The sequence below is a fragment of the Ursus americanus genome, unplaced genomic scaffold (genome assembly GCF_024610735.1).
Source record: "Ursus americanus isolate L20-20 unplaced genomic scaffold, mUrsAme1.1.p SCAF_96, whole genome shotgun sequence".
Classification (NCBI taxonomy): Eukaryota; Metazoa; Chordata; class Mammalia; order Carnivora; family Ursidae; genus Ursus; species Ursus americanus.
This window is the reverse complement of record NW_028273678.1, coordinates 219,744-508,101: the sequence shown is the minus strand read 5'-3', so window position 1 is coordinate 508,101 and position 288,358 is coordinate 219,744. Positions and strand designations below refer to the sequence as shown.

The 288,358-nt window shown below is 44.0% G+C and overlaps 4 protein-coding genes, 2 long non-coding RNA genes, 1 other non-coding gene and 1 pseudogene across 10 annotated transcripts; 4 read left to right on the top strand and 4 right to left on the bottom strand.

Annotated features, from left to right (window-relative positions):
* Positions 1 to 73,375: 73,375 nt before the first annotated feature.
* LOC123803633 (uncharacterized) lies at positions 73,376 to 105,217 on the top strand. Its single transcript, XR_006782928.2, has 9 exons — positions 73,376 to 73,689; positions 85,788 to 85,987; positions 89,181 to 89,293; positions 94,689 to 94,782; positions 96,794 to 96,910; positions 97,691 to 99,025; positions 101,755 to 101,965; positions 104,755 to 104,839; positions 105,094 to 105,217. It is a non-coding gene; the product is annotated as an uncharacterized LOC123803633 (long non-coding RNA).
* A 3,688-nt stretch (positions 105,218 to 108,905) lies between these two features.
* On the bottom strand, positions 108,906 to 130,169 carry LOC148106714 (NBPF family member NBPF12-like). Its single transcript, XM_087860563.1, has 13 exons — positions 130,114 to 130,169; positions 129,654 to 129,833; positions 127,558 to 127,737; positions 125,462 to 125,641; positions 123,349 to 123,544; positions 121,272 to 121,527; positions 120,189 to 120,240; positions 119,238 to 119,410; positions 118,134 to 118,185; positions 117,169 to 117,359; positions 114,645 to 114,884; positions 112,210 to 112,424; positions 108,906 to 110,117 (listed from the first exon to the last, which is right to left on the bottom strand). Exons 1-12 carry the CDS (start codon positions 130,167 to 130,169, stop codon positions 112,219 to 112,221), a joined length of 1,962 nt encoding a protein of 653 aa, XP_087716689.1. The 3' UTR covers positions 108,906 to 110,117; positions 112,210 to 112,218.
* A 1,804-nt stretch (positions 130,170 to 131,973) lies between these two features.
* Positions 131,974 to 165,481, bottom strand: LOC148106712 (putative NBPF family member NBPF5). 4 transcript variants are annotated; one of them, XM_087860564.1, is made up of 12 exons: positions 163,408 to 165,481; positions 160,965 to 162,246; positions 159,050 to 160,158; positions 150,184 to 150,309; positions 149,460 to 149,563; positions 148,516 to 148,920; positions 146,450 to 146,526; positions 137,526 to 137,729; positions 135,511 to 135,607; positions 134,530 to 134,744; positions 133,448 to 133,499; positions 131,974 to 132,632 (listed from the first exon to the last, which is right to left on the bottom strand). In XM_087860564.1, exons 8-12 carry the CDS (start codon positions 137,701 to 137,703, stop codon positions 132,380 to 132,382), a joined length of 795 nt encoding a protein of 264 aa, XP_087716690.1. In that variant the 5' UTR covers positions 137,704 to 137,729; positions 146,450 to 146,526; positions 148,516 to 148,920; positions 149,460 to 149,563; positions 150,184 to 150,309; positions 159,050 to 160,158; positions 160,965 to 162,246; positions 163,408 to 165,481; the 3' UTR covers positions 131,974 to 132,379. The 4 variants fall into 4 exon arrangements, with proteins under 4 accessions (XP_087716690.1, XP_087716691.1, XP_087716693.1 ...); XM_087860565.1 differs by having other exon boundaries at positions 160,965 to 162,223; XM_087860567.1 differs by lacking the exons at positions 160,965 to 162,246; positions 163,408 to 165,481 and adding an exon at positions 160,555 to 160,958.
* LOC148106713 (uncharacterized) lies at positions 135,601 to 144,620 on the top strand. Its single transcript, XR_015723602.1, has 3 exons — positions 135,601 to 135,839; positions 138,438 to 138,481; positions 139,995 to 144,620. It is a non-coding gene; the product is annotated as an uncharacterized LOC148106713 (long non-coding RNA).
* Positions 145,701 to 151,248, top strand: LOC123803642 (ATP synthase peripheral stalk subunit F6, mitochondrial pseudogene; annotated as a pseudogene).
* Positions 161,078 to 161,239, bottom strand: LOC123780210 (U1 spliceosomal RNA). The gene has a single exon (XR_006776361.1). It is a non-coding gene; the product is annotated as a U1 spliceosomal RNA (small nuclear RNA).
* A 1,996-nt stretch (positions 165,482 to 167,477) lies between the features above and the next one.
* LOC123803656 (myomegalin-like) lies at positions 167,478 to 273,261 on the bottom strand. Its single transcript, XM_087860570.1, is given in 45 exon segments — positions 167,478 to 168,178; positions 168,918 to 168,944; positions 169,202 to 169,248; positions 169,545 to 169,683; positions 170,736 to 170,879; positions 172,031 to 172,257; positions 172,830 to 172,925; positions 175,354 to 175,578; positions 178,576 to 178,700; positions 180,193 to 180,382; positions 182,006 to 182,125; positions 182,821 to 182,952; positions 183,922 to 184,173; positions 187,425 to 187,610; positions 189,549 to 189,707; positions 190,359 to 190,582; positions 191,625 to 191,676; positions 192,703 to 192,938; positions 194,580 to 195,078; positions 195,690 to 195,752; positions 195,755 to 195,805; positions 196,689 to 196,881; positions 197,727 to 198,162; positions 201,558 to 201,790; positions 207,222 to 207,310; positions 217,868 to 217,995; positions 219,169 to 219,281; positions 220,100 to 220,237; positions 220,608 to 220,724; positions 224,116 to 224,207; positions 227,518 to 227,557; positions 227,559 to 227,639; positions 230,313 to 230,507; positions 232,373 to 232,552; positions 233,250 to 233,387; positions 233,572 to 233,685; positions 234,598 to 234,756; positions 235,613 to 235,825; positions 235,965 to 236,057; positions 241,357 to 241,530; positions 258,997 to 259,144; positions 262,658 to 262,751; positions 268,313 to 268,459; positions 271,979 to 272,072; positions 272,235 to 273,261. Coding segments are annotated over 40 exon segments (6,141 nt in total). The 5' UTR covers positions 241,399 to 241,530; positions 258,997 to 259,144; positions 262,658 to 262,751; positions 268,313 to 268,459; positions 271,979 to 272,072; positions 272,235 to 273,261; the 3' UTR covers positions 167,478 to 168,025.
* On the top strand, positions 250,033 to 280,052 carry LOC123803487 (NBPF family member NBPF6-like). The gene is made up of 10 exons (XM_087860562.1): positions 250,033 to 250,535; positions 252,440 to 252,536; positions 253,303 to 253,517; positions 254,548 to 254,599; positions 255,415 to 255,664; positions 267,428 to 267,706; positions 271,445 to 271,799; positions 274,078 to 274,317; positions 276,530 to 276,744; positions 278,842 to 280,052. The coding sequence occupies exons 1-9, from the start codon at positions 250,358 to 250,360 to the stop codon at positions 276,733 to 276,735; spliced, it is 1,872 nt and encodes a 623-aa protein (XP_087716688.1). The 5' UTR covers positions 250,033 to 250,357; the 3' UTR covers positions 276,736 to 276,744; positions 278,842 to 280,052.
* Positions 280,053 to 288,358: the final 8,306 nt, after the last annotated feature.

The window sequence follows — 288,358 nt, the reverse complement described above, 5'->3', positions numbered from 1 at the left end:
ACCATGATACAAATGAATTACTTAAGCCTTCAAGTGAGGTTTCAGAACAGGCCACTTTAATAACTAATCAGAAACATCAACGATATTCATTGAACAAACTGTAATTGAGAGCCTAGTATATGCCTGGCACAATATTAGGATCCAGAGGAAAAGGAGAAATGGAATACATAAGAAATCAATACAGCATAACCTCTAGCCTTAAGGGATTCACACAAAGATGGGGGAGTAGACCATGAATACAGATTGTAGGGGGGGGAGGGTGAAAGTAAAGAAAATAAAAAGCTAATTTTATATATGCAGATAGAACAACAATTCTCAAATTCTGAAACTCCAGTCCTTTTACAAGGCAGTGAAAAGGCACCTCACACCATAATCCCTTCCAAAAACAGACTACTCAGAGATAAACAGCAATAGTAGAAATTTTCATGGATTTCAGCCACAAGAGGAGAAAGACTCCTAAAGTCTACCACTCACTTGCTGGATAACTTGATTATTTAGCTTTTAGAATTAGAATTTTCATTACCAAAATCCTTACCAAGAATCCTTACAACAACTGGAAAGGCAAGCCAGAAAGAAACCTAGTCAAACAACAAAAGCTAAAAATGAAGTTAATGAACTTTTTCTATAAGATTATTAAGATGTCCATCTGCTAGGACGGTTCATATACAAATACCTGAAAGCAAAATTGAGAAGTCTCCACCTGTGACTTTTCTCTAGCCATACCATTCTATGAATAAACTGCTCAATATCACAGGCTCTAGGCCTGACATTCTAGGGCATCAAAATCAGCTGCTTCACAGGGGAGCCCAGGCTAAGCTGGACGCTAGAACAATTCCTCCATTAACAATTACTGCATAAGATGGGCACCTGGGTGGCTCAGTTGGTTAAGCATCTGTCTTCGGCTCAGGTCATGATCCCAGAGTCCTGGGATCGAGTCCCGCATCGGGCTCCCTGCTCAGTGGAAAGCCTGCTTCTCCCTCTCCTACTGCTTGTGTCTCTCTCTGTTGTGTGTGTGTGTGTGTGTGTGTGTGTGTGTGTGTGTGTGTGTGCGCGTGCGCATGCTCTCTCTCTCAAATAAAAATCTTAAAAAAAAAAATGAAGTGCTTTCCTTAAAAAAAAAAAGTACTGCATAAGAACCCGCTATTTGCCCAGTACCCATTACCAAGCAATGGAATCATTTGAGAACATGTTTACAGAAATCTCATCTCTTAAAATAGTATTTTTAAAATAGTAATAACCACTGCAGCTAACACATTGCGCTTACTAAATCCCAGATACTATTTTACGCATTTTACACAGACTAACTAATACAATGTTCCCTACAATGCTGTGAAGCAGTTAATTTCATTATCTGTGTTCCACAAAAAAGGCTAAGTGACCTGCTACTACCACACCAGTGGGTTAAAGAGCCAGAATTTGAACCTTAGGGAGTCTGGAACCTGCAAGAGAGTCTGTGCTCCTAACTACAGTGATACACTGTTTCCCACTATCTGACATTTTTCTTCTCAGATGGGCAGGATAGGCATTGTTATACCCATTTACTAGAAAGTGCAGGCCAAGGAGGTTAGGTGACCTCCTCATGGAACATCACACCACTAGCTGTGGCAGTGTTAGGCCTGAGACCCAGGTCTCTTGCTGAGTCCAGTGCCATCTCTGACAGCTGCTGGGATCACACAGTCACTAAGCTGCAGCCCGAACAGGCAGATTCAGGAAGAGGATCATCTTGTTGTCCATATCCCACTTCCCTGTAGGGCTCAAATGCTCCCTCTTCCCACACCTTATGATAAGGCCAATGCAACAACTATAATTAAAACAGTTAATGTCAGATTATTTCCTCCATACCAAAGTTCTCAAACTGCTTTTTTCATTCTCTTTAGATACTTTTATTAGTTTCAATGAGAACTTCCTGACTTTTTTCTATTTGCTTTCTTTTCCTTTAAAAAAGAAAACCTGTCAGTAGGAAAGGAATGTCCTGCAAGCACAGAGCAAGTTAAGCTGCAGCTCTGTCCTCCCCCTGCAGGAATCCTGGCTCAGTGGAGTCCAGAAACCTGAAATCTTACCTCTACCACTAACTAGCTGTACTACTGTAAGTAAAGCACAACCTCATGGGGGCTCAATTTCCCTACCAGTAAACTAAACTGGGGAGAACTAAATGTTCTTGAAGGTCTCCTATGATCCAACAGTGACACCTCCCTCATTAAAAGCATGTGAAAGGCATGCCTGGTACCTGGAGAAATCTACGCAGAAAGACATGAAGAGCCTAGCACCCATGACTCAGAAAGCCATGGGTGCAAAAAAATTACAGTCTGTTCCTATTAAGTGTCCTGGCAAATCATTACAGTGACAGGTTCAGAGAAATACAAACAACCCAAAGTCAGTATGTGGCAACCCATCAAGCAAATAACTTTACAGCCTAGCCTCAGTGAACCAATCAAATTCAGTGACCAAAAAGGAGGTGGGCTTACAGAGCTAATAATTAATGCCATTTGGCTAATCTGTAGGATCATGCTACCTTGACCCTTTAACATTTACTAAGCCATGGTGCTCAAAGTGTGCATCAGAATCAACTGGAGGGCTTCCCAGACACCACCGCCAGAGTTTCTGATTGAGGAGGTCTAGAGGGGGCCTGGGCACTTGCATTCCTAACATGTTCCCAGGTGATGCTGATGCTACAAGTCTGAGGAACCATACTTTGAGAACAACTAAAGCATGAGTGCCCATGTTAAGGAATCCCCTAGGACTACAGAATCCGCTAGAGGTCTTGTGTAATCTAGACAGCAATATACTGCCTGAATAGACAAAAGAAAAATAAAGTAAAATTTGAGACTTGTGACTTTGCTCAGGGGTATTTCTAAAGGAATACTGTAATTCTTTGCCATTCAAAGAGAAATTAAAACTTTGATAACTCAAAAAATTACAGTGAAACCAGAAAAGATCTCATTTTAAAATTCAATGTGCTCTTTTTCCAATGTAAAACATTTAAATTTAACAGTGAAATTGAAAGCACCTTTCTATTTGTAGAGTAAAAAACGAAATGCTCAATCATATCCCATTTAGAGAACAGATGCTTAACTGATGTTTTAGTAGACTCAGAGAAATGAGTCACTCACAAAAGGAGTTTTCATCTTAAGCCACAGTGATCACTCAATAAACACTGTTGACTGGAATCAATCTCATATACTGTGTGTGTGTGTGTGTCTCCGTGTGCATGCCTCCCTCCCCCCAAAAAAGGGCAAAAGTCAAGAGAAGCAGGAGATTCCAGTTTCATCACTCCATCAACTTGGCAATGTGACACAAAATTTAGAGACCAATTTTAATTTTCACACATTTTCTGTGCAACATTTTAGGGAATGGGCTTCTAATATTCAGAACATACAGAAGGGGGAATGAAGCATGAGAGACTATGGACTCTGAGAAACAAACTGAGGGCTTCAGAGGGGAGGGGGGTGGGGGAATGGGATAGGCTGGTGATGGGTAGTAAGGAGGGCACGTATTGCATGGTGCACTGGGTGTTATACGCAACTAATGAATCACTGAACCTTACATCAAAAACCAGGGATGTACTGTATGGTGACTAACATATAATTAAAAAAAAATGAACATATTTACAAAGCATCTACTCCATGAGGTGCAGACCCTAATGTCAGGGATTCCATACTTAACAGAATAAAGTTCCTGTCCCCATGAACCTTTTATTAGGGAAAGATAGATAATACATGAATAAATAAATAATGTCATTTTAGACAGTGCTAAGTGATAGATTCTGTTGGAAACCGAACCCAGATATGGGAGACAGAGTAATCACAACGGCCGGACATATAGAGACCTCCTTTAGATAGGATGAGTAGGAAAGGCCTCTCTCAGAAGGTACCTTTGAGCTAAGATTTAAATGAAGAAGAATCATGAAGATGCGGGAAAGAGCAATCCCAAACTGAAGAAAGAGCAAGTGCAGAGGCCTTAAGATGGGAATGAGACTGGTATTCCAAGTTCACGTGCTTGGAGACTATTAAGCAAGGAGGGAAAGTAATAGGAGGAAGGCAGGGGTTGGACCCCGGCTTCTGGTCTAAGTGCAAGGGTAAGTACTGCTCAGCTTTAAGCAAGGAAAATGACACAATCAGATTTGTGTTTGAAAACAGTCACAACTGTAGGGGCGCCTGGGTGGTGCAGTCAGTTCAGCGTCTGACTCTTGGTTTCAGCTCAGGTCTGATCTCAGGGTCTTGGGATCAAGCCCCACATCAGCCTCCAAACTCAGCATGCAGTCGGCTTGAGATTCTCTCTCCCTCTACCATTGCTCCTCCCCACTGTGCTCGCTCTCTCTCTCACTGAAATAAATGAATCTTTGGGAAAGAAAGAAAGAAAGAAAGAAGAAAAGAAAAGAAAAGAAAAGAAAAGAAAAGAAAAGAGAAGAAAAGAAAAGAAAAAGAAAAAGAAAAGAAAGAAGAAGGAAGGAAGGAAAGAAGGAAGGAAGGAAGGAAAATGGTCACATTCGTAAAATGTTTCAGTGAGTAAAGGGGCTTTTTTTCTTTTTTATATAAGCTTATTCAAGTCAGCCCTTTTTAAACTAAGTTGAAGACATCTATTTTCTCAGCTCCCCCAAAGTGGTAAGGATTTTATTCTAATCTCATCCAACCTCCCAGAAGCCCCACTTGCAAAGTGTTGGTACAGCACTCTCTAATCTGCATTGGCTTTCAGTTCTTAATTCTCAGAACTTACTCTCAGTTCAGCTTCAGAAGAACCAGCTGAGAGGTCTATACAGTACCTTCACATAATGGCACAGACGGCACTTTTTCCAGGGACAAGCCATTTCTTTTTCCAGTCTAAACCCTCAGGCTCACCTTCAAGATTACAGCCCACCTTACACTCCCGGGATCCTCCCACCATAATAAAATGCAGTCTCTTGCTGGCATGGATCACCACTGCACTTAGCTCCATGTCTACCCACATCTCAGCTTCCTTGGCTGCCACTTTCCCTCCACTATGGACACTCTATTCATTCGACTGAGGCCCAGCCCACCTCCCTCCTCACCCTCAGAGCCCCTGACTCTTAAGACATTCATAACTCACTCACAGTTTAGCACTTAATTCTATGCTGTCTTCTCTATTTTTCCATGTTTAAGTTCCTAGAGGATAGAAAACATTTCTTCTTTTCTGTATATTTGAGGCAATATAATTTCATGCACAGATGCTAAAATCAGGATCTGAGTTTGGATTCTAGCTCCTCCATTTACTATCTATATCTGTATCTCTTTCTCTTTTAGTTTCTTCACCTGTAAAATCATCTCTCAGAGCCCTGTAAGAACTAACTGAATTAATACACTTAAACAACCTCGAATGCCTGATACACAGTAAGAGCTCAAAAAAGCCTAGCTCACATAGTAGGTACTTAAATTCTTGGTAAGTTGAATGAATGCATGATAAATGCTATCATGATAAACTTGTTAAATGAATGCATGATAAACTTGTTAAATCAATCACACCCCAGTTTAAACAAACTGAGAAATCTGGAAAAATAGAAGAGCCCTGGGGATTTAAGATGTAATATCAATAAGTGGAATAAATTCTTCCCAGCTGCCATCACTAACAGTCTAATGAAAGAAATACTGAACTACTACTACAACTACAAAAAAAAAAAAAAAAAAAAAATCAGAGGTCACCGCTTTTTAAAAAAAAGGTGTAGCACTGTAGGAATAAGAAGTGACACAGTAAAGGTAAAATAAACACTATATATGAGCAAAAATGCCTTTCAATTTTAATACAGTTCTATATTTGTTGAAGAACTTATTGTGAGCATGGCCCTCTACTAGGCATAGAATGGAAATCAAACAGAAGTAAAACAATTCCTATCCTTACAGTCCATACAGCATAATGGAGGGAAGTTAGGGACAGGGGCAAAGAGAATATGATTTACCCAAATGACTCTAAGATAAATATAAACAAAATAAAAATTGCTTTTATTAAATAACTTTAGCAGACCCTCTAAATGTCAATTTCAGGACCACCCCAGAAAGAACCTCTAAGAAAGACAACCCAGGGGCGCCTGGGTGACTCAATCGTTAAGCGTCTGACTTCGGTTCAGGGCGTGATCCCAAGGTCCTGGGATCGAGCCCCGCATCGGGCTCCTCTGCTGGGAGCCTGCTTTTTCCTCTCCCAAGCCCCCTGCTTGTGTTCCCTCTCGCGCTGTCTCTCTGTCAAATAAATAAATAAAATCTGTAAAAAAAAAGAAAAAGGAAAAATGAAATACAACCCAAACCCTTGTGCTTAGCACTGTGTAACTCAGTACAGACAAGGTCCTAGTATTTACTCAAGTTTATTGGCCTCATTTGTCTATAAATACTGCAAACAACAGAATAAACTGTCATTGATTTTAACCAGTTCTAGCACCTCAGGAATAAGCCCATTTAGGGACTGGCCCAAAGTATCCTGATAGATTGGAATCATCCTTAAAATTTCGTCCAGGCATTTGCCTAGGTTTTCTAGGGCTTTTCAGTATCATGACAGTTATATATCACTGGTTTAAAAGCCTGCCTTTGTTTTAGGAATCTCTAACACGAGTAATTAAGTCTGCACCCCAGCCGGCTGTAATCTGAGCAGCCTTCAATGTGTTTCACTTGTTACATTAACACGTAATCGGTGTAAATTGGCATTACTTGTTGCTTTGAAGCCTCTTCAAATAAGCCTCTGTCTGTTGTCTATCTCACATGATTTTTTTTTCCATATCCTGCTCTGTCAGTCTGCAGTGTGATATCTGTGTTCATATCCACCGCTCACTCAAAAGACGTTTTAATATCTTAAATGGGTGGGGTTCCTAAAATATGTGAAGAGACAGCATACAGGGCCCTTTTAATTTTCTCTTCAACGTTTATGCAAATCTCAAGTAGCAGCATTTGAGAGAGAAGAAGTCTGAGTTTATGCCCTAGGAACTTGGCTACAGCTGGCTGCTGTTGCTTCAGGCACATGGTGTTTGGAAGGGGCTCAGTAAAAACAACAAAGCAAGGTTTTCTAAAATGACTGCTTGCATTATTACCAAAAGTAAGAGAGTTGAGGGCAGGCAGAGAGACATCAGGGATTTGCAATAATTCTCATAGCACCCTGTGATTTCAAACAACAAACTTCCACTAATTTTTTTACTCCATTTTTGGGGATCAAGCCATGAAAACAAACAAACAAACAGAAGTGCAGAAGCTTCAAATCCCAAGTGGTATATTTAAATAAAAACAAAGTAGAGAAACATCTGTCTTCCTCCTTGAAATTCCTCTTGATTAAAAGGCAAATGAATGCAACAAGGGAGATACCAATTTTATTTTCCTGACAGTGTTACAAGGATTTCTCTGTCCTTTACAGATATCATCTAATAGAAAATGTGTTTCCCACTTAAGAGATGCTGATATCAGACCCATAGAGATTAAGGCATAGGCTACAGAGTTCATAGCAAAATATTACTACTTTTCAACAACAGGTATATCTTGACTAAAGAAAATATAACCAACAAAAACTGAAGTTATAAATAACATAAGGGTGTTTTCGACATTATTAGAATTTTTGTTTTATAAAGATATTTGTCCTACTGAGTTGATGAGTCTAGAATAAGCTTTGATTTAAAAAGTTACGATTTTGTCCTATTTTATACTACTGGATTTATTTATTGCAAAGAGCAAAATTCATCAATATTTGCTGTGCTCTACTGACATATACTATACACTGTGTTATTTCCTTCATTTTTCTGTCTTCTTAAAGAATGCAGAAAATTTTTAATTTGAGTTAAATAAAATGGAAAAATATAAAAACATATTTATAAATCAGATGTGGTAAATTTGTTAATAATCACCTCTACACATACATACATTCTTTCATTTGGAAAATACTTCCCCTCCCTTTCTTATCCATCTCGCTTACTCCCACCTACATTGCAAATCATAGAAAAAAACATTACCTTCCTTAAGAAGCCCTCAGACACCCTCCAATCTGATTTAGATGTTCCTCCTCTGTACTCCCATTACTTCCTAGGCAGATTTAATAAAGTGCTGGCTCACCTGTCTCTCTCCCCTACCTCTGTGTAAATTCTCTAAAGACCGTGATCATAATTGGCTCATCTTTGTATACCCAGGACCTAGCACAGTGCCTGGACCATAGCAGGTATAGTCAATACTCATAAGATATTCACTGAACTATCTTTAACACAAAACCTTTTGACAAAGTCAACAACCACTTTATGTGTTCAGAATTTTCTAAGGCTTCAATTTTAATAAGCATAGTGATACCCAAATGTGACTGTGTCTAATAATTCTGATTTCATTTTGTATAAGCAGTAGAAAAGTAAAATAAGAAGGAAAAAATGGTGCAAATTTCCTGGCCTTTAACAAGGATGAGAAGTTGAGAAAGTGGAACTATACTTTTCTAATCTTCATAAAACTGAAACATATTTGGAAATTCCTGCCTTAAAATTTGCATAAAGATAATACATACTCCCCTACTCTTCCCCATGAATCTTAAGCCATGTCTATTGTGGTTAAGAATTGATTTAAATGGGATGAACAGAAACCAAAATAATTTACATCTAAACGGCAAATGCAGAAAACACAGTAAGAAAAATTTCAAGTGAATGGTAAGCTAAAATCATGTTTTCATTATATAGTACCATTTTCCCCATGAGTAGATGCACTGATACACATCCATAGAAAGCTAAGCGCCGATCTGATCCAAAGTAGCCCCGATGTATTTCTTTTCTATTAAGTATCTAACACTTTGTAAAATGACACTGGCCAAAACAATTACAGGATTTTTATATCCAAAAGGTTCAAGATCTCGGTGTAATAAAACCCAAGACGGAAGAAGCTATATTGGATTTAGAAGTTAAATTATCCTCTATGAAAAGGGAAGAAGCTATACCGAATCTAGAAGTTAAATTATTCTCTATGAAGAAGTTCATTTCTCTATATATAGTGGTCAAAAAAGGCCAATCTGAGGTGATATCCTATTGTCCTCTACCTTCTATCATCTCCTCTATGATCTATCTGTTCTGTTATCAGAAACAAATTCAGCCTGTCCCCAATTTCCTGTGCTTTTAGTAAACGCTCCCTTTTTAAAGCTTTTTAAAGACAATTTTGTTAAGTACAGCTTCATTTTTTTAAAAGCTCTTAATTTTAAATACATGCTTTTAAGTACCCTTGCTGGAAAAGAATTTTATAAATATATATAATCTTCTTGCTACCCACCCAAAATAAACAAAGTGTTCTTTTAGCTTAAATTGTTCAGGAAACTTTTAAAATGGAGTAGACATTTAAAATGGAGTAGACAATTTCTATTATTATTATTTTGGAGGTAGACTCCAAAAAGAAAGAATAAGGGACAAAATTATGTTAAAAATAAAAATGGCAAAACCTAAGATTGTTACATTATATAAAATCAAGGAATTAAGGAGGGCACATAATGTAATGAGCCCCTGGGTGTTATGCGCAACTGATGAATCACTGAACTCCACCTCTGAAATTAACAATACACTCTATGTTAATTACTTGAATTTAAATAAAATCAAATTTTTAAAAAATCATAAATAAAAAAATAAAATCAAGGAGACTTCCCAAAACCAAATGGGGAAAAATCCAGAGAACAGCCCCAGATTTCCTCATGAGTATCCTTCCCCACGGCCTTTTTTAAAAACTTTCATTGTAGCAATTAAGGCTAATCCCAAGAATGAGGTCACCAGAAAACCATAAAGTGTCATTGTATGACAAAAAATCTGAGTCCAGCATAAAGCACCATTCCATTCTAGCTAACTGTTCTGAAGCCAGGGCTTGCAAAAACTAAGGTCCTAACACTTGGGTTATTTCTATATTATGTGGGTGACAGAGGTTCTACACCTTCAGCCAAAACCAAACCCTATTCACCTGTGGGCAATATTCAATACAAAACTCACATCACTGAGAACTGTTTGGCTTTTTTTAATTAATTTATTTAGTTTTTACTGTGTTCCACTGACAATTGTTTCAACTCAAGCGCTCAAAAGGCCCTAAACCCTGGGCTCGTACCCAGAATATTCCAGATAAGCACAGAAACAAGTATTGTGAGTAAAATGTCTCAATCTGGAGATGGTAAATGCATATTGTTTCCATTTCCAGAGAACATGTCTGGGACAACAACCCTGGAATAGAAGAAGGTAAACACTAGGAAAATATCAAAATTTTATTAACTACTGAGGGAAGAAAACACGTACTATAGCTCCAAACTTTAATTTTTATTTAGTTTTGTTTTCAATTGCTCCCTTCTTCTCAATTATCTCTTCAAACACACATCAATGCCAATTCACACCAACAGAACTTGGGTCCCAGGGTCAACAGAAAAAGGTAGTAATAACATACACTTAAAGATATTTGATGAAGAGCTGATAATTTCAATGTTTAATCAAGCCTCTTTAAAATTCCTCTCCTGACTCACAAACCTTTCGACTACTCATATTCTTTCTTTACTGTGAATGTAGGTAAGAATTTATCTCTAAGCCTACCTAGATTTCTATGGAATTGTAACAGTCATTTTAACAAAAACAGCCCCACACACTGACAGCCACAACCTGATTTGCAAATGGGCACAGCCTTTCTTGCTCATCCAGTTCTTGCTGGATGAGCAAAGAAAAGCAGCAAAGACAGAAAATTTTGCTTCCTTTAATACAGGACCACATCAGAACTTGAGCATTCCATGTTCGTGTTTTTTAAAACAGAAAGGAAATCTACGTTTCTCCATTTGCAGCAGCACCTGATTTGGCAAACCCAAGATTTATGTTGCCTTCAACGAAAGTTTTCTTCATTCTAGAGAGGCCAAGAGACTTCTCTTGTTTCAGCTTCAGTCCAGAGTTCTCAGAAAGAGCTACAAAAATAATCTAAACCTCAATATATTAAAATAAAATGGGGGGGGTAAATCCTATAAGGGGTATTGGCTTTCTGGAGCCTGGTCTTCCCCAACTACCATAAAGGAGTCATAAATTCCTAGAGGAATTAAAAAAAAAGAAAGAAAAAAAGCAGATGCCCTAACCTACCACCCATTTCATCTCCCTTGCTGCCACTCCTCCTGCCTGGCAGCCCAAGGGGGTCCAGCAAAAGACAGATTTTGGACTCAGCAATACCTACAACCACGTCTGTCCTACCTAGGTTCAACCCAGCTATGTAATGCTAGGCATATGGTAAATGTTTGGAAAATGTTTTTAAAGCCAAACTGTTGAAAGATCTGGCCAGTTTTCTATCTCTCTAAACAAGTCCCTAATTTCCCACAAAAGAAGACAAAAATAAAATCTGCAAAATGATAGTTTACTCTAGCTTTCTAAGGTCACAAAGACCTGGCAGAGGAGATATTTTCATCTCTTTTGTTTATCACTCTTAAAATACTCTCCTCAGTAAAACTTCATTCCACTTTAGGGACATGGGAGTGATATTCATATAGAACAAGAGGGATTTAGAAAGGGAGTTTTGCCAGTTACACCACTCCAAGCCCAGTGCGAATGTCCTTCCCACCCTCACCTCTTCACATTAACAGGATTAAGTCCTTTGGAAAACCAGTATTAAAGCAAGTAACCCTGAGTTCAAGTAAAGGGACAAAGGATTTAGCTAATGTGGTTATTAGCGTAGTGCTGGTGATTAAATAACATTTCTCCTCCTCCCCACCAAAGCACACATTACCTCATCGAAAATACGAAAACCAAGGCATTGTAATCACTTTGGCTATAAGCCTAAATAGAAGTTACCATGGAAAGTCTCAAATACTTTAAGTTTTATATTAAAAATGTCAAGTGAATCAAGTATCCTCCTCCTCATGTGATCTGGATTTTTGAGTTAAATAGAACAAGTTTATAAATTTGCACACAGTGGGCTTCTGTATGTGCTCTTCCAACTCCACTGAAAATACCCCCAAATCAGCAACCTTCCTACAATACAATATCTTAACCTTAAGGAGTAATTCTAATGATGTGGATTCAGAAAGTAGCCGGTCACATCCGAGGTTAGTTGGCTGGTCGGTGTCCTTCCAGTAAAATGAGAGTAACAAACACCTGCTGTACCTAAAGATGGAGGCAACACATGCTTAGGATTAACATCTCAGCTTCTAGTGGGCAGGGATTTCTAGCTGATTTCCAGCTATGTTCCCCCACCCAAACCTACAAGTATTCTAAGACCAATGTGAACACTGGCCAAACAAATCAGAACCTTAGCTCCCAAAACTCTTGCTTTCTCACCCCTGAGAAGTCTGACCAAAGGCAATGCTACAATAAAAATACCCTCATAGTTTACAAAACATTTTCATACAAATGATTTCATTTGATCCCCACAACAACCCTTTAAGGCATGCAAATTGGTATTAGCACCATTTACAGAAGAGGAAACTGCAACTCAAAGAAATAAGGAACTTGCCCAAAGTCATTCAAGATGGCCAAACCTGTACCAGAACACAAGCCTTTTATCTACCAGTCCAGCATCCTTCCACTCACTACATCTGTTGAAATGCAGTCAAAAAACCTGATGTCCACCCAAACCTGCGAACCTCATTAACAGAATATTCTCATGCAGATAAGCACCCACATACCAGCTATGTACATAAAACACATTTATGCCAAAGACCAGCTAATGGCCACATGCTTGTCAAAAACCAAAACAAGACAGAGTTCCAAGGATAAGAGGGGCCACCAACGCTGTATTTCAGAACCACTCTTCATGCACATGCCCTAACAAGGACATTCATTAGTATCACTCCTACCTCCACAACAAAAGAACCCCACTTTTGAAAACTTGCCAACTCTAGGATTCAATATACTGCTATGTATTATTTCTCAGGAAAAACACAAAAACAAACTACCCTATGAGGTAAAAGAATGGGTGGAATTGTACAGAGTTCTTCCTTTGCAAAATTATAATTAGATACCATTTCTTCTCAATTCAGTGTAGCATCAAGAAGCAAAAGGAAATTCCGAACCAGATCATAAGAATGATCACATCTTATGTTGACAAGATTTTACTCTTAAGAACAGTGACCCTATTAAAAGTCAGTAACCCATCATAATTTGATCAACCTACCCATCATTCAACTGATCGGAAATAAATTCCTCCAAAGAACACATCTGCAGTTAACTTAGTGAAAACTGAACTTCTAAACAGAAAAAGTGTGGCCTGCTAGTCAGAGAAGGCATGTAATAACTAATGTGGTAAACCAAGAATGCCATAAGACACAGAATATTTTCTTCATCTGGTCTGCTTCTCTCCTAATTAAAGGAAATCAACTGAGACGGAAAAAAAGACAAAAACTCACCTTCCCAAACCAAGGAATACAGTATCCAGACACATACCCTTAATCATTTTGGATCCCGTTTAAGGAAACCTCAAACATCTCACAGCACTATTTTTCCACAAGTCTCAGAACACCACACTCTTGTCTTCCAAAGTCAAAAGGATAAATTTCATCATTACAGTTTGGTATAATGTTCCAGAAAATACCACCCTATTTCACGTCCATACCACTAAAAAACTTGGGAAAATAATGACATGTTAAAATAGATTACTTTTCTGTATCTCTCACAACATTTTTTTAAAGGACATCTGACACCATATACGAACCCTGGTCTATGAATGGTAGATGAATTTGAAATAAAACTTTAAAATACAATTGGTCTATAATAAATAATATACTTTCCACAAATAAATATTCCATCAAAATTCAGAAAATCAAATGATATAAATCTAAGGAGAAAATGGAGTTTTGAAAAGTGTCGGGCAAAAAGAAAACCAGCTATAATTGAGAAAGAAAGGAAATGGGCAACTTCTTTTTTTGCACGTAAGCCCCATTTATGAAACAAGAGCTGTCTTTGCTCAGCTGGAGGAAAACCACAGGACTTGGAATAACTCACTTAATGTACTGTCCCTCCTTATGTTAAAATGACACTGTTGACTCACCCTCAGTAGGACATGTGCTTGGTTTAACTCGTTTTTCCAGTAACAGTAACTAAGCAAGCTGCTCTAATATTCTAATGATTTGCATCCTCACAACTGAAAAAATATTTGGAAATATCTATATATATAGAATACATGTCCCTGAGTTTGTCTGGCTCTGCTGTGTAGCCAAAATGAGTTTTATTCCTCTCTAATTTGCTCTGCACTCTCTCCACAAATGATGACCAGTGTTATTCCTTTTTACTTCGTTACGAAAATGAAATTTCTTCTAATTACCAAAATAATCTTTCACTGCATTTACTCAGTATATCTTTGTCTTAACTAATCCCCACAGTCCTGGGCTTCCAAAGTCAGAAATGAAATGAACGAATTTATTTTCTTTACTTCTGATTACAAGTCCTGCTCAACTTTGGGTGATACTGTAGAAGGCCTACAACAATTCAACAACCATTGCGTGTTACCAATACATTTACCAGCAGCTCCACAGCAAAGTGTGGTATACTGTCCATTGTACCGCTGTCATTTCTAGTTTGCTCTCCAGTTAAGACTGAAGGAATTTTTTTAAAAATCAGCAAACATTTACCAAGCCCTAATACAGAGTATGAGGTTAATCAGTATAATGGTGGGAGGGAAGTCTTAATGACATCAAACAAGGGTTTTGTACCAACACAGACCAAGAAAGGGAAAGTTGTAGGGTACCTAGCTGGATCCATCCATGGAATATGAGATTCTTCATCTCCAAGTCGTGAGTTCAAGGCCCACGCTGGGAATAAGAGTTTACTTTAAAAAACAAAAGCAAAAAAATTTTAACTGGAAGAAAAGGGGGGTTGTTCATTTTCCTTAGATCAAAACCAGCATTCTTTCTCAAGGATTCAACTTAATTCATGTACATCCTCCATTCTCACATAATCCACCCTGGAAAGAAAGCCTTTTTTTTTTTTTTAATTCAATTAGCCAACTTATAATACATCATTAGTTTCAGATGCAGTGTTCAATAATTTATCAGTTGCATAGAACACCCAGTGCTCATCATGTCACATGCCCTCCTTAATGTCCATCACCCAAAGATAGCATTTTAATTCAAAACTTACATTCAAAAACTATTTTCTAGAGGGACATTAGAAATATTGAGAGTAAAAAATCTATTTAATGAAAGAACCAATAGCTTTGACATTAAACTCTTCAATTTTCATTCTGTACCAGTGGTCTGCAAAATGAGATGTGTATATCCCATAAGTAGAGGGGTGCACGACGATCCCATGGGGCACAAGAAGCACTTTAAGACTGTCTAAATATTTACAGTCTAAAAAACACATAACTAAGCTTTACTAAGAGTTAACATACGCATGTATGGTTTAATAGTTGTACATGTATATAATTCGAAAATATTTATTTACCTAGTTGGAGGAGGGGGTCCATGCTCAAAAAAACTCTTTCTCTTGGGGCATACATTTTATTAAAAGTTTGGAGGTTTTTGCTTTACCCCTGCATTTCATGAAATAGGACACACATAGCCCTGCGGGTACGCAGCATTTGAGGGAAAAAGCAAACAAACTGGAGAAAATGCAAAGATAAACCTGGTACATGTTCCTGGTGCCTCTATTTCATTCCCTGTAGGGTAAATGACAGTCACTCCTTCCTGTGACCAGGTGCTTTGGAAGACAACATTGGTGAACATGTCTTAGAATGAAAGGGGCCACCGAATGATAACCTAGGCACCCTGCCCACTCCCTATCATCTAGCCATCTGACTGAAGGCCAAGCACCTCACTCCTCCAGGCCTTTTAGGCTCCTTCTCTCTTGAATTTTATGATACACAGTTAAGATTTTCATCTCATCCCTACCTACTTCTACCTGTCATTTTTTTTAAGAAGAATGTATTAGCCTCTCCTTCCCACCAATCTCCATCCCTGCCGCCCTCCTGATGAGGCCTTGACTTTGCACATCCTCAGCTTCCATGGACCATTGCTAAGATACACAAAGGGCACTTGCTGAAAGGGTCTGTAAGCATTCTCAAGTTATTTCCAAGTGTCTCCCATTACTCTTGGACAGACCGTTAAGCCCCTTGATATAAAGTGTTGGGGCAGCATTCTCTAGAACGACCGACATATATCACCACCTGATCATGCTGACAATCCACAGCCCTGCCCCTGATGCAAACCAGCAATGCACTGATTAAAGGGTTAAAGTATTAGGTACCTAAATTGCCACATAATGAAGGTATATATTCTAGAAAAAAAAAGAAAGAAAAGAAGAGAAAAGAAAAGAAAAGAAGAAAAGAAAAGAAAAGAAAAGAAAAGAAAAGAAAAGAAAAGAAAAGAAAAGAAAAGAAAAGCAAAGCTGAAACCATGCCTAGGTAAGCCAGGCTATGAGAAAAATAGCCCTGAATTCGACAAGAACAAAATGAGGAACTGGGGACAGCATAGAGAAGTGTTAACTCATGCTGGTAGGACGCCCCCTCTCACTCCAAACCGCCGAATTCATGTCCCAGCCACGGCCATGCCAAAATTATTAGTAATTACATGAGTTAACATATGAAACACGCTTAGAGCCTGGTACTGTTAGTTAATATCATCATCCTCATTCTACCAAGTATACAACTAACAGGAGAAATGTTACATCTTCATCTGCACGCTTTGGGGGTTTCATGGCAGAATTTTCACCTATTCAGAACAGATGGACATTCAACTTCCCTTTTCAAGTTTTGTCAGCATCTCTAAAGGTTCCGTGGCATATTTCCATCACGTGAAAAGATAACACTCAATTCCCAGGCAATATAGTGCCCTTTTAAGGAAGTGGCATCATGTGAGAAAGGAAGCAGTGAACCAGGGGCTAAAACTCAAGTATCTTGTCTTGGTACTGCCACTGACTACTCTGTGCCCTTGAAAAATTACTTATTTTTCTAAGGCTTAAATTTTCTAATCTTTTTTTTTAAATGATGACCTATGGTCCCACAGCAGTAGTTTGCAAACATTTTTTACTGTGATCTACAGTAAGAAATAAAGTATTTTAAGTCAGAACTCAATATTCACACATATACATACTCAGAAAAAATTTCAAAAAGCAATGCTTATCCTATGTGATATTTTCTATTCAGTTCCAACCCCCACCCCCGCCCCGGTGCTGCCTGAGACCTACACCAAATCGGTTTCATGACCCACTAGCGGTCACAATCTGCAGTTTAAAAACCCTGGACTACAGCATGGTAGTAAAGAGTATGGCCTTGCAATCAGACAGACCTAGCTCCACCTATAACTACACTGTTTCTAACACAGAACAAGCACTCAATAAAAAGTGGTGGTGATGATTAGTAATATCAATGTCATTATTACTAAATTCAAAGATTCCAAAAGAAAGTAAAATAAGTAGAAGGGAGCTAAGAAAAAGAACAGGCTCACCTGCAAGCATCAATGAGCAGCAGGACTGATATCAAGTTAATTCCAACCTATGCTCATGGAAGTTCCACAAACAAAGGGATTTTTGTGTGCTTTCTTCACAGTATCCCCCAACAACTATAACAGTGGCTGACACATGGCGGACACTCACGTACTTGTTGGATGAATTAATTAATACATCTGGAAGCTCACCTCTGTGCACTGGAAGAGCTGTGAAAAGATCCCAGCCAAGCTTGCATAGCTCTCTTTGCCCCAAAACTCAAACACCTGATGTTGCTCTAAGCCAATGGTTCTCAAAGTATAATTTCCAAAACAGCAGCAGCAGCATCTGGGAACTTGTCAGAAATGCAAATTATCAGGTCCCACTGAAGGCCTACAGAATCAGAAACTCGAGGGGTGGGCCCTGGGCCCAGGAATCTGTGTTCTCATAAACCTTCCAAATGCCCACTCAAGTTTGAAAACCATTACTCCAAACTGTGATGACTTGGAACCTTATAGCAATCCCAGAGAGCTACATGTGCAACCAAAAGGACTCCTGCAAAGTTCATTAGTCATAGGAACCAGTTACTCATCTAGTTCAACCAGGACTCCTTAGAGCCAGCTACAATCTCCAAGGAAATCCCCTAGAATGGCTTCTTCTCTTTTGCTTCTCCTCAGCTCACCACTAGGAGCCTAAACTAGACAACCAAAACAAAACAAAACGAAAACCTCTGAAACGATTACTTTAACATTCAGCACAAGGCCTAACTCTTAGAAGGAATATAAAACCTACTCCCTAAATGTTCTCTTACCTAAGTACATTCCCTGGGCTTACTGTGCCCCATTCCGAGACTTCTGGACCACAGGCTTGGGGTGATTTCTGAAAAATCTACATTCGTTCTCAAAAGGTAAAACTAGGTCTCACAGCCAGTCTGCACACAGCAACTCTGGCACTGAAGTTGTACGATACTGTTGTACCAATACTCATCTTGCATTTGGCCAATTGCCGAAATCAATGAGCACTAGTTAAGCATCCATTTTGTGTACAAACACATGCTTCAGAAAGAAGTTAATCAAATACTAGAACCCCAAAATTAAAGTTTATAATGTGTTAAGAAATCAAAGAACACATTTGTATCACTAGATTGAGTCTGTTCCTTCAGAAAGACATGGAAAAGCTCACTAATTTCTATAAAACCTTAATTTTCCAAAAGGTAACTTAGAAGCCATGCAGTGCCATCAGACTCTAGTTAGAAATAATAAGATCTGGAGATAACACAATGATATTTGTGGCTGGAGAATATAACTATCTTCTTTCCACTCTGGAAAGGGCTGCTAACATACTTTCCAAAAGGCAAGCAAATACCTTTTAAAAACTGAAAGATTCCATATTTCTGCCAATAAAATAATGATCCAGTTATACGCCAAGGAAGAGAATAAAGACCTGGCTTTGATTCTCCAGCCAGTCCTGGGACTTGACAGCGTGACTTTTGAATAGGTCTCAGAGGGTCTCTCTTGCAGTCTCCAGAAATGAACACATAGTCTTATAAAAGATACAGTGCACTTGAAAGTGCTTTGAAAACTATTACATATTATCTTCTCAACATGCAAATTTATTCCTGTGAACCGATTCCTCCCCTCCCACTCACAGTGACCAAAATGACTTATATTAGAAAGAGCTCAGAAGTGGTTTGACAGCAGTTGTAACAAAAATGTAAACTAGAAAAGATACTGAATACCTTTGGACACATAAAGCAGCATGAAACCAGAGACATGAAGGCTTTCAAATGACAAAGAAATGGATTAGAAAAATAACCCAGACACATTGGCCCTTCATGGTTTTGGCACAAATTTGAGCTAGAAAGACATGATATTTAAGTAGGAAAATGAATGGCAAGCAAGAAATAACGTGAGATATTTCAAAACCAAACAAAACGAAACGTATAAAGAGAAGTTTGGGAACAAAGGCTTAGGGAGAGCTATGTTTTTGTCAGGTCTGACTTACCCTTTACTATGGGTACACTGTCTTTTCATGTGGCCCCAAAGAAATAGTCGAGCCATTATTATTGTTGATAATAATGAGCAGATGCTGATGGGACGATTGCACATCAACAGTTCTCAGACTCAGGTCTTGTGTAATTGGGTGTGTCGATCTATGTCACTCCACAATGGTTATTAAACTCCTTACAACTTCCCTAAATCTTTTTGCTAGACCTGAGCAACATTTGGATAGCTATTCTCCGCCAACTGAGAATGGGCACTATTATAAAAAAATTCTTTTTTTTTTTTTTTAGAGACAGCCAGCGAGAGAGGGAACACAAGCAAGGGGAGTGGAAGAGGAAGAAGCAGGCTCATAGCTGAGGAGCCTGATGTGGAGCTTGATCCCATAACGCCGGGATCACGCCCTGAGCCAAAGGCAGACGCTTAACGACTGCGCCACCCAGGCGCCCCTAAAAAACATTCTTTTAACAGTTCCAAGGTCTATTCTTCCTCCCGAAAGACACACACACACACACACACACACACACACACACACAAATTAGGGATGTTTGTTTAATTCAAATTCCAAGTTATCAAATTCGAAATTTAACACTTTACCAAAACCATGAATATTCTTTTACTTGAGTGAATGTTTTAAGTCTGTTCATTTCAACCCGTCATGAAGAAAAACTGTAATCAATTCCCAACTTTCTAAGAACAAATTATATTCATTTTGAATAAGCTATGTACCTCAGGAGCAACACTGCTATCCCTGTGCTAGTAAAGCTCTCCTCAGGGTGATAGAGACTGGGGAATCCCAGGTCTCAAAGACTTCCTAGTGAGGAAGGGTGCATGGCCCTGGTGTGGCTGGATGACAGTCACCTTCATCAAGGAAGCTATCAGCTGACCACAGGGCACAGCCAAATGTCCAGCTGGATTGCTGGAGGGGTCAAAATGGTCCACTTGACATTTTGCTGATATTGAGGTATCAAACCTTCAACCAGTTGGCCACTGGGTGGAAAGCTTTCCTACGCTGTTCCCCTTGAAAGAACACTTGTTGAGATAGCTCCCTTGAATGAAAAGCACAACTTGTGAAATGGATTCTGTGGAAAGACAAGCATACTTTCATATACTGACAGGTGTAAACAAGGCAGAGACGCCTATAAATCATTAACCTTGGAATTAATAAGCTAAACTGAAGTACAATATGAGAGCTTGATCATTTTTCTTTCCTTCCCTATGAACATTTGGCAGACTTAAAATTTTAGCCACCATGCACTTTGTTCCCTGAAATGTATCAGTTACATTTCCCACAGAAGCTAACTCCGCATTTCCTCACGGGTGTGTGTGTAAAACTACCATAACAAAACATTCTCTATTTCCTCATTTTGGTTAAAAGGAAAGAAGAAAAGCTAAAGTGCACTTACATAAGTGACAGTGCAATACTGACACGCCTATCTGCATTCACAATTTATATTCTGCTTAAGTTAAGCAGAGAACTGCCAGGGGCTATGAAATAAAATTACATCGAGGAGAAGCCCATGCTGCACGCTCTTGAGAGATTTTAGAGAAACTGTAAGGAACAGGAAAGTCACTTCAGGCCACTCAGGAAGAACTAAGGCTTGAGACATTAAAAACAGCTGAGAAAAAGACTAAGAAATAGACCCCAGAGCACATAAAATGCGTGTAAACGAACATGACATTACAGACCCACTGGCAGAACACATGGAAAGCTGTGATGGACTAAGCTGAGTCAGCCACACTCTCCTGCCTATTTCACTTTGGATCAACATCCTGTCCAGGTAACAGTGGTAACAGTAACAACTGGGGACACAGAATAGCTTTAGGAAAAGCTAACCGATCATCTGGGGAAAGAATCCTCAACTTCTGCTTCACTGCAGTCATGCTCTGCCACGGCTAATCAAACAGAAAGGAAGAGAATCCTTTCCTATCTTGGGGCACAGAATTCAGATTCAGGTACATTATGCAGGAAGCAGTGTGGTATAATGAAGCAAGAACTGCCCTAGAAATCAGGACCTGAGTTCGAACCCCAGCTTTGCTCTATACTCACCATGTGATCTAGAGGAATTCCTTTGAGCTATTTGAGACTTAACTATTCTCACGTGTAAAACTAAAGTAATGTCACCAGCCCTCCCTCCTTAGAAGACTTTATTTGGGGCTCAGATGGGATCATGTTTACAAAAGTGACTATACACCAGAAAGCACTATTTAATGTAAAACTTCCAATCCGAAATTCTGTGAAACAGGAAATCCTCACCATCAAGCCCAGAAATGACAAACTTTTACATGATTCAAATTTGCTCACCTACACCTGTTATGAGACCAGCACAAATGGGAGTGGGATGTGTGTTGGACTGGTCTAAGTTCAACATTTTTTTTTAAATATCCCTACTGCTCACCCAGTGTCTCGACAATGCTCAGGAATTATAAGCAAGAGTGATAATCTCCTCAACCTCCCCTAGCCTTCTCTGGCACAGAAATCCAACACAGGCCACTTCACATGCCTGATTAGATAAGCTTTCCCAATGCTGAAAACCAACTGCTTCTAACATTTCAAACCTGATTTCCATTAAGACTCAGAGTAGAAAGATGGAAACAAAAAAGCCAACCAACTAGATCTTCCTTATTAAAAAAGTTCTCTGGCTTTAACTTGAAATACTAAATAATTTTTTCTATGAATCAACTGTTTCTGAAGGGACAGGTGCAAAATGCTGCAAACTTGAGTTGACAAAATGTTAGAAACAGAAAGGCTTTTAATTCACATGAAGTTAATTTACAAATTTGAAATTACTAGACAACAGAGCTTTAGTCTGCTCTTCAGGTGATCCATAATTTTGTCTTGGCAATGAAGCAGAGTCTAAAGGGAATCCTTGGAAGAAACTGAAACAAGAAGGGTCAGAGACAAGTACTTCCAGACCATATCTTCCAAAGAGGGGAATTACCACGAGGCTAATGAAGTTTTAAACTTGAGTGTCTGTTTTGTGCCTAGAACCATGCAATTAAACATGTTGTTTCTAATATCTCTGCAAATAATCCTGCAAATTAGGTATTACTATTATCCCTGCTACATAAATAAGGGAACCGAGACTTAGAGAAGTTAAGTGGCTTGCACAATATTCTTAACTAAGAATCAGAGCCACATCTAGGTGGTTCCCAAACTCACCAGCTATGCTAAAGCAAAAATCAAAAAGTAGTAGGAAAGGGTACCTAAAATCAATCCATGAGAATTAAAAACAAACAATCAACCTACACTGTCATTTATCTCTTTCATTTCCGTAATATCCCTGAGCATTCTCCCCTTCACCATTCAAAGGGCAGCTAACACAACTAAACCTTGAGCAGAGTCCAGTATGTTTGAAAGGACCCACATGTGTGAGGATGCATGTGTAGGGCTCTATTTTAAAACAGACAGGATTATCTGGAATTATCTGTTGGTGTCTGACACATTCTCTCATCTATTAGTACAGACGACTATTGACTATGAGTAACAAAGGAGATAATAATACGGAAAAAGTTCGCAGAAAAGAGTGTGCTTTTTCTATAATGATATATGTAGAAATGCTGCACTTCCCAGGTCAAAATAAGTTAGTACTGGGTAGTTTCAGTAATTGGCTACGTCCATTGTTCATATGCTGAGGAATTCCAATTGTTTTATGTGGTTTCTTACATCCCTTTCAAAATTAAATAAGAATACACGTGCATGTGCACAGTCAAGAAAGAGCTATCTGAAGAAAAAAAAAAAAAAGCTATCCATAACTAAAAAGGCTGGCACAGGTATTCAAATCGGCAAAGAAGAAGTCAAAATGTCTCTCTTCGCAGACGACATGATACTCTATATGGAAAACCCAAAAGAAGCCACTCCCAAACTATTAGAAGTTATAGAGCAATTCAGTAACGTGGCGGGATACAAAATCAATGCTCAGAAATCAGTTGCATTTCTGTACACGAATAACGAGAACAAAGAAAGAGAAATTAGGGAATCCATCCCATTTACAATAGCACCAAAAACCATACGTTACCTTGGAATTAACTTAACCAGAGACGTAAAGGACCTTTATTCTAGAAACTATAAATCACTCTTAAAAGACATTGAGGAAGACATAAAAAGATGGAAAGATATTCCATGCTCATGGATCGGAAGAATTAACATAGTTAAAATGTCCATGCTACCCAGAGCAATCTACACTTTCAATGCTATCCCGATCAAAATACCGAGAACGTTTTTCAAAGAACTGGAACAAATAGTCCTTAAATTTGTATGGAACCAGAAAAGACCCCGAATCTCCAAGGAACTGTTGAAAAGGAAAAACAAAGCTGGGGGCATCACAATGCCGGATTTCGAGCTGTACTACAAAGCTGTGATCACAAAGACAGCATGGTACTGGCACAAAAACAGACACATAGACCAATGGAACAGAATAGAGAGCCCAGAAATGGACCCTCGGCTCTTTGGGCAACTAATATTTGATAAAGCAGGAAAAAACATCCAGTGGGAAAAAGACAGTCTCTTCAATAAATGGTGCTGGGAAAATTGGACAGCTACATGCAAAAGAATGAAACTTGACCACTATCTCACACCATACACAAAAATAAACTCCAAATGGATGAAAGACCTCGATGTGAGACAGGAATCCATCAAAATTCTAGAGGAGAACATAGGCAGCAACCTCTACGACATCGGCCAAAGCAACCTTTTTCATGACACATCCCCAAAGGCAAGAGAAACAAAAGATAAAATGAATTTATGGGACTTCATCAAGATTAAAAGTTTCTGCACATCCAAGGAAACAGTCAGAAAAACTAAGAGGCAGCCCACGGAATGGGAGAATATATTTGCAAATGACACTACAGATAAAGGACAGGTATCCAAGATCTACAAAGAACTTCTCAAACTCAATACACGAGAAACAAATAAACAAATCAAAAAATGGGCAGAAGATATGAACAGACACTTTTCCAATGAAGACATACAAATGGCTAACAGACACATGAAAAAATGTTCAAAATCATTAGCCATCAAGGAAATTCAAATCAAAACCACACTGAGATACCACCTTACGCCAGTTAGAATGGCAAAAATAGACAAGGCAAGAAACAACAATTGTTGGAGAGGATGTGGAGAAAGGGGATCCCTCCTACATTGTTGGTGGGAATGCAAGTTGGTACAGCCACTCTGGAAAACCGTGTGGAGGTCCCTTAAAAAGTTAAAAATTGAGCTACCCTATGATCCAGCCATTGCACTATTGGGTGTTTACCCCAAAGATACAGACGTAGTGAAGAGAAAGGCCATATGCACCCCAATGTTCATAGCAGCAATGTCCACAATAGCTAAATCGTGGAAGGAGCCGAGATGCCCTGCAACAGATGACTGGATTAAGAAGTTGTGGTCCATATATACAATGCAATATTACTCAGCAATCAGAAAGAATGAGTTCTCAACATTTGCTACAACATGGACGGCACTGGAGGAGATAATGCTAAGTGAAATAAGTCAAGCAGAGAAAGACAACTATCATATGATTTCTCTCATCTATGGAACATAAGAACTAGAATGATCAGTAGGGGAAGAAAGGGATAAAGAAAGGGGGGGTAATCAGAAGGGGGAATGAAACATGAGAGACTATGGACTATGAGAAACAAACTGAGGGCTACAGAGGGGAGGGGGGTGAGAGAATGGGATAGACCGGTGATGGGTAGTAAGGAGGGCACATATTGCATGGTGCACTGGGTGTTATACACAACTAATGAATCATCGAGCCTTACATCGAAAACCGGGGATGTACTGTATGGTGACTAACATAATATAATAAAAAATCATTATTAAAATAAAAAAAATAAAATAAAATAAAAAGGCTGGCACAAATATGACTCTGGATGGCCATTTTCAATCTTTCAAAATGTTTTTTATTAAGGAAAAAAAAAGAAGCTACCCATTCATTCCTGATCTTAATCTACTAAAGAATTTCTTTTAGGATCAAGAAATAAAAGGGAAAGAAATGCTAAACAACTTTCCTTGGATTATGACAAACATAAAGCCATTCTTCCCACTTTCAAAAAGATGTAGAAAGGACTGCAAATCCTCAAAATGGAATTTTGAAGTTTAAATAATTCCTATATAATGCAAATGTTCATTCAGCGGTAACATGTTAAGAAGGGTACAACTTAAGTCAGTTTGGTACACAAAATATTATTACATCCAAAGTTACATTATCTGTGACTACAGGATTCCACCAAATCCAACGATGGCATTATTTATAGTGGTTAAGTGTGTGAGCTCTGGAGTTGTACAAGAGGGGTTCCAATTGCTGGCCTATACCAATGATCAGCTGAGTGGCCTAGATGACCATCCCTTAACCTCTCAGTAAATAGGAATCAAATACCTACTATAAGGACCAAAGGAAACAGGTGAAGTACTTTGACCAAGTACTGTCATGCATCTGTCACACAATAAATCCTCAGTATAGGAAAGCTATTGTTACTGCATATAAGCTCCATAAGGACAGAGATTTTTGTCTGTTTTGTTCACTTTATTAAGAAGGAGGCACGCCTCAGTCCACTTTCAGGCATATACTCCCCGTTCCTCCAAAGTGACATTCACTTTTATCTACATTAATTACGTTCAAATGCTGCTATCCTTAGTGTACACCTCCTCTCTTCTACCATAAGTGCTTTCAGCTGTTTCTTTGGAAAGATTTAAATTATTGGAAAATATTTTAAGTGTTTTAAGAGTATTTGAGTTACCATATGCACCACTTACATTTTCTGTAAACAGTGTGCTTACACATCATTATAAATATCTCAGACTATAAAAGAAAACCTTTCATAGTATTCCCACAACTGAAAAACAAAGTCTTAGAAATAATTATAGAGGGAGCAGAGGGAGTGGTAGGTAGAAGACAGTTTACTAAATCAGCAATATAAAATGTGGAGTTTTGTCTTAAAACAAAACAAAACAAAAACCTGACAACCATTTGGTCAAGGCTGCCAAAACTTGAGAATAAGCAAACTGTCATGGGAAACAAATGTTAAAATACGAAACCCTTTTCTGAGAAAGTAACTCCACCAGTCCTGGCTAATCCAATCCTGAATCACTAAGGACATCAGCCCCGCTGGCTTGTCTTAACCACTACAGAGAAGTCCAAAGGGACAGGCAGGGGCTCACGGGCAAATATTTTCTCTGCTGTCACTGACATTTTCAATATGGCCACACCTCTCCCCTCTGCCATTCTTCCACTCCTTCTCTGTTCCCTTTTTGGATCTCCAAAAAAAAAAAAAAGATGGTCGCTATACTGACAGACCATTTGAATAATGAATGCAGAGGAAAGATCACTAGAAAATAAGAGCTTGGATTCAGGCCCCAACCTTGACCTAGCTCTGGGTCCTTTGGCCAGTCACTTCTTTGGGCTTTGGTTTCCACATCTATAAAACAAGGATGGACTAGATGGGTAATCCCCTGAGATTCCCCAAATTTCCAGGAGCCCCCAAAGGTGTAATAACAGACTATAGGATATTTTCATTATTTCAAAATAGCTAACAGAGATAGCCCATTAAGGGCTATAAGGCTAATCAAAACATTAAATATTTGGGGTTTAGACTAGTATTGCACATGGGGAAACAGAATGCCATGTGATGATGTTTGCCACATCATATGAAACTGGGGAACAACTGATATTATCCTGAAAGATACACCTCAGAAAAATCGCCATTTCTGTAGTAAGCATAACATCCAACCACAAATGTCTGATTAGTAAATAATGGGGAAATGAATTAACACCTATCAGTGAAATTTGTGTAATAGACAAAATTTCTCCAAGTTGCAAGTACACACCATTAAGGGAACAGACTCAAATACGATACCCCTAAATATTTATAGGGTCACTGAAAACCAGTGAACAATCTACATGCTGCAAAGGTGAGGCTCCTATTTCTCACCAAGGGTCCAAATCACTCAAACACTTTTGAATAAAGTGAAAGCAACAAAAAGTCCATATTGCAACATAAAATAATACCACCAACAACAACTACTATTTACTGCACTCTTACTATGTGCCAGGCATTGTAATATGAATTATTATTACATTATACACTTTTATTAATTTATTTAACCCTCATAACAACCCTAATAATTACATGCTCCTATAATCTTCATTTTATTAATAATGAATTTGAGGCACAGAGTGCTTAAGAAACTTGCCCAAGGACATGGGGCCAGTATGTTCAGAGCCAGACTTAAACATATCCTCACCTTCTCTCTCCATAGTGACAATCCCCTCTCAAGGAAGTCTCCAGAAACACAGCCAGGAATGTCCCCAGGCAGCACCCTCAGGAGTCAGACCATGGCTCCTGAGAACAGTCCTCTGAAGATCTCATAGCTCTGGCCCATTTTGGCTTAAAGACTCATCCTTAATGACAACTCCCCTCCTCTCAACCCAAATTCAATTTGCTTGTCCTAGTGATAGAAATCAACTGAAGGAAGTCAAGGGCCATCAGTCAACTAACCTGCATCCATTTCTTTTTTATTCAGAAGATACAAAGGAGTACTAATAGCTGACCTCTACATTCAAAGAACTGCCAGTCTAATGAACTAATTCATATCACAAAAACATGCATCTTTAGTATACTGGAATGAGTAAGGACTGCTGAGCCAGACAGACATAGCTTTAAATCCCAACTCTGCCACTTAACTGCATTATCCTGGGCATTTTATAACCCTCGGTTTCCCCACTTAATCTACTCCCCATCTCGTAGAGGTGTTGTGCGGTAGAACTAATGAATGCACGTAAAGCGCCAAGGTTGACTGTAGAGGCCCTGGAGCCAGAGGTCTGAATCCTGGCTCCATTCTTCATTAAGAACATTATTCACCTCCACACCCAAAGCTATGAATCCAAGTTCCAAATTCCTTATCTGTAAAACAGTTATATACTGTCTACCCCAAAGGACAGCCATGTGAATTAAATGAGGAAATACATGTAAAGCCCCAGCAAAATGACAGACACATAGTAAGAATTCAATAAAATGTTTAAAAGAAAAAAAGCTGAGGTTTAAAAAGTCAAACCACAAGTTTTAGTCCCAGCTCTGTCACTTATTATCTAGAGCTAAACAATGGTACACAAGCCAGTAACTCCTCTGAGGCTCAGTTTCCACCAAGGTTTTGGAATAAAGAATAAAGGAGGTAATTATGTAAGAGGGTTCTGTAAACTCTACATTGCTATGTAAATGTTGGGGCTGTTTTACTTTATGAAAATAAGTTGTATGTTAGTTATATTGACTGATGCCCTTCCAAATACTATCTTCATCTTAAATGGAAAAACAGGCAGAGAACTTTTAAGCCATAGAGGGAAGGCTGATCATTCCAAAAGAAGGATGAAGAAAACGACTGGGCCAAAATAAATTCAGACTGTGACAGAGCAGAAGACGAATAAGCCTTCAAGAAGAAAGATGAGAATAAGCACCCATCAACCTGTTTTTAATCAACAGCTTCACCTGCTGATTAAGCCTCTCAATGCACAGTCTAGGCATAAGAATTCTCTAATTACCTCCCAGAAATAATATTAGACTTCAGGGTAAGAAAGAGCTTCACTATCAAATCTCTCTTCCCACACATAAATTAATTTTGTGGATGGGGCACAGAAACAAAGACCAGTGGACACAAACCAAATCTCTTAACTGGCATTCTTTAAACCACACCTAAGAAACAAAACAAAACAAAACAAAAAGAGTCACAATCCTCTTCAGAAAGGTTGCCTTCTTTGGTTGGTCAGAAATGTCCTTGTTCCCCAGGTCTCTTCATGCTAAATATGGCAAAAGCTGGCAAACAACCAACCTAGTAAATTCCAATGATACTTAAGAAAGCATTCATATTGTCTGAAATTACTCTGAATCTAACACTTAAGACGGGCAGGACTTCCACATACAACAGTTCAGCTGGAGCTCTTAATGTCAAAAGCAGCAGGATACCTTAAGAACATACAAGCTTGAAAAACAAGCAGTCTACTCTTCTTTATTGCAACATTCTTCAGCAACAACATGGATCTCCTACCCACTGCGCACACAGCACTGCACTAAGGCAGTGGGAAGCTGGAGGGAGAAATGGAAGAAACAGGTGGTGTCCATGGGGTGCCAAAACAACAGGTTGATTCAGTCAGTTCTGTCCCACAACTAATCCATTTGGTGAGGAGAGAGGGGAGGGAATCTTAGTCATCCTGTTGTCTGACCAAACTGACTGGCTAGACCACGGTACAATTATCAATTAGGTCAAAATGTCAGATTTAGCAGTGCACAAGCCCTGCCTTTTACGGATGTTACATACTTGAAAAACCTTGGCTATCGAGGAAGACAGGACATAAGCAGATTACCCTCAACCCACAAAAACCCACATATTTAGCTCCAGAATATACTGTTTTCCTCCAGGATCTTTTTATAAAATGTTAAATGTGCAATTCCTGAGCACATACAACTGACAGCTTGTTGTTTGATGATACATATTAGAATTTGAAATTGGCTAAAGAAAATACCAGTTAACAAATACAAGGAAAACTGAACAAGCTCATTTCAAGTAAAGGATTAAAAAATTAACCTATGAATAAACCGTTTTTGATATCAATATTGGTAGCAATGGGTATTAAGGAGGGCACTTGTTAAGATGAGCACTGGGTGTTATATGTAAGTGATGAATCACTAAATTCTACTCCTGAAACCAATATTACACTCTATGCTAACTAGAATTTAAATAAATATTTGGAAGAAAAAAATACATATACTGGTAGCAATTTGAAATGTTGCAACACATTCAAGACAAAGGACTAATATCCTTAATGTATAGAAATAGCTTTTTCAAATCAGTAACCAAAAAATGAATACATGAGGGGTAAAAGACACAGTTTACCAAAATAAGTAAATCAGAAGTGGCCACTGACCATATGCGAAACCATTCAATATCACTGTGTAATCAGGGAGGCAAATTAAGGTGAGGTAGCGTTTACCACCTACCGAATTGGTTAAGTTTTAAAAACAAAAACCAGTGTTGAACACAGTTGGCAACACTGACAGTTTCATATTCTGCTGATGGAACTATAGCTTGGTCAAACTATATGGAAGGGAATTTGGCAGTGTGTATCAAAGTCACAAAAAGATCCATACTCTTTGATGCAATAACTTGACTTCTGAGAGCTTAGTGTTAACAAAATAAATATTCCTACCAAGATTTATATATAAGAATTTCATTATAGCATTATTTATAATTATGAAAAATTACAAACTAAGAACTGATTTCAGTTTAAATTATATATATAACTGATCCTTAAGACAGAACAGTATGCAGCCTTTAATATTGTTAAAGAACACTCATATATATAGGAAAACATTCACAGTATTTTAAGTAGTGCAGAAGCAGATGATAAAACTATACATATGCTAAAATCCCAACTGCAATAATAGACACAGAAAAAAAACTGTCTACAATGTATCAAAATATTAGTGGGTTTTGGTTGGAGGTGATGGAATTATTGGAGATTTTAATTTTCTTTTATTTTCCTGTTTTTAAATTCTGTTTCCCAATTTTTTAAAATCACTCTGACATAGCAATTTTTCTTATGCAAATCTAGCTTAATGAGGAAAAATCCTAATGAGGAATTTTTTTTCTCTATGAAGATGAGTATCATTTATATAGGGAAAAAATGGAACCAACTAAATACGCAATCAAACCAAAGAATGGTCAAAACATAGTAACCCTACTAATAAGAATATTATTGGGCACCTGGGTGGCACAGTCAGTTAATAACCCAACTCTTGGTTTCAGCTCAGGGTCATGTGATCAAGCCCTGCATCAGGCTCCACACTCAGCACAAAGTCTGCTTAAGACTCTCTCATCACCGGCCCTCAGTTTGTTTCCCAGGGTCCACAGTCTCTCATGGTTCATTCCCCCTTCTGTTTACCCCCCTTCATTCTTCCCGTCCTTCTCCTACCAGATCTTCCTATTTCTTATATTCCATAAATGAGTGAAACCATATGATAATTGTCTTTTTTAGTGCACTGGGTGTTACACGCAAATAATGAATCATGGAACATTGCATCAAAAACTGGGGATGTACTGTATGGTGACTAATATAACAAAAGAAAAATTGTAAAAAAAAAAAGACTCTCTCTCTCCCTCTCCCTCTGCCCCTCCATGCCTCTCTAAAATAAATCTTAACAAAAGTCTTTTAGAAAATAAGAATATTAAAAAAAGAATATTATTTAAACAATAAAATTCAATTTATGAAAAACGTTTAAAAATATAAGAAATATTTATAACCATCAAAGAAAGGCAGCACAGAAAATCTTGTATATATTATGAATCAACAACACTTTAAAACTAAAGGTAGAAAAAAAAAGACCGAAAGATGTACACCAAAATATTAAGAGTGGTATGATTGTGACTATTTTTCTCACACTTCCTTAGATTTTTCAATGTCCTTAACTACTTTTAAATGTAATTACTTTTTAAGTAAACTCCCTCTCCAAAATAATCTTGTAAAGGTGCCAGAGAAAATCAACAAAGTATAAGTTAATTATGTATAAACACGAGGAATAATTATTACTACTTAAACCTACCTTAAAATATTACAATGTTTGTTTTTAGTTACAACCATTTTCCTTAAATCTCTTAGGAAGTATATGTCACAGGAGTCATGAAATATTCTCACTTACTTTGAATAGTAACACAGGACCAAGGGCTTGAATGATTCACAAGATATGGCTTTTCTCTAATAATCCTCATAAAGCTTAGAAAGTGCTTTAAATGTTGTAATAAAGTAAATGTCCTCAACATTTCCAATTAAAGAAGATCTAGCAAATAAATAAAGGCATGTTCACAGCAAAGAAAAACATAATAAACATCATAATCAAAATATACACATCCTCAAACTTCAACGAGTCTCAACACTTTCTGGACAGACAAAAGCATGTGAAAGCAGAGAATTAAACAGCAGTTTCTTTGCAGCTTACTACAATTACCATTTAGAGAAGTTAACACATTAGCACTGTCTAGTTTTCTGACTATTCATATTCAGAAACTCAACAGAAGATACTAGTGAGTAAACACTATCCAATTATTCTTACTTGAATGTTGGATAATTACACCAGCATAGCAACCTGCCCCTCTTAGGGTCTAGGGAAAATACACTCTTTAACCCTCAAGGCTTAAAAACTTTCCAGAATCTCCTCACAAGACAGATGAGAGTAAACTTATGGGACTTCATCAAGATAAAAAGCTTCTGCACAGCCAAGGAAACAGTCAAAAAAACTAAGAGGCAGCCCACGGAATGGGAGAATATATTTGCAAATGACACTACAGATAAAAGACTGGTATCCAAGATCTATAAAGAACTTCTCAAACTCAATACACGAGAAACAAATAAACAAATCATAAAATGGGCAAAAGATATAAACAGACACTTTTCCAATGAAGACATATAAATGGCTAACAGACACATGAAAAAATGTTGAAAATCATTAGCCATCAGGGAAATTCAAATCAAAACCACACTAAGATACCACCTTACGCCAGTTAGAATGGCAAAAATAGACAAGGCAAGAAACAACAATTGCTGGAGAGGATGTGGAGAAAGGGGATCCCTCCTACATTGTTGGTGGGAATGCAAGATGGTACAGCCACTCTGGAAAACAGTGTGGAGGTCCCTTAAAGAGTTAAAAATTGAGCTACCCTATGACCCAGCCATTGCACTACTGGGTGTTTACCCCAAAGATACAGACAGTAGTGAAGAGAAGGGCCATATGCACCCCAATGTTCATAGCAGCATTGTCCACAATAGCTAAATCGTGGAAGGAGCCAAGATGCCCTTCAACAGATGACTGGATTAAGAAGTTGTGGTCCGGGGCGCCTGGGTAGCGCAGTCGTTAAGCGTCTGCCTTCGGCTCAGGGCGTGATCCCGGCGTTCCGGGTTCGAGTCCCACATCGGGCTCCTTGGCTGGGAGCCTGCTTCTTCCTCTCCCACTCCCCTGCTGTGTTCCCTCTCTCGCTGGCTGTCTCTCTGTCACATAAATAAATAAATAAAATCTTTAAAAAAAAAAAAAAAGATTTAAGAAGTTGTGGTCCATATATACAAGGGAATATTACTCAGCTATCAGAATGAACGAATTCTCAACATTTGCTGTAACATGGACGGCACTGGAGGAGATAATGCTAAGTGAAATAAGTCAAGCAGAGAAAGACAAATATCATATGATTTCTCTCATCTATGGAACATATGAACTAGGATGATCAGTAGGGGAAGAAAGGGATAAAGAAAGGGGGGGTAATCAGAAGGGGGAATGAAACATGAGAGACTATGGACTATGAGAAACAAACTGAGGGCCTCAGAGGGGAGGGGGGTGGGGGAATGGGATAGACTGGTGATGGGTAGTAAGGAGGGCACGTATTGCATGGTGCACTGGGTGTTATATGCAACTAATGAATCATCGAACTTTATATCGGAAACCAGGGATGTACTGTATGGTGACTAACATAAGATAATAAAAATCATTTAAAAAAAGACAGATGAGAGTAAAACGAGACGAAAAAGAAGCAAACAGCAACAATTGTAAAATGCATCTGCCTCTGAACAAGGTGGTATACTTTAGAACGTAACCACAGCGTCTTGTACAACAGTTTATTCAGCAAGCAAAATTGTATTTTAAAGTGATGCTATTTGTTAAAAGACAATATATTATTAAGGAGACGATATCCGACTCCAATCAAAATATTATCATCATGTTTTCCTTACTTCATAAAATACACACATGCTTTCTTCATATGATTAAATATATACAAGGGAGGGAGAGCTACTCTTAACCCAGAAACAGGTTCTGCAACACCCATAAATCCAACCTGTCTTTGTGAAGCGATGAGTCCATCTTGGCATGATGTTTGACTGATGTATTCAAAGACCCAGAGTCACTGCCCAGGTGCCAACATTCTGAAAGCAACTGACTTGAAGACTAGAAACTGCCTCAGTCCAATGAGAAGAAAGTCCAAGGCCACTCACTGAATGGCCAAAGTCCAAGGGCACCAGAGCTGGACCAAGGTAACTGGCCCACAGCTCAAGAGTGGCAAAGGACAGTAAAATGACCCCCAAGACTTGCTCAATCATATCTAGTAAAACACAAACTTTGAGGAGCTGGTGGAACAGGGTTTTGCCAAGACAAGCACAGTGGGTGAGGGAGATGTTAGTATGATTAATCAATGCCACCTGAGGCAGCAGCTCTGGGGGTGTCCATACTGTACCTCAGTCATTGCCTGGCCATGACAAGAAGTTCCTTCAGCTACTGCCACTGAGAACTAGATCTTCCAAAGAAGATATCTCCACCTTAACTTGTCCTACATCAGGCCTGGCATCCAGGACTAAGAACACAGCCCTCTCTCTTGCCACAAACCCACTGATAGATAGAATAGATACCACAACATATGCCAAATTTACCTTTAGACCCCCACCAGACAAAGGGGTCTTTATCTTTTCCCCAAGTTAAGTTTTGATACTTCCAAATTACAAAAGAGAAAGGGGAGAATAGCAGACAAGCCAAGCAGGAACGCGATGGGAGTCACTATTCCTTAGTAGACCTGCAGCTTACTCCCCTAGACCCTACAGCTCTCAGTCACCCTGACTGCAGGAAACTGCTTTCTGAGACTGTAGATAAGTGACTTAAATGACTGTATTTCATATTCCTAATTGTGTGCTCATCTGCCTTATCTCCCCGATGATGTCAGCTCCCTGGGGGCAGAGCCCTATCTTCGGCTTGGTCAATGATTCCCACACATCTACAAAAGCAGAACCCCTGTACTCCCTACCACATGATGAAACACACAAACTAAGGATAACAACACACCACAATCCTCCCTAACACACCACTGGGACAGCAGAGCTACGAAGATAATAAATCTCTGAGCGAACAGCTAGGGCTCCTACCAGAGTTTTATATAGAAGCTTACATATTTACACATACAAATAAATTAATACAATAATCACCTCACTTTTCTCACTCCAAGCTCTGGCTTTTATCATGCCCCCCCCCTTCTTGGTTTTACTCTTCTTTTTAAGGTCACAATGTATCTTCTGCCACACAACTGGTATTTGCCTCAAAAAGGAGAAGACAGGAAGCACGGATCTGCAGCAAACCTAGCACTACAAATGAACACTGCAGTTTGTCCCATCCAGAGGCCATGAGCCTAACCTTTCATATCTGAAGCCACTCTCTACTTCCTGTAAAGGACAGCAACATTAAGTGTCTTTGTCAGAGGAGCACTCCCGGGCCCCTTCTTGATGAATGCTCCGTTCTACTCAAGAGACCCTTGATTCCTTCTTTATTCTCCCTTCCTTATTCCATTTGCTGCAACAGCCCAGACAGCCCAAAGGCAAGACTGCAGGAAATGAGTGATCTTTATACCTTTTTGCACTAACACATCTGAGGGAAATTCCTGACACCAGATACGTGTTCACGGGTGAACACAGCAGACATCCTCAAAGGCAGTGTCGGCACAAGGACTAGGACAGAATTTCTTAGTGGACACCAAAAAATCATGGAACACCTATGTATTCTGGCATCTCTGCTAACATTCTGATGAAGTGGATAAGGAAGCTTCCACCAAAGTCATATACAACACATACACAGCAGCCCTAAGATTCTGAATAGTTTGTAGATTACTTTTTTAAGACAAAACGAACAACTTTACTAGCCTTATAGGGATACCAGAGCAACTTCACCAGCAAGCTAGGCATGTAGCAAGAAGCAAGCACTTTCAAGGATAAAAAAATGACCAGAAGACCCAAACAAAGCAACCTATCTCTAGTACTATCAAAGAACAAACAAACAAACAAACAAAAACTAAACCAAAAAATCCTTGGTTTCCCCAGATTCATTCTGCAATGATTCCAAATTTCCCTAATATATAAATTAACTGGCTATTTCTTAAATCTACAAATTCCCAGATACTATTTCAGACCCACTGAATCAGAATCTCCAGGAAAACAACCCAGATGGAATCATCTTCACGCCCCTCACTAGGTCTAACTCCTTTTATGGAGGGATAGGTATCAATTCAGTAAAGAGTACCCCTTTGGATCCTTGTTACTCATGCACGGCTCAGGACTCTATAAGGCAAATTCTTGAGAAGATGCCAAGGGGCACAAGCCATATGGAGACAGATTACAACTGAATATAAGAAAATCTTTCTAAAAATCAGAGTTGTCCAGAGATGAACTAAGCTGCTTCCAAAAGCAGGAAGCTACCACAAGAGTTGTTCAAGCACAAACGCAGACTACCTCTTGACCAGGATGTTGTAAGAGGAGCAGATACAGCATGGAAAGGATAGAAGGACTAGATGAAGTTTAAAGTTTCTGCCAACACATAAGTCAACAAAGAGGAAAATTTCAGCTACCCATTAACTTATAAAAAGAGATAGTATAAAGTCTGTAGGTGGGGTCACCTTTCAACTGATCTTCTCTCTTCAAAGAAGAAAGGAGCATAAAGACACACCCCTGATTCACCATCAGCCTCTCCTCCAGAATGTCCCAAAGGTGGGGAGGGCAGAGCAGGAGTCCCAGGTGCTGTGACAAAGCCGACCTGCTGCTTGGATGACTCTACATGTTGGGCATATGCCAAACAAGTTTTATGGACCAGAGAAGGGACATGTGTGACACAGTGCCTACCCTCAAGGAGCAAATCTTGTTGCAGAGATAGCTCAGGCACTATATGGTTCTGCCAGAGTTTTATTTATCACCTCTCATCTTTAGAGTTTTGTTTGTGGTAGTGGTTTTTAGGGACGTCTCTTGGTAGGAAAAAGCCTTTACTAAATGTATATATCTTTTTAGTCTAATACTAGTTAGCGATATCCAGCTCATAATGAAAAAAAAAATCTCAAAAAAAATCATCAAAACAAACACAAACTTAGTTAACTCTAATTTTAAAAATACCATCCTGATAATTCCCCAAATGACCAAATTACAATAAGGTGTGGCAACTCTGAACAAAATAACAGAAATTGCTGGTCTAGGTAATAAAGGAAACAGTAGAAACAGCTCAAGTGAGAGGCAGGGGGTGGATGCCAGCACTTTGGGATTAAATTCCAAAGTCACAGTGATCTTTATGATTTGCAGAAGTGATCAGAAAAAAAAGAAAGAGAGAAGAAACCACACACACACACACTGAAATTCAAAATGGCAAGTTTAAATAAAACATCTGGGGAAGGGAAACATTTGGTTTTTCCCCAAATGTAAGGTAAGCAATGACTCTTGCAGATACTACCAAAAAAATAATAATAATGGTCTTGGATTACCATAGTAGTCTAGAATAAGAAAATGACTAAAAGTAATTGTTCAATGGAACAAATATTTATTGAGTGTCTATTAGATGCTAAGGCACTGTGCCAGCTACAGGGTAAAGGTATTAGAAAAAAACACATAAATGAAAAAACACAATTCTCTTCCTCAAGAAGTACACATTAACAATAAGCTCTTGAGGATGTTCTAAGTGTTTTCATGTACATGAGCTCATTTGTACAAAAGACAGAAGTGGTGTAGAGAGTGGAGGAGGCACTGGACTGAGGACCAAACGAGAGAAATTCTAGTCTCGACTCTAATTGGCTCAGTGACTATGGACAACATACCTGAGCAAATGGAGGACCAAAATCCCTCCCACAAGATTACAACACTAATTAAATACAGGCCTGGAAGAGAATGCTGGTCTCTGGCTCCCAGTCCAGTGATCTTTCCAAAATATTATCCATATGGTAGACCAATAAAAAGAGCAGAGTAGAAGAAAATAAAACCTTCAAGTTTCAAGTCACTTGCAAAGAAGGGGAAGAAGACAGGAGAAGGAGAATCAGGAAAAAGTAGGAGGAAAATGAAAGGTTCAAGTTGTGAAATCCAGATAAAGATGTCAAGAAAGAAAGCACTTAAATAACGAGTGGAAACACAATATAAGGATAATGTAAAATCTCTTATTATATTTTCATTCAAATAATGGCTTAGGATTTTTTACTCTAAAACCACTAAGGACAAATAAAGAGAGCCAAAAACTATATATATGAATGAAGCTTGAGGGAAAAAAGACAACAGAGAAGAAAAGGATCAGGGAGAGGATTTATATTGTATCATTCAAATATATGAAGCCCTATAAAGAGACAATGGGGACCCATTGTGTCCAGGGAACAAGAAGAAATGGCATTATACTCAACAGCTTTTATGTTAGCAATTTTAAAAATCTTTGATAGTCAGAGGGTTAAACACTGGAATAGCTGACTAAGGTTAGATTAATTCTTGAAATTATTAAAATTAAGAAGGAAAGACCCCCATACACTATATACACTTCAAGGCAGAATAATGAACTATCAGTGGGTTCCAACAAGTTACTGTAAACCTTGAAAAATACAGATTCTCGGACCTACTGTATCAGAATCCCTGGGTGTTGAGTCCGAGTCACCTCAGCTGTTTTTGATGCAGCCAGGACATGGAGATTTGTTCTACCACAGCAGACAGGGTAAGGAGAAGAACCACTAGGAATGGCATCAGAGTGGGAACTAGATCAATGCAAATTTTGTGGGCAAAATAGAATTTCTGCGGGTGTGATATTTTTAAAATGTATTGTAAGGCTGCTCTGAAGCATCCAAGCATATCCCACTCAATTTAAACATTTTCTAAAGGTCCTGAAGTCAGCAAATACAAATTCAGCAAATACAATTCAGGTAAACCAAAAGTTATTCCTCTATACCACAGGAAGCCTATGGAAATAGACAGTGGAGTGGGAATAGCACAGAGGAATGCCAAGGAGATGTGGGTAAATATTTTCAAAAATCAAAACATCAGGAAAAAGAAAAGAGAGACAAGAGATAATCACTCTCCTTCCTCCGCCCTCCACCCCTGCAAAAGAATAATAATATAGAAAGAACAAGAAGAAAGAAAAAGGAAAATAGTTTTAGGATAAACTTCATTGTCGTCCAAAAGAAAAAAAAATGCTCTTTGTGATTTTTTTTTTTTAAGCAACAGAAGAATTCAGCTGAGAAATTATCTAGCAGGCTTCAAAAGCAGGGAATCACTTCCCATTACAAAGCAAAAGAAAACAAGGAGCAAGAGGTGGTCTTGCATAGCTGTTTAGACAATTAGACAGATGGGTTGACTGCTTGACTTAGGAACTCAGTGACACTTAAATTAACAACTGGCCCCAATCCCAAATACAGGAACACTCAAAAATTTGGAAGAGTGTGTTATAATTGGTACCTTGACAAAAACACAGTAACAGATTAAGAAGATTCAAGAAGACTTCTCTGCTAGGCTCTGAGAAGATTTAAGATTTATACCAAAAAACAGGTTCTTTAATCTCTTTTATTGCAGTAGTTTAGCATCTGAAGAACACCAGTCTAAAAATCAAATATCCATATCTAGTCCTTTGAAGTAATGGACTAACACTCAACTTGCCCACCTAACAGCTAGCTGGTAATAGCAATACCTCATCAGTACAGAAGTATGAAAGAGGCTATCATTCTATGTACTGAGGTCCTAGAATGAGAGAAGCCCTGTGTGTCAAAGTAATCCAATTTCTGACATTGATCTTACCATTTAACACTTAATTTTGCAAATCACTTTGCAATCCTATTTATTATTCCCTCCGACTCTCTAAAGGAGATTATTTCTTTAGTTCTTTTCATAAGTGGGGAGAGTACCTGTCATGAAGATTAAGTTATTTACTAAAGCAAGTTAATGGTAGAAACCGAGGACTGTAATTGTCAGACTAGCCCACTGTTTATAGTCCTTTTTATCATAAATCTACACTTACAGTCAAGCTTTCACTCAAAAGAAAAAGAAAAGGCAAAAAATGCCATCCTGTTTCGTTAAATGCTTCTGAAACAATATTTTTGGTTCATCATCACACACCCTCCTGGTCCACTTCTGAAATTCGTAGGGACATAGAGGTGCATGGAATTTGAGCTGTCCAAGAAGGATCTGGTTGGTGCTGAACAACTCTGTACTGTGATAAAAAGATTTAAAAAAAAAAAAACAACAGCAACAAAAAACCTTGTTCTCTTTTAAACATCTGTGATTGGCATGCCAGCTCTCTGTTAACAATGAACAAAGAGCAAATTTTTCTGAAGCTCATCATCTTCTTAACCTTTTCTTTGCAAAAAGACATAGTTCATGTACTAGTTTTTTGGTAAAGGTAAAATCTTCCCTTGGATTAGACCAGGAAAAGAAGTCCCAATCAGTTGAACAAACATGCAAAAGCTACCAACCCTCTGGAAGCAGAGTTCATAAAAAACAAAACACAGCCCTGCCCTGAAAGGACTTTCTGAATACCTTTTGACTGCCATGGGTTTAATATACATCCTCTTAATTAATCCTATTAGCTGGGTAATTTCATTGCCATTTGATTGGTGAGTTCACACAGCAGAGCTGGATTTGAACCCAGGATTACAGAGGGCTCCAAAACCCAAGCTCTTTCTACTAAACAGTCTGAAGAAATTCGGAATCTAAGACTTGGGGGGGGATGGATAAGACGCGATTCGATTTCCCCTTCCTTGGTCCAACCGTGTTCACAAAGACTGTTGCTAATATCCAACCATAAAGAGGCTTTCCAAGGAAGCACTTTGAATTGACTTATCCACTTTTCCTCACCCGCCCCTGCCCCACCCCCAACCAGGCCAAAAGCACAGCAAATGCTGCTGCCAGGTTGGAGGAGTTGGTGATCCTCACACCACATTCCTGGGGCTGGACACAGACTCTGAAACAGCGCCGGAGCTCAGCGCCTCGGAAAAAATAACAGCAGTTGAGATTTTTAAATCATGTGGCTCAGCATTGCAGCCACACCAGTTTCCCTACTGCTCCTGCCTCCACCTTTCAAAGACTCGAGCAAAACACACTGGATTCATGGGGACCAGGGATTCGGAGTGTCAGGACTCAGGCGCACCACGAAACCCTGTCCCCATCCAAACCAAACCCACCCAACCCGGACTGTGCGCCTCCCTTTGGTAAAGCTAAGTCTGGCAGTGGAGGTATAAGCCCTTGAGCGGCTCGGAGGCCCTGCCCCCGCTCCCTCCACGCCAGAATCTGGCATTCCTTTGCTCAGCCCATCTGCGGTCCTCGGCCAGCGAGGGTTCGTCCCGGACAGCCGGCACTCGGCTCTCCCTCGACCCCAGGAAACGCAGAACGAAAGGGCAAAACACCCCAACTCCCCGAACTCAAGTGCCTGGGAAAGCAAGTTTCTGAGGCTCGCGGCGCGGCCCCACTTCTGCGGAGGAGGCCTGTGTGGGGCCACCCGCCGAGGGGCGTAGGAGGCGGCGGGGAGTGCGGGGGAGGAGGCCCTGACGGTGTCCAAACTTTGGGGAACCGAGTGGCCTCGCTCGGAGCCCGGCCTTCTCGCAGAAAGGAGGACGGAAGGGGGGGGCGGCACTGATCGCCCCAGGTGGCCGGCCGGGCCGGGGAGGCGGTGCGCGGGCCCCGGCGCAGGGGACAGCACCCCTCGGCCCGATACTCACCACGCGCGGGGGCCGCGGCACAGCCAGAGCGCCAGAAGCGCCCACAGCGGAGCGGGGCGCAGGGCGGGCATCTTCTCGGTCGCCGCCTCCGCCGCCGCCGCCTGCGCAGATCCGCATGAGGAGGGGGTGCCCACAGAGGGTCCCCCACTCGCTCCTCTCCTCCTTCTGCTTCTGCAGCTCACGGCCTCCCGCGGTGCCCCGAAGCTCAGGAGTAAATGCCCCCACTCCCCGCACCCCAAGCCTGCCGCTTCTCGGCCGCCGCCTCAGCCGCAGCCCGAAGTTTGGCTGAAACTTTCTCGACTGTGCAGCGAAGCAGTCTCGTGTTCCTCCCGTCTCGGCCGCCTCCTCCCACCTCAAACCCCGCGCCCCTGTCGCCGCGGCCGGGCCTCGCTGCCTTCAGCACCCAGGGGTTCCCCGCAGGAAGAAGCGCCGGCCGGGGCTGCGCGGAGGGATCTACTACGAGTCCTCGACTGCCCGCAGCTTTTTCCAACCGTCGTCGGTACTTGTCGCGCCTTAACTCCGTCAACGCTGGACTGCCCCTCTGGGCCGGGCCTCTGCTGAAGCGGGTGGGTGATAGGACCCTGAACTTCAGACGCTAGCGTTGCCAAGATCCTGAACTTGCCAGAAAGACAGACGTCTTCCAGTGAGATAGGTATCGCCCCCACACACCCACACTTACACTCACTCTGGGGCCAGCTGGAGGAATGCGGTGGGGAAGGTCCAGCGCTGTCAAAGAAGGAAATGGGGGCTCAGGCGCCAAAGCCCATTGAAAAGGAACATGGCCATCAACTAGGTTGTGCTACGCCATTCATTCATTCACTCATTCATTCAGCAAATATTTCTTTAACTCCCTTACTTTGTGTATCGGTGTGCTCAGCACAATGGGATGATACTAAAGACTCAGGATGCCCTTTTGAGGAGAATCCTGCAGGATTCAAGGAAGGTTTTGCTAAAGATATTCATTGTAACATTGTTTGTAAAACCCAACAATGGACATATATGACACCCCGAATCCCTGTAAAAGCCAACAATTGGAAACAGCCTAAATCCCACCTATGAATAATGTATGGTATATTTATAAAATGAAATGAAATACAGCAATTGAAGAGACTACACGCATATATTCAATAGGGATAACTCAAGAATAAAATGACACTGAAAAGCTCAGTGCAAAAGGAGATATAAAGTGTATCATCCATGTATGTTTAAATTTTTTCAAAACAATACTATATATTATTTATGGATGCATACCATACAATATATAGTAATAGAATATAACCAGAATAGTGGTTACTTCCAGGCAAGAGAATGGGACATATAATCAAGCATGGGTACATATGGACTTACTATCTGTAAAAGAAAACAGCTGAAAACAGAACAAGCAAAAAGTTTTGTGTGGTTGTAACATTCCAGGGCCCAGCCACCATAAAAGCAAAGGTACAGATAAGGGAATAAGTAGATGAGTTCTGGCACTATTTGCAGTGACAGGAGTCAAGGAGGGAAGGGGGCTTGGCACCAGATTGGTGAGATCTTGAAGGCCAAGCCGAGAAGGGGGAGGAGTAGTTATCTCTCAGATCATAGAAAACCACTGAAGGCTTTTGAACAGGAGTGAGACTTGATGGAAACGAAAATTGCTCTGATAATCATGTGTAAAATTGATTGTCAGGAGCAAAAGGTGAACTGGAGCCCAAGGACCAGTCAGGAGTTTGTGAAACACTCCAGGCATGGGGAGATGAAGGCCTGAACTAATGACGTAAATGTCAGAATGGAAAGGAAGAGAGGGATCTGAGACAATCTTGGGGGGGTGTGCAAACCTATGTGACTAATTGGATGTGAGAGTTTACAATCCTACTGGAAAGGAAAATTCTACCCACAGAACATCTCCCTGCCTTTTACAGGATAAAGTCCAAACTTTTAAAAGCGGTAGATACAAGGTCTTTACTTCATTGGGCCCCATCTCATCCTCTCTGCCCCCATTGTGAACTTTACACAATAAAAGTATTGAACGACTTGAGATTCCCCCAAATACATCTTCTTGTTTCAGTCTCTGTACCTTCTGTTCCCTCGGTTTGGAAGGACTCTTGTCCTTCCTTCCTTTCCCTCCTTCTCTTAGTGAATTTCTAATCATCATTAATCCTTCAGTCCTGAGAAGGTTTTGCTGACACTGTAACAAATTCCTCCCTCTCACAAACAGTCTCTCCATTGGACTGCTTCCTTATCTTATTAAAATATCTCTTTTTTACACAGGACTGTTGGTATTTCTGTCTTCTCAACTAATTAGGAGGTCCTTATGGGCACAGATCGTGGCCTTACTGATTCCCAGTGTCTATCACATAATAGAGGTTGAACTAGAATGTAAAACAACACTACACAAGTACAAGTCAGTATGAGTATAGGCTTATAAAGTTCCAAACTGGGGGTGCCTGGGTGGCACAGCGGTTAAGCGTCTACCTTCGGCTCAGGGCGTGATCCCAGCGTTGTGGGATCGAGCCCCACATCGGGCTCCTCTGCTAGGAGCCTGCTTCTTCCTCTCCCACTCCCCCTGCTTGTGTTCCCTCTCTTGCTGGCTGTCTCTGTCCTGTCGAATAAATAAATAAAATTTAAAAAAAAAAAAGTTCCAAACTGGATTTGAATAAGCACTTTACAATAAATAAGCAAGTACTATTATTGAAAGTAGTCACCTTGGGATGCTAGAAACTCTTCAAAAATAACATAATTAGTCAAAATAGCTTTGGAATTTCCCTTGCGCAATTATGTTCAGAGAAAGATAATAACATTAGTTTTTAGTTGTGACCCATAGAGTTACCAGTTAGAGCATTCTCTTTACTCACTAAATATAGTTCATGGTGACTTGGCTCTATACAAATTTTAAACATCACCTGCAAAGACTAGATTTGTCACTATTAAAATATATTCAGAAAAATGTGAAGGTACTCATCCCCAAAGAGTGTCTCCAGAAATGACTGTGGCTATGACTAATTAAAATAGGTGTGCAGTTTCCCAAGGTGACTGTTTTAAGAAAAACAATTATTATGTTCGCATATAACTTTTGTTGGATTTGTTATCATTTTAAACTTAGCGCATACATTCCCATAACGATAAGAGGAATAAAGATTAGATGTTATGAATGAAAGTAGGAGAAGTTTATGACCAAAGAGGTGTTTTAAAACACATGTCTTGAAGGAAGCTATGGATAGAAAGTAGTCAAAACAAAACAAAATGGGAGCTAAAAATCAAGGGAAAAACTGGAGTTGGCAAACACTGAGAGAGGAGAACAAGTCAGTCTGACCCATCCTATAGCATTTTGGTGAATATTACCATGGGCCAAATCCTGTGTGAGTAGCTGAGGAATAAAGACAGACCGGTCGCCAGCAATGAAAACCCGGTATGACAAGTAGAATGTTGTGGGTTCACAGTTGATGGACTATGAGTCCTGTCCCAGCCTAGGAATGGGCAGGGAAGGCTTCTAGGAAGACCTGGACACCTGGACTAAGAATTGAAGAACCAAAAGATTAATCAGGTAAAGAAGAGCTTTCTCATGTTTAGAGGTCTAAGGCTTTTTCAGACGTAGGGAACAAGTAGAGACACAGGCAAACAATAAAGACCTGAGCCTATTCCCTAATGCGGCAAGATAGGAACAGCAAGAGCTGTGGGGATGCAGAAAAGATGGGCATTGGCTCCTAAGCCTTGTAATTGCTTAGATGAGAGAGGAAATATAGGTCAAAGAATCAGCAATGACCTCAGTATCTTGGAGCATCATGGGCTATTCTCAGATACAGAAAATATAAGAGAAGGAAAAGGAGGTTTGGTAGAGTAGATAAAACTGGCAAGAGATCAATGTAGCTGAAAGGGGGAGAGTTATGTTTGGGTAGAGCAGCCCCACAGCTGTTCATTACTTTAGGCCCTGACTGATTAGCAGGATGGAATTGCACTGAAATATATTTTCTCCTGTTCAGCTCTCCCCAAAGCTGAGCCGAAATTCTACTGTGTGCAGTTAGGTGACTAGTTCCCTAATCCCTGTCAGGAGCCAGGGGGTCATGTGGTAGTGTCTCAAAACTTGAGTAGCAGCCAAAGACTTGAAATGCCAGAATCTGCCTGGAGATGTCAGCCCCAAATGTACTCTGCAGTTTAATTACTCAACTGGACTCGGGAGTGGTCTTCCCCAGGACAGTGCCTCTAATCAAAGCAAATCCTACTTTATAGGAAAAATTGGCAGGAAAATATCCAGGTGATCCCATAACTATTTAGCTATTGCTATTTCTTGAAGTTTCATAATTTCACCAAACCAAAGAAAAATGGGATCCCGCAAACTTTCATCTGAATAAATAAACAAAAGAACCTCAGTCTCTGGGGTCCCATTAAAATCAACAGACCGTTAGCAGTAGAAAAACATGAATAAGGGCCAGCACTAGCTTTCATTTTAGTCAAAACTAAAAATATACATAGATGTCTTTACTAATTAAAACTCAGGTAAAATTGCCTCCCAAAACAAATGTAGAATTAGGCACTTATTTGTTCTCAAATCTATTCTCTCAGATCCTGTAGGCTACCAAACCCCTCAAAGACAGAGAGCCTATGTTGTCCATTTTGCCCCAGTTCCTCACACAATAGTACACATAAGTGCTCATGGTATATGTTTTGAATAAATGCTGAATGGGGGGCATATATATCTATATGAATTGGAGAGATGTGCATAACTGTCTAGGTCTTTTGGAGAATCCTAGGCTGAATCAGTTCAATGCTATAGATGTTGAAGAAGAGATTCTGGTGTACATATCAAGCTTAGGTTGAGCTACTCCACACATCTCACCACATAAGCCAGGAACCTGGAGGTGTGTGATAAAGTGTTTGTGGAAGCAAGAATTAAAAGGAAGATTTCTTTGCAAAATAATACCTTGCACTTGTGCAGTGCTTTAGGCTTTTCAGAACACTTTGAAGTATATTATCTCATTTGATTCACAAAGCAGTCATGGGAAACAGCCAAGCCAGTCATTATTAACCCCCATTTCACAGATGAAGAAACTGAGATAGAGTTTAAGTGCCTTGCCCAAGGTCAAGTAAGTAATTAATGACAGCTGAGACAAAACTCTTGCAGTTTCTGACTTCTTACTCAGTCTCATTCTACTTTCTCTTCCTGCAACAGTAATGAAGAACATCCAAGACAATCTTAAGTGTGGACACCTCTGGGCAAAGGTCCACCAGCTTCACCATATTGGTGAAGTCCACCATATTGGTACAACACAAGCTGACTCACTGTAATCAGGAAGGCCAAGCAAGCAAATACATTCTTTGATTTAAACACATTTTTTTGAGAGCCTACCCTCTGCAAAGCACATCCTTGACTCTGTGGCCCTACAGACATGTATCAGACCCAGCCCTTGTTCTCTGGAGATCACAGTGCATTCAGGAAAGCCAACATACGAATAACATAGCTACGACAGAGATAAAGCATGGGGCTGTAGGAAAGTAGAGAGCATTGTGATTGATTCTAAGGCTACTTCATTTCGTCCTGTCCCCAGCCTACAAGATAGGAATGAACTGAGGTGGCCTATACAAACTGGACTGTAAACAGTATGAACACAGGAACCATCTCTCACTCATGTTTGTAAACCCCACAGTAGCTGGTTGTTTATCTTGCATAGAGCATGGAGTAAGTGCACAATGAAGACCCACATTCTGAGAGGTCCACCAGGTTCAGTCAAACAGAGGACAAGTTCCAGAAGGCAGGAGCTAATCTTAAGATTCAAACTAGTTCTGAGAATTAGGAGCCAGACTCTTCAACTAATTGTCTCTGCTCTGATTAAGGGTATAAATAATATAAGAAATTATAATTTGGGCTTCTTGACATATTGTTGCCCTTGTAGGAATGTGACTATTTCAATTTAATTGATGTCAAGAAGAGGAAAATTTGAGATTGTCCTTGTATAATGAGCTGTTCCTCATGTGCATGTACTACATGATGAATGGTATCTTAACTAGGAATCCAAAATTCTCTGCCATCCATGAGATAAGCAGGAAACCTAGTACAGGAACACTCACTTTAGCACTAGCTAACTTAAAATTTTCTAAGTATTTTATGCTGGGAGGTATCACAGTTCAATTGCTAAGTGGATGTATACATTTATATATAATGACACAAAAAAGGATTGGCCTGTATGAACCAGGACATCTCCCCAATTCAAACGCAGCATAAATCCACAACTGTGTAATTACTAAACCACAATATTATTGGATGACTCGCAGCACTTCAGTCACTAAAATGGTTATGCAACTGTAGATATTTATGCAATGTGAAGGTGTTTTGTTCTCAGAGACTATTCAGGTGTTTCTACCCAACATTCTTATATTCTTCCCTCACAATTAGCCAAGAAATTCTTGAACAGTGAGGTCCAGGCATACAGAAAGTTTCCACCTTAAAGTATGAGAAAAATCTTCGTACTAAATGAGGACAGATCACATCTAAGTCCCCTGAAGCAGAAGAAAAGGGAACATTTTCTTATGTGGAATTCGAAGTGGGCTAAGTAAGTGTGAAGATGGGGGCATCACAAGTAAGGAAAAGAAATCCCACTTCTAAAAGTAAGCATTAAAAAATCTTCTAAAGTAATTCATCAGGAGGTAATTAATGGCTGGCAACAGGTATTTATAATAGAAGCGTACATGGCCTTAACGATAGGGTTTGCTTCTGAAAACATTCTAATTAAAAAGGGAAAGAGTAATTTTATAGGAAAGTACAAATCAGTGGTGTGTATGTGTGTTAATGTGTGCAGAGACAGAGGTGGTAATTGCTGGGCTCAGAGCAGGTATCTGTTACAGAAGGTAATGACCTTGTAAAATATACAAATAGGGTTTCCAACAAAGCTGGAAGTACATCATTATTACTCATGAATGTGGGAAGGAATGTAAAATTGGAATTCAGAAGGTGAGTGGCGGTTGTACCTGATCTGGATACTAACTTGTTTTTGTTTTTAATCATTCTGATTTTTGTTAAGAAGAATGTAGTATGACTACTCTGCTCTCTTGCCTAGACAACTGGTCTAAGCATTTTTCTTTCAAAACTTTGACTTTTTCCCTTTTATCCACTTATTAAATGTCTAAGCAAGAAAAGAAGAACAGATGCTAGCAAGACAGAGAATGGTTCCCACATTAAGATCTACATCTGAGTCCAGGAAAATACACCTCATTGCCTAAAAGGGCCCTGTGGACAGTTCACACCTCTGTTGGTTTCTTTTGCAAGAGATAGTTACCTCAAAAGAGCCTTCCTTAACTGAACTTTTATGGTCTGGAATACTTGCCTGTCTACAGATGACTATCATTTTAAAAGTATTTACTAAAGACTGCAGTTGGGGGCATAGATCCTTTCTAAGGAGAGGAACGAATAGCGGGAACACAGACTGACTTATGTAAACTCCAAGTGCTGCAACTAGGAGACAGCCTTCAAGTTTCAAAAAGCAAACTATGAACATGCAAAAGGTAGTGTAGTTCCTTACTCATCCACTACTTGGGGTTTTGAGGGGAAAAGGGAAGTAAGAAGAGTTGGAAAGAAGAAAAACAGAACAGAAGAGTGGGAGAGGAAGGTGAAAGCATGCTCTGGAGTAATACGCACCTGTTTAGAAGGGGGGAAGTAGCACAAATACTAGCAAAAGAAGAACGAACATGGAGTTCCTCCTTGCATATTTCCCTCTTCTCCTGAAGGCCTGGAGTGAACCCATAGCATTGCTCTAGAGGTGAGAGAGAAGCACACTGAGGACACCTCCCTGAATTCCCTCCAAAGAATTAAAAGTGCCCCAGTGCAAATCAGTTCCCTCTATCATAAATATTTATGGATAATAATAACATTTATCACATTAATAATGATAATGGCAGGAAACATTAATGGAACACTGTCTGTTGGGCACTGTATTAAGCACTTCACCTGCTTTATTGTTTGTAATGCTCCAACCAGCTTATCAGTAGGTATGATGATTCCCACGTCACACGCAGAAAGTGAAGCCTGAGAAGTTGCCCAAGAGCACACAGCTGCTAAACAGAGGCACAGCCCAGGTCCATCTGGCCACCTCCAGTGGCACACAAGTGACTTCTGCAAAGTGTGTATGCCTGCCCACAGGTCTCTGCCTCAGAGATTCAGTCCCATCCATCATTTGGACTACTCGCCTGAGCACGGAATAAGTTGTCCACTAATCATTTATTGTAAGCCTGGTTTCCCAAGTTTATTGAAACAAGGGCTTCATCACATACCTCCTTTGTGCTCCCCTACAGCGTGATGCCCAATCTCTTGCTTGCCAGCCTCCGGCCCTGGAACAACTCAAGGATTTCAGGTCTTTGCCTCTACCACTCGGATGAGAGAAGCTCAAACAATTCTATATGTTGGTTCCACACTACAACTTTTTATTTTGAAATACTGTCTTCTAAACATACCTAATAAAAGACAAAGGCAGTAGGGAAAGAACCAATTCCATTTATTTCCATATTTTTAAAATACATATATATTTATATTTATATAAATATAATATATATTATATATTATATGTAATATATATAATATATAAATTTAAATATATATTATTAATATATATTTTTTTAAATTAAAGGAAAATCCCCTATAATACCATTGCTAATAACATCTTGATATATTTTATTCAGGTGTTCCTTCATAGGCATCTTTCAGAGTCGTAATCATGATATACATACAGTTTGTATCCTGCTCTCTCAGCTAATTCATATATCATAAATCTTTTCCTGTGTTGCTACATGGTTGTCCTATGTAATATTGTTATTGTCTGCATTATATTCCAGCATTGATGATAGGTAGAACTAGAATGCTTTCTGTGTTGGTATTGGGATCTGTATCCAGTCTTCCATTGTATTGCAGAGGCAGTGCCTGAAGACAGTCCATTCATACTGCTTCCCTTGCCAAAGACAGTGGAGTGAATGGGTGGGCCCTGCAGCACCTATAATGGATCAGCACCAAAGAATACCCCCCACCCACACTGCTGCTCTCTAACCTCACTACCCCACCTCCTACCTCTAAGGCATGTGCAGGCCTTTACCACTCTCCTTGGGCCTCTTTCCCTCTATCTGTTCCCTGTTTCCTCCCCAGCAAAAGGCCTCACTTCCCACTTCAATAAATACACCTCCTAGCTCAAATATCCCCTCCCCTGTAAAACTGTCCCTAGCCCTCCCTGTTTCTATACTGGCAGACCAACAAAGAGCTCCCCAACATCTCTCCTTTAACCTCACAACTTAGCTCTATGCTCCCACCTTTCCTTCCTGCCCTTATTATATCTCAGAGAAAAGTCTTTCCTTTATTCCAATGCTAATCCTTCTGCATTGGCCATTGATTTCATCCCCTTCTGACTTTCCAAGGCCATCTTGCCATTCATTATCCATCTGCCCCCACTCTCACTGTCATTTATTTCTTCCCCTCTATAGGCTTAATCCTCTCAGCCAGCAATTTTCATCCAGCCTTAATGCACACATGTGTGCACACACACAATTACTTTCTATTGTAGGCTCAAACAAATTTCTCTTTCTTTCACTCATAAACCTCTTAAAAGAGTAGTTTCTCCCTTGCTGCTCTTACTTCCTCAACCCATTACAGCTTTCTTTTTCTACATTTATTGAGCATCTACTATGTGAAAACAATGGGGAAATAGATGAACAAGGCAGTCCCTGCTCCTGAGGAGCTTCTAGCTAGTGGGGAAGACAGTAAATCAAAGAACACAATAAAATAAATGCCATAATAGGGATATGTGCAAAAGGAGCCATAGAAGGCCTGCCTGGAGGAAATTAGAAAGACTTCCTAGGGAGGTGGCATTTGAGTTAGGCCTTGAACAATGAGTTCAGATTTTCCAGGTAGAGACTATACATGTATCTATACAGAGAGAAAGATGTAAGAGCATACAATTGACAGAGAGAATAACTTACTCAGAATGCTGAGAAACCATGATATTGATGAGTATTTAGGGCATCAGCTCAATTTTGGAAGAGCTGGTTCCTGATAAGACTGCTTAGAGAAGAGATGGAGAAAGACTTCTTCAGGCCAGTAGTTCTCAAACTTTGGCATGCATCAGAATCACCCAGGGGGTACTCCTCTCCCAGAGTTTTGTGGTGAGGTATGGGATGAGACTGGGTAGTTTGCATTCCTAGCGAGTTCCCAAGTGATGCGGTTGCCTTCGGTCTGAAGACAACAATTTGAGAACCACTGGCTTAGCAACTTGGCTTCTGCTTAAATTATTCTAGTGAAATTACTTTTAGGTGTCACCAAAGACCTTCAACTGTCAAATGCAATGAACTCCTTCTCAGTCCTCATCCTCCTTGACCATTTTCAGCATTTGACGCAATTGATGATTTTCTCAACTGGTCTTCCAGCTGTCAGTCTCACCTTCCTTTGTACATTCACTATACTGCAGCCCACAGGACGATCCAAAATATAAGTATAATCCTATAACTCTGTACTTAAAACCCACCAGTGGCTCCCATTCCCTGTAATTGGCACCCAGTCTCCATAGGCTGACACAGAAAACTCCTGGCATTCTGGCCACATTTACCTCTTCTCCCTGCCCCAGTGTTGCACAGCCTATGTTCCAAGAACGTCAGACTATAGGCCAATCCCCGGACACACTGTGGGCTCATGTGCTCTTCAGCACTACATACGCACTTTCCTTTGCAGGGCATGCCCTTACTCCCTTCTTTCCTCCACCCCACTCTCCCCTTGATCTGTGAAATCCTAGCTCTAGGCCTAGCTCAAATGTCATCTCCTCTGTGAAGCCTTTTTCAGATTTGTTGTGCCTTTCCCTGAGTCCCTCTACCATTGGTTTCTGTGTATTATACACACCATTTAACAATTAGTTGAACATATGACTGTGATATTGGGACTTTGTTGAGTGCATAGTCTATTTATTATTTTTGTTATTTTCATACAAGACATTCAATATAGATGTGTTGAATGAATGTTGGGTACATAGGACACACTCAATAAATAAGTAGTGATTTAGGTAGGCACCCACTGCCTACCCAGTGGAACCTAGCAGTGGGTAGGCAGGCAAAGAGGAAGAGGACATAAAGACACACTTTGTTAATGAGCAAGAGTCAAATGTGCTACCTCACAACCACCTGACTCTCTGACTGAGAGGTTGAACCACAGGCTTTTACTTCGCATGACTCTCTCTTTCTTTGATGACACGCCAGTTTGTCAGCTCCATGGACTGGGCAGTTATGCAGCTGCCTTTCTTGCTTTTGGCAAAATACTCTCCAAGGGACTTATCCAGAGCTAAGGATCAACATCTGTGGAGACTGAGCAGGAAGCACTTTGGTTACTTGGCTTGGTGAGCATACCACCAGCAGGCAACTATTTACCTTTTATTCCTGTCCTACTGCTAAAGGAATGCTGGAGATTCTCTGCCTTTAGGAAGAAGAGATCCTTTCCATGCTTCTCTCGCTCTTGCTCTCTCTCTCCCTCCCTCCCTTCCTCTCTCTTTCTCTTTCTCCCTGTCTTTCTGCTTTGCCCCTGTACATTCTGATTGCTGTGGTGACCAGAAATAAAACAGGCCTGGATTTCTATGTGACCAGCTTGCATTCTCCTCGTTCCCTCATACCATCATGTTAAGGAAGCATCTAGCAGCTAATGAGCTCAGAACCTCCAGGCCTTTTGTCACCTAGCCTTTTCCCATCTCTGGATGCAGATACCCCTATGAGAGTAGCCATTTTTCAGTGATTTGTATGTGCTAGGTGTTTTGCCCACATGATCCCATTAGATCCTCACAACATTCCTGCAAGGTAGATGTCTTTATCTCCATTTAACAAATAAAGATGTAACATCAAGTGTCCAACTACACTCAAAAAAATTTTCTTTTAAGCCACGCAAATAAGTTAAGCCACTCAAAGAAGTTAAACAAATTATCTAAGGTCAACAAGCTAATAAGCGGTAGGGGTAGGATGAATAAGTGGTAGGAGTAGATGAATCCATATTGTAATAATTCCAAAGTCTCTATGTTTTCCATTATTTATGTCATCTTGGAGAAATGAAAAGGCTATAAGTTATAGAGTCAGCCAATGTCACAGCAGGAATTAAGTTCAGGGTGTCCTGATTTCCAAGACAGCCTACAAATATCTACTATATTGAAGGAATTGTTCAAATGGGTATGTTTGATGTTCCAAGAATTTACAAAACTTAAAAAATACATTGAGGCTATAATGTGAAAATGACCCAGATCTGGAAAAGCTGTCTAATTAGCCACCAGTGTCCCTTGTCTCAATTCTCCTTGTAGTCAATCGTCCCTTTCAGTTGCAAGCACCTAAGGAGACCTGCTTCCCTATCCCCTAAAGTAACATTTACCTGTGGTTCAGACTCCCACTCAAAGCAGTGTTTTAAAAATCTTCCCTTCTTCTTTTCCTTCTGGAGCACAAAGTATGACCAAAAAGGAGGGATAAGACCATGACTACAGGCACAACTAGTTTGACAACATATAAATGATTGTTTATTTATAAAACAATGCCAAATTCAATAAAACAATGATGTTTCTTTTTTCTGGTCAACTTGACACTTAAAGAGTAGGTTTTCCTGAATATTTTCCTATTCAACTGGTGCTCTTGGCATTGTGAATAAACAGAGCTGATGATAACATCCATCAGAGAGCTAAGCACACAAAGTGGGTGATAAAGTCAAGAAGAAGCTGAAAACACGATTTACCACGGATAAGCTGCCAAGAGTTGGCGCTAGATTCTAAGTGGACACTGGCTCATCCATCTTCCCCCGTCAGCTTTCCACCCCAACAGTGTCATCTCTGCTTCAGCACTCATGACAAGAGAAGGAAAGCAGGAAAGGAGAGCTTAGGGAGTCAAGCACAGGGGATGCATACATAGCATAGACAATCTAAGATAAAATGCAAAGACTTGGTGATAAATTCTTAATGAATGCTATAAGAGAACAAAGAAGAGTATTTTAAAACTCAAAACAATCAACCAAATAAAGGTCATGCTCTAGGAGAGCAAGTAGACACAAATGATTGCTGGGCTTCCTTTGAGCAACATTTTGTTTCGTGTGCTAGCCTACCTCAAGCCCAGCTAAGGAGGTTTTAGAGTCTATTGTTCAAAGACTTGGAGTTGTTTTCCTCGGATTCTTCCCAATCCTGTATTTTCCTTGCCTCTCTTTTCAAAAGTAGGTTAAGGATGTTCAGATTTCCCTCACGCATCTGAATGAGTTAGTCATGATTACAGTTGCATCTTTTAAATTGCCCAACCCGTTGAAAGGCTGCCATGAAAGGAGCTTCTACAAACACAAGTGGACTGTGTTTTTCATTTTCTTATGTTGCAAAATGTGAATGAGGAGTTACCTCCAAGTGTGTGATTAGCATAAAAGGTGCTGAAGGAAAGAGGAGGTAGGTGGGCTACTGTCTCAATGGAAAATGTTGCTATTGTTCCTGCAGGAAACAGGTACGTTGAGACTCAAATAAGGAGAAGCTTTCTTTTTTTTTTATGTTTTTTTATTATATTATGTTAGTCACCATACAGTACATCCCTGGTTTCCGATATAAAGTTCGATGATTCATTAGTTGCGTATAACACCCAGTGCACCATGCAATACGTGCCCTCCTTACTACCCATCATCAGTCTTTCTGCTAACGAATGTGAAAGGGTTTCACATAGCTCAGGGCACATACTAAATGCTGAAAATTTGTTTGCTAGGTTGGAATCTTCTCCATGATCTACTCAGTCAAGTAACCAACGTTGACTGTCTCTGTTTCCTCACTATCCACACTTCTTATGTTCCTCTCGTAGCTTGAATTTCAGCTTCATTACCTAACATGGTGTTTCTGAACCTTTTTTCCCATTATTGCCCTCCTAAAGAGTCTTTTCAGACATTTTTAAATCGCTCTCCCACATGACATTTTAATACCACAGACAAATTGTTTTATCAGTTGATGTTCTGTGTTCATATCTGTACTTTACACATTAAAAAATTAAGTTGCTTTTCATCCCCTAAGAACCATTCTTACTCCTGTTGAGAATGCATGACCTGTCAGACCAGAGTAGTTTGATTTGGGACACAACAGAAGCAGATCACAGAACTAAATGCTAGATGAAATCAATTTGGGAAGAAAATCCAGGAAGATGGCAGACATAAGAGTACGTCTAGATTAAGCTTAGCATGGGTCAGGACAGACAGCAGGCCATAAAGTTTAGCCAAATAGGACATAGGTTGGAAAAGGCAGTTTTGGTGGAAAACAGGAGAACATGGTTCAAGGCAGGCAGAGGCAGGAGAATATTGGTCCACTGGGTCAGAGAATGCCTCATACAGAGAAATCCCAATATCCAGAAAAGCTCCATGGAAGGGAAGTTCCTCTCAGGTCTGTAGCCAGACTAGACATTTGCCTTTAATTCTAAAATGCCCTTAGACTGCCAAGCTGAATGTGCCCCATTGATGAAAATCTCTGATTATCATAGGGGAACGTGTCAAGTTGGTCCCTGCATTCCTTGAGAACCACCCACTTCTCCCAGTACTTTGATCCCTCTGTATCAGATGAAAGAACCAAGCCTTTCAACCTGACCTGGAACTGTGCTAAGGGGTTTATGTCCTCAGGCATTCATCAGGGTGATCGGATAAGTCTGATTTTCCTTTTCCTCAAGTCATTTATCTTCTGGAGATCCTTCCCCTCCTGACCTAAAATCAGGAGCAGGTCCAGGGCCCTGACTAAGCGCTCTCGAAGCTGTGCTTCCTAAAGCACTTAGGATCTCTTAAAGGTCAAGTCCAATAACCTTTCTCATTGATTTCCCAGGTCAGCATCTCAGTGGCATTTGGTACTGTTGCTCACACTCTCTTCTTTAATTAGAGGTCAGTCATTCTGACTCTGGTCTTCATCACACTCTGCTGCCTTGAGTCTTCTGAACATGCTTTACCAGTGTCTTCTCAGTCTTCTCCTCCCTCCTTCCCTCTACTCAAGAGCATCCTTTATCTTTGGTTCCTTTCTATTGCCTTCTATGCCCATCCCCTCCATGCTTCAATTTAAGTTAATAAACATTTGAGCCCTTGTTATGTGTCTAATACTGGTATAAACAGGATATGGTCCTTGCATACTCTTGTGGAGGAACAGACGTGTATATAACCAAGTGAAACACAATTTGAGATATGAAATAGAGATATTTACAAAATATTTAAGCAACCCAATTGAGGAGGTGATTAATTCTGTCTTGAAGAGATCGCAAAAGACATCACAGAGGATTTTTTTTTTTACTTTGTGCCTTGAAGAATGAATAAGGATTCATAAAACAGAATAGTTGAAAGAAGAGCATTACAGATGGTTGAGGATGGGAAAGGAATGGCATGATCAAGAGGGGTTAGGAAGTCCATGTGACTTGAAGGGAAGTAGGAGCACGTCATCACAATGCCTAGCACATTCACTTTTTAAAAATAAACATAGCTCGTATTTACTTTATGTCATGCACTGTGCTAGGAGCTAATGATACAAAGATAAATAAGCTTCTCCTTCAAGAGCTCAAAGTATAGTAGGGAGACAGACGTGTTCAAAAAATTAATATATGCAATACAAGCTAATCCATGCAGTGATGGTAACATGTATAGGACACAAAATAAACAGTGACTGGCTCTGAGTGGAAGGATTAGCAGAGGATTCTTCAGAAAAAAAAAGCATTATCTGAGCTGAGTTTTAAGGGATGAACTAAAGCTTCATGGTCTGGTAAGCAGAATAATGGCCCCCCAAAGACACCCACATCCTAAACCTATTAATATGTTACCTTACTTAGTGATAAGGACTTTGCAGATGTGATTAAATTCACGGAAGATGAGGGGCACCTGGGTGGCTCAGTCAGTCAAGCATCTGCCTTTGGCTCAGCACATGATCCTGGGGTCCCTGGATCCAGCCCTGTGTTGGGCTCCCTGCTCAGTGGGGAGTTTGCTTCTCCCTCACCCTCTGCCCCTTCCCCGCTCGTACTCTCTCTTTCATGCTCTCTCTCAAATAAATAAATACAATCTTAAAAAAATTTCAAGGAAGATGGAAAGATTACAGATTATCCAGGTGAACTCGAAGTAATTATAAGCATCTTTATATAAAAGGGAAACAACAGTGTCTGAGGCAGAGAAGATGTGACAACAGGAGCAGGGGTTGGAGTGACATGGCCATCAGCCAAAAAATAAGAGAAACCTCAAGAAGCTAGAGAAAGCAAAGAACAGATTCTTTCCTAGAACCTCCAGAAGGTATACAGCTCTGCCAACACCTTGGTTTTAGCCTCATAAGACTCATTTCAGACTTCTGATTTCCGAAAGAGTAAGATAATAGAATTGTGTCATTTTTAAGCCACTAAGTTTGTGATAATTTGTTACAACAGTAAAAGGAAACTGCCACAGATGGAGCAGCAGGCAGGGTGCAGGGGTGGAGAGCATTTCAGGCAAAAGGAATGGCATCAATGAATCATGGAACACATCAAAAACTAAGGATGTACTGTATGGTGACTAACATAACATAATAATAATAATAATACATACATACATACCAAAAAAAAGGAATGGCATAAACAAAGGCACAGAGGCACAAACTATCATGGCACACCCTTGGGGCAGGAGTTGCAAGTAGTTTAGTGTTGCTTAGGTTCAAGGAGCAGAAGAAAAGACTGGAATGTGACGCAAGTACTGGATGATATAGGGCCTTGTAAGGTGCTACCCTACCGTGGAGCTGAAGTGCTGCTTATGCTTAGAAGATAAATCAGGAGGCATTCCAGCGTATTAAACAAAAACATAAAAACACCAGATTTTCAATTTTGGAAGAAAGGGTGAATGGGGAAGAGCCTGGGACAGGGTGACTATTTAGGAAGCTGTTGCAAACATCTTGGGGAAAGTGCCCCAACTTGGACTAAAGCAGTGTGAATAGGAGAAGTCAGAATAAAGAGATATTTAAGACTCAGAGAGTGACAGAATACTGGTGACAAAGACAAAGGGAAGAGTCAAGGATAAACCTAGATTTTTGAGTTGCATCTTAGTGGATAGCTGGGCTGCCTACTGAGATGGGAAAAACTGGAGGATCCTCTCAATATTTCTTAGATTCATGTTTTCTTTATTCCTGTGTCCAGTAAGCTGATTAGCCCCATCAACCTATATTTAGACTGTCTTTAAGTTCTCCTAGCCACATTTTCTAATGCTAACCTTTCTCTTCCTTAATCCATTCTGTACGTTATAGTTAGAACAACTATTCATATTTAACAGACATTTATTTAATGCCAGGGCCTATTACAGACCTTGAGGATATTATAATGAACAAAGCAATTTAAAAAATAAACTAGCCTACATTCAGTCTAGGAGGTCTTTAGAAGGTAACTTCAGAGTTTTCTAGCACTAATTCACATCTTCTACAATGACTGCTAATTTCCCGACTTTATATCTAGATTTGTTGGTGTGTGCTCAGGCTGTCAACTAGCTTGTCCCAAGCTAAGTATAAGAAGTCTTACAAGCAGGTTGTGATCTAAAGCAGTGCTTCTCATACTATGTGTGGGTTGTTTCTTAAACATTTCCCAACTATTGTGGTCTGATACCTGGTCTTCCAGCACATGACTAGTGCACAGGTCATGCACACCCCATATGACTCCCTGTGTGAATTTCACAGCACCCAAACTCTTCTATACCCACTTGGTGACATGAGTCCACTGATGATGTGCTTATATGTCACAGCATTCTTTATTTGTTCTGAAAACATCTAAGCACTTTTTCGATTTCTGTACTCTCAATTTCAACACTACCCACAGACCACCCTTCAATGCCCACATATACTAAATCCCTTAGTAAAACTGTTCTGAGGAATTTGGAACAAATTATATGGTGATTGCATTACTTACTAGCCCACTGAAACCTATATTGGCCTTGCTAGCTTACAGTTTTCCTAGAAATAGACCCTAGAGTATGTGGAGGTAGGTGAATGAAGAGCTCTTCCACTGCTGTTTGGCACATACTTATTTCCTCTTCTTTTTCATGTTTTCCTTTTACTTCTTTCATCAGCTACCTCCTTAATCTACCCCCAACTCATACATATGAAGAAGAAAATGTGAAAGCTCTTCAATTCTTTATCAAGTTCTTGGTGGAGATGGCTCAACCACTTCAATTTCATTAGCCCTAAGTAGGTGGAGCTATTTAGCATAAATCCTATGTTAAGTCAACTTCAGGCTTATGAACTAGATGAGACAAGGAAATAGAAGGAGCCCTTTGCTCTGATTCACTGGCCCAATGCTGATGTGGCTTATGCTGGACTTCCTCCAACCACCACCAACTACATTTAACAGCCTTATATTACAGCTCTTCCAGGATTCTTTTTCAATCCTCATTCTCCTCATCCTTTCTGTGGTTGACACCACTAATTCTTTCTTCCCTGTGAATAATGTCTCTTTGCCTATGGCCTCCATGACTCCATGTTGGATTTGTTCCTACTTCTTGGTCTATTCCAGTTTAGTCCTTAAAATCTCCTTCTCCCTCTCCTCCTTTCCCAAAGGCCTCATCCTAGACCTCTTTTACTCACTCTCATGATCTCCAGATGATCTCATCCTCTCCTGTGGACTCAGTTATCAACTAGATATACTCATGACTTCCTGAGTATAAGACTCATAATTCCAACTGCTTTCTCAACATCTTCATGTAAGTATCTCACAAATGTCATGAACTCAACTTAATGTTATTTTACAAAACCTCTTCTTCCTGCATTCCATATCAGAACACTGCCATCCATTTAAACATTCAAGATAAGTGCTTGAAAGCATCCTTGACTCTCCCCTTTCCTTCATTCCTCATCTTCAACAAGTCACCACTCACTGTTCCAACACTGTTTGCTTGCCCAATCATTCTCTTTGTCTCCACCTTCACTGCCTTGTTTCAGGCTCTCTCACTTCTCACCAGGACCATTCTCAGTTCTCCAAACCCCCATATCAACAATGTCATACCTGGACTCAGAGATGTCAGGCCCACCCTTTCTAGAGCAACCTCTACTCAGTTGCTGCATTGCCCTTTCTCTTGACAGGCACATCCAGTCATTCATACGCTGAAATATTGACTTTCATGTCTCTTCCTTCTCTAGCTCCTTATAATCCAATAAAAATTCCTTTCTGTAATGGATTACCAGGACTTTCACACAGGGGCCCTGACTGACTTTTGTAGACTCTTCTAGCTTAACAATGAACAAATCACCACATATCAAATGTGCCACCTTTTCCACCATTTCTCAGGCCTCTGTACCTTTGTGCATTCTATTCTTGCCAGCAGGTATGAACCAACCCCTGCCCTCTGCCTTGATAGGGTACTGCTCATCTACGACTTGGCACCTATGCTTTCTCTCCTCCAAGCATGGGCTGGTGCACCTTCCATCACATTGCCATAGTACTTTGCAAGGTCCTCTGTGGGCAGTTCCCTCAAAGGAGTTTTTATAGCCAGATGCTGGACTATGTTCTAAAGGTACAAAGAAGATGGTCCTACTATCAAAGACAGCCAATTAGTAGAGAAAGACATAAGTGTAAATAGCAAATACATTATTGATTTTTAAGAAGTCAATGTTACAAATTGTACAGGTGCTGTAGAAGTATAGACAGCACACAGTGGACAATAAACAAAGGCAGAAATAGCCAATTCTAATTGTGAGATTGGAGATTGGAGGAGAGTAATGTAAGGAAATATGTCATAAAAGAGACAACCCTCCTGGAAGATGATGAGAGGAGGGCTTTGCAGGCAGAGGACAGCATGAGCAAAGACCTGGCAGGACAAAACAGCATGTGCTGTTTAGGGAGAAGCAATTGGTCCTCTATGGGTGATCTTGGGCATCAGTATAGATGCAGTTAGACAGGAGGTTGGAGAACAAGTAGGAGGATTTTCCATATAGGCAAAGAGGAGCTACTGCAGGGACAGACAAAATGTTTCAATTCATATCTTTAGAAAGATCATTCTACCAACAATTTAAAGAGTGCAGTATAATGTGCTTTTTTTTCTATTGGATTTGAGCTCCTTGATGTCAAGTATTATGTCTCTTTCATTTTTATCTTCCCAGTGCCAAACACACACAAGCAATGGGAGAGAGGCTACATGGTGTTGGTGCTGCAGTGTGGGTCTGAGAGTCAAGGGAACTGAGCTCTGGGTCAGGCTCAATGAGATATCAGCAACTGGAATCATTGCCAACTGTTCAGAGAGTGGTTTATATAACCTTTGGTTCAACTTGTGCTTCATGGTGCACTAAGCTCTTGACACTCACCTCTATAAACTGGAGACAGATTTGTTATTTGTATTGCCAAATATTGACTGCAAACTTTAAAAAAAGGAACCTCCCTTATAGCATTACAGAATATTAGAGCAAAAGAGAACTGAAAGATGATCTTGAGTAAGCCACCATATTATAGATGAGGAAATTGAAGCACAGAGTGACTTGCTGATGTCTCAAGACATGGTTGTTTGGATAGTAACTTTTTGAGAAATGAAATAAGTGTAGAGTTACTTCTGTGAGGACAAATGGTGGAGGACCATTCTCACATAAGCCGGGCCAGCATTGCCCTACCTTGTTCTTAACAGGTATCAGTTGCCAGTAATGAGAAGGCAACCTATACACCAATGAAGAAAAGATAAAATTTATTTGTGTGCACTAAAATCTTCTATGACAAATGGTATCTTTCATTTTTCTTCCTTTTTTCAAAAGATTTTTTAAAAAGGTTTTATGTATTTATCTGGCAGAGATAGAGAGGAAAAGAGCACAAGCAGAGGCAGCAGCAGAGGGAGCGGTGGAGGGAGAGGGAGAAGCAGGCTCTCCACTGAGCAGGGAGCCCAATGCGGGGCTTGATCCCAGGATCCCACAATTATGACCTGAGCCAAAGGCAGATGCTTAACCGACTGAGCCACGCAGGCGCCCCTCTTTCATTTTTCTCATCTGCCATTTTTCTCATCAGTACATAATTCCCTCTCATGCTATGAATTTGAGAACTTTCTGTTGTGTCATGGTGACCCAGCCAGAAGACTTTTTGATTCCTAAAGACTATTAATCTTATGTCCCCAAATATATTTTATATGCAGTTCAACAAATGAAAATTAGATGCTCTTAATGGGTTCGGGGTAAATGAGCCAATGAGAACAAGCCCCGTTTTAAATAACAGCTTCAGAGATGGACCAGTCAGGGATGGGCATGCTGAGGGGTGGAGAAAGGAGCATTTCAGGAGGCTGAGCCTAGAGGTGGAATTGCTACACTACACATCTTGTTTGTTTAGAGGAGATCCTGAGACCCCAATCCACCCTGTTAGCTTCTTCTCTTAAGAAAAAACCAAGCAACTAAACACAGAGTCCACGCTTAGCTAAGTCAAAGCCCATGGGGTTACTGGCATCACAGGCTTTTAAAATTCTTTGTAGCAATGAATGGCCTAAATTTTGAAGGGGGTATAGGATTGAGACTGAAATAATACAGACCACAGATCTAGAAACTTTTAAAAGCGACTCCTAAAATCTTCTGTCTCTTGGAATCCTTATTGTTGACATCAAAGCAGAGACTGAAATCTTTTCAGCTAGAACCCATACCTATAATCATATAGCCAAAATTAAAGCCAGTTTAATAGTGAACTTTCATTTAGGCCCCTCCTCTTCTTTAGTCTCCTACTCTTGTCCCCTTTTTCTATGGTATAACATTTTCTTCGATTAATATAATTTGAGTTCCAGTTATAGTAAAGATGCTGGGTGAGGTGCTATATAGAAATCAACTATACACATATACAGTATTCAGAGTTAGAGAGACTATTAACAGAAATCTTCTAATTGTGCCCAACAGTGTTGCTAGGGAAAAGGCAAAAAATTGAGTATTCAGCTCCATTCTATTAAATAATTAAAGGGCCTAGGACTGTTGATGACACCAGTTCTGTTTCATCAGTTACCTTCCAGTAACTGAAAGGAATACTCTTACCTGGGAAAAAGGGCTGATCTGGTGAGCCTACTTGCAGGCTGAGTGAAATGGGGTATGCACCCCAACTTGGGAAGTTTATCGCCAGCTTGCCCTTATGAGTTAAGGGCAAGTGTTGTGTCTTAAAGGGTTATGGGTGGGATCATCTCTCCAGACATCTGCACACTGACCTCTACTCTTGTAGTGATTCAAAATCCTTACATTCTACTGTGGTTTCCCCACTATGATTCATAGTTTGGCCTTATAGGAGAGATGGATCATTCCCTCTCCCCTCTTTGCTGCTTCTACTGATGATTTGAAATGCCCTTGTTTTAGGTGATTCTCAAAGGCAGCAATTTAGGCACACTGTTGCTTTTACGACTGGAAATCAAAAGCCCTCTCCTCCAACCAATGCCATAACTGTGTATCTAGAAATTATTTATAAGAAAACATAAAGTAGTTAATTTGCTTATCAAATATAAGTAAAGAGTGCCAAGCCAAGCATAGAAAATAAACACAAATAAAAGTATTGTATCAGCCAGGTCATGCTGTCCCCAACCTGACCCCTCTGCCCAAGCTGATGTCTGCCTCCTACAGATGCAGCCCTGCCCAATCCTTGTGCCAATGAGAGCCAGATGTTATTCCAGTTCTTGCTCCAAAAGAGAGGGGAGAAATCAAGAAATAGTTTATTCATACCTCAATTCCCAGCACCTAGTCCAATGCCTGGCATAGTGCCCAGCACATAAAAAACACTCAGTAAATACTGCTTGAATGAATAAATAGGCTGCCACTCCCATAAACAATATCCAGTGAGTTGGGATGGACCTATCCTCCTGAGGCTTCTTGGATTCATTAATCTTCAGTTTCCTTACCTGCCTCTCACCAAGTATGGCTGACCGTCTTGGCTGGCCCTTCTGATCCAGTCCTCTGACCCTGGTTCCCCTTCCAAAATCCCTGGGTGGATCACAGCATAGCCTGCAACACCAGCTGATGGGCCAGGGGTAGGGGGGTGGTGGAGGTGGCCAGACCTTCTTTACCCCTGTCCTACAGCTCCCTCTCCCTAAGCCAAGGCCTGTTTCAAGGGTCTCCTATATTGTCCAGGAACCTCCTGATTAACAACCCTGAGTCGTAACATTGAGTATCCCCTCTCCCCAAGGCTTTGCACTGCTTCCTGACTCATTCCTTGGACACAATTGCCACAGTCTTCTCCATGTCATGACTCAACTTTGACTCTTTTTGCCATAAGTCATCTTACTCTCATCTGTTTTGCAGTTAAAATTCAAATATGAAATCCACATTAAGATAATTTTGTCATGGATTTGCTCAAAGTTGCAAGGACTTGACTTAATCTGGTCTGTTTCTTTCTTGTTTTTCAACTAGCCAATCTTGTCTTTCTGAAAGAAATTGAAGTTACTTCCCTCTTAGAAGAATTTTCCTGTCCTCATCTGATTTTTATGGGCTCCTTCCAGCAGTGTATTAAACACTCTCTCCCATGCTTCTTACCAATCTGCACAGTTTCTTTCCTTTCCAACCCTTTGTTTTCCGATCCCTTTTCACCATATTGATTAAGGCTTTCGTTAACTCTTGACTAAGCTATAGGAGGACCTCCTATATGGTCTTCTTACTTATTATCCCAGTTTATAATAAGGCCCTTGACCTCACTATCTATGGGGTCTGAGCAAGTTGCTTTTGCTCTAATTTGTTCTTCATCTGTAAAACAGGCTTATTATAGTATATGCATTACAAGGTTATTATCAATATAAGCAAATATCCCAAGTTCTCTCAGGCTATAAATCCAGATGCTAATTAAAAATCTTAAAATGATTCTCATCCTCCCCCAAATATTTTCAGGAAACCCACATAATGGACCAAGTCAATGAATATTAAATGTTCTGTGCCAATCACTCATCTAGGCTCTGGGGGACACAGCAATAAACACATGGATACTACTTTCATGGAGTTTACATCCTAGATAGGAAAGGTGACAATTTGTTTTAAAAGAAGAAGAGGGAAGGGCACCTGGGTGGCTCAGATGGTTAAGCACCGATTCTTGATTTCAGCTCAGATCATGATTTCAGGGTCCTGAGATTGAAGCTGTTGTAGGGTTCTGTGCTTAGTGCAGAGTCTGCTTGAGATTCTTTCTCTCCCTCTGCCCCTTCCCCCTGCTCACTCTCCCTCTTTCAAAAAAAAAAAAGAAGTAGAAGAAATAAGAAAAATTATGGTATGTGAAATGGTGATGAGTGCTGTGCAGAGAAGATTGGGGTGGGGCAGCGGGAGTAGGGGTGTTCAGTTTTATACAGAGTGGTCTCATTGAGAAGGTGTTGTTTGTGCAAAGACATGGAGTGAGTCATTAGTGCACAGAATTTACCTGTGTTCTTGAATCGCTTATTGTCACAGTTAGCCGGACGCCATGATGCTGGCTCTGGCAGCACCACCATGAGCTAGAAGCCCACAGCAGTGCCTCATTCGAGCCTGCATTGTTCCTCTAGTCAATGATGCTTTGAAAAACAGGAAGTAAGAGGGTCCATTTTTGTCAGACTAATTAACATTCAAGGTAAAGTGTTACTGAGCTAACAGAGGTCACGTACTGTTACCTTACTAACAAAAACTTCTTCTGCCACCATGGTTGGCCCTGTGATGCTAGTTTTGTGGGAAATTTAGAGCTGGATAAGCCCTGTGGTGCCTGTCAACATCTTCTTTCCAAGTGAAAAAGGAAAAGCTCTCTTCCTGGAGATGCTACACTCAGTTACCCACCGGGTAATAGGCCCTAGGGCATTACGGAGCTTCACTAAATGACTCTTTCTATTACACAGAGGCCCTTCTTTGTTTTCTTCTGGGAAGACACATACAGGGAAGCTGAATTAGCCCCTACCCCATGACAGCCAGACTGGCCATGACCTTCCAGGACTCAGCCCAGCCTTACCATTGCAGACTCCCTGCCTCAACAGGCTGTGCTCTCCCCCCACTATACCTGCCAGTAATCTGCTTACCTCTGGAACTCCCCCCTGGACATGTCCATGCATGACTAAAGCCCTACCAAGGCTTTGAGTTTTCCCCTCAGCAAACTTCTCAGCCCTCTTGTAAATCAATGGATACCAGTCATTGCTTGAGGGGAAAGGATATTGTCTTACTCTGTATCACAGACATATTTGTCTTAATTCTGGCCCAGCTGGGACTTTGTATTACACAGTAAATAGAAACACTATTCATAAAGTGACTAGCAGAATTCCTCTATGTAGTAGGTGCTCAAAAATTAATAACTATCATAATTATGTAGGTAGTTAAATTATGGGGGATTATAAATTTAGTCTTTATGATTTTAATTTTTCAAAATGTTTTACAAAATTATGTATTATATAATCAGAAGCAAATTCTTAAAATAATAATAAAAAATCCCTCTTGACACCTATCTGTTTTCTTTCCCTCCCTTTCATCTAAACTTCTCAGAAGAAGAGTCGTATACTCACTATTTCCACTTCCTCAACTTGCTTCTGTCTGGTTTCTGCCCCAACCATTCCTCTAAAATTGCTCTCACTGAAGCCACCAACTATTTCATAATGTCATTCCCTCAGGAATATGTGGGTGGGCTGGGAAGGGAAGGCATCCTCAGGTAAATGACAATTTTGAGCACAGTGGATTTGGGTAGAAGAGGGGAGTGGCAAGGGAGCAAGAAGTGAGGCAATTTACATCCAAGCTAAAAGCATGATCCAGAACCAAAGTTGAATCCAAACACTCACCATATCCAAGAGTCAAGCAGTCTAGTTGGAAGCCAACTCACCTAAGTAGAAGAAAGAGTCCAGAAACAAGCCAACTCCAAACAGGTAATAAGCTGACAAACCAAGGTAGTTCCAGAAGGAAGAGTGCAAGGAGATGGCAGGCCCAGAACTCCAAACTCAGCAAGTCACCAGCTGCATTTAGCTGGGCTTTCCTGGGAGTGCCTGATGAAAAGTCCTAACTTACAAAGTCACTTTTCAAAAATGAGAGATGGGCTCCCAGGAGCACTCCTATACTGGATATGTCAACAAAGTGCCTGCCACACCCGACTTCCTCTTCAAGATGAAACTGCCCCATCCACAGCCCCCTGCTCTGAGAAGCAGAGCTAGGTTGTTCTTTACCAAGGGATGGCTCCTGATTGGACCAGGGATTGGCCCCTGACATTAGGGCTGCCCTCCAAAAATCAGAGCTCAAATGCAAAAGATGAATTGGGTGTATCAGATTCTCTTCTTCTAGGATTTGAATTGGGAAACATGGAAATAATAAGGTCAGTTAGCATGGACTCTGAAGTTGAAAGGATGTCATATAATGGAGTAAGGGCAATGGAGGGTCATGCAAACCAAATCTATGAGGAGGCAGAACAGTCTGATAAGAAAGCAGAATTTATGAATAAGCAGCAATCATGCAGTAGAAAAAATACATGAATAGTAAACAGAATTTGTTAGTTGGAATAGGATAGAAGGAAGCAAACCTGCAAAGAGTAGCTCAGAAATGGTGCACCAGTGTTACAAAGATCCTGTCATCTGGCTCAACTAAAAGCCACTTTTCTGCCACCTAGATTTACTAATGCTCCTGTGTTCTTCATCAGGCAACCCCAACTTCCTGGATTCCCTTGCTAAAGCTTGTTGGGCACCCACTATTAGCTAGGCATGGTTCTAGGTGTTTGGGATCCAACAGTGAACAAAACAGGAAAGTAGTTACAACAAACACCTTATTACTTCAGGTAGGGTCTCTCTTTCAAAGGACCAAATCCAAACAATTCCTCATGCCCTCACTTCTTCCCATGGTCAGTTGGTGACCTCAGTCATGGTGTCATAATGAGTCTACCCCCACTTGGGAATTCAATTCATGTTTATCCTCCCTTGTCATTGGGGTAGTGGCTAGAGAATTAGGAGAAGAGAAAAGAATTGAAGAAGCTGGGAGACTAGGCATGGGGGAAGTCAGCTGATGCTGGCATATGACAATGACAGCAGAGCGGCTGAATGCCCAGGCTTTCAGTTAACTGAGATTGGAAATTTGGCTCTACCACTTACTCATTTGGTAAGGCCAATTTTCTCAGCTGTAGATTGGAGGTAGAACATTATCCTCCTTATTGCGTTATTGTGAGGATTAAGTCAGAAAATATATGCAAAGCATTTAGCACAGTGCATGGCCCAGAGTAAGTGCTCAGTTAAGTGACAGCTGTTGTTCCTGGCATTCTTATTATTAGCAGTCCTCCAGGTTTCACATTCAGTAGATAGGATGAATATGCTAGGGGAAAGCTGGATGGCATCCTACAGGCAAACCTTCTCTTGAAGTCCGCTGCCAGCCAGAACTTCGTATGCTCGTTGAGGTTCCTTCGAGTTGGTTCACCCCTTCCCAGGTTCTCTCTAGTGTGAGGGAAAAGGGCACAAGAAGATGATAAGGATGAAAACTATTGTTGCACAGCAACACAGTCCTGGAAGGAGGGAAACAATAAATTCTGGAAGCAAAGTCTGCAGCAGTGACAATAACAGCTCTCTTTGGGAAGCGCAGCTTCTCTTCACTTGAGGTCCAGGTGTCATCATGGTAGCGTACCAAAACACACACCGGACAGGGCCACAGGTTGTGTTTTAGTAGCAGAACAGGTAGGTGGCAAAGCTAATGCTGCATCAGGCCTTCCTGTGGGATGTGCACCACCCTACTCTTATAGAGGCCTTACTAGTATCTTACACCTCTATAAGTTGCTTCCAAGAGGCCCTAGATGTGGATTAGGACCATATGTAGATGTCTGAAAGACAGTTTGGACTGAATGACTGAAATACTCAAGCTAGAATCTTCCAAGGTTGAGTCTCTCTGCTACTCCCTTATACCCAGGCTTACAACATAGACCATCTGCTCTGTGGTTCTGTTGCTGTATGTGTTGCTTGATGGAGCACCCAAGGCTCATAAGATAAGGCAGGCCACCCTGCATAGCATGAGCTAAGCTTCTAAGTTTGTACTAGCTGTTCCAGGATACTGTGGACTGAGTTCTATGCAGACTATCATGCCTCAGGGCCTCTAGGCCTTGGAGACATTGTAACAGCAAGCCATTCTCCTTCCCAAATGAGGATAACAGAGGACAGGCTAGGGCTCCTCCTCAGCAGGATGGCCCCCTCCATCATGTTGACAGCATTGGTCCCAACAGGGTAAGGTTGAACTAGAGTTAGCTGGCTAGAGTTGCCACACAGGTTAGGAGGACAGACTCTGGATCTGGATTGCCCACATTCAAATCTCGGCTTCTACTTCTGAGCCACTTTTTTACCTGTGTGACCTTAGAGGAATTACTCTATCCCTCTGTCTCAGTTTCCTCATCTCTAAAACAGCAAAAACAACAGCACATGCCTCATAGGGTTATTATAAGCATTAAATTTGTTAATATAATTAAAGTCCTTAGACAAATATCTGGCACATAGTAAGTGCCTGCTGGTGCTATAATGGAGCAGAGGTGAAGGGAGTCTTGGGTTGTCCAAAAAATAGTGCCAAGCTCAGCACATCAGGCCAACTTCCTTCTCTTTCTTTAGGAGGTCATTACTAGGTCAGTTGCACAGAAAAGGACAAAATGGTATCAAGAATGTTTTGGAATGTCTAGGTGTCCTCAAGTAACCAGAGGATCTCTTACTCTAGAATCATAGACACCTGGCTACACCAAACTGGAGTAGTCTGGAGACTGTTTTGGAGGTGCTGATGCTTTAGGTAACCCAGGATTCCTGGACTAGAGGATTATATGAGGCACAGCTGGGCAGGGTATATGTGGAGTTGTTTTGAGGATATGTTAGGACATTATCCAGGAAGTGCAAAAACCTTCCCTAGAAAGTCATGCATGATACTGATCATTTGGTGCTGCCACAGGTCAAGGAGCATCATGATCTCCCCAAACTGTCTGGATACTTCTAGAAAGCCATCTTCCAAATGCAACTGATAAAAGGAAACAAGGTTATAGGCACTCAGAACAACTAATTTCATGGACCCCTAGAGCTGGCCCAGGACTGTGAGGGGACCAGACAGGTTCAGGACCCCGGGAGTCCTAGCAAAGATCTATTTCCTGTTTTTCTTTTTTCACAAAGTGCCCCAGTGCCCTCTTGGGAGGAGTAGAGGTCCATTGGATCCCAAGCCTATGACTTCCTATTGTGTTTCAGGTTATGGATATTATGATGCCCGTACGGTTGCCAGGTAAAATACAGGACACCTAGTTAAATTTGAACTTCCAATAAACAGTGAATCATTTCTTAGTGTAAGTATGCACCAAATGTTGTGTGGCTATACTTATACTAAAAATGTATTTGTCGTTTATCTAAAGTTCAAATTTAACTGGGTATCCTGTATTTTTATTTAATAACTCTGATAACTCTTGCTGGGGGGGTGTGTGGTCAAGGGAGGGTGATGGACATGCGCAACCTCCAACTGACCACAAAGAGCAAGATGCTAGCTGGTGCCCTCACCTCAGAGCAGTTCATTCAGTTCAAGTCTCTGAGAGTGAGGCAGTTTTGGATACTTACCCACTCTAATGTTGTAGTTGGCTTACTCCATGGACATCAAGGGCAAGAGCCACTCTATGGACACCACTGGGACTTTCTCACAGCCACAGTTGGACAGTTGTCCAGCATCCTGCTTTCCAAGCAGAAAGGAGAAATCTCATTTCATAAGTGTCCTCTTGTGGCCACAAATAAATCTTATATCTTCATAAACAGCTGGGGCTGGATTAAAAAGTGTGACAACTGGGAGGCTCACCTGAAGACAGAAAGTCTCTTCTAGGAGGCAACCCTGTCAGGTCCCCTCCCTCTTCAGGAGCTTTGATCTTATTACTCAACAAACCTTGCTTTGCTGCCCACCAGAAAAAAATTAGAATAATAAGTCTGCTCTGACAACAGGCTTTGCAAGGTTTGGCAAGGTCTGACCAGCAACCTATGATCTCAAAACCAGCAGCCCCATTGTCAGTAATTTGCCACATCTACAGAGCAGATACAGTGGCCACCGTCTGAGACCACAAATCCTCATTTCCTCTCTGGAAGCCGAATTACAGAAAATTACCAGGAGACACAGCCTTATGAATTGAGGGACAGTGTTCAACCTCACTTCATCAAGATGGGAGTAGATAGTAACCAAGAGTAGGGATGTGCTGTAAGGTTGGGTTTTCTAAGCTGAGAGAATCGTCCAGAACCTCAGACAAGTACACACAGGTACAGAGTGTAAAATTCAGGTCACTGAGACCCAGAAACAAAGAACTACCCAAACAGGTCAAAAAGTCAAGGCAGTCTCTGGCGGCGGAGTTCAAAAAGAGTGAGCCAGCAACAGGTTGGTGTTTCCAAAGTCAGCTTGTGACTGGCCAACAGTGGTTCATTTTTCATTCCTGGCATTCCAGGTGGGGAATACAGCTGGTAATAGACACTTCCGTGAGGTTAGATGTACTGTCAGGGACTAGGCCTAACTGTCAACATCAGTGGACCTTTCTCAGTCCAGCTCTTCAAGTATTCAGCTGTCCCTGACTGTTAGAAACTCTGTTTGGTGTCACTCTACACATTTGGCTTCTGAGGCTTTGTAATCTTCTGATCTCCTACCTGCTCCTTCTCTGCCTTCTTCAAGGGCTCTTCTTCTTTCTGATCCTTAAATATTCATATTTCTCAGGGTCCTGCCCTTGACCCCCTGCCCTTCTCTTCCCTTTCTTTCCATAGTGCCTGGATGCTCTCATTTGCCATCATTATTCCAGCTAAGCATAACTGGTTGAAATGTTGGTTGTGAACACAAAGCACCTGGGTGCTTTTTTCTTAGCTGTGAGACTTGAGTGAAGTTTTGTGGGGTTTTTTTTAAGCTTCTTTAGGTTTAATATCCTTACCTACATAAAGAGGATAAAAAACACCAACTAGCTCGTAGGACTGTAGAATTAAATAAGAAAATTTATGTAAATTGCTTTCCACAGTGCCTGACATAGTAAGTGTTCAATGAACATAATCATAATAGCTATTATTTAGTAATACTTATATAATGCTCAATCTTCGGTCTTTGTAGCTCAGTACTCTCTCAGGAGCCATTTCCATATATTCATTTGTCTGCTATAGATTTCTACATGGTTGTTCCAACGACACTTCATGTCCATTGGGTCAAAACAAAAACTGGGCTTTTCTCCTTCTAAACCTTCTCTCCAGGGTGCCTGGGTGGCTCTGTCGGCTAAGCATCTGCCTTCAGCTCAGGTCACGATCCCAGGATACTGGGGTTGAGCCCCACATCAGACTCCCTGATCAGCAAGGAGCCTGCTTCTCCCTCTAACTCTGCTGCTCCCCTGCTTGTGCTCTCTTGCTCTCTCTCTCTGTCAAATAAATAAAATCTTTTAAAAAAAATAAACCAGGTGATTGGTATTAAGGAGGGCACGTGTTGTGATGAGCACTGGGTGTTGTACGCAACTAATGAATCATTGAACACTACACCAAAAAGTAATGACGTACCATACATTGGCTAACGGGACATAATAATAAAATTGTTGAGAATATTTCCTGCCCCTGCCTATGGAGCCTATGGGAGGGAAATACATTTCTGCCTCTTTGATAATCTGGCTTGGCAGTTGACTTGCACTGACCAGTAGAATGTAAGAATATATGACACATGCTGGTTCTGAGTAGTTGTAAGCAATTGTGAGTGGAAGCTGTAAAAGTCATCACATGTTTCCACCATTGCTCTTTTCCCCCCTGCTGTGACACCACCATGTCCCAAATAGGGCCTGCTCCTTTTGCCTAAATCATGAATGAAAAAGATGAAACAGGGCAGCAGTCAATTTATGATGTATAGGAATGTGAACAAGAAATAAATCTTTTTTGTTGTTATGATATTAGGATCATTTGTTACTGCATCATAACCTAGCATAAACTAACTGATATAACCCCTTTCAGGATTATTCATAGAGTCTTTGAAGCAAATGTATGATGATACGGAAATCAGCGAGTCATAATGATGTGAGGCACAGTGTTCTCCAGCAAGGTAACAGAGCTAGATGTGTCGCCAAGCATCACAGATACCTCATTCGTGCATAAGGTACCGAGATTCTTCTTTTGGTCAAAGTTCTGATTGGTAAAGTAAATTGTTGCCATTTTGAAGATGTCAGTAGTGAAAGGAGTTTCCAGAAGAGGCCAAGAAAATTAGATCTAAAAAAAAAATTTTATTTTGATACTTACATAATGGGGGGGATGGGGGTCAAAGCAGGAGCTGACTGAACCGAGAGATATCAGGAATTAATAGAGTTGCATGCTGAAAGGAAATGGCATGGCTGTGAGCTTATTTATGACCTACTTCAACATATTGGAAGAAATGTCAGCAATTTGGAGGTCGGTGACATTGCTTGACAGAAAAACAGCTTCAATTTTCTAACTCTACCACAAGCCCCAAATCAGCCTGACCATTTCTAGGGCACATCTGCTTTGCCTGGCAACAAAAAGAGTAACAATAACAATAGGTAATAACCAATGATTGCATATACTGAACTGTGTTAACAGATTAATAGATGTTAAACAGGGCATTACTTTGCCATTCTATGTGACAAGTGTGTGTATTAACAGGGTCCTTCAAGACTACTTTAGTCAATAGTAAAGCAGTTTCTAAAGCTGAGCCTTTTAGAACAGATCATTCTTTGTTGTAGGGACCGCCCTGTGCCATGTAGGGTGTTCAGCCGCATCCCTCGCCTTACACATTCGATGCCAGTAGCACTGCCACAGTTATGACAACCAAAAATGTCTCCCAACATTGCCAAGACATCCCTGAGGTGTCTTCCTGCCGTAAAGGGAGACTCTAGTGGTGGGAAGTTAGAAACCACGGCAGAGTAAACTGAAGAGATTTTTGAGTGGACAGGCCTTTTGATTTACCTAATTAGTTCAGGTGGTTGATTAGCACTATGTTTTGCTTATAAATCAAGCCAGTCCTGCCCTAATTCCTCACAATAGTACCTACTGTGGATGGTAAATACAATCGGCATAGTCGGTCTAACATGGAGATTAGGCACCTGGCTCTGGTGTCTTACAGCCTGGGTTGGAATCCTGGTTCTGCTGATTGTTTGCTGTGTGACCTGGGCTCGGTTTCTTTACTTCTCTGCCGTTGAGTCTTTATCTATAAAATGAAATAACATAGCATATATGAAATAACGTAGGGTCGTTGAGAATTCAGTAAGTCAATGCACATAAGGTGCTTAGAACTGAGCCTAGGGTATAGAAAGCAGTCAGCTGGTCTTTACTGTTATTCTCAGCTCTGCAACTTAGATGACGTTATCGCCACTTTATGCATATGGAAGCGAATATTCAGGGGAAAATCACAGTTCAAAATCACACAGCTCCGAGGCACATGGCTGGCAAGGAAGAGGAAACAAGATTCAAAAGTCCCAAGACCAAAGTGCTTCTCCCTACACCCCTGCCTGAGTGGAAGACAGATTAAAGCCAGGTTAAACCTGGAAGGAAGAGCTCTCTTTCAGGGATAAAACTCGGAACCTGTCTGCCTGGCTTGTTGTGTTTGCGAGGAGTAACAGAAAGCCCACTGAACAGGAGGTGGGAAAACGGCCTTTACCACTGACTAGCTGTGAGAACTTGGGCAAGTCTGTCGAACATCCTGAGGCTGTTGACTCATCTGCAAAATGGACACAAAAACACCTGCTCTGCGTTCTTCACGGGTGGTGGTCAGAGAGATGTGAGAAAACCTACGCAGCAGAGCATCGTAGAGCTAGACCGCGCTCCCCAACGTCAGCGGAGCCGCCGCTCTGGGCAGAGCTGTGCTGTGCGTCGGCACGTGTGAGACCTCGTCTGTCCGTGGCTGTGTCCAGCAGCTCAGCCAGCAGCTCTGTGGGAGCCACACGGCCCCGCAGGCCCCGTGCGGGGGGCGCGCAGGAGGGCTTCTCCCGCCTGGTTCCGGGGCGGGCGGTCTGGGCGGTGACCCCAACCTGGATGCGGCAGCTGCTGCTTATCTGCCGGTAGTCAGCGACCCAGACAGATGAGGTGTCCGCAGCGACCTTCCTGCCTCCCTGAGTGTGGGAACTCGGGGCTTCCCAGGGCTGCGGGGTGGGAACGTAAGCAACACGGGCCTTGCTGACGCTGGGCCCCCGCGTCCTCCCTGGGCGCTGCCCTCACCCAGGAGGAGGCGCGGGAGGTCACCCAAACACCGCCCGGAGAGTGCCCACGGAGGACAGAAGCCGGGGCCCTGGGGTACCCGGCGGGCTCTACCTCCCAGCCTGATTAGGACGCTTCCTGCCAAAAGTCCCACCACCGCCGCTTTTCACTGTCAGCACGGAGAGTCGGAAGTACATCCACCGGGTGGAAACCCTCCTTCCCTCCCTGTGGCCCTCGCGGGCTTATTCCTGGAGTCCCTATGTCTGTAAGTTCCTGAGAGCTTTGTAAAGGCGGCATGTGAGGCAGTTTGGGAGAAAGGGCTCCTTCTCAGCCCCCTTTCCTCCGTCTGCAGAAGGCTGGGCCCAGCCCTGGCCTCTCTAGCATGAACCCCTGCGATTGTTACTCTTCACATTGATTGGCTTCTCCATGCCTTTCGTGTGTGTTGGAGTCTTTCTTAATTCCTTCCACTTGTCTGCTCTGCATTTCCTGGCTCCTCCCAAGAACGCCGCTCAGAGTGATTCTGTGGCAAGATGGAGAAGCATTTTACGTTCACGTTCATGTCTTCTCGTTTTTTCTTAGTCTGCTGCTGCATCTTAATATTGGCCAGCACCTGCTCTGCATTTAACAGACGGGCCAGACCACAAAGATCCTGAGGATACATGCGCCACCATGAAAGACAAAGGGGATGACTTCTCTTTGCTTACATTCTGGATATTAGACAAGTATTCCTCAAAGAAGTCAGGGGGCTGTGGGCGCCTGTATCAGTAGGTACAAACCCAGACCAGGCTCAAGAAAGCCTCCTTGAAGCCATGTTTGGGTTGAGCCTGGACGCATGAGCATTGTTCAGGTGAAGGGTTGAGAAGAGGGGAAAGACAGCGGGAAGGAGAACGGCATATGTGAGGGCTCTGAGAGAACACAGCATCTGGGGAAGCAAAAATGAATCGTACAGCCGCTTGTGGTCTGTGACTTGGGCCTCCCCCCCCCCTTACGCAGTGTTTTGTCCCTAAACACTTCTGCCTACTCACCAACCATAAAACCTGTCGTGTAAGCTCTTTGAGGCTCTGCTTTCTTCCTTCCATGATCGCAATCTCAACCGATAATTTCCTAAAATGGTCTTAGAGCGTGGAGATTTCGATTTTTAACTGAATTTGACCACTTGACTCTACCTACTTATCCTGAGCAAGTGACTTAGCTTCCCTGAGCTGTGGTTCCTCATTGGTAATATGGGCCAGTGATACTTAATCATGTCTGTAGTGATGCTAATCGTAACATTTAATAATGTTTTCTCTGTGCCAGCCCCCAGTACTAAGTGCTTTTTGCAGTCGGTTGCATTTAATCCTCACAAACACCATGAAGTAGGTAATATTTTTATTGCAAAGGATTCTTGGGAAGTCTGAGTGCGATCCCCATCATGAATGTGCTCTGTAACCATTAAGGGTTAATGTAAAAATGAAATAGTATCACCACGGTGTTCAATAAGTGCACATGTAATAAATAAATAAATACATTCATTTGTATCTGTCTCCTGAGCAAACCAAACAAATGCAGTGGCCAGAATGCAGTGGTGTCATCGCGAAACTGCTAAGTGCATGTAATGCCAAACCGCTGAAGGAAGACTTCCATAGAAGTGACCCTGACTCTCCCAAGTTTACAGTCTGACCACCACCACTGCCTGGTACGCATACACAGACCCCTGAGTGAAAGCTCAGGATCAGTTCATGAAGAGGCACTGACATTGTGTCGGACTTACCGCCCACCAAGAGTGAGGGTCTTTCAGGAGCCTGAATACACTGGGAGAAATTCATAAGCTTATTGCAGAATTCGGGGTTGGAGCTGAAGCCAATGAGTCTGAGTCTTGGTATTCTCCTTAGTACATGTGTCTCCACTTTCTATCACTTTATCACGGCATTTTCTCTACTCCAAACCTCAACTCTGGGAAATTATTTATTCCCGCTGTATGCACTGGCTTCAGAATGACGGATTCTTAAACTGTCAGTGTCCAAAACTGTGGATGTGTCTAACAAACGCACATGAATAGGTACTTGTGCACGCCTGTGTGTGTGTTTATGTGTGTGGGTGTTTGTGTACATGCTTATGAGTGTGTGAGAGTGGCTTCCTACACTTACACTCCCCCACTTGGCAAGAAGCGGCTCTGGCTCCCCTCAGTGCAGCCAGTGTGGGAGGGGACCTGACACCAAAACAAATGAGGTGAAAGAGGATAACTGTGGTTTGATGCTCTCAGATCAGATGAGAAGCAATGAATAAGAAAGTCAATGAGCTGAAAATGACTTGAATAGAGGCACCGCCTAGGGATTATGTCCCCTGTAAATGACTGTAATAAACAGTTGGTTAAACTTCATGAAAGTGCTTTGAGCTTTACTATCCACTTTCCCATTCCCAATAGAGGCAGCCTGTCTTGGAGGTTAAGAGCACAGTCTGGGTTCAATATCCAACTCTATCAGATTCTGCCACTCACTAGCTGAATGTCCCTGGGCAAATCGCAATACCTCTATGCCTCTCTTTGTTCACCTCTGATACGGAGAGAGTACTAACTAGTTACCTCGTGGCATTATTACAAGGATAAAGGAAAATGAAATGTGGTCATTGATTTGCAACCAATACTTGATGGTATTTTACAGGTGCCAGCACACATGCCTAGAGAAGTTAGCTTCTTCTTCTGGGTCCCCCTAGGTAGTGAGTGGTAGTGCCAGAGGAGCCGGGCATCCTATCCCTGTCCCAGGTCCTTTCCATTCCGGCGCGTGGATCGCCTGTCCCACACTGACATAATTGGCAGGTTACAAATGATTTTTCATGCATAACTACTTTGATTTGCACTTGTTTGCCAAATCCACACATTAGCAAGCTCAGAACCCTAGGGAAAAGGTTTACATAGGACCTTCTGAAAACTAGTCTAGATCTAGGATGGCCTGAAGGAGACCCACAGGGTTATGTGGGTGAAGGAAAAAACTGACACCCTGTCACTCCCCCCTCCCTTGGGGACATGTGGATTACTTACTTTGTGGATTAATGTGGCACAGTCTTTAATCCCACGCTGGCTATGGCCTGCCGCTCCCTCCACCATGTGGGGCGTGCGTTCAAGCAATGAAAACTCAGCAGTCAGTCTGCTTTTTACACCTGCCACTCTGCCTACTTTTTAAAAATTTTATCCCCCTTGAGCTTTAGAAAAGCAGAGATAAATGTGTTTTCAACGATCTTTGCTCAACTCCCACTATGAAAACAATCGAAAGCCAGCTGGATGAGAAGTCAGGAAGCCAGGGGCTTTCGTCCAGGTAGGACACTGGTCAGTCTTGGGCCCTCAGGCACCTTGGGTCAGTGTTTCAGCCTTTGGTTTTTAATCTGTAATACAAAAAGAAGAAAGGAGCATTTACAGAGTGCCTACTCTGTGCCAAGGGCCTTCAATTATGTCACTTTATTTAGTCCTTTAAAAAAAAACTCTACTTGATAGGAATTTTTATCTGTGTTATGCAATTGAGAAAATAAAGGGACAGGAAAGCTAAAAGCTAAATGAATTGCCCCAGGCTCAGGTGGCAAAGAGGAATCTGAGCTGAAATTTGCACCTAGGACCATCTGACTCCGAACTTTATTTACGCTTGGACTAGTAATCCAATGCAGTCTGTAATGCTCCTTTTTATTCTAATATTATGCTCGTCTGTAAGCACAGTTAATCAATAGTTGCCTGAGTTTGTTACAGTGAGTCATTCCATGGGGTCTTATTCTGAGGAGTCAGAGGCCCTGAGGAGATCCACTACATCCCTTATTTGGTCACCGTTACATTAGCTAGCCCTCCTGACATTCTAAGAAGTAGTTTTATTGCCATCAGGAGAAATCTGATACTTGCCTTCATCTTACATGCCTCTTCCAATAAGAAAAACATTTCCTTGGAGGCCCTTCACTTATCCTTCCTTAGAAACTTAATGTTTGCATAACTGACTTTACCTTCAGTTACTGAAGACTGTTCATCAACAGAGCAAAGATATTTCACTTTATATATTTGAAAGATTCTAACCCACCTAGACTCAGGAAGTAGTATGAGAGGTACTTGCTTGATGAGAAGAGAGACGATGAGAATATTGGTGAGGAAGGAGCCCAGGGCACGGAATAACCAGCTACTCATTATTGTAGTGAAGATTGGTCCTTCCGCCTCCTGTTCCACTGAGGTGCCCCTGAAGTCCAACTCAAATGAGAACCTAACAGGCTTCAACTGCAAGCTCACTGTATAACAGCTGGGAGAGGGGGGTACGGTGGTGTGCACCCCACTCTACGGGAGGAGAGACAGGAACACGATGTCTTACCTTTTCTTTTTGTAGTGAGACACGTATATCATCAAGCCTGGTCCTTTTACATTGTACTTATGCTCTTTAAAGATAAGGATGATGTTTATTTTATTTGTTGTTGCATCCTAAGTCTAGCCCAGTGCCTAGTGCATTGTTGGTGCTCGATAAGTATGTGTTAAATAAATGAATGGGCCAATAGGGAAGATAATTAGGGGAATCCAGGCCATCACTGGATTAAATGTTAGTTAGCGAAGCCACCTAAATCATATGATATCAGCTCCTTGAGACCAGTAACCGTGTTATACTCATCTTTGTGTTCCCTAGGATTTAGGCTTGTGGAGTAGGGGCTCAAACATTTCTCTGGAATCGAATCAGCTTTAGGGACCCCTATGATCATGTAGTAAAAACACCCTAGAGAATGATATGGTGGAAGGATGAAAAAAAGGCTAAGTGATCTGAAGTTGAGAGTAATAAGAACAATAACAGCGACCACATAATCAAACTTGGTAGTGACCAGAGGCAAGGACACTCGCGGGAAGGAATGACGCTAGAGCTGTGACAGAGTTGTCCAGGGAGGGGCTATGGTGGCTGGGTCCTGCATGCCAAAGTAGAGTCCATTCGCATTTGCACTTTAGCAAAGGTGACTCCCCCACACAACACTCTGCTCAGCAGTTGCCCCATCATCTTCCAATGACCCAAAATAGCATAACCCTCACTAGTCAGGTTATTTTTTCTTTTTCCCTGTTCTCATATGCAGCCACTTCCCGAGTATATGAGCACTAAGATGAATTCCAGCTTCTGCCTTCCTGGACCCAGTACCGCATTCCTCTTCCTCTCCAGGGACAACTCACCAAAGGGTCGAGGGGTTCACTATACCCATGACTCCTGAAGATGGCCATGCTCAGTGATTCCAAGGGGATTCCCTGTTCTACACTGTGACTGCCATGGCTGACAACTATGTCTGTTAAAGAGGAGTGAAACATGCTTTTTAATCTTTAGTGGGGCCCCTCCCCTGTTTAAGAGAGCATCTGGTTATATAAAGCCCAAGAGGGGCAGAACAGAGGACTTAGTGATGCTTCATAGGTTTCTGGCAGGGGGGTCAACTTAGAGATCGACTTAAAGCTGGCAGGAATAGGAATGAATTAATGGCTTTTGCGGGGGGTGAGTAAGGCTGCTTTAAAGCCCAGTGGGAGCAGTGAACTACGCGGATGAACAGGACAGACAGGAAATATTCTTGAATGGAACAACAATGCGGGAAACATTTGGATGAGAAAACTGAGACAAAATGAAGAAATGCAGAGAGCTTTTATGTCCATTCTGAAGGTTTGGAGACATAATAAGAGCAAACATGACCCACTCAGCACTCTTCTAAGCTCTTTAGATATTTTACTTTATTTAGTCTTCACAACAAGTCTTTGAGGTAGATATTAGTATTATATCCACTTTACATGTAAGGAAACCAAGATAAAAACTATGGAGTAACTTACCCAAGGCTACACACAACTAAGTGGTAAAGAAATCTGGAATGTGGGCGCCTGTGTGGCTCAGTCAGTTAAGCAGCTGCCTTCAGCTCAGGTCATGATCCCAGAGTGAAGTCCCAGGATCGAGTCTGCATCAGGCTCCCCACTCAGCGGGGAGTCTGCTTCTCCCTCCGACCCTGCCCCATCTCATGCTCTCTCCCTCTCTCTCAAATAAATAAGTTAAATCCTAAAAAAGAAAAGCTGGCATTTGAAGCTTCAGCTCTATCCTATACTAACAGTTATTCAGCACTCTGTACTAGGTAGTATGCTTTAGTCTAGATCTGGGGTGACCCCAGGAGACCTAAAGAGCTATGGGTGAGGGAAAAATATATATCCTGTCACAACCCCTCCAATTATTTAGTCTGTGAATTGATGTGACACAATCTTTAATCCTATGTTTATTTGGGTTTTTTTTTACATGTATCCTTCCCACAAAATACTTGTATCTACACATCTAAGTGTGTATATGGTGTGGTATTTATGTACTCCTATGTAATTCACCGTCAGTCCTCAAGATCATGCCTCATTCTTACCTCTAGTTTTTAGCATGGTTTCCATTAGCAATTCCTGAGAGGAAATGAGCCACTCCTTCCAGTTAACAGACAGTGAAAGTGGTTTGGAGGAAGTCATTGGCTTGAGCAAGGTCACAGGTCAAGTTAGCGGCATGTGGCTTAAATCAGGATCAATAACCTCTGTCTCCCCAGCCTGATCCTTAGAGGGGCTGCCTGTCCCGGGACCTGGGCCACATTCCAAATTGGGTAATCCGGTGCATGCTGCCTGTCTGAAATTCCCCTTGTGGTTTTGCTCACATCTGGTGTTTTTCACTTCTCTTTCTAAACACGTGCTTTGATCCTACTGCTGCTACAGCAGAAAGATGTCCATGGTTCCAAGGAGCACAGTTAATCTGCTGAGAGGTGAAAGATACTCCTCTCAACAGGACTTCTAAAAATAAACAATATCAGAGCCTCACTATGTCATGCTTGAAGCCCTTCCCGGAAACCCCCACGTTTTGTAAAGTCTACAGTCTCCCTACAGCTTCCAAACCTCTAATGTGCCTGGAGTCTTAGCCTCCCCTCCCCAGGTCCCCTCGAATGCCCAAAAGGTTTGAAGTCTCATGCTGTTCTTCCTTTGGGTCATTCCCAGAGTAGACAAGGGTGACACGTGGTTAAATGTCTTCCATGAGCATTCTGTGGTCATATTTCTCCATCAGTTAACACACGTTGGGCTAAGAGCTATGTATATTTACTTCCAGAAAACCTTATCTACAACTAGATGACTTGTTTTACTTATTTTGTCCAACTTTGATACTCATTTGCCTCTTACCTTATCTTTGTAAGTCTGGTTCTTAATTATAAAAGTATTTTTCCATTTCATGAAAATGTTTAGGGAAATAGAGAATAAGAAAAAAAATCCAAAATCCTGGTACTCGTAACATAACCATTATTAATTTATTAATTATTCAGGGTTTTTTACTTCCATATGCTATTTTCTTTGTATGGGTGTATGTGTATTTTTTGTTTGTTTTTACATGGCCAGAATCATAATTTACATGCAATTCTTGCATTCTCTTCTTTTCACTATTTAATATTATATTAAATGTTGCTACATAACTAGCAGATATGAAATGAAAGAAACGTGTAGACTTTGGCAAGGGGAGAGCCAAAAGCCATCCATGACCTCCCATAAACAAATGGATTAGGAATATCATTTGTGGGGACACAACTCTTCCCCAAGGTGCTGAGGTTTAAAATGGGGATAGAGAAGGCATAGCTGACCACAAAGAAGCAAAGCAGCCCAGAATTTTTGGAGACAAAGGATTAATTTGAAGTCACAAATGGCCGGATTCAAGATTCAAGACAACCCCCCTGTTAAGTCAGAGGCAAGGCTAAATGCTTTGGTAGCACCTGCCTAGACAGTCTCCAGAAAAGAGCACCTTATCACAGATATGGCCAGAAAGAGGGGTGTTTGGGGAGCACTGCTCCTCGGGAAGGAACATTTTCCCATGCGCTGTGGAAAGTTATAATAAGTAAGTTACATTACCCATTCCATTCCCGGAGAATTTTCAGAGAAGAAATGAGGAGGCAGGGCATTCTTTATTCCTACTGGAGGGAATTGTTTGGCTTCCTAGCTGTGTTTCCTACTTTCTCATGCTTCTTCTTTCCTTTTCAATTGCCCCATCAGACCCCCCTACACCGAACTAAGAAATGTTACCCCAAACAGATTAAGCTGTCCTCATGTAACCAATCTTTCCCCAGTCCACCTTCCAACCTCTCTTGCTTTCCTTCTCAGACTCTCCCAAACCCCAGGTGTCCAGCCAGCTCACTCTCCGCATCCACCCCTGCCTCACACAGAGCCCCAGGTGTCCAGCCAGCTCCCCTGCGCCGGCTCACTCTCCACATCCACCCCTGCCTCACACAGAGGCCAATGGCAAGTGGCGCCCACATGCCCTGCTTAGCAGCCAGGGTGAAGCCTTCTTGTGAGAACGGAGCTATCCCCTAATGAGAGGTAGGAGAACACAGCTATTATGCCCTGCTTTACTTCTTTGGAGCTGCTCTCTATCCCCATTTTAAACCACACCAACTGACCAGCAGCCAGGCACATCGGGCACCTCATGCCTCATGACAACGCTGGACGATTGGTATGGCTATTCTCCAATTACAGATGAGGAAACTGAAGCCCAGAGATGTGTGCATGTACTCATATAGAATATTGCAGGGACGTAAGGGAACTGACGAAAAACCCAAAGGTGCAGAGAAAAGTACAAAGCAAAATTACCCATCACCCACCCTCCCCTCGGAGCCACTGTTCACTTCTGTTTTTTTCTTTTTTAAGATTTATTTATCTGAGTGACAGAGAGAGCACAAGCAAGGGGAGAGGCAGAGGGAGAAGCAGGCTCCCCACTGAGCTGGGAGCCAGATGTGAGACTTGACCCCCAGACCTGGAGATTATGACCTGAGCCAAAGGCAGATGCCCAACCATCTGAGCCACCCAGGCATCCCTGTTCACTTCTTTATATACTTCCTTTCACTCTGTGTGTGTGTGTGTGTGTGTGTGTGTGTGTGTGTGTGTGTGTGAAAGAGAGAGAGAGAGAGAATAATCCATGACATATATGGGGTTTGTTTTGTTTTTCAAAATTGGGATGATACTACTTTTATTAGTTTGCTAGGGCACCACAACACAATAATGTACCACAAACTGAGTGGCTTAAACAACAGAACTCAATTCTCTCCAGTTCTGGAGGCTAGAAGTCTGAGACCAAGACGTCTGCTGGATTGGTTCTCCCCAGGGCTGTGAGGGAGACTGTGTTCCAGGCTCCTCCCCTAGCGTCGGGGGCGGGGGGTTTCTGGCCATCTTTCCTGTTCCTTGGCTTCTTCTCTGCCTTCACCTTCACCTGCTCTTCTGTCTGCCTGGCTCTCCACATGACAGTATTTTTATAAGGACAACAGTTGTATTGGGTTAGGGACCCACCCTACTCCACCATGACCACATCTTCACTTGAATAATTACAATTACAATGACGCAATTTCTAAATAAGTTGGCGTTCCAGGGAACTGGGGGTTAGGACTCCAACATATCAGTTGGGGTGGGGAGAACACAATTCAACCCATAACAACTATTTACACAATATTTCATCTCTATTTTTTTTCCACTCACCATTCTATTGTGATCATTTTCTGGGACAGGTGCATTTTTGTCACGGAAGGGGACTGGAAGTTGCCCAGGGCATATGTGGGCAGGGTGGAAGGCCTGGGTGGGGCATCACCTTGGGGAGCAACCCAAAGCCACGGGGGGAAGGCAGGAAATGGAAAGAACATATAGAAAGGGCAGGAGAGCTGTGAGAACATGGACCATCATCATGGTTTGCCTACCTCACGGGTTTTCTAAGTACTTCCCAGAAACAGGTGTTAGAAAAGGAAAGCTGCCAGGACCTCCCAGGACCTCCAGGCCCAGCTCCCCGCCCATACCCTCATCCTGCCTGGGAGAGCTGCAGAGACGCAGACAAGAGGGAACGAGTGTGAGGGAAGTTCGGGAAGGTGAGTGTACAAGATCTGTCAGCTAGGAAGCACTGCGGTATGGTCATTAAGAAGTCCCACACAGACTCAGAGAAATGTGTTTTCAAATTCCAGCTCTGACTCTCGTGTTTCTGTACGATCTCGGGCATTATTACTCAGTCTCTCTAAGTTTCAGTTTCCTCGGCTGAAAATGGGCCTGATTATAGTACCTATTGACAGGGTCGCCGTGAGAATAAAAACGAGGTGATACGTGTAAAGGGCTTGCTGTGGTGCCTGGCCTGAAGAAAGCCCCTCATGCACGCAAACCACAGATACTCCCCATCTGCGGCTCCTGGGGGCTGCGCTGATGCTAAGGACGCAGCAGGAAACAGAAGTGACACAGCTCCTGTCCTCACACAACGTATGTCCTGGAGAGAAAGGTAGATACTGAAGGAAAGAAATACACTCCTGAAGCCTGTCATTAGAAACTAAGTAAATAATTTGAAGGAAAAAGTGATTTCTGAGAGAGAAGAGTGGGGAAATGGATTTAGTTTTGTGGGGATGGGAAGGGAAACGCTGAGGCGGGGGCACTCTGAGGAAATGACAGTGGCTGAGACCTGAAAGTCAAGTTGGAAATGGCCAGAGGGAGGGTGGAGGTGGAGGGGCGGGGAAGAGGATCCCAGGTAGAAGGAATCAACCAAAGACAATGAGAGCTGGGTGTCCTAGAGCAACCCAATGGTACCTGAGTTCCTGCTGGAGAACCCGGCTGATACCAGATCTTGTAGGGGGTCAGGAGATCTCTGTGGCTGCCTGTACTGCCCAGGCAGTCACAGGGGAGAGGGCAGTCAGGGAGAGGGTAGGAGAGGTGGGAACACCAGGAAAGAAGAGGGACAGGGCCCAGGTGCAGAGGGGGGATTCAGAGAGAAGGATGAGGTCTAAACAGGACCAAAGGATTTGACAGCTGAACAGTCCTGTGAGGCCTCTGACTGAGGTCAGAGTGAAAGCTAGCTTGCACGGGGTCAAGAAGCAGCGTGTGGGGAGGAAGTAAAGGAAGAGGAGGAAGTTAGCATATATTCTTTTCAGAAGCACTATGATGAAGAAGAGAAAACGGGTGATAGCTAAAAGGAGAATGGCTTTGTTTATTTTTCTTTTAGATGGGGGCATTTTTGAGCATTTTTCTCAGCTGAGGAGAGGGATCCACTGGACAGACCTCCAAGACAGGAAGAGAAAGTAGGACTAAGTCAGCTTTCAGGAGGCCTCATTCCTGCGGCTGTCTTGCCTGCGATCAGAAAGTGGTAGACTCTGGTGTCTTATATTATAGGGCCACAGACCTAAAACAGTGCAATTTCAGTCAGAGATATGGTTAGTCAAAAACTCTGCCCACAGCATTTCCATGGTTTTTTTCAAATTAAAACTATACATTAAAATAGTCATATTTTTAAATTCTGGATTTCAAGGCAATAGGCATTTAAAGTAAAATTTCAGGAAATTCCTATCCAGACACAATTAAGAATTTATCCCAATAACACTTTAGTGCAATTCATGGTCCCCTTAATGTAATCCTGGTTTTGGTTTTTAATTTGATAGAATCCTTTCTTTGCATTTACCTTGGATTGCTTCCTTGGGTCAGAACCCTCCAGGGCAGCCCCAGATTTCAGGTCAGTTTGGCACCAACAGCTCTTTTCAATATTTTAAGTCTTAATTTCCCAGTTGCTCAGAATTCTTCTTCCTGCCTCAACGGGAGATGGAAAGACAATGGTCCTGCTGGACTGACGGACCCAAGGTACAAAAAAGTCTCACGTTACCTTCTCAGCTTCTCATCAGCTAGGAAGGATCCACATTCGCTGTCTCACTTCCTCCCTTTCTCAGGCAGCAGAAGAAAAAAGACAAATTACTGATTTTAATTTATATCAAAACTAAACATGCACAAAGTCGACAGAATCGAGTAGTTCTATATTAATAACTAGTAGTTCCCCACTCCACCCTTTCACCACATCCTGGGGATTCCCTTCATCTCTTATGTTGAGTATTCTGGTTCTTGAATTCCACCTCTTCCTCTTTCTTGATTCACGCCATTGTTTTGGTGGAGCGCATCCTCCAGTAGCTTCCTAAGAAAGAAAGCAGGGAAGACGTAACACACCATGAGTGCCCTGCCCATATTCTCCTGGCACCTGCCACATCCATGCAGTCTAAATTACCAATACAGGGGCGCCTGGGTGGCTCAGTCGGTTGAGCATCTGCCTTCAGCTCAGGTCATGATCCCAGGGCCCTGGAATCAAGGCCCACATCAGGCTCTCTGCTCAGCAGGGAACCTGTTTCTCCCTCTTCCTCTGCCTGCTGTTCCCCCTGCCTGTAATCTCTCTGCCAAATAAATAAATAAATAAATAAATAAATAAATAAATAAATATCTTTTAAAAAAATTCCAGTACAAATGCCTCTTTGTCTGAGGGCTTCTTCTGGACAGCAAAGGTTTGCTCATGAAGAGTTAGGGATAATCAACCCCCTTCTCCCAGGGAGTAGCTCTTAACCAATGAGCAATGAGGGTTAGTGGAATAAATCCCTCAGCTTACTCAGCCCTGAGTGGGGATAACTTTGAGCCATGATTTCCACACTGGTCTCCGAGAGTCTCTGCGAGGAATCAAGTTCCAGGTGTTCACAATAACTTACTAGATATAGTAGCTTCCTTGTTTCACTTCCTCACGGTCCTAGAGGTGTTTCCTGGATCATCTCCCAAATAAATTGCTTTTGCTCTTATATCTTCTATCCCATGTCTTATCTTTTTGCTGTACTTTCTACTTTTCACATCTTCTGGTGAGTTCTTTTTTTCTGGGATCGTATTTAAATTTCTAAGATTTTTTTTTGTTCTCTGACTGTTCCTTTTAAAAAATAGCACTTAATCCATTCAACTGTCAATGGACATCTGGGGTCTTTCCATATTTGGGCTATTGTGGACATTGCTGCTATAAACATTGGTGTGCAGGTTCCCCTCCAAATCATTATTTTTGTATCCTATGGATAAAGAAGATGTGATACACACACACACACACACACACACACACACTGGAATATTACTCAGCCATCAAAAAGAAGGAAATCATGCCATTTCCAATGATGTGGATGGAACTAGACAGCATCATGCTAAGTGAAATAGGTCAGTCAGAGAAAGACAAATACCATACGTTCACTCCTATGTGGAATTTAAGAAACAAAACAGAGGAACATAGGGGAAGGGAAGGAAAAAGAAAATAAGATAAAAACAGAGGGAGACAAACCATAAGAGACTCAACTCTAGAACACAAACTGAGGGTTGCTGGAGGGGAAGTGGGTGGGGGGATGGGGTGACTGGGTGATGGGCATTAAGGAGGGCACTTGATGAAATGAGCATTGGGTGTTGTATGCAACTGATGAATCACTAAGTTCTATCCCTGAAACTAATAATACACTACATGTTAACTAAACTGAATTCAAATAAAAAATTTTTTAAATAAAAAAATAAAATTTAAGCAAATAAAATTAAATTTAAAATGGCATATAGAAATACATATAAATATAAAAAACTATTTTTAAAAAATAGACTATCCTGTCTCATCTCTCTGAGGATACTGATAATTTTTTGCTTTCTTTTTCTCTCAGAGATGATGCCACTTCCAAATGATCTTTAGAGAATTTCTCTCCAGTGTTCTCAGAAAATCTCCAGGCTGGTTGTCGGGGTTACAATCTATGTAAAGGAAGAAGGCAGGGGGTCTGTAAGTAATCTCCTTTTTTCTTCAGTATATTTCCTTCTCACAACTGTGCCTGGTCCTCCTTCTGTCTTACTGTCCCAAAGAATGAAAAAAGCTCCATTTTTTGGGCACTGTGGGGAAGGGTCAGTCCACTTGAGAGACTCAAGGGGAAAGGGAGAGTTGGGGGGACCTCTTTGCTTCTTGAAATTTCAACTCATCTTACTCTTTTTAGCCACAGCTTTATTCACAAAATACCAAAGTTCCTGGTGCCACAAATTGCTGAGTGCGTAGAGAATTCTGAAGTATAAAGCAAGTGACATTAGCTTTCTCTTCCACTGGCTTAGAATTCACCTTACTTGGGTCTCTTGGTTCAGTTACCACACATTCATCTACGTTCCAGGTTTTAAAATTATCCTGCGGTTACCCTTTTCATATTCTCTTTGTCCTTGCAGGTTTAGCCTTAAAAAAAAATCCATTTACTTAAATTCTTGTTTGCTTATGTATGCATGAAGTAATTCTGGAGACTGGGGCACCTGGGTGGCTCAGTCGGTTATGCATCTGCCTTCTGCTCAGGTCATGATCCCGGGGTCCTGGGGTCCTGGGATTGGGCCCACATGGGGCTCCCTGCTCAGTGAGAAGCCTGCTTCTCCCTCTTCCTCTGATGCTCCCCCTACTTATGCTCTCTCTCTCTCTTGCTTTCTGTGAAAGAAGAAAGAAAGAAAGAAAGAAAGAAAGAAAGAAAGAAAGAAAGAAAGAAAGAAAAAGAAAGAAAGAAAGAAAGAAAGAAAAAGAAAGAAGAAAAGAAAAAAGAAGAAAAAAGAAAAGAAAAATCCCAGAGACACACGTAACAAACTAGTGAAAAGCTTACAATGGACAGGAAGACAGTGGGACCCAGGCCAATGGGAGATGTAGATGAGGGAAACTTTTTTCCTCTGAGCCTTTTTACATTTTTTTGGTTTTAGAACCATGTGAATATATTACTTAACTTTGGGTTACGTTCTAGGAGGGAGTGGAGCACAATGTGTGTGTCTAATCTGTTCTCTTTACCTGGAAGTCTCAAGTGTTATTCTTCTAAATCAGCATTCTCGGGGTTGAGACCATGCAAAGCTTAGCCATTCTAAGCACGTTCAGAAGCTACAAGCAAAAATATGGACAAATTTGACTCTGTGAAAATTAAAAATTTCTGCAAGGCCCAAAACAAAATCATGAAATAATGTCAGAAAACCAAAAACAAATTGGGAAAAAATCTTTTCAACAAATATGAAAAAGGTACAGTTTCTTAAAATCTGGAGTTCTTACAAAAGAATTAAGAACAGATTGAAATCCAATTGAGAACAATAGACAAAGGAAATCTATAGAATACACAGGTATTTACAAGTACCTTTTTTTTTAAGATTTTATTTATTTATTTGACAGAGGGACAGCCAGCAAGAGAGGGAACACAAGCAGGGGGAGTGGGAGAGGAAGAAGCAGGCTCCCAGCAGAGCAGGGAGCCTGATGCGGGGCTCAGTCCCAGGATGCTGGGATCATGACCTGAGCCAAAGGCAGACGCTTAACAACTGAGCCACCCAGGCGCCCCTACAAGTACCTTTTAAGTATATGAAAATGCTCTACCCCACTCATGGTTTAATGAATCAACATTAAAATAAGAAACCAGGTGTGCCTGTGTGGCTCAGTCAGTTAAGCGTCTGCCTTCGGCTCAGATCATGATCCCAGGGTGCTAGGATCAAACCCTGCATCAGGCTCCCTTCTCAGGGGGAAAGTCTGCTTCTCCCTTTCTATCTACTTCTCCCCCTGCTTGTGTGCTCTCTCTCTCAAATAAATAAATACAATCTTAAAAAAAAATTAAATGAGAAACCAGGAGCGCCTGGGTGGCTCAGTCGGTTAAGCATCTGCCTTCAGCTCAGGTCACAATCCCAGGGTCCTGGGATGGAGCCCCGCATTGGGCTCCCTGCTCAGTGGGGATCCTGCTTCTCTCTCTCCCTCTGCTGCTCCCCCTGCTTGTGCTCTCTCACTCTCTCTCTGGCAAATAAATAAATAAAATCTTAAAACGAGAAACCATTTTTCACCTACCAGAATGACAACATTATAAAAATCTTATAATACACACTGATGAAGTAAGGATATGGAAAACAGGGAGACTAAGACATTTTTAGTAGGATTAAAAGTTGGTGCAGCCTCTTTGTAGTACAGTTGGATACTATCTGTCCAAAGTTTCAAAGTTATACCCTCTGGCCCAGCAACTTCACTACCAGAAATTTGTCTTATGTGTATGCTTGCACTGGGCATTAAGACATATCAAAGGCATATTTACAAGGATATTCATTACAGCCTTATTGGTAGTCATAAAAACCCTAAGCAATGCAAATGTTCACAGAAGACTGGCTACATAGATTATGGAATCTTCATTCAGTGAAATACTAAGCAGCCATTCAAAAGAACGAGACTCCTTTATATTTATGGAATAGTCTCCAACATAGATTAAGTTTAAAAGCAGAATAACGAACTGTGTGCATAGAATGACCCCACTGGTCTGCATGGTGGTTTTTAGAAAGTATTTTATTTTAAGATTTTACTTCTTTATTTGAGAGAGAGAGAGATAGCCAGGGAGAGCATGAGAGGAAAAGAAAGGGAGAAGCAGGCTCCCTGGCAAGCAGGGAGCCCATTGCGGGGCTCGATCTCAGGACCCTGGGATAATGACCTGAGCCGAAGGCAGACACTTCACTGACTGAGCCACCCAGGCGCCCCATAAAGTATTTTTTCTTACAGACATTGACAGGTTTACATACACAGAGACTATCTCTGGAGGAATATATAAGAAACTAGCTACTTTGACTACCTCTCAAGAAGGAAAGTGGCACAGTAAAAGGCCAAGAAAGGGAAGGAGATGTTGTTGTTTCTGTCTTAAATATTGTTTTTTACTTGCTCTTTTTCAATCAAGTGTATGTTTTAGAAAAACAATGGACGTACTGGTCAGGGGTTTGGGTTGCAAGCCACAAAAACAAACTCCAATTAATTTAAGCAGAAGATGCATTTATGAAGGGATATCGGGTGGTTCACAGGTGCTGCAGGAGGACTGGAGACCCCAGGTTTAGCAGCAAGCCAGAAACGCCTTCTCGAGTTATGCTGCAGAACAAGGGCGTGAAGGGTAACGCTGCTGGGACGGGACACCCCGAGTCCAGATGCCCATCCCCGCTGCTTGAACCTGCAGCACAGAAACCTACCAACATCGTCTATATTCGGGGCTGCTTCAAAGCATGACGGGAACTCCAAAGTCATCTAGTCCAACCTCATTTGTGGATCAAGAACTGAAATAGTTCTGGGGGTGGGGGGAAAGCAGGTGGTTAGAGGCTTCACCCAAGATCACCAAGCCAGGAGAGTAATAGAGCTGGTACTTCTCTAAGACCCGTGCTCATCGCATTGTGTTGCTTTCTGCAACTTTAAGAGGAAGAGGGAGGGCAGTGGCTGGTACTTCTCTAAGACCCCTGCTCATCGCATTGTGTTGCTTTCTGCAACTTTAAGAGGAAGAGGGAGGGCAGTGTTCTCTTTGTAAACACTCAGATGTTCAGATCACACTCGATTTCTCAGACAGCAGGGCTGGTGCTCCATGCTTGACTTGCTGCCTATGAGCTCTGCCGTGAAGTTTTACTCTTGCCTTCTGCACGCCTTTCTAACCTCCTTTAATTCTTCTTTAATTTTAATTCCGGTAGAGTTAACATACAGTGTTATTTTAGTTTTAGGGGCAATATAGTGATTCAACAGTTCACTATATCAGTACTCATTGTGATAAGTGTGCTCTTAATTCCCTTCACCTAGTTCACCCATCCCCCCACCTCCCTCTGCTAACCATCGATTGTTCTCTATAGTTAAGAGAGTCTGTTTTCAGTTGGTCTCTATTTTTTCCCCTTTGTTCATTTGTTTTGTTTCTTAAATTCCACATATGAATGAAATCATACGGTATTGGTCGTTCTCTGACTGACTTATTTCATTTAGCATTATCCTCTCTAGCTCCATCCATTCTGTTGCAAATGGCAAGATTGCATTCTTTTTTATGGCTGAGTAATATTCCATTAACTCTTTTCTGGGACTACCAGTTTTGCACTTTCCAATCTTCTCATGGCAATTTGTATTACTTCTCAAACCTGGCTTTATTACTTGCTGATGTCTTGGGAAAATATTGAATAAGACATAGTATTAGATGGATGACAAAAGGAGAAGAAACAAAGAAAGACAAGTTCATGTAGGTGCCAATCATTTATTTGGGGAATGGTCATTTAATGCTAGATAATGAGGACAAGGGTGAGCTACAAATCAGAACTAGATATATTTCTTGCTCTGTAGAAGCTTACTTTCTAGAACAGTTGCTCCAAACTGTTTTCATCATGCCACTCAAGCCAAAAAAAAAAAAATCACATACCCAACAACTGCATATTTATTATAAATAATATAAGCTCTACTGTACTGGTTTTTGAATATTGGTAAAGCTTAATTTTCTTAGTATCTTAAAGAATAATAAAAACAAGTGTTCACATATTGTCTTCCCACACCTCAGTAGATATCACCTTTGGCACCCCCTTGAGCATGGTTCCAATAGGGGAATCAGATGGATACCCCAAAATACTATACCATAAAAAAGTGTGAAGAGGCCTGTCACATCAGAGTGAGCAGAGTATTCTTAGAGGATTGTGGAAGCATTGCAAAAAGAAAGGAAAGCTGAGAATATTCAAGGGCTCCTGACCTAGATCCTGAGCCCAGCTTGGGCCATGCATCAATCCGGGCTTCAGTTCCTTGGCTGGTGTTTGTGCAAAGACTGCTTGATAAAAAGGCTGCGAATGGGGGCCTCTGTCCCCTCTGAAGCATCCATTTCCCAGCACCTCAGGCTGGGAAACATGCCATCCCATGATGTTAGGGACAGACACGTCTGACACATGGCCCAGAACTACCTTTGACTGTCCACACAATCAACAGCGGAGTGGCAAGTGCCATGGATGTGGAGGCAGGACACTGAATCCTGGCTCTCTTGCTAACCAAAGGTATGACTACAGTCCCTCAGCTTCTCTGAGCCTCAATTTTCTCATCCGTAAAGTGGAATAATAAATGCCTTCTAGGATAGGGGTGCCTTAGTGGCTCAGTCTGTTAAGCATCTGCCTTCAGCTCACGGGTCCTGGGATCAAGCCCTGCTTTGGGATCCCTGCTCAGTGGGGAGTCTGCTTCTCCCTCCCCCTCTCCCTCCCCCACCCCACCCATGCTCACTCTTGCTCTCAAATAAATAAATGAAATCTTTTTTGAAAAATGCCCTCTAGGATATTAACAACTGCTAACATGTGTTGGGTTTTTCATTGTGCAGTACACGAATCATCTCATGAGCTCCTCATGACAACGTGATGAAGTAGATGCTATGATCGTTCCCATTTTGCAGGTGTGGAAACTAAGCCCCTACTCTACCCACTGCGCTCCCTGCTGACCTCCCAGTGCTGCCCGGGGGTGGACAACTAGGTAACCTGAACCCTGAGGTATGCACAAGGTACCCTTACACATCGTGTAAGATGTAGTCATTGTCCTCAAGTCTAAATTCAAACTATGCTTCTCTACACAGCCTTGAGGGTCAACAAAGTAGGATCTGGTTGGAAAGAAAAGGTGGAGAAAGAGAACTTTAAAGTTACCCTCGCTATTTTGGGTGTATGAGTCTGGAAAGAGCGCCAGGTGAAGAATAAGGAGACCAGCTCTGCCCGCACTTACACGCTGCGAATCTGGACACATCATTTGAGCTGAGGTTCCTTATCTCTTAGGGATCCTAATAAACGAGCTCTACGGGGTCTTCTTGTTGACTATTTGCTAAACGCGCCGCAGTCTGGACTCTCCCTGCTGTCGGAGCAAGTGGCCTAGCGCGGCAGGAGCACCGGAGGCGCTGCTTGGGTCGGTGGGGGCTCACTCGGAAAAGGCCGCGTGGGGGCCCCAGCTACAGTGGATGGCGACTCTGGCCAGAGCTCTGGTGGGCTGGGCCGGTAATTACAAGGAAATATTGCAGAGAACGTTTCTGTTGTGGTTGTTCCCTCTGTTGACTTTGGGCAGTTCTGTCATTTTTGAACTGACCCTTCCCAGATGAGATCATCCGTTTTCAGCTGGGTAAAGCCAGAGCCTTGCAGCTGATGGGGTATTTGAATCCGCTGTGGTTCGGCCGCTGGAGGGAGGCCAGGGCAGCTGACCCCCCCACCCCACCCTAGCTTCAGGGAAGTGAGGCCAGGGCTGCAAACTTGCTGACAGTGGCCAGCGGCCTGCAAACCCAAACATCCTCCTCTCCTCCGCCTCAGGGGGGCAACCCGAAGAAAACCAAACCACTAGCTTTCCAGAGCAGGGAGTCTCCAGCCGAGCCCCCTCCCTTGGCTCACAGCCTCTTGGGGACAAGGTTACAGTTACAAATTGAGAACTGCTGACGTCTCCTTTTTGGTTGTTGTTTTAAAAACAAAACAAAACAAAACAAAACAAAACAAAACAAAACAAAACAAAAAACACAAAAAACAAAAAAACAAAAACCACATGTACGCTTTCCTTCATGACTTAAAGCTTCACATAGCTGATTCAGACCCAAAGGTATATATTTGCCTGCTTTGCTTTTCTTGTTTTCTCAAGTTTGAACAGTATGAACGCGGCCATTTAGGAGTCGGAGAGAAGGAAATCTCATCTGCGCAGACCTTTTTCCTAAACTTTCCAGTTTCTTTTGGCCTCTGAAAGCCAAATAGAGTCTTTTATGCCAAAGATTAGAAACATCTGGCCCTCACGTTTGAGCAAGGCTGGGCTGAAGTGCGCAGAGCCAGGTGGAATGGCCTGCCTATTTGAACTATGGAATTTAAAGCCTCGAGAGGACTAAAAGTTACTAAATTCAACCGCCTCGTCTTATAGATAAGGAAACAGGCCCAGAGAGGTTAGGACTTACTTAATGTCACATATCTTGTGAGTGTCAGAGGTGAAGCCAGAACCCGGAGATTAACTGGAGGAAACTTGCTCCCACCTACCGCTCCTTACATAGACCCAGGCACAGGGAGGAAACGAAAACAGAAAGAAAATGTTTATAAATATGCTTAAGCACTCTGTTTAACTATTTCCACTTGTGCTTGCTTCCGCTCAGTTCTCATCCACGGGCTAGCTGTGCTTCCTCAGGAGAAGAAAGGGATTCAGTGTTCCCAGAGCACCTACTATGTGGCAGGTGTTCGCGAGATTATTTCGTGGTGGAATTTTCACAACACCATGAGGGAGGCATTATTATACCTGTTTTGCAGAGGGTGAAACCGAGAGGTTAAGCGCACTTGACCAAGGTCACATGACTCAGAAGCGGTGGGGTCAGGATTCGAATCCAAATCTCTCCAATGCTGCAGCCTCCAGAGGGCCTGACACCACATTGCCGTGGTCACTGCGCGTGTCACAGTTTATAGTTTTATACTTTCCCGCTTTCAAAATCACAACCTCGTTTTCATAAGTATTACTTTGTGGACATAATCATTCATGCAACAAATATTTATTAAACAGCTTCTCCACGCCAGGCACGATCAAGACGCTGAGGCTATAGCCGGGAGCATTGTGCACGGATCCCCGCTCCCGGAGAGCACAGCTTCTATGGGCGGACGCAGTCGATAACCCAAATCCGTAAGTCAGTCTAGGTGACAAGTGCGAGGGCGCGAGGCGGGGCAGTGGTGGTGGGGGGGGAGAACAAAACAAGGCTGGGGAATAGGAAACGTTGTGAGCTGGGGGTGGGGAAGGTTAGCAATTCTAAATGGGATGGTCAGAGAAGGAAAGTCTCCTCTGTGACATCTGAGCAGATCTGAAGGTGCTGAGGGAACAAGCCAAATGGGTATCTGGGAGAAGAGGGAAGGGCAAGTTCAAAGTCACTGAGGCAGGAGAAGGCCTGGTGTGTTCAAAAACAGTTAGGAACCCTTAGGGCCAGAGTGGAGTGCGCAAGAGGAAAGATTATCCGATGGAGTCAGAGAGTAATGGGGGCCAGATGAGCCAGGGCATGGGACCAAGAAAAACACCAGCTTTTCTGCTGAATGAGAAGGCGGCCGTGGAAGCTTTTGAGTGGAGGATCGACACATTTTCATTTTTGAAATGATCCCTGTGACTACGGCGTTGAGAGTAGACCAGGGGATGGGGAGCGGGGCGGAAGCAGAAAGACACATTGAGAGGCCGTTGCAATAATTCGGGTGACAGAAGGTGTGACCGGGACCTGGGGAAGTGAAGGGTGCAGTGAGGAGCGAGGCAACTCAGGGTGTATGTTGACAGTGGGACCAGGGTGATCACCTCCTGTCTCACGTGCCCGGGTGTCGCAGAGCATCTATTGTGGGATCTAGGTGTCCCAGCGGGCATTATCACAGATCATCTTTCTATTCACATTGCCACTCACACTCTTTGCATGTCTTCTTTCCTTAGGATGAACTCCTGGAGCTGGATCACTGAGTCAGAGAAGGGGACCATCGTTATGCTTCTTGTTCCATATTGTCTCCTCCTTAGTAGGCTCCGCCAGCAGGGCCTGAAAGATCCTTCATTTAAGATGCTCCGGAATTCCTCTCCTATCGCCAGCATCTCTCACCCTCTCTCCCACTAGGGTTTTCTTCTTTTTCGCCCTCTCCTCCTTCTCCTTTTGAGGAACTTATAAAAGGGAAGGGTAACAAAGATAGACAAAGTTTAGTGCTCGCTACGGACAGAGGTGAGCAAAGACATGGAGGGATTTCTTCATTTTTTTTCTTCATTTTTCCTCAGGGTCTTACAGCCCTGAGAAAGGGCCAGCTGCTTCCCTCAGTTAGATGGAATCTTCTGTAAGAATCAACAAACTAACAATACTGCTGACTTGGAGACCCCCCCTTTTTTTTTCCTTCTGGGGAGACCAATGGACTTAACAATTTCAATTATCTTCCACACTGGCCTCTGGTGCTAGATCAAACTGCCTCCCCTGAACAAACATTCCTCTCACCAGGGTGGGAAGTTCACAAACTTTTTGACTCGGTTTATTCCCCTCCCCCATCTGTTTGACTCCCCTGTCAAAGGATGCCCTTGCTTTCCACCATTCCAGAGCGGACTTGCTCAGTCTTCCCTATCCAATTTCATTCTAAGTATGGAAAAAAATGTTTTCATTATGTATTAGGGGCAGATGCATTCTTATGGACTGCAAGACCAGTTTGTCAATTTCTGCTGGTCCTAAATTTCATACAGAAATGCAAGAAACTCAGAATAGCCAGACGATCTTGGAAATGAACAAAGTTGGTAGACTCATGCTGAAAGACTTCAGTAATCAAGACGGTGTGATACTGGCATAAGGATAAACATTGGGATCGATGGAATGATTTAAGAATCCACAAGTAAACCCTAACAATTATGGTCTGTTGATTTTTGACAACGAGGCCAAGAAAATTCAATAGGAAAAGAATAACCTTTTCAACAAATGGTGCTGGAACAACTGAGTAAACACATGCAAACAAACTAAGCTGGACCTCTAGTAAATATCATACACAAAAATTAACTCAAAATGAATCACAGACCTAAATGTAGGGGCTAAAACTGTAAGACTTTTATTTTTTTAATTAATTAATTAATTAATTATTTTGACAGAGAGCACGAGCACATGAACAGGGGAGAGGCGTAAAGGGAGAGGGAGAAGCAGACTCCCCACTGACTCTGGGATCATGACCTGAGCCCAAGGCAGACGCTTAGCCGACTGAGCCACCCAGGTGCCCCAAAACTATCAGACTTTTAAAAGAAACCTTCAGAGTAAGTCTTTGTGGTCTTGGATTGGGCAATGATTTCTCAGAGAGAACACCAATACAAAAGATTGATGTGTTGAACTTCATCAAAATTAAAAGCTATTGTGTTCAGAGAATGCCTTGAGAAAAGCTGAAAGGACAGCCCAGAGAATGAGAGAAAATATTTGCAAATCATAAATCTGATAAGGGACTTGTATCTAGAATATTTAAAACTCTTACAATTCAATAATAAAAAGACAATTCAACTTAAAAATGGGCAGTTACAAGAGACTCTTTTCCAAAGAAAACATACAAATGGCTAATAACACAGAAAGTCATTAGGGAAATGCAATTTCACCCACTAGAATGGCTAAATAAAAAAAGGCAGACAATAACAATTTTTGGTGAGGATGTGGAGAAATTGAAATCTCATACACTGGTGATGGGAAAGTAAAATGGTGTAGCCACTTTGGAAAATGGTTTGGCAGTCCCTCTCAATGCTAAAAATAGAGTTACCATATGACCTAGCAATTCCAATCCTGGCTATCTACCGAAGAGAATGAAAACATATGCCCACATGAAAACTTGTACGTGAATGTTCATTGCAGCTTTATTCGCATAATAAAAAAAAAAAGGAAATTACCCAAATGTACCGCAGCCAACAAATGGATAAACGAAATGTGATACAGCCATACAGTGCAATACTCTTTGGTAATAAAAAGTCACGAAGTACAGAAACAGGCTACAATATGGTGGAGCTTCAGAAACATTTTGCTAGGTGAATGATGCCGGGCACAAAAGACCACCTATCGTGTGAGCTCATCTATATAAAATGTTTAGTGCAGGTAAATCCATAGAAACAGAAAGTAGATTAGTGGTTGCCTAGAACTAGGGAGAACAAAAGGGGGGTGGGGGAGTGGAAACGGTGTGTGAGTGCTAACTGGTACAGGTTTCTTTTTGGGATAATGCAAATGTTCTAACATTAAGGTGATGGGTGCAAAACACTATATACTAAAATCATTGAATGGTGTACTTTAAAGGGGTGAGCTTTACAGAATATACATTTTATCTCAGTATAGCTATTTCTAAGAAGTGGCTGCTTGTTCTGGGAAAATGACGCCACATTGTTCTGTTCAGTGCCCTCAAAAAATTAGTTCATGTAATGCATGAAGGAACATGGAATGGGACTGGCCTACAGGGTCGCTAGTAATAAAAGCTGGAGACAGAGAGGGGCCAGGGGAAGAGGAGGACAGCATAAGGGACGGGGGAGGGATGATAAGGAATAGGCAAAGAGATGCACCCAGAAATGAAGACATAAATCGTCCTAAGGTTGGAAAGCCGGGCGGAAAAGGGAGAGGAAATGTGGGAATGGAATTTGCAGGGTATCTTTACGCTATAGGAATGGAGGTGGGATGGTTCAGAGCAAAACTGCAAAGCAAATAATTAAAAGAATAAAAACTTCACTGATTCGCTATGTGTATCATGCTGTGTAGAGCTGATGGGAATTACTCCGTGAACGTATGCGAGCACTGTAGATAATTGGGAAAGGAATCATGCTGCTGTTGCCAAATTTGTATCAAAGCACAATTATAATGCGATTCTGCAAATAGCCAGAAAAGATAAAGTGTTGACCCTTCTTAACAAAGCTGTGAATTAACATGAGGTAACTTTTAGGAAACTGCTTCTTTGTCTAAGCAGAAATCCACGTTTATAATCCTATTTGTATATCTCTTGCCCCTCAAGAAGGGTATTTTTAATTTCTAAAACTGTCTTCCCTAAATTAAAGCTTTTTAGAGAGATGTCGGATCTGAAATGTGTCCATTTTTTTAAATGAGGATTTTAAAATAAGAAACTTGTTGTATCTAGTAAGACACACACACTCGTGGAGGCACACACTGTCTCCCCAAAGTTCAAAGCATGGTGAGATACAGGTCACACCACTATTAGCCTGTCCCTGGCAGGTCATGGCCTTGCCGACTCAAGAGCCCACCTCCTCCTCACAGTGCGTCACATAGGGTAAAAAAGCCCGAGACAGATCAGCTGTGACCAGGGCTTACTCATCTGTACAGATGCTAGATGATGATAGTTATAATAATTAGCATGTGTAAAGGGCTTTGCGGTATAAATGCCACCACCGTGCATTTGATTTTCATTTAATTTTAATCTTCAGAGAAACCTCTTCTTTTTTCTCCCCAGGGGAGAGAATCAAAATTTAGGAATGAAGTGAGATCTCTCCTTGAGTATGTAAACATACCTAAACCTCTCTCGGTCTAAAAAAATGAAATCCATTCTTTACTTCACGTGCCCTCCAGCCAACTCATCTCTCTCCTCCTGAGGAAGCTTTTTCAAAAGCAGCTCACACTCATGATCTCCCCTTCTTTGCACTCATTTTGTCCATTTCCCTGTGTAAGTAATGTAGTGTGGCAGGGCAGGTCACAAGCTGACAGCACCTGGGGAGCACAGTCAGCCCGCTCTGTACAGCTTGGATCATGCCTGGTTATTAAACACAACTTGTGGGTTTAACAGAATGAGTCCTTGACCACTCAAGTCAGCGGGCAACCTCTGGGCAGGCAATCTGGCTTGGGAAGCATGTAGCATTCCTCTGAGCTTCAAGGAGCTTCCGATTCTTGGCTACTTCCCTGTCCTTCCTCTCTGAAAGGGAGGAAGAAAGGAAAGAAGGAGGGAGGGAGGGAGGCAAGGATCGTTTCAAAGCAAAATCATCTGACTACAGACTCCATTCCCTTTTTCCTTTATTAGGATCCATTCCAACTCACTGCTGTTGGGGCTGCTAAAACAGAGACCACGTTTTTGCCACTTTAGATCTGGCCTTGTAAGAGAAGAACTCTTTCCCTCACCTCACCTCCTATCAAAGTACCTACCATTCCTCCATTGAAATTTCATTAACGATCTAGATCTTGGAAGATTTTCTGGGACGAAGAGAACACAAAAGTGGAGCCTATCAGCAGAGGTGAGCCAGCAGAAGGGAAGGGGGTTTGCCCAAAGGCATGCTTCACCTGCTCCCCAGTGCTCCCAGGAGTCAGTCCTGGTCACTTACAGGAGAGGAAAATGGGGTGACAGAAGGCCATGAGTGAGTTCACAGCCTTGGTCCACAGTGAGTTCTCTCTCCCCTCCCAGCTGCACGAACCATATTTCCTGTTCTCTTATGTGAAGTGTGAGTCTGGCACTCTGTGAAGACGCAGTGCCCACTTTCAGCCAAGCAAAGCGGCCTTTCCTCCAGATTGACATGGCTGTGCCTCTTCTCAGTGCTCTGCTTCTCCAGCTGCAGAAGCAGGGCCCGGCTCCAACCTCCCCAGATCCGGAGAGAATGAACCACTACGAGGCTCTAGCAGTCCACGGAGTTCCCAAACTTACCAGTGTTTCAAATCTAAACATAGCTACTACCCACTTCCCTGCACTTTCCACCCGCTTCCCTATAATTCAGGCTGCTGAACAATCAGTACCTCCTTTGACAACAAAGGGGACAAGTGTGAAAAGCCAGGGTAGGCGATGGGCAAACTCAGAAAGTAGGTGGAACATTTCTCTGATGTGCCATCTCGTTCCTTTCTCCTGCTCCCTCTCCTGAAGTCAGCAGAGAGTCTGCAAATAGTCATGTGTACGTGAGTGTGAATTTCAAGTTCTCAAACGGTAGCTCATAGGGACTTGATCTTTCCTTATAAAATAAAACAGTTTCGGCCACCACGAGAAACAGCTTGTCTGGCAGGTAGCCAAAGGACTTTCAGGGACCACGGGGTCCTTCATCTGACCATCCCACACAGAGAGCTCCTTCGAAACATGCACAGAGCTGGACCAGGCGGAGCATCTGAGACGGAAGGTCCACAGTCATTCATTTCAGGGACTTTCCCCCAGCCTCTGCCTCTCTGGTGGCTTTGCTGTCATCACCCACCTACTTAGGCCAGACCTGGGGACACTCATGGGTGACCCAGGAAGGCTGGCTCAGGGGAAGTGGAGGACAGGCTGTGCTGATGATTTATTAAACGCTGTGGCTTCTTCCTCCTCCACAAGGCTCCTCATCAGAGGGTGCAGCTTGGGTCATGCTGGGCACTCAGCAGCTTTGTGGTGGGTATCGGTTTGTTCTTCCTCCCCTTTGCTTTCGATTCAGTGCTTTCCTGTTGCAGTCTGAGCAGTTCTATTTAACCACAGCCCCACAGCAGCTACCGCTGCATGCAAACTGGGTCCATCGGGGGGCAAGTGTAGGGCAACCCGAGGGGAAGAAAGGGCTGAGAGGTGAGAAAGGAGAGTGGTGTAAACCAGCTGGAAATGAAGAAAAAATTCCCAAGATAGAATGCCATGATGAATAACAATCCAGAAAACATTCCAGTAATTTAAAAAATATGTTCCAGCTCACATTCGGCTATGGTAAAAGTCAATCCTGATCTAAGTTAATCAGCTCAAATATATTTTCATTGGAACATACCTTTGGAGGTATTTTTCAAAGAAATAAGAAATCTATAGGTGAGATGAGGTGAACTGGGGTTTTAATTCAAGAAATAATTTAAAATTAAGTATCCAAATTCAGGTCTGATTCAGGAATAAGATAAATGACAATTTGGGGGTAGAATTTAGATTAGACAGGTTTGAGGCCCAGGCAAAGGAACAAGAGTTTGTGAAGGCCTAGAAGCAAGAGAAGGCAGCGTGTGTTTGCACCACGGGAGGCCAGCATGAGTGGAGCGCAGGCTGATGGCAGCTAGGCAGGTGACTGATCGTGGAGAGCTTACGAGCCATGCTAAGACGTTTGGACTCTAGCCTAAGAATAGTGGGAAGCAACTAAATGATTTTAAATGGAGGAGGTGAATTTACCAGAAGTGCATTTATAAAAAAAACCTTTCTCGTAGCTGGTGGAAAATGATCCAAGGGGAGAAAAACTAGAAGCAGGAAACCAGCAAAGACTTACAAAAGTCCAGAGGTGACTGCTTAGGCCAGGTGAGGATGAGAATAAGTGGGTAGATTCAAAGAAGTCGATTTTACTGGACTTGGTTATTGATTGAATGGAGAGAGTGAGCAAAAGAGAAATCAAAGATGAATCCCCGGTTTCTAGCTAGAGCAACTGGGTGGATGTTGTGGCATATATTAGGAAAAGGAACATCAGAAGAGGAATAGTCTGAGAAAGTGAGTTGATTAATATGACTTAGGAATATCCAATCAGAGAGGTTCCAGAAGGTAGTTGTTATATTAGTGTGGAGTTCAGGGGAGATGAGATTTGGGAGTCAACGGCATATAACTCTCATAAAGCCATGGAAGAGAGGAGATTTCTCAGATGAGGTGTAGAGGGAAGACAGGCTGACATAGGACAGGGTCCTGAGGAACACCAACACCTAAGGAGTTGGTAGAGAGCTTGCAAAGGTGCCTAGGATCCATGAGGAAGGTAGGGGGGAATAACAGTGTGTGGAAACCACAGGAAGACGGTGAGTCTATCGAGGAGATTGATGGTGTCCGTTTCTGCTCAGTGTCAGGTAAGACAAAGATTGATATAGCCACCAGGTTTAGTAATGGGGGACATTACTGTCCTTCATGAAATCCCCGTCTGTACAGTGGGAGTCGGTGCCAGATTAGTCTGTGTGTGAGAGAGGGAGAAGTGAAGAATTAGAAATAGCAAGGCGTGCCGACTGTTTCCTCTCCCTCAAATGCCCTTCCACGCTTTACCTACTTGGTAAAATCTTCCTCCTTCCAGGGTAGGGGTGAAGTGAAGGATATTTATAAGCAAGCAAACACAAATCCAAGGAATATTTTCTTTTCCAGATGCAAATTCAGCCAGGGCTGGAAGTCAGGAAGTGGGTGACTTACTCCATGCTCACCAGACAAGAACTTTCAACCAATAAAGGAGGTCTGTACACTCTCTGGTGCCAGTGTGGGGGTGTTGGTCTACATTAAGCCAAGAATGTGATGCAATTCTTAGGAACAGGAAGAGGTTTAGCTGGGATGGGACGAGGACTCTGACTTGAGGGAGGTGGTAGAAGGAGTGGAGTGGGAAAGAGTAGTTTTTTTTTTTCAAAGAGCAGAGCTACCAATGAGCTGACAAAAGCAGAAGGGATTGAAAAACTATACCTGAAAGCCGTTCTACCCCATCTCTAATTACAGTAAAGCACACAGAAAAAGGATCAGATTCAGAATTGTACCACCTCTTGTACCACCTATTAGGGGAGAGAAAATACTCACCTCAGGACTCTCTTGCCACAAGGGACCCCCGCCTGCACTTTTCTCTTCAAGCAAGGAACAGCTATTCTAATCACGGATGAGAAAATTTATCAGTAAGATGGGGATAGTGGCTATCAACATACATGATAACATGTAGAAAAGCACCTTACATGCTATTTAAGAACAGTTCACGGTTGCCTGGGTGGCTCAGTTGGTTAAGCATTCAACTCTTGATTTCAGCTCAGGTCATGATCTCAGGGTCCTGGGATCGAGCCCCACGTTGGGCTCTGCACTGAGCATGGAGCCTGCTTGAGATTCTCTCTCTCCCTCCCCTCCATCCCTCCCCTCACTCACACTCTCTCTCTCTCTAAAAAAAAAAAGAATGCAAACAATGAATCATGGAACACTACATCAAAAACTAATGATGTACTATATGGTGACTAACATAACATAATTTAAAAAATTAAAGTAAAAAAATTTTGAAAAGAACAGTTCAAATGTTAGCTGCTGATGTTCTTACAAGGTATACAAGCACAAGCATATTTTTAAACAAATTTGAATAAGAAATATTAGATACAGATGACATTTGCTCTGAATGACACAGACGCATGTTATGGCAGACGTTTTTAGACACTGTTGGGAATCTTTCTTTGGACTTAACCAGTCATCTTAAATGGAAAGAATCAGCCCTGAACAACTTACTTTCTTCATGCTTAAAAAAAATTATTTAAGAATTGGTGCTCTGTGAGATCTAAAAATCTGGGGTTAAATGGAAAAACATGGCCAGAGGTTTTTGGTTGTACAGGTCAAATCATTAAACTGAGATTAAAGAAATAGCCCAAATTATTTTCCTCAGAGGACAAAGAAAAGGCAAACAATTATTTTAAATGAGTGTATTTTTGTTATGGTATTTATTTATAGCAATGAGATTTGCCTTGTCTGTCACATAAAGACCATAATTTTTTAAAAGCTCTTCTCTTTTCAGTATAGTTGTTTTCCAAACACTACATTAGACACTTTGAGGAAGTGGCAGTCTTCAGACTGGAGTTTTGCTGCCCTCTTCTGGGAACATGAAATCATAGCCCGAGAAATAGCCTGAGAAATGGACCTGAATACTGCCACACAACCAGACCAGGCAGAAAACGGCCCCATCAGTAATAAAATGATCACAAAGGAAGGTCGTTAGCTTCCAGAGGAACGAGCAGAATTGCATTGATGACCACTGCTTTCCTTGAACAGTTAGAATAGTCATGATAATAGTGATACACTGTGGTACTTAGAGATCCCTTCATGGCTCATAAAATCTTCGCGACCGTTATTGCATTTTTACCTGCTTTTATCCTCAAAGAGTGCACGTGAAGTGGGTGAAGCAGGTCTCATTCCCACTTTCCAACCATAGGAAACTGAGGCACATGGTACCTAAGTAACCTTAAGCCTTACAGCTACAGACTGGCAAGCTGGATTTAGAAACCAAGTCTCCTGGCTCTGGGTTCAGTATTTTCCAGCCTTCCCCACCACGTTCCCCACAGACCACTGCTGCATGTGACGGCGGTAGTTTGTCTCTGTTGTGGTTTCATATAAATCGCTATCCTTTTCCAGTAATGTCCATTTTACACTACGCTGTTTACCTAACTGATGAAAATAAATATACTGTTCTGTATAATTCTAGCAAGGCTACACTGCTATTGCAGCAAAAAGGACAAAAACAAACATATCTACATAAATCCCACAAGCAAGTGGATGGGCTGTAGCAGAACTTCTTAAACTTTTGCTCAAAAGTTCTTTAGTGTTTTGTTTTGTTTTTAAGAATCTTCAGCAAGCAGACTTCTGCAATAATAAGTCCCAACTCTGCTATGGGGAAAACTGAGTTTTGAGAAAGATGAAAGAAAAAATAATGACGAAAAAAAAAAAAGATGAAAACAACCAAGAAAAACCAGCTCGAGAGTCAACGTACTTTCATTCTAAAGTTCTAACTGTGCAAATAACATGCTTTGCATATTAATGTAAATGGCCGAACAAAAGGCAAATAAATATGCTCTTCAGTCCTCACTTTTATAGGGCTTACTACCTGCCTCTGCATGCCCAGCCCAACAAACCTCACTGCCTACCCACACTACTTGCAAGGGCGTCACTGGGAGTTTGGCAGGTGCAAACTGCCATCGGTTGCTCACAACTAAGCCTTAAACCAGTTTTTTTTTTTAAGTTCTTTTTTTAAGATTTTATTTATTTATTTATTTATTTATTTATTTATTTATTTATTTATTTATTTATTTAGACAGTGCACACAAGCAGGAGAGGGGCAGAGGGGGAGAGAGAGACTCTCAAACTTTGCACTGAGCCCCACACTGGGCTCAATCTCACGACTGAGATCATGACCTGAGCCGAAATCAAGAGTCGGGTGCTTAACTGACGAAGCCACCCAGGCCCCCAAACCAGTTTCTTAACTCTAGCATGGTAAAATATGTCTTACTTTATATGGCATGGTGGTCAAGGTATTTATAATTGAACTGGAGTCACTTTTTCAGATGGCAATTTGGCAAGGGGTTGAGTGACATGAAAAGCTCGCTTAATATTATCCATACAATATACAAGCGTGATGCCTCTGTGGCCAACTGAAAACATCCCCAGACCGATATCTGCCAGTCTATTTGACTTTTGTACTTTCTCTTCAAGTCAAATTTGTCTCCACATCTTAATCTCTTCTCCCTCTTCACCTTCTTACTTCCAATTGTTTCTGCCCTAAACATTCAATTTCATTTGCTGTATTATCTCTCTTCCTTTTCTCCGATGTCTTCACCATATATTGCTAGAATCTTCCTGTTTTTCCTTTATTTTGTTTTTCTGTTTCATTTGCCTTTTCCCCTTCCCATCCCTTATTTAAGGTGGGGGGGAGGGGGAGGCAGGGAGGGCCAGAGGGAGAGAGATAGAATCTCAAGCAGGCTCCACACCCAGCACGGAGTCTCAGTAAAAACTCATTGTGCAAGTACTTTCTATTCAGCCACGATGTCCGTGTGTGCAGGTAGTAGAAAAAGAGTATTCAATACACAACACTCAGGGAGTCCTGATTCCATCACTAGGAGTCTTTGAAGGTGAACTTCACCCAACGAGAGATGACTGGGAAATTTTGGCTTTCGAACAGCTGGTCACTGTTGAATAGACTCAATTGTAGATGTAAAACAAAAATCTGGGAGTGGAGCAGGTGGGAAAAATAGGAATAAGCAGCATCTGTTTCACTGGGTGGAAACAATAGTATACGAAGAGTCAGGTTAAGACGGAGGTAAAGAGAAAATAGAATAATGTCAAACGTTTGAGGTTGAGGGGTCACTTACAACTTAGAAACTGAATGTGAAAAGTTTGACAAGCTAATACGGAACCAAAGATGCCCAAAAACTTTTGGTGCAATGTTCAGCCCTACCTCTACAACCTTCTTAAACACCACACTCACATATAGGCACACATAAGAAGAAAAGAAAGCAAATACCACAGAACGACAAACAGATGAAATTTTTCCCCCATAAGTTAACTATAGCCTAAAAGAGATGGAGACTCAGTGTTAAATATGGCGAGAACAACCAAGAAGATTTACTTTACTGTATACCCTGATACATCAAATCAACCATGATAGTAGGGATTAGAGCACCAGATGCAAAAAATACACGAGTCGAATCGTTGAACGCTACATCAAAAACTAAAGATGTACTATATATTGGCTAATTGAACATATTAATTAAATAAAATTCACAAGTGCACAATGATTGTCAAAACAAATACTTTAATGATATAGAATGGGGAGGAAATATTCTTTTCCACAGCACAATGCCAGCAAATACACATTGTATAGGAAGGATAAAGTTAGATAGAATTCTTCCAATGTACAAACACAGATACGGTTATGATGCACCACAGGGATCATTACAGATGGCAAAATTTTAGAAAAAGACTTTAGAGAAGAAGATCTTCATACATTCTCAGAGAACCCCTTGCCAAAATGCTAATTTTAGAAGAAAATCATGTGTCCTGCTATGAACAGATCTGATAGGCCCTCCATAGCAAAGTAACCAATGAAGCTGTCACAAGAATGGTGATGGGCAAACTTGGACCCTCTTGGTCTCCGGGTGGGCTGAGCTGGGACACACACAGCGTTAACTATGGAGTGTCCTGGCCAGAGGGTTAGGCTGAATTTAGTCAGGAGGAAATGATCAGACAACTTCAGGATGTAGACCCTTAAGCCAAGACATCTGACTGTCCCCTACAAACAAGGAAATGTCACCACCAGCAGACACAGCCACCTAAGGGTGAGGAGATGTTTTGGGTTCAAAAGGACTAAAAAAAAAAAAAAAAAAAGGAACACATTCTTTTTAGTCCTTTGGAACCCAAAATATCTCTTCTCGCTTGTGTCCTCTCTTCTATGTGGTGACACTGACTGTTTGAAGAAAGTCCAGTCATCTTGTTCAATGATCTACATTCTCAAGTTGTCTGGTAACTTCCTCATGCTCAAATTCAGGCTAAACCTTACCAGCAAGAACACCTCATAGTTAATGCTGTCTGCTCCTAGGGCAGCCCATCTGGTGGCCCAGAATGTCCAGTTTGACCTGTGGTCTTTTTCCATGGTGCTCCTGACTCAGGTTCTCTGCAGGGTGGAATTGAGAGCAGCAAGACTTAAGGTCTGTCAAAACTGTGTCATCTAGTCAGGCATTGGTCTCCTGAGGGATTTCTCACAACTGGAGCTGAAGGCTAGAATCTCTCTCATCAAAGCAGTCTTTTGCAGTCAAAATCACAGAGAATGGCTTGTGACTGTGATGTTGATTCTCAGCAAAGGATCCCACCTGTGCTGTGTTTGGGCTTTAAGTTGATTTGCTGTTCTAGATTTCTTTTCATCAAGTGGAAAATGATGGGGTTTTGTGATGGGGTTTATGATGGGGTTTTCTTCACATGAGGAATCTCTTAGTTTCTGAAGTACTTGGTATCTGAGAGAGAAAGAGAGAGAAATCAAATGTGAGTCTTGGTCAGATGGCTGAGCCTGGAGGGGTGGCTACCTGGTGACAGATGCCAGGAGCAAGCTGAACCCCTGTCCAGAAGGAGCCTAAAGGGGGGAGCCGCAGGCAGCCTGAGGGGGAGAGTGAGAGCCACAGGTCAGAAGTAATACCTCACTAAACTGAGCGTCAGCCTGTGTTGCAGGATCCAGGGACCCCTGTGCTCCCCCACTCCCCAGCGGAAGCCTGGTGATATCCCAGCTCAAGGCTGCTGTGAGCTTTGGCCAGATCCCAACTACCCCTTCCTCAGTAGCACTTCACTCTTGAGCCCCCTTCATCAGAATCCCAAGTGATGGCTTTCTCACACCTCCCAGAGAGGGATGCACCTAGCACCCAGCACACACGTTCAGAAACAGACTTTTGTAGGAAGGAGGGGACCCTTGGCAGACAAACACACCCCCTTCTCACCCTTGTCCCCGTCTTCTGAGGAGGAGGCCAGGCTATGGAATGAGTCCCAAAATGTCAGAGCCAACAGGGGCCTCAGCCTATCTCCAAGTTCCTTTCTGCCATGTGCATATGAGGACCTCCTAAAGCCATGTGACCTGTGTCTGAAAACCCTGGACTGAAACCCTGGCTCAGGCCCTGTGCAAACATGTGGGGAAAGGGAGAGGAAAGCCTCTGATCTGGAGGTGTGGGCAAGCAGTAGACATTCTTGGTCACTTGGCTGGAGAGGAACAAGCCCAAAGGGGCAGAGGAAAGAGCTCAAGGAGGAGAAACTCAAAGGGGAATTCACAAAAAGAGAGCAGGGGTGTTACCATGGCCCTAGTCATTTTCACTCAGGGACGCCAACATTCTCTGAAGGTAATCTCACACAGGATAGCCCTTAGGGCATTTCTAGGACTATTCTCAATGCAGAGACTCACCAAACTCTGAAGTGAAAATGAAAACGCATTCGTTTTAGCTCTCTAGATTCTCATCCCTTCTTTTCTAAAGTTTCCCTAAAGAAAGAGTCTCTCAGTGTTTACCCTGGTATACAGAAGGACCTGCAAATGGGTTGATATAGGAGAATGAGACCTAAGGTTCTTTACTGAGATGTTGTATAAGGACAAAATTTGATTAAAATATTTTTTTTTCAGTCTGCAGTGAACGTGCAGGGGGCTGTGAAATCCACTCAGTGACTAGTGAACTGTCGATTTCATTGGCATAGGAGTAGAGCACTAAATTCTTTGACCTTTGATCAGGGAAGAGATTATGTTTTGGACTCTGGGTATCTATGTAATATTTATTTTTTTCTTTTCTTTTTTTCTTTTTTTCTTTCATTTTCTTTTTTTACTTATTATTCTGTTTCGTTAGCCAGTGTATGGTACATCATTAGTTTTTGAGGTTGTGTCAAATGATTTATCAGTGACGTATAACACCCAGTGCACATCACAACACGTGCCTTCTACATTATAGGGGCTGAGGAGAAACCTAACTCCAGGCAGTCCGGTGTGGCACTCCCAGCTGTGACAGGTTCTCATTTAGTTTTTCTCATGGGGGCTCTTTCTCCTCAGCTTTAGCACTTCTTATTCACATGGAGAAGTTGAGGGTTACGTGTCCTCCTAGGTCAGATTCCCTGAACGACCCAGGAGGAGAGTCCTTTTGCAAGTGACTCATTAAAACAGTGCTCCTGGGAGCATGAGGCCTCAGAGTTGGGCAAGCAGGGAAGGAAGGCAAAGAAGCCGAGAAAGTGTGTGATTTCCGGCAAAGTTCGCGTGTTTGGCGACATGTTTAACTGATGCTGCTCTGCTGAGGAGGGCCATGGGGCCTGCTTCCCCGTGGCCATGAGTGGAGGGGAGAGGGGATCTCAGGACGGCCCCAGCAGGAACACAGCAGAGTTCAGATGCAACCAGGTGATGGAGATGGCAGGGCCGGCAGGGTGGCAGTCCCTAGGGAAACAGACGGAAGCCCAGACAGAGGTAGCACCAGCTGTGGGAGTGACCAAACGAGGAAGACAAGGCAGTGTGAGTGTGTTGGGGGGTGCAGCTATCATCTGAAGGACAGCAATAGGAATCCATGCCCCAAGAGCCACAGGGGGCGTGATTACCTCCGTTCCCTAAGCCAGAGGGCCACGGAATCTGCATGCGAGTCTCCACCGGCCAAACTGCAGTTTTCTCTTGGGAATCTTCTCTTCCATGACACCGAGGGCTTTCCTGTGGCCAAAGACTTGACACTCACACTGGCTGTCCCTCGAGGCCTCAGCGGCATCGCCCTCCAGCTTGGGAGGGTTCTTCACGTAGAGGGAAGCATCCAAACCCAGCTCTGGAAGGAAAAGCACATCAACAGGATCTGCTGTTATTCATGATCTTTCTGATCCTCCACCCACACTGACGTCAAAGGACGACATCGGACAGAAGGAGCAAGGCCATCCGAGTATTCAGAGGGGAGGGGAAGCCAATGGACACGCTTTGATTATTTCCTGTTTTGTTCATCTCTCCCACACTACCTGCATGGATAAGAATGCCAGAAGGCCAAAGTGCTTGCAGTTGACAAAAGTGAAATCAGAGAATCAGAACTGGTAAAAACAAAGAGTTCCGGAGAAGAAAAGACAAAGGCAGGGCAATCAGGCTGGAAAGAGGCTGTGCTATTGGTGGGAAGAGACTGTAGACATCAGCTAAAGTCAAGGTTGAAGGGAAGCCTTTGGGGAGCAACCAGGGAAGAGAAAGCTGGGGAGTTGACACAACACGTGTCAACACGTGGTGCACTTCATACGTGTACACTCTGGATAATACACACACGGATTATACATCGTGTATGTGACCTGAGATACAAATGTGTGTGTCTGTATGTACATATGTACCTAATTCAGTAAATGATTAAATAGGGATCTGGGGGACACGGAACCTAATATTCTAACCTCCCTTCTGGTCAGTTGAAATTGGAAAAAATACACAAATCCAAGGACAATGAGGAAAGGGGTGGAAGAAACAGGTAACCTGTTCAACACCACGGAGGGATTACAGGGGGGAGCAGGTGGGAACAAAACAGAGTAAAACCATCTGCCATGGCGTGACAGTTTGTATTCGCCCCCAGTTAATAGGGGTGTATCACAATCCCCAATGTGATGGTTTTGTGGGGTGAGCATCGGGGCGGCATCCCCCCTAGGAGGGATCCGTGCCCTATAAAGGAGACCCCACAAAGCTCCCTCACTCCTGGGAGGACAAGGGAAGAAGGCGGCCACCTCCGAACCAGGAAGGCAGTGTCACCAGGCCCCAAATGTGCACCTGTTTGATTGTGGTTCTACCGCACCTGCAGAACTGTGAGATCACAACTTCTGTTGTTGACAAGGCAGTCTGTCTGTGGCATTTTTTTTCTCAGAGCCGGAATGCACAAAGAACCCGGCATGGAGCCTGGTTTCCTGCTCAGGCCTCTGTGGAAGTTGAGTCACAGAGAGAGGAACTGAGCCAGCGGGGTGAGTCGGGGCCACGACAGTGGGTGCCATGGAGAAGTGACAGAGAGGCTCGAGGGGGAAGACAGTAAGTACGTCAAGTTCTAAGGCCCTTGTCGGGGCTGTGCTTCCCCGAACACTCCCTGAGCTCTTTCTCTGGGGCCTCTCCCCGGTGCCATAGTCTGCTGCTTATGTCACCTCCAACTGAGAACTGCATCTCCTCATTTCTCAGGTAGTTCTGACAGAGGAGCCCCAGGCCACCCCAGGCTCCAGGACAGGGCACTGAATGCAGGAGGTTAAGGAACGCACGACCCAGGGGAATGTCAGAAAGCTCAGTCTTCAGGAAATCTGAGCAGAGGTGGGTCCTGATGAAGAGGAAGCTGGGGACGAGGCCCCAGAGATGAGGGGAGATGATGAACTAGACGGAGGATCAGAGGAGAGAGTGACGTGTGCACTTCATGTAAGAAAGGGGCCACTTATGTCCTTAGAAAAGGGAAAAAAGAAAAATAAGTGGGAGACAGTGTTGTGGGGCCAGTATTACCATTGTGACTGTGAGCACCGAACAGGGAAGATTGCCTTGAAGATGTCATAGGAGAGAAAACTGGGCACAGGAGCCTTTCTGAGAAAGCTAGGGAAGATGGGGTCCAGTGAATGTGGAGCCGCTGACAACTGCCCCATCCCCCATGAAACAATGCCCCGAAACCATTTGCCGAGTGCTAAAGCCCCACAGCGACCCACAAATTAGACATGACAAATTCATAGATGATGTCAAGCAATTTCTGTTGAATCAGGCCCCCCAGAATTTATGCCGTTTCTTCTTTCCCGTATCGATGGAATGGAGATACTAGTTTTGCGCTTTCCGATGAAGGGGCAGAGGGGAAACTAGGTAAGAGGATGAATAAGTTGGCCACTTAAAGAGCTAGGAAGTTGCAAACCCAGGACCCGGGGCAGAGCTGATACTAAACACCGGGCTCTTGCTGACCTCGCTGGATTGGAGCATCATGGGGTTCGACCTCACCCCGTTGCTGCCTCCAGCTACAAGTCTGTGACAACCAACATAGGGACTAGAACTTCCTACTCCCCGTCCCTCTCACCTTGGAAGAGCGGCCATTGGTTCCCAGAACCCATCTTGGCATCCAGGCTCCCGATGGCAGAGGAGAGGCCGAGCCTGGCTCTGTTGTCACCACAATCCAACTGCTGTTCCAGCCGCTGTCGCAGAGAATTGGCCACCTGGGTGCTTGGCTGTGTCTGTGCTCCTGACATTTGCACCTTTGCCATTTGGAAACTCACATTTCCACTCGATGGGCCCTGGTGATGGGGAGCCTGCATCGGGGCTGAAGCAAGAAGAGATTTCAATGGGATCCACCCCAGGGCTCCTTAGCTGAGCACTCCCAGAACACCCATGTCTGATGTCCCTTCCGGTCTGAGACCCCACCCTGCGAGCAGGTACAAAGGTAGACACCATGTGTATGAAGGAGATGTCAGTGTTGCGTCCGAGCCTAGGGATGCTGAAAAGGCAGGTGCCCAGCCTGCAAAGTCCCTGAGGTGAAAATCACCCCTTTCACTCCACCAGGCCTTGGCATGGGCACACAAGTTCATTCCTATCATTCCGTTAGTCGTAACCTTCTTCCTACAGCCTGGAGAGAGTAGGTCCTAGAGAGTTCTCAGGGCATGGGGAGAAGGAGTTGCCAGTGGGAGCTGGGCAGCATTACAGGGGTGCCAGGCAGCCAAGTGAAGAGCCTCCTGGGGACCCCTCATGACAACAGAAAAGGCCCGGGACCTCTCAGCTCTCATTGCTTTTGTATGGAGCCTCATGGAGACATTGATCTCTCAGAGGGGCTGGAAGAGCTACTGGCTCTGCTCACAGGACAGAGTGACTGACAGGGTAGGAGTTGGCAGATGTGTGGCAGGGTCACAGGGATCTCTGGGGGCAGTCTTGCAACTTTTTTGTTTACATTTACAACTGTTTCAAATAATTTGGTACAAAAGGAGAGAGGACAGGACCAACCCCATCCCCACATAGGCCCTGACAGGACCGAGTGGAGACCAGTGTGCAGTCTGAGCTGGTGAGGGTCTGAGATCCTACTAACCACTGGCCAGGGGTCCTGGGAAAGTGATATGACGTTGCTGAGTCTCAGCACCCTCGGCTCTCACAGGAGATGCCACACCGACTGGAGAGTGACCTGTGAGGACACGAGGGGCTCCAGCACAACAGCGCTGCTGCTGAGCGGGCACGGAAAGGGACGTGGCGGACAAACGAAGCAAAGTAACTGTGTGTTTCATTTCTGCTTCCTGAATTGCTGTAATCCTGAGGAGGCCTTTGCTTCTTGGCCCCTCCGAGAGGAATGGGAAACAGGGGAGAAGGTGGTGCTAGGGTGGAGAGACTGTTAACTGACCAAAAAGATGAAGGAAAAAAATGTTTCATGGCCAATTTCACTAGACAACATTGACACAGTGAGGAACCTCATAGACTCCTTGCTGCTCGTACAAGGTGATTTGATGAGCAAGGAAAGTCGGCTAACAACGCAAATGCTTCTCCCAGAAGCAAAGTCCGAATTGTAGCCTGAGTGGGAAGAAATGAGAATTGGGTGTTAGCCTGCACTCCTGTGCGAGTGTGACCCAAGGGGGTCTTGCTGAGCAGGCAGCACTTTTCTGAAGATTCTGAAGAGGGGAACAACTCTGCTTTGCTCCAGAATGAGGCCAATACCCACGGCAGGTGCACGGACCGTTGATCCTTTACATGACATTATGCTACCGAGAGCAACACTTGACGGGGAGAAAATCACTGAAGCTGCACACAGGGTGGAAAGGACACCATCCGTGGAGGATGGAAAACCAGGGCTAGAGCTTCGGCTTCACTGAAACCACGGGGTCCAGCTAGGACTGGGTGCTCGGGATCTTCTATCTAAATGCTGAGCATTCTGGGCTCCCCAGAAGCCAAAACTTTGAGCTCAGCAACAATATCACAGATGCTGCAAATATGGAGCACATGCAAATCTGTGTGGAGAGCCAGACAGTTTGCAGGACACTACACCAGATATACAACTGGCAATAGAATCTCATGAGTAGCAGAAGTCGGTTCTTACAAAAAAAGAAAGAAAGCAAGAAAGCAAGAAAGAAAAAGGAGAGAAAAGAAAGAGTCCTGTTACCCAGATATCTACAGTTGACATAGTGGTGGCTGAAGGTTTGCTCTCTTCCCTGCATTTCTCCTCTCTAAACTGACTTGGTACCAAGGGCCTGCACTTGGGAGGGAGCTTGGTGGCAGAGGGAAGTCTGGGACAGAAGGAAAGGAAAATTGTCTGACCCACATGATGCCTTTTCTTTTTTTTATACACTCCCCGCCCAGTGTGGAGCCCAACGTGGGCCTTGAACTCACAACCCTATGATCAAGACCTGAATGGAGATCAAGAGCTGGATGCTTAACCAACTGAGCCACCCAGGTAACCCAGTGTTTTTGAAATGATATCCAAGAGCAGAGTTCAAACCAGTTTGAGTCTCCAGGATCTGTTGGCAGGGATGCACATCTCAGCCAATTTAGGTTGTTGGATACAGAGAAGACAGGCTTCCTGACCTCCCCCCCACCCAGGATGTTGTGCCCCTCACAATGGGAGTACTTACCATCCACATCCAGACCCAAGAAGGGTTCCTGCTTATCAAATGTGAATGAAGCACTTGTGTAAGGTCTGCAGGTGTCTGGCGGGTCATGGCCAAATGAAGAAGTCAAATAACAGTCATCCAGGGAGTCCTGTGGGTCTTCATTTTCTTCTGTCACGGGCAGCTCCCTGTGGAGCCTTGTGTGACAGTCAGGACTGGAGATGCAACAAGAAAGTTGAGTCAACATGGAGTCCCAGCTGCTTTGGGCGGCAGGGAGGAAGCACTGGGCATAGAAAAGAAATGCGAAGTCTTCTTCCCATGAACCTTTCTGCCTCCATCTGGGGCCAGAGTGTGGATGTACCGGGGATAGATGAGGCAGGCAGGGAGGGAGCAAGAGCTGGAGGGGCCCAGAGCATGGCCAGAATGGGAGACTAAAGGGAAGGAGTCTGAACCACCCCAGCACACAGCAGTCACAACACACAGCACACTCAGAAAACAATAAAACCAGCATCAACACTTTTGCATACGTTTTGTTGACATTTACAGAAAGCACCAAGACAACCCCAGACTGGCAGCATTGTAGATTCCTAGAAAGCTCGTGTGTCCGAGGCCTACTTGTCTAAACACTGAGATATCAATTTTTTTACACACTTTTCTTGCCATGAATTCCTGCCAGCGTCATAATGTGAAACGAGCAGAGACAGATGTGCATCTTAGGCTGGACTCAATACAAAGAGAGACCGTGAGAATGCAAGAAATCCTGTGATTGGTTAGTATACCTGTGTCAATGGCCTGAGCTTCCAAATTTGGGACGCAGAAAGAAAGGGTCCTATATGAGTACCACAGTGAAACAGAGAACATTGCTAACGGACCATTTTATGGGTGTCTGAATGGGTGAAATAGGTACATTTAGCACTTTCTAGATTTGCCGAGAGCCAAGATCCCCAGACATCACCACTGCATTAAAGCCCATGATTCTTCAGAGTTACCTGGCATAAATCCGTCCTTGGTCTTCTTCCTCCACAAGATCATTATGACTGTCTACAAATAAATACAGACAGGGCCAGTCACGTTCAACAACACCATGTGTACATTCCAACTAAGTATCCGATACAACTAGCACATGGACTGTGTGCCCCTTAGCGGGGCAGCAGGATATTGTGAGAGTAACCATCCAGGAGGCCTCAGGTAGTGTCTTGGGAATGTGCCTTGGTCTGCTTTCCTGAGCCATTGGGCATGAGCTCCCTGCTGTGGTAGAGCCACATCTCAAGAGTCTGTGTACAGTGTGAAACATGTGTTTTGCCACAGATTTTGGGGAACAGCTTACCTACATTCTAAAAACTTAGTGCAACCTTCTCTCATTACCTTATGCCATGAGATAAATGGTTTAAGGGAATTTAGACACAGAGACCAAACTGATGGATGGAATCTGCAAACCCTCATGTCAAAAGAAACCTTTTGTGTACAATTCTTTGTGCTTACAGACATATGAGCCATGCATGGGAGGGGCAAAGGCCAGAATCAGCTGTGCTTCAAGGAAACCTACAGCAAGCTGATGGTAGAGGTGTTGATGACCTGATACTCTGATGACAACTCAGTGTAGACAGCCAACATAGAGGACACAGACACTGGGAGTCAGAGCAGTCAAGCAGGGAAACAACAAATTGAAAGATGTAGGTAAGGCTGCCAACATCTTTGGACAGGTACAAAAATTCAAGAGACAATATTCAGCTATGAAAATGAGAACATTGCAGATGAAGAGAGTATTTAATGGAAATCAGGAACAAAGACAGAGACCTCTGCATGTGGAGCACAAGTGAGTGTGAGCTGTCAATCTGCCTTGAATCGAATGTCCTAACTTCTGTCAGAAGCCATAAGCATGGCCTGAGATGAGGAACAAAGGGCAGGTGCCTGACTCACCTGAGGTTTGTGCTAAAAAGTGTATCCTAGAGCCTGACTCAGATCCTTATGTCTACTGGGCTTCTACAGAGCGATGACACATTTCTGCACAACCAGAGGTTGGGATCCCAAAAATAGGGGGTCAGCTTGGGAGTCCAGTTGGAGCTTTATCACCTTGACAATGGAGGACTCACTAGCTACTTCCAGAGCAGAACAGATGTCCAGATCTTCGAATGAGGTGATGTCAGCCTTCCTACAAGTCCCGAGGGAGTCAGACAGGTCAGGAAGGGCCGAATAAGTCAAATAGCATTCATCCAGGTAGTCACATGGGGTATCCTCTTCCACCTCTGGCAGCTCTGCGGTGAGCCTGGGAGGGTCGGGAGATCTGAAGTTTAACACAAGAAAAGTAGACACCCCAGCATCCTACTGTTTTGATGGGAGGCTGAGAAGTATACTCATAATGAAGGGGCACAGCCATGATTAACAGCAATAACTATCCTCCTGTTACAGGGACAGAGTGTGGCTGCTGTGGGGGCAGTAGGGACAGATAGAGAACAAAAGGTGCTCAGGATATTGGCCACAGAGCTAAGCTTCTGAGCAACAAACTGAACGACTATGGAATGGAACACATAGCTCACAGCGCACATGGGGAATCCTAAAGGTGGCTTCAACACTTTTGCATAAATATTGTTGATACTACCTTGGGTGACCAAGTGAACACAGGCTTTAAAAGACAACATCAACATGGAGAGACCTTGTGTCGTTGGTGCCTCTTTCTCATCCTGTGATATGACGTGAAATTTTTTTTAGGTATTCTTTGGCTATAACATATCCTCGGTGTGGTAACACCAAACAGGGAGAGGCAGATAGGCCTCTCACTCTCGTTTTACCAAAAGGAGTGAACAGGTGAATGCAGAGAATCCCAGTGACTGCTAATTCACGAAGTTCCACCCCCTGCAGGTTATTGAAGTGAAGGGGTCAGTAAATGGAACTTAACCATGTAACATGTGAAGCCACACTTCATGGTTAAACAAAGGTACTTTGTGATTGGAGAACGGAAAAACAGGCATGTCTGGCAGTTTCTGTTTCTTCCTTGAAATGCAGTTTAACCACTGAAATAACAACCCAGGCTTCTTCAGAGTTACCTGGGGCCTATCGGGTCTTGGTCTTCTTCCTCCTTATGAGAGATCTGATTTTCTGTAAATACATAAAGACAGGGAAGTCATTAAGCAGATCCTGCTCGGTACATTAATAATCTAGTGTCTAATGCTAGCCAGGCACTCAGATATGCTCAATGTGAGAACAGGTTAGTCAGAAGAATATTCAGGGTGCTTCTGATATTGTCTTATGATAAGTGGCTTGATTTCCTTGCCGGAGGCATTGGGGAAAATTTCCTTTTTCTAGGAGATCATCATCACGGTTGCCCTTGCCTTAAGTCTGTGCAAACACTTTACTTACCTTTTTCATACAGATCTGGGGAGCCAACCTCCATGCATTCTAAAAGGATTACTGCAGAATTCAGCCTCTGCTCATCAGAGAGCCTGCTTGTTAAAGACGTAGTGGAATTTATACACTGAGAGTGAACAAATGGAATGCAAAGAAAAACCCTCAAATGAAAGTGAGTGTTTGGCGCTACACAGAACACTGTCTCAATTCATGTGGTGGGGAAAAGCAAAGCACAGCTCTGCTTTGGGAAACATAAAAACAAGCTATCAGTGGAGGGACTGAGGGTGGGTTTTCAAACAACTGTTTAGGAAGACAAGTCAACCCAAAGGAAAGACAGAGCGGGGCTTGGAAGAGCAAAACCAGTTAACCCTGGACAAGAATGCCAACTGACAGTGGCAGGCATAGATTCGTAAAGGACGTGGCTAACAGATGAAACGTAGAGCTTATTGAAGGTGAGAAGAGAGGTTTCATCCAAATTAGGTCTGACAGACACCTTCTGCGCTCATCTTGCTCAGGTGAGTTGAGTGTGGCCCAATGACCTGACAGAGAAGCCAAGATGACATGGGCATGCCCTGGACTAGGAAGAGAGCAAAGCTCCCTGACACACCTGACATTTGCACTTAAAACTTAATCCTAGAGCCCAGTTCAGATCAATATGTCTCTACAGGGCCTCCCCAGAGGGATGACCTCTCTCGGCACAGCAGAGGTCTGGGGTACAAAGAACAGGAGATCTATGTGGGTGTCCAGTTGGAACTTTATCACCTTGACAAAGGAGTACTCACTGGCCACTTCTAGAGAGGAACAGACTTCCAGGTCCTCAGGTGAGAAGATGGCGGCGCTTCTGTAAGGCCGGTAGGAGTCAGACAGCTCGGGAAGAACTGAATGTGTCAAGTTGTGATTATCCGGAGAGTCCCGGGAGCCGACCTGCTCTACGACCTCTAGCAGCTGTCCGCTGAGCCTGCAGGGTGGGGACAACCGAAGATTAACCTGAGAGGGATCTGAAATCCTATGTCCTGTCTGGCTTTGATGGAAGGGACAAAGGAATGGTCAAGAAAGCAGAGAGGCTGACCCATACAAGAGAGAAACAACTCTTCTTGTTTGAGTGCGACAAGCTCTGTTTGTCACAGGAGCAGCAGATAGAAAGGACAGTAAGTGCTCAGCGCACAGGCCAAACAGCAAGCTTGTGAGGAAAGAGCCTCAATTATCTCTGTGCCATCCAGTCATGACTCACTACATACAGTCTCAGAATGGTGGCTTTCCCCCTTCCTGTCAAATGGCATCCAGTTCTGCATGGAGTGGCCAAGCGACTGTCCCAGCTATCTCATCTAGAAAGGCCTCTTTCTCTCAATATCTGGCACGATAGTACATGTTTGTCTTCTTGCTGTGATATGTTCTTGCTAGGAACACATGTCAACGTGATAAATCTAACAGGCAGAAAGAAGACATGCATCTCTCAAAAAAGCACAGAGGAGAGAATGAGCGAGCACAGCGATCCCTGCGACATATTAGCTTACCTGGGTCGGCTGACTGTGGGTTACTCAACGAGAGAGGTAACTAAGAAATGGGAAGCAATTCAAGTACCACAAAAAAACGGAAAGCATTGTGAAAAAGGATAACTTGTCATGGACCGAATAGATAATATAGTTCTCTTCAGCACTTTCTGCTTTTCCCTGGGTGCCACTTCTGAATTCACAGCCCCCAAGAATTCAGAATTACCTGGGGGCAACTGACTCTTGTCCTTTCGGTCCCTCCTGATCAATTTGGTTTTCTGCAAATAAAGGAAGAGAAAGAGTTACATGACACAGACTCTCCTTCACAAATGCCCACTCTTAGGTCCCATGTAGCACAGGAGAGCAACAGAAGCAGATTGAAAACAGGCAACCGTGAGAGAACTCATCCAGGAGGGCTTAGGAGGGCCCTGCAAGCAATCACTGGCATTGCTCTCTTAAGCCATTAAACAAGTGACCCTGGTATGACAGGCCATCATCAGAGCATCCTGTCTTGAGTGTAGGCAAACAACACGTTGATTCTTTTCCCCCCGAGATCCCGGGGAAGAACCCGGTTGCTTCCTAGACGGTTGCTGCAATATTCAGGCTTTTTCCATCTGAAATGCTGTTGGTGAATGGTTGAGAGGAAGAAGCCATTGAGATTAAACCCATGAATGGAATCTATACACCATCAAAGCAGAACAATCTTCAAGGCTGCATAGATACTGGGGCCTTTCATGGGGTACGTCTGTTTCAGGATCTTGCGCGGCTCAAGAGAAACATACACTGTCCGATAGCATTGGTCCAGTTCTGGTTCTCAGCTAACTTGAGAGGAGGGAAGATGAACAAAGAGACAGACTAAAGGAAGGGAACGCACCAGGGGAGTGACACCTCCAAAGATATAGGAAAGCCTGCCAAGGCTGTCAGGCATCAAAGGAGAGAGACAAGTGGGGTTTAGAATAGCAAAACCAGTTACCCCTGGACAAGAATGCCAACTGACAGTGGCAGGCATAGATTCGTAAAGGACCTGGCTCAGAGATGAAACGCAGAGCTTATTGAAGGTGAGAAGAGAGGTTTCATCCAAATTAGGTCTGACAGACACCTTCTGCGCTCATCTTGCTCAGGTGAGTTGAGTGTGGTCCAATGAACTGACAGAGAAGACAAGATGACATGCGCCTGCCCTGGGACTAAGAAGAGAGCAAAGCTCCCTGACACACCTGACATCTGTTCTTAAAACTCAATCCTAGAGCCCAGTTCAGATCAATATGTCTCTACAAGGCCTCCCCACAGGGATGACCTCTCTCGGCACAGCAGAGGTCTCGGGTACGAAGAACAGGAGATCGATGTGGGTGTCCAGTTGGAACTTTATCACCTTGACAATGGAGTACTCACTGGCCACTTCTAGAGAGGAACAGACTTCCAGGTCCTCAGGTGAGAAGATGGCGGCGCTCCTGTAAGGCCAGTAGGAGTCAGACAGGTCGGGAAGAACTGAATATGTCAAGTAGTGTTTATCTGGAGAGTCCCGTGAGCCGACCTGCTCTACCACCTCTAGCAGCTGTCCGCTGAGCCTGCAGGGTGGGGACAACCGAAGATTAACCTGAGAGGGATCTGAAATCCTATGTCCTGTCTGGCTTTGATGGAAGGGACAAAGGAATGGTCAAGAAAGCAGAGAGGCTGACCCATACAAGAGAGAAACAACTCTTCTTGTTTGAGTGCGACAAGCTCTGTTTGTCACAGGAGCAGCAGATAAAAAGGACAGTAAGTGCTCAGCGCACAGGCCAAACAGCAAGCTTGTGAGGAAAGAGCCTCAATTATCTCTGTGCCATCCAGTCATGACTCACTACATACAGTCTCAGAATGGTGGCTTTCCCCCTTCCTGTCAAATGGCATCCAGTTCTGCATGGAGTGGCCAAGCGACTGTCCCAGCTATCTCATCTAGAAAGGCCTCTTTCTCTCAATATCTGGCACGATAGTACATGTTTGTCTTCTTGCTGTGATATGTTCTTGCTAGGAACACATGTCAACGTGATAAATCTAACAGGCAGAAAGAAGACATGCATCTCTCAAAAAAGCACAGAGGAGAGAATGAGCGAGCACAGCGATCCCTGCGACATATTAGCTTACCTGGGTCGGCTGACTGTGGGTTACTCAACGAGAGAGGTAACTAAGAAATGGGAAGCAATTCAAGTACCACAAAAGAACGGAAAGCATTGTGAAAAAGGATAACTTGTCATGGACCGAATAGATAATATAGTTCTCTTCAGCACTTTCTGCTTTTCCCTGGGTGCCACTTCTGAATTCACAGCCCCCAAGAATTCAGAATTACCTGGGGGCAACTGACTCTTGTCCTTTCGGTCCCTCCTGATCAATTTGGTTTTCTGCAAATAAAGGAAGAGAAAGAGTTACATGACACAGACTCTCCTTCACAAATGCCCACTCTTAGGTCCCATGTAGCACAGGAGAGCAACAGAAGCAGATTGAAAACAGGCAACCGTGAGAGAACTCATCCAGGAGGGCTTAGGAGGGCCCTGCAAGCAATCACTGGCATTGCTCTCTTAAGCCATTAAACAAGTGACCCTGGTATGACAGGCCATCATCAGAGCATCCTGTCTTGAGTGTAGGCAAACAACACGTTGATTCTTTTCCCCCCGAGATCCCGGGGAAGAACCCGGTTGCTTCCTAGACGGTTGCTGCAATATTCAGGCTTTTTCCATCTGAAATGCTGTTGGTGAATGGTTGAGAGGAAGAAGCCATTGAGATTAAACCCATGAATGGAATCTATACACCATCAAAGCAGAACAATCTTCAAGGCTGCATAGATACTGGGGCCTTTCATGGGGTACGTCTGTTTCAGGATCCTGCGCGGCTCAAGAGAAACATACACTGTCCGATAGCATTGGTCCAGTTCTGGTTCTCAGCTAACTTGAGAGGAGGGAAGATGAACAAAGAGACAGACTAAAGGAAGGGAACGCACCAGGGGAGTGACACCTCCAAAGATATAGGAAAGCCTGCCAAGGCTGTCAGGCATCAAAGGAGAGAGACAAGTGGGGTTTAGAATAGCAAAACCAGTTACCCCTGGACAAGAATGCCAACTGACAGTGGCAGGCATAGATTCGTAAAGGACCTGGCTCAGAGATGAAACGCAGAGCTTATTGAAGGTGAGAAGAGAGGTTTCATCCAAATTAGGTCTGACAGACACCTTCTGCGCTCATCTTGCTCAGGTGAGTTGAGTGTGGCCCAATGACCTGACAGAGAAGCCAAGATGACATGGGCATGCCCTGGGACTAGGAAGAGAGCAACGCTCCCTGACACACCTGATATCTGTGCTTAAAACTCAATCCTAGAGCCCAGTTCAGATCAATATGTCTCTACAAGGCCTCCCCACAGGGATGACCTCTCTCGGCACAGCAGAGGTCTGGGGTACAAAGAACAGGAGATCTATGTGGGTGTCCAGTTGGAACTTTATCACCTTGACAGTGGAGTACTCACTGGCCACTTCTAGAGAGGAACAGACTTCCAGATCCTCAGGTGAGAAGATGGCGGCGCTTCTGTAAGGCCGGTAGGAGTCAGACAGCTCGGGAAGAACTGAATGTGTCAAGTTGTGATTATCCGGAGAGTCCCGGGAGCCGACCTGCTCTACCACCTCTAGCAGCTGTCCGCTGAGCCTGCAGGGTGGGGACAACCGAAGATTAACCTGAGAGGGATCTGAAATCCTATGTCCTGTCTGGCTTTGATGGAAGGGACAAAGGAATGGTCAAGAAAGCAGAGAGGCTGACCCATACAAGAGAGAAACAACTCTTCTTGTTTGAGTGCGACAAGCTCTGTTTGTCACAGGAGCAGCAGATAGAAAGGACAGTAAGTGCTCAGCGCACAGGCCAAACAGCAAGCTTGTGAGGAAGGAGCCTCAATTATCTCTGTGCCATCCAGTCATGACTCACTACATACAGTCTCAGAATGGTGGCTTTCCCCCTTCCTGTCAAATGGCATCCAGTTCTGCATTTTGTGGCCAAGTGACTGTCCCAGCTATCTCATCCAGAAAGGCCTCTTTCTCTCAATATCTGGCACGATAGTATATGTTTGTCTTCTTGCTGTGATATGTTCTTGCTAGGAACACATGTCAACGTGATAAATCTAACAGGCAGAAAGAAGACATGCATCTCTCAAAAAAGCACAGAGGAGAGAATGAGCGAGCACAGCGATCCCTGTGACATATTAGTTTACCTGGGTCGGCTGACTGTGGGTTACTCAACAAGAGAGGTAACTAAGAAATGGGAAGCAATCCAAGTACCACAAAAGAACGGAAAGCATTGTGAAAAAGGATAACTTGTCATTGACCGAATAGATAATATAGTTCTCTTCAGCACTTTCTGCTTTTCCCTGGGTGCCACTTTTGAATTCACAGCCCCCAAGAACTCAGAATTACCTGGGGGCAACTGACTCTTGTCCTTTCGGTCCCTCCTGATCAATTTGGTTTTCTGCAAATAAAGGAAGAGAAAGAGTTACATGACACAGACTCTCCTTCACAAATGCCCACTCTTAGGTCCCATGTAGCACAGGAGAGCAACAGAAGCAGATTGAAAACAGGCAACCGTGAGAGAACTCATCCAGGAGGGCTTAGGAGGGCCCTGCAAGCAATCACTGGCATTGCTCTCTTAAGCCATTAAACAAGTGACCCTGGTATGACAGGCCATCATCAGAGCATCCTGTCTTGAGTGTAGGCAAACAACACGTTGATTCTTTTCCCCCCGAGATCCCGGGGAAGAACCCGGTTGCTTCCTAGACGGTTGCTGCAATATTCAGGCTTTTTCCATCTGAAATGCTGTTGGTGAATGGTTGAGAGGAAGAAGCCATTGAGATTAAACCCATGAATGGAATCTATACACCATCAAAGCAGAACAATCTTCAAGGCTGCATAGATACTGGGGCCTTTCATGGGGTACGTCTGTTTCAGGATCCTGCGCGGCTCAAGAGAAACATACACTGTCCGATAGCATTGGTCCAGTTCTGGTTCTCAGCTAACTTGAGAGGAGGGAAGATGAACAAAGAGACAGACTAAAGGAAGGGAACGCACCAGGGGAGTGACACCTCCAAAGATATAGGAAAGCCTGCCAAGGCTGTCAGGCATCAAAGGAGAGAGACAAGTGGGGTTTAGAATAGCAAAACCAGTTACCCCTGGACAAGAATGCCAACTGACAGTGGCAGGCATAGATTCGTAAAGGACCTGGCTCAGAGATGAAACGTAGAGCTATTGAAGGTGAGAAGAGAGGTTTCATCCAAATTAGGTCTGACAGACACCTTCTGCGCTCATCTTGCTCAGGTGAGTTGAGTGTGGCCCAATGACCTGACAGAGAAGCCAAGATGACATGGGCATGCCCTGGGACTAGGAAGAGAGCAACGCTCCCTGACACACCTGATATCTGTGCTTAAAACTCAATCCTAGAGCCCAGTTCAGATCAATATGTCTCTACAAGGCCTCCCCACAGGGATGACCTCTCTCGGCACAGCAGAGGTCTGGGGTACAAAGAACAGGAGATCTATGTGGGTGTCCAGTTGGAACTTTATCACCTTGACAGTGGAGTACTCACTGGCCACTTCTAGAGAGGAACAGACTTCCAGATCCTCAGGTGAGAAGATGGCGGCGCTTCTGTAAGGCCGGTAGGAGTCAGACAGCTCGGGAAGAACTGAATGTGTCAAGTTGTGATTATCCGGAGAGTCCCGGGAGCCGACCTGCTCTACCACCTCTAGCAGCTGTCCGCTGAGCCTGCAGGGTGGGGACAACCGAAGATTAACCTGAGAGGGATCTGAAATCCTATGTCCTGTCTGGCTTTGATGGAAGGGACAAAGGAATGGTCAAGAAAGCAGAGAGGCTGACCCATACAAGAGAGAAACAACTCTTCTTGTTTGAGTGCGACAAGCTCTGTTTGTCACAGGAGCAGCAGATAGAAAGGACAGTAAGTGCTCAGCGCACAGGCCAAACAGCAAGCTTGTGAGGAAGGAGCCTCAATTATCTCTGTGCCATCCAGTCATGACTCACTACATACAGTCTCAGAATGGTGGCTTTCCCCCTTCCTGTCAAATGGCATCCAGTTCTGCATTTTGTGGCCAAGTGACTGTCCCAGCTATCTCATCCAGAAAGGCCTCTTTCTCTCAATATCTGGCACGATAGTATATGTTTGTCTTCTTGCTGTGATATGTTCTTGCTAGGAACACATGTCAACGTGATAAATCTAACAGGCAGAAAGAAGACATGCATCTCTCAAAAAAGCACAGAGGAGAGAATGAGCGAGCACAGCGATCCCTGTGACATATTAGTTTACCTGGGTCGGCTGACTGTGGGTTACTCAACGAGAGAGGTAACTAAGAAATGGGAAGCAATCCAAGTACCACAAAAGAACGGAAAGCATTGTGAAAAAGGATAACTTGTCATTGACCGAATAGATAATATAGTTCTCTTCAGCACTTTCTGCTTTTCCCTGGGTGCCACTTTTGAATTCACAGCCCCCAAGAACTCAGAATTACCTGGGGGCAACTGACTCTTGTCCTTTCGGTCCCTCCTGATCAATTTGGTTTTCTGCAAATAAAGGAAGAGAAAGAGTTACATGACACAGACTCTCCTTCACAAATGCCCACTCTTAGGTCCCATGTAGCACAGGAGAGCAACAGAAGCAGATTGAAAACAGGCAACCGTGAGAGAACTCATCCAGGAGGGCTTAGGAGGGCCCTGCAAGCAATCACTGGCATTGCTCTCTTAAGCCATTAAACAAGTGACCCTGGTATGACAGGCCATCATCAGAGCATCCTGTCTTGAGTGTAGGCAAACAACACGTTGATTCTTTTCCCCCCGAGATCCCGGGGAAGAACCCGGTTGCTTCCTAGACGGTTGCTGCAATATTCAGGCTTTTTCCATCTGAAATGCTGTTGGTGAATGGTTGAGAGGAAGAAGCCATTGAGATTAAACCCATGAATGGAATCTATACACCATCAAAGCAGAACAATCTTCAAGGCTGCATAGATACTGGGGCCTTTCATGGGGTACGTCTGTTTCAGGATCCTGCGCGGCTCAAGAGAAACATACACTGTCCGATAGCATTGGTCCAGTTCTGGTTCTCAGCTAACTTGAGAGGAGGGAAGATGAACAAAGAGACAGACTAAAGGAAGGGAACGCACCAGGGGAGTGACACCTCCAAAGATATAGGAAAGCCTGCCAAGGCTGTCAGGCATCAAAGGAGAGAGACAAGTGGGGTTTAGAATAGCAAAACCAGTTACCCCTGGACAAGAATGCCAACTGACAGTGGCAGGCATAGATTCGTAAAGGACCTGGCTCAGAGATGAAACGTAGAGCTATTGAAGGTGAGAAGAGAGGTTTCATCCAAATTAGGTCTGACAGACACCTTCTGCGCTCATCTTGCTCAGGTGAGTTGAGTGTGGCCCAATGACCTGACAGAGAAGCCAAGATGACATGGGCATGCCCTGGGACTAGGAAGAGAGCAACGCTCCCTGACACACCTGATATCTGTGCTTAAAACTCAATCCTAGAGCCCAGTTCAGATCAATATGTCTCTACAAGGCCTCCCCACAGGGATGACCTCTCTCGGCACAGCAGAGGTCTGGGGTACAAAGAACAGGAGATCTATGTGGGTGTCCAGTTGGAACTTTATCACCTTGACAATGGAGTACTCACTGGCCACTTCTAGAGAGGAACAGACTTCCAGGTCCTCAGGTGAGAAGATGGCGGCGCTTCTGTAAGGCCGGTAGGAGTCAGACAGCTCGGGAAGAACTGAATGTGTCAAGTTGTGATTATCCGGAGAGTCCCGGGAGCCGACCTGCTCTACCACCTCTAGCAGCTGTCCGCTGAGCCTGCAGGGTGGGGACAACCGAAGATTAACCTGAGAGGGATCTGAAATCCTATGTCCTGTCTGGCTTTGATGGAAGGGACAAAGGAATGGTCAAGAAAGCAGAGAGGCTGACCCATACAAGAGAGAAACAACTCTTCTTGTTTGAGTGCGACAAGCTCTGTTTGTCACAGGAGCAGCAGATAGAAAGGACAGTAAGTGCTCAGCGCACAGGCCAAACAGCAAGCTTGTGAGGAAGGAGCCTCAATTATCTCTGTGCCATCCAGTCATGACTCACTACATACAGAGTCTCAGAATGGTGGCTTTCCCCCTTCCTGTCAAATGGCATCCAGTTCTGCATTTTGTGGCCAAGTGACTGTCCCAGCTATCTCATCCAGAAAGGCCTCTTTCTCTCAATATCTGGCATGATAGTATATGTTTGTCTTCTTGCTGTGATATGTTCTTGCTAGGAACACATGTCAACATGATAAATCTAACAGGCAGAAAGAAGACGTGCATCTCTCAATAAAGCACAGAGGAGAGAATGAGCGAGCTCAGCGATCCCTGTTACATATTAGTTTACCTGGGTCAGCTGACTGTGGGTTACTCAACTAGAGAAGTAATTAAGAAGTGGGAAGCAATCCAAGCACCACAAAAAATCAGAAAACATGGTGAAAATGGATAATTTGTTGTCGACCGAATAGATATTATAGTTCTCTTCAGCACTTTCTGCTTTTCTCTGGTTGCCACTTTTGAGTTCACAGCCCCCAAGTATTCAGAATTACCTGGGAGCAACTGACTCTTGTCCTTTCGGTCCCTCCTGATCAATTTGGTTTTCTGCAAATAAAGGAAGAGAAAGAGTTACATGAAGCAGACTCCCCTTCACAAATGCCCACTCTTAGGTCCCATGTAGTACAGGAGAGCAACAGAAGCAGAGTGAAAACGGGCAACTGTGAGAGAACTCATCCAGGAGGGCTTAGGAGGGCCCTGGAAGCAATCACTGGCATTGCTCTCTTCAGCCATTAAATAAATGTCCCTGATATGACAGGCCATCATCACAGCATCCTGCCTTGAGTCCATGCCAACAACAAGTTGATTCTTTTCCCCCGAGATCCTGGGGAAGAACCCAGCTGCTTCTGAGAGGGTTGCTGCAACCTCTAGACATCGGCCACAGCAATGTGTTTCGTTACACATCTCCAAAGGCAAGAGAAACAAGAGATAAAATGAACTTGTGGGACTTCATCAAGATAAAAAGCTTCTGCACAGCCAAGGAAACAGTCAGAAAAACTAAGAGGCAGCCCACGGAATGGGAGAATATATTTGCAAATGACACTACAGATAAAAGACTGGTTTCCAAGATCTACAAAGAACTTCTCAAACTCAATACACAAGAAACAAATAAACAAATCATAAAATGGGCAGAAGACATGAATAGACACTTTTCCATTGAAGACATAATATTGGCTAACAGACACACGAAAAAATGTTCAAAATCATTAGCCATCAAGGAAATTGAAATCAAAACGACACTGAGATACCACCTTACACCAGTTAGAATGGCAAATTGACAAGGCAAGAAACAACAATTGTTGAAGAGGATGTGGAGAAAGGGGATCCCTCCTACATTGTTGGTAGGAATGCAAGTTGGTACAGCCACTCTGGAAATTAGTGTGGAGGTCCCTTAAAAAGTTAAAAATGGAGCTACCCTGTGATCCAGCAATTGCACTACTGGGTATTTACCCCAAAGATACAGACATAGTGAAGAGAAGGGCCATATGCACCCCAATGTTCATAGCAGCATTGTCCACAGTAGCTAAATGATGGAAGGAGCCGAGATGCCCTTCAACAGATGACTGGATTTAAAAGAAGTGGTCCATATATACAATGGAATATTACTCAGCTATCAAAAAGAATGATGTCTCAACATTTGCTGCAACATGGACGGCACTGGAGCAGATAATTCTAAGTGAAATAAGTCAAGCAGTGAAAGAGAATTATCATATGGTTTCTCTCATCTATGGAACATAAGAACTAGGAAGATCGGTAGGAGATGAAAGGATAAAGTAAGGCGGGGTAATCACAAGGGGGAATGAAGCATGAGAGACTATGGACTCTGAGAAACAAACTGAGGGCTTCAGAGGGGAGGGTGGTGGGGGAATGGGATAGGCTGGGGATGGGTAGTAAGGAGGGCACGTATTGCATGGTGCACTGGGTGTTATACGGAACTAATGAATCATCGAACTTTTCATCAAAAACCAGAGATGTACTGTATGGTGGCTAATATAATATAATCAAAAATATTATTATATAAAAAAAAGAGAGAGATACAGTGAAAATTAGGAGGTCTGGAAGTGACCTCCTGTGCCTGGGCTGGAGAGGTATATGAGTCTGGCAGGGCCACCTTGAGAGCAGTGATTGACAGTGGCCCAGACATAAAAGTGCTGTGACTTAGACAGGAGTTGAGCAAAGCTCGCTGACTCATGGAATGTCTTATATCAAACACAGTCCTACAGCCTGGATCACAACAGTTTGTAAGGATAGGATCTACTTATGGGGATTAAGACTCTGAGTCTACACAGGGTGTGAAGAACAAGGAATAGGGACACTACCTGGGGAACCACATGGACTTTCATCCCCTTTGGTATGGGACCATTCTCTGGCTACATCCAGAGCAGAGCCAATTTCCTGTTCTTCAAATGGGAACTCACCATCACTGTAAGACTGGTCACTGTCACACCCTTCTTCCAGAACCGAAGGGGTCAAATCGCAATCATCCACTCTGTCCTGTAGGACTTCCTTCTTTTCGACTTCTTCCTGCTCCACGCTGTGCCGGGTGAGACAGGAATGACAACAGATCAAACCGGGGGGATCAGACATCATGGCTTCCTAGCTGGTTTTGATGGGAGTTATAGGGAATGGTCACTAGAAGCAATGGGCCGTCGCCTGGAGAGGGAAAAAGCTATCCATCCTACAAGAGGCAAAGTGTGGCTGCCATGGTGGGGGATGGGGGGAGAGTAGCAGCAGCAGATACGCAGAGCACTGCCCACAGCAGGGCTGACGAGGAATGAGACTCTACCACCCCAGTATGGTACAGTCACGGCATGAAGCACAGAGGGAGACCAGGCCCGGGGCAGCCACCACGTTCCTGAGTCGTGTTGACTTTAACATAGATTGACCAAGTGGTTACAGCTCTGGAGTCATTGCAGACTGCAGAAATGTGTGGCTGCTAGGCACCTTTGTATTAATAGTGTCACATGACACCCCACGTGTTTGGTTTTGGTAAGTTACTTCTCTTGCTGGTTAATTTTGCTAGTGTCTGTGTACCAATTCCTTTGCTGGTCACCTTCCTACCAAGGCCCTTAGAGAACTGTGTAGGAAGTAGATACGCATCTCCTGGTGTCCAGTCACAGGAAAGAATGGGTATTTTGTCCATACAGGGAGTCCTGAGGCTGGTGAATCCATCTTGGTTTACAGCACCACAGAGACAACAGGCAACACGGCCATTCTTTGCTGACCACCTACAGTTTTGCTAATCCTTGCATCTGACATCTGTGACTCTCTTGACCTCACTTCCTTTTCTTTCTGAGACCCTGTCCATTTTTACCCACACATTACCGGTTCCTGAACATTCATTGTCACCTGGGGGTCCGTGTTTCCTCTTCATGTTCATCCTCCTCCTTCTCATAATTTTCTGCAAATAAATTCAGAAATGTCCCGTCAGCTATTCCCACATCACCACTATGAACACAGTGGCCTCTATGGCCCGAGAGACATAAGTGTCCTTGCATGACTAGGCATCCACTGCATTTAGGGCACTGGTCTTAAGAATTGCTGTGGCATGGCTTTCTGATGCATCAGGCAGTGTGTCTCTGATTCTGAGGATCAGCATCACTGACCCTGGGCAACAGCTTCTACTGTCTCTTGTTGTCCATATCAGGGGATGCTTGTCCAGTTTCAATCTTGGCTTTTGCAAACCGTGTCTAGCAGCGTGCCGCAAGTCGCGCCACAGACACAGGCTCTCTGTGCATTCACAGCTCTCACATAGAGCCTCCTCCTTGTCCTGAGGACAGGACAACCACCCTGTCCCACATCCAACCACCGGGGACTTCATGGGCCCCCGCGTGGGCTCCAGTGTTACTGAGGGGTCATCTAGGAAACATGTTCCAGTCTAAACAGCGTTCCCACCTCCAAGTCCTACTGCATCAAGTTCCTCATCCAACTCCACACGGTCAGGGGCTCTACTTTGTCTAAAGTGCATTCATGAATTTTCCGTATCTGCTCACTACAGTGACAACAGGTTATTTGATATACATTACAGATGAGGAGACAGATATGGACGAAGTAAACCTCACTCTCTCACCCACATTTCATACAGACTGGGCTAAGTCTGGGAACCTCCCACTTAGGCGGGGATCCTAGTACACTAACTAGCTGCCTCCTGTCACAGTCTCCTTTCCGGGATCTAACACTGGTGGATGCTGCCTCCTGCCCCAAGGGCTGTGTTCCCTCAGGGAGGAAGCAGACATGTGGAGCACTATGACCTCCACCATAATCATTTCTCCTCTCTGTTACCACCTTCTAGTCCTGGTCCTCTCATGGCCTTGCGCACAATGGGGAACACAGGACAGCTGCTACAAACAGTGTGAGGGCAAGTGGGAAGACTCTTGTGAGCCCAGGGCCTTGGAGCAGCTCAGTGCAATCAGGGCTTGTGGCTGCCTTACCTGAGCTGAGCTTTCGGGCTAGGCACTTGGCCAGCCTGCGTCCCTCAGCCAGTTGCTCTTGGAAGCCCTGTCCTTGGCAATGCTCAGGGTCATCATGGGAGAGGAGGTCCTCGAGGTGTTTATCAAGGAGTTGGCAAACATCTCTCCCTTCGCGTAACTTATCATATAAACGGGTCAGCTCTTCAGTCTGGTCTTTGATCAGCAGATGGCACTGTCTACGGTGGGACAGAGAGAAAACTTAACAATGCAGAGAGTGGATCAATAGATTATAAGAGCTTTTGGGGAGATTTCTGGCAGAATTTCCCACAAGCAGCCGCCGAAACAAATTTGTGCACATGTGTGGTTACCTGCCTGTGGCAGAGAAAGAAGAAAGTAAAACAAGGCCTCCTCTGTATCAGAGAGTGCTCCTGTGAGCCCCCTTGACGTCCCTTGCATCTTTTTCTTCTGGAAACAGACCCAGGGGCCCTCCTAAGCACACGTCACAGACATGTCCCTCAGCTGCTCACTTTGGGCATACCCATTTCCCTGGAAAACTCCATATAGTGCATCGTGCAGCGAATGGACACACTGGCAGACACAGAAGTGTGGACCGTAGGGCTGGTATTAAGTCCTGAGCTCAGGAGAATGGCAGGGTCAAGAGGACAGCATTTGCTGAAGGAACGGATGACAAGCTGTAGTGAGCCAGGTCGTGACTGTGTGAAAGGGAAATGAGGTAGTGATCTCACAACACGGTGAATGTGCTAAATGCCACGAACTGTTCCCTTGAATTTGGCGACTTTGATATTTTTTTACAAGAGAGAATGAGGCTCTGAGTCATTGGAGTCCATCATTTACCAATCACTGTTGTCTTAGTTGTTTTAGACATAGTTGTGGAACGTGCCTGCCGTGAGGGTTTCTGCCCTTCTGGCCAGGACTTGTTGCTGCCCCAGGTCAGAGATGCCCACAGCTTCCCTCCGACCTCCCACACAGAGCCCTGCTTACCTGAGCTTCTCAGCCAACGTGTCTGCCCGCTCCCTCTTCTCCAGCTGCCCCTTCTCCCCCAGCACGGATTCGATGATGTCGCTGGACTCTTCGCACTCTGAGAAACAGAGATGCCTGTCTCAGTGGAAAGCTGGATATGCTGTGGTGCTCGCTGTCTTCAAGGGAGGAGATGGGGTCCATTCCAGCGCAAATGGAACCCTGGCAACCAGGCTCTGCGCAGGGAGCTCCACTTCTCATTCCTCAGCCTCCTAACTACAGGACATTTGATTCCTCCCTGTTTCAGAGCCCAGGAAAGAACAGCCCAAAAGCTCAGAGGGGAAGTAGACGTGGTGAGTAGCAGGTATTTGGCAGAGTCAGGATTTGTATCCCCTGACACCAACCCTGACCATGGCCACTCTAGCAAGTCTTGTGGCCTCTTAAGTAAAACACTAAGCAGGGACATGACGTAAGGCCCCCAGGACTCCAGGACCGATGGGTCCCCTGAACTAGGATTTCTATACTGAACAAGTATCTCAAAGGTAAAAATTCACCCGATACACTCGTGTGAACTAGAATGCATAAAAGCAGAAGGACCTGAAAGGAATATGGCCAAATCCTAATAAAGTGTGTGTTATTAGAAGCAGTAGAATTATGAACAGAGTTTACACGGTGCCAGGCTCTGCTGTTAGAGCTTTACAAGGAACTACTCAGTATTCATTTCGACTCAGAGAACTAGGACCCGCGATAGTAGTAGTTTAACAGAGGAGGAATCTGAGGCACAGGAAGATAGGCAGTTGGATTTGAGTCCAGGAAGCCTGGCCCAGAGCCCATGCTCTTCACCCCTGTGCTGTGGTACCTCCACCGCAAGCCCTCGGGTGATACCTGTTTTCATCATCTTCACAACTGCTTTCCCAGTTAATGGGATGATTATCGGGAATGTTGTAAATAAGACTTTGTTTGTCCTTCCCTGAAAGCTCATCACCTCTTCACTTTCCTAAATAACAGGCTTCAATTTTTACTTTTGTCTGCATGAATCGTTTTTAATTATACCTCCCCTTGTTATATTGAAAGCAGATTGTGAGAAAATGAGAAAACTTCGGGCTCAGAGTTGTCAGGATTCCTTCCTATCGCTCGGCTGTGCACGTGCCCCATTCTCATGATTCCTCGGGCACCGCAGCCCCCTCTTAAAAATAAGGCCACCGAGCTCCTTATTTCAGGCTTACTGTGGGGGAGAGCCTACCCCACGCACTGGCTTGGGTGGTTCCTGGGGCTGTGGTCTCCCCCACTCACCCTCATTCTCTCTTGGCCACATGTCTCATGGCCCAGGCCTCAAACTGTTGGGCTCCCTACATCATTGAAGGTTCCCCAGCTCAGGGAGATACAGGGGAGGTAGCAGAGGTTGTCTGATGTTCCCGGAAACACGCTCAGCCTTATCACAGGGTATCAAATGGCCTCTGTGGAGCCAGGAAGCAGAGCCTGCATGGGTTCCCTCTCACCAGGGGAGTCACTGTGTGGATGGCGTCACTCATGGATACCACAGTTTCAGAGAAAGCAGAACCCACCTCTATCTCCTTGAAAGCAGGTCATGTCACCTGCTACCCTCCCCCCATGTGTACCATCAGCATGTTTCCCCAGTGTCACTAGCTCGGTGCTTTGCCAGTGGGACATCAGAGGAACCTGACCTGATGGAGCTCTGGAGTCACTGTGATGCAGGATCTGATACAGCACAGAGACAATCCTGAGAAGACCAGGCATTTCTGTGTCTGCACCAGGAATCAATAACTGGGATGTGAACTCTAACCCCACCCTACTTGTCACAGCTAGCCTGTGGAGGTTGCTAACCTATTTGTCTTCAGTTTTCCCATCCTCAGCAAACTGAGGGTAAAATACCCACCTCTACCATTCCTGGATTGTGGTCAGAATGAAATTTATCGTGACAGTGGAAATAGAAAGGACAACATCTGGAGAGGGTTTTAGTTTCTCAGAAGGAATACAGACAGCCATCGCTTTGGTGAGCATGACCTTGTAGGACTTACTGTATTTCTGCAGCTGGTTGGCCAGGGAGTAGGCAGTAGCTTCGGATATAAGGAATTTCTCCTTGAGGTCTCGGAAGTCCTGCTTGCTTTTCTCCAGCTGGGACTGAAGGTCCTGGTTGATTTCCAGGAGGCTCTTTTCTGCCCCAGGATCGGAAAGAGGGCCAAGAGGTGCTGCCATGGTGACGTGTGGCAGAAGAGGTAGAGCTGGGGAATGAGCAGAAGAAACCCAAACACAGGATGGGTTAAAACCCAGTGAAATCAGTAGGTTTAAATCAGGACTGAGGGTTGAGGATACAGGAATTCTCTACTTACTGTTGGGAACAATTTGAACAACACCCCACAGCACTTGAGACTCAGTAACCACAAAAACAAGGTTCAAGATGCCAGAGCTGATAGCCAAAGGCCCTGCCCCAGCTCAGGCTCCAACCGGAATGACAGAGGGAGCACCCAGAATGCCAGGTAACGGTCTGCACTTGTAATAACAGATTTGGAACGTTGGGCCTTTCAGTGGAACCCGGGGAGCCACTGCCTTCCAGTTGCCGAGGCCGTGCTGATACACCAGGCTGCCTGGTCTCCCCTGAAGGTCATCACTGATGGGGACCCCCCTCAGTGGCCACACTCAATAGTTGTCCACCCTTGTGCTGAGACCACAGTTCCCATCTCTTTCTAAAAAATGATGTCAGCATAGTTCTCATTCTTCATTCTTATGTGTGTATATTATCATCAAGGCACAAATAGCTTCCCAAGAAGTTTCCCTTTTTTTTTCTTAAAGATTTATTTATTTGAGAGAGAGAATGGGGCGTGGGTAAAGGGAGAGAGTGAGACAAGGGGCTCAGTCTCACAACCCATGAGATCATCACCCTAGCCTAAACCAAGAGTCAGATGCTCAACTAACTGCACCTCTCCCAACAGGTATTCTTAAGGGCTGCCATGAACTCATCCCACTTGTCTTTAAGGTAAAACAGATCTTAAGGGAAATATTCAAAGTCGCAGACTATCACGATGTTCTTCTCTGTGTCTTCTCTAGTTTTTTTTTTTTTTCTCTAGCACGAGAAACATGCTAGTGCTTTAGTTATCTTTAGTTGCTTTGTATTTGAAAAGCTTTTAAATTTATTTGGATCTTCCTCTATTTACATCACATTTTTAGGATGTATGTAGTAAATAAAGTTTTCTTTAAAGCAAAACAAACAAACAAATGACAAAAAACCAAGAACATAAGAGAAAAACCAGAGTTAATCTATGCAATGAAGTTTGGAAACTGTTTCCTGTCCCTGCTCTCTCAGTGTTCTTCTTCCTGCATCTCTGTGTTATGTAGGCTACTCTTCCCCTTTGTGGACATGTATTTTCAATTTTCTTAGCTATATACCTAGGAGTGGAATTGCTATGTCATATGTAACCCTATGTTTAACTTTTTGAGAAAGTGCCAAACTATTTTCCACAGCAAAGCGACAACCCCATTTTACACTCCCACTAAGAATGTGTAAGAATTCCATTTCTCTACAAGTCATACTAGTCGGGTGAAGTGATATCTCACTGTGCTTTAGATTTGTGTTTCCCTAATGACTGATGATGATACTGAGCACCATTTCACGTGTTCATTGTTGCATTGGTATTATCCTTTAAAGAAAGTCTACTCAAACTCTTTTTCCCATTCTTAAGTTGGCTGTCTTTTTATGGCTTAGTGTAAGAGGCTTTTTTGGGTTTTGGGGTTTTTTGGTTTTTTTGTTATTGTTTTTTGTATTCTAGATAGCAAACCTCCATCAGATATACAATTTGTAAATATTTCTCCCGTTGTGTGGATTGGCTTTTCACTTCCTTGATAGTGTCCTTTGAAACAAAAACCTTTTAATTTTGATGAAATCCGGGTTATCTATTTATTCTTGGGTTGCTTGTCCATTTAAGAAACTGGCTTCTAACCCCAAATCATGAAGATTTATAACTACATATTCCTCAAAACATTGCTTTTGAATGAGAACTTTCCTGGGTTTTAGGGGGTGGTGGACATTAGTTAATAATGGTTCTTGTCTCTTGATTAATTGTCTGTTGATTGCTATCTCAATTGATATTCTTGTGCTTGTTTTCCCTCCTATGGAGCATGCCGTGGCCTATAACAGAGATTTTGGAAATGGTATCTAACGATATCCTGACCTTGATTCAGGGGAGAGTCCTGGTTATATAGTTGAGTTGGTCTACACCTCATGCATAGTTTCACAAATTGCCAGGGCCTATAGTGGTGAGTAGTTGATTATTTTTCTGAGGAGCACTTGTCCGGTAGTCCAGATCATTCTAGGGCTAGGGTGGACTTTCTCAGTCCCCTCCAGACCGAGAAGACTGCAGGGGTTGGACCTAGTCAAGAATTTCATCTCTGGTCTTCGTGGAAAGTAGACATGCCTCAGGGTTTGGGGAAAGTTGTTCAATACAAATTGGTTCCCCTCCAATCTTCATATTATATACATGATTTCTTTGTAGAAAAGGTAAAAGGTGAAAAAAACTAAGATACAGCCCTCAGAATGGGAGAAGATATTTGCAAATGACACTACAGATAAAAGACTGGTATCCAAGATCTATAAAGAACTTCTTAAACTCAATACACGAGAAACAAATAATCAAATCAAAAAGTGGGCAGAAGGTATGAACAGACACTTTTCCAACGAAGACATACAAATGGCTAACAGACACATGGAAAAATGTTCAAAATCATCAACCATCAGGGAAATTCAAATCAAAACCACATTGAGATACCACCTTATGCCAGTTAGAATGGCAAAAATGGACAAGGCAAGAAACAACAGATGTTGGAGAAGATGTGCAGAAAGGGGAACCCTCTTACACTGTTGGTGGGAATGGAAGTTGGTACAGCCACTTTGGAAAACAGTGTGGAGGTCCCTCAAAAAGTTAAAACTAGAGCTACCCTATGACCCAGCAATTGTACTCCTGTGTATTTACCCCAAAGAAACGGACGTAGTGAAGGGAAGGGCCATATGCACCTCAAAGTTCATAGCGGCATTGTCCCCAATAGCTAAATTGTGGAAGGAGCCAAGATGCCCTTCAACAGACAAATGGATAAAGAAGATGTGGCCCATATATACAATGGAATTTTACTCAGCCATCAGAAAGGAAGATTACCCAACCTTTGCAGTACCATGGGCTGGACTGGAGGAGATTATGCTAAGTGAAATAAGCCAAGCAGAGAAAGACAATTATCATATGGTTTCACTCATTTATGGAAGGTAAGAAATAGCAGGGAGATTGGTAGGAGAAGGAAGGGAAGAATGAAGGGGGTGTAAACAGAAGGGGGAATGAACCACGAGAGACTATGGACTCTGGGAAACAAACTGAGGGCTTCAGAGGGGAGGGGGTGGGGAGATTAGGATAGGCCGGTGATGGGTATTAAGGAGGGCACATATTGCATGGGGCACGGGGTGTTATGCACAAACAATGAATCATGGGATGGTGCCTGGGTGGCTCAGTCGTTAAGCATCTGCCTTTGGCTCAGGGCGTGATCCCAGAGTCCTGGGATTGAGCCCCACATCAGGCTCCTCCTCCGCTGGGAGCCTGCTTCTTCCTCTCCCACTTCCCCTGCCTGTGTTACCTCTCTTGGTGTCTCTCTCTCTGTCAAATTAATAAATAAAATCTTTAAAAAAAACAAAACAAAAACAAAACACACATGCACAAAAACAATGAATCATGGAACACTACATCAAAAACTAAGGATGTACTGTATGGTGGCTAACACAACATAATAAAAAAATTTTTTAAAAAAGTAAAGGTGAAAGGATATTTATTTTAGAACAACTTGTCTGTTCTTCGCCAATTGTCTGTGCTTTTAAAAATGTGTAAAGGATCATTCAAGGTCAAATACCTTCTTAGCAAAAGTACAGTTCTTGCACCCTACCAGGCGATTATACTGAATCCTATGAATTGTCTTATTACTCAGATGTTATCCTTTTCCTGATGAGAAAAAAAAAAAAACCTGAGAAATATTACAAAGCTTCCCAAGGCCACATATCTAGTGAAGAGAGGAGGCAGCATTAGAAACCATTTTGGGGGACACCATCCAACTCTTGACCTCAGCTTAGGTCTTGATCTCAGGGTCGTGAATTGGAGCCCTGTGTTGGGGTCCACTTAAAAAAAAAAAAGGCAACCAATCTAGCAGATACCCCATTGGGTTTTCATATGCTTATTATCATTTGGATGTATTCTTTTGGTATGGGCTTTTAAAAATATTTCTGCCCATTAATATACTAGGTTTTTTTTCTCATTTTCTTTGTGATTTATAAGAGTTCTTGATATATTTTCGCTGAGTGTTTTGTCAGATATATGTATTGAAAATAATCATTTCTGGTCTATAGATGGCCTTTCATTTTTGAAGGATGTCTTACGGTATACAGAAGCCTTTAGTTTTTATAACAACAATTTAATTGAATTTTTTATGGTGAGTGCTATTGTGTCCTGTTTTAGAAATATTTGTCTATGCCAATATTGTGAAAATACTTCCTATTTTTCTTTTATAAGCTTTGTAATTCTTGCTTTCATATCTCCAGTTAATTTCAATATGTAGTGGGAAGTGTTTGTTAATATTTAATTTTTAAAAAACAAACCATCTTTTGCTCTATTACCTTTAACAGAAAAGTCTTCCACTTCCCCAGTAAAGAATATTAACATATACTCACACGTATACAAAATCAAATAGCTGTGCATATGTGGGTATATTTTTGAATCGCTGTTCTTTCACTTTGATATATTTATGTCGGTTAAGTTCTGACATGGATTCTGGCTCAGGTCATGATCTCATTGGTGGTGAGATCCAGCCCCAAGTAGGTCTCCATGCTCAGCAGGGAGTCTGCTTGATATTCTGTCCCTCTCCTTCTCCCTCTACTGCTCCCCCACTCACTTTCTCTCTCTCATTCAAATCAATCAATCTTAAAAACAAAACAGAATTTCCAAACTATTTTCTAGAGTAGTTGTAGAATTTAACATGCCCATCAGCAGTGTACGAGAATTCTAGCTCCTACACATCCTTGCCAATACTTGGAATGGAGATTCTTTTCATTTTTGCCATTTTAATTGGCAGATAGTGGTTTCAATTTGCATTTTCCTAAAGTAATGATGTAGATCTTGGCATGTCCTTATATGCCTTCCGTATATATGCTTTGCTGAGCTGTTCACAAATCTTTTACCCATGTTATCATTTTATTTTATTTTTTTAAAGGTTTTATTTATTTATTTGAAATAGACAGAGAGCAAGAGCGGGGGCGGTGTGGAGGTGGGGTGGGGAGGGCAGAGGGGGAGGGAGAAGCACATTCCCTGCTCAGTGGGGAGACTGACAGAGGGGGTAGGGGCTAGATCCCAGGACCCTGAGATCATGACCTGAGCCAAAGGCAGCTGCTTCACCAACTGAGCCACCCAGGCACTTTTCTTTTACCCATTTTTCAATTGGATTGTTTGTCTTCTTAACTTTTGAGAGTTCTTTCAACGGTTCTATTAGGAGATCTTCACCAGATATGTAATTTATAAATATATTCTCCTTCTATGTTTTCCCTTGATTTTGCATTCTCTCACCAATGTCTTCTGAAGAGCAGAAGTTTTCAATTTTGATGAAGTCCAAAATTGTTCTTTCATTAATCACAATTTTGGTGTCATATCTAAGAAACCATTGTCTGGGGGCGCCTGGGTGGCATAGTCGGTTAAGTGTTGTGATGCCAGGGTCCTGGGATCTAGCCCCACATCGGGCTCTTTGCCCTGCGGAGGGTCTGCTCTTCCCTCTCCCTCTGCTGCTCCCCTGCTTGTGCTTTCTCACTCTGTCAAATAAATAAATAAAATTGTTAAAAAAAAAAACAGAAAGAAATCATTGTCCAACATTATGTTCTAAACACTTTTTTAAAGATTTATTTATTGGGGTGCCTGGGTGGCTCGGTTGGTTACTCATCTGCCTTTAGCTGAGGTCATGATCCCAGGGTCCTGGGATTGAGCCCCCTTTCAGGCTTCCTGCTCAGCAGAAAGTCGGCTTCTCCCTCTCCATCTGCCTGCCCCTCTGCTTGTGTTCTGTCTCTCTCAAATAAACAAATTCTTTTAAAAATTATAGATTTATTTATTTAATTTGCGAGAAAGTGACAGAGAGAGAGCAAGTAGGGGGAGGGAAAGAGGGAAAGAAATTGAAGCAGACTCCCCACTGAGTGCATAGCCAACTCTGGGCCTGATCCCACCACCCATGAGCTCAGGACCTAAGTCAAAATCATGAGTCAGATGAGCCACCAACTGTGTCACCCAGGTGCTCCTAAAGACTTTTCTACTACGTTTTTTTCAAAAAGTCTTAACATTTTAAGATTTCTATTTAGGCCCATACTCTATTTTAGGCTAATTTCTGCATGGTGTGAGTTATGATTCCAATTTTATGTATTTATTTTCACATGCATATACATAGGTCATATCCATATTCATGTGCTGAAAATATTACACTTGACCACTTAGTGAAAGATTATATATTTTTTTAAAGATTTTATTTATTTATTTGACAGAGAGAGAGGCAGCCAGCAGAGAGAGGGAACACAAGTGGGGGGAGTGGGAGAGGAAGAAGCGGGCTCCCAGCGGAGGAGCCTGATGTGGGACTCGATCCCAGGACTCTGGGATCACGCCCTGGGCCGAAGGCAGACACTTAACGACTGAGCCACCCAGGCGCCCCAAGATTATACATTTTTAAAAGATTTGTTTATTTATTTTGGGGAGGGAGGGGCAGAGGGAGAGAGAGAGAGAATCCCAAGCTGACCCCCTGCTGAACATGGAGCCTGATGCAGGGCTAGATCCCAGGACCCTGAGATCATGAGCTGAGCCAAAATCAAGAGTTGGACACTTTACCAACTGAGCCACCAGGACCTCCAAAAGATTATACTTCTTCTTTTTTTTTTCTTTTCACAGTTTGTTACAATTTATTTTTAAGGCCAGTTATGTGTTTTTATTAAGATGATTTGCTTTTGATTAAAATGACTATGAAGTATATTAAATACTTTTCTGTTTTCATAGAAGGAAGGCACCCAGGTGCCCAGCTACCACTTCCATGTGCTAGTCTCTGTGAAGAAGGCAGAGGATATTACTTAAGCTACTGCTTTAAGTCAAAAGATTATACTTCTTACAATGCTTTGCTTCTCACGTTTATCAAAAACCTCTTCTCCGTATAGATGTTAGTTTCTTTTTGGAATCCGTAATCCATTTTATTGATCTGCTTACCTGTCATATGCCAATACCAATCTGTATCGATTACTATAACTTCAGAATAGTTCTTCAAATTAGGTACAGCTAGCCCTCAAACTTGGTTCTTTGTTTCACACGTCTTTGGGGCACACTAGGTCATTTACAGTTTTCTATGAATTTTAAAATCAACTCGTCACTTTCTACCAAGGATAAAGGCTGAGATTTTGAGAGTGATTCAATTGAGTGTATATATATCAGATGGGGGAAATTGATGTTTGAACAGTACTGAAGCTTGGGACCCATGAATAAGAATTTCTCTTCATTTCCTATGGCTTCATTCATTTCTCTGTGAAATATTTTGTGATTTTCACTCAGATCTATCCCTCAGTATTTCAGGCTTCATGCTATTATCAATGGTATCACTTTTCACATTTCAGTTAGGCATTGCGATCACATAAAACACATCTGAGTTTTATATGTAGATTTTTTTAATGTTTTTTTTATTATATTGTGTAGTCACCATACAGTACATCCCCGGTTTCCGATGTAAAGTTTGATGATTCATTAGTTGCATATAACACCCAGTGCACCATGCAATACGTGCCCTCCTTACTACCCATCACCAGTCTATATGTAGATGTTTTATCTTGATACAAACAAATGCTTTTCAGAGTCAAGCTAGATCTGCCAGTGACCATATCTTTGGAGATTTAGGTATTTGCCAGGTGACAAGAATCTTATTCCATTCACTTGGAGTTTTCTCAGCAGCCCAAAGAAAAGGTAAATAGCTCTACAAAGAGTCTTGTGGACGAATGCATGTGAAATGCTTTGTATGTTCATTAATAAACTTTCCTTAAGAGTAACCACTCAGTTGGTAAGGCTGCTAATCTATCTTGTGTTTAGATGCGATACCACAGTTGAGAAATTTAAGGGCCAATGTTTTCTCTTATTATTTTACTTAGTCTTGAATAATCTACTGCCAGCACTATGTACTACCAGAAGCCTTGGGACGGTATGCAATGATATATCCATCAAATACCATGAATGGTACCCAAACCTGATTCGTCTTCTTTCTGATGTGATCTATTATAAAATGATACCAACAGCATTAAAACAATTAATAGTGGCAGGCTGAGGGCTGTGTGTGACTCAGTTGTGTGACTGAGTTACCGTTGGAGACAATGGCTCCTACTTCAAATCTGAAGTAGGTGTCCACTCCCATGAGTCTGTAAGCGTCAGGTCCTGATTCTGCAACAGAAGCTGTAGTCCTTTGCGTCAGCTTCATTCCCCCAAGGAAGAGAGAAAGATCTTTGGTTTAAGTCGTGAGTGGTGTGTGTAGCATATTTAAGTTACCTCTTTAGGCTTTGAACTTAACATCCTATCAGGCAAAGCTTGCTCACCTCTGTGACTCACAAGTTCAATTTCCCAGTGGCTCAGGTGACATGTCTCAAAAAAACCAAAGCATCCATTCAGTATTAGGTGTCTCTCCTAAAGTTCACCCTTGATGGCCTAAAATGTGGCACACAAACAGCTTTATATGTGTTTGATTCATGTTTGTCTAATGGTTTTCCAAAGTCTAAGTATGCAAATGACTTTCGGTCCAGTTTTTGTTTCCCAATGCTCTGCCTATTTGACAGGGCTCAAGAGTCAATATAAACACAGATTTATTTCAATTTGTTTATAACCAACCAATCATTGTGTACATGACATATAATTCTATACATTCCTTCTTTTACCTGTTTACATTTGGATGTTGAGAGGATAGGATATTACTCGCCTCTTCCACTGACATCCTGAATTACAGTTCTGCTCTCTGTTAAAACAAAACAAAACAAAACAAAACAAAACAAAACAAAAAGCTGCTTGACTTGTTATTCATCAAAGTCATCATAGGATGTGTTTAAATCTCATTATTTCTGAGCGTCATTAATTTTTAAAAGATTCTATTTATTTTAGAGAGAAAGAGTAGTGCGAGCTGGGAGAACAGAGGGGCAGACTCCCAGAGGGAGCAAGAATCTGAGGCAGACCCTGGGCTGAGCGTGGAGCCCAACTCGGGTCTTGACCTCACTACCATGAGATCATGACCCGAGCTGAAACCAAGAGTCAGACGCTTAACTGAATGAGCCACCCAGGTGCCCTTTGGTTTTCTAAGAATGGAAAAGTCATTTTTGGCTCAAGCCAACAGTGGATAATCTGTGAAAGAATGATTGCAGTGCTCAACTTCAACCTACTCACATATTATTTTAATCTGATTGTTTTAGGTGCCTTCCCCAGACATTCTCAATTGAGGCTCTCCTGAAATCAATCTGTCCTTATGGAAAACATCAGAAATCTACGCCCAAGTAACAGGCAGAATTAGAAATTTGTTTCACCATTCATTACCATCATCTAATATGCCCAGAGGGAACTGTCAACAATTCTGGATACACCTAGAGGTAACTTGTACTTATCCTTACCTAGCTAATCCAGTCTCTATTCCTACCGTATTTTCTTTTTTTTAAATAATATTTTTATTATATTATGTTAGTCACGATACAGTACATCCTTAGTTTTTGATGTAAAGTTCCATGATTCATTACTTGCATATAACACCCAGTGCACTATGCAATATGTGCCCTCCTTCATACCCATCACCAGCCTATCCCATTCCCCCACCCCTTCTCCTCTGAAGCCCTCAGTTTGTTTCCCAGAGGAGAAAATTAACTAGATACAAAGAAGTAGAGTGAATTGATGACCTTCCTCAGTACTAGTGAACAGCTTCCAACAGTAGGCCTTGACTCTTTGCATTTAAAGCATATTTGTATTTGGGAATTTTTAATTTGGGGGGAACATTGTATGCATTTTCACCTTAGCATGTTTTTCTTCAACTTCCTTTATAGTATATGGTTAACAAGGCTTCTGGACTAGTCAATATCCCCATAATTTCATGTTGAAAACTAGTACAGTTTTATAAATCAATAACCAACCAATACACAAGGCTACTATGGTTTTCTCATTGCCCTAAGGAACTGAAGTATACTGTGTCAATTACGTACTTCAAATCTTAAACAGACTGTCACATAAAAAGTATTTAAGATAATTAACTTAAGAGAAAATATTCAACTTCGACAGTAATCAAATAACAAAGTACAAAAATTAAAATCATCATTGCATTAAAAAAAAGAATTATTGCAGATCGTGGACTAAATTTTTAGTGTCCATCGAATCCAAAATTTTGCTAGATATGTTTTCTCAAGATGGTGTAATGTTACTATGAGCCAGCTCACTTGTAACTTCAAAAGCCCCAACCCTTTTTCTCCACCACCTAAGGGATACTGTCACAAACTCAGCCCAGCCCTTTCTTCTGCCACCGGCCAGGTGATCTGTTTTATTGCATGACCCTCCTGGCAGAGCAACTTTCCAGCATGTTATGTGCATTAAGGGCTTCCTGTTTCTCTACGACCAATGCAAGAAAGTGGTTTGCTTTGTTATTTGGCATCTAGAGCCATGATTAGCGTCAGCTTTGTTTCCCCGGAAGTCATCAGGTGCTGTTAAATGCAATAACTTTTCTCCCACTACACTACACTTGACTCCACTCAAATATTATATTCCCTAAACCTTCACTTTCTGAGTAGATCCTTGACCCTTTCCATTCATGACCCCCAGGCAGCATTATTAAGAATATTATTAATATCATGTGGCTTCAGATGCAATGGTCCACTACCCTGGGCCTCCCTGACCTTAGGGCAGAACTATCTGCAGTGAGAATGGACATTTCCAACCCTTATCCAAACATCATTGATCCCTCTAAGCCCACACTTACGTGGAGGACATCGACCATGAGGGCAGCTCCAAGGTCGAGGCTAGGCGTCTGGGGCAGAGCCTCATGGTCACATCCTCCTCCTCTTGGAATTGGTGCTTCCCAGCAGTTCAAACCAAGCCCGCTCCATCCTGTGGGGCTCGTCGGCAGGTGCACAGGTTCACTGTGGCCTAAGTTACTCTCTTAGTCCTCCTTCCTTGCAGAGTTGGAAGCTGCTGTATGCATTCCGTGGTCTCCCCTGATTTCTCTGAACTCAACTTGTCCTTCTTCTTACCTCCTGCGCCAACCACCTGCTTCACCATTGCCTTGGACATCGTTGGGTTATTCTCATCCTCCAAACGTGCTGCTTTTCTGTCTTTCATTGGCTCCCTCTGTTCTCTGTTTTCAGTGTGGGCTCAGCTCAGGCTCCTGCAGGAGACACGCAGAGAAGAGACCAAGTCAGGTCTCAGCTGCAGTCCCCAGGGCTGCTTAACAGGCATCTCAGTCCCTCATGCACTCACAGAATCTGAGCAGGAGGTGACTTTGGAGAATTTGAATAACAACCTTATCTTACAGATGAGGAAACTGAGGCCCAGAGAGATTAAGACATTGCCCCAAACTCCTTTATCACTTGATGGCAGGAGAGCCCCCACAATGGCCTTGGCTGCAAGCTTCCCTGTCGAGGCACCTAATGCACCCTCCAGAAACCCACAACAGAATTTCAGGGGACACTGAAATTAAAAGTTCCCCTTAAAAATGCATAAGTAATTTTCAGGAGACCTTGGATTAAATGTAAGCATTTCCACTGTTAAAAACACCAGAAGGCCTATTTGGGGACAAATCTTTTCTCACAGCGATATAGTTCTCTTCCTTTTATTCACTTTTAAATCACTGGCTAATAGACCAGGATCACAGCACACAAGTGTATTACGTAACACTCATCATGATCACAAATAAAATGCACTTACGTGATTATCGATCAGATATCCGACTCCTGTGCCAACATTCATTTTCCTGAGAGGTGGCATCAGTCTGCCTTGCTCAGCCATGTCCCCAGTGCCTCCATGACAGCCTGCCAGGTGAAACATTCAGTAAATACTTGTCAAGTGGATAAATAACAGTTACCAGGAATGACGAACTTTTACTGATCTCCAGTCCCAACCATATTTCCGTTCCAACCCTATCCCGGGTCTGTGCTGAAGCAATAAAAGCACAGCCTTCAGAGAAGCTGTCCAAGAGTCCGATAGCAGCTTCACCACAGGTCACATACGCTTTACTGGATCATTTAATTGTCTCTTTGAGCATATGTATCTCCTGTATGATAGAAAATGTATACTATAAATTAGGAAAGCCAGCATGAGCCACTGGAAAGTTAGATGTGAACTGGGACATCATGTAGCAGACAGGGCTCCAGTCCCTGGGCACCTGCTGCAGAGCTAAAGGACACCTACATCAGAGTCACTGTGGTGCTTGTTAGAATCCCCTGGGAATAAGGCAAAGAAGCTGCATTTCAGACAAAAACTCCAAGGAGATTCTCATGTATGAAAAAAAGCCTATTTCAAACAAAGAGCCTAGGATGGAGATTCTGACGCCCCAGTGCTCACAAGACTGACTCCGGTTTGAGCAGACCAAGTCCCTCATCCAAGGTGGCTTTCAACGGAGAAAGGGGACATTTCTGGGAAGGGCTCCTACCTCATGTGGGTCCTGCTTCCATGACTTGGGTTTTTAGGGCGTTTCCTCCTCGGCTCCAATTGCTGGGGGATGTCAGCCCTCATGGGAGTCATTTCTTTATGAAGACCTCTGTCATTTATTCTGCCCCTGGAGAAGAGACAGCAGAGATCAGTTCTGGGCTCCACAGTTCTAACCTTCCTCCTAAGCCACCTGGGTAAACTGAAAGCATGATGACAGACACAAATCAGGGTCAGGGAAGAGGATCCCAGAGGAGTGAGATGGTGAGGGCAGCCCCTCCTGGGAGAGAGAACCACAACAAGGTCACTATCAGACGGCTTCGTGTGGGGATGACATACTGACCAATTCTGTGAGCAGAGAACCCATCCTCGTAATTCCAGACTCCTGAGCCATAGGACTGTGAGGTAACAAATGCTCTTTGTTGCTTTAAACCACCGGTTTTCTAATTTGTTAATACTATCAGTAGAGAACTAGTTCAGATGCTTATCTCTACTCTCCTGGGTTTTTAATCTTTAGAAACATGTAGGCTGATCTCTATAAAGAAAAAAAAATCGGTAACACCTTGAGATCCTGGGAAGGCGGGTGAGGGCTGAGCCAGGGCCGGAAGCAGAATTGTGGGAGCAGCGGAAGCTCTGGCCTCTGCGGACTGAGTGCAAGGAAGACAATCTCCCTGATTTTTCAGAGGCTCTTCAGGTTCTCTTCTCTCATTCGGTCTACAGGCTCAGTGCATTTGAGGAGCAACACTGGTGTTCCAGCAGTGGCATCTGATAAGGAGCTTGATCCTGTACAGAAACTCTTTGTGGACATGGTTAGAGACTACAGAATGAAGCTTCTGGAGGACATGCTGATACTGGCCCAGAGCTCCAGCAAGACCTAGAGAGAGCTCTTCAAGCTTAAGCAAATGTATGGTGGAGCAGACATGAATACGTGCCCGGACTTCAAATCTGAAGATCCTAAATTTGAAGTCATCGAAAAGCCCCAGTCCTGAAGAAATAATGTAACATTTATTTGGTAATTTGAGCTAGATTCGTTGTACAACTGGATCAGAATAAACATACATTTCTCAACTGTCACGTGTTCTTTGAATTCTGATTCCAAATGAATGATTTGGTGATGTTGGGTGTAAAAAAAAAAGAAAGTCAAAGAAAAACAGTAAAAATCTATTCGACACGTTCACATGATGTTCCCTAACCCTTGTAACATGAAGGACACTGTGAAGGGCATTTCCTATCTACAATAGGTTCTTTCTAAGGCTCTCTTCCTGAGACCATGGGGGGTTTCTAACGCTCTCTTCCTGAGACCATGGGGGGTGTTCTTTCTGGCTGCAAGGAATAAAAGCCCCAACTTGTTTCATGGGAGGTGTGTTCCTGGCGATTTGAGTTAAGGGAATTGTCATCGGCTAAGGCCATGCCAAGGATCAATTTTTCACCCAGATGTGGTGTGACAAATTTCCCAAAAATGAACGGACCGTTTCAAGGTAAGATTGCTCCCTGTACTTCATCTTTTCTTATCCCTGCTGTATTTGTAACTATGGGAAATTGTATAAAACAAGACAGAGAGTTATGATAGATGGCATGTGGGATTTAATAAGAGCTGTTGGGGCGCCTGGGTGGCTCAGTCGGTTAAGAGTCTGCCCTCAGCTCAGGTCAGGATCCCAAGATCCTGGGATGGAGCCCCGCATTGAGCTCCCTGCTCAATGGGGAGTATGCTTCTCCCTCTCCCTCTGCTGTTCCCCTGCTTGTGCTCTCTCTCTCTCTGTCTCAGTCAAATAAATAAATAAATAAAATCTTTTTTAAAAAAATAATGAGATCTGTTATAATCCTGAACTAACAGGGAATTGATGACAAGGACTACAAGGTAGCAGGGAAACATCCCTGTGGGCTTTTGGAGTTGCAAATGGGCACGTGCAAAAGAACGATACATGGTTTTGGAAGATACCTTAGCAAAAAATTTGGCCATAATGGCCACGAAACATTTAATCCATGATCCAACAGTTACTCTGTACACAGATTATCCTGCCTTAACTTTGGCCAATGGCAACTATTTCAAGAAAGACCAGAGAATTGCGTAAGAGCACATCCAACAAATATGGGGATGATAGAAAGGGTTGCTTTGCCAAATCAGTTGCCCCAAATCATAAATCTTAAGCACTATCAAGTTTTACTCACATTTTCAAGGGTAAAATTATGAGGTACCAGCAAAGCAACTGAGACCACCAACACTAACTGCAAGAACCTGCTTCCCACATGAGGACATGTTCTGGCACAGACGAAACATATATGGTCTCAAGTGATGTGTGAGCTCACCACACAAAGTGGAGCTGTTTGGGGTGATTTCCCATGGCTATGCTTACATAGCTCTTGGGACCAGTTCTATGGAATGAAGCCGTATTAATCCACAGATTCTAGGTTTGGTTCTCTAAATAGTTTTATACACGTCAGATACACCCTCCTGAAAGCATGTCATGGAGGGACCCTCCGAACAGTCACCACCATTTGGGTGTTTACCAACCGGTTCTTCACTAGATGTTTACTAGGAAAATTGACCAGGATACATTCCTTCTTTCCTTCCTTCTTTCCTTCCTCGCTCCCTCCCTTCCTCCCTCCCTCTCTTTCCTTCCTCTTTCCCTCTCTCTCTTTCCTTCTTTTCCTTCCTTCCTTCCATCCATGCATCCATTCATTCTTCCTTCCTTCTTCCTTCCTTCCTCCCTCCCCTCCTCTCTCTCCTGCTTGCTTGGTTTCTTTCTTTTTTCTTTCTTTCTTTCTTTCTTTCTTTCTTTCTTTCTTTCTTTCTTTCTTTCTTTCTTTCTTTCTTTCTTTCTTTCTTTCTTTCTCTTTCTTCTTTCTTTCTTCTTTCTTTCCAGGCCACCTCCACTGAAGGGAAATGAGTAGCTGTAAGGAATGCTGTTTCCCTTCTTTTCCCCACATTGCGTAGGTGTAACTTCTAAATCAGCAAGAGTCCAATTTCATTTCCCTGGGCAAAGGTATGTAAGGAAGGAAAAGTTCCTCCTTTACCTTTCAAGGTCTTCCAGCTAAACTAAAAATTAAGTTTATCTGAGACATTGCATGCCTACGAAGAACTGATATTGAAATGGAGACCTTTAAAGAAATATAAAGTATTAAGGTAGTTTTTATGTATTTTAGACAAGGACACAGTACATTTCTGAGGGATGTTTGGGAGTTTTAATTTGAAGGGAGTTCTAAGCAGAATTTAGAATCTCTGCTTTAAAGTCCCTGGTGAGAAGGAAGTTTTTTTACTTCTTAGTACATGAGATGCCTTTTACATACGGGAGATTGGTTTCCTGCATTCAGGAAGACAGAAGAGGGTTCGAGTGTCCTTGCACCAGTTGCTCTTCAAGTAGCTTCAATTCAAAATAATCAATATGCCACTGTGTTACATTTTGGCCCATCTGACCTTGGCGCCTATGGGTACCATGGTTTCTCTCAGCATTGCTCAATACTCAGTGCCCATTTCAGAGAGAACACTAAACATATTATTCTTAGAAATTCCAAGGGGCAACCGGTTGGCTTAGTTGTTGAACCCTCTGACTCTTGATTTCAGCTCAGTTCGTGATCTCAGGGTCGTGGGAACAAGCCCCAGTTTCGGCTTCATGCTCATTGCAGTGTCAGCTTGGGATTTTTCTCCCTCTGCCCCCACCCTTCCTCTACTTAAATAAGGAAATAAAATCTTTAAAAAATGGAAGTTAAAAAATAAATACCATGATCTTACCTGAAACTAATGTAACACTATATGTTAAGTACACCGGAATTTTTTAAAAATTATTTTAAGGGGTGCCTGAGTGGCTCAATTGGTTAAGAGTCAGTCTCTGTCTCAGGTCAGGATCCCAGGGTCCTGGGATAAGCCCCAAGTCCAGCTCCCTGCTGGGTGGGGAGTCTGCTTCTCTCTCTCCTTCTCCCCTCCCCCACGCTCTCTCTCATGTTCTCTCTCAAATAAGTAAATAAAATATTTTTTAAAAAGCAATGAAATGGCCCTCTCTGGAATCAACCCACTTATAGGCATACTTTCTTTCTGCTGACCCAAGTGCCCCCATTTCTCTTTGTTACCTGTCTGACCTATATCCTTCCCTCAGTGATGGAGCCTGCTCAGATGTTCTGCTTAAGCTGTAGATGGGGCCAAAGAGAAGTACACATGGGCCAGAATGGGCTGCCTTCAGAATCAGTCAAGGTAAATACAGGCAGTCAGAAAGGAGCCTAAACTACCGTTAGGAATGAGCACTGGCACATTTAGTGGTATGGATTTTAGGTGAGGTATTGATATCCACTTCCTTGTACAAATATGCTTAGATAGAAGCATGAGACCCTCGGATCAGACAAAATACCAAAACTGTGTCAAGTATGAAGATACTAAGTTACCAAAGTTATTCTGAGTTGTATAATTGCTTTGTCCCGTAGTCTCCCATTTCCACCTGCAGAACCTAGAAAATGTTCAACAGTCTGCAATTGCCATCAAATTCAGTCTGAGGGCACAATCATTTAAACTGTTAACCCAAACTTTCCATTTTTTTCATAACCTGTGTTGCATACCAGGGATTTCGAATGCCCATTCCCGTTTTCAGTGAGGCTGCAGTGCGGGCAGAGAGTAATGTGGTGCATCCAGGTACTCTTCCATTTCTTGGTCTACTTCTGTACTTAGGGTGTCAACTTTTGTCTGCCAGTGGACCTCAGGCCACACACGGGAAACCCAACAAATATTAAAAGTGCAGAGTCTCTGGGTTGATCTTGGGAAAAGTCAGGCAACGTTGAGGATTCTCCAGCTCAGCATGGCTCTTGATCTGCAAGGACCGAGGTAGCTGTCCCATCCTTTCCTTAGAAGGAGTAACTCTGGATTCCTGATGCATGCACCTGCGTATTTTTTATTTTTTAGTATTATTATTTTAAATTTCAGCTAGGCTCCATCACCAACATGGGCTCCAACTCATGACTCTGAGATCAAGAGTTGCACATTTTCCCTCACGGAGCCAGCCATGTGTCCCTCCAGGCACCTTTGATGGTCCGGCACACACCATGAATTTCAGGTTGGCAAAAATAGTTCAAACTCTGGGAAATGCCTCCAATCTGCTCCACTCCCTTTGGACCTATTTCCTGAGTTCCTGCTGTCTGCGAGTCCTCTTTCCCACCTACCCATAGAAGACCCTCTAGGAACCCAACCCAGATCCCCTGGGATCCCTTGTATCCTTTCTGTGTAATCTTCTCCTGCTCTCAGTGTGTTTGGGCTCCTAAAGACACCTCTGACTAGGACTGCCCTGGGGCTGTTGGAGCTCCTCTGTACCTAGTCCCAGAGAATGGGGAGTATACATAGTATGGGACCACCAGCCCCATTTATCTTGCCTCCCCAAAGGTACTCAGCCCATCACTAACAGGTGTGGGAAGGTGAAATCCCCTTTCCTGGCCTGGGGGAGATTAACCTGTAGGTGGGGCCAAGGAGAGGAGTAGGACTGCCCTGTACACACAAGCTACCTCCAGGTTACCTCCAGGTTCTCCTGCACCTGGCAGGACAAAGCTCCCCCACGGCTGTTGCTGGAGATCACACCATACACAGCAATGAACTCAAACTGGCCACAGAGCTAAGTGTAAGAGCCAAAACAACCATTCAAGGGGCACACATAGGAGAAAATGGTCAGGAGTTTGCATTGGGCAAAGAGTTCTAAGTCACTACAGCAAGAGCACAGTATGGAAGAGAAAAGCTTGAGATGAACTTCTTTGCATCAGAAGATACCACTGAGAAAAGGAACAGAGAAGCCACTGATTAGGAGAAAATATTTGCAGATTAAATACCCAATGAGGACTCACATTCACAAGAGGCAAGAGTACTTTGAACTCACTCAATGGGCAGAAGCTACACACTTTTTAATGCCAGTAGAACACTTGAATACACACATTACCAAAGAAGACCAATAAATGGCTCATAAGCACACAAAAAAGTAATCAACCTTATTAGTCCTCACGAAATGCCAGTAAAACCAGGTACCACTTTACACCAACTAGTGCGATTATGTTCAAAAGACAGTGCCAAGTGTTGCTGAGAATGTGGAGAAACTGGACCCTCCTATATTGCTGTGGGAACGAACGTAAAATAAAAGAACCGCTTTGGAAGCCACCTTGAGAGTTCTTAAGAGTGAAACACAAGCTTTCCATAGGTCCCAGCAATTCCACAACTAGAAATCTATCTGAGAGAAATAAAAACAGTTGTTCACGCAAGCCTCATTCAGAAAGATTCGGGGCAGCATTATTCACAATAGGAGAAAAACTGACAGCAACACGAAGTGCCATCGACTGGTGAATGGACAAACAAAATGTGGCCTATCTGTACCATGGAATCTATTCAGCAACAAAAGGCAGAGAAATCTGGTCCAAGCAACAGCGTGGAAGAACCCTACAAGCATGCTCAGAGAAAGAAGCCAGTCACCAAGAACTACGTGTTGTCTCCTTCGATTTCTGTAAACTGTCCAGAAAGGAGCACTGTATGGAGACAGAAAGCAGATCAAGGTTGCTTGGGGCTGGAGGACGGAGTGGAGATTGTCTGCAGAGGGGCTGGAGGGGGTGTGGGAAGGGGAAGGAGACTCTAAAACAAACTAGGGTACTAGCTGAACAACTGTGTTATCCTAGGGGACTTCCACAATGGGTGAACATGATTGCATGTAAATTTCACCAAAAGAAAAAGAAAAAGAAAAAAGGTAACAGTCCCACATCAATGGGTCCTTGTGTCCCCAGGCAAACACTCCCTGGTGAGGTGCCATATCCTGGAGTCCCAGCAGGGGGTGACTTAGAGCCTGGTTTCTGACCTCACATTGGAGTCAGGGATTCAGGGCCTATGCCTTCAGCCTCTGGCCCTGGCAGTTCCCCTGGAATCCACAAGGGGGCAGGCGACCTAAGGGAGGAGACCTCCAGGTGGCACAAGGAGACCAGGGGGCAGAAGGCAAAGACAGGGGATACCCAGCTGGCTGGAGATTCGGGGAGAAAGTGAGAGCTGCAGGACACAGGAAAGCAGCTGGCAAGATCTGGATGATTTTTTTTTTTAAATTTCTATCTTTATTTATTTGACAAACAAAGAGACACAACAATCAGGGGGAGCAGCAGGCAGAGGAGAGAAAGAAGCAGGCTCCCTGTGGACCAGGAAGCGCGATGGGGGGTTCCATTCCAGGACCTTAGGATCATGACCTGAGCTGAAGGCAGACGCTTAACCAACTGAGTCACCCAGGTCCCCTGGGTGGATCTTAAGTACACTTGGTCCCCTGGGTGGGCTCTTCCCACCGACCTTTAGGTCAACAGCTAAAGGTTCCCTTTGATGCTCCCTCCTGCACTGGCACTGAGGCTCCCCTCCCCCCATCAGCGTAGGAAAAAGAGCTTGTGGCACCATTAACCTTCTCCTATGTCTAAGTCAGGGAGTTGGGACCAGGCTGGGGACCTGCCTTTTTCTGGACATCTATATAGGGCCAGCTCCTAGGTGCTGAGCCATCCCTGCAGGGGTCTAGAAGGGTCACCCTGGTCTTTCAAATTGGTGCTGGGCTTGCAAAGAATGGTTCCTGCTCATCTGTATTTCCCTGGCCTAGGCTGAGCATCCTCGTCCAAGATCAGGGCCTGCCATGACCTGACATAAGGAACCTCCGGTCTGTCACTGCTTCTCTTTGGCAAAGTCCACAGGTGGCCCGCGGTAGTGGTGGGTTGGGGGGATAGGGCATAGAATTCTACACTCTGTCAAAACATCGTCCACAGTGAGGATTTTAAAAAATGTTAAGAGGACAAAGATCACATTATATACTCGGTGGTACAGGAACAGCTCTGCATGGTGACGGAGAGTAGCTACACATCTAATGAGCATAATATAATCTGTAGAGCTGTCCAATCACTGTGTTGTCATGTGAAACTGACGTCACATGGTGTATCAACTGTAAATCAATTAAAAAAACCCTGCAGGTGAGGGAAAAACATTTGAAAAGGAACCAATAAAACTGTCATTGACTGGGGAATAACGTGGGTTTCAACTGAACAGAACAACGTGCATCCACTTAGAGGTGGAATATTTTTTTAGATAAATATAGTATAGTAGTGTTGATGTATTTTCTCTTCCTCGTGATTTTCTCAATGACATTTTCTTTTTTTTTCTTTTTTTTTTTTAAAGATTTTTTTTTATTTATTTGACAGAGATAGAGACAGCCAGCGAGAGAGGGAACACAAGCAGGGGGAGTGGGAGAGGAAGAAGCAGGCTCATACCAGAAGAGCCTGATGTGGGGCTCGATCCCAGATCGCCGGGATCACGCCCTGAGCCGAAGGCAGAAGCTTAACCGCTGTGCCACCCAGGCGCCCCTCAATGACATTTTCTTTACTCTAACTCGCTGTGGTATAAGAATAAAGTATATAATACAAACAGCACACAAAATATGTGTGAATCAACTGTTTTGTGATCAGTAAGGCTTCAGTGGTAGTTATGTTTTGGGGGAGTCGAAAGTGACACACAGATTTTCAAGTGTGGGAATCTGTACCCCTAACCCCCAGTTTGTTCAAGAGTCAAATTGTATCTGTATTGGCAGACACCATGCCCCTATTTAGAGAAAAATCCAAACACACACACACACACACACACACACACACACCAGCTACTAGAGTGCATAACTTAATTCCGCAGAGTTGCAGAGCACAAGACAGACAAAATCAGGTGCTTCTATACCCTAGCAATGAACAATCCAAAAAGGGAATTAAGAAAACAATTTCATTTCCAACAGCACCCACCAGAATAGCATCTAGGAATAGTCAAGTCAAGGAGGCACAAAAGCTGTACACTGAAAACTACATAGCATTGCTGCAAGAGATTCCAGAAGACCTAAACAAGTGGAAAGACATCCTGTACTCACCGATTGGAAGGGTTAAGGTGGTTAAGATGGCAACACCACCAACTGCAGACTCCGCAGGATTCCTTTCCAACTTTTTTCTTCTGCCTTCTCTAGTCGCCGTCAGCCCCTTGCAGTATGTTTCCTTCAGTCAGGGTGGTTTTCATCTCTTAACGTGAGATTAGATCTTTTTTTTTTACATTTTCCATGAATCTGATGACTCTTTTGAACTGATGGGATGCAGTTAAAACAAACGCTTTCTGGTCCTTCTCTGGTGAGTCTCACCTTGGTGTCGGCTCTGGGTCATTTTCAGAGGAGTGATCTGTCTCCTCCAGGAGGCTCATTTCCCCTGCTTCTCTGCATACCTCAGACTGTCGGATGGAATGCCAGACACTGTGAATTTACCTTGTTGGTTGCTGGCTATTTTTGTGTTTTCTATAATATCGAGCTTTGTTCAGAGATGCATTTAAATTACTTGGGAACAGTGTGGTCATTTCTGGTGTTGCTTTAACGATTAGTTCAGTGGTCCAGAGCAGTGCTCCGTGGAGGGCTAACGATGAGCTCCCAGTACTGTGGCAAGTCCTCCCTGAGTCCTCCACCCTGTGCCTCGGGAATTAGGAGGGTTCGCCTTTTGCTCAGTCTGTCTGTGGGGCACAGGCTTTGCTCCCAGCACTGTGTGAGCACCAGGTCCTGTTCAAAGGATGGCCGCCTGACTTGCTGGCCTTGCCTCCATGGAGGCCCTGAGCAGGACCTCACTGCACACCACCCTAGGGCCCCAACACAGCTCTGGCTAGGTGACTTTGCACAGCCCTGTCCTCCCCGTCTCTCCTCTGTCCAGGGGTCTCTCAGACCAGTGTCCTCAACTCTACGAGGTCCGCAGGGCTCCTCTTCAGCAGCCCTTCCCTCCGGTGCCTTGCTTGGAAACTCTCTGGAGGCAGTACCTTGGAGCACTTGTAGGGCTCCGCTCCCCTGGGTGTTTCCACGTGTCTGGGATGGCTGTCCTCTTTACCTGATGCCCAGGATCTTGGAAATCTGCATTTCGGGCATCTTGTGTGATGCTGTTGCAGTGTTGTTTTGTTGCTTCAGGTAGAAGAGTAACCCAGTTCCTGTGAGTCCCTATTGGTGTGGCTCTGCTAAGAGAAAAAGTTGGAACAGGTCAGTGTAGATTCTGAACAGAGGCTTTTACTGAGTAGAGAAAAAGCCCCAGCTCTGGCGAAAGCATGAAGCCAGAAACCTCTTCCAGCTCGGAATTGCACAACAATGCAGGTACAGCTCTAAGGACAGTCTTTGCTTGAGCCCGAGAGCATGCAGAAGCCCCATGGCCCCTTGCCCAAGAGCTAGCCTGCTGCTTGGGAAACGTCTCTGGTGCCACCCCAATGGGTCCTTTGCAAGTGGACAGACTTGCCTCTTCCAAAGCCCCTCAAGGGGCGCCTAGCTGGCTCCATTGGCAGAGCACAGAACTCTGGAGCTGGTTTCGGGAGCCCAATCCCTACTTTGGGTGTAGAGATCACTTCCCCAAGTAAACTTACAATAAACGAAGTAGGTCAAGCTGGACCATCTCTAGTCTCCGAAGGGTCCTCGGGAGGAAGGCTTATCTTGGTAGGCTACAACGTGGCCTCATTAAGGTCAGGGAGTCTGGGCATTGGATGAGGCTTTGTAGGGTGACTGGCCAGGTATGTGGGAAGGGCAGAAAGGAGAAGGAACACTGACCAGTGTTCCATGGGAAGTGAAAGAAAGCACTTCTGCAGGATGACAGGTCTGCAAGCCAGCTACTGTATAAGCAGAGATAGTAAAGAGCACTGGTGGGCACCTGGCACCTCGCTGCAGGAGGAACAACAGCATGAAAAACCCAACACCCAAAATGTCAGGCAAGTGAGAGCTGTGGACAGTCACTGACCACCATGCACTCTTGATGAGCAACAGCAAAAGAGAATATTACCCAACACTGAGGTCTGAAGTCTCCAGAATCCGCTGCTTGGTCTGACCAGAAGACCAAACAGAACAAGACAGCAAACAAACAAACAAAAAACTTCTGTTACAGAGCTAGCACCAGGGGAGAGTGCGGATGGAGTCGCCCACTGTCACAAATTATGTAGCCGAGCTTCTGCCATTTGGGGAAGTTACAGGAGTCAGCACACCTGCAGTACAATGGGTGAGCCTCAGCCTGGGAAAACTAAATGCTTGATCATGGTATTTCTTCTGCCAGGTAAGTATGACTCCCGCTGCCACCAACCCACTCCAGCCACACCCGCCTTTCACCTTGCACACAAGCTCACTCGCCTAGCCACACCCCAAAACCCTCGGCACCCACTCCTGTCCCAAGCATCCTCACCCTCCACCCAGTTCTTCCTAATACCTTGGAAACAACAGCGCTGCTACTTCTGCTACTTCCACAGCCCTGGCAATACAACCGCACAGAACCGCACCTAAACGTTGCCTGATTTACATCGGACACGCCCCGTCCGTGACGTCACGGCTCTCCTCTCAGTCAATGCCTTCACAGTCTCCTCCGCCTCCTTCCCTCCACCCTGATTTGGTTACCACTCCTCCACCCTCTCCCTGCAGCTCTGGCTCCGGACCCCTCCACACTCCCATTCAGACACACACACACACACACACACACACACACACACACACACACCCCTCCCCCCAGCGCCCAGCACAGGGAAGGCTGAGCCAGCCTGGGAGGAACAGAGGGAGGACTTGCCACCAGCCCTCCAAGAGCCGATACGTCTCTCCCCGCCCTCTCTCCCTCTCCTCAGAACCTGGTTTGGAGGAAACCGAGAGCGATGGCTGCACCTCAGGAGCTCAGCCTCCAAGCCAGCCGCCCCCCTCCAGGTCTGGACACCCCGGGGGGTTGGGGGGCCCGGGGAACAAAGGTCCGCCTCCTCTGGGCACTGGGGCTGACACCTGCCGGCAACATCCCACAGGCTGAAAACATCCCCGGGCCTGCTGCTTCACCTGGAGGGCTCCTAGGGCAGGGTCTCGGCGCCCCCTCCTGGCCGCCCGGGGTAGGCGCCCAAGGATTCCGCAGTCCAGGGCAGGGCCAGAGGAAACCATTCCTTCTGCTCACTTCCTCAGGGCTGAGTTCACAGCAGGGGCTTGGTGGGGTCCCAGGCGCCCCACTCTGCCACTGCCTTCCGTCCCTCCACCGCTGGGCGCTTCCCCTTCGATGAGATTTCTGCAGTCAAAGTCGGCCTTTCGAGGGAAAAAAGCCAGGTCTGGAACACAAAGCAAAACAAGTACTCTCTGAACACACTAGTATTGGGCAATTATAGGGTCATGGATGGAGTGCGCTAGGGGTCTGATCTGCCTTTGCCTTGATTGCGCCTTGAGGTAGTGGTTTACTTTGACCGGACTGTTGAAATTAGAAAAGATTGGGGGGCGGGGAGGGGGCGTCCAACTGTACTTGTCACCTGACTTCATGGTGTGGTGGTGGGCAGGATAATGCCCCCTCCCTAGGAGGTGCCCATGCTAATGCCAGGAACCTGGGCACCCTGGAATGACAAGGGAGCCTTAACACTGGAAGAGGCAGAGAAGGAGGTCAGAAGGATGCTGTGTGAGGAGGGCCCTGCCTGCTGGGGCTGGGGCTGGGGCTGGGGCTGAGGATGGAGGAGGGGCCTCTAACAGATGCAACAGGCAAAGAGACACACTGTCTTGTGAACCTAAAGAATAGACACCGCGTCGATTCGTGGGGAATAAAAGGGAAAGGCGATCTGGGACAAACCAGCTGTGGCAAAACCATATTTGAGTTCGGAGAACAAAGGGGAGGTAAGCTCTTCTTTTTGGAGCAAAGGGGTCAGTTGGGAAGGCTGTTCTAAAAGTCCATCGGGGTAAACCGTAAGTTGCAAGTGTGCTGTGTGCTGGTGTCTCCTTGGGGGACGAGGCTAGCGTTTCTTCCTCTGGCGGGGTTAGTGGGGGCGTATCCATGTGCAATGTCAAGTCCCTGTCAGGTCAGATCAGTCTCTTCCCCTTGGGGCTGCAATGCCCCAGGAGGTAAGGAGGGCAGAGGAGCTCCCTTGCTAAAACCTCCCGACTGCATGTTAGTGAGGCTTCCCCTGACCAATTTCCACCCTCTCCTAGAGCCTCCAGAAGGGAAGGTGGCCCTGTGGGCATCTGGATTTTAGTCCAGTGAGATCCTTGTTGGGACTTTGCACCCTCAGAACTGGAAGATAAAAAATGTGTTCTCTTTAGGGCGCTACGTTTCTGGCGACTTGGTATCACAGGAATAGAAAACCAATGTAAGGGTCTACCTCCTTCAGCTCAGCGGTAAATAGATCTGGGGGAGGCAATAAATTCTCTACAAATTCTGCAGGTTGTCTGTCTTAGGTCTACAGGTCAAGGGCTAGTTTAATTAGTGTTTACGTGTTACGCTTAGGTACCTGCTGATGCGAGGTGGGCCAGGAGCGAACGGTCAGCAAAGAACTCTTGAGGCATCTCCGGGGCAAAAGGGTGTTTGTACTGAAGCTCCGGGATGGGACCCCTGGGCAAGAAGAGCTGCCCTGGGATTTTGAGGAGCGAATGATCATATCCTGTACATTGGGGGCGGAGGGTAGAGATAAGGAAGTTTCCAAAGGGATTTCTAGGTGTTCAAGGAGACTTCCAGGGTCCTGGAGGTCTGGCTTCTGTCCAGCAGAGGTTACTTTTTACCTCCAGCAAAGCATTACCAGTAGTGCACTTGTGAGTTCCTGGAGGACTGTCCTGCTCTGTCTGGGCTTTGTACTCATGGGCTGCAGGTGCCAAGGACATTTACTTTTCTCTACATTTCATTGGCCTTTGTTCTCCCCATCACCTGCCGTCTTTTTTCTTTCCATTCTTTTCTGTGGGACTCACAGTCTCTTCCCTGCGGGGGCTCAGCAAGCTTCTTACGTGAATGATGCAAAGTTGAAGCCATTGGTGTTCACCCAGAAGGATTTTTAATTTTTAAGAGTGGGCTTTGTTCACAGGGAGGGGTAGGATAGACCTTACAGAAAGGTGAATATTGGATGATTCTCCCCTCAAAGGTCCGTTTTTGTTGCAACGAGGTCTCTTAAGGCACAGACCCACTGTTCCACCTTTCACAAAGGGTGAAATGCAACAGTTTTAGGGCTTTTCCCCAAAAGAGAGCTGTGACTGGATCCTGAGCAGAGTGAGGTTTATATGATGTCGTATGCTATTGCTTTCCTAAATGTTATGTACCTCAAATGAATTTTGTAGAAGCACTATCTGTGTTGTCCATTGATTGCTGACGATCCCATCAGGGCGCACCAGCCCTGGTGGCACAGGGATGGAGGAGGAATTGCTGGGGTGCTGGCATAAGCACAGGGCAACATGGTCTCCCACTTGGTTTCCTTGTCTTCCTTTTTCTTTTTTTTTTTTTTTAAGATTTTATTTATTGGGGTGCCTGGGTGGTGCAGTCGTTAAGCATCTGCCTTTGGCTCAGGCCGTGATCCCAGTGTTCTGGGATCGAGCCCCGCATCAGGCTCCTCCTCTGGGAGCCTGCTTCTTCTTCTCCCAGTCCCCCTGCCTGTGTTCCCTCTCTTGCTGTCTGTCTCTCTCTGTCAAATAAATAAATAAAATCTTTTTTTTTAAGACCTTTTTTTTTTTAAGATTTTATTTGTTTATTTGATAGACAGAGAGAGAGCACAAGGAGCCGGAGCAGGAGGTAGAGGGAGAAGGAGGCTCCCTGTTGAGAAAGCAGCCCAATGTGGGGCTGGATCCCAGGACCCTGGGATCGGGACCACGGGCTGAAGGCAGACACTTAACCCACTGAGCCACCCAGGTGCCTGCTTTCTTTGCCTTAATAGTTTACTGACATTCATCCATTCTGCTGATCGGGCCAGTGAGTTCCTCTATATGGACAGCCAAAGGCCTTCGTGGAAACACTTGAACAACAGAGCATTAGGGCAGATGCGGGGTCACTCCATCCACTAGAAAAGTAGGAGGCATTGCTCCCTCAAATGGGTCTTTTCTTGGGTCTTCTTGTTACTGGTGGTCGTGGTGATGGTTTTGAGGAGAGTGTTTGAGGGTTTTGTTTGTTGTTATTGGCCGTGGTTTTAACACTTTCTAGGAAATAATTGATAGCTTAATAGTAATTCTTGGAAGGCAAAAGGACATAAGTAAGGCCACTTCCCGGGGAATATTTGCAGATCTCTATGCCAACATTTATGGAAGGACTTACACACTTTTCTTTTTCTTTCCTTTTTTCTTTCTTTCTTTCTTTCTTTCTTTCTTTCTTTCTTTCTTTCTTTCTTCCTTCCTTCCTTCCTTCCTTCTTCCTTCCTTCCTTCCTTCCTTCCTTCCTTCCTTCCTTCTTCCTTCCTTCCTTCTTTCTTTCTTTCTTTCTCTTTCTTTCTTTCTTTCTTTCTTTCTTTCTTTCTTTCTTTCTTTCTTTCTTTCTTTCTTTCTTTCTCTCTTTCTTTCTTTCTTTCTTTCTTTCTTTCTTTCTTTCTTTCTTTCTTTCTTCTTTCTTTCTTTCTTTCTTTCTTTCTTTCTTTCTTTCTTCCTTCCTTCTTCCCTTCCTTTCTTTGTCTTTCTTTCTTTCTTTCTTTCTTTCTTTCTTTCTTTCTTCTTTCTTTCTTTTTCTAAGATTTTATTTATTTATTCGACAGAGGGAGAGACAGGGAGAGAGGCAACACAAGCAGGGGGAGTGGAAGAGGGAGAAGCAGGCTTCCCACTGAGCAGGGAGCCTGATGCAGGCTTGATCCCAGGACCCCGGGATCATGACCTGAGCCAAAGGCATAGGCTTAATGACTGAGCCACCCAGGAGCCCCCTACACTTTCAATGAAAGGTTATCGATCAAAGTAATACAACTGGGGACGCCTGGGTGGCTCAGTTGGTTAAGTGTCTGTCTTAGGCTCAGGTCATGGTCCCAGGGTCCTGGGATCAGGCTCCCCCGCAGAGCTGGAGCCTGCTTCTCCTTCCCCCTCTGCCTGCCTCTCTCCTTCTTGTGTTCTCTCAGTGTCAGATAAATAAATAAAATCTTCAAAAAGAAACCTGTGTTTACACTTTTGGGTGACTGTTAGAGTACAACAGTTTTACAGCGTGGTCTGCAGCCCACCTGCATCAGAATCACAAGGGTATTAACGTAAGAAATGCAGATTTTGGGCACCCACACCAAGGAAGTCTCTTGGGATTGGGACCCAGGAAGTGCCTTCTGTGATCTCCACTGCTGATTCTAAGGCTCTCCAAATCTAAGAAATCTAAGAACCACTCTCTTATATTTTGAGATTGGGGATTTTTACAAAATGAGAGAGAAGGCAAAAGTTCTCCTTTTAAAGTTAGACTTGAAGCGTTAGACTATGACCTTCTGAGGGACAGGGTGTCTTTCCTACTCTTACACATTCAGCCTAGAGACTGGTGCCAAAATCAGAAGCAGAGCAGGTGAGGAAGAACGTTTTATCTCTTTATACACATTTTACTTTCATAGCCACCAAAGAGACTGTGTTTCATTTTCTCTAACAGACCCTGTCCACCAGTTATGCTGCCCTTGACATATTGCCATAGCAACATAGATAAATATCTATCGTACATTTATACACACATACACACCTTCTCAAAACACTGTCAGGACACAGACTAGGCTTTCCCATAACTGGGGGCCTCTCAGGTGCCACTTCAAAATGATCGCTGGCTTGTCTTACACAGGACTTTCACTGGCCTTGGCCTGGCCATGAGCCCCAGTTCCCCAGAGAGGAGCTAGGGTGATGCGAGGGGACAGCATATTTAGACTGAGGTGGCCACACTTCAGAGAGCATAAAAGAATGGAAATAGGAGGTGCTAGGCTAAGCAGGAGATGGCATGTGGGAAGCCACCACTTTCACCACGTGGATCCAAAGCACTCCGGAGCCCCGGTGTAGACTGACGCCCAGGCTGACGGTGGCCCAGCTGAGCTGGCCCCGGCGAAGCATGGATCTGGGGGTGGTGCGGGCTGAGCCCCACTGGCGCTCAGGCCACTGCTGTCACTCGTGGGCTTCAGAGTGGGCCCAGGAGCTCCGTGTGGAGACCAGGTGTCCCATCTGTAGGAAGCAGGGTCCTGTGTCCCCCGAGCTGGCCATCTGAGGACAGGCGCTAGAGCGAGAAATGGCCATTTGCAGTTCCCAGCCCAGTGTGGTGCTTAGAAGCAGTGTCACGAGCTCCTCTACAAATCCTGCGTGTTTTGCTCAGGGCTGGGCTGAGCAGACCCTGGCGGATGCTTTTCCTCAGCCGCAGGAGAGGCTGTCTGCCCTTCGCCCTCCTCCACCAGGCCGGCCTCTGACTCCTCCTGGACACTCCAGCAGGTGTGGAGAAGTGGGGTCCAGGTCTCCTCAACAGATTGGGGTCTGCACAAAAGGGGGGCAGGCCCAGCCTTCCTGCTATTTGAAGGACCTCTGGTGGCTCCTCTTCTTGCGTGGCTCGTGGAAGGCAAGGGTCACAAGACTGCGGTGCAGGGCAGGGCCCTTAAGAACTTCACCTGGAGACAAAAATGCAACAAGGTGAGAGGCTACTGTCAGGCCCTGCTGGTGGCTCCCAGAGCTGCAGTGAGCAGTGGGCGGTGGCAGAGCCAGGAGCTCAAGGAGAGCCTGTCAGGAGGATGTGCCCAGGGGAAGGGGTGCAGTCCTGAGGAGCCACTGGTGCCACCAGGTGAGAAGGAAAGTTCCCCACCACGTCGGGCGGGTGACGGCCCTGCTCAGAGCCACTGCACACAAGGTGCCCGCATCCCACACACCCTCTTCAGGGGCCAGGTCACTCCCCAGTTCACTCAGAGCAAAATGATGGCTTCTGTGACCTCCCAGGAACCGAAGCGCTTAGTATGAAACATGCCCACGTAGAAGCAGCCTGTTGCAGGAAGGAGAGGACATTGTACAGGGAAGTCCCCTGTTAAGTTCATGTCCCCCTTACTTGATGTGGAGAGGGAGGGGCCCAGGCAGCAGCGAGCTCAGAGACTCCCTGCGTCTAGTGCCACCTCTTTCAGATGAGGGGTGGTGGGCTCATCGTCCCTGAGGGGTCAGCCACAGGGTCGGTTAGTGACAAGCCCGGGATTAGAACCCAGGCCTCAGGCCCTTTCCATTGGTCTCTGGGAAGTGCAGAGGAAACTTCCAAACACAGGGAAGCCAGTGGGTGTGTGGGGCTGTTGGGTTACCTTTGCTGGGACAGGAATAAGGCTTTACAGAGGCCATCTTGTAAGTGTTCTTCTAAAGAGGCTCAGGAAAGAAAGGAATCATCAGAGAAGAACAAAAGGGAATTAGCCCCCCCCCCACAAAAAAAAAAAAAAAAAAAGAAAAGGAGGGTGAAGGCATGGTCCAACCCGTTTTCACGCTGTGGGATCAACAGGCTCTCAGGTTACATGAGGAACATTCCCAGGAATAGGCCCAACTGCTTAGGGCAGAGCTTTAAAACCCAAGTGAAAGGCTTGGTTTCTTTCTTTATTCTTTGGAAGAAATCTCCATGCCCAGCGAGAAGCCCAACACAAGGCTTGAACCCACAACCATGAGATCAAGACCTGAGCCAAGATCAAGCAGATGCTCAACTGCCTGAGCCCCCCAGGTGGCCCGAAAGGTTTAGTTTCTGATTTATAAGCTATTTGCTACACTTCAGCTTACTGCTAGGGAAAGTGTTAGTATTATACATAAACGTACAGAACACCTGCCATACAGATAGAATGTTTCCCTTCAAGTTTCATTTTTATTTATTATCAAATTCTCCTTTAGGTCAAGAAGACCCAGTGGTTTTCTTTGGAGAAAGATGTGTGAAAATTGAATTGCTCTTCTCTGAGTGTGCAGTAGAATCAACCAATTAGATTGCATCTCGGGTTTATTTTTTCCTGAACTAAAAGTGCTACAGGAGACACTAGAGCTGGCCAGAGAGACCCTTTCCTGGAAGGTAATTCAGAGGCGGACTCCCCATGTCTTCTGATCTTGGGAATCTACTCACTTGCTTTCCTCGGACTCCTGCCTTGGCCTAAAGGAGGGAAGAAGTGGGGTGAGGAGAGAAGAGGGTGACGATGTGACAGGGAGATGAGATGGCAGGGGAGGGACTGGGATGGAGAGGGGATGGGGAGCGAAGCAGAAGGACACTTAATGAGGACCCGAGTCCTAGGAGTGGACCAGAAATCTTCTCCTGGAAGGTCAGAGTGGGTCGGCGATATTCGCAGACTCTGAAGACAGGTGGGGTTGGATTTGGGCTGGGGTCTCTGGTGGGTGCAGTGGTCTCCTTACCTCCAAATTAGTCCTTGCCTTCTTCAAAACATCATGTGTCCTGGTCACTGAAACAATAAAACAGCCCAACAGGCAGCAGTGACCAGCTGGGCCCATACTTGCCTGGTGTGTTCTAAAGTGTGTCTTATTGGCCGCTCAGCTCAGGGTCTCCTGCTGCCTCCATGCGCCCCTCCCTCTGCATCCACAATTACTCAGGGCACAGGAGGTTTGGAGACATGACATCAGTGTGCACCCCCCACCTCCAGTCTGTCGGGTCACCATCCATCTGTAGCACAAGTGGGCAGTCTGGAAGTCGCCCCCTTCCCCAATTTCCTCTCCCATCTCCTGGCTTGGGGGCACCCACACTGGCTGAAGATGAACTGCTCCATGCTCTCCTTCTGCTGGTTGGCAGTCTTCAGACGCTCTGCTGTGCTCTGAAGGAGACTCTCCTGTTTGGACAGTTTGGTTCTCAGTTCCAGAAGTTCCCTTCTCATGGACTGTCCCTGGGGAAGGGAAACAGGCTGTCAAAGGTCAGAAGGCCTAAAGCACCCCATGCTCTGTGGCTCTTGAAAGTCACAAGTGGGATTCTACAATGTTCTGCACTATTTCTGGACTGGAGTCCCTCCATGAAAGCCTCTAAAACCCTCCAGCTGAGGCCAGCTTAGAATGAGGCCATTCGGTCGGAACACGGAGAACCTGGGAGCCCCCATGCAGAGGGACACAGGCCTCCACTCCTGTTGCGGAAGAGAACCTGACTCCAGGGCAGCACCAGGACTCCCAGCGGTGGAACAAGAGCTCACATGTAGTGCCCCATCAGTTCTAGCACCCTGGCATCACAGATCAGACTTCTAGCTGGGAATGTTATGCCTGGGGAGACAGTCTGCCATGTTGTAAATCTTGGGACCAACTTCAAGATGGCAAAACAACCTCTCCCTTGGAACTGGCATAGCTTGGGCCCATACGGTGTCAGTAACTTTAATCTGGCCTAGAATTCTGGGGGTGGGGGTGTGGAGGGGGAGGAGGGCAGATTGAGAAAACTTCCTGTCCAGGCTCCCACCAACCAGAGTCCAGGCCTCATATCTGAGAGCACCTGATGGGTGGGGAGGCTGACTCTCCCAGGCCTGGCCCCAAGATGTGGAGAGAAGCTGTGTGTTGGGATGCAGTGGGTGGCTAAAGGAGGCTGGTCATCTCATGGTGACATTCTGTGGGGGTGACATAGGGGGAAAGGACATGTTAACACTTTCACAGGTCCCTAAATTTTTCAGCTCAGCTAAGTTCAGAAAGTGAAAGAACCTGAACATTCCTGGTGGCCAGGGTTCTCATGTGTCTTCCCTCTCCATATTCTGTCCTTCCCTCATTGCTGGGGTGGGAGAAGGGATGTCATCAGAGCTGTACTGCCAGCCGCCAGCATGGATGACAGGTCTTCCTCTGGGAACAGTCCCCTGAGGCCCCTCTGTCCCAACTCAACTCTCTGGCTCCTGACCTTTAGGACTTGTGGGACGGAGGAGGCAGAATGGCATTTGGGGCAGAAGCCGTGAAGGAGGCTGCCACTCACCGTGTTGCCAGACAGGGCAGGGCTCGGGGAGCTTGGCAGGGCTGCTCGCCAGAACATGGTGAGGAGGGAGGCTGACTCCTCCAGCGTGTGCAGCAGGGCCTGGGCACTGCTCCCAAGTTCATGGATGCCTTCGCTGCCCGGCACCTGGGAGAAGGGGGAGATAGCCCTGGACACCACCGAGGCTGAGAGATCACTCTCTCCCACCCCCACCCCCTGCTCCCACAGCACAGGGCTCAGGTTTCCTTGGTGAGTGAGGCACAGGCATGGGCCTGCTTGACCCTGTGAAACCCTTTTTTAACCTGGAAGCCCAAGATCTCCACCTCAGCAGTGACCTCCAACTTGCAAGAATCACTAGATTCTGGCTTCTCTCATACTCTCCGTAAGCTTCTAGTCCTACTCCATGCTCTCAAGTCTACGGTCCCTGATTTTTGCACTGGCACCCCCATGCAAATCTCTAAATCCTACTTTCTGCTTCAACTGGGCTGAACCATTTGTAGCTCCAAGGACTGAGAAGCCTTTCCCTTTACCTGGAACGCTCTCCTCCATCACTCAGAGCCTGCATGTCCCCCTAGTGGTTCCTCTAAGGACTCTGGGACTTTCCTGGCCTGGCACAATGACCCCTTCTGTGTCTGTGCACTCACAACTCAGAGGATGGCTTCTGGTACTAAGCCCAGACCCCTGTTGCCCTTATTTCCTTGGATGTGTGGGCTTCTCTCTGGAGTGGGGGCTTTTGGGGACAGGGCTGTCCCTGCATGTCCATGCATCTCCAGTGGCTCAGCACAGCAGCTGGTAGCTGTTCTCTGAGTGGGGAAATACTCTGAGAAGGCATGCTGCCCACTTGTCTTCCCTGCTTAGTCTGCACAGAGAAATCCCATGGCTGCCAGGCTTCTCAGCCCTTCCAAAACATGGGGTTCATCTGGATGCAAATCTTGACTTTCCAGCCACATGATTAAGTGACTTTACTCTGCCCATTGATGACCATGTGCCGGGGTGACGGGACCAGATAATAAGTGACCAAAGGGTGCTCAGAAGAGCACGACACATAAGCCAATACTCAGCAAATGCTCTACATATGAGGATGACAATGCTCCTCAGGCTTTTCTGTGTTTCTGAGAGCAAATAACAGTTAGAGCAGAGTGGACAGAGAAAACAGGAGATGGAGAAGAAGGGCCTGGCTGGGCGTAAGCAGAAGATGTAGCCTCAGCTGTGGGAGATGGCCAGTGGGAGAAGAAGCTACAATCAGAAGGAGAAAGGGCACAAGGAAAAGGAGCCCCTAAGACCTACAGCGTGATTACCTCTGTGCCCTGAGTTTCCAGGCCAGGGAAGGTGCAGGCTGATCTCACAAGAGCTGCTATCTTTTTGATCAGCAGTTTGCCCTCCCGTATCTGCTGTCTTAGGGCACTATAGTCATCAATGTGGCCAATGACATGGCGGCCATGCTTATTGGCAAAGGAGCCATCAGTAGCTTCGCCCTCCAGCTTGGGAGGGTTCTTCATTACTGGAGAAGCCACCAAATCCAGCTCTGAAAAACAAAACCAGAACAACGTAGAATCCACAGTGATAAGCATACCCTCAGTCCACTTCATTCTAAAATAGACATCAAATAGTGAAAGAGGCCAGGAACAGGAAAGGCACTCTGGGAAAGTACAAGCAAGGTGTGAAGTCCATAGATTGCTGGGTTCTATGTTTTTATAATCTTTCTTACATCATCTCATAATGACAAAATTGCCAGGAGGCAAATTTTATCCTTACTGACAAATGAAATATCCAGGACAAATATTATTTTAATAAAAAAATTTTAATTTCCGGTTAAGAAGACACAGAAAGAAATTAATTAAGCTGGACACAGAGAGCACTTCCAAGGAGGGAGAGATCACTGGGCAATGAAGCACAACAGAGCAATAGGAAAACCACAGGAGGAAGAATAATGGCAAGAAAGGTGGCCACAGAAGGTGCAATGAGTAGGGCTAAAGACCTTGGGACCCAGGGAGAAAAATGTCTACAATCAGATAATGTGTCCATTAGTAACCAAAGGTTACTTGCATTGGTGATTTTTCATCATCAGTCCCTGAATCGTTCAGTTGCCATATTTACCATTTGTCCTATTGAAAGTGGCGGTCTCTGAGCCAGGAGCAGCAGGAGAAAGGCTGGGGAACACGAGCGCTGGAGAATTCAGGCCAACATCTCGGACTGGAGGGGAAGCAATGGAGTCCAGGGCATAAAGACAAGAACAATTTTCAGCAACCCTGGAACACTGCTCACCAAGCCCATGCACAGCTTAGTCTTCACCAGCAGAGATCTAAGGCAGCGTGGTTTGTCTCTTACACAATCATCACTCCCAGACCGTGATTGTAAGCAACAGCAAACACATCCCTTAGCTTGGAACAAACACATGTTCCTTTAACGGAAGCGTGTTCCATGAGAAGCGACTTTTGGTTTGAAAAATTATTAGGTGCATTTTTCTAACCTGCATTTTGAATATAATTATGTGTGCAATTTCTAATACAATGCCTTGTAACTAAATATAAATATGCATACCATGAGGTGGAGAACAAAGGCAAAAGGAAATGTAGATAAAGTTAAATTTCCTTATAACCTACAACCCATTGACAAATACTTGAGGCAGGCAGAGTAAGACATTACTTCAGGAACTCCCAACTGTCTTAATGACCGACTAGAGGGAAAAACAGTCCTAGCTTGACAACAGCCAGGCTTCCAGTATCCCATGAATCTTCTTTAGCATATTAAAGTCCTTTTGGAAACTTCCCTTTGCCTGTACCTCCCCCAACTCCAAAGCATGTAATCAATGGCTCCTCACCACCCCAGTGTAGTTCTTTCTGCCCATAGGTCCTGTCCCTGTGCTATAATAAAAAGCCCTTTTCGCACCAAAAATGTCTCAAGACATTCTTTCTTGGCCGTCAGCTCTGAACCCCAATATTTCCACATCACATATGTGGGTATATGTGTCAAAAATACTGAATCAAAGGATGAATGGACTTGTGGACAATTAAACTAGCATTCCAATCACCATTCTGATGAGTTAGTGCTGGAAAAAATGTAGTAGGAGGAGAAGAGTAGAGACAGAGGGCGTGGAGGGTTAGAGACGTCCCCCTGCAGACCAGGTAGCAATACCAAGACCTGGTATTGGAAAATACCAGAGAAGACAGGAACAATCCCGCTCAGGCAAAGGTGGCTTAGAACCAGCTCTCCAGCTCAGGCCTCTCTGGTGGGCGAGGAACAGGAGCAGTGGCGGAGTCACCGGGGCTGAGTCCTGTCTGGGGTCGTGGGGACGCAGTGAAAAGGGAAAGCCGGGCAGGATGGCAGAGCAGGGAGTCCTAAGTGAACACTACAAGCATCACGGCAGCCCGGGTGGAGCCTGGCATCCACCTATTGTGGTCAAGCAGTTTCTATGGGCCACAGTCCACGGGACACTTTCTTATCTAATGGCCACAACACTGGATCTTGGGAGCCTCACATCATTTGACAAGTGAGGTCACTGTCTAATCAATGACAATCTAGCAGGACCAGGGGGACAAACTAAGATTAACAGGCCCAGGAAAAGCAGGCATGAACGCGTTTGAAACTCCGCTTTAGATAATCCTGAGCAGAAATGCCTCCTATTGAAACACAATTGAAAATAGGGCTCTGGAGGTGAGAGGAGATGGTGAATTAAAAAAAGAAAAGAAAGAAGAGGAAGTTGAAATGAGTGTGTCAAGATGGGGGGGCAGTATTAACATTCAGACTGAAGCTAGGCGAAGGGGGCTGGATGAAGGACTTTGAGAAGAGAGGGAGAGAGCAGGCAAGGCAGTATCTGGAAGGACTGACAAAGAGAGTAGGGAAGGGGATGACAGCCAAGGGGAATAAACGAGGCTGTCCTCCCTCCCCCCCTGCTTTCCACAGCCAGCACCGCCTCCAGGACAGGAACAGTTTCCACTCAGCTGAGTTCCCCTCAAATCAGGGAATGGGAATCTGGAAGGCCAGCGAGACCGAGACAGAGCAAGAGCATAGTGAGGAGGAGGGACAAGGGCTGGAAACCAAAACATCTGGTTTGAATCCTGGGTCGGTGTCTTAGCTGCTGCAAACTTTAGTGTCCTGGTTAATGTCTCAAGGCCGAAGTTTTCCCACATTGAAATACCGAGAATAAAACCTCCCTTACCTCAGATAAAACAGTTTGAAAAATTGTTTGAAAATTCATGGTAAATTGTAAAGCACTCCACAAATACAAGGAATAGATATTTACATACACAGCTATTAACTGTTGAGCCATCCTTATCGTGTCAGACACTTGTAAATTATTTCACTTAATGCTCCAAATGACCATACAACATCTATATGATTATTATCCTCACCCTGAAGATGAGGAAAGTAAGGCTTAAGTACCTGAGACTTCAAACACCTTGCCCAAGGCAAGCAACCTATATGCCCAGACTCCGAATCTGGAGCCCAAGCCAGCTGTGACCCAAAATTGGCCCTCTCACCCGAGGCTGTAGATTGAAAGGCCTCCGATTTCACCCTGACCCTAAGGAGCGTGGAAGAGGGAAGACAGTCCCTTCCACCACAGACATCCTGGCCACCACCCCACTGGCTACGGACTTCCTGGTCCCATTGTCCTTCCTACCTTGGAAGACCGGTTGCTTGTTTCCGGGGTCCTCCTGGTTGGCGGAAGAGGGGCTGAGGCTGGCTTTGGTCCCCCCGCCCTCCAACTGCTGCTCCAGCTGCAGTCGCAGACAGTTGTTCACCTGGATGCTTCGCTCCAGCTGCCCTCGCAAAGCTCGAATCTCTGCCACCAGGTGGCTCAAGTCACTGCTCAAAGGGACCTGGTGACAGGCATCCCGGGTGGAAGCTGAAAGAAGAGAGAGGTGGGGCCTGGTGGCTCGGATCCAAGCTTTTCCAAGCATTGGTCAGAACACTCCACCGGGACATTCCACTGGCCTCTCAGGGTCCCAGGCAACACACCTGGGATAGAGCTGCCACTTTCCCTGTGTGGGGCCTGGCGCACACTGAGTGAGATACCACACACTGGAATTTCCCTGAGGCTCACCTGCATCTAGAGAGCCTTTGATGAGAAGATGGGGTCAAGGCCTATTAGTATTCTACTTCCACGGTAACCCTAGTCCTACAGGCCCGAGAGCAAGGTCTTCCGAGATAGGGGGTCAGCACTGGACTAGAGAAGGGCAGGGGATGAGGGAGAAGGAGAGTTGATGCCCCCATGTTCAGGAGTCCCCACGGAGAGGAGACGAAGGCACCAGGCCTTTGGCAGCGTGTAGGAACGGGAGTCTCCACTAGAGGCCAGGGTCACAACTCACTGAATTGTTCCACTTCACCATGTTTTTTTACCTCCATTTGCCACACACAGTCCATTTCTTCATACTGGGAATGAAGAGAGCTAAGAAATACTCTACAAGACCACATATTTTTTCTGAAATCTTGAAGCCAAATGTATTTCAAAAAGTAGAATTTGTTCTGGCATTTAGGAAAGCAGCAGGATCCGTATGCCATCTATCATGTAGCGCACGCACCGGGATGCACCTGGGCCACAGGCCTTTAGTCAAATACAGTCCTATTTCTGTGATGAGCTGGGTGAACGTTATCACTGAGCGGGGTAAGTGACGGCTGTGAATACCCTTCTGGTCAGTTCAGACAGCTTTTGTGACCAATTGAGTATATGAAAGAGATATCACAGAATTCATGGTTCTCATGCGATTATAGAATTAAGGATAAGACACCATGGGGCTTTAGTGGTAGTTTTGAAATGACTCCTAAAACACCTATAAGAAAGGAGAAAGGCATGAAAGAAAATGTAGTCAGGATAAAGTGGTTTCTAGACACTAATCCCAAAGCTCCATGAAGCTCCTTCCTGTTTCTTTCCCTATATCCAAATTCTCACAAAGTTTTGCTTATTTTTAAAAAATGTTGTCCATCTATCCATTCTTCTTTATCTTCCCAACAGCACCTTGGATCAGAGTCTCCTCACGTAAATGCCCTATAACTGCACCCATTCAGTGGTTTCCCTGATTCGAATGTCTCCTGACTCCAGCGTGTCCCAATAGTCCTACCATCTGACAGTTCTGCTCCCATCAAGTACCTATTTTGCTTGGAAAAACGTACTCATTTTCCATGGCTTGCAAACTTTCATCGTACTTCGTAGGTCCTCTATATGCTGGCGGCTGTCTCGTCAACTGACCTGACTTCTCACACTCCCTGTTACAAAGCTCTCCCACAGGCAGGTTGAACCCGATGCTCCCAGGAGCCCAAGTAAGCTATTCTCTCAGTCTGCGGTAAGCCTAATACTTCTTCAAGTTCTAGTTCACCTTATCATCAGCAAATGCGGAAATCCATATGGTACACCTGATACTTCTTCAAGTTCTGGTTCACCTTCTCATCAGCAAATTAGGAAATCCAATCAGGTTTTATGAAAATTCAAATTTGGCTGAATACTGAAAATTCCATATTGCTTAAGGAATTTTTAAACATACGATCAAAAAAAAATTACAATTGAAAGGCTTAGAGAGCTAACATCCCATCCAAAGCAAGAGCTGCTTCTATGGGATCCTTGACAAGTCATCCTTTTCTATTTAAAGGAGATTTGGATGGGAAGCTTATTCCTTCACAAACTAGCAATCCATCACTCGAAGGCTCTAGTGGTAAGGAAGGCTTAATTATTAAGTCCAAATTCCGCTGCCCTTCATCCTCTGACCCTTGTTCAGCCTTCTAAAGGGACACCAAACACATCAGCTCTTTTTCACCTGATAATTGTTCAAATATTTAAAGCCAGTTCTCATTTCCTTGTGATCTTTTCCAGGCCTAAAATTGTTAGTTTCTTTGACAGTTGAAGATTTCTGGTCCCTTGGCGTGGAGGGACCTCCTTCACTATGGTCCCTGGTTTGCCAATGTCTCTTTTACAAGATGGTGCCCCACAATCTAACAATATTTCCAACATGGTCTCTCCATATGGACACCACTCTTACCCTACTGCGGTCTCAAGTTGAATTGCCTTTTGTAGCAACCTTTGCCTACAAGTTCTTTGTCCCAGCGGGTTTTTAACTAACTCTGCATCCTCAAGCCCACGAATGGCTCAGGCCTCCCCATCCCCTTACCTCTACCACTGATATTTTTAACCAAGCTCAGGGTTGTTTTTTTGTTTTATCTTTTCTAAATTTCATCATATTGACTTCAATCCTCAGTTCCAGCCTGGCTGGAGTTATTAACTTGATGTTTAGAATCCACCCCCCCATTTGAACAACAAGGGGGAAATAGAAGCAGATTTTCCAACATTAGAGCAGTATTTTAGCAGGTGGCAAAAGTCCTCAATATAACGGTTTAAAATTTAAATCCAGTCTTGAAATTTAGATCCTATTAGAGGCATTCCTGTAAATTGTTTTGCATCTTTTAATTTTCTCCCTGGGGGAGAAAATGGGTCAGGGTGGGAGCTGGTTGCCTGCTGTACTGGCTGCATGGGTGGCCAATATGATTATTCACAATATTCCAGACCTTCTCACATGATGGTGCCGTCAGAACAGTTCTCTGAATTAAAAATAAAAATCACTGTATAATTTGGACTTCGATCAACTTTTCTCTGGCCATCTAGGTAGGTAGAGTTGGACTCTTGTGGCCTACTTTTAAGGATGTCTTGGCTGGATCTTGCTCATGTCACCAACCTTGGGCTTTGCACATGAGAGAACCCCTCTCTTCTTATTGGGAGCCCTAGACCTGGCTGGGAGTTTCTGAGGCAGAACTCTGTAGCTTTCCAGAGCTCTGCAACTCCCAGGGTAAAGACCTCACCAATATCCTAAGCAAGGGCAGGGAGCCCATGGGGGAGGGGAATAGGGAGAACACATACCTTTCAGCCCCTTCTTGGAATTGCCATAAAGCGCCTCGTAGATCTGTAGCTCTGACTGGAGAGACTGGAAGAGCTGCTGTTTCTCTTCACATTGTTGCTGCAGGAGGGCCAGCTTATGCTGCAGCCTGCAGGGGAGAGACAAGGGCCTGCTGAGAGGCCAGGGCCCCTGGGCCACTCCAGGACAATCAGCTGTCAGCCAGCCTTTGCATCACAATGTATTAGCCCTAGATGCCAATGCAGGGGTCATGAAGACCATTACTTTTACTTTACAGATATGGAAACAGAGGCTCTGAGAGGTGAAGTAACTTTGCTTGAAGTCATGCCATTAGCTACATTAGCTGAGAGCAGACCCACTAGCCCTGTATTCTTCCTGCCCCTTGGTGCTCTTCTCACAGTGACAGACAGTTCTAGGGTTTATGCTGGGGATGCTCATGACAGAGGGTGTGGATGCTTCCTACACCACGGTGAGACTAATATCCTTAAACTAACTGGAAGGATGAGAACATTTTTTTCTCCAGGATCTGATATGCTGAAAACTTTTTTTAATCTTTGTTAAAATTTTTTATTTATTGTTATTTGTTATCATTAAATACAAAAGCCTATTAATAGCACAAGATAATACACATTTTTTTGGAAGCAAAAAGCTACATTTTATTGTAATCATTGCTTAACCCTTTCTGATAATGTGATCTGATGGTCTGGTTTTTAAGCTCAATTTCCTTAGAATCTGGGTTTTATGGCTAATATAGCAGAAAGAGGTGTAATACAAAAATTCAAAGCTCTAAATAGTAGTTCATCATTGACTATTAACTGAATTATGATTCCAATTTTTTCTATCTTATCTACCAAATATGCCAAAATTTTGTTGAAATTTGGCTAGCAAATTTTCTTCTAATGGGAATTCTTTATTCTTTTAACAAATGAATTCAAAAGCCCTGAAACTCTTTATTTGGAAATTTTTTTAACAGTTTAGATTTTTCTATTTCTAAGTATTTTAAGTGTTCACACATAAGAGATTTTGATATATGGGCATGTTGCCATTACTTTGGGCCACAAAAATCACAAAACAGTAGAAAAATTTTCAAACCTCTATCTATATTTTTTATTTATTTTTAAGAGAGAAAGTGTTGGGGGGAGGGGCAGAGGGAGAAGGAGAGAGAATCTTTTTTTTTTCACATTACTAACATTTACTATGATTTAAAAGATTTATTTATTTATTCATTTATTTGAGAGAGACAGTACATGCTTGCAAGCAGTGGGAGGGGCAGAGGAGGAAGGAGAGGAAGAGGGAAAGAATCCCAACCAGACTCCAAGCTGAGCACCAAGCTCGTTCTCAGGACCCTGAGATCATGACCTGAGCTAGACACAAAACTGACGGAGCCACCCAGGTGCCCCTGATATGCTGAAGCCTTCTAAAACAGGGTGTTACTCTCCCAACTCTGGCATGAAAAAGGCATTCCCAGAGAAGTCCTTCCCTCTGCTCAAAGTCATCCATAAATCAGGACTAGCAGAGGGGAAACTGAGAGTCCCCAAAGGCGCCAATACCTGTCTTGCCAATATCCCTTCTTCTAAATCTGCAAACAGGGCCACCTTCCTTCTTACTGGGCTCCCTCTTACCTGGAATCTTTCTCCTGGAGGGACAGGCATTCCTCCTGGAAATGCAAGATCTCCTGCTGCTTCTCCTTCAAGTCTTCCAGAAGCTGCTGCCTTTCCCCCTTTTGGTGGTCCAGCTCCATCTCCAGCTCTTGAAGCCGTGATCGAGAGGACAGCAGAGCCTCCCTCAGGCATTCTGTCTCCTGGGAGCGCTCTGGTGAGCAGAACACAGGAGGATTTCTACCGTGGGGCCAATAGTCATCAGGAAGAGAAGCCCAGGCTCGCCCATCCTGACACAGAGAACTAAGGCAACAGGAGGGCAGCTAATGCTGCAGCTGCTCAGGGAGGCAGAGGGTGTCAGGTCACTACATCCACACTGCCTGGGGAATGGGGAGCCTCCATCTGGGCAATGCTCTTGATCTTCTGATTTCATAAGGTCTACAAGGTCTACCCTGCTTTTGGAGAAAATGCTGCAGTTTCTTTCTTTCTAAGATTTTATTTATTTATTTGAGAGAGACAGACACAGAGCAGGAGCAGCAAGGAGGAGGCAGAGGGACAGAGAGAAGCAGACTCCCCTCCCCACTGAGCAGGGAGCCTGACACGGGGCTCAATCCCAGGACCTCGGGATCATGACCTGAGCCAAAGACAGATGCTTAACCAACTGAGCCACCCAAGCGCCAAAAACACTGTGGTTTCTAATGCTCACTGTTTTTAAGTTCACACACCCTCTGTGTGATAATCCGTTCTTGAATTTTGCCAAAGAGCAACATCAAGATTTCTTGTCTACGGTTTTTAGAATGTATTATATTCGTCAATTTGAAAATGGGGACATCTGCTCTTTTCTGGGCTTGTGGCATCTCAATGATCTACATGATTTCTCAGAGACTAAGGACAGGCACGCTGAGAATCAGGCTGTAGGTGCTGTCAGTGGTCCGGCGGGAAGTCCCTGGGCCTGGTCGACTGTGCTTGCTCACATCTTAGTGTCTTCTCCCCTGTGAGGTCTGTGCTAGCCTGTCCCGGCATGCAATGGTGGTTTAGCAGTTGTGCCTTCTTTCTTATCTGTGACGACTCGTTACTTCCCCATCAGTGACCTTTCCCCTCACATCTTCCTGCTCTGAAGAGGCAAATTTAGAAATACCACTTGATGTCTCTTCCCGTTTCACAAGCATTCTTTCATTCTGGGTTTAATCCTTTAGGAAACTATTAGTCTTTTATGGCTATTCAATAAATATTTGCAGATAAATGTAATTTGTTATTGATCATATATTGATTTGATCAAGTCAATTGACACTAAGGTCAGCTGCCCCCCAGGTCACAGAGGAAATGATGCCCTCTCCCCCTTGGATGCCCATCGAATAGTGCTGGGAAAGCTCTGGAGGACATTTGGCTGGTGCCTCCAGACACAAAGTCCTGAGGATTACTGAGCAGAGAGGAGCCCGAGTGGGTGAGTAAGGGGAGGTAGTGAGGAGATGGGGATGGCAGCTCAGTACCGGGAGAGACACATGAGGCTGCAGTGAAGTCTGGACAGGTAGAACAGACACCCAACTAGTATCCAGTTTCATAACTAATGACTGAATATCTGAGTATCTATGGGTTGCACAGAGGTTGTGGATTTCCCAGAGCTATTTCTGTCCCTAGAGACTCGGAGTGTGAGGGCCCATGGTTAGGACCTCTCAGGAAGCAGCCCCTTCTAGACTGAGGACAGCCATGGGACTTTGGGTTGGCGGATCTGGTTAGCTGTTGTCTCCACCTTCTTCTCTTGGCTTCAAGTCATGATTGGTGTGCCCAGGGGGAAAGGGAACGGGAATGAGCACAGTGTGTGGCTTTTACCACCCACCTCTAGAAACATGACTCAGCTGAGCCTGAAGGCTCCGGTTTTCTTCCTTAAGGACTCTGTTCTCGTTGTAGAGCTGGGATGTGGCTTCCAGGCCAGGACCATAGAAATTAGAGCTGGATCCTGTCCCAGAAAGTGCAAGCAGACAAGTTACACATTTGGGTAAGAGACACTTTCAAGAAGCTACCCATTCTGTGCCTCCAGAAATACTGTCCCAACCCAGCAGCAGTGCTTGGGTACTCGAGGCCTGGACCCCAAGCCTGGTGGGCCAAATGCCTGGTTTCTGTGTGCCTCCTACCAGTGGGTTCTGTGCAGGCCCCACCACGTGCCCTAGCTTGCAGCTGTTCCAGAGGCTCTGGCCCCGCAATAGCAGCTTCTGTGCTGCGGGCAGGATGAGGGTGTGTGGAAGGAATGGCCTCCAAGGGACAGCAGAGAGGAGAGTAGCGGGAGAAAGGCCACCTCAGTGAGTGGCTGGGGGAGGGCGCCCGCTGACCTGGCTCTACCACCTGCCAATCACATGGCAAGGCACAGGGAGGTCAGTAGGCACTTATATGAGAAGGTTAAGGATGGGATGAGAAGTCAGACACTATGGACATACCTTGTTAGTTCTGCCAAGAGGAAAGTTCTCTCTTAGCTCCAGTCTATCTACAAAGTGAAGATAAGAGGACGGGCCCCACCTGCCTTGGCAGACTGTTTGGAGGGGGCGGGTAGAGAAAATCCTAGCACGGTGCTTTGAAAAGCGTGAAGCTCAGCTTAAGGGCCCTCCCTTCGGAAGTTCCCCAGTCGTGACAGAAGTGGGCAGCTCTGGCCTCTCCTACCATTCCCATGGGCCGTGCAGCTGAGCCGGCGTTCGAGCTGCTCCCGCAGGCGGTCATTAATGCAGATGGACTCCTCCAGCCGCTGACGCAGGTTCTGGATTTCACCAAGATGTTCTTCCAGCAGGTCAGCCCCTGCAACCATCCCGCCAGGACATGGAAGAGGTGGGAGGTGGGGAACCTGGTCACTAGTGGGGCCCAGGTGGGGGTGGGGTTCAGCCAGCAGCTCCTCAGCAGGATCCCTAAACATCCCCATCCTTCCACTAACTGCATTCTCTCACATGGGCACTCGGGAACATGGGGACTCTGCTCCAAGACTAAACTGGCTTTCTGCCCCAGGACAGCCTGGTGCAAAGCCTCCTCCTACACACAGTAAGCATGAGGGAGTTTTAAAGATTACTTATTTATTTGAGAGAGAGAGAGCAAGCATGAGCAGAGCAGAGAGGCAGAGAGAGAGGGAGAAGCAGGCTCCCCGCTGAGCAGGGAGCCCAATGTGGGACTCGATCCCAGGACTCTGGGATCATGACCTGAGCTGAAGGCAGATGCTTAACTGACTGAGCCACCCAGGCACCCGAAAGTGTGAGGGAGTTTTAAATATAAGTGTGCAGTGACCAGTGTAACTGGTGCGAGGGAGTTCCACATGGTTTAGAAAAATAACTGAAGTATCTGGAAAGGTGTGGTGACCTAAGTGTGACTTTCTCTCCTGAGTGCATTAGGGAAGACCTCACTCTGCCCTGATACCGTTCCTCTTACTGACTTTTGACTGAACATTCTTTAATGAGGCATCAAGCCCTTCCTCCAGCCTCAGAGAGGAGATAAAAGTCCATGGACATGAACTTCTCCCGTGTGGCTAATGACATGAGTGTGAGAGCACAAGATGTGTCCCAGACTTTCCCAGTCCCCTGAATAGCACTGAGGCCCTGCGCAGGGTGGCCGAAGGGGGCCACTTAGAAAGGTCCAGCACGGATAGGGCCCTTTCATTTTATCCCCACTCCGTGAGCCGGGGACTAGAGAGATGAAAAATGCCCCTGCCCAGGTAGGAGAGGGGTAGACTCTCAATGAGATTTCGTTTCATAGGCTGACCCGTTCAGCTTCATGTTTTACCTGTAGGTTTGGAGTCAAGCTGACACACAGAGGATCCTGAGGACAGGTTGCCTGATACACTCCCTTTCTGAGGCCTCATCACATCCCACTGGCTGCCGCTGCCCAAGTAGCCAGGCTCCAGGATTCTGCCCGGTTCTGTGCTGCCCCTCAGAGGAGAGTGGGGCTGGGCGGGGTTGAGATAGTGGGAAGAGGTGGCTTCTAAATGGTTGCTTGGCAATGCAGCTGGGGAAGGAGGATGGACGGTGCTGACACCTGGGCAGAAAGAAACCGGAGTGAGGAAGAGAGGATTGGAAGGGAAGGACCAGCAAGGAAGTGTGGGATTGTTAAGAATGGACACTAAAGGGGACATGTGCGATGTCGGAGATCCCAGTATGTTGCAGAATACCAGTTAGATGAAGACCATACCCTAGAGGCCATAACTTTCACCCCATGTATTTGCTGGTATGAGACACCAAGAGGCAGAGGATGGATAAAGTATCTGAAAGTCACCAGGAAAAGGAAAAGTCCAGTGGCCCCACTCCTGGCTTCTATTATAATTCCTCCTGATAGAGCCCAGGAAAATTCCAGGAGAACTCAGTCCCAAAGTCAGGGGATATAGCACATTCCTATTTACAGATGTGCTCAGTGCTAGCATCCATGGAGGGATGTAGGACCTTTCATTTAACATAGGCTTATGCTTTCATAGATCTTGGGAAATCATCGGCCTTCCCCTAAGCCAAATCATCTCTGCTTCTATGTAAAAAGAAGTCTCTGGGAGAGACAGAGAGAGATGGGCAGGGCTGCAGTTTAGGATATTTACATTCAGAAGACTGCTTTCTTTTAGGGATTATCAGCATGGACAGCAGAGTAAACAGATAGCTCACCCGAAGTAAAGAGGAAGAGGTCATCATTCCTTCCAACCAAGCCAAACTCCTCTGAGGGGATAATGCAACTGGCACTTGTCAATTTTTATCTCCACTTGTAACTGGCTCTCAAATTTGGCTACATATTAGAGTCACCTTGGAAAATGTAAACAAATATACACCGAAGCCCAGACCTCCCAGAGATTTTGACTTAACTGGGGGTACAGCTTAGGCACTGGATGGTTTAAAGTTCTCCCAGGTGATTCTAATAGGCAGCAAAGTTTGAGCAGTACTGTCCTGGGTCTCTCCCTCCACAATTTGCAAAATACTAGATGTTCATTAGGATCACTGGGAATTAAAGAGAGCGATGAGAAATGTCAGCATCTGAATTTTTTTTTTTTTAAGTAAACTCCATGCCCAGTGTGGAACCCAATGTGGGGCTTGGACCCATGACCCTGAAATCAAGACCTGAGCTGAGAACAAGAGCCAGATGCTTAGCCAACTGAGCTATCCACACACCCCTCAGCATCTAAATTTTAGTTGGGATTCAGTAAAGATGTGATTTCCTACCTCTTCCACACCCCCTTCCTCCCCAGCCCAACACAACGCAAAGGGGGAAATCAGGGGTTGTTGACAGCTTACTTTTTAACCAAGGTCGTAGAAGGTTCCAAGTCTATCAGTAACAGCAATCAGTATTCTCATGTTCCAGTTTGCCCTGGTCACACAACATAGAGCACATGCCCTAAACCATGCAAAGACACTGGACAGATTCTAGCACAAGGAGATTTTTGCCCCACGGTGACCCGAGAAGCCGCCATGCACCACTGTCCACATGGAAGCTTTGTTCAAAGCAAACAAGGAACACTGGTAAGCTGTAGACCCTCAGAGAGAGCTGTGCTTCAGGTCAGACAGACAAGACAGGGCTATAATCTTGCTCACCAAAGCTGGGACCATCCAAACTCTGGTCAATGGCTCCGACTAGGTATGACTTCAACACATATCAACAGACCCTTTATCATGTACAGATGTGTCCTATTTTTCCTTTGGGACAAAGACAAACTGACAAGTATGGAAAGGTAAAGGAAAAGAAAAGTAAGCTAGAGAACATTCTTGCCCTTTTGATATGGGACAAGTTTGTTATCCATCAACTGTTGGTTCCAGAACTGCTAAAATAACAAGTTCTAGATCAGAGACATCAGAACCTTCTACTGATCTCTAAAGAGAAACAGAAAAGGTTGTTACAAGGGGCTTCCAGAATCTGTTGAGCTTAGCTCTGAGCAGGATGGTAACAAAACCATCCTAGGCAGAAAAGGTATCATGGAAAAACAGGACTGGGAGCAGAAGACCTGGATTCAAGCCCGTCTCTCCCACTTACTAGTAACCTTCAACAAGTAGCTCTACTCCCCTAAGCCTTAGTCCCCTACTCTGACTCTACCTATCACGCAAGTGGTGTGAGGCTCAGGGAAGAACAGGTTCGTGTTGCTGGGTAAGCCTAGACTGCTACCCCTGCGTGAAGCTGCAATAAGCAGGAGGCAGTCTTCTAGACTTCCCTGCCTGCAAAAAAGGAACGTGTGCAAACTCTCCTAAAAAGGGTTTTACCTAATTGGTTCTGGGAATCAAAGTGGAACAGAGTAGACTAGACAGTGTATTCATTTTCAGCGTTGACAAAAGAAATAAGGTGGGGTAAATGACAACTGGGGCTTCAGGTGTATGACTCTCAGCTGTGGTCTTAGGTTACTCGACACAGCACCTGGTGACCCTTACCATCAATCTCTGGCTCACCTGAGTTATTTTTTTTTTAAGTCACAGAATGTGGTTTTAAGGTAACATCGAACTGATTTCTAGGTGCTGTTTTTGTTTTTGTTTTCGTTTTAGCATTACTAGAGAGCAAATTCCTCATGTGAGGGTTTTCCTTATTTTTTTCTAAGCTATAATTGATCACACACAAAATCTTTATGATGAGGCATCCAGCCCATACATGTATCAAAGCCTTTCCAAAAAGCTGACTGACTGCACATAGTCTGTAACTGATAAGATCAATGATCTCTGGGAGTCAGAGGACAGAATTTACAATCAGGTATCACAGTCTGTGCTTCTGGTTCTAGCCGCCCACATGTCACCTGTCCAGGGGTGGAAATGAACCTTGTGCCATAGGAAGAGGGGCTTAGTCACCTCTTCTGAATCTACTACTACTACTACCCTTTTGGCTCTCCACCTGATGATGTCAGGATCTCACCCTGATTAAGAGCATTTTTCACAGGAGGAGAATATAACAGGCCTGGAAAGGATTCCCCGGAAAGTGGCCGTCTTTCTCATGGCCTCTTCGTCTCACATAGGCAACACAAAAGCTGTGGCCCATGCCCTGCCTACAAACACATCACCGGCGTGTCAGGCCTTCAGCATACTCGTTGGTACCCCACACTGTCAGCAGCAGGAGAGGAGCAGCTCTAGGGCCTGGTGAAGCGATGAGACACACACACCAGCAAGACAACAGTAAATATATTGCCCAAAAAAAGCACTGGGCCATCTGTCAACCATCTGCTGGCAACGTGTACACCCTATGTTGTTTTTAAGAACTCTGCCACCAAGCCAAAGCCATGCAGAGCCACGCAGGGTGGGGCTGCCATGCCCAAGCACACAGATGCAGCAGGAAGTGCTCACTTTCTCCCAACTGTTTCTGCAGCATCTGCAGCTCCTGCTGAGCCTCTGCCAAGGAGACCACGGGTGTCTCACCGCAGCCAAGGAGGGGAGGGCCAGTGGAGCTGAAAGGCAGGAAGCTGGGTGGAGCTGAGGGCAGTGGTGCCTGGGGAAGTCTAACCAGCGTGGGTATGGAGGGAAAATGAAGGCCTAGAGTTGGGAAGAAAGGAGACATGTCATTAGAAAGAAAGTGAGAGAAAGGAACGGGGAAAAGATGGAGAAGATGAAACTATTTCTTGTGCAGATGTCTCCCTGCGGGGTGGCTATCCTTCCGCGTGGTGCTGGCGGACAAGGCAAAAGGCAAGCATTGCTATCCAAGAGGCTGGCTTAGTTGACCGCTCCTCCTTCTCCCTTGCCAGGGATATCCGGCATACATATTCTATGCTCATCTTGGAAACCACTGGCTCTAGAAGGCAAGGTGGCAGAACTGTAACCCAGGCAGCTATGGGAGCCACTCCCAGCCATCCCAGGTACGGATGGGTCAGGACGGCTGTGCCTCAGTGTTCTCAAGTGCCCCGGGCATGAGTCGGTCCTTGCTCCTGTGACAAGACTCCTGACAACTAGAACTCCTCTGAGAGCATGAAGGCTCACCCTGAGGAGGGCAGGAGCTGGCTACCACTGTGGGGAAATGTGCATTCCTCATGCATGTAATTCAAGAGCATCATGGAAACAAACCTCAGAATCTCAAATCAATGGGTTCATTCACCAAATGAAAAATAAAGGTCTTGCTGCAGTGACTCAGACACAATAGCTTGCATGCCTGCTGGGCATTCAAATCCCTCAGGAAAAATTCTTAATATGTGCAGATTCTTCAGGCCCTGATCTACTAAGTCATAAACTTTGGAAGGAGGGCTTGGAAATTTGAATTTAAAATAAATCTTCACAGATGAGCATGATGCAGCCCATCTACAGACAGGTCTCTAGGGACCTGCGATGTTCTGATGTTTGAATCTGTCTCCTCTTTCCTAAAAACAGTTATATGGCAGGTAGCCCTCGGAGGGAGCAGAAACCAAGGCTGACCTGCGGAGAATGCCTTCCAAGGTAGATAATGAATACATTCTAATCACATCCCTCGCCCCAGAATGCTGACACGTTATCAGAGCAGCATGGCAAGGACACCCACATTGCCAAGTAACACAGGCCAGGCATCCTTCAGGGAGGTGTTCTGATTTTAAAATCCCTGGCCTTCTGCCCTGTTGACCCCAAAGCATTTACACAGATGTCTACAGGGCTAGGCAAATAGCTTTTCCCCATGACTTCCTGGGCCAGCTGCTGTCTACTCTGGCCCAGAAACATTGAGCCCCGGCTCAGAAAGAGCCAGACACAACCCCTTCTTAAGATTTTGCTTGACTTGTTCTTAGGAGAGACGGGGGCAGCAGAAGGAAAGCACCGTGTTTCTTCGGGCACCTTACCACAAGCCACACTGAAGGCAGCCAGCTGGTGATGGCAGGAGGTAGGAGGCGAGGACAAGGTTTGCCTTTGCCCTGCCATCACTGGTGTGGGGCCCTAATTAACAGCAGACCCCCTGGCAATTCGGTTGGGGCAGGTAAATGAAATGTATCCCTCCAACTGGCTGCAGGACATGCACTAGGTACATACCAAGGGCTGCCAGCCAGTTCATAAATCCGTGAGTGATCGTGTGATGTGAACAGAAGCTAGTCTGAGGACACGGACATCCCGAGCTGCTGCAGAGACCCACCGTGCAGATAAAATGGGTAATTCTTAGAGGCGAGCAGCAGAAGGGCCTTTCTTTTTGTTCTTTGGCTACTGTAATCCTGGGAGAAACATTTTGCCTCTTTGCTCCCCAGAGTGAAATGAAAGAATGAAAATGTTTACTTTAAAATGATTTGCCAACTACTGGTCAAAATTGGGATGCAGATCCAAGTCTATGTGGATCTCTGATTTGTCTACAATATTTAAAACAAAGAAAACACAGACACAGTTGGTGAACTAGGATGGCCTCTTGATTTCGTCTAGGATTTGCTGCAGAGAAGCCCCTGACAGTGGAAACATTCGTCCTTGAAGAAGAGTCAAACAGGCTGCTGAGGAAGAGGAGACAAAGCTCTGGCCGTGTTGGCTGTCGCATACCCGGATGGGCCTGGCTGGCCTCCTGGGGGGGGGGGGAGTTCTGGGGAGCTGGCAAGCTGATGGGTTTGCTGCTGGGTTCGGCCTTAACCCCCTGAGGTGCACTGGTTGCTGATGACTTAGAAGACAGTACAGCGGAATGACTCGAATGATGGATGGAATCTACAAAACCCATGAATGAAAGAAAATGTTTGGTGGTCGACAAAGAACTGGAATCTGGCCTTATATTTAACCAGCGGTACCAGGGCAGAGCCTTGCTTTCTGGGAAAGCACCAAGCACAAGCACTGTGAGCAGGGTTCATTTCCTTGTTTGCAGATAGCTTCTTGAGGGAAGCAAACCACCTTAGAGGTGAGAGTGGGGCCCAGACATGGAAACCCATGGAAATGGCGTTTCCAAGAATACCAGGTGGAACCAACAGAATCTGTGACCACTGACAGATACTCAGGGGATACTGGCTCAGGAAATGGAGTGAGCAAGGCCACTGCAGGAGGGAGAAGATGTCCCATTTTAAGAAGGAAGTCAGCAGTCTATGCTCATGAAGCAATGGGGAAGAAAAGCCTTCCAGGATCTTCTCCTTCTTCCTATTGCAGTTCCCCTTGGGTCTACCAGCATGCGCATCCAGTGGAGACCCAGTGACACCCTGTGGAGTCAGGAGCACAGCAAAGATCCTGAGCCACTGGGGCGTGTGCTTGGTGCTTGGTCCCAGAGCCACGTTCAGCCTGATACACACCGAGGTGGAGCTATAAGGCCTGGCTACAGAAGTCTCCTCTCCGCCTGGAGAAAAGTGGTACCACCCAGAAAGCAGAGGCTACCTGAGTGGCCAGGCAGAGCCTTCTTCTCTTCATAGTGTGTGTACTCGCTGGCTACATCCATGTCAGAGCAGGCTTCTAGCTCATCAGACAGGAAGGAGGAGCTGCTGGGAGAGCGCTGGGAGTCCGACAAGGCATGGCTACTGGAGGGCGTGAGGGACCGGGCATCCAGCTTGGCCTGCAGGACCTCAATCACTTTCTCCTTCTCCTGCAGCTCCCTGCTGAGCCTAGTAGGGTGAAGGGGGACAACAGGTGAAGCCAAGGTCACCGGACCAACTAGTCCTGACTAAGGCACACGGGAAAAGCCGCAGGAGTCAAGGGAACCATTCTGGCAAAGAATGATCAAAATAACCTATCACTGATTAGGGGCGGAGGGTAGGTGGGGTGCAGAGGGAGGAGGAGGTGCAATAGCCACCCAGGGCACTGGCCCCGTGAGATGCTGGGGACTAGTGGAGCCCCAGCCAGCCCTCTAAAGCACAGCTGCTCCAAGTGTGGCCCCAGCAGAGCTGTTGGTTATCAGTCTCCAAGAAGGTAAGTACAGTAACTGAAGGTGAGCAGTGAGAAACATACAGCATCGTGGCATTGCCACTGACAACCAAGAGCAGGATGCGTGGAATCATCTGGCTGATTGAGGGTACAGCCCACGTATGTGTCTGTGATGGATCAGAAATGAAAACAGAACCAAAACACTTTGCTCTTCATGACAGGTATTCTGAGAATGGTCTAAAGCACACTTCTGACACAAAGGGGCTTGAACTGGTGGCTACAACAGATTTTGAGCCCATATTTTACTACAAATGATAAGAGTCTATGCAGTGATTCATGGAAAACTGGCTCCTGAGATACTGCAGCCTCCCAGGCATCTGCAACGTCCAGGCCTTTCCCCCCTAGGAACTGTACTGTGGTTCTTTGATTCTTTTTTTCCCCCCAAGGAAATTGAACGATTATTAAACTAGCTGCCAACTCAACTCAGGGTAAGCCAACTTAGTAGCACAAAGGAGGAAAGCAGAGGAGAACTCTGGGGGTGCCAAGGGCCCCTGGACCCTGGTTAGTTTACTGTTGGGTCAGACCAACTCTAGTTTACCAAGCCTGGAGAATAAATATGCAAATAGAAATCAACAGAATTATGGCAAAAGAGCGTAAAGAATTAGGCTAAGGTGTTCCATGAATAAATGAATTCATTATAATCAGCATTTCCCCTCCCTGATCTGTGAAGTTGCAGTCACCCTGGACCCCTTGGGCCTTGTTCCTGATCCTATTTCAAATTACCTGAGGGCCCGCGGTTCAAGTCCACCTTGATCTTTCTCACTTTTATGATTCTCTGTAAGCCAAATTCAGAAAGAAATGGTAAGAAATTAAACAGGTCCCACTTCCCACATTATAAATGCACGAGTACAGAACGGTGACTCCTCTGTGTATGTCCAGGACATGTAGGAGAATTACTTGGGAAGGCTGCAGATTGTATCCTCGGAGAGGAGACCTTTAGGCTCTCTTGAGCTCACCAGGCAGACCTCCCCTGACCTGGTGATCAGCATCATGACTTCCTCTGCCCTAAATCAATGCAAAGAAGTTTAAAAGGCACTTGCCCAGCTTCTCTCTGGACCATTCCAGCTTCCAAGCCTGCCACAGACTGACTCGCAGAGGTATGCTGTGTGTCCCATCACAGCATTCATGTGGAACCCACTCTTGCTCCGAGGAGATGACAAACCACCCTGTCCCACCTCTGCACCTGCCACCAGCATGTGGGATGTCTGGCCCCCAACTCGGATCCTGCTGTACTCCCTGGGTTACTCCCAGGAAATGTTTTCTAAGTAAAGAGCTCCAATGATAACCAACATTCCTAGCCCTTGCACTATGACATTCAGTGTCCAAATCACGTCCTAAGGGCAGGGTGCTTTCACTATATTGGGGTTATATTCATGTACGACACCATGAAATAAACAAAGAGACAGACACTGAAAGGCTAAGTCATTGCCCAAAGCAAGTTAATGGCGGCATCCAGGGCACAGCTTGAGTCTTGCAATTCTCAGGTCAGACTCTTTTCACTATGACGAGGTCCTCCGATCTCTTCTCCCTTTCTCCCCCTTAGCACTGGATGGACACAGCCTGCTTTCCTAAAGACCACTTGCCACGAGTGCTCCAGTTTCTGCCATTGCAATCATGACCTCCCCAACCCTGTGTTCCTCCTCAGTGCTCCCCACCAGCCAGTCCTGATCCTGCGATGGCCCCAGGAAATGAAGTGGAAGCAGGACCTGGGTGAAAAGGCCGTGGTGGAGGTGTGGTGGCCACCTGGGCCTGGAGCTGTGGGAGTGACTGAGTGTGTGCCAAAGCTGTATGATCAACTTACTGGTGCTGAGTTTGCTGGTAAGCCTCTCTGTCAGCTGGCTTCCCTGGGCGAGCTGCTCCCGGAAGCTCTGCCCCAGGTAGTAGTCAATGTCATTGCTCCTAAGAAGGTCCTCAAAAGATTTTACTGTATCTTTGGCATGCTGGGTGAGAAGATAACAGATACCTCTGCCTTCTCGCATCTTTCGGCGTAGGTTCGACAGCTCTCGGGCCTGATCCTGAATCAGGGAGTCATATTTCCTAATACAGGAGACAAGAGGAAAAAATAAGAATGAAAATGAGTGAATGTTAAATTATGGGCCTGCAATAGAGATTTCCGTGAGAACATCTCTAAGGAGGTCCCCCACGCCAAATTCTGGCACAGAAACCAAAGAAGGTATTTAAGAGTAAATCCTGCTCTGATACATGACATCAATTTAGTGTGCCATCGTTCTTACGCTGTTTTATACGTATTAGTCATATGTCCAGAAGAATCCTAAGTCCTGTGGACGTAAATACAATGCCAAATTTCACATTCCTCACAGGACTAGTAGAGTGTAGATTCACCGTTGATACTCAAGAAACACTAAATGTATTTATTGAGTAGATACTCAACAAACACAATAAATAAAAATAAATTCAGCGATTAGAATCACTCAATCCTGGCACACCAGGCTGGCTCAGTCAGAAGAGCACACGACTCCTGATATCAGGTTCGTGAGTTCAAGCCCCACATTGGGTGGACAGCATATGTAAAATAAACAAACAAACGAACATGGGGGGGAAGGGAAGGAATCACTTAATCCTAAGTCTAGATAGGATCTTTCGTGCCTTCTATTTGGAAGACCGTCTATATTACGGCAGACTGTATTTTGCCAAGATGGCCGTTACGCAAGTTCCTGTTCCACATGATGTTTTGTAAATGTGCCTTTGCCCCTTCTCTCATTAGCAGGTAGAGGCTGTTCTCCACCTCCTTAAATTTGGGCAAGCTCTGTGACCACCACGACCGAGGTAATGATGGAAGTGACATTGTGCCAAGCCCAGGAGTAGCTCTTAACTGTCTTGGCAACTTCTACTTCCTGTCAGTTGGAAGCCAGCTGCCATGTAGAAGTGGAACCACCCTGGGACCACCATACTGTGAGAGGCCCACCCCAGGAAGAAAGGCCCTGGAAGACGAGAAGCCAAGGGTGGAAAGGGAGAAGCCAAGGAGCACCACATTGCCAGACACATGAAGGAAGAAGCTATGTCCATCTCCAGCCACCACTGGACAGCAGCCCCATGAGAGACCCCCAAGTGAGAGCCACTCTGCTGAGCCCCGTCAATCCACATAAATTATTGTTTGAGGCCACTAAGCTTTTGGATGGTTTGACATTCAGTGCAAATAACAAGGACAGATACCTAGACAGAAGTCTACCCAGTGTTTTTCAATATAAAGTATCAATAGCAGTATCAGTTATGGTAAGTAGTACTGAGAGCTTAATATATGTTAAGCAATTATAAGCACTTATACTAATTCATTTAAACCCAATAACTACCCTTTGAGATAGGTTCTCTTACTCTCCTCATTTAATAGGTAAGGAAAGAGGCCCAGAAAGTCTAAGTAAGTTATACAGTTAGGAAGTTCCAGAGCTAGGATTCAGACCCAGGCAGTCTGGCTCCAGTCTTACTACGACACCACATATCCGGTCGCTTTACTAATAGATTCCTGAGAGGAAATCTCAGAGACCTGGTGTCTCCCAGCAGGGCCTACTGACCTGTCTTCAGATCTAGGCCTAGCATTTAAGCGGGTGTTCTTCTGATTGCCCTGATAGGTTCTCTCTTCTACCTGCCTGGGCTAGCCCACCTCCAACACAAACTTAGACATCATCAATCAAATAAGGGTCCAAAGAGTGCCCCTCTTACCCAGGCCATGAGGCTGATCTCAGCTCCTCTGCCAGCTTCCCTTCCACTCCAGTTTTCGGGAGCTGGGCCACTCTCTGGATCAGACTCTCCAGATCCTTTTTAGCCTGAAGCCCCGGGGGGTAGAAAGCCCCAGTGCCATCAGAGAGCCACCCCTCATCCTCATCAGTGACACTGTGAGGTGAGGATCCCTCGAGGGTGCCAACGGCCTTCAGCTTTCGAGGTCTCTCCAGACTAGATGAATAATCGTTTGTAACTGAGAGGGACCGGACCTGGCTCTTGAGGTTTTGAATGATCTTGTTGGCATTCTGCAGCTGGGCCTTCAGGTCTCTGATGTCCTTATGTAGGACAGAGATGTCTTCCGACTTTCCATATGCCTGGAACTCCTCCTGCTTCCCTCGAGGGCTCTCCAAGGGCTTCTTCCCTGGGGAGCTGGCCACTGAGGAGCCCAGGTACCCCTCCATCAGGATGGTTTCCCTGAGGCTGTTATGCTCCTCACACTCTGAGAAAAGACAAAGACATCCTCCTGAATAAAGCTATGCATGCTGCTGTAGCTGGAGCAGCTTTGGTGCTGGGGATAAGAATTCCTAGAGAAAAAGTTGAAGCGGGACTTTATTCAGCCCTGCACTTTACTAGCATTCAAACATGGTATTTCGTATCCACTCAACAGCCCTGCAGGTCAGGCACAGTCACCTTCTACTGCACGGAGTGTTTTTTTCTTTTCTCGATTTCAGTTTGGTGGGTGTCCCTACAGTCAAAGTCCTTTTATGATGGAAAAACAGGTCTTTTTAGCTGAGGGTTTGCATATCTCCAAAAGCTCATCTGGTTTCTTCATGAAAAAGTCAGCCTTAGACGATCATCTGTTGGATAAAACTTTTCTTCTCTTAATTAACAGAGTATGTTGAAAACTAGAGACATTCCAACTCACACTCAGCCTCACATTGGATAAGACTTCTCTGCCAAACTTCCTGTGCCTCGCTAGTCCTGGGGTCCCCTTCAGTCTACAGCACCCCCTCAGCCCTACTCCTCATCAGGTGTGGGACTGGTTAACAGCTCCTAGATGTGAAGGCCGACTCCAGGGAGGCCAGGTGAGCCCTTCCCTTGTGTTCCTACCGGGACTGGTGCTCTCCTCCCGCTCAGCCTCATTCTCACTTCGGCCGAAGGTCTCATACCCAGGTCCTGGAGGTCCACCTGCACCTGCTTGCTGTCCTGCTTCACCAAGGATTCACCTGCTTGGGAAGAGACAGAGGGTGTCACGGAAGCTCTGAATGTCCCACGTACCCCCTCAACCTCAGTGGCATGTGCCCTAGCCCTCAGGGGACAGGGAGGTCAGAGCCAGAGTGGGATGGATGGTACTTTGGACTCAAGTGGGAGAAAAGACCACCCACTCCAGGCAGGACTTCCTTGCACCAGGATGAGCCTGTTTGCCACTGATGATCTCACCTCCAACAACTGAGACTTTGTAGGGACCAGACATCTTTAAGTTGGGTATTATATGAATCATCATCCCTAGAAGCCCCAGTGAAACCAGCAACTGCTTTATCCACAGAGGCTCAGTAAATACGTGAATGGAGCTGAACTAATTTAGAGTCCTAAAACATTGAGATCCATACTGTTCTATAAGATAGCTATCAGTCACATGTGACTACTTCATATTAAATTAATTAAAATTAAATAAAACTCCCAAGTTGAACTAGCCACATTTCACATGCCCCATAAGCATTTCCATCACCCCAGGAAGCTCTACTAGAAAGCATGGATTCTAAACCAACGGTGATGACATATTTTTGAAGAATATGGTTTGGTGCCAAGAGGAGGAGAGGAACTATCAGTATATGTTGAGGGATGTAAAGCATTTTGCTGACTATACCAGAAATCAGCAAACCCAAATGTTGGCCCATTTCCTCCCTATATGGTCACTGCAAACTTGCTTTGTTCTTTATTCTTCTCTGCCAGGTGCAAAAACTGAAGTTAAATATGCATTTCCACAGTTCTAGGACCTGGTCAGGATTAAATTTGTTTTGAGGCTGGGAAAGAAAAGGGAAGTCTGCAAAGCATGTAGTTTCTCAGGGAGAAGACAGACACCTTGGTGATGGTGAACCTAAGACTTACTAAGCATGACTCTGTATTTCTCCAGCTGGTTGGCCTGGGCAAAGACTGTGGCTTCTGATATCAGCAGCTTCTCCTGGAGATCCTGATAGCGTTGTTTGCATTGGGCCAACTGGGAGCGCAGGTGCTTGGTGGATCCAGGAAGGCTAAATTCTGACTGAGGCCCAGGGTCTCGGGCCTGGGGCCAGTTATCCAGCTGTGAAAAGAGCCAGCACAGGGACCAGCCAGTCACGGCTCCTTCCCTTTCTGAACCTGTGGACTTTACTCATGGGTTTGTTACAGCATTCCTCACGGCCTTTGGTAGTGGCTTGCTTTCCAGCTCCGAGCTCCTGCAGAGCTAGGATCATGTTTTATTCATCTCTGTATCTACAGCACATACTACAGTGCCAGTAGAGTCCAGTGAGGAGCTCTCAGTATATGTTGGTGCAGTGGTTGAAAAGAGGAGGGTAGACACCTCTCCTCATCTCTCCCTGTGCTCCTGCCCCACCCTTGTTCCCCCCCAAATCCTCTATATTCCCTATTTACTCAATACTCAGCAAAGCCCCTCCCATTATGAGGATCCTGACAGCCCCTCCTGTGGCTCAGGAACAGACACCTGGGATGAGCTGTGATGAAAATGGCAGGGATAAGGAGAGATGTCATTACACACCACTTGTCTGGGCTGCCTTAACCCCCAGGCGTCCCTATACCACATCCTACTGAAATGATCTGTTTCGTGCCATCTTTCCCCACCGTACTGCATACTTACAGGGCAGAGACCAGGTCTTACTGCCTGCTGCCCAATGCCTACTGTGTCATCTGGAAAATTAAGTGCTGAAGAAATATTTATGAAAAAGTAATCACCCAATTAATATTTATGAGATAAGGTTGTAAAAGATTTTATAAAGGCTGAATGTGTATACAATATTATTACCACTGCTTGGGGGCAACGGTGCCCTTCCTCAGACCCTCATGACCCATGGGGCAGAACTGTTTAAGGTAAACACTGTTACCTCCAGCCCTTCTCCACAGGTCTTTCATTCCATCTAATCCCGCACTTACTTGGTGGCCATCCACTATGAGTGCAGCCCCAAGGTCAAGGCCCTGGGGTCTGGGGCAGGGCCTTATGGTCACGGGCTCCTCTTCTTGGTGTTGGGGCTTCTCAGGAGAACACACCAGCGCTGTATTCATTCTGTCAATCTCCCGGGCCAGGCGCGCAAGGAGCTCTGGACTAAGTTTACTATTTCCGTCCTTGCTGCTTAGCACCAGCTGTTCTTTGAGGAGGTTGATGATGTTGTGGGCATTCTTCAGTTTTCCCTGGAGCTTTCTGAACTCAGCCTGAAGGCTATTCTCACTCAGACCCCCTCTGGCTACCACAGTTTCCACTGTCACCTCGCCCTTCTCCTTGTCTTCCTCGATCTCCCATCCATCAGACATTTCTTCTCCCATCTGCTCTTTCAGCTCTGCATTCTCAAGGCAAAGGCTCAGCATGGTGTTCCTGCAGGAAACACACACACAATGAGGGGCTGGCTCTGCTCTCGGCCTCGGTTCCTGTAGTCCCCATCTTGGTCCAGCAGAGACTCAGAGATATCCCCAAAGCATGAAGCCACCTCAGAGACCAACAAGGACTCCCTTATTTTATAGACAAGGAAACCAAAACTCAAGAAGAGGAGAGACTTGCTCACACTTCCATAGCTACCTGGTGACAACACAGTCGCTAAAAATCTTGGACTCAACACACCGGTCTAGTTGTCTTTACCCTGGTCATTCAGCCTCATGTTCTTTTTTTTTTTTTTTTTTTTAAGATTTTATTTGAGATAGAAAGAGCACAAGTGGGAGCAGAGGGAGAGGGAGAAGCAGGCTCCCGCTGAGCAGGGAGCCCAACGCAGGGCTCAGTCCTAGGACCCTGGGATCATGACCTGAGCTGAAGGTAGATGCTCAACTGACTGAGCCACCCAGGCATCCCCTCAGCCTCATGTTCTAATTTTCAGTGGCTTCTGGAATAAACAAGGGTACTTACAGTGTTAAGGAAGACAAAACAATAAGAAAGACCTTGCCTAGGACAAACTTATTATGGATTCTACAATTCTATTAGTTATCATCGGTCAGTTTTCAACCACTGGATGAGAAAGTGGGACCTAGGAACAAAATAATTAAATAATACCAATCTAGAACTACAATCAATTGCACTTCTGTAATTATTTGCTTTATGTCTGGCTCTTGTGATAGCTCATCTTCATGAGGTCAGGGACTCTTTCTGTCCTGTTCACCTGTATCCCCAGAGCCTTCCCAATTCCTGCCACATAGAACATTCACATTTGCAGAAGAAATAAAATGGATAAACAACTAATTTTCACCAAGACATTCTAGATTCCATCCTTACTTCCCACCATACCCTTCACCAAGTTTGGATGGAAATGATTAAAAAAAACAACCATGGCTTTAACAAGGCAATTCACTTAAGTAGGCAGTTTGCTTAACCTCTTTGAGCCTCAGTCTCCTTTTACATAACATGAGGATAACTCGTACCTAGTAGAGTTACTGGATGCTTAAATGAACTAGCATATATGGTCTGGTAAGCTCAGGGTCTTCAACAGAGCAGTCCTTTTATTCTGCTGTACTAGCTTCAGACCTGAAAAGTACTACCATCAGAATCCTATGAGGTGCTTTAAAAAAAAAAAAACAACAACTTTAGAGCTAAGGCTTACGGATCTACATTTTACTCAGGTTCTCTGGGTGATCCTTAGCACGCTACTTTGAGAACCGCTGACTAGAAGAGGCAAAGAAAACAAGTGATTCACACCTGGAAGGATGCACAGTTAGATTAGAATCCTGAAGTCTTGGAACCAAGAGCAGGGCTTATCTAGTGTGAATCAAGGAAGAAAATACTTTAGGACACAGGAATCAGATAGACTATCTAGGAGAGAGTTTCCTCAATGGAGAGGAAGGGCGACATTTTGCCAAAACTGAGGTGTCAGATGGAGAGAAGGCAACACATGTGTAGTATGGAAAAGAATATTTGATATTATGTTCTAGCTTCATGTTTTGGGGAAAAACTCCGCTGTTTTCACGACACAAACCGATGAAAGCAAAGCTCAACAAAGTGTCCTCAAAAGATAGGCTATTCGTTTGATAGATTCTGTCTTCCACAGTATCCGTGATTCTTAAGGTTGTGTGGAGAGCTCAGAGTTTCAGTTTAGTAACTCCGGAGAAAAAAGAAAATAGTCCATGGAGGTATCTGCACTTGGTTTGATTGTATATTCAGCTGTATGATCAAAAGAGATGTACTGTTCTTACCCATGAGCTTAATCAAGTTTACACATAAAAAAAGTTAAGCAAAACTTTGCTTGTGGCACCTGGCTGGTTCAGTCAGTAGAGCACACAACTCTTGATCTCGAGGTTATGACTTCAAGCCCCATGTTGGGCATAGAGCTTATTTTAAAAACAAAAACAAAAACCTTACACTTTCGCTTAAGTAGAATTTCACTTCAGTAGAAAGAAATATCATGGGGGTGCCTGGGTGACTCAGTCAGTTAAACGTCCAACTCTTGATTTCAGCTCGGGTCATGATCTCAGGGTTGTGAGACTGAGCATGGCATGGAGCCTGCTTAAGACTCTGTCTCCTTCTCCCTCCACCCCTCCCCCACTTGAGCTCTCTTTCTGAAGAACAAGAAGAAGAAGGAGGAGGAGGAGGAGGAGGAGGAGAAGAAGAAATATCATGGTAATTCAGAGTGAAAGAACCAGCATGAAGGATGATCACAAGAATACTTCCAAGATTGTTTGACAAAGTATATAGCATAGAAGGAAAGGCTTAGATATTAAAAATTGGGAGGCAGGGGTCTAGCCATGGACTAATATGCAACTTTGAGCAAGTTGCTAGAACTTTTTAGACCAGAGTTTTCTTGACTTTGAAATAAGGATTAGGCTAGACGCCAAGGTCCTCTTCAGCGCTAAGATTATTCTATGACGTGGGGATGTTTAAGTGGCACATAATAGGAAGGGAAACAATAGGGCATGGATTTAAATTTGTACTTTTGCACTGCTGTGTTCTAAACAACAGGCCACAATGATTATGACCCTCAGGGATGAATGAAGGAGTGAATGGATTAACCCTACATTATCAGCATGCTCCCCAAGCATCTTTTGAAAAAATGCCTTTAAAAACAGAGTGACCAGGGGCACCCAAGTGGCTCAGTTGGTTAAGTGCCTGCCTTCGGCTCAGGTCATGAACCTAGGGTCCTGGGACTGAGCCCCACATCGGGCTCCCTGCTCAGCAGGGAGTCTGCTTCTCCCTCTCCTCCCCACCTCTGCTCACCCTATCTCTGTCTCTCTCTTTCTCAAATAAATAAATAAAATATTTTAAAAAAACAGAGTGGCCAATCTAACCAATGAATCAGCTATATACCACTTTTGTAAAGTTAACAAAACAGCAGAGATTATTAACATTGCTATTCCATGATTTAGGGATTCATGCTGCTAAGAGAGAGCTGAGTGGAAACAAAGGGGCCCCTGTAAAAATCCTCCTCCCTCATGGACTATTTGGGTTCCACACACAGCAGTGAAGCATCATGGGTAGTAGGAGATTTCTCATATGTTCCAGTCAATGCAAAAGAGCAACACCTGTCATACAACTGGGAGATTTTCACTCATGAATACATGGCTAATAATGGGCACTATTGTACTGAATTAAGACCAGATTTAAATAATTTGAATGATCACCATTATCCAATATTATTGAGTTTTCTCTAAAGAATTTGAACCATTAACACATGGAGCTTGATGTGGACCAAGAAGCCCTACAGCAGCACAAATGCCTTGGCTGCAGCAAGGTGAACTCCTTGGCTATGGTGGCCTCTCGATGGACAAGCTTTCCTTCTCTGGGTGGTGTCCTACCTGATGTGGGCCACAGAGGAGAATCCTGCTTCCTCAATTTGAGCCTTTAGCTCCTTCAGTTCCCCCTCAGCTCTCCTCTTCTCCCCTAAGTGCTGGTGGATCTCAGCCCTCAGGTGGAGCATTTCCTCCTGAAGACCTCTGTTATTGTCCCCTCCTGTTGAGGAAGGAGGGGGAAGACATACATTCTGGGTCTCCACAGCTGCCAGGCTCTTCTCCAAGGCCACCTTGATGATCTGAAAGAAAATCATAATTTAAAGAAGTTAGGTCAGGAGAGAGGATCCAAGAGGAACATCAGATTGCAAAGGCAGCCTTTAATAGGAACAAAAAAGGCAGCCCTAAAATGAGCTCGCCCTAAGGACTTCCTCAGCCATAAGGGTTCTGGAGACTGGTCTGGGTGGGGAGGACACAAGAGGGCAGGGGGGATTGCTGCCATGGGCAGGAAGAGCAGCATCCAGATGTTGGTGAGAAAAAAACACAAGCACATCATATATCAAAACCCAGTGCAAACACATGAGGTTTACACAGGACTGGAGAGTGTGGATGCTGTGATTCTTCTCTTCCTGGGAGACAGAGTCCCCTGAGAGGCTTCTTACAAGACGGGAAACTTCCTTGACTCCACAACATCCGAGTCCTTGACTACAAAGATCTCGGCTTGAGACACCAGCTCTCAAAGCCTAAGGCCATGTCTGCCCCTCAGGCCCTAAAAAGGAAGACGAAGACAGAAGGCACTTAGCTACAGGTAAAACAGCAGCTTAATTTCACTGGCAGCAGGAGAATCACGCCCTATAACTACAGAGAAGGTAAAGTGAGGCCACCTGCCCACGTGTTGGTTATCACCCTTGTGCTGATGCTGCCAGGCAAATTCTCTCTACAAATCTAAGCACCTGAGAAGAAGACAAGGCGGAAATAACTTCCCAACACCTTTCTATGTTTTGTGGATACCCCTGAAGTGACTCTTCAGTGCGTCAACTCAAGGAGATCATGTAGCTTTTCCTCAAAGAATTTTTTTAAGACTGTCTTATTGTTCATCTTGGGCTCCTCTCCAGTTTCCCCCACACTTTTAAAAGTATAGAAACTAAAACCTGAGTATGAGAACGCACTCACTGTATGACTAAGTACTTTGGTGCAAGCATTTCTTGTCCATCCATCCAATATGAATTTTAATACATCCCAAAGCCATGTGGCTTCTTTCTCCTCTCTGTGACTGCACTTTGGGGTTCTACTTAGCTTCGGGTCTATTTTGATCTCCCAGTTTTCCACCTCTCTCCCACAGCTATTTCTAGCTCTTGCTGTTCCTTCTATCTGTATTAATAGTGTGACTTGTACTTGTTGCTGGCAAATGCATTCTGGCTATCCAGAATCATTTCTCAATGATCCAAGTCCTCAAAATATTTTATGTGGCTCTCCATAAATCAAGTAGTACCCACTCAATTGGGGATGATTTGTAGAATTAATTATATGCTTTGTATCTTCATTCAGGTCATAAATATATTGAACAGAACAGGGCCCAGAGCAGCTTAAACGGATCTATGATTGACAGAGCTGCTTGGCCTGGCACAAAGCCATAGACTTTTGCTTGTAACTGAGTGTAGTAAGACCTAGGCTGTATGGGTGGAGTTGGTTCATGGCATGTATGTGCCATGGCGTTTAGTAGCACAGCAGTTGAGGTTGCAAAGAAAGAGAATGAAGAAAGATGCATAGACACAGTTGCTCATTTCCCAGGCATTCCTAGGGCTCTGAGCCTGACATTTGTCTCCCTGGCTCTGCTGCCGGGCTCAGTTACACTGTCCTATCTCCATATGTGCCACCAAGCACTTGGGACAAAACAAAGAACGGGAGACTGAATAAAACCACTTTTGAAAATTTAGGACCTCAACCTCTCATTAAAACTATGTGATGTCACCTTTCTGTATAAACCCTTTCCAACTAACTTAACCGAAATAAACATTGCCAGGGCGCCTGGGTGGCTCAGTCGGGTAAGTGTCTGCCTTCAGCTCAGGTCGTGTGTGATCTCAGGGTCCTGGGATTGAGCCCCACATTGGGCTCCCTTCTCAGCGGGGAGTCTGCTTCCCCTTCTGCCCCTGCTCATGCTCTCTCTCTCTCAAATAAATAAATAAAACCTTTAAAAAATAAATAAACATTGCCATCAGCTTTGAATATGGGCACTTTATATCTCTCTAAAACCTAAGTAAGTGTTCCTTCTCTTTAAAAATAACATCTCACCTCGGGGTGCCTGGGTGGCTCATTTGGTCAAGCCTCTGCCATTGGCTCAGGTCATCATCCTGGAGTCCTGGGATTGAGCTCTGCATCAGTATCCCTGCTCAGCAGGGGTGTTTGCTTGTCCCTCTCGCCCTACCCTTACCCCCTGCTCGTGCTCTCTCTCTCTCTCTCTCTCTCTCTCTCTCTCAAATAAATAAATAAATAAATAAAATCTAAAAAAAAAAATAAATCTCACTTTAATGATACCTATCTTTTTTTTTTTTTTTTAAGGTAGGCTCTACACCCAGCGAGGAGCCTAATGCAGGGCCTGAACTCATGACCCTGAGATCAAAACCTGAGTGGAGATCAATAGCTGGCTGCCCAGCTGACTGAGCCACCCAGGTGCCCCAGCTGTACCATCTATTTTTAAACTTCCTTCTGCATCTATGTGATGTTCTATTGATTTAAATATACCTAGTTTCTTTAAAAAGAAAAAAAAAATAAGAACCACAGAATGTCAATACCAGAAAGGGCCTGAAGGTACACCTGGTCTAATTTCCCACTTTAAAATAAGAAAATAGAGCTATGATTTGTTTCCAAGCTAATTTGGGTTCTGTGTCAAAGGGAGCTTACTTTGGCTAACTTATCTTTAAAATTAAAATGTAAATGCATGAAAAATGACTCAGAATCTAGCTTTTAATCAGTTTTTCTTTCTCATCCATGGAAAGTCGATATTTCTACATTTTCCCCAAATAAAACCCCAGGGCTTTCAGTATGTGTGGTGGTAGGATGAATCCTTTAGGTCTATTGTTAATCATATCTCTGACAGGTTCCTCCCCACCGGCCATTTCCTAATTCATCTGTTCTAGTGCTTCCATGGTCTAATTAAACCTTTTTTGTGTGTACTGGGTTTCCTTTGACCCTACACGTCTGATCTCTTATTTGAATTGAGTTGTTTTCTTTTTACCCTATGACATAGGTAAATGTAAATCAGTTCTCACACCCATGAAGGGCATTAATGATTTTTTCTCAAGTTCTTCACACTAAGTCTACTGACTTTTTTCTCCTTCATTGCATTTGAATCTTGATTCTTGATTAACTTTTTTCCACTGCAAAAGTTCAAAAGAAGAAAGGCAATGCTTGATTCGTTACACAGGCATTTCCTAGTTATTACAGACCTTACATTTGCTTGAGAATGGGATTTTGTGGGAGATACTTGGGGAAAATTACCAACATAGCCAGACCTGAGACTTCCTGATGTAAATGAGTCCAAAAATAAGGAGGGCACGTATTGCATGGGGCACTGGGTGTTATACGCAAGTAATGAATCATGGAACTTTACATCAAAAACTTGGGATGTACTGTATGGTGACTAACATAACATAATAAAAAATTATTAAAAAAAATAGGGATGAAGCAACTTGCTTTGGCCAAAAGATAGCTCTTGCTGTGGAAGGAACACCAAGTGGGATGTGTTTGTGAGGGGAAGTCTGGGTATGCCTGAGGTAGGAAGGTAGCTTGGTGTTGAGTAAAGTTTACCTTCCAAGGACACAGCAAGGAGGAACTCAGAGCATGATTGTAAGGGACTATTTCCCCAGAAACCAGCACACACAGTTTTGAGAATCTGGACACAAAACAGTTACAGCAAAACAAGCTTTATTTATTTGGCAGCAGGACAGTCACGCCCTCAAACTCCAGAAAGGTTGAAGTGAATTTACAATGATATCATACACCAAGGTTCCTCCTACCCAAAACTAGAGATTGATTTTCAAGGAAAGGTGATGGAAAGAAAAAGATGCTTCCCCAAGATATTCTTCATCCGGCAGGTACATAAATTTGTCTATCATGAGTCAAGCCCTCATAGAAAGGTGGACTAATAATTTATTAAGTATCTTGGCCAAGTAATAGGGCAGACATGGCAAGGGAAATACACATGCCCCAATGTAAAGGTTTATTCCAGGGTTGAACCGACCTTCTCAAAATGCGGTCTGGTCATTTGCTCCATGCTACGCTATAGGAAGATGCTTCACATCTGTGTCTCTTGTTCACTTTTTCTGAAGCTAATCCTGTCCACAGCAGCAATAACCACCAGTGACCACTGACATCCCAATCTAACTCTTGGAGTGGACATTTGCTTATCTTGCAGATCCCTCTCTTCTCCCCAAAGCTCCTCAGTAACATTAAGGAGTGCGAGGCAGAGGGATCTGTCCAGAGGGGTAGTAGTTTACATAATTAAAGTCACAAGCATTGGTTAGGAGGACTTAGAAGAAGCTGTTCAAGCAAAAAGAGAAGTAGAACTCATGCAAGAATTTAAGGAGAAGTAAGGGTCAGGTGTGGCTAGAGCAACAAAAGGGGGATCTTGGTAGAAGGTAAAGAAATGGTGTTGAGGATGTGAGGTATCCCAGACAACTAACTACTCATGTCCTCAAGAGCCAAAGACTGTGCCAAGTCCTACGAGATTTAAGGAATGTTCATGTAGGTTCTTTTTGTTGGTCTCCTCTTTTTCTTCTACAGGAGGTACAGAGGCAGACCCAGAAAGCCTCATTTTCCAGGCAGTTTTCTTAATAGCTCCAAGGAAGCTATTACTGGAAAACCCCAGCTACTTCTGCAGAAGAATGGATACCAATGATCCACTTTCTCCTTCATAACTCAGAGACTCACAGGCATGATTCATCCAGGAGACATGATTGCTAAGTGTCACTGGGCAAGGTGGAGACACATAGGAGTGCCAGTGAGTGCAAGGGGATCAATATCGGTGACTTAATCTCTGAGGTCCAGGACATTCAACTCTTGAGCTTGCGAACATGCTGCTTACACCTTCACTGATGGCTGGTGGGAACAGTGTTTCAGCCTTGGGTACCAAGTTCTGAGGTTTGATGGGGGCTTGCTCTTGAAGTGTCACCTGCTGGTCACTGATGTGTCCCAACCTGGGTGGTCTGTCAGGTTGCCCAACGGAATTCTCTTTTGTGTAACGAGATTTCACCAAGACAGATCCCTGCTTTGGAAGCATTCCAGTCCTCTTGGAGGCTCTCAGAGAGCACTCTCCTGAAGCAGGTCTTAGGCCTGCCACCTCCCCAAGCAGCCCTCCAATGACTCCCTGGCTTCTGTGGTGTGTTTCAAATACAAAAGCCCAAGAGGGGAACTGTCCATGGTCTTGTTGTAAGTGAAAATTCTTCTGAAGCTATAGCTATAGATGGTACATAGGGGCAAAGGTGGGAAGGAGGAACAAGAGATAGAAGGAGTAAAAAGGAAAAAAAAAAGGTGGATTGGAGAGAAAAGTGGAGTAAGGATAGGGGTTGGCTGGTAAGGTGGCTGGGAAGCTCAGGGAGGGCGGAAAGACTGGGAAGTGGTTTTTATAAAAAGATAGCTTCTTACCCTAGGCTCACAAGGGCCGCAGGAGACCACCAGACCCCAAAGGGCTATGAGCCTTCCACCCTGGGAACCCAGAACCTGACTTGGACTTACTTGCTGGTGGCTATTGTGTGCAGCCTCCTCCTCAATGCTGTCCGTGAACTCAGTGCTAGCATCTTCAGTATCGTCCCCTGCAGCAGCACCTGGAAGTGAGTCCAGAAGAGAAAGGTGATTCCCTTCATAGGTGGCTTCCAGACAGTAGCTAAAATTACACTTTTTGCCGTCTGCCTCTGATTTCCTCCTTTCCCCATATGCATGGCCCCCTATCCAGTAGGGCTGAAGGTGGAACCAGTGTGCCAGATCTGTAGAAAAGCCTTATGTCACTGATACTTTCTTCCTAATATTGAAGCTTAAGCCTTAGAACATTCGCTGGCTTTGACTGCACAGACCTGCACTAAGGAGCTGGCTGTTAGAGTGGTCCCCCCTCTCACCTACTTCCAGAAAGCCTGAACTATTTCTTGTCCTGCCAATCTGGCTATGTCACGACCTTCTCTTTTGACACATGGGCCCAACATGACTAACCTTTTCCCCACCATCAAGTACTGAGAGGGTCCCTGATTTCCTGGGGATTAAGGGAGACCTGCTTTTCTCATACTTTTCCATCTCCGGGATCATGGGGTGACATTACCTCTCTAGGGGCTCTGTGTCCTACGGAAGCTCAGGACTAGTTAAGACTCAAGGCACAGAATGGTTTGGGTGTTTCCTAATTCCTTCCTTTAACCTCCCCATCTCTCTCAAACTCTTGTTCAATGCCAACATCTTTTGCCTGAAGGGTGTCTTATATTTCTTTGTCCAAATGAGTTTTAATACATTCTTTCATTCCTTAAAGACAGACACAGTCACCCGAGGGCACAGATATCTATGTCTTGCACTCAGAGAGGACAAATAACTGCAGTTTGTGGTCTGGGCAAAGGTTTGAGACAGTGTTGACCAACAGAACTTTCTGCAACTCTATGCATGTGCTGCCCAATACAGTAGACACATGTGGCTACTGAGCACTCGAAATGTGCTAGGATGATTGAGGAGCTGAATTATTTAATTTAATTTAATTTAATTTAAATTCAAATTCAAATTCAACGAGTCACACATGGCTCATGGCTACCATATTGGACAGAACAAAGCTGGGGCATTTCTTCCTCTCCACATCTGTTACAATAAAAGACTGTCCATCGGATTTTAGGTTAAGACCTGTGGCCCACATTACTGATTTCTTCTGAAAATGGAGGAATTTATGATGGTTAATTCATTTTAACACCAAAGAAAATCCACCATGACACTCTACAGAACAGGTCTTATAGAATCTGCCCAAGTTAATGAAGCTTGAGCTCTAGTTCTGACCCTGGCCTCAGCAACCAACCTTTAAAACTCCTCTTCTGACCACTGAGTAACCTGTGCCCGAAGAAATTAGGTGGTTTGTCCAAGGTTATATAGCTAGTCCTGACAAGAGGTGTGCCAAGGAGTCAAGTCTCTTGACCTTCAGACAGAGGCAACTCACTGTTCCTTCTGGTGACAAATCAGATCTTTATCTTTGTCTCTTCCTCCAAGACCAAAGACCTGCTCCTGAGCTCAGACATCCGTGGATGAATAATGAGCATCCACTACCCTCTCTGCAGGTAAGGTGAACAGGAGCAGCTCACACCTTCATTCCATCTCTTGTCATCTGCCAGTTCATGCCAGAGTATTTGCAATGACCCAGGCCAATCTTATTAAAGTACTAAAAGGTAGTTGCCCTAACAACTTAATCTTATGACTCATTCCACAAATGTTGTATTAACTTTGCACCACGTTCCTGTGCCCTCTTCAATAAGGTCCTACCTACAAGGAGGTACCTCCACCACTCAGCATTCTTAGGAATTCCCTGGCAAACAGTGTACAATAGGGGTTTCCCACACTTTTTCAAACAAGCCCCAGAACCATCTCATTCACAATACTGGCTGCAGAGAGATGGATGAACACACTCCCTAAGCTTTGGTAACTCACTGAAATCCAGGATGCCAATTCACTTGTGGACCTCCATATCTTATTATGTTTATTTTGGAAAATCTTTCCCTGCACAACAGTAGAGATCAGAATCTTTCACTTTTTTCTGGCAAAGAAAATGAATGTCCCCCTCAATGACAGATTAAGAAAACATAGTTTTCACATTGTTTCTCCCCTGAGATCTGGGCTAGAGCAAGATCCTGTGGTTGAAGAAAGCTCAGCTGGATGAGTTGAACTCATCTCCATTATCATTCTCAGTGGCTTGTGTGGCCAGGCTGCCCCACATCCCAAGAGGATTCCTGTGCTAGGTTCCAGGAGTAAGGTAATGGATGACTGGAAAAAGTGACTGTCACTGGTCTTGAAGGCTTTCATCTCATACGTTCTGCCCTCCACTTACCTTTGTAGCTTTCTGATGCCACATCTGCATTTTTAGGTAATGTTCTCTCTTTAATTCACTCAGGGACACAATACCATGGTTTTGACTTCATCAGGAGTTAAAGGGAGACCAAGTTAAGAATGCCCATTTCATCCCAACATTCTAGTATGTAGGAGTTTTGCTTTCCTTATCTATTTTTAGCTAGCTTAGTCTGCTGTAGCTCCTTCAGGGGAGTTCAACAGCTGCTCAATCTTTCACCAATGTGAATTAGAACGCTGAAGGCTGTGGGGGGAGGCGGCTAGAATCAAGTTGAAAAAATCTTATAGAAAACATTGGACTGAATAAGTTATCCCACATGAAGCCCTGTAAGTTGACACTAGACACCTTTCTGTTACCATTTTTTTAAAATCAATGACAATAAAATAATTTCTCTTTTGTGAGGGAATACCCTTTTCTAAGCTTTTACAAGGCAACAAAATGCTATCTTCCAAACTAACTTGTAATGTTCCAAATTTATAATTTAAAGGTACTATCCTAAAAAAAAAATGTTTAAAAAAAAGGTACCATGCTTTATATTGGTGGGTCTTCTGGTTATTATTTCAGATTCTCTGGAAACTAAGAGCCTGTCACTTCAAATTTCACTTTCTCGTCTCCAGGTTTTATCTCCAGATTAAGTTTTACAAGTCAGACTAGAAATTTTTTTTTAAGATTTATTTATTAGAGAAAATGAGTGTGTGTGTGGGGGGTGTTGGAGAGGGAGAAACAGACTCCCTGCTGAGCAGGGAGCCCGATGGGGGACTTAGTCCCAGGACCCTGAGATCATGACTTGAGCCAAAGTCAGACACTTAACCGACTGAGCCACCCAGGCACACCTAGACTAGAAATTTTATTAAATTTTTTTTTTTACTTGAGGTTTTGATGGTGGTTCCCAAATTGTGGTTCTTGCAAATTTCTAGGCTTGGAGCCATATATATAATGGAGGTGGTATCCCAAATCCCTTTTAGATTTAGAAAATTATTTTCCACCAGCTATCTGACTTGATAAAGTACACAGAAATAAAAGCCTCTAAAACACTACAAATCCTTCTGTGAAAATTTAAGTGTTATGTACATGTTTTCTTTTAATCATTGATATAAAAATTGATAGTTTGTGGAATTTTTAGTTGAGGAAGGCAGAATTATTAAGAACATGGACCCTGGAGCCTGACTGTCTAGGTTTGGTTTCTGCTTCTGCCATTAGTTATATGACTTTAGGCAAGCCACCACCTTTCTGTAACTCAGTTTCCTTACTTACTAATTAGGGTTAACAGTGATATCCACACCATACAGTTGTTCACTAGTGAACTTCAAAGGATTCACTGCATTTGAAGTGCTTAGAACAGTGCTTGGCACACAATGTATACTCAATAATATTATTGTTGTTGGTAAGCAGACATGGTCTATGAGCTAAAAAAAAAGGTGTCCACAGATCCTAAGTGTAATCGGCAGAGAGGAATTTAATACCTAACATTATAACTGGATGATCTTGATTGCATCTATCTGCACTTCCTTCCTTCTGAATATCTGTTTCCCCCAACAGGAGGCTTGAAATAATACTTTTTGGTCTCTCTGCTTCACAGGACTGTTGAACAAACAGAGTTGTCAGTAAAGTGGGATGAATTCTTTTGAACAGGTGTTTTACAAACAGAATTCATCGTTACTACATTATGACTGCCTTAAAACTCCATCATGTATGAATAAGCCTTAGAGGAAAAGTCATATAGTGTTATGCTAATTCTTCAATAATGAGCCCAAACTGGGTTATGACAAGACCCTTTTCCCTGAATTCTACTCTAGTCATTATTGTTTCCCCTTTTAGCTATTTATATTCAACCAACAGAAAAGGAGTAATATTTCCCATATAGTTACTCAGAACATAGCAGGAGTCCTGTTTGACTAATTTGAAAGGGGATTCAAAGAACGAAAACTGTACAGCATGGGTAAGCATGTGGTGCCAAGCTCCCGGCTGGTCTTCCCCTCAGGGCCAGGCTCTCAAACCAGATTCTCTGGGCCATCTCCCACTCTCTCTTAGGGACCTGCCATGTGCTCATTATTACAAGAACACTCACACGTTCATGTCACGAACCAACTAAACTATCCCCGATTTAAATATTATGATGCTTTATGACAGATTCAAACAAAAAAGGTCTCCTGTCAAACTCTGCATCCATTCCCTTCTGGACCATAAAAGAACTTTAAGATTTCATATAGTCCTCCATAAGCTTCTGCTGAGAAATAAAATTCTTCCACTAGACAGATTCTGCTCCGGGAACAGAGGTAGCTAAGGAAAGAAAACCGCAGTCTGCAGTCAAGCCCCTTTACGGTGTATCTTTGTCTTTATATTGCAACATCTCTAAGGCAGCTTTCCAGCCTGTACTTTATTCAGAAAGCAATTTTCCAGGGACTTAAAATTCTGTAATGTCAAGGAGTTCTTCCTGCTCATGGCCTCTTTTTTTTCCCTCAAAGAACACAAGCAGCAGGCCTTTCCAGGAACATTTTATGGGAGTAGCACCACTGACCGTAACAGGTGGCTCCTCAAATCTCCGTCCTGCTTGCTACTGCTCTCCCACAGCAAGGAGAACAAGAAAGAGTTTTTAAGCCTAAGGAGTTCATTTCACATTTCTGGGGGAAGTGTAATGCTTTCTTTAGTCTCACTTCTTTGACGGAAGAATAATCCAGTTTCTTCCTCTTCCCTCCTCTAGTTAAATAAATTACAAAAGCATTCACTCATTCTGGAGCCTTCACTTCCACTTGGATTTTTAGTACAATGATCAATAACACTGGTTCTCCTATAAGGAAACAAACAAAAAAGACATGAGCTTTCTCTACTTCTCATCAATCTTTTCAAGAATGAAACCAAATGGTTACTGTTTGGCCTTTGATACTTTTATTGGATCAGTAACAATTTTCTGTGTCTCAACTAAAGTAGCTGAAATTCTAACACTTATGTGTTATGTGTTAAAAAGAACACTCTCCATTTTAGCACAAATGTTAACACAGTTTAACACAGCACAGTGCCAGGAAGAAATGAATTTCCAGAGGAAAATATACAGCTTATTTTGGTGGGAATATAGTCCTATAAATAATCTAATGCCAAGTTATTGGATCACTTGTCATTTCCTTCTTCATTTAAATTGGTAGGAAATCACTTTACTTTTTCTCGACGGCCCTAGGACCAAAATTTTAAGTGATAGAAGTAAAACTGCTTTTATTGTCAAACTGAATACTTCATGGAAACAGAAATTCATGAATTATAGAACATACTTGTACACACACATGCCTCTAACGTTTACAGATTGAGAGGTTGGTATTTTAGAGCAATGATTTTGGTAATTGCAAAAGGAAGCAATACTCATGTTATATACGAAAGGCAAAGCTACATGCATATGCTAGACAATTATGAGTTTTTAAAGGGAACAAGGAAGCTGACTTAGTTCATCTACTTAACACCCCTATTCTTCATATTATTCTTTATCGAACATCTTCTTGCTGAACTTCCTACTTTATCCTTCCAGGCTTAGCAAAAGGAAAACAGTATGATAAGTAAAAAAATTTTATTTCTGGAATTTGACATTAAACAACATAACGGGAAAGTAATGCAAAAAGAATTAGTACATCACTTCGTAAGTTTAATCATTCTTTTTTGAAATCTGGTAAAATTGGTATTGTCAGCTTTACATGTTATGTTTCCCTTCCACTTCCATCCTCTACTGGAAGCAAATTACAACACAGATTTTTTATTTGGGAAACTCGTCCTGGCTCATGTGATTATATAGAAAGAAGTTGACGACTTACCTTTTGTCAATACTCAGACTACTTAAAAGCAACATGCCTGTCTTCTAATTATAAAAAAGTTGTTTAACAAAGTTATTACTCTAAATGTCTAGTGAGAAGGTGCCTTAAATCCATATTCCAAAATGTTCTAAGACTCAAAAATTATTAACGTACAGAAATCACTCTGACATGCTGTCCCAATGACTCATTCCTTCTATTTTTTATTACCAGGTTGCCTCATATAAGCTCCATACTCCTAACTACTCTTTCTACAGTACGGATGGTTCTTCACGACCAAAGGGAGAAGAAAAGCTCTCTAAATTTTAACCTTAAAGAAAAGAGGATGCTTTTCTTTTATATGCTTGCTTCTCACAGGATGTTAGCATCTGAAAAAGAAAGCTAATTTCATTTATTCTACCTCTACCATCTCTACAAGGCAAGATGGAAAGTGGACTGTCAGGGCGTGGGTCACTACTATTTCTTCCTAGCTTCATAGGACGACTGTCCCAAGGCATTGGCTGCAGACCCTTGGAATTACTACTGGGGCCCTCGTTGAAGAGGCAACTTGAGTTTTTCAGGGACATCAAATGTGGAGATTCTATGTCTTTTTCATATAAAAAGACCATGAGGGGTGCCTGGGTGGCTTGGTCGGTTGGGTGTCTGCCTTAGGTCAGGTAATGATCCCAGGGTCCTGGAATCAACCACCAAGTCAAGTCAGGCTCCCTGCTCAGCAGGGAGTCTGCTTTTCCCTCTCCCTCTTCCCCTGGCTTGTGCTCTCTCTCTCTCAAATAAATAAAAATAAAATCTTTAAAAAAAAAAGACCATGAAACCAGAAAACAACAACTTTATCCTAACAAACAGGAACGAGAGTTTGCTAATACTAGTTGCTCAAGGAAAGCAAAGGAACTGAAGTATTGCCCCTTTAAGATTAGCACTCTAAAAGGAAGTGACTATAGGTAGGTCAATTTTTATTCCTCAATGAAAGGAGCAATTTTTTGGTATAGTCTGACCTGCTTCTCCTTTCCCTCATCAGAAAACCCTAGATTAAACTGGAAGAGAGACAGAACTAACATCAATTTTCTTGAACTGTTTTGAATCTGTGAATCAAACTTCCCAAGACCAGATACCAAATTAGCATAAATAAGCATGAAAGTGAAAGGTCTTTTATGTGTATCTGTTCCAGAGGTCACTTAGGTATAAATTATGCAAGTAGCTTCCCTCCAGGAAACTTTTTGTGGCTAGGATCTAATATCCTATATAGGTCACAATTTTCTTAATCTTTACATATGTCTTACTGTATATAATGACATTGACAAATCTTTTAAAAATATGAATAAGGAAGTAGAGGTACCAACAACACCCCTGCTGTCCGCAGTGAATGAAGAGAAGTGGGTGTGGGAGAGGGGTCCGTGAGATTCAGGATAAGCACATACCTCTCAGAGCAAAAGGCTGATAATATTAAAAGAGCCCAGTTGTGCCTTTTAAAAAAATGATAACTTGGCTAAATAGCTAAGAAGAAAACACCAGAAAAACGTTGACTTTTACTAGGCACTAATAATCGTCAGACTTCTGCAACAGTAAAGGGTAAGGGAAATATCTATCAAAAGGACTTCCAAAAAAAAAAAAAAAAGGACTTCCATTTCATTCATTAAAATAAATGTTCTGGGAGGTCCTTTTCAAGTCTACAGCTCTAAGAACTATAGACTTCATCTCCCCTGACTCTCACAACCATTACTTTGCATATTTGCTATTATTCAAAAAGGAAATGTAAGTAAAAGCAAATCTATTGATATGAATTTTTCATAAATTAAGTTCTATGCTTCTAATTAATCATGGCCTGAGTTTAATTCATTCAAGATTTTTTTTTTTTAATTCAAGCACAAGGTTCTACAAGCCCATGATGCTTTCTCTAAAATTATTAAGGCTGAAAAATGCCTGACAAAGGTCAAATAATCCCATAAGAAAAAGGGTCTGTGCTCCTGAGGAGAGAATGGAATCATATGCTATCACGGTAGATGGAATTCTGTGAGTGATGTGGGTAATCACAGCATCATCTATCTGTGGGTTATAGAACAAAATTCATCAGAGTCAAGTTCTCTAATAAGATGCCACATTAGCACACAAACTTGTTAGGCTGGCCAGCTCTCTCCAGGCAGCACTGTTCACAAGCCTCACTCCAGGACATGAGTAGCAGATTCCAGTCACATCTGTAGTGTCAGGATCAATCTCTTAAGTTTATCTTTTGCCACAAAAATCACTTACTTATCTAAAATGTTTCCCAAGGACCAATATTAAAGGTGATTAACCGTAGCACAAGTCAGTCTGTCTCTTTAGGATCCAAATCAGGACCAGCATTCACTTCCTTTTCCCCACTAATCTATTTTGATCATTTTTCAATAGGAAGTTGGGTTCCTCATTATTCGGGCAGCTACCTTAAAATTTCTAACACTTAGTAACAGTTCAAGACACCACGGGAAATTCCTACTGTTGGAGGATGATAGAAGCAGGATTATAATTAGAAATTAGTATAATCACTATAAGCCATTAGAATCCAAGAATCACCAATGGTTGAATCTTAACAGGACACTTATAAAGCTTCCTTGGTCTGTTAGCAAAATAAAGGGAAAACACTTCCTAAATGCCGTGTAATCATATGACAGACTAGTCTTTGCCGGGTTGACATTTCTGTAAGTTCAATTACTCCCTCTATCCTTTTCCAGTTACAAAAAGCTTTTTGTAGGAAAGGGTCTCTCAAGATTGGAAGACGAAGAAAGTGGATGGTTCTGCTTATACTTCCTATGCCCCTCTTAAATGACTCCCCACCCCAAAGCGCATGAAAACTGGAAAGCATTTCATTAAGAGGAAGGCTTATGGCTATCAATCTTTTACAAAATACTTCATCAGAAAATCCCAGGGTGCTTCTCCAGCAGAATATTTTCTTCCCTATCCACTTTGGTCTGACTGATGCTCTATCTGTTGTTACAGGCACGGGTAAGGTTACAGAAAGTTGGACAGAATTGAGAATGTAAGGCAACCCATGTCAACAGATAAATGTGAAAGAAATTAGTGTCATGTGAATAATGGAGGGAAAACAGAAAACTCATTGTGCGCCCCCTCGTTGAGAAAGAGTACTCAGTCACCTTTATGATGCTGGAAAGCCTCAATCCCTGTTCAGCAAAGTCCATGTTTCAAACTTGAAATCTCAGCTTCTAATCTAGGAAATTTATAACCAACAGAAATCTGAAACCTCATGGTGTTGAACCCGCAAAGCTCCAAAGTAATCCTGATTACTTTTTATACTCTTGACATTTAGCTACCAGAAATACAATCTCCAGGACCCCTTTCTTATGCCTGTCATGCTGCCATAAGAAAGCACCGAGACAACGGCCCAAACCTACCAACCCAGATCTACAACATTTCTTCCTAAACTATTCAAACACCTCAAAGCCTATTACTTATTTTAATGGAGTAATGTTTAAGCACTAAAACATGAAAAACACAGGACTCCACCTCGTGCCACTACCAAATGAAAAACCAGAAGCAATACTTTCCTCTGGCTGCAATAAGCAATTTGGTGAAATGCTGAATTTAAAGGGAAACATTACATTTGAAATTATCTTTTTACATAAAGAATCATGACTCTGAAAGACATGTGGGAAAGCCTCAATCCCTGTTCACCAAATTCCATGTTTCAAAACTGAAAGGAGTCTTTATTGAAATCGTGTTCTGACTACATAAAACCCTTGGTTTAAAGGAAAAATATTAATGGAATTTAATCTGCACCTAATCTAATTTCACTATCACTATTACTGAATTATCACGTCTGAAACACTTTCAGAGGAGAAGGTTTACTGTGAACACTTCAACTATCTTTGCCTCCTCTCTCTGACTTGACCCTTCCAATACTTGGAGTCTGCTAATGGCAAGACTTGGCTTTGATTACCTTCTGATAAGGATTATACCACTTTTGCAAAGTCATTCTTATAGACATTTAATCTCTCTCTCTCTTTCACCCTGAAACTTTTATTTGATTAAAAAATCAAGTCAAATCAAAGTTTAATTCTCTCAGTCAAAGAGCAGGAGTTGGCAGATGGCAAAAATAATACACGTGCATGCGTTTATGACATGATATGGAACATATGAAATGGACGGTGAGAGCAAGGGAGTAATAAACTTCATTGGCCCATGGGAAGAGATGGGGGAACAGGGAGGGGCCAGGGAAAAGAGTGAAATGGTGGGAAAACTGAAATGGAATGCTTTAAAAGGTGCACATACACTTTGTAACCTCCACCATTCAACTCCGAGATAGATATGTACAGCGCCATACAGGTAGACTAAAGTAAGTTTCACTTTGTAGCTGATGCTACTTGGCAACAGTTCTACCATTAGCAAGTCACCATTTTAATTCTGCCAGAGTCAGACAAGGCTCTCGGGTTAGCGCAAACAAGGTTTTCCATCCTGGGCTGCAGGCTGACCCGCCAGTGCTCAGAAGGCATGCTTGTGACGAACTCGCACACTTTCCAGTTCCCCACCTCCAATGGCGGCCAGGGTCTCCAGCCTGCTTAAGCGCTCCAGGCTTCTTCCAAGAACTTCTTCCAGCCGACCGCGTATCACCTGGGCCCCTTCTAGTTCCACCTGCAGAGTTCGGTCTCTCTCAGAGCTGAGTAAACATCCCATATGGAAGGAAAACGGATTAGCCATCAACTGTAATGAGTCTACGTATACTTCCGAAGAGCCATGAGACTTTCTAAAGGACGCTCTCCAGGACACAGTAATTGAGCACGGTCTTTGTTTGGGCACTGTTATCCTTCACTGCAGACAGATCAGCAAGGCCTGCTCCTTTCTTTAAAGCTTGTCATTTTATGCTAGATTGTGAGCCAATGTCACATAAAAATTATAGTTCCTAAGACTTATCTCATACCCTTATAGCCGACATAAGAGAAATTTTACTTTTTGACAAGTATTAATTTCTGAAAAACCAAAATCCAGGAAGACCTAAATGCAAACCGAAGAAATACTGAGCCAAGTACGACGGCTACTGAAGATGTGTTCTCTCATTTGGTAACCAGACTGGACAAAGCTCTGAAAAGGAATCCAGTTTAGAGAGACTAAAGATCCAGAAATTCTTTAAAAAGTAATACAATCAACTGGTCCTTCTTGTATCTTTCCTCTCCCTTCATTTCTTTGAAGTAGAAAGAAAAATGATGCTTAAGCTGAACAACAAACTAGAAGAAAATGAATAGTAAAATAATAAAAATTAGGAAAGAGAAAAAGGGACAAGGGGAGAAGGCAGAATGAGAAAAAAAAAAATAAAGGGAATATAAAATGAACCAGAACGACATAATATACATGACCGAAAGTCAAGAGGTACCAGCAAATATATTCACCATGATGGCTATCAGTGATCCTGGGTTGATACTAGCCATCGTGGTGAATATATTTTCTTCAGTGATACTTGGCGAGTATCAATACCCTTCTATCCTCACTCTTGGAACGGAACAGCCCTTACCCAGGACATGGAGCAGAGGAACGAAAGGAAAACACTGAGTGTTTACTATATGCAAGGCATTATTTTAGTTTATATTCCAATGACTTACTTGCTGTCTTCGATTTCCTGACAAGTCTTCTCATTTGATCACTGTGTAGCTATAGGAGATAGGCACTATTCCTGACTTAAGATGTAAACACTGGGCTCTGAGAGATCCACACACCACAAATGACAAACTGAGTAATCCTAGTAATTGTCTCTCTCTCTTTTTCTCCCTGCTTTGAGATCAGAAGCATCTGCTCCTAGAGAAGAATGGAAGGGTAAACACTGCCGTCACTCTCCTACCTGTCTGGATGGGCGTGGAACTTCACCAGACTGCTATAGAGCTGTCTCTCTGCTTGTAAAGCCTCACTGAGTTGACTCCGTTCATCCACCAGCCCTTCGAGCATCAGCAGCAACTGAAGAAAGAACAGAAGCAGTACGCAAATGGACGTGAGACATGAAGCCACAGAGATCCTGAGAAAGCAGCCAAAGGAATGTACTCACATGTACTATGACCAAAAAAAGCTCACCATCTTACTACTTGCTTAAACTTCCTATTATACAGTTTTCAAATCAATGTCACATTATCTTTTTTTTAATCTTTAAAACTCTATAGGGCAGAAGTCAAACATGGAAGCAAGAAGAAGAAAGAGGAGAGAGAGGCCAGAAGCGCAGCAAAGAGCTAAGAGAAGGGAGTGGAAGGGAAAGAGAGGAAGTGCCAGAAGGACACATACAGTAGGACTTATTGGTATTCTTCATTCATTCAGTCAATATTTATTGAGCACATTCTATGTGCCAGGCTCTGTTCTAGGGATCAGCTTACTATCTAGTGGGTGGAGGAGACACCATCAATCACAGACCTGTGTCGCAGAGAGCTCTACAGTAAGTGCTGTTAACAACATGAGCCACGACGTACGCAACCAGCAGAGAGGTCTGTTTAAGTGAACTGCTCGAGTTAAAAGCCAGGACTGGAGTGAAATGAGTAGTTAGTGAGAGAGATGATAACAGGGAGTACAGGCAATAGGTCGTTTTTAAATCTGGCACTGAAGAGAGGTCAGCTATGGAGGAGCAGCTAGAAAGGAATGACAAATGTTAGGGGTATCTCTTGCTGCTGCTGACCAAGGCAGGCAACTTTAGAGCACAGAGATCTCTCCCCTTCAGAGATCACTGAGATCGACAGCTTTTCCAGTGTTTGTTTCACAGTAAAAATAAGGTTTATAGTCCAATGACTTACCTGTTGTCTTCAGTTTCCTAAAGTTTCTTGACCCTGTGACTCTACTGAAGCAACTTTTTCCCGAAGAAGTAAGACTTTTTGGGTCAGGCGTTCCATAGCTGGTATGTCCTCAGGATCAACCAGCTGCATCTGCAGGTCCTAAAGGTCAAGAAAAAAATGAATAAAAATGTGGGGCGGCTCAGTCAGTGGAGCATGCGACTCTTGATCTCGGGGCTGCAAACTGCTATTTAGCAGAGGAGCAAAGGAGCAGAAGTCCCTGAAACAGTCTGCTGTACTTTCAAGTGGAATATTGATAAGCCATATGAAATAATACACTCTTTGTGAAATCTCAGCAACTCTAATACAAGTCAAAAAGAATACGGTGATATGAAGAGGCTCAAACCGACAGTGCATCAAGGAAATAAGTACTGGCCAAGGGACTCAGGGTATCTAAATGTTGTCTGAAGATGCCCTGCAGGTATTCTGAGCTGTAATCGTTTCCAAGGATCTTGAAAGAGCTTTGAAGGACCTTTATGAGGTCTTCTTTAATCTGTATGTTCCTGGTCAGGGACTCCATGTCAGCAGCCTGCACCTGCAGCTCTTCCTCTTGCACGGCCACCATGGACTGTAGTGCAGAAAGTTCCATCTGTGGAGAGAAGAAGTCCTGAAGTCAGTGTGCAGAGGACACAGTATCTGTCACATTCATATTTGAACCCCTAGGCCAAGGCTCTTCCATATTGTATCACCATCAGCCAGGAATGCGAGTGCCAACCAGAAGCTGAGTTACAGTGTTCTGGTGGATCACATCAATAAACCACACGGTGTGGTACCAAAGGGTGTTGCATGGGAAGCTGTAACGGTAGCCTTAAGGATGTCCTCCACTTTAGTCAGCACTACGAAACATTTCAAATTTGCTTAATGAATGAGTTTATTGTGCTGCTTACAAAATGGGTCACCATTAGCAGACGAGTGAATCCTCACCAACCCAACAGAATCACTACTCTTTTATTCCCCAGTTTACAGAGAGGTGACTGAAGCAGAGAGAAATTAAGGAACCTGTTCAAAGTCACAGAGCGAGGAAGCGGGAGATCCAGAATGTGAACTCAAGGAAGCAGACTCAGAACACGAGGTTATAATGCCTTTCCTGCAGATTCTAACACATCCATATATTCTTTATCATGATGGCAAGTTATTTGTAAATACACATTGTAAGGAACTATTTTTTTTTTAGATTTTATTTATTTATTTGTCAGAGGGTGGGGGGAGAGAGAGCACAAGCAGGGGGAGCAGCAGGCAGAGGGAGAAGCAGGCTCCCTGCTGAGAAGGGAGCCCAATGTAGGACTCTATCCCATGACCCTGAGATCATGACCTGAGCTGAAGGAAGATGCTTAACCGACTGAGCCAGCCAGGACCCCCACGTAAGGAACTATCTGGAGATAATTAAAGGAAATAGGTGTGACAAAGAAGAGAGATGTCACAAACCTAGTTTAAGGTATAGTCAAGCTTCCTAAAGAAAGCAGCATCTGTTTCTTTAAGATATAAAATGTAAGTTAGAAGCAGTAAAAACTACTTCGAATTCCATCAATGCTGATAGTTCACTATGTGGTGATGACTTATAACTCCACAAAGTTATTTGATGCTCTGGACTCCTGTGGCATGTTAGGAAGAAATGCTTCTCCTTCCATTTCCTTCCATGTTGAAGGCCTCAGTTAGTGTGACTCCTGACATTTCTCCACCCCTTTAGTCAGCCCCAGGCAGGTAAAGTGACTTATCTTAATGGTATGTTGGGGAGGAATAAACCAGGCATGCTTGACTTGGCTCCATCTTCCTTCTTTCTAGGAGGCACCTGCCTGCAGGAAGCCTGTTTTTGGCACTGCTTCTCCAAGAGCAGGCTCTTCCTCACCATGTGGAGTGGTCTGCCAAGGCCCAATGTCGTCTGTGACTAGGTAGGTAAGTCTGCCTAATTCTGGGGATTGGCTAGCAGGCCCCTTGGTTCTTGCATTAGGTTCTCTACCTAAGCCTTTATCAGTAATGCAGCCAATGAAATACCAAACTCTCTGCCACTACTTTATTTCTCCGTTTGTTCAGATCTTGGTTACAGGAAATGGAGTGCTACTTATGAGGCCCTCTTCAGAGACCTCTATCATTATATAGCCGGGTATCGGCTCCATGGAAGAAAAACTCAAACATGAGGAAAACATTAGTGCAGCAAGATAAAGGTCTACAGCCAGGCAGACACGAGTTTTGGGTTTTAAATCTTGGCATAATCTCTCTACATTGCATTTAACCTGAACTTCATTTCCTGAATTGTAAAACGGAAATAAAACCTCCTTTTTAGGGCTATGTGAGAATAGAGAAAATATATTTAAAAGTGCCTGGTAGCCAATCAGTGAATGTTAACTATTCTTACCACTACTGCTATGATTTCAAGACAGTAGAGGGAATGCTTAAAATTCAGGAAAATCGACATGGCTTTTGGTATAAACCTAGCATCCGAGGGAATGCGACAATGAATATATACGGTATTGAACTGAGAGGCTGGTAATTGATTAAGGACACAAAAGTAAGCAATATAGCTAAATATACCTCACTCAAAATAACCATTCATAGTCCTAATTTTATGATCCCCCAAACAGGACAGAACCCAAAAGTAACATTACTCTGAATAAAGTATAGATGAGAAAAACAGGAACAGCATATGGAAACGGAAATATCTGACATGAGTAATCAGATAATGGCTAGGGTGGAACCCAAAACAAGGGAGGGGAGCCAGGGGATTTTTAAAACTGGTATTTTTAAAATGCCACACAATTTCATATCCTCAAAACTTGAGTTATATAACAGCAGTCTGGCTGTAAGAAGAAATACAGTAATGGGAAGAGAAATTAAGAGGTACAATAAGATAATTTTATCACAAATATGAATACAGGTCTTACATTCTAGATCTAACTCTGGCAAAGAGGTGGAACGAATCTGAGAAGCCAAGTAGACTAGCCGGGTAAACTTAATATACCGCTGACCCCCTAAAATAGATGCCATGGTAACATAAAGTCTTTCGGTTTTAGTTGGTAACTCTGTTCTATGGCCCTAATACTTCTTCCATATCACAGCTGGACATAAAATCTGCTGTAAAGGGAGGGAAAAAGAGAAGGGATTCTATAAGGCCAAAAGGCCTCTTCTAAGAAAATTCATGAAAACTCTATTGCTAGAAATACAGCATAATGCAAAAATGATCTACTCCAAGTAATGACTTCTTAGCAAGTATTCTGAGTCACAAAAGACCTAAATTTAAATCTTAGCTTTGGTATGTCTTAGTTATATGACAATTCCCCACCTCCACAGTTTTGTTATATTTTGTTTTTTGAGAGAGCTTGTGTAAGCAGGTGGGGGTGGGCGCAGAGGGAGAGACAGAATCTTCAATCTCACGCCCCTAAGATCATGACCTGGGCTGAAACCCTAAGAGTCAGACGCTTATCCGACTGAGCCACCCAGGCGCCCCTTCCTACCTCCATGTTTAAAAAAAAAAAAAAATCGGCATTTCACCTTCTTCATCTATAAAATAGGGCCAATACCACTTAGTTTGCAGAGCTGTAAGCCTTAGTGCTAATTTAAGTAACCAGTACAGTACATTGCACGTAGCAAGTATTCAATGAACATTCTTGATCATTCCCCAAATTCTTCCGTTCCATGTTTCTAAAACTAATTTCATGGATCTAACATCGTAATTCCAAGCAGCGATTATACAGTATCTCATTTTTTCACAAGTCCTTTACAATTATTCCAGTTAGCAATGAGCAGAGAAAGTGGCCTTTGTCTTTCCAGCACTTAAAAAGTTTAATGGTCTCCATTTATAAAAATAAAAGCAACTTTTGAGAAAATGTGTACATAAAGCAATTTGTAATTTTCTCCACAAAGAAAAAGCCTTACTTTGCATTTGGACCTAGATATTATACGTGGACAAGTGTACTCTTTTAAAGATAAACTATGTTGGAAGAAAATCATAGGAATTTTGAAAGTAGGCTCACTAGAACACTCACCCGACTTTCTCTTCCTTTTTTAGCCATGAGCTCAAGTTCCTCTTTGGCATTACTCAGTTCTTTTTCCAGCCCTGCAACTGTTTCCAAGTCTCCTGAAAATGAACACATAGCACGCGTCTTCATCACTATAACATCATATGACCTCCGGTGCATGGTTTCTGAGGAATTTAGTCCGAATACACAATCTCACAACAACAACGAAAATATGTGCCAGATTGTTCTTTGCAGCAATATTTGTAATAGCAAAATATACAATCAACCTACATGCCTGTAAAAAGAAGACTGAATAAACTATGGTATATCCATGTGACGAAATACTACATACAACTGTCAAAAAGAATGAGAAAACAACTCTTTATGAACTGATATGGAATAATTTCAAAGATATATTGTTAAGTAAAACAAGTTGGGTACAAAAGAATACATCTAGTGGAGTCTGTCCTATATTAGGAGAGGGGGAAGTAAGACCACACACATACACATCACATTTAGACACAGGATTGCTCCCTGACTTTGCTAAAAGAAACATAGGAAGGATAACCCAGAAATGAAATTGGTTGCCTTCAAGGGAGGGGTGAAAACCAGAGAAAAATACTAGGGAAGTTGATGGGTCTTCTGAACACACTTTATATATTTGAGTTTTGAACCATGTTAATGTTTTATTTTTAATGTGTAAAGTTAGTTCAATAATAATGGGGGAAAAAAAGCCTAAAACTGAGTATTAACATAAATAAATGAACCTATATAATAAATAGATAATATAAGCACCCAGGAAATAAAAAAATTAATCCAAATGATTTCTTGAACTCACTGTTCTAACTCTATACCCTCAGTGGGAAAAAGTCTAAGGATTAAAAAAAAAATAAAAAATCTTAAACGTTATTTATAAATGACTTACTGTTGATAGTGGTATTCATGTAGCAATTCTAAACTACTTTTGTATATTGTGTGAATAGGTTCATATATTCATGTTAGAGGTAACCAGGTTTCTCAAGGTCAAAAAAAGGCAGATACAAATAGAAAATAAGGGAAAGAAAGAACTTGAGGTGTTAAATTAGAATTAGAGAAATGAGTATCAAGTACGCACACACGTTACCCCCCCCCCCTTAGCTCTGTTCACCTAAAAGAACCTAGAAGCAAATGACATACGTGTGGCTATGAACCCATCTCATGCCCAGATTACTAGTACCTACCTAAATGTCATTAACCACTTTAGGGAACCAGAGCTCCTTGAAGGAACGGGCAGTTCCAGGGCTGAGGCAGGGAAAGGGAAAGGTAATCACAGAACATCTTACTGTGCCAGCAAGTGTGCAAGTGCTGAAAAACTGATGGCGACATATTCAAAGGACAGAGGAACAGTTTGAAGGGGCTCCAATTGGCCAGATTGGGGGTAACTTGGGCATCAAATGGAATAATGACAAAAACAGAAATGCAAAAAAAATGATTTTTTTAAAAAAAGAATACATTACAATGTGTAATTACAACACACTGATATAAAAAAAATGGAGTGGGAGAGAATAGGGAAAGGGCAGCTCTTTGTGAAAGAACACGTGCTAATAAACAAGGAAGAAATTTTAAAAATAGAAATCACTTTTTTAAACTACCAACCTCACAGCTGCTTCGGGAAAGGCTGAAAGGATGCTAGAACCCCTGGGTGAGTGGCTGTAGGGAGACGGTCAACGTCTCAGGGTGTTGGGCGGCAGGTCACCCACACAAAGGGAGGAATGAGCCTTCACAATGGAGAGGTCTGGCAGATACAACCTTAACTAAGGAAAATACAAACTGCTATCATGTGCTCCTGACGTGGTGCACTGAGAAAGACCTCACCCTTGTAAGTATTCTTGCCAAAAATGTTTAACTTCAATCGAACCATGAAGAAACAATCAGAGCCAGATCGAGGGCCATTCGCTGGCCCAGAGTTTTCAAAAATGCCAATGTCAAAAAAGACAAAAAAGGCTAGAAAACTTTTCTAGACTAAAAGAGACTAACACGACATGACAACTAAATGGATGCATGGTCCTGGAGGGGGAGACCCAACCATCTGGAATGTTCCTGCGACACAGGAACTCTGGATATAAACTATACATTAAGTACCAGGACTATTCCAAGGTTAAATTTCCTGAACATGATAATTACACTGTAGTTATGTAGGAGAATGCCATTGCTTTTAGGGAATACATAATGAAGCATTTAGAAATGAAGTGTCATGACATCTAAGTAATTTTTAAATGGCTTAGAAAAAACATTTCATCTGTGCATGTGCATGTGAAGAAATGGTGTAAATGTGGCAAAATGTTAATAGGTGGTGAATCTTAATAAAAGCCTATATGGGTATTCACTGCACAATTTTTGCCACTTTTCTAGAAGTTTGAAATTTGCAAAATAAAAAATTGTGGAAAAGTAATTTTTGAAAAAAGGTAAAGAGGGAGTAAATTAAACAAATCCAGTATTCTTTACTCTTTGACAAAGTTTTCCTATGAAAAAAATAACTACTCGCATGACTTACCTATGGAATTCCATAACACCTTATACTATAAAACAGACACAAACTTTCTACATTCTTTTTCTTTTTTTTTTAAAGTAGCTCCATGTAAAGCCCAGCGTGGAGCCCAACACGGGGCTTGAACTCATGACCCTGAGATCAAGACTGGAGCTGAAATCAACAGTTGGATGCTTAACTGAGCCACCCAGGTGCCCCTTTCATTCTTAATATCATCAAAAAAATCATAAGTTAATTCTCCAAGTCCATAACGTTTCTTATACCATTATAATCACCACTTCATTAATAATGGTGAGCCCCTATTTCTACAACTCACTGGGTAAATCTCTTCCTTGAAGCCACCCTAGATCCCAACCTTTTGCTCTGTGCAAGTCAGAGACTCTAATGCCCAGCACTCATTTAAGTTTTGCTCCGACTCTTCACATAATTAATTTGTTTTTAGGGAGTTCAAGGCCTACAATCATCTCTTAGATGGCTGTGATCTTGGCAAATAACTTAATGTATACTGCCTCCCCCTCCCAACACTGTAATGCAGGTTATGTCAAGTTACCATAAGTAGCCTCGGCCCGCTTGAAAGATACCCAGGAGAAGGTGTCAGCCCCATGGTCCTGTTGTATAGGTTTGGAAACAATAGCCTCCTGCATTTCTGAACCCCTGCAAAGCTATCTGGAAAGTATAATCAGGAGGCAGTCTCCCTGAGCCAAACTGTGTACCCAGAACAACAGTCTCAATTCAACATAATAAGGGTAGTTCTTTCTAGCATAGACATGTCTTCAGCCTTTCAAGGGGAATCTAAGCTTATTTTTTTTCCAGTAGGAAAAGAGAGTCTTGGCCAAACCTATTAGCAGAATTACAGAAAGAAAGACAGAAGATTCCTTAGTGAAATTAAATTTGATACTTACCTAATGAGGACCTGGGTATACTGGTATCCCCTTTGGCAGTCTTTCCCTCCTAAATACTGGCGCAGGGCTTGTAATTCTGAATTTCTTTCCATTAGGGCTTGTACCATCTTCTCTGCAGCGGCCTAGTAAGGAAATCACACATACCATTAGAAAGATACTCTATAAAACAAAATTTGTGTTCTGAAGTTATTCGTTAAAAGTCAACTGTTTATGAAAAGCCAGTGGCCCCCCCCACCAAAAATAGTTTCCTTGCTTTCAGTTTACAGGGAAAAACAGCTGAAAAGAGTCTCTCAGAGGAAGAACACTGGAGAAACTGAATATAAACATATCTATTACAGATGAAACAATCCAAAATTGGCCCTGCCAGAACTCTATCAGGCTAAGGTATTAAGATTCTGGTTTGAAGTGGGATAGCAGATGTCCTTTACTCTGGGATACATGTGCCTTTGGCCTGGATTTCTTTACCCAAATATTCATTTGGTTTGCTCCCTTTATATCTTTGCCTACTGATACCTTATCAGATTGGCCTCCTCTGCATCTCCTATCTAAAACAGCTGTCTTTTCTCTACTCCCAGTTCTCCTTGTCCTGCTAAGTTTTTACAATGCACTTACCGTTATCTGATGTATGTCCATTGTCTGTCAACTGGGTGTAAGTTTCCTAAGGGCAGTTTCTATGATATTTCTTCAGGGATAAATCACAAGCACCCAGAACAGTGTCGGGCACATAGTAGGCATTCAATGCATATTTATCGAATGAGTCAATTACACGCAAACATTTTTATCAGACCATACATACAATCAGGAGAATCTGAACCTCAAAACCACCAAACCCAATTTATTTAATTTCAAGTCCCAGTTTTCTAAGACAGACGATATAGCGCAATAAGGAAAAGATCTAGAACATTATTTGTGACCATTACCACATAGAAAGTCTGCATTTAATCTGAAAATCCAGAAACAATAAACTAAGACTAAAATTACTAGGGGGAAAAGATGATGAATCAGGACTATATTAGCCGTATCAGCATCAACTGGGGACAATCACTACTGTTTTAATGAGAAGCTGAGCTCTTGTCATAATTTCTAAGGGAAATAAAAGAATAACCTTACATTTTTAGTAAGTAAAATTTGGGCCCTTTAGGGATTTGGACACAACTATCTTAGAGATAACAGTACATTATTAATTTGCCTGAATAAAAATCTGTAGAAGTTGCTAGGGTAAAAATCATAATAAATAATACACACGATCTCTTATGTATATGTATATATGATCTATCTGGCTTGGCATTCTTCTTCTAGCAGTGTTGTTTGTAGCAGTGGTCCTCGAAGTGTGGCTCATGAACCGGTAGCATCACCATCACCTGAGACCTTTTAAGAAATGCAAATTCTTGAGTGCTATCTATACCTCCTAATTTCTGTCCCCTAGGAGTAAGCCTGGGAATCTACATTTCTAAAAAGCTATCCAGGGGAATTTCTCCTGCATATAAAATTTAAAAAGCAGATCTAGAAGAATACAACCATTACTCTTTTTCTTGAGTTAAATCAATCTTTTGTACTTTCAGTCATCTGCTAGCTTCTACTCTTTTACTATCAGCAGTGTATAATATTTCTTTCTGGAGGTGAAATAAACTAGCTCCTTCAAGTTACAAAGGGGTTAAAAAGAGCACTCAAACAAAGACTTTTATTAGCCTTCTGCCAAAGACTTAAATAATTCACAGTGATTTTGTTAGGTCTACTCTAGAAGCAATTTCTGCAACTCATGGCAGCATGTTTCTAAGGAAATGTATATTCACTTCAGTGGGCCTGAGGACTAGAAGAGACAACCATCCCATAATATAAAGGAAGCATTAGAGAATATTATGGTCAAATAAAAAAGGCAAATGAGAAGAATCTAGTCCTCCCTGAAACTGGCTGGGGGGATTCTGAGCATTTGGCCTCTGAAATACAGCACATATCTCTAGCCTTGAGTAGAAAGATACCTGGGAATGAAGATAAATTAAGAATGATTTTGAGGGGCACCTGGATGGCTCAGTCAGTTAAGCATCTGCCTTCGGCTCAGGTCATGGTCCCAGGGTCCTAGGATCGAGCCCCACATCGGGGGCGGGGGGGGGGGGTCCCTGCTCAGCAGGGAGTCTGCTTCTCTCTTTCCCTCTGCCCTTCCCCACCGCTCATGTGCTCTCTCTCTCTCTCTCTCTCTCTCTCGAAAAAGTAGATAAAAATCTTCAAAAAAAAAAAAAAAAGAATTGGCTTTTGTAATACCTGTGTACCAGTATTTTAAGATTAATATATTCCATGTTACTATAAGATTATTTATTCTAATTACAGCCTTTGAAAAAAAACACCATCTTTTTTCCTCTTAAGATGATTCAGATTTTATAAGAATTAAGAAAAAATATGTCAAGTGTAAGTTTTCTCATACCTTGGCTAAAAAATAGAAAATACCTCTCAAGTCTTGAGAATTTAGAATCAAAATCAAAACACTCTAGAACCCTGTACTCCCTTCTGTCAAAGTTATCAGATTAAGGAAAGAAAATGTACAGAATGAAGTTAATGAGTACATGTATTGTTTAGGCACCCTTCTCAATGCAGAGGCTCTAAAAATATTGCATGCTCCTGAGGACGGAGGTAAAAGTATAGGCTAGGTAACAGACTGAAGGAAGAAACCCTAACAGAACGGACTGTAAAATCACACACACACACACACACACACACACACACACACACACGCCACAATGTTCAAATGCTCCCTATTCAGACTATAAATGCAGCGACACTCTCTGTGCATCAGTCCTTACTTGGCTCTCCTGCTCCCTGGTGCTCATAGACCGAAGCAGGCCTTGAATCTCTACTTCATGTTCCACTGCTTGTTTGTTTCGATCACTCAGCAGTTCCTGCAGCATCCTTTCCTTTCACTGTAGACGCTGGCACAGCTCCTCTGCTACCTCACTCTGCCCCGGTCCGAGTTTACAGAGCAACGTGGCACTAAGATCCTAAAACAGAAGGGACACTGTAAGTTCTGGAGGAAAGAATCCCCCCTACTACATATCAAGGAGTTTATAAGAATCTGTTATAGAAGAAAGAGCTATGAGAGTCTGGAGAACAGCTATCATGTTTTATTCACTTTTGTTTCCCCAGATCAAGTGCAGGCCTGGCACACAGAAGACTACATGCTCTGCTTAACCTATGCTCTGAAGTTGCTTCTGTCTACACCATGGTTTCTTTCCGTGGGCTTCTTGTTTTGTCTAAGTTGTGCATTTGGGCTCCTGGTGGGGATCACAAGGAATGTTTCAAATGGAGATTGGTTTCCTAGATTTTTCAGATGGGAGTGCTCCACAACCCTGATTTGCTGTCTGACCCCAAATTAAATACTCTGTGTTCAGGCTAGTAATTTACTCTGAGATGCTTAGGAAAACACGAGTAGGAGACCTTGTACAATATTGTAATTGTTCCTGTTTTCTAGGGGAGCTAAGTGAATGAGTAGAATCAGGCTGTGGAAACTGCCAGGCCCTCTGCTGTCCAGGTAGGCTCTGTCCCCTTCCTGACCTGAGACACTTACCTGTTGGAGTTTGTTTTTTTAAGATTTTATTTGAGAAAGAATGAGTGGCAGGTGAGGGAGAAGCAGACTCCCCACTGAGCAGGGAGCCGGATGGGGGCTCAATCAATCATGACCTGAGCCACCCAGGCACCCCTTCCCTGTTGGAGTTCTTGCCTCCAGCACCCAGCACTGGGAAGTTGGGTTTTGGTATGGGAAATACCAGTTACTTAACTTGAATCTGCTTCATTTAACTTTGGTAAAGTAACAAGTTCATCCCTCCATCTTTCCATACAGCTGAAGGGCTAGGGGCCTCTGGCTCTTGATAGCTCTTGATTTTGGCTCAGGTAGTGAGATCGAGGCTCCATGCTGTATGGAGTCCGCCTGGGAGTCTCCCTCTGCCCCTCCCCCTGCTCACGTGCATACTCTAAAATAAATGGATGTTTTTTAAAAATAGAGCTGAAAGGCTCATCCAAAGCATAAATAGAATGTACCTCAAAACAAGTTTGAGCCATGAACAATATACAAGATTTTCACCAAAAAAAAAAAAAAAAAAAAAAAAGAAGAAGAAGGCTACATGCTCAACAAAAGAACACTAACAATACAGAAAAATACTTATAATGGCAACTCACATATTGTTTTCTGAAGTAGGCCCTTTCCCTATTTGCTCGGGGTACATAATAATTAATATTAGATGAAGATAAATGGATACACAATCCATGTATTTATTTTCTCCCCAGTATAACTTGTATAGGGGAAACACAAAATGATAAGCTGAGAAAGAATAATGAGCACTATATTTATGAGTATGGTGATGAAGTTCCTACTTTTCTCCTGAGGGGTTGTAGCTGGTGGTTAAAACTGTGGAACCCCAGTGCCTGGGCGGCTTACTTGCTCTGTCACTTATTAACTATGTTACTCTGCACAAGTTATTTCATTTCAGAAGTCTGTTCCTTGTCTGTCAATGAAGGATAATAACATATACCTCATAGACTTGTCAGGATTCAATGAGTTAGCATTCTTCAAGCAATTATAACAGTGCCTAACAAGTGTGAGCACCATCACTAATAAAAGTTAGCCATCATATTATAGGTGCATGTTTTAGTTCTCATTAATTCTCACATGACCTATTTGAGAAAGATAATTGTCACCTTGAGTTTAGAGGTGGAGGGAAAAAAGTCCCAGTAAAAGCCAATGACTCGCCCTGGCACAGGATGGAATTTAAGACTTGGGTCACCGGCCCCCCAGACCTAAGGAGTCCCAATCCAAGACTGAGATAATGTAATCACTGAACAAATTGCCTTTAATTAACTAAAGCCTTGCCTCCACTTCTTTGTTCCTGTCATGCAGGGATGTCTGTAACTGCTGAATGATACTTTCTTGTTCCTTCTGCCAATGGCTAAATTTGGTTTCCCTTTCTTCTTTCAGCCATTGAAGGTTTTGACAGGTGGCAGATAACTGCTCTACTTCTAGGCCTTTGGCCCTCAGGAGACTCTCCATACTCTACAGTAACAAAGAAAGCAACTGTAAGTCAAAGGACCACCCCACACTCTGTAGGATGAACAAGAAACTTGATCCGCCTTCAAATCATCTCATAAAGTATCAATTTTTTGCAAAAGTAGAAAACTTAGTATCTAATCTAACAATGCCATACTACTCTTTTCTTTGGTTTTAGAAACTCTCCTCTAATTTGTTTAGAAAAATAAATATATTATAAATGCAGTATTTTTGAGGAGGCAGGCTATGCTACAGAGGAAGTGAAGGACTTCTTTTAGAAGTGGCAGATGGTTAAATATAAAAGCTCTAAAATACATATCCAAAAATAGTCCACAGTAAATATTAATAATCAAGTGTTCTGTGACTATACAGGGATATGCATATAATATTAATGAGAAAACAACAGTGTAACAGCTGTACCCTGACAATGCTTCTGTAAAAGTATATAGATATTGACAAAGATTAGAAACAAATCAGAAAGTAGGTCTAGAAATCCATATTCACTATAAAGTCCACAGCAGAAGTACTAGCTCTTCTCACTTCCTCATCTATAATGACGGATAACTACGTTTGCTGTTGTCATATTTTTTTCCTTATAAAGCAAATACCTTGGTTTTCAGAAAATGAGGGAAAGGGCTGATGCTTCAGGCTTAGCATCCAAGTGGGACAAGGGATATCAAGTCATGGCAGACTGTGCTCTTACCTGCATAGTAGCTTCATTAGAGGAGAGAATACCACGCAATCTCTCTAAGTCATGATCTCGCTCTCGCACGGCAAGATGAAGTTGACGCAGTTCTTTTTCTTTCTCTTCCAGAATGGAGAACTTTTCATCTATAGCCCGCTGCAAGGAAAGCAAGGATCCTAAAGCTCCTTAGGATTCACTATTGTGATCACACTTATTCAATAAAAATAGAAAGGAAGGGAAGACCAACTCCAAAAAGCAGCAAATGAAGTAGACACAAATTTCTAAGCACCTATGTGCAGAGAGTAATCCACAGTGCCGTAAATAAAATTAAGGTGCATACCTCTAGAGCAACGTCTCGGTCTTGTATTCGCTGCCGAAGTTTCTCAAGCAACATTTCCTCTGCTTCAAGGGTTTTGTCCGACTTATCTCGATATTGCAGGAGCTCCCAAAATTCCTAATGAGACCAAAAAATATTTCCCTTTATTCATTTATGCAATATACACTGAATTCCTCCACTTTGCCAAACAATGTGTTATTCAGGATATAAAACAAAATGTGATCACGCTCAAGGAAAACACAGGTCAGCAGAGATAACAGACATACACACAAATTGTTAACTATTGCACGCGGGTGTATATGTGTGTGTGTGTATACATATGAGTATGCATATACACATTATGCATATACGGGTGTGTAGGTCTGCTAGCTAGCTACTAGGGGAATACAGGATGCACTGTCTAAATCTACCTGAAGGTGTCAGTAAAGAGCTCACAAAAGAGGTTACATTTGCTCAGAGTCTTAAAGGACTGGGAGTTTCCCAAGTGAAGAGCAGGTGGGGGGGGGGCAGTATTTCTATCAGAGAGAAAATGTATGCACAATACATGCACACTATGAAAAAACTGTATGCTCATCAGAATGTAAGGGATTCAATGTGACAAGCTTAGGGCAGGAGACCAGTCACAGTCTTCAGTGTTCCATTTTTCCCTCCAACGTTCATTTTATCACATAAGTAACTGGAAATTTCCATACAGATGTCTTCACTTACTAGACTTGAGAACAGTGGTCATATCTTCTGTCTTCCCAGCACCCAGCATACTATCGGGTTCAGAGAGGTGTTTAGTAACTACTTGCTGAATATTTATTGCTTATGTCTTTCAGGTCTCAATTTTTATTTCCTACACTTGCTGGTTAGCATTGCGGTTCATGAATTGTACTTTCTACTTATTTTGAATCCTCCTGGTTCCCATCTCTCAATGTTCTACATGTAACGGGTACTCAACACAGGTGGACTAATCTGAGATTACATGAACAGAACTTTCAGAGCTCTGTGAGCCCAGTTTCAGTTAAAATCATTACATAGACTCACCTGAAGCCGTTGCTCTTTGTGACTCAGACTGTGGTTTAGGTGCTGAATGTGTTGCTCATGGGTTCTAATCTCATTGTATTTTTCAGTCTCCAGGGTACGAAGCTGTTGGCTCTTACTATGCAATTCTCCTTGGAGCTGCAGCAAGGCTTTTCGTAATTCCTGAATTAAACAGATTCCCTTTTGCAAACAATCTAAAATTTTCACATCGTTACTAGATTGGGAGGCCTTAAAATTTTCAAGGCATACGGAATAAATTACAAAGTAGCAGAAAAGTGCCATTCTTACAGTTACTCTAGAAACAATATACACGAATCAAATAGGATAAGGGAAATTGTGGGAACGGTGAATGGCAAGAAGACGTAAATTTCATATTACATAGTTCAATACTTACTCTCTAGTTTAAAAATCATAGATCTATATAACTACTAAGCAGAACTCTGTTCCACTGTAACCATGGATAAGCTCAAGGATAGAATATTCCTATCATCCTTTTACATCTTAAAAAAAATGGATAGCATATGCTCTAACCTAATAAGATAAAGGAACCACTTAAGAATTGTTTTATTTTTTTAAAAAAGATGTGGCTAATTGTGCATGCCATTCCTTTGCCCTTGGTGGTTGTTCCCCACTATTCTGTCTTGCTAACCTTTACCTACCCTTCAAGAATAACCCCAGATAGCTCCTCCTTCATGAAGCTTTCCCTGCTTCCCTTCCTCAGCCCCTCCTGTATATTCCTACAGGACCCAAACATACCTCATTTCGGTATTTACACTAAAATTCTGTTTATGTGACTGTCTCATACTCACGACAAATAATAGGAAAGAGCTTGTGATATTGACTCTTGTATTTCCAGAACACAGCCCAGTCTCTCGCACATGGTATGAGGGCAATAAATGTCAAACAGAATTACTTAGATTAAGCAAGTGACTCAAGGATTCAACACAAACTGTCCTGATAAAAAGTTATTATCAGGGCAAAGTCAGCATCTCTGACCACAGAATGACTGCTGATTTACCTGGTTATGTCTCCAAGATGCCTCTTTCTGCTGTTCTCTTTCTTGGGCTGCAGCCTCTACAAACTGCACACATCCTTTGGCATCAGCCAGCTGGCGTTCTTTTTGACGCACTGCCCTCTGGAGTTTCTGTATTTCAAGCTGGCTGTAGAACAAAGCACTCTGAAGATCAAGCAGAGCCACCTGTTGTTGAGCTGGAGAAGTACCCTCTGAGTTCTGGAAAAAGAGTAAAAATCATAATCACAAGGAGGACAAGCGCCGAGCAGCTGAGAAGACCAACAAAATCAGAACTGTGACCGAAAAGGGCACTTCCTCAACAGAGTCTCGCCTCCTGCCCTATGTCACCCTCACATACATGAAGTTGTCCCAGCTGGCTTTGGTGCAGCATTTCTCGAAGCTTTGCCATTGTGTCATCTTGACCTTCAATCACCTGGTACAACTCCTCGGTCTGAAATGAGACAGGGAGTACCGAACACATTAGTAAACTGAAAATAAATTCCATTATCTCATCTGTACAGATTTTAGAAATACCAATTTATATTACACTACAGTTTCTCTAGACTAACATCTGCCTCTTCCAGTGTTAAGGCCCCCTTGTCATTCCAGGGTGCCCAGGTTCCTGGCATTAGCATGGGCACCTCCTAGGGAGGGGGCATTATTCTGCCCAAAACCACAACATGAAGTCAGGTGACAAGTACAGTTGGACGCCCCCTCCCCGCCCCCCAATCTTTTCTAATTTCAACAGTGCGGTCAAAGTAAACCACTACCTCAAGGCTCAATGAAGGCAAAGGCAGATCAGACTCCTAGGGCACTCCATCCATGACCCTATAATTGCCCAATAGTAGTCTGTTCGGAGAGTACTTGTTTTGCTTTGTGTTATAACAGATCTCATTATTTTTTTTAAAGATTTTATTTATTTATTTATTTATTTATTTATTTATTTATTTATTTATTTATTTTATTTGACAGACACAGAGAGAGAGAGAGCACAAGCAGAGGAGCAGCAGAGGGAGAGGGAGAAGCATACTCCCCGATGAGCAAGGAGCCCAATGCGGGGCTCCATCCCAGGATCTTGGGATCCTGACCTGAGCTGAGGGCAGACTCTTAACCGACTGAGCCACCCAGGCGCCCCAACAGCTCTTATTAAATCCCACATGCCATCTATCATAACTTTCTATCTTGTTTTATACAATTTCCCATAGTTACAAATACAGCAGGGATAAGAAAAGATGAAGTACAGGGAGCAATCTTACCTTGAAACGCTCCGTTCATTTTTGGGAAATTTGTCACACCACATCTGGGTGAAAAATTGATCCTTGGCATGGCCTTAGCCGATGACAATTCCCTTAACTCAAATCGCCAGGAACACACCTCCCATGAAACAAGTTGGGGCTTTTATTCCTTGCAGCCAGAAAGAACACCCCCCATGGTATCAGGAAGAGAGTGTTAGAAAGAACCTATTATAGATAGGAAATGCCCTTCACAGTGTCCTTCATGTTACAAGGGTAAGGGAACATAAAGTGAACGTGTCGAACAGATTTTTACTGTGGTTCTTTGATTTTCTTTTTTTTTTACACCCAACATCACCAAATCATTCATTTGGAATCAGAATTCAAAGAACACGTGACAGTTGAGAAATGTATGTTTATTCTGATCCAGTTGTACAATGAATCTAGCTCAAATTACCAAATAAATGTTACATTATTTCTTCAGGACTGGGGCTTTTCGATGACTTCAAATTTAGGATCTTCAGATTTGAAGTCCGGGCACGTATTCATGTCTGCTCCCCCATACATTTGCTTAAACTTGAAGAGCTCCCTCTCTAGGTCTTGCTGGAGCTCTGGGCCAGTATCAGCGTGTCCTCCAGAAGCTTCGTTCTGTAGTCTCTAACCGTGTCCACAAAGAGTTTCTGTACAGGATCAAGCTCCTTATCAGATGCCACTGCTGGAACACCAGTGTTGCTCCTCAAATGCACTGAGCCTGTAGACCGAATGAGAGAAGAGAACCTGAAGAGCCTCTGAAAAATCAGGGAGATTGTCTTCCTTGCACTCAGTCCGCAGAGGCCAGAGCTTCCGCTGCTCCCACAATTCTGCTTCCGGCCCTGGCTCAGCCCTCACCCGCCTTCCCAGGATCTCAAGGCGTTACCGATTTTTTTTCTTTATAGAGATCAGCCTACATGTTTCTAAAGATTAAAAACCTGGGAGAGTAGAGATAACATCTGAAGTAGTTTTCTACTCATCATATTAACAAATTAGAAAACCGGTGGTTTAAATCAACGAAGAGCATTTGTTACCTCACAGTCCTATGGCTCAGGAGTCTGGAATGACGAGGCTGGGTTCTCTGCTCACAGAATTGGTCAGTATGTCATCCCCACACGAAACGGTCTGATAGTGACCTTGTTGTGGTTCTCTCTCCCAGGAGGGGCTGCCCTCACCATCTCACTCCTCTGGGATCCTCTTCCCTGACCCTGATTTGTGTCTGTCATGATGCTTTCAGTTTACCCAGGTGGCTTAGGAGGAAGGCTAGAACTGTGGAGCCCAGAACTGATCTCTGCTGTCTCTTCTCCAGGGGCAGAATAAATGACAGAGGTCTTCATAAAGAAATGACTCCCATGAGGGCTGACATCCCCCAGCAATTGGAGCCGAGGAGGAAACGCCCTAAAAACCCAAGTCATGGAAGCAGGATCCACATCAGGTAGGAGCCCTTCCTGGAAATGTCCCCTTTCTCCGTTGAAAGCCACCTTGGATGAGGGACTTGGTCTGCTCAAACTGGAGTCAGTCTTGTGAGCACTGGGGCGTCAGAATCTCCATCCTAGGCTCTTTGTTTGAAATAGGCTTTTTTTCATACGTGAGAATCTCCTTGGAGTTTTTGTCTGAAATGCCGCTACTTTGCCTTATTCCCAGGGGATTCTAACAAGCACCACAGTGACTCTGATGTAGGTGTCCTTTAGCTCTGCAGCAGGTGCCCAGGGACTGGAGCCCTGTCTGCTACATGATATCCCAGTTCACATCTAACTTTCCAGTGGCTAATGCTGGCTTTCCTAATTTATAGTATACATTTTCTATCATACAGGAGATACATATGCTCAAAGAGACAATTAAATGATCCAGTAAAGCGTATGTGACCTGTGGTGAAGCTGCTATCGGACTCTTGGACAGCTTCTCTGAAGGCTGTGCTTTTATTGCTTCAGCACAGACCCGGGATAGGGTTGGAATGGAAATATGGTTCGGACTGGAGATCAGTAAAAGTTCGTCATTCCTGGTAACTGCTATTTATCCACTTGACAAGTATTTACTGAATGTTTCACCTGGCAGGCTGTCATGGAGGCACTGGGGACATGGCTGAGCAAGGCAGACCGATGCCAGCTCTCAGGAAAATGAATGTTGGCACAGGAGTCAGATATCTGATCAATAATCACGTAAGTGCATTTTATTTGTGATCATGATGAGTGTTACGTAATACACTTGTGTTCTGTGATCCTGGTCTATTAGCCAGTGATTTAAAAGTGAATAAAAGGAAGAGAACTATATCGCTGTGAGAAAAGATTTGTCCCCAAATAGGCCTTCTGGTGTTTTTAACAGTGGAAATGCTTACGTTTAATCCAAGGTCTCCTGAAAATTACTTATGCATTTTTAAGCGGAACTTTTAATTTCAGTGTCCCCCGAAATTCTGTTGTGGGTTTCTGGAGGGTGCGTTAGGTGCCTCGACAGGGAAGCTTGCAGCCAAGGCCATTGTGGGGGCTCTGCTGCCATCAAGTGATGAAGGTGTTTGGGGCAATGTCTTAATCTCCCCGGGCCTCAGTTTCCTCATCTGTAAGATAAGGTTGTTATTCAAATTCTCCAAAGTCACCTCCTGCTCAGATTCTGTGAGTGCATGAGGAACTGAGGTGCCTGTTAAACAGCCCTGGGGACTGCAGCTGAGACCTGACTTGGTCTCTTCTCTGCGTGTCTCCTGCAGGAGACTGAGCTGAGGCCACACTGAAAACAGAGAACGGAGGGAGCCGATGGAAGACAGAAAAGCAGCATGTTTGGAGGATGAGAATAACCCAAAGATGGGCAAGGCAATGGTGGAGCAGGTGGTTGGCACAGGAGGTAAGAAGAAGGACAACTTGAGTTCAGAGAAATCAGGGGAGACCACGGAATGCATACAGCAGCTTCCGACTCTGAAAGGAGGTGCCTGAGCTGAGGAACGAGGACTAAGAGAGTAACTTAGGCCACAGTGAACCTGTGAACCTGCCGACGAGCCCCACAGGATGGAGCGGGCTTGGTTTGAACTGCTGGGAAGCACCAATTCCAAGAGGAGGAGGATGTGACCATGAGGCTCTGCCCCAGACACCTAGCCTCGACCTTGGAGCTGCCCTCATGGTCGATGTCCTCCACGTAAGTGTGGGCTTAGAGGGATCAATGATGTTTGGATAAGGGTTGGAAATGTCCATTCTCACTGCAGATAGTTCTGCCCTAAGGTCAGGGAGGCCCAGGGTAGGGGATTATTGCATCTGAAGCCACATGATATTAATAATATTCTTAATAATGCTGCCTGGGGGGTCATGAATGGAAAGGGTCAAGGATCTACTCAGAAAGTGAAGGTTTAGGGAATATAATATTTGAGTGGAATCAAGTGTAGTGTAGTGGGAGAAAAGTTATTGCATTTAACAGCACCTGATGACTTCCGGGGAAACAAAGCTGACGCTAATCATGGCTCTAGATGCCAAATAACAAAGCAAACCACTTTCTTGCATTGGTCGTAGAGAAACAGGAAGCCCTTAATGCACATAACATGCTGGAAAGTTGCTCTGCCAGGAGGGTCATGCAATAAAACAGATGACCTGGCCGCTGGCAGAAGAAAGGGCTGGGCTGAGTTTGTGACAGTATCCCTTAGGTGGTGGAGAAAAAGGGTTGGGGCTTTTGAAGTTACAAGTGAGCTGGCTCATAGTAACATTACACCATCTTGAGAAAACATATCTAGCAAAATTTTGGATTCGATGGACACTAAAAATTTAGTCCATGATCTGCAATAATTCTTTTTTTTAATGCAATGATTATTTTAATTTTTGTACTTTGTTATTTGATTACTGTCGAAGTTGAATATTTTCTCATAAGTTAATTTTCTTAAATACTTTTTATGTGACAGTCTGTCTAAGATTTGAAATACGTAATTGACACGGTATACTTCAGTTCCTTAGGGCAATGAGAAAACCATAGTAGCCTTGTGTATTGGTTGGTTATTGATTTATAAAACTGTACTAGTTTTCAACATGAAATTATGGGGATATTGACTAGTCCAGAAGCCTTGTTAACCATATACTATAAAGGAAGTTGAAGAAAAACATGCTAAGGTGAAAATGCATACAATGTTCCCCCCAAATTAAAAATTCCCAAATACGAATATGCTTTAAATGCAAAGAGTCAAGGCCTACTGTTGGAAGCTGTTCACTGGTACTGAAGAAGGTCATCAATTCACTCTACTTCTTTGTATCTAGTTAATTTTCTCCTCTGGGAAACAAACTGAGGGCTTCAGAGGAGAAGGGGTGGGGGAATGGGATAGGCTGGTGATGGGTATGAAGGAGGGCACGTATTGCATAGTGCGCTGGGTGTTATACGCAAGTAATGAATCATGGAACTTTACATCAAAAACTAGGGATGTACTGTATTGTGACTAACATAATATAATAAAAAAATTATTAAAAAAAAAGAAAATACGGTAGGAATAGAGACTGGATTAGCTAGGTAAGGATAAGTACAAGTTACCTCTTGGTGTATCCAGAATTGTTGACGGTTCCCTCTGGGCATATTAGATGATGGTACAGAATGGTGAAACAAACTTCAAATTCTGCCTGTTACTTGGGCATAGATTTCTGATGTTTCCCATAAGGACAGATTGATTTCAGGAGAGCCTCAATTGAGAATGTCTGGGGAAGGCACCTAAAACAATCAGATTAAAATAATAAGTGAGTAGGTTGAAGTTGAGCACTGCAATCGTTCTTTCACAGATTATCCACTATTGGCTTGAGCCAAAAATGACTTTTCCATTCTTAGAAAACCAAAGGGCACGTGGGTGGCTCATTCAGTTAAGCGTCTGACTCTTGGTTTCAGCTCGGGTCATGATCTCATGGTAGTGAGGTCAAGACCCGAGTTGGGCTCCACGCTCAGCCCAGGGTCTGCCTCAGATTCTTGCTCCCTCTCGGAGTCTGCCCCTCTGTTCTCCCAGCTCGCACTACTCATTCTAAAATAAATAGAATCTTTTAAAAATTAATGATGCTCACAAATAATGAGATTTAAACACATCCTACAATGACTTTGATGAATAACAAGTCAAGCAGCTTTTTGTTTTTTTTAAACAGAGAGCAGAACTGTAATTCAGGATGTCAGTGGAAGAGGCGAGTAACGTCCTATCCTCTCAAAATCCAAAAGTAAACAGGTAAAAGAAAGAATGTATAGAACTATATGTGATGTACACAATGATTGGTTGGTTATAAATAAATTGAAATAAATCTGTGTTTATATTGACTCTTGAGCCCTGTCAAATAGGCAGAGCATTGGGAAACAAAAACTGGACCGAAAGTCATTTGCGTACTTAGACTTTGGAAAACCATTAGACAAACATGAATCAAACACATATAAAGCTGTTTGTGTGCCACATTTTAGGCCATCAAGGCTGAAATTTAGGAGAGACACCTAATACTGAATGAATGCTTTGGTTTTTTTGAGACATGTCACCTGAGCCACTGGGAATTTGAACTTGTGAGTCACAAAGGTGAGCAAGCTTTGCCTGATAGGATGTTAAGTTCAAAGCCTAAAGAGGTAACTTAAATATGCTACACACACCACTCACGATTTAAACCAAAGATCTTTCTCTCTTCCTTGGGGGAATGAAGCTGACGCAAAGGACTACAGCTTCTGTTGCAGAATCAGGACCTGATGCTTACAGACTCATGGGAGTGGACACCTACTTCAGATTTGAAGTAGGAGCCATTGTCTCCAATGGTAACTCAGTCACACAACGGAGTCACACACAGCCCTCAGTCTGCCACTATTAATTGTTTTAATGCTGTTGGTGTCATTTTATAATAGATCACATCAGAAAGAAGACGAATCAGATTTGGGCACCATTCATGGTATTTGATGGATATATCATTGCATACCGTCCCAAGGCTTCTGGTAGTACATAATGCTGGCAGTAGATTATTCAAGACTAAGTAAAATAATAAGAGAAAACATTGGCCCTTAAATTTCTCAACTGTGGTATCGCATCTAAACACAAGATAGATTAGCAGCCATACCAACTGAGTGGTTACTCTTAAGGAAAGTTTATTAATGAACATACAAAGCATTTCACATGCATTGGTCCACAAGACTCTTTGTAGAGCTATTTACCATTTCTTTGGGCTGCTGAGAAAACTCCAAGTGAATGGAATAAGATTCTTGTCACCTGGCAAATACCTAAGTCTCCAAAGATATGGTCACTGGCAGATCTAGCTTGACTCTGAAAAGCATTTGTTTGTATCAAGAGAAAACATCTACATATAGACTGGGGATGGGTAGTAAGGAGGGTACGTATTGCATGGTGCACTGGGTGTTATACGCAACTAACGTATCGTCGAACTTTACATCGGAAACCGGGGATGTACTGTATGGTGACTACATAATATAATAAAAAAACATTAAAAAAAATCTACATATAAAACTCAGATGTGTTTTATGTGATCGCAATGCCTAACTGAAATGTGAAAAGTGATACCATTGATAATAGCATGAAGCCTGAAATACTGAGGGATAGATCTGAGTGAAAATCACAAAATATTTCACAGAGAAATGAATGAAGCCATAGAAAATGAAGAGAAATTCTTATTCATGGGTCCCAAGCTTCAATACTGTTCAAACATCAATTTCCCCCATCTGATATATATATACATTCAATTGAATCACTCTCAAAATCTCAGCCTGTATCCTTGGTAGAAAGTGACGAGTTGATTTTAAAATTCATAGAAAACTGTAAATGACCTAGTGTGGCCAAAACACGTGTGAAACAAAGAACCAAGTTTGAGGGCTAGCTGTACCTAATTTGAAGAACTATTCTGAAGTTATAGTAATCGAAACAGATTGGTATTGGCATATGACAGGTAAGCAGATCAATAAAATGGATTACGGATTCCAAATGGAAACTAATACCTATACGGAGAAGAGGTTTTTGATAAATGTGAGAAGCAAAGCATTGTAAGAAGTATAATCTATTGGAGGTCCTGGTGGCTCAGTTGGTAAAGTGTCCAACTCTTGATTTTGGCTCAGGTCATGATCTCAGGGTCCTGGGATCTAGCCCTGCATCAGGCTCCATGTTCAGCAGGGGGTCAGCTTGGGATTCTCTCTCTCTCTCCCTCTGCCCCTCCCTCCCCAAAATAAATAAATAAATCTTTTAAAAATGTATAATCTTTCAGTAAGTGGTCAATTGTAATCTTTTCAGCACATGAATATGGATATGACCTATGTATATGCATGTGAAAATCAATACATAAAATTGGATCCATAACTTACACCATGCAGAAATTAGCCTAAAATAGAGTATGGGCCTAAATAGAAACCTTAAAATGTTAAGACTTTTCAAAGAAAACGTAGTAGAACAGTCTTTAGGAGCACCTGGGTGACACAGTTGGTGGCTCATCTGACTCATGATTTTGACTCAGGTCCTGAGCTCATGGGTGGTGGGATCAGGCCCAGCGTTGGCCATGCACTCAGTGGGGAGTCTGCTTCAATTTCTTTCCCTCTTTCCCTCTCCCTACTTGCTCTCTCTCTGTCACTTTCTCGCAAATTAAATAAATAAATATATAATTTTAAAAAGATTTTGTTTATTTGAGAAAGACAGAACACAAGCAGAGAGGCAGGCAGAGGGAGAGGGAGAAGCAGACTTTCTGCTGAGCAGGAAGCCTGACAGGGGGCTCAATCCCAGGACCCTGGGATCGTGACCTCAGCTAAAGGCAGATGAGTAACCAACCGAGCCACCCAGGCACCCCAATAAATAAATCTTTAAAAAAGTGTTTAGAACCTAAAGTTGGACAATGATTTCTTTCTTTTTTTTTTTTTTTTTACGATTTTATTTATTTATTTGACAGAGTGAGAGAGCACAAGCAGGGGAGCAGCAGAGGGAGAGGGAGAAGCAGGCTCTCCGCTGGGCAAAGAGCCCAATGTGGGGCTAGATCCCAGGACCCTGGCATCACAACACTTAACCGACTATGCCACCCAGGTGCCCCCGGATAATGGTTTCTTAGATATGATACCAAAATTGTGATTAATGAAAGAACATATTTGGACTACATCAAAATTGAAAACTTCTGCTCTTCAGAAGACATTGGTGAGAGAATGCAAAATCAAGGGAAAACATAGAAGGAGAATATATTTATAAATTACATATCTGGTGAAGATCTCCTAATAGAACCGTTGAAAGAACTCTCAAAAGTTAAGAAGAAGACAAACAATCCAATTGAAAAATGGGTAAAAGAAAAGTGCCTGGGTGGCTCAGTTGGTGAAGCAGCTGCCTTTGGCTCAGGTCATGATCTCAGGGTCCTGGGATCTAGCCCCTACCCCCTCTGTCAGTCTCCCCACTGAGCAGGGAATGTGCTTCTCCCTCCCCCTCTGCCCTCCCCACCCCACCTCCACACCGCCCCCGCTCTTGCTCTCTGTCTATTTCAAATAAATAAATAAAACCTTTAAAAAAATAAAATAAAATGATAACATGGGTAAAAGATTTGTGAACAGCTCAGCAAAGCATATATACGGAAGGCATATAAGGACATGCCAAGATCTACATCATTACTTTAGGAAAATGCAAATTGAAACCACTATCTGCCAATTAAAATGGCAAAAATGAAAAGAATCTCCATTCCAAGTATTGGCAAGGATGTGTAGGAGCTAGAATTCTCGTACACTGCTGATGGGCATGTTAAATTCTACAACTACTCTAGAAAATAGTTTGGAAATTCTGTTTTGTTTTTAAGATTGATTGATTTGAATGAGAGAGAGAAAGTGAGTGGGGGAGCAGTAGAGGGAGAAGGAGAGGGACAGAATATCAAGCAGACTCCCTGCTGAGCATGGAGACCTACTTGGGGCTGGATCTCACCACCAATGAGATCATGACCTGAGCCGGAATTAATGTCAGACACTTAACCGACATAAATATATCAAAGTGAAAGAACAGCGATTCAAAAATATACCCACATATGCACAGCTATTTGATTTTGTATACGTGTGTGTGTATATGTTAATATTCTTTACTGGGGAAGTGGAAGACTTTTCTGTTAAAGGTAATAGAGCAAAAGATGATTTGTTTTTTAAAAAGTAAATATTAACAAACACTTCCCACTACTTATTGAAATTAATTGGAGATATGAAAGCAAGAATTCCAAAGCCTATAAAAGAAAAATAGGAAGTATTTTCATAATATTGGCATAGACAAATATTTCTAAAACAGGACACGATAGGACTCACCATAAAAAATTCAATTAAATTGTTGTTCATGAAAACTAAAGGCTTCTGTATACCGTAAGACATTCTTCAAAAATGAAAAGGCCATCTATAGACCAGGAATGATTATTTTCAATACATATATCTGACAAAACACTCATCCAAAATATATCAAGAACTCTAACAATTCACAAAGAAAATGAGAAACAACCTAGTATATTAATGAGCAGAAATATTTTAAAAACCCCATCCCAAAAGAAGACATCCAAATGATAATAAGCATATGAAAACCCAATGGGGTATCTGCTAGATTGGTTGCCTTTTTTTTTTTTTTAAGTGGACCCCAACACAGGGCTCCAATTCATGACCCTGAGATCAAGACCTAAGCTGAGGTCTAGAGTTGGATGGTTTCCCCCGAAATGGTTTCTAATGCTGCCTCCTCTCTTCACATGTGGCCTTGGGAAGCTTTGTACTATTTCTCAGATTTTTTTTTTTTCTCATCAGGAAAAGGATAACATCTAAGTAATAAGACAATTCATAGGATTCAGTATAATCACCTGGTAGGGTGCAAGAACTGTACTTTTGCTAAGAATGTATTTGACCTTGAATTATCCTTTACACATTTTTAAAAGCGCAGACGGACAATTGGTGAACAATAGACAAGTTGTTCTAAAATAAATATCCTTTCACCTTTACTTTTTTTTAAAAAAATTTCTTATTATGTTGTGTTAGCCACCATACAGTACATCCTTAGCTTTTGATGTAGTGTTCCATGATTCATTGTTTTTGTGTGTGTGTGTCTTTTGTTTTTGTTTTGTTTTTTTTAAAGATTTTATTTATTTATTTGACAGAGAGAGAGGCTCCGAGAGAGGGAACACAGGCAGGGGAAGAGGGAGAGGAAGAAGCAGGCTCCCAGCGGAGGAGGAGCCTGATGTGGGGCTCAATCCCAGGACTCTGGGATCACGCCCTGAGCCAAAGGCAGATGCTTAACGACTGAGCCACCCAGGCGCCATTCCATGATTCATTGTTTGCGCATAACACCCCATGCCCCATGCAATATGTACCCTCCTTAATACCCGTCACCGACCTATCCCAATCTCCCCACACCCTCCCCTCTGAAGCCCTCAGTTTTTTTCCCAGAGTCCATAGTCTCTCGTGGTTCATTCCCCCTTCTGTTTACACCCCCTTCATTCTTCCCTTCCTTCTCCTACCAATCTCCCTGCTATTTCTTACCTTCCATAAATGAGTGAAACCATATGATAATTGTCTTTCTCTGCTTGGATTATTTCACTTAGCATAATCTCCTCCAGTCCAGCCCATGGTACTGCAAAGGTTGGGTAATCTTCCTTTCTGATGGCTGAGTAAAATTCCATTGTATATATGGGCCACATCTTCTTTATCCATTTGTCTGTTGAAGGGCATCTCGGCTCCTTCCACAATTTAGCTATTGTGGACAATGCCGCTATGAATATTGAGGTGCATATGGCCCTTCTCTTGACTACGTCCATATCTTTGGGGTAAATACGCAGGAGTACAATTGCTGGGTCATAGCATAGCTCTAGTTTTAACTCTTTGAGGGAACTCAACACTGTTTTCCAAAGTGGCTGTACCAACTTCCATTCCCACCAACAGTGTAAGAGGGTTCCCCTTTCTGCACATCTTCTCCAACATCTGTTGTTTCTTGCCTTGTCCATTTTTGCCATTCTAACTGGCATAAGGTGGTATCTCAATGTGGTTTTGATTTGAATTTCCCTGATGGTTGATGATTTTGAACATTTTTCCATGTGTCTGTTAGCCATTTGTATGTCTTCGTTGGAAAAGTGTCTGTTCATACCTTCTGCCCACTTTTTGATTTGATTATTTGTTTCTCGTGTATTGAGTTTAAGAAGTTCTTTATAGATCTTGGATACCAGTCTTTTATCTGTAGTGTCATTTGCAAATATCTTCTCCCATTCTGTGGGCTGCCTCTTAGTTTTTTTCACCTTTTACCTTTTCTACAAAGAAATCATGTATATAATATGAAGATTGGAGGGGAATCAATTTGTATTGAACAACTTTCCCCAAACCCTGAGGCATGTCTACTTTCCACGAAGACCAGAGATGAAATTCTTGACTAGGTCCAACCCCTGCAGTCTTCTCGGTCTGGAGGGGACTGAGAAAGTCCACCCTAGCCCTAGAATGATCTGGACTACCGGACAAGTGCTCCTCAGAAAAATAATCAACTACTCACCACTATAGGCCCTGGCAATTTGTGAAACTATGCATGAGGTGTAGACCAACTCAACTATATAACCAGGACTCTCCCCTGAATCAAGGTCAGGATATCGTTAGATACCATTTCCAAAATCTCTGTTATAGGCCACGGCATGCTCCATAGGAGGGAAAACAAGCACAAGAATATCAATTGAGATAGCAATCAACAGACAATTAATCAAGAGACAAGAACCATTATTAACTAATGTCCACCACCCCCTAAAACCCAGGAAAGTTCTCATTCAAAAGCAATGTTTTGAGGAATATGTAGTTATAAATCTTCAGGATGTGGGGTTTGAAGCCAGTTTCCTAAATGGACAAGCAACCCAAGAATAAATAGATAACCTGGATTTCATCAAAATTAAAAGGTTTTTGTTTCAAAGGACACTATCAAGGAAGTGAAAAGCCAATCCACACAATGGGAGAAATATTTACAAATTGTATATCTGATGGAGGTTTGCTATCTAGAATACAAAAAACAATAACAAAAAAAACCAAAAAAACCCAAAACCCAAAAAAGCCTCTTACACTAAGCCATAAAAAGACAGCCAACTTAAGAATGGGAAAAAGAGTTTGAGTAGACTTTCTCTAAAGGATAATACCAATGCAACAATGAACACATGAAATGGTGCTCAGTATCATCATCAGTCATTAGGGAAACACAAATCTAAAGCACAGTGAGATATCACTTCACCCGACTAGTATGACTTGTAGAGAAATGGAATTCTTACACATTCTTAGTGGGAGTGTAAAATGGTGTCGTCGCTTTGCTGTGGAAAATAGTTTGGCAGTTGCTCAAAAAGTTAAACATAGGGTTACATATGACATAGCAATTCCACTCCTAGGTATATAGCTAAGAAAATTGAAAATACATGTCCACAGAAGGGGAAGAGTAGCCTACATAACACAGAGATGCAGGAAGAAGAACACTGAGAGAGCAGGGACAGGAAACAGTTTCCAAACTTCATTGCATAGATTAACTCTGGTTTTTCTCTTATGTTCTTGGTTTTTTGTCATTTGTTTGTTTGTTTTGCTTTAAAGAAAACTTTATTTACTACATACATCCTAAAAATGTGATGTAAATAGAGGAAGATCCAAATAAATTTAAAAGCTTTTCAAATACAAAGCAACTAAAGATAACTAAAGCACTAGCATGTTTCTCGTGTTTTTAATGGCTAGAGAAAAAAAAAAAAACTAGAGAAGACAAAGAGAACATCGTGATAGTCTGCGACTTTGGAATATTTCCCTTAAGATCTGTTTTACCTTAAAGACAAGTGGGATGAGTTCATGACAGCCCTTAAGAATACCTGTTGGGAGGGGTGCAGTTAGTTGAGCATCTGACTCTTGGTTTAGGCTAGGGTGATGATCTCATGGGTTGTGAGACTGAGCCCCTTGTCTCACTCTCTCCCTTTACCCATGCCCCCATTCTCTTTCTCAAATAAATAAATCTTTAAGAAAAAAAAAGGGAAACTTCATGGGAAGCTATTTGTGCCTTGATGATTTTATACACACATAAGAATGAAGAATGAGAACTATGCTGACATCATTTTTTAGAAAGAGATGGGAACTGTGGTCTCAGCACAAGGGTGGACAACTATTGAGAGTGGCCACTGAGGGTGGGTCTCCATCAGTGATGACTTTCAGGGGAGACCAGGCAGCCTGGTGTATCAGCACGGCCTCGGCAACTGGAAGGCAGTGGCTCCCCGGGTTCCATTGAAAGGCCCAACGTTCCAAATCTGTTATTGCAAGTGCAGACCGTTACCTGGCATTCTGGGTATTCCCTCTGTCATTCCGGTTGGAGTCTGAGCTGGGGCAGGGCCTTCGGCTATCAGCTCTGGCATCTTGAACCTTGTTTTTGTGGTTACCGAGTCTCAAGTGCTGTGGGGTGTTGTTCAAATTGTTCCCAACAGTAAGTAGAGAATTCCTGTATCCTCAACCCTCAGTCCTGATTTAAACCTACTTGATTTCACTGGGTTTTAACCCATCCTGTGTTTGGGTTTCTTCTGCTCATTCCCCAGCTCTACCTCTTCTGCCACACGTCACCATGGCAGCACCTCTTGGCCCTCTTTCCGATCCTGGGGCAGAAAAGAGCCTCCTGGAAATCAACCAGGACCTTCAGTCCCAGCTGGAGAAAAGCAAGCAGGACTTCCGAGACCTCAAGGAGAAATTCCTTATATCCGAAGCTACTGCCTACTCCCTGGCCAACCAGCTGCAGAAATACAGTAAGTCCTACAAGGTCATGCTCACCAAAGCGATGGCTGTCTGTATTCCTTCTGAGAAACTAAAACCCTCTGCAGATGTTGTCCTTTCTATTTCCACTGTCACGATAAATTTCACTCTGACCACAATCCAGGAATGGTAGAGGTGGGTATTTTACCCTCAGTTTGCTGAGGATGGGAAAACTGAAGACAAATAGGTTAGCAACCTCCACAGGCTAGCTGTGACAAGTAGGGTGGGGCTAGAGTTCACAACCCAGTAATTGATTCATGGTGCAGACACAGAAATGCCTGGTCCTCTCAGGATTGACTCTGTGCAGTATCAGATCCTGCATCACAGTGACTTCAGAGCTCCATCAGGTCAGGTTCCTCTGATGTCCCACTGGCAAAGCACCGAGCTAGGGACACTGAGGAAACATGCTGATGGTACACATGGGGGGAGGGTAGCAGGTGACATGACCTGCTTTCAAGGAGATAGAGGTGGGTTCTGCTTTCTCCGAAACTGTGGTATCCATGAGTGACACCATCCACACAGTGACTCCCCTGGTGAGAGGGAACCCATGCAGGCTCTGCTTCCTGGCTCCACAGAGGCCATCTGATACCCTGTGATAAGGCTGAGGGTGTTTCCGGGAACATCAGACAACCTCTGCTACCTCCCCTGTATCTCCCTGAGCTGGGGAACCTTCAATGATGTAGGGAGCTCAACAGTTTGAGGCCTGGGCCATGAGACATGTGGCCAAGAGAGAATGAGGGTGAGTGGGGGAGACCACGGCCCCAGGAACCACCCAAGCCAGTGCGTGGGGTAGGCTCTCCCCCACAGTAAGCCTGAAATGAGGAGCTCGGTGGCCTTATCGTTAAGAGGGGGATGCGGTGCAGAATGGGGCACGTCACAGCCGAGCGATAGGAAGGAATCCTGACAACTCTTAGCGCAAAGTTTTCTCATTTTCTCACAGTCTGCTTTCAATATAACAAGGGGAGGTATAATTAAAAACAACTGATGCAGACAAAAGTAAAAATTGAAGCCTGTTATTTAGGAAAGTGAAGAGATGATGAGCTTTCAGGGAAGGACAAACAAAGTTTTATTTACAACTTTCCCGATAATCATCTCATTAACTGGGAAAGCAGTTGTGAAGATTATGAAATCAGGTATCACCCGAGGGCTTGCGGTAGAGGTAACACAGCACAGGGGTGAAGAGCATGGGCTCTGGGCCAGGCTTCCTGGACTCAAATCCAACTGCCTATCTTCCTGTGCCTCAGATTCCTCATCTGTTAAACTACTACTATCGCGGGTCCTAGTTCTCTGAGTCGAAATGAATACTGAGTAGTTCCTTGTAAAGCTCTAACAGCAGAGCCTGGCACCGTGTAAACTCTGTTCATAATTCTACTGCTTCTAATGACACACACTTTATTAGGATTTGGCCATATTCCTTTCAGGTCCTTCTGCTTTTATGCATTCTAGTTCACACGAGTGTATCGGGTGAATTTTTACCTTTGAGATACTTGTTCAGTATAGAAATCCTAGTTCAGGGGACCCATCGGTCCTGGAGTCCTGGGGGCCTTACGTCATGTCCCTGCTTAGTGTTTTACTTAAGAGGCCACAAGACTTGCTAGAGTGGCCATGATCAGGGTCGGTGTCAGGGGATACGAATCCTGACTCTGCCAAATACCTGCTACTCACCGCGTCTACTTCCCCTCTGAGCTTTGGGGCTGTTCTTTCCTGGGCTCTGAAACAGGGAGGAATAGAATGCCCTGTAGTTAAGAGGCTGAGGAATGAGAAGTGGAGCTCCCCGTGCAGAGCCTGGTTGCCAGGGTTCCATTTGCGCTGGAATGGACCCCATCTCCTCCCTTGAAGACAGCGAGCACTGCAGCATATCCAGCTTTCCACTGAGACAGGCACCTCTGTTTCTCAGAGTGCGAAGAGTCCAGCGACATCATCGAATCCGTGCTGGGGGAGAAGGGGCAGCTGGAGAAGAGGGAGCGGGCAGACACGTTGGCTGAGAAGCTCAGGTAAGCAGGGCTCTGTGTGGGAGGCCTGAGGGAAGCTGTGGGCATCTCTGACCTGGGGCAGCAACAAGTCTGGGCCAGAAGGGCAGAAACCCTCACGGCAGGCACGTTCCACAACTATGTCTAAAACAACTAAGACAACAGTGATTGGTAAATGATGGACTCCAATGACTCAGAGCCTCATTCTCTCTTGTAAAAAAATATCAAAGTCGCCAAATTCAAGGGAACAGTTCGTGGCATTTAGCACATTCACCGTGTTGTGAGATCACTACCTCATTTCCCTTTCACACAGTCACGACCTGGCTCACTACAGCTTGTCATCCGTTCCTTCAGCAAATGCTGTCCCCTTGACCCTGCCATTCTCCTGAGCTCAGGACTTGACACCAGCCCTACGGTCCACACTTCTGTCTCTGCCAGTGTGTCCATTCGCTGCATGATGCACTATATGGAGTTTTCCAGGGAAATGGGTATGCCCAAAGTGAGCAGCTGAGGGACATGTCTGTGACGTGTGCTTAGGAGGACCCCTGGGTCTGTTTCCAGAAGAAAAAGATGCAAGGGATGTCAAGGGGGCTCACAGGAACACTCTCTGATACAGAGGAGGCCTTGTTTTACTTTCTTCTTTCTCTGCCACAGGCAGGTCACCACACATGTGCACAAATTTGTTTCGGCGGCTGTTTGTGGGAAATTCTGCCAGAAATCTCCCCAAAAGCTCTTATAATCTATTGATCCACTCTCTGCATTGTTAAGTTTTCTCTCTGTCCCACCGTAGACAGTGCCATCTGCTGATCAAAGACCAGACTGAAGAGCTGACCCGTTTATATGATAAGTTACGCGAAGGGAGAGATGTTTGCCAACTCCTTGATAAACACCTCGAGGACCTCCTCTCCCATGATGACCCTGAGCATTGCCAAGGACAGGGCTTCCAAGACCAACTGGCTGAGGGACGCAGGCTGGCCAAGTGCCTTGCCCGAAAGCTCAGCTCAGGTAAGGCAGCCAGAGGCCCTGATTGCACTGAGCTGCTGCAAGGCCCTGGGCTCACAAGAGTCTTCCCACTTGCCCTCACACTGTTTGTAGCAGCTGTCCTCTGTTCCCCATTGTGCGCAAGGCCATGAGAGGACCAGGACTAGAAGGTGGTAACAGACAGGAGAAATGCACAGGCTGGAGGTCATAGTGCTCCACATGTCTGCTTCCTCCCTGAGGGAACGCAGCCCTTGGGTCAGGAGGCAGCATCCACCAGTGTTAGATCCCAGAAAGGAGACTGTGACAGGAGGCAGCTAGTTAGTGTGCTAGGATTCCCGCCTAAGTGGGAGGTTCCCAGACTTAGCCCAGTCTGTATGAAATGTGGGTGAGAGAGTGAGGTTTACTTCGTCCATATCTGTCTCCTCATCTGTAATGTATATGAAATAACCTGTTGTCACTGTAGTGAGCAGATACGGAAAATTCATGAATGCACTTTAGACAAAGTAGAGCCCCTGACCGTGTGGAGTTGGATGAGGAACTTGATGCAGTAGGACTTGGAGGTGGGAACGCTGTTTAGACTGGAACATGTTTCCTAGATGACCCCTCAGTAACACTGGAGCCCACGCGGGGGCCCATGAAGTCCCCGGTGGTTGGATGTGGGACAGGGTGGTTGTCCTGTCCTCAGGACAAGGAGGAGGCTCTATGTGAGAGCTGTGAATGCACAGAGAGCCTGTGCCTGTGGCGCGACTCGCGGCACGCTGCTAGACACGGTTTGCAGAAGTCAAGATTGAAACTGGACAAGCATCCCCTGATATGGACAACAAGAGACAGTAGAAGCTGTTGCCCAGGGTCAGTGATGCTGATCCTCAGAATCAGAGACACACTGCTTGATGCATCAGAAAGCCATGCCACAGCAATTCTTAAAGACAGTGCCCTAAATGCAGTGGATGCCTAGTCATGCAAGGACACTTATGTCTCTCGGGCCATAGAGGCCACTGGGTTCATAGTGGTGATGTGGGAATAGCTGACGGGACATTTCTGAATTTATTTGCAGAAAATTATGAGAAGGAGGAGGATGAACATGAAGAAGAAACACGGACCCCCAGGTGACAATGAATGTTCAGGAACCGGTAATGTGTGGGTAAAAATGGACAGGGTCTCAGAAAGAAAAGGAAGTGAGGTCAAGAGAGTCACAGATGTCAGATGCAAGGATTAGCAAAACTGTAGGTGGTCAGCAAAGAATGGCCGTGTTGCCTGTTGTCTCTGTGGTGCTGTAAACCAAGATGGATTCACCAGCCTCAGGACTCCCTGTATGGACAAAATACCCATTCTTTCCTGTGACTGGACACCAGGAGATGCGTATCTACTTCCTACACAGTTCTCTAAGGGCCTTGGTAGGAAGGTGACCAGCAAAGGAATTGGTACACAGACACTAGCAAAATTAACCAGCAAGAGAAGTAACTTACCAAAACCAAACACGTGGGGTGTCATGTGACACTATTAATACAAAGGTGCCTAGCAGCCACACATTTCTGCAGTCTGCAGTGACTCCAGAGCTATAACCACTTGGTCAATCTATGTTAAAGTCAACACGACTCAGGCACGTGGTGGCTGCCCCGGGCCTGGTCTCCCTCTGTGCTTCATGCCGTGACTGTACCATACTGGGGTGGTAGAGTCTCATTCCTCGTCAGCCCTGCTGTGGGCAGTGCTCTGCGTATCTGCTGCTGCTACTCTCCCCCCATCCCCCACCATGGCAGCCACACTTTGCCTCTTGTATGATGGATAGCTTTTTCCCTCTCCAGGCGACAGCCCATTGCTTCTAGTGACCATTCCCTATAACTCCCATCAAAACCAGCTAGGAAGCCATGATGTCTGATCCCCCCGGTTTGATCTGTTGTCATTCCTGTCTCACCCGGCACAGCGTGGAGCAGGAAGAAGTCGAAAAGAAGGAAGTCCTACAGGACAGAGTAGATGATTACGATTTGACCCCTTCGGTTCTGGAAGAAGGGTGTGACAGCGACCAGTCTTACAGTGATGGTGAGTTCCCATTTGAAGAACAGGAAATCGGCTCTGCTCTGGATTTAGCCAGAGAATGGTCCCATACCAAAGGGGAGGAAAGTCCATGTGCTGCCCCAGGTAGTGTCCCTATTCCCTGTGTAGACTCAGAGTCTTAATCCCCATAAGTAGATCCTATCCTTACAAACTGTTGTGATCCAGGCTGTAGGACTGTGTTTGATATAAGACATTCCATGAGTCAGCGAGCTTTGCTCAACTCCTGTCTAAGTCACAGCACTTTTATGTCTGGGCCACTGTCAATCACTGCTCTCAAGGTGGCCCTGCCAGACTCATATACCTCTCCAGCCCAGGCACAGGAGGTCACTTCCAGACCTCCTAATTTTCACTGTATCTCTCTCTTTTTTTTATATAATAATATTTTTGATTATATTATGTTAGCCACCATACAGTACATCTCTGGTTTTTGATGAAAAGTTCGATGATTCATTAGTTCCGTATAACACCCAGTGCACCATGCAATACGTGCCCTCCTTACTACCCATCCCCAGCCTATCCCATTCCCCCACCACCCTCCCCTCTGAAGCCCTCAGTTTGTTTCTCAGAGTCCATAGTCTCTCATGCTTCATTCCCCCTTGTGATTACCCCGCCTTACTTTATCCTTTCATCTCCTACCGATCTTCCTAGTTCTTATGTTCCATAGATGAGAGAAACCATATGATAATTCTCTTTCACTGCTTGACTTATTTCACTTAGAATTATCTGCTCCAGTGCCGTCCATGTTGCAGCAAATGTTGAGACATCATTCTTTTTGATAGCTGAGTAATATTCCATTGTATATATGGACCACTTCTTTTAAATCCAGTCATCTGTTGAAGGGCATCTCGGCTCCTTCCATCATTTAGCTACTGTGGACAATGCTGCTATGAACATTGGGTGCATATGGCCCTTCTCTTCACTATGTCTGTATCTTTGGGGTAAATACCCAGTAGGGCAATTGCTGGATCACAGGGTAGCTCCATTTTTAACTTTTTAAGGGACCTCCACACTGTTTTCCAGAGTGGCTGTACCAACTTGCATTCCTACCAACAATGTAGGAGGGATCCCCTTTCTCCACATCCTCTTCAACAATTGTTGTTTCTTGCCTTGTCAATTTGCCATTCTAACTGGTGTAAGGTGGTATCTCAGTGTCGTTTTGATTTCAATTTCCTTGATGGCTAATGATTTTGAACATTTTTTCGTGTGTCTGTTAGCCAATATTATGTCTTCAATGGAAAAGTGTCTATTCATGTCTTCTGCCCATTTTATGATTTGTTTATTTGTTTCTTGTGTATTGAGTTTGAGAAGTTCTTTGTAGATCTTGGATACCAGTCTTTTATCTGTAGTGTCATTTGCAAATATATTCTCCCATTCCGTGGGCTGCCTCTTAGTTTTTCTGACTGTTTCCTTGGCTGTGCAGAAGCTTTTTATCTTGATGAAGTCCCACAAGTTCATTTTATCTCTTGTTTCTCTTGCCTTTGGAGATGTGTCATGAAACACGTTGCTGTGGCCGATGTCGTAGAGGTTGCAGCAACCCCTCGGAAGCAGCCGGGTTCTTCCCCAGGATCTCGGGGGAAAAGAATCAACTTGTTGTTGGCAGACTCAAGACAGGATGCTGTGATGATGGCCTGTCATATCAGGGACACTTATTTAATGGCTGAAGAGAGCAATGCCAGTGATTGCTTCCAGGGCCCTCCTAAGCCCTCCTGGATGAGTTCTCTCACAGTTGCCCGTTTTCACTCTGCTTCTGTTGCTCTCCTGTGCTACATGGGACCTAAGAGTGGGCATTTGTGAAGGGGAATCTGCTTCATGTAACTCTTTCTCTTCCTTTATTTGCAGAAAACCAAATTGATCAGGAGGGACCGAAAGGACAAGAGTCAGTTGCCCCCAGGTAATTCTGAATACTTGGGGGCTGTGAACTCAAAAGTGGCACCCAGGGAAAAGCAGAAAGTGCTGAAGAGAGCTATATTATCTATTCGGTCGACAACAAATTATCCATTTTCACCATGTTTTCTGATTTTTTGTGGTACTTGGATTGCTTCCCACTTCTTAATTACTTCTCTAGTTGAGTAACCCACAGTCAGCTGACCCAGGTAAACTAATATGTAACAGGGATCACTGAGCTCGCTCATTCTCTCCTCTGTGCTTTATTGAGAGATGCATGTCTTCTTTCTGCCTGTTAGATTTATCATGTTGACATGTGTTCCTAGCAAGAACATATCACAGCAAGAAGACAAACATATACTATCATGCCAGATATCGAGAGAAAGAGGCCTTTCTGGATGAGATAGCTGGGACAGTCACTTGGCCACAAAATGCAGAACTGGATGCCATTTGACAGGAAGGGGGAAAGCCACCATTCTGAGACTCTGTATGTAGTGAGTCATGACTGGATGGCACAGAGATAATTGAGGCTCCTTCTTCACAAGCTTGCTACTTGGCCTGTGCGCTGAGCACTTACTGTCCTTTCTATCTGCTGCTCCTGTGACAAACAGAGCTGTCGCACTCAAACAAGAAGAGTTGTTTCTCTCTTGAATGGGTCAGCCTCTCTGCTTTCTTGACCATTCCTTTGTCCCTTCCATCAAAGTCAGACAGGACATAGGATTTCAGATCCCTCTCAGGTTAATCTTCGGTTGTCCCCACCCTGCAGGCTCAGTGGACAGCTGCTAGAGGTGGTAGAGCAGGACGTCTCACGGGACTCTCCAGATAAACACTACTTGACATATTCAGTTCTTCCCGACCTGTCTGACTCCTACTGGCCTTACAGGAGCGCCGCCATCTTCTCACCTGAGGACCTGGAAGTCTGTTCCTCTCTAGAAGTGGCCAGTGAGTACTCCATTGTCAAGGTGATAAAGCTCCAACTGGACACCCACATAGATCTCCTGTTCTTTGTATCCCAGACCTCTGCTGTGCCGAGAGAGGTCATCCCTGTGGGGAGGCCCTGTAGAGACATATTGATCTGAACTGGACTCTAGGATTGAGTTTTAAGCACAGATGTCAGGTGTGTCAGGGAGCTTTGCTCCCTTCCTAGTCCCAGGGCATGCCCATGTCATGTTGGGTTCTCTGTCAGGTCATTGGGCCAAAGGAGGCAGGACAAACTCAACTCACCTCAGCAACATGACCACAGAAGTTGTCTGTCAGACCTAATTTGGATGAAATATATCTTCTCACCTTCAATAGCTCTACGTTTCATCTCTGAGCCAGGTCCTTTACGAATCTATGCCTGCCACTGTCAGTTGGCATTCTTGTCCTGGGTTAACTGGTTTTGCTATTCTAAACCCCGCTTGTGTCTCCCCTTTGGGTTGACTTGTCTTCCTAAACAGTTGTCTGAAAACCCACCCTCAGTGCCTCCACTGATAGCTTGTTTGTGTGTTTCCCAAAGCAGAGCTGTGCTTTGCATTCCCCCACCACACGAACTGAGCCAACATTCTCTGTAGCACCAAAGACTCACTTTCATTTGAGGGTTTGTCGTTGCATTCCATCTGTTCACTCTCAGTATATAAATTCCAGTAAGTCTTCAACAAGCAGGCTCTCTGATGAGAGAAGGCTGAATTCTGCAGTAATCCTTTTAGAATGCTCAGAGGCTGGATCCCCAGAATCTGTATGAAAAAGATAAGTACAGTGTTTGTACAGACTTAAGACAAGGGCAACCGTGATGATGATCTCCTAGAAAAAATAAATTTTTCCCAATGCCTCAGGCCAGGAAATCAAGCCACTTATCATAAGACAATATCAGAAGCACCCTGAAATATTCTTCTGACTAAACCTGTTCTCACATTGAGCATATCTGAGTACCTGGCTAGCATTAGACACTAGATTATTAATGTACAGAGCAGGATCTGCTTAATGACCTCCCTGTCTTTATGTATTTACAGAAAACCAAATCTCTCATAAGGAGGAAGAAGACCAAGACCCGATAGGCCCCAGGTAACTCTGAAGAATCCTGGGTTGTTATTTCAGTGGTTAAACTGAAGGACTGCATTTCAAGGAAGAAACATAAACTGCCAGACATGCCTGTTTTATCCGTTCTCCAATCACAAAGTACCTTTGTTTAACCATGAAGTGTGGCTTCACATGTTACATAGTTAAGTTCCATTTACTGACCCCTTCACTTCAATAACCTGAAGGGCGTGGAACTTGGTGAATTAGCAGTCACTGGGATTCTCTGCATTCCCCTGTTCTATCCTTTTGGTAAAACGAGAGTGAGAGGCCTATATGCCTCTCCCTGTTAGGTGTTACCACACTGAGGATATATTATAGCCAAAGAATACCTTAAAAAAGCACTCACGTCATAAGAAAGAGGCAACAACGACACAAGGTCTCTCCATATGGATGTTGTCTTTTAAAGCCTGTGTTCACTTGGTCACCCAAGGTAGTATCAACAATATTTATGCAAAAGTGTTGAAGCCACCTTTAGGATTCCCCATGTGCGCTGTGAGCTATGTGTTCCATTCCATAGTCGTTCAGTTTGTTGCTCAGAAGCTTAGCTCTGCGGCCACTATCCTGAGCACCTTTTGTTCTCTATCTGTCTCTACTGCCCCCACAGCACCCACTCTCTGCCCCTGTAACAGGAGGATAGTTTTTGCTGTTAATCACGGCTGTGCCCCTTTGTTATAAGTATACTTCTCGGCCTCCCATCAAAACCAGTAGGATGCTGGGGTGTCTACTTTTCTTGTGTTAAACTTCAGATTTCCCGACCCTCCCAGGCTCACCGCAGAGCTGCCAGAGGTGGAAGAGGATACCCCATGTGACTCTCTGGATGAATGCTATTTGACTTATTCGGCCCTTCCTGACCTGTCTGACTCCCTCGGGACTTGTAGCAAGGCTGACATCACCTCATTCGAAGATCTGGACATCTGTTCTGCTCTGGAAGTAGCTAGTGAGTCCTCCATTGTCAAGGTGATAAAGCTCCAACTGGACTCCCAAGTTGACCCCCTATTTTTGGGATCCCAACCTCTGGTTGTGCAGAAATGTGTCATCGCTCTGTAGAAGCCCAGTAGACATAAGGATCTGAGTCAGGCTCTAGGATACACTTTTTAGCACAGACCTCAGGTGAGTCAGGCACCTGCCCTTTGTTCCTCATCTCAGGCCATGCTTATGGCTTCTGACAGAAGTTAGGACATTCGATTCAAGGCAGATGTGACAGCTAACACTCACTTGTGGTCCACATGCAGAGGTCTCTGTCTTTGTTCCTGATTTCCATTAAATATCTCTCTTCATCTGCAATGCTCTCATTTTCATAGCTGAATATTGTCTCTTGAATTTTTGTACCTGTCCAAAGATGTTGGCAGCCTTACCTACATCTTTCGATTTGTTGTTTCCCTGCCTGACTGCTCTGACTCCCAGTGTCTGTGTCCTCTATGTTGGCTGTCTACACTGAGTTGTCATCAGAGTATCAGGTCATCAACACCTCTGCCATCAGCTTGCTCGTACGTTTCCTTGAAGCACAGCTGATTCTGGCCTTTGCCCCTCCCATGCATGGCTCATATGTCTGTAAGCACAAAGAATTGTACACAAAAGGTTTCTTTTGACATGAGGGTTTGCAGATTCCATCCATCAGTCTGGTCTCTGTGTCTAAATTCCCTTAAACCATTTATCTCATGGCATAAGGTAATGAGAGAAGGTTGCACTAAGTTTTTAGAATGTAGGTAAGCTGTTCCCCAGAATCTGTGGCAAAACACACGTTTCACGCTGTACACAGACTCTTGAGATGTGGCTCTACCACAGCAGGGAGCTCATGCCCAAAGGCTCAGGAAAGCAGACCAAGGCACATTCCCAAGACACTACCTGAGGCTTCCTGGATGGTTACTCTCATAATATCCTGCTGCCCCGCTAAGCGGCGCACAGTCCGTGTGCTAGTTGTATCGGATACTTAATTGGAATGTACACATGGTGTTGTTGAACGTGACTGGCCCTGTCTGTATTTATTTGTAGACAGTCATAATGATCTTGTGGAGGAAGAAGACCAAGGACGGATTTATGCCAGGTAACTCTGAAGAATCATGGGCTTTAATGCAGTGGTGATGTCTGGGGATCTTGGCTCTCGGCAAATCTAGAAACTGCTAAATGTACCTATTTCACCCATTCAGACACCCATAAAATGGTCCGTTAGCAATGTTCTCTGTTTCACAGTGGTACTCATATAGGCCCCTTTCTTTATGCGTCCCAAATTTGGAAGCTCAGGCCATTGACACAGGTATACTAACCAATCACAGGATTTCTTGCATTCTCACGGTCTCTCTTTGTATTGAGTCCAGCCTAAGATGCACATCTGTCTCTGCTGGTTTCGCATTATGACGTTGGCAAGAATTCATGGCAAGAAAAGTGTGTAAAAAAATTGATATCTCAGTGTTTAGACAAGTAGGCCTCGGACACACGAGCTTTCTAGGAATCTACAATGCTGCCAGTCTGGGGTTGTCTTGGTGCTTTCTGTAAATGTCAACAAAACGTATGCAAAAGTGTTGATGCTGGTTTTATTGTTTTCTGAGCGTGCTGTGTGTTGTGACTGCTGTGTGCTGGGGTGGTTCAGACTCCTTCCCTTTAGTCTCCCATTCTGGCCATGCTCTGGGCCCCTCTAGCTCTTGCTCCCTCCCTGCCTGCCTCATCTATCCCCAGTACATCCACACTCTGGCCCCAGATGGAGGCAGAATGGTTCATGGGAAGAAGACTTCGCATTTCTTTTCGGTGCCGCCCAAAGCAGCTGGGACTCCATGTTGACTCAACTTTCTTGTTGCATCTCCAGTCCTGCCTGTCACACGAGGCTCCACAGGGAGCTACCAGTGGCAGAAGACAATGAAGACCCGCAGGACTCCCTGGATGACTGTTATTTGACTTCTTCATTTGGCCATGACCTGCCAGACACCTGCAGACCTTACACAAGTGCTTCATTCACATTTGATAAGCAGGAAACCTTCTTGGGTCTGGATGTGGGTGGTAAGTACTCCCATTGTGAGGGGCACAACACTCCTGGGTGGAGGGGAGGTCAGGAAGACTGTCTTCTCTATATCCAACAACATAAATCGGCTGAGACGTGCATCCTTGCCAACAGATCCTAGAGACTCAAACTGGTTAGAAATCTGCTCTTGGATTTCATTTCAAAAACACTGGGTTACCTGGGTGGCTCAGTTGGTTAAGCATCCAGCTCTTGATCTCCATTCAGGTCTTGATCATAGGGTTGTGAGTTCAAGGCCCACGTTGGGCTCCACACTGGGCGGGGAGTGTATAAAAAAAAAAAGGCATCATGTGGGTCAGACAATTTTCCTTTCCTTCTGTCCCAGACTTCCCTCTGCCACCAAGCCCCCTCCCAAGTGCAGGCCCTTGGTACCAAGTCAGTTTAGAGAGGAGAAATGCAGGGAAAAGAGTAAAACCTTCAGCCACCACAATGTCAACTGTAGATATCTGGGTAACAGGACTCTTTCTTTTCTCTCCTTTTTCTTTCCTGCTTTCATGCTTTCTTTCTTTTTGTAAGAACCGACTTCTGCTACTCATGAGATTCTATTGCCAGTTGTATATCTGGTGTAGTGTCCTGCAAACTCTCTGGCTCTCCACACAGATTTGCATGTGCTCCATATTTGCAGCATCTGTGATATTGTTGCTGAGATCAAAGTTTTGGCTTCTGGGGAGCCCAGAATGCTCAGCATTTAGATAGACGATCCCGAGCACCCAGTCCTAGCTGGACCCCGTGGTTCAGTGAAGCCGAAGCTCTAGCCCTGGTTTTCCATCCTCCACGGATGGTGTCCTTTCCACCCTGTGTGCAGCTTCAGTGATTTTCTCCCCGTCAAGTGTTGCTCTCAGTAGCATAATGTCATGTAAATGATCAATGGTCCGTGCACCTGCCGTGGGTATTGGCCTCATTCTGGAGCAAAGCAGAGTTGTCCACCTCTCCAGAATCTTCAGAAAGTGCTGCCTTCTCAGCAAGACCCCCTTGGGTCACACTCGCACAGGAGTGCAGGCTAACACCCAATTCTCATTTCTTCCCACTCAGGCTACAATTCGGACTTTGCCTCTGGGAGAAGCATTTGCGTTGTTAGCCAAATTTCCTTGCCATCAAATCGCCTTGTAGGAGCAGCAAGGAGTCTATGAGGTTCCTCACTGTGTCAATGTTGTCTAGTGAAATTGGCCATGAAACATTTTGTTCCTTCATCTTTTTGGTCAGTTAACAGTCTCTCCACCCTAGCACCACCTTCTCCCCTGTTTCCCATTTCTCTCGGAGGGGCCAAAAAGCAAAGGCCTCCTCACGATTACAGCAATTCAGGAAGCAGAAATGAAACACACAGTTACTTTGCTTCGTTTGTCCGCCACGTCCCTTTCCGTGCCCGCTCAGCAGCAGCGCTGTCGTGCTGGAGCCCCTCATGTCCTCAGAGGTCACTCTCCAGTTGGTGTGGCATCTCCTGTGAGAGCCGAGGGTGCTGAGGCTCAGCAACGTCATGTCACTTGCCCAGGACCCCTGGCCAGTGGTTAGTAGGATCTCAGACCCGCACCAGCTCAGACTGCCCACTACTCTCCACTCAGTCCTGTCAGGGCCTGTGTGGGGATGGGGTTGGCCCTGTCCTCTCTGCTTTTGTACCAAATTATTGGAAACAGTTGTAAATGTAAACAAAAAGGTTGCAAGAGTGCCCCCAGAGATCCCTGTGACCCTGCCACACATCTGCCAACTCCCACCCTGTGAGTCACTCTGTCCTGTGAGCAGAGCCAGGGGCTCTTCCAGCCCCTCTGAGAGATCAATGTCTCCATGAGGCTTCATCCAAAAGCAGTGAGAGCTGAGAGGTCCCGGGCCTTTTCTGTTGTGACGAGGGGGGCCCAGGAGGCTCTTCACTTGGCTGCCTGGCACCCTTCTAATGCTGCACAGCACCCACTGACAACTCCTTCTCCCCATGCCCTAAGAACTCTCTAGGACCTACTCTCTCTAGGCTGTAGGAAGAAGGTTACGACTAACGGAATGATAGAAATGAACTTGTGTGCCCATGCCAAGGCCTGGTGGACTGAAGGGGGTGATTTTCACCTCAGGGACTTTACAGGCTGGGCACCTGCCGTCCCAGTATCCCTAGGCTAGGACACAACACTGACATCTCCTTCATACACGTGATGTTTGCCTTTGTACCTGCTCGCAGGGTGGTCTCTCAGACCGGAAGGAACATCAGACATGGGTGTTCTGGGAGTGCTCAGCTAAGGAGCCCTGGGGTGGATCCCATTGAAATCTCTTCTTGCTTCAGCCCCGATGCAGGCTCCCTGTCACCAGGGCCCATCGAGTGGAAACGTGACTTTCCAAAGGGCAGAGGTGCAAATGTCTGGAGCACAGACACAGCCAAGCACTCAGGTGGCCAATTCTCTGCAACAGCAGCTGGAACAGCAGTTGGATTGTGGAGACAACAGAGCCAGGCTCGGCCTCTCCTCTGCCATCGGGAGCCTGGATGCCAAGATGGGTTCTGGGAACCAATGGCCGCTCTTCCAAGGTGAGAGGGACGGGGAGTAGGAAGTTCTACTCCCTGTGTTGGTTGTCACAGGCTTGTGGCTGGAGGCACAACGGAGTGAGGTCGAACCCCATGATGCTCCAATCCAGCGAGGTCAGCAAGAGCCCGGTGTTTAGTATCAGCTCTGCCCCAGGTCCTGGGTTTGCAACTTTCTGGCTCTATAACTGGCCAACTTATTCATCCTCTTACCTAGTTTCCCCTCTGCCCCTTCATCGGAAAGCGCAAAACTAGTATCTCCATTCCATCGATACGGGAAAGAAGAAACGGCATAAATTCTAGGGGGCCTGATTCAACAGAAATTGCTTGACAACATCTATGAATTTGTCATGTCTAATTTGTGGGTCGCTGTGGGGCTTTAGCCCTCGGCAAATGGTTTCGGGGCATTGTTTCATGGGGGATGGGGCAGTTGTCAGAGGCTCCACTTTCACTGGACCCCATCTTCCCTGGCTTTCTCAGAAAGGCTCGTGTGCCCAGTTTTCTCTCCTATGACATATTCAAGGCAATCTTCCCTGTTCGGTGCTCACAGTCACAATGGTAATACTGGCCTCACAACACTGTCTCCCACTTATTTTTCTTTTTTCCCTTTTCTAAGGACATAAGTGGCCCCTTTCTTACATGAAGTGCACATGTCACTCTCTCCTCTGATCCTCCGTCTAGTTCATCATCTCCCCTCATCTCCGGGGCCTCGTCCCCAGCTTCCTCTTCATCAGGACCCACCTCTGCTCAGATTTCCTAAAGACTGAGCTTTCTGACCTTCCCCTGTGTCGTGCGTTCCTTACCCTCCTGCATTCAGTGCCCCTTCCTGGAGCCTGGGGTGGCCTGGGGCTCCTCTGTCAGAACTACCTGAGAAATGGGGAGATGTAGTTCTCAGGTGGAGGTGACATAAGCAGCAGACTATGGCACCGGGGAGAGGCCCCAGAGAAAGAGCTCAGGGAATGTTCGGGGAAGCACAGCCCCGACAAGGGCCTTAGAACTGGTGTAAGGTGGTATCTCAGTGTGGATTTGATTTCAATTTCCTTGATGGCTAATGATTTTGAACATTCTTTCGTGTGTCTGTTAGCCATTTGTATGTCTTCAAAGGAAAAGTGTCTATTCATGTCTTCTGCCCATTTTATGATTTGTTTATTTGTTTCTTGTGTATTAAGTTTGAGAAGTTCTTTGTAGACCTTGGATACCAGTCTTTTATCTGTAGTGTCATTTGCAAATATATTCTCCAATTCCAGGTCTGCCTTAGTTTTTTTGACTGTTTCCTTTGCTATGCAGAAGCTTTTTATCTTGATGAAGTCCCACAAGTTCATTTTATCTCTTGTTTCTCTTGCCTTTGGAGATGTGTCACGAAACACGTTGCTGTGGCCGATGTCGTAGAGGTTGCAGCAACCCCTCGGAAGCAGCCGGGTTCTTCCCCAGGATCTCGGGGGAAAAGAATCAACTTGTTGTTGGCAGACTCAAGACAGGATGCTGTGATGATGGCCTGTCATATCAGGGACATTTATTTAATGGCTGAAGAGAGCAATGCCAGTGATTGCTTCCAGGGCCCTCCTAAGCCCTCCTGGATGAGTTCTCTCACAGTTGCCCGTTTTCACTCTGCTTCTGTTGCTCTCCTGTGCTACATGGGACCTAAGAGTGGGCATTTGTGAAGGGGAATCTGCTTCATGTAACTCTTTCTCTTCCTTTATTTGCAGAAAACGAAATTGATCAGGAGGGACCAAAAGGACAAGAGTCAGTTGCCCCCAGGTAATTCTGAGTTCTTGGGGGCTGTGAATTCAAAAGTGGCACCCAGGGAAAAGCAGAAAGTGCTGAAGAGAACTATATTATCTATTCGGTCGATGACAAATTATCCATTTTCACCATGTTTTCTGCTTTTTTATGGTACTTGGATTGCTTCCATTTTTCTTAATTACCTCCCTAGTTGAGTAACCCACAGTCAGCTGACCCAGGTAAACTTAATATGTCACAAGGATCGCCGAGCTCGCTCATTCTGTCCTCCGTGCTTTATTGAGAGATGCACGTCTTCTTTCTGCCTGTTAGATTTATCATGTTGACATGGTTTCCTAGCAAGAACATATCACAGCAAGAAGACAAACATATACTATCATGCCAGATATTGAGAGAAAGAGGCCTTTCTGGATGAGATAGCTGGGACAGTCACTTGGTAACAAATGCAGAACTCGATGCCATTTGACAGGTAGGGGGAAAGCCACTATTCTGAGACTCTGTGTGTAGTGAGTCATGATTGCATGACACAGAGATAATTGAGGCTCCTTCTTCACAAGCTTGCTACTTGGCCCGTGCACTGAGCACTTACTGTCCTTTCTATCTGCTGCTCCTGTGACAAACAGAGCTTGTCACACTCAAACAAGAAGAGTTGTTTCTCTCTTGAATGGGTCAGCCTCTCTGCTTTCTTGACCATTCCTTTGTCCATTCCATCAAAGTCAGACAGGACATAGGATTTCAGATCCCTCTCAGGTTAATCTTCGGTTGTCCCCACCATGCAGGCTCAGTGGACAGCTGCTAGAGGTGGTAGAGCAGGACGTCTCACGGGACTCTCCAGATAAACACTACTTGACATATTCAGTTCTTCCCGACCTGTCTGACTCCTACTGGCCTTACAGGAGCACCGCCATCTTCTCACCTGAGGACCTGGAAGTCTGTTCCTCTCTAGAAGTGGCCAGTGAGTACTCCATTGTCAAGGTGATAAAGCTCCAACTGGACACCCACATAGATCTCCTGTTCTTTGTATCCCAGACCTCTGCTGTGCCGAGAGAGGTCATCCCTGTGGGGAGGCCCTGTAGAGACATATTGATCTGAACTGGACTCTAGGATTGAGTTTTAAACACAGATGTCAAGTGTGTCAGGGAGCTTTGCTCTCTTCCTAGTCCCAAGGCAAGCCCATGTCATGTTGGGTTCTCTGTCAGGTCATTGGGCCAAAGGAGGCAGGACAAACTCAACTCACCTCAGCAACATGACCACAGAAGTTGTCTGTCAGACCTAATTTGGATGAAACCTCTTTTCTCACTTTCAATAAGCTCTACATTTCATCTCTGAGCCAGGTCCTTTACGAATCTATGCCTGCCACTGTCAGTTGGCATTCTTGTCCTGGGTTAACTGGTTTTGCTATTCTAAATCCTGCTTGTGTCTCCTCTTTGTGTTGACTTGTCTTCCTAAACAGTTGTCTGAAAACCCACCCTCAGTGCCTCCACTGATCGCTTGTTTGTGTGTTTCCCAAAGCAGAGCTGTGCTTTGCATTCCCCCACCACACAAACTGAGCCAACATTCTCTGTAGCACCAAAGACTCACTTTCATTTGAGGGTTTGTCGTTGCATTCCATCTGTTCACTCTCAGTGTATAAGTTCCAGTAAGTCTCAACAAGCAGGCTCTCTGATGAGAGAAGGCTGAATTCTGCAGTAATCCTTTTAGAATGTTCAGAGGCTGGATCCCCAGAATCTGTATGAAAAAGATAAGTACAGTGTTTGTACAGACTTAAGACAAGGGCAACCGTGATGATGATCTCCTAGAAAAAATAAATTTTTCCCAATGTCTCAGGCAAGGAAATCAAACCACTTGTCATAAGACAATATCAGAAGCACCCTGAAATATTCTTCTGCCTAAATCTGTTCTCACACTGAGCATATCTGAGTGCCCGGCTAGCATTAGACACTAGATTATTAATGTACCGAGCAGGATCTGCTTAATGACTGCCCTGTCTTTATGTATTTACAGAAAATCAAATCTCTCATAAGGAGGAAGAAGACCAAGACCCGATAGGCCCCAGGTAACTCTGAAGAAGCCTGGGTTGTTATTTCAGTGGTTAAACTGAAGGACTGCATTTCAAGGAAGAAACATAAACTGCCAGACATGCCTGTTTTATCCGTTCTCCAATCACAAAGTACCTTTGTTTAACCATGAAGTGTGGCTTCACATGTTACATGGTTAAGTTCCGTTTACTGACCCCTTCATTTCAATAACCTGAAGGGGTGGAACTTCGTGAATTAGCAGTCACTGGGATTCTCTGCATTCCCCTGTTCTCTCCTTTTGGTAAAAGGACAGTGAGACGACTATCTGCCTCTCCCTGTTTGGTGTTACCACACTGAGGATATATTATAGCCAAAGAATACCTAAAAAAAATTCACATCACGTCACAGGATGAGAAAGAGGCACCGACGACACACGGTCTCTCCATATGGATGTTGTCTTTTAAAGCCTGTGTTCACTTGGTTACCCAAGGTAGTATCAATAATATTTATGCAAAAGTGTTGAAGCCACCTTTAGGATTCTCCATGCGCGCTGTGAGCTATGTGTTCCATTCCACAGTCGTTAAGTTTGTTGCTCAAAAGCTTAGCTCTGCGGCCACTATCCTGAGCACCTTCTGTTCTCTATCTGTCTCTACTGCCCCCACAGCACCCACTCTCTGCCCCTGTAACAGGAGGATAGTTTTTGCTGTTAATCACGGCTGTGCTCCTTTGTTATGAGTATACTTCTCGGCCTCCCATCAAAACCAGTAGGATGCTGGGGTGTCTACTTTTCTTGTGTTAAACTTCAGATCTCCCGACCCTCCCAGGCTCACCGCAGAGCTGCCAGAGGTGGAAGAGGATACCCCATGTGACTCCCTGGATGAACGCTATTTGACTTATTCGGCCCTTCCTCACCTGTCTGACTCCCTCGGGAATTGTAGCAAGGCTGACATCACCTCATTCGAAGATCTGGACATCTGTACTGCTCTGGAAGTAGCTAGTGAGTCCTCCATTGTCAAGGTGATAAAGCTCCAACTGGACTCCCAAGCTGAACCCCTATTTTTGGGATCCCAACCTCTGGTTGTGCAGAAATGTGTCATCGCTCTGTAGAAGCCCAGTAGACATAAGGATCTGAGTCAGGCTCTAGGATACACTTTTTAGCACAGACCTCAGGTGAGTCAGGCACCTGCCCTTTGTTCCTCATCTCAGGCCATGCTTATGGCTTCTGACAGAAGTTAGGACATTCGATTCAAGGCAGATGTGACAGCTCACACTCACTTGTGCTCCACATGCAGAGTTCTCTGTCTTTGTTCCTGATTTCCATTAAATATCTCTCTTCATCTGCAATGCTCTCATTTTCATAGCTGAATATTGTCTCTTGAATTTTTGTACCTGTCCAAAGATGTTGGCAGCCTTACCTACATCTTTCGATTTGTTGTTTCCCTGCCTGACTGCTCTGACTCCCAGTGTCTGTGTCCTCTATGTTGGCTGTCTACACTGAGTTGTCATCAGAGTATCAGGTCATCAACACCTCTACCATCAGCTTGCTGTAGGTTTCCTTGAAGCACAGCTGATTCTGGCCTTTGCCCCTCCCATGCATGGCTCATATGTCTGTAAGCACAAAGAATTGTACACAAAAGGTTTCTTTTGACATGAGGGTTTGCAGATTCCATCCATCAGTCTGGTCTCTGTGTCTAAATTCCCTTAAACCATTTATCTCATGGCATAAGGTAATGAGAGAAGGTTGCACTAAGTTTTTAGAATGTAGGTAAGCTGTTCCCCAGAATCTGTGGCAAAACACACGTTTCACGCTGTACACAGACTCTTGAGATGTGGCTCTACCACAGCAGGGAGCTCATGCCCAATGGCTCAGGAAAGCAGACCAAGGCACATTCCCAAGACACTACCTGAGGCCTCCTGGATGGTTACTCTCACAATATCCTGCTGCCCCGCTAAGCGGCGCACAGTCCGTGTGCTAGTTGTATCGGATACTTAATTGGAATGTACACATGGTGTTGTTGAACGTGACTGGCCCTGTCTGTATTTATTTGTAGACAGTCATAATGATCTTGTGGAGGAAGAAGACCAAGGACGGATTTATGCCAGGTAACTCTGAAGAATCATGGGCTTTAATGCAGTGGTGATGTCTGGGGATCTTGGCTCTCGGCAAATCTAGAAACTGCTAAATGTACCTATTTCACCCATTCAGACACCCATAAAATGGTCCGTTAGCAATGTTCTCTGTTTCACAGTGGTACTCATATAGGCCCCTTTCTTTATGCGTCCCAAATTTGGAAGCTCAGGCCATTGACACAGGTATACTAACCAATCACAGGATTTCTTGCATTCTCACGGTCTCTCTTTGTATTGAGTCCAGCCTAAGATGCACATCTGTCTCTGCTGGTTTCGCATTATGACGTTGGCAAGAATTCATGGCAAGAAAAGTGTGTAAAAAAATTGATATCTCAGTGTTTAGACAAGTAGGCCTCGGACACACGAGCTTTCTAGGAATCTACAATGCTGCCAGTCTGGGGTTGTCTTGGTGCTTTCTGTAAATGTCAACAAAACGTATGCAAAAGTGTTGATGCTGGTTTTATTGTTTTCTGAGCGTGCTGTGTGTTGTGACTGCTGTGTGCTGGGGTGGTTCAGACTCCTTCCCTTTAGTCTCCCATTCTGGCCATGCTCTGGGCCCCTCTAGCTCTTGCTCCCTCCCTGCCTGCCTCATCTATCCCCAGTACATCCACACTCTGGCCCCAGATGGAGGCAGAATGGTTCATGGGAAGAAGACTTCGCATTTCTTTTCGGTGCCGCCCAAAGCAGCTGGGACTCCATGTTGACTCAACTTTCTTGTTGCATCTCCAGTCCTGCCTGTCACACGAGGCTCCACAGGGAGCTACCAGTGGCAGAAGACAATGAAGACCCGCAGGACTCCCTGGATGACTGTTATTTGACTTCTTCATTTGGCCATGACCTGCCAGACACCTGCAGACCTTACACAAGTGCTTCATTCACATTTGATAAGCAGGAAACCTTCTTGGGTCTGGATGTGGGTGGTAAGTACTCCCATTGTGAGGGGCACAACATTCCTGGGTGGGGGGGAGGTCAGGAAGCCTGTCTTCTCTGTATCCAACAACCTAAATCGGCTGAGACGTGCATCCTTGCCAACAGACCCTGGAGACTCAAACTGGTTAGAAATCTGCTCTTGGATTTCATTTCAAAAACACTGGGTTACCTGGGTGGCTCAGTTGGTTAAGCATCCAGCTCTTGATCTCCATTCAGGTCTTGATCATAGGGTTGTGAGTTCAAGGCCCACGTTGGGCTCCACACTGGGCGGGGAGTGTATAAAAAAAAGAAAAGGCATCATGTGGGTCAGACAATTTTCCTTTCCTTCTGTCCCAGACTTCCCTCTGCCACCAAGCTCCCTCCCAAGTGCAGGCCCTTGGTACCAAGTCAGTTTAGAGAGGAGAAATGCAGGGAAGAGAGCAAACCTTCAGCCACCACTATGTCAACTGTAGATATCTGGGTAACAGGACTCTTTCTTTTCTCTCCTTTTTCTTTCCTGCTTTCATGCTTACTTTCTTTTTTGTAAGAACCGACTTCTGCTACTCATGAGATTTTATTGCCAGTTGTATATCTGGTGTAGTGTCCTGCAAACTCTCTGGCTCTCCACGCAGATTTGCATGTGCTCCATATTTGCAGCATCTGTGATATTGTTGCTGAGCTCAAAGTTTTGGCTTCTGGGGAGCCCAGAATGCTCAGCATTTAGATAGAAGATCCTGAGCACCCAGTCCTAGCTTGACCCCGTGGTTTCAGTGAAGCCGAAGCTCTAGCCCTGGTTTTCCATCCTCCACGGATGGTGTCCTTTCCACGCTGTGTGCAGCTTCAGTGATTTTCTCCCCGTCAAGTGTTGCCCTCAGTAGCATAATGTCATGTAAATGATCAACGGTCCGTGCACCTGCCGTGGGTATTGGCCTCATTCTGGAGCAAAGCAGAGTTGTTCCCCTCTCCAGAATCTTCAGAAAAGTGCTGCCTGCTCAGCAAGACCCCCTTGGGTCACACTCGCATAGGAGTGCAGGCTAACACCCAATTCTCATTTCTTCCCACTCAGGCTACAATTCGGACTTTGCTTCTGGGAGAAGCATTTGCATTGTTAGCCGACTTTCCTTGCTCATCAAATCACCTTGTAGGAGCAGCAAGGAGTCTATGAGGTTCCTCACTGTGTCAATGTTGTCTAGTAAAATTGGCCATGAAACATTTTGTTCCTTCATCTTTTTGGTCAGTTAACAGTCTCTCCACCCTAGCACCACCTTCTCCCCTGTTTCCCATTCCTCTCGGAGGGGCCAAGAAGCAAAGGCCTCCTCAGGATTACAGCAATTCAGGAAGCAGAAATGAAACACACAGTTACTTTGCTTCGTTTGTCCGCCACGTCCCTTTCCGTGCCCGCTCACCAGCAGGGCTGTTGTGCTGGAGCCCCTCATGTCCTCAGAGGTCACTCTCCAGTCGGTGTGGCATCTCCTGTGAGAGCCAAGGGAACCGAGCCTCAGCAACGTCATGTCACTTGCCCAAGACCCCTGGCCAGTGGTTATGGGACCTCAGACCCACACCAGCTCAGACTGCCCACTGGTCTCCACTCAGTCCTGTCAGGGCCTATGTGGGGATGCGGTTGGCCCTGCCCTCTTTTTTTGTACCAAATTATTTGAAACAGTTGTAAATGTAAAGGAAAAGGTTGCGAGACTGCCCCCAGAGATCCCTGTGACCCTGCCACACATCTGCCAACTCCTACCCTGTGAGTCACTGTCCTGTGAGCAGAGCCAGGGGCTCTTCCAGCCCCTCTGAGAGATCAATGTCTCCATGAGGCTCCATCCAAAAGCAATGAGAGCTGAGAGGTCCCGGGCCTTTTCTGTTGTCACGAGGGGTGCCCAGGAGGCTCTTCACTTGGCTGCCTGCACCCCTGTAATGCTGCACAGCTCCCACTGGCAACTCCTTCTCCCCATACCTTAAGAACTCTCTATTACCTACTCTCTCTAGGCTGTAGGTAGAAGGTTACGACTAACGGAATGATAGGAATGAAGTCATAGGCCCATCCAAACGCCTGGTGGATTGAAGGGGGTGATTTTCACCTCAGGGACTTTGCAGGCTGGGCAACTGCCGTCCCAGCATCCCTAGGCTCGGACACAACACTGACATCTCCTTCATACACATGATGTCTACCTTTGTACCTGCTCGAAGGGTGGTCTCTCAGACCGGAAGGGACATCAGACGTGGGTGTTCTGGGAGTGCTAAGCTAAGGAGCCCTGGGGTGGATCCCATTGAAATCTCTTCTTGCTTCAGCCCCGATGCAGGCTCCCCGTCACCAGGGCCCATCGAGTGGAAACGTGACTTTCCAAAGGGCAGAGGTGCAAATGTCTGGAGCACAGACACAGCCAAGCACCCAGGTGGCCAATTCTCTGCAACAGCAGCTGGAACAGCAGTTGGATTGTGGAGACAACAGTGCCAGGCTCGGCCTCTCCTCTGCCATCGGGAGCCTAGATGCCAAGATGGGTTCTGGGAACCAATGGCCACTCTTCCAAGGTGAGAAGGACAGGGAGTAGGAAGTTCTAGTCCCTGTGTTGGTCGTCACAAGCTTATGGCTGGAGGCAGCAACGGGGTGAGGTCGAACCCCATGATGCTCCAATCCAGCGAGGTCAGCAAGAGCCCGGTGTTTAGTATCAGCTCTGCCCCAGGTCTTGGGTTTGCAACTTTCTGGCTCTATAACTGGCCAAATTATTCATCCTCTTACCTAGTTTCCCCTCTGTCCCTTCATCGGAAAGCGCAAAACTAGTATCTCCATTCCAACGATATGGGAAAGAAGAAACGGCATAAATTCTAGGGGGCCTGATTCAACAGAAGTTGCTTGACAACATCTATGAATTTGTCATGTCTAATTTGTGGGTTGCTGTGAGGCTTTAGTACTCGGCAAATGGTTTCGGGGCATTGTTTCATGGGGGGCGGGGCAGTTGTCAGTGGCTCCACCTTCACCAGACCCCATCTTCCCTAGCTTTCTCAGAAAGGCTCCTGTGCCCAATTTTCTCTCCTAAGACACCTTCGAGGCAATCTTCCCTGTTCGGTGCTCACAGTCAAAATGGTAATACTGGCCTCACAACACTGTCTCCCACTTATTTTTCTTTTTTCCCTTTTCTAAGGACATAAGTGGCCCCTTTCTTACATGAAGTGCACATGTCACTCTCTCCTCTGACCCTCCGTCTAGTTCATCATCTCCCCTCATCTCCGGGGCCTCGTCCCCAGCTTCCTCTTCATCAGGACCCACCTCTGCTCAGATTTCCTGAAGACTGAGCTTTCCAATCCTCCCCTGGGTCATGTGTTCCTTTCCCTCCTGCATTCAGTGCCCCTTCCTGGAGCCTGGGGTGGCCTGGGGCTCCTCTGTCAGAACTACCTGAGAAATGAGGAGACGCAGTTCTCAGGTGGAGGTGACATAAGCAGCAGACTGTGGCACCGGGGAGAGACCCCAGAGAAAGAGCTCAGGGAATGTTTGGGGAAGCACAGCCCCGAGAAGGGCCTTAGAACTTGACGTACTTACTGTCTTCTCCCTTGAGCCTGTCACTTCTCCATGGCGCCCACTGTCGTGGCCCCGACTCACCCCGCTGGCTCAGTTCCTCTCTCTGTGACTCAACTTCCACAGAGGACTAAGAGGGAAACCAGGCTCCATGCCGGGTTCTTTGTGCATTCCAGCTCTGAGAAAAAAATGCCACAGACAGGCTGACTTGTCAACAACAGAAGTTGTGATCTCACAGTTCTGTAGGTGCGGTAGAACCACAATCAAACAGGTGCACATATGGGGCCTGGTGATGCTGCCTTCCTGGTTTGGAGGTGGCCGCCTGACTCCCTTATCCTTCCAGGAGTGAGGGAGCTTTGTGGGGTCTCCTTTATAGGGCACGGATCCCTTCTAGGGGGGATGCCGACCAGATGCTCACCCCACAAAACCATCACATTGGGGATTGTGATTCACCTCTATGAACTGGGGGCGAATACAAACTGTCACGCCATGGCAGATGGCGTTACTCTGTTTTGTTCCCACCTGCTCCCCCCTGTAATCCCTCCGTGGTGTTGAACAGTCACCTGTTTCTTCCACCCCCTTTCTCATTGTCCTTGGATTTGTGTATTTTTTCCAATTTCAACTGACCAGAAGGGAGGTTAGAATATTAGGTTCCGTGTCCCCCAGATCCCTATTTAATCATTTACTGAATTAGGTACATACGTACATACAGACACACACATTTGTATCTCAGGTCACATACACGATGTATAATCCGTGTGTGTATTATCCAGAGTGTACACGTATGAAGTGCACCAGGTGTTGACGCATGTTGTGTCAACTCCCCAGCTTTCTCTTCCCTGGTTGCTCCCCAAAGGCTTCCCTTCAACTTTGATTTTAGCTGATGTCTACAGTCTCTTCCCACCAATAGCACAGCCTCTTTCCAGCCTGATTTCCCTGCCTTTGTCTTTTCTTCTCCGGAACTCTGTTTTTACCAATTCTGCTTCTCTGATTTCACTTTTGTCAACTGCAAGCACTTTGGCCTTCTGGCATTCTTATCCATGCAGGTAGTGTGAGAGAGATGAACAAAACGGGAAATAATCAAAGCGTGTCCATTGGCTTCCCCTCCCCTCTGAATACTCGGATGGCCTTGCTCCTTCTGTCCGATGTCGTCCTTTGACGTCAGTGTGGGTGGAGGATCAGAAAGATCATGAATAACAACAAATCCTGCTGATGTGCTTTTCCATCCAGAGCTGGGTTTGGATGCTTCCCTCTGCGTGAAGAACCCTCCCAAGCTGGAGGGCGATGCCGCTGAGGCCTCGAGGGACAGCCAGTGTGAGTGTCAAGTCTTTGGCCACAGGAAAGCCCTCGGTGTCATGGAAGAGAAGATTCCCAAGAGAAAACTGCAGTTAGGCCGGTGGAGACTCGCATGCAAATTCCATGTCCCTCTGGCTTAGGGAACTGAGGTAATCATACGCCCTGTGGCTCTCAGAAACAGGGATTCCTATTGCTGTCCTTCAGATGATAGCTGCACCCCCCCCCCCGACACACTCAAACTGCCTTGTCTTCCTCGTTTGGTCACTCCCACAGCTGGTGCTACCTCTGTCTGGGCTTCCGTCTGTTTCCCTAGGGACTGCCACTCTGCCAGCCCTGCCATCTCCATCACCTGGTTGCATCTGAACTCTGCTGTGTTCCTGCTGGGGCCGTCCTGAGATCCCCTCTCCCCTCCACTCATGGCCACGGGGAAGCAGGCCTCATGGCCCTCCTCGGCAGAGCAGTGTCAGTTACACATGTCGCCAAACACGAGAACTTTGCCGGAAATCACACACTTTCTCGGCTTCTTTGCCTTCCTTCCCTGCTTGCCCAACTCTGAGGCCTCATCCTCCCAGGAGCACTGTCTTAATGAGTCACTTGCAAAAGGACTCTCCTCCTGGGTCGTTCAGGGAATCTGACCTAGGAGGACACGTAACCCTCAACTTCTCCATGTGAATAAGAAGTGTAAAGCTGAGGAGAAAGAGCCTCCATGAGAAAAACTAAATGAGAACCTGTCACAGCTGGGAGTGGCACACCGGACTGCCTGGAGTTAGGTTTCTCCTCAGCCCCTATAATGTAGAAGGCACGTGTTGTGATGTGCACTGGGTTTATACGTCACTGATAAATCATTGGACACAACCTCAAAAACTAATGATGTACCATACACTGGCTAACGAAACAGAATAATAAACAAGTAAAATAAAGAATGAAAGAAAAAAAGAAAAAAAAAAGAAGAAAAAAATAAATATTACATAGATACCCAGAGTCCAAAACATAATCTCTTCCCTGATCAAAGGTCAAAGAATTTAGTGCTCTACTCTTATGACAATGAAATCCACAGTTCACTAGTCACTGAGTGGATTTCACAGCCCCCTGCAGGTTCACTGCAGATTGAAAGAGAACATTTTAATCAAATTTTGTCCTTATACAACATCTCAGTAAAGAACCTTAGGTCTCATTCTCCTATGTTAACCCATTTGCAGGTCCTTCTTTATACCAGGGTAAACACTGAGAGACTCTTTCTTTAGGGAAACTTTGGAAAAGAAGGGATGAGAATCTAGAGAGCTAAAACGAATGCCTTTTCATTTTCACTTCAGAGTTTGGTGAGTCTCTGCATTGAGAATAGTCCTAGAAATGCCCCAAGGGCTATCCTGTGTGAGATTACCTTCAGAAAATGTTGGCGTCCCTGAGTGAAAATGACTAGGGCCATGGTAACACCCCTGCTCTCTTTTTGTGAATTCCCCTTTGAGTTTCTCCTCCTTGAGCTCTTTCCTCTGCCCCTTTGGGCTTGTTCCTCTCCAGCCAAGTGACCAAGAATGTCTACTGCTTGCCCACACCTCCAGATCAGAGGCTTTCCTCTCCCTTCCCCCACATGTTTGCACAGGGCCTGAGCCAGGGTTTCAGGCCAGGGTTTTTAGACACAGGTCACATGGCTTTAGGAGGTCCTCATCTGCACATGGCAGAAAGGAACTTGGAGATAGGCTGAGGCTCCTGTTGGCTCTGATTCTAGAACTCATTCCATAGCCTGGCCTCCTCCTCAGAAGACTGGGACAAGGGTGAGAAGGGGGTGTGTTTGTCGGCCAAGGGTCCCCTCCTTCCTACAGCAGTCTGTTTCTGAATGTGTGTGCTGGGTGCTAGGTGCATCCCTCTCTGGGAGGCGTGAGAAAGCCATCACTTGGGCTTCTGATGAAGGGGGCTCAAGAGTGAAGTGGCTACTGAAGAAGGGGTAGTTGGGATCTGGCCAAAGCTCACAGCAGCCTTGAGCTGGGATATCACCAGGCTCCTGCTGGGGGGTGGGGGAGCACAGGGGTCCCTGGATCCTGCAACACAGGCTGACGCTCAGTTTAGCGAGGTATTACTTCTGACCTGTGGCTCTCACTCTCCCCCTCAGGCTGCCTGCGGCTCCCCCTTTAGGCTCCTTCTGGACAGGGGTTCAGCTTGCTCCTGGCATCTGTTACCAGGTAGCCACCCCTCCAGGCTCAGCCATCTGACCAAGACTCACATTTGATTTCTCTCTCTTTCTCTCTCAGATACCAAGTACTTCAGAAACTAAGAGATTCCTCATGTGAAGAAAACCCCATCATAAACCCCATCACAAAACCCCATCATTTTCCATTTGATGAAAAGAAATCTAGAACAGCAAATCAACTTAAAGCCCAAACACAGCACAGGTGGGATCCTTTGCTGAGAATCAACATCACAATCACAAGCCATTCTCTGTGATTTTGACTGCAAAAGACTGCTTTGATGAGAGAGATTCTAGCCTTCAGCTCCAGTTGTGAGAAATCCCTCAGGAGACCAATGCCTGACTAGATGACACAGTTTTGACAGACCTTAAGTCTTGCTGCTCTCAATTCCACCCTGCAGAGAACCTGAGTCAGGAGCACCATGGAGAAAGACCACAAGTCAAACTGGACATTCTGGGCCACCAGATGGGCTGCGCTAGGAGCAGACAGCATTAACTATGCAGTGTTCTTGCTGGTAAGGTTTAGCCTGAATTTGAGCATGAGGAAGTTACCAGACAACTTGAGAATGTAGATCATTGAACAAGATGACTGGACTTTCTTCAAACAGTCAGTGTCACCACATAGAAGAGAGGACACAAGCGAGAAGAGATATTTTCGGTTCCAAAGGACTAAAAAGAATGTGTTCCTTTTTTTTTTTTTTTTTTAGTCCTTTTGAACCCAAAACATCTCCTCACCCTTAGGTGGCTGTGTCTGCTGGTGCTGACATTTCCTTGTTTGTAGGGGACAGTCAGATGTCTTGGCTTAAGGGTCTACATCCTGAAGTTGTCTGATCATTTCCTCCTGACTAAATTCAGCCTAACCCTCTGGCCAGGACACTCCATAGTTAACGCTGTGTGTGTCCCAGCTCAGCCCACCCGGAGACCAAGAGGGTCCAAGTTTGCCCATCACCATTCTTGTGACAGCTTCATTGGTTACTTTGCTATGGAGGGCCTATCAGATCTGTTCATAGCAGGACACATGATTTTCTTCTAAAATTAGCATTTTGGCAAGGGGTTCTCTGAGAATGTATGAAGATCTTCTTCTCTAAAGTCTTTTTCTAAAATTTTGCCATCTGTAATGATCCCTGTGGTGCATCATAACCGTATCTGTGTTTGTACATTGGAAGAATTCTATCTAACTTTATCCTTCCTATACAATGTGTATTTGCTGGCATTGTGCTGTGGAAAAGAATATTTCCTCCCCATTCTATATCATTAAAGTATTTGTTTTGACAATCATTGTGCACTTGTGAATTTTATTTAATTAATATGTTCAAAGAGCCAATATATAGTACATCTTTAGTTTTTGATGTAGCGTTCAACGATTCGACTCGTGTGTTTTTTGCATCTGGTGCTCTAATCCCTACTATCATGGTTGATTTGATGTATCAGGGTATACAGTAAAGTAAATCGTCTTGGTTCTCCTCACCATATTTAACACTGAGTCTCCATCTCTTTTAGGCTATAGTTAACTTATGGGGGAGAAATTTCATCTGTTTGTCGTTCTGTGGTATTTGCTTTCTTTTCTTCTCATGTGTGCCTATATGTGAGTGTGGTGTTTAAGAAGGTTGTAGAGGTAGGGCTGAATAGTGCACCAAAAGTTTTTGGACATCTTTGGTTCCGTATTAGCTTGTCAAACTTTTCACATTCAGTTTCTAAGTTGTAAGTGACCCCTCAACCTCAAACGTTTGACATTATTCTATTTTCTCTTTACCTCCGTCTTAACCTGACTCTTCGTATACTATTGTTTCCACCCAGTGAAACAGATGCTGCTTATTCCTATTTTTCCCACCTGCTCCACTCCCAGATTTTTGTTTTACATCTACAATTGAGTCTATTCAACAGTGACCAGCTGTTCGAAAGCCAAAATTTCCCAGTCATCTCTCGTTGGGTGAAGTTCACCTTCAAAGACTCCTAGTGATGGAATCAGGACTCCCTGAGTGTTGTGTACTGAATACTCTTTTTCTACTACCTGCACACACGGACATCATGGCTGAATAGAAAGTACTTGCACGGTGAGTTTTTACTGAGTTTTTTAAGTATATTGCCCTATCAGGGAAATACGAATCAAAACCGCAGCCAGATACCACCTCACAGTGGTCAGAAGGGCTAAAATTAATGACTCAGAAAACAACACATGTTGGCAAGGATGCGGAAAAGGGAAACCCTATCACGTTCCTTCTGGGAATGCAAACTGGTACGGTCACTCTGGAAAACACTATGACGTTTCCTCCAAAAGTTAAAAATAAGAATGCCTGGGTGGCTCAGGTGGTTAAGTGTCTGCCTTTGGCTCAGGTCATGATTCCAGGGTCCTGGGAATAAGTCCCACATTGATTACCCTTCTCAGCAGGACACCTGCTGCACCTTCTGCCTGCTACTCCCCTTACTTGTGGTCTCTCTCTCTCTGGCAAATAAATGAAATCTTTTAAACAAATTAGAAAGTTAAAAATAGAGCTCCCCTATGAACCAGCAATTGCACTGCTAGGTATTTTTCCAAAGGATACGAACATACTGTTTTGAAGGGACACCTGCACCCCGATGTTTATAGGAACAATGTACACAATAGCCAAACTACAGAAAGAGTCCAGAAGTCCATCGACATATGAATGTATAAAGAAGATGTGGTATATACAATGGAATACTACTCAGCCACCAGGAAAATGAAATCTTGCCATTTGCAAAGACCTGGTTGGAACCAGAAGGTATTATCCTAAGTGAAGTAAGTCAGTCACGAAAAGACAAATACCATGTATTTTCACTCTTAGATGGTATTTAAGAAGCAAAACAGAGGAACATAGGGAAAGGCAAGGAAAAATAAGAGGAAAAGGAGAGAAGGAGACAAAGCATAAAAGACTCAACTACAGAATACAAACTGAGGATTGCTGGAAGGGAGGTGGATGGGGGGATGGGGTACCTGAGTGATGGGCATTAAGGAGGGCATCTGATGTCATGAGCCCTGGGTGTCATATGCAACTGACGAATCATCGAATTCTTTTTAAAAAACATTTATCTCTTTGAAAGAGAGAAAGCATGAGAGAGAGAGAACACAAGCAGGCGGGAGGGGGAGAGGGCCAGGGAGAAGCAGACTCCCTGCTGAGAAGGGAACCTGATATGGGACTTGATCCCAGGACCCTGGGATCATGACCTGAGCCAAAGGCAGACGCTTAACTGACTGAGCCACCCAGGCACCGTGAATCACTGAATTTTACCTCTGAATCTAATGATACAGTATATGCTAATTAAATGGAATTTAAATTAAAATTTTTAAAAGAAAAATATATATTGCCTTGCTTTGCATGTTTGATTGGGATAGAGAATGTAAATTGATTTTCTTTCCATTGGATATAAATTGGTCTTTTTTGGTGGTTGGGGGGACCGGTCCGTAGCTTCAGAGGAGTTTTCTTCTTCTTCTTTAAAATCTTTTAGTTCTGTGAGGATAGGTTTTAGTGTTGGCTCCTCTGCTTCTGTCTCCCCCAGGCATCCATGACTTTCTCTCTGATCCTTTCTCAGTATCTTTTATTCATTTCTGTTCTCTTGGCTGCTTTCTTTTCTGTATTCAGTGTCCACTATCCTTCTGCACAACTGTTGCCCTGATGAATCTTGTTGACCAGCCTCTTTTCCAGAGTATTTTTCTTCAGTTTTTTCCTACTTCTGCCAATTCTAGATTCTCATTTCTTATTTCTTGCCCACTTCTCTTTGGAGTCGTGTGTGTGTTAAGCGAACTTTTACCTTTGTCATGTCTACAAATGCTTTGTTAGGTACACTTAATTCAGGTCAGGATGTCATTTTACAGTTTCCCTATGTTTTGTGATTGATTTTAAGGGGTAACGTCAGTGAGCTGAAATGTTTGACTCTCTATTTCTGTTTGTTTTATTTTCTTCTGTCACCTTGGAATACCGGTCTGCTCTATCATTTTCTTTTTAACACGCCTGGGTTTGGTGGAACGAGAAACAGAAGTTCCACGTAGGAACAAATGAGTGCTATGAGTAGCTTCGTGGACTTCGGAGGTCTGGATCCTCTCTTTGGTGTAATCATTCTAATAGATGTAAAGGTCTGGGGAGAGGCGCGGTGTGTCTTCTGCTTCTGGGATCCTGTTTTCTTCCAATAGGTCCTTTCATTTCTATCAGTGGCTTCATTCTTTCTCTTTACCACAAGCCTCCAAAGGACGTTACCTTCTTCCAGGTCTGCCCCTTTGCACCGACGACTGTGCCTCCCCCAGCTGCCACCTCTGATCCTCTACACCGTGCAGCCCCTTTCCTTCAGATCCAAGTAGCTGAAGCTGTAGTCCGCAGGCCTCAGGCATATTCTGAGCCATTCGCGCTCTCTTTCTGCCATAATGCCCCTATGTTCCCTGCTGAGTTGCCCTCCCTGAAGTCTTCTGCTCTAAGTGCATGGTCTGTGCTAATCCCTCTGCTGTGTCTGGCTCCCAGACCTGGCTAAATACTAACCATCCCGAGTCCGCAGTATTGGCTGGCCCCTGGCTGTTTGGGGGCAGGGTTATGAGTGGTGTTACTGACTCTCTCGGTTAATCCCTAACCCTTTAAAGTATGTGTTGAGAGGTTCTGCTGCCATTATCCTCAGTGGACTTGTACTCTTCATCACTCTTTTCTAGATGCAGAATGTCGGGAGTACACACAAGTAGACAGAATTGTATAACAGAACATCCCCATCCTCATCAGCCAGTCTCAACAATTATCAATTTATGGCTGAACTTGTTTTACTACAATCCCACCCACTTACTTTTTCCTATATTATTTAAAGCAAAAGCCAGACATCATATTTCATTTGCAGTTTTATCTGTATGTTCCCTAAATGAGAACAGTTTTTGAAAGGATTATCATTGTAACCTTCGAAGTATTCATCAATAAATTTACAATATGTACTTTCATAAAATACACAGTGTTCACATTCCCCATTGTTGTCTTTAAGTTGTTTTCTCTAGATCAGGATCCAAACAAAATGCACAAACTGTGATCAGTAGGACCTGTCTTGAAGCCTCCTAGCAATGTGTAGATTTCTCCTCAGTTTCTCCCTTTCCTTCCTCCTCCCTCCCTCTCTCTCCCTCTGGCTCTCAACCTGCTTCTCTCTCTCTCTCTCTCTCTCTCTCTCTCCAGGTCTTGCTCTCTCCTTTTTTGTTACCCATTCTTGGAAATACTGAGGTGTTTGTTCTGGAGCATTCCCACAGACTGCATTTATAGCCAGATAGACTATAACACAATCCACCATACGTCCTCTCAGTTCGTGGTAGATTATGGAACAGTGCTATTAGAGAGAAAATGCAAGCCCCACATGGAATTTAAGATTTTCTAGCTGGAACAGTGAAAAGTAAAAAGTATAAGCGCACAACAATCAAAAATAAGCTTGCATCTTGCCGCTTAATGCTTCACATTAAGGGAAACAGAATTCGCCCAGAGTAATAAAGTTGTGTTTAATAGAAAAATAGTCACTATTTCTTCAGTTTTTAAGTTTACATTTATGGGAGCTGAAAATGAAATATAATTAAAATGCAGCTCTGACAAAAGAGGTCCTTCTAACCTCATCCAAATATTCGGTAGCCCCTTGTTTCTGACTGCTGTGTTGGAGCTGGCAGATGTAGAAACTGATCAGTCTGAGGTTGGACGTATTGGCAAGACTTCCTCTCAAGTGCTGTGTGCTTTTCCATCAGGATGCACCTCGTATCCGGGTGTTCTAATGATGCTGGCCGCCCTCATGTTCAAGGCCTATCCATCAATTGATTCTGTGGAGCACAGTGATGATATTCCATCATCATGTTTTGGGTCCTAGAGGACTTGTATAAACACTTGTATTAAGAGAAATTTCCCCAAATACTATTTACCTGGCGGTACAGTTTGTAGGGAAAACTGCAGCTAAAGGAGCTGGTCCTCTAGCATCTCTAATGGTAACCCATAAGTTTCTTTTCCTCTTTTTTTTTTTTTCTGTGTTAATATGAAACCAAGGATGCAATCATATCCAAGTGTTTTAAACCATCGTATTATGGTCTTATGATTGCTCCATTTAACCTCTCTTTCAGCAGTGAAAGTGACTTCAGGTTGGCTTCCATAGCCTTTCAATAAAACCCTCATAGCTTTTGAGACCTTTCCTGCTATCTGTATGATGAGGTGTTTCTGTCTCATGTTGAAGATTTGCTGCCTCTGGCCTGGCCTCAGCCATTTCTCTAAGAATCTGTGGTTCATTTCATGGGAAACCATGCTCCCAGATCATAACGTGTATCCTTAGGCTCTCATTGCAACTGGTATTTCTAGGCCTTTGTAGTGGACAGAGCTGGGAAATGGCATATTTGTATTCATATATATTCATATATTCACAGACATTCACAAACACTGCCAATTACAGAGTCGTAGACTGTCATGATGTTCTTCTCAACTTTTTTTCTCTATCCATTCAAAAATATAGGGTGAGGGGCAGAGTATAAAACTAAGTGAGTACATTATTAATTTTTCAAAATGTTTTGTCCTGACTCACTATTCTTCTGGCTGTATTCCTATGTTAGGAGACTTCTTTTGCCTTACTGGGACACCATTTTGCCTTGTCATTAAACTGATGCTTGACATCCCTATGTCCTAGACGCCTCCTCTCTGTGTGAATTGCTTTCTTTGTTGTTTTTATCATGTCACTAAACATCACATTTCAGGTCACTTATGGATTTCATTTGCCTCTCACGAGACTTCTTTTGAAATTGTCAAATGGTTAATTTATGCTTAGGAATATGCATCATACATGTAATGAACACCAATTTTGGAAAGATTTGTAACCTTACTGCCATTTTGCTATGCTTATTTGGTTTACCCTCGTATTTAATGCCTGGATATTTACTCCCAAAAAGACATAAACACTAATTTGCAGGAATACATGCACCCCTATGTACAGCAGCATAGCCAAATTATGGAAAGAGCGTAAAGACAATGTGGTGTATATATACCATGGAATTTCATTCAGCCATAAAAAAAGAATGAAATCTTGCCATTTGCAAGGACACGGATGGAGCCAGAGTGTATTATGCTAAGTGAGATAAGTCAGTCAGAGAAAGATAAATACCATATGATTTCACTCACATGTGGCATTTAAGAAACAAAACCTATAAGCAAAGGAAAAAGAAAAGGGAGAGAGACAAACCAAGAAACAGACTATAGAGAACAAACTGGTGGCAGCCAGAGGGGAGTGGGGCCGGAGGATAGATGAAGGTGATGGGGATCAAGAAGTGCACTTGTGGTCATGAGCACTGGGCAATGTCTACAAATGTTCAATCACCATATTATACACCTGAACCTCATGTCACATTGTAAGTTAACTAAAATTAAATTTTTAAAAAATATAAAAACAATTTTAAAAAGATGGAACAGCGTTGGATAGATTTCTTTGGGTTGACCTCATGTCATTGACCTGCGGTTGTATTCCTCTAACCACGCATGGGAAGTTCCAGGGCATGGGTCAGTGATGGATGATATCACAGTGGATGTGTGCACTGGTGTTCCGTGACATAGAAGCTGAGGTTGAGAAGAGAGAAACAGGGAGGCAGGGGAAAAGGATGCCCTGAAGCACCTCCTCACTTCTTCAGCACACGTTCCCACCTAGATCTTATGAGCCAGAGACTTAGGAGGTCACTGTAGCACTAATACAGGAAATTTTCAACTTCTACTGTTTGTGGGTCCTGCTCCTGGCTCCCAAGGAAGCTATGCTTTCACATTTACCAAGGTCAAAATGAATCTACAAAAACTCGAAGCATGGGCTCTATTTCTGCCCCAAGCACACATTGTACCTCTGCTTTCTTAAAGAAAATAACCCAAAAGGAGCATTCCGGAAAAGATAAGAAAAAGGAAGACACTTCCCTGGTTCTCATAAGATTGAAGTCATACCACCCTTCATATACTAGAAACTTAAGATCTGGAACTGCAGTGTCTTTCTACAATGTCTTTTGTCTGACAGTTTGTAACTTTTCATGTAAAAATGTATACAACCCTACACCAAATGTTCCTTTGCCAGACCACTCCCTTCTTTGTGAAGACTGCCTATCCCAGGCGGCTGTCTTTTTTTTTTTTTTTTTTTTAAGATTTTATCTATTTATTTGACAAAGAGAGACAGCCAGTGAGAGAGGGAACACAAGCAGCGGGAGTGGGAGAGGAAGAAGCAGGCTCCCAGTGGAGAAGCCCCATGTGGGGCTCCATCCCAGGACTCCAGGATCACGCCCTGAGCCGAAGGCAGACGCTTAATGACTGAGCCACCCAGGCGCCCCATCCCAGGCACCTGTCTTAATTTGGGCTCAAATAGAACTCTCTTCCTTGGTTTTTTAGAAATTCTTAAAGGTTCATCTATTTTGCATTGACAGCATCAAGCTCTTCAACTTAGTGGCTGGACTTGGCTGAGATCATGGTGCAATGGGTGTGGCCAGGTGGCACTGAGCATTCAAGGGAGAAGACATGGGATTGGATCAACCACTTCTGAAAGCTCATCATCTCCCCACCCCATTCTAGTCTCCAACCATACTGCATAATGATACTGCCGTGTGAGATTCAGCAAAGGCTTTATTTTTTTTTTAATGCAAGTTTTTACTTAAATTCCAGCTAGTTAACACAGGGTATAATATTAGTTTCAGGAGTAGAATTTAGTGATTCATCACTTACATACGACAAACACCCAGTGCTCATCACAGCAAGTGCCCTCCTTAATGCCCATCACCCATTTCACCCATCTCCCTGCCCACCTCCCCTCCAGCCACCATCTCTATAGTTCAGAGTCCGTTTTATGGTTTACCTCTCTTTCCTTCCTTCCTATGTTCATCTGTTTTGTTTCTTAAATTCCATATGTAAGTGAAATCATACAGTATTTGTCTTCTCTGACTGACGTATTTCTCTTAGCATCATACACTCTAGCTCCATCCACATCACTGCTACAACAGATACACCAATTCAGTAAGTTGCAGGATTCAAAATCAACACATAGGAGTCTGTTGCATTTCTATACACCAATAATGAAGCAGCAGAAAGAGAAATCAAGGAATCGATCCCATTTACAATTGCACCAAAACCCATAAGATACCCAGGAATAAACCTAACCAAAGAGAAGAAAGAGCTCTGAAAACTACAGAACACTTAGCAAAGAAACGGAGGAGGACACAAAGAAATGGAAAAACATCCCATGCTCATGGATTGGAAAACCAAATATTGTTAAAACGTCTATACTACCCAAAACAATCTACATATTTAATGCAATCCCTATTTAAATACCACCAGCATCTCTCACATTGCTAGAAGAAACACTCCTCAAATTTGTATGGAACCACAAAAGACCCTGAACAGCCAAAGCAATCCTGAGAAAAAACAACAAGGCTGGAGGCATCACGATTCCAGACTTAAAGCTGCATTACAAAGCTGTAGTCATCTAGACGGTATGGTACTGGCACAAAAACAAACACATAGATCAATGGAACAGAATAGAGACCCCAGAAATGGACCCTCAACTATATGGTCAGCTAATCTTTGACAAAGCAGGAAAAAAATCCCTGGTATTTAAGACAGGTTATGGGG

Excerpts from the sequence above, each read along its gene's own strand:
- LOC148106712 (XM_087860564.1), bottom strand. The coding sequence starts at position 137,703 with ATGGCAGCACCTCTTGGCCCTCTTTCCGATCCTGGGGCAGAAAAGAGC. Across the intron at positions 134,745-135,510 it reads ACGTTGGCTGAGAAGCTCAG|ACAGTGCCATCTGCTGATCA; the intron begins GTAAGCAGGGCT and ends GTCCCACCGTAG. Across the intron at positions 133,500-134,529 it reads AGCCCGAAAGCTCAGCTCAG|AAAATTATGAGAAGGAGGAG; the intron begins GTAAGGCAGCCA and ends ATTTATTTGCAG.
- LOC123803487 (XM_087860562.1), top strand. The coding sequence starts at position 250,358 with ATGGCAGCACCTCTTGGCCCTCTTTCCGATCCTGGGGCAGAAAAGAGC. Across the intron at positions 250,536-252,439 it reads CAACCAGCTGCAGAAATACA|AGTGCGAAGAGTCCAGCGAC; the intron begins GTAAGTCCTACA and ends TCTGTTTCTCAG. Across the intron at positions 253,518-254,547 it reads TGCCCGAAAGCTCAGCTCAG|AAAATTATGAGAAGGAGGAG; the intron begins GTAAGGCAGCCA and ends ATTTATTTGCAG.
- LOC148106714 (XM_087860563.1), bottom strand. The coding sequence starts at position 130,169 with ATGCAGAACTGGATGCCATTTGACAGGAAGGGGGAAAGCCACCATTCT. Across the intron at positions 125,642-127,557 it reads TCTCTAGAAGTGGCCAGTGA|GCTCAGCGGACAGCTGCTAG; the intron begins GTACTCCACTGT and ends CCCACCCTGCAG. Across the intron at positions 118,186-119,237 it reads TTCTGCTCTGGAAGTAGCTA|ACAGTCATAATGATCTTGTG; the intron begins GTGAGTCCTCCA and ends ATTTATTTGTAG.